Source organism: Anopheles nili, chromosome 3, assembly GCF_943737925.1.
Source record: "Anopheles nili chromosome 3, idAnoNiliSN_F5_01, whole genome shotgun sequence".
NCBI lineage: Eukaryota > Metazoa > Arthropoda > Insecta > Diptera > Culicidae > Anopheles > Anopheles nili.
Genome location: NC_071292.1, coordinates 71,261,615 through 71,542,801, shown reverse-complemented (window position 1 = coordinate 71,542,801; position 281,187 = coordinate 71,261,615). Strand labels below are relative to the sequence as shown.

General features: G+C 46.8%; 30 protein-coding genes across 32 annotated transcripts; 9 read left to right on the top strand and 21 right to left on the bottom strand.

Moving 5' to 3' along the window:
* Positions 1–25,248: 25,248 nt before the first annotated feature.
* On the bottom strand, positions 25,249–28,054 carry LOC128723090 (gastrula zinc finger protein XlCGF8.2DB-like). Of its 3 annotated transcripts, none has more exons than XM_053816799.1 (6): positions 27,878–28,054; positions 27,163–27,650; positions 26,911–27,090; positions 26,051–26,134; positions 25,697–25,876; positions 25,249–25,563 (listed from the first exon to the last, which is right to left on the bottom strand). In XM_053816799.1, the coding sequence occupies exons 2-6, from the start codon at positions 27,374–27,376 to the stop codon at positions 25,472–25,474; spliced, it is 750 nt and encodes a 249-aa protein (XP_053672774.1). In that variant the 5' UTR covers positions 27,377–27,650; positions 27,878–28,054; the 3' UTR covers positions 25,249–25,471. The 3 variants fall into 3 exon arrangements, with proteins under 3 accessions (XP_053672774.1, XP_053672775.1, XP_053672776.1); XM_053816800.1 differs by having other exon boundaries at positions 27,946–28,052; XM_053816801.1 differs by lacking the exon at positions 26,051–26,134.
* Positions 28,055–50,805: 22,751 nt separating this feature from the next.
* On the bottom strand, positions 50,806–54,760 carry LOC128726455 (protein Smaug). The gene is made up of 4 exons (XM_053820269.1): positions 53,994–54,760; positions 52,068–53,926; positions 51,757–51,994; positions 50,806–51,637 (listed from the first exon to the last, which is right to left on the bottom strand). The coding sequence occupies exons 1-4, from the start codon at positions 54,758–54,760 to the stop codon at positions 50,806–50,808; spliced, it is 3,696 nt and encodes a 1,231-aa protein (XP_053676244.1).
* A 3,628-nt stretch (positions 54,761–58,388) lies between these two features.
* LOC128725003 (MAPK/MAK/MRK overlapping kinase-like) lies at positions 58,389–59,976 on the bottom strand. Its single transcript, XM_053818721.1, has 6 exons — positions 59,955–59,976; positions 59,693–59,897; positions 59,406–59,625; positions 58,875–59,329; positions 58,667–58,787; positions 58,389–58,559 (listed from the first exon to the last, which is right to left on the bottom strand). The coding sequence occupies exons 1-6, from the start codon at positions 59,974–59,976 to the stop codon at positions 58,389–58,391; spliced, it is 1,194 nt and encodes a 397-aa protein (XP_053674696.1).
* A 391-nt stretch (positions 59,977–60,367) lies between these two features.
* Positions 60,368–62,403, bottom strand: LOC128725002 (sodium channel protein Nach-like). The gene is made up of 5 exons (XM_053818720.1): positions 62,048–62,403; positions 61,184–61,968; positions 61,010–61,110; positions 60,879–60,937; positions 60,368–60,806 (listed from the first exon to the last, which is right to left on the bottom strand). The coding sequence occupies exons 1-5, from the start codon at positions 62,401–62,403 to the stop codon at positions 60,368–60,370; spliced, it is 1,740 nt and encodes a 579-aa protein (XP_053674695.1).
* Positions 62,404–62,979: 576 nt separating this feature from the next.
* Positions 62,980–65,089, top strand: LOC128725001 (sodium channel protein Nach-like). Its single transcript, XM_053818719.1, has 6 exons — positions 62,980–63,332; positions 63,416–64,134; positions 64,192–64,260; positions 64,328–64,428; positions 64,511–64,572; positions 64,636–65,089. Exons 1-6 carry the CDS (start codon positions 62,980–62,982, stop codon positions 65,087–65,089), a joined length of 1,758 nt encoding a protein of 585 aa, XP_053674694.1.
* A 581-nt stretch (positions 65,090–65,670) lies between these two features.
* Positions 65,671–71,728, bottom strand: LOC128725000 (uncharacterized). The gene is made up of 11 exons (XM_053818717.1): positions 71,567–71,728; positions 70,773–71,003; positions 70,612–70,701; positions 67,481–67,655; positions 67,333–67,416; positions 66,945–67,078; positions 66,725–66,861; positions 66,418–66,651; positions 66,169–66,331; positions 65,927–66,095; positions 65,671–65,855 (listed from the first exon to the last, which is right to left on the bottom strand). Exons 1-11 carry the CDS (start codon positions 71,726–71,728, stop codon positions 65,671–65,673), a joined length of 1,764 nt encoding a protein of 587 aa, XP_053674692.1.
* A 7,681-nt stretch (positions 71,729–79,409) lies between these two features.
* On the bottom strand, positions 79,410–79,823 carry LOC128724999 (uncharacterized). The gene is made up of 2 exons (XM_053818716.1): positions 79,561–79,823; positions 79,410–79,479 (listed from the first exon to the last, which is right to left on the bottom strand). Exons 1-2 carry the CDS (start codon positions 79,821–79,823, stop codon positions 79,410–79,412), a joined length of 333 nt encoding a protein of 110 aa, XP_053674691.1.
* Positions 79,824–80,151: 328 nt separating this feature from the next.
* LOC128724998 (ninjurin-A-like) lies at positions 80,152–80,728 on the bottom strand. Its single transcript, XM_053818715.1, has 3 exons — positions 80,714–80,728; positions 80,414–80,628; positions 80,152–80,353 (listed from the first exon to the last, which is right to left on the bottom strand). The coding sequence occupies exons 1-3, from the start codon at positions 80,726–80,728 to the stop codon at positions 80,152–80,154; spliced, it is 432 nt and encodes a 143-aa protein (XP_053674690.1).
* A 969-nt stretch (positions 80,729–81,697) lies between these two features.
* LOC128727090 (chymotrypsin-2-like) lies at positions 81,698–82,691 on the bottom strand. Its single transcript, XM_053820958.1, has 3 exons — positions 82,450–82,691; positions 81,982–82,375; positions 81,698–81,920 (listed from the first exon to the last, which is right to left on the bottom strand). Exons 1-3 carry the CDS (start codon positions 82,680–82,682, stop codon positions 81,771–81,773), a joined length of 777 nt encoding a protein of 258 aa, XP_053676933.1. The 5' UTR covers positions 82,683–82,691; the 3' UTR covers positions 81,698–81,770.
* A 1,739-nt stretch (positions 82,692–84,430) lies between these two features.
* Positions 84,431–87,081, bottom strand: LOC128724996 (BTB/POZ domain-containing protein 9-like). Its single transcript, XM_053818714.1, has 3 exons — positions 86,322–87,081; positions 86,034–86,246; positions 84,431–84,603 (listed from the first exon to the last, which is right to left on the bottom strand). The coding sequence occupies exons 1-3, from the start codon at positions 87,079–87,081 to the stop codon at positions 84,431–84,433; spliced, it is 1,146 nt and encodes a 381-aa protein (XP_053674689.1).
* Positions 87,082–88,448: 1,367 nt separating this feature from the next.
* Positions 88,449–89,207, top strand: LOC128724995 (uncharacterized). The gene has a single exon (XM_053818713.1). It carries the CDS (start codon positions 88,449–88,451, stop codon positions 89,205–89,207), a length of 759 nt encoding a protein of 252 aa, XP_053674688.1.
* A 172-nt stretch (positions 89,208–89,379) lies between these two features.
* Positions 89,380–90,139, bottom strand: LOC128725563 (uncharacterized). Its single transcript, XM_053819317.1, has 2 exons — positions 90,095–90,139; positions 89,380–90,018 (listed from the first exon to the last, which is right to left on the bottom strand). The coding sequence occupies exons 1-2, from the start codon at positions 90,137–90,139 to the stop codon at positions 89,680–89,682; spliced, it is 384 nt and encodes a 127-aa protein (XP_053675292.1). The 3' UTR covers positions 89,380–89,679.
* A 500-nt stretch (positions 90,140–90,639) lies between these two features.
* LOC128724994 (BTB/POZ domain-containing protein 9) lies at positions 90,640–92,523 on the bottom strand. The gene is made up of 2 exons (XM_053818712.1): positions 91,683–92,523; positions 90,640–91,619 (listed from the first exon to the last, which is right to left on the bottom strand). Exons 1-2 carry the CDS (start codon positions 92,521–92,523, stop codon positions 90,640–90,642), a joined length of 1,821 nt encoding a protein of 606 aa, XP_053674687.1.
* Positions 92,524–93,979: 1,456 nt separating this feature from the next.
* LOC128726531 (serine/threonine-protein kinase OSR1) lies at positions 93,980–97,382 on the top strand. The gene has a single exon (XM_053820346.1). The coding sequence runs from the start codon at positions 94,129–94,131 to the stop codon at positions 95,779–95,781; it is 1,653 nt and encodes a 550-aa protein (XP_053676321.1). The 5' UTR covers positions 93,980–94,128; the 3' UTR covers positions 95,782–97,382.
* Positions 97,383–98,497: 1,115 nt separating this feature from the next.
* Positions 98,498–99,848, top strand: LOC128724991 (putative gustatory receptor 28b). Its single transcript, XM_053818711.1, has 3 exons — positions 98,498–99,547; positions 99,610–99,699; positions 99,774–99,848. Exons 1-3 carry the CDS (start codon positions 98,498–98,500, stop codon positions 99,846–99,848), a joined length of 1,215 nt encoding a protein of 404 aa, XP_053674686.1.
* Positions 99,849–100,363: 515 nt separating this feature from the next.
* LOC128724990 (putative gustatory receptor 28b) lies at positions 100,364–101,980 on the top strand. The gene is made up of 3 exons (XM_053818710.1): positions 100,364–101,449; positions 101,543–101,632; positions 101,858–101,980. The coding sequence occupies exons 1-3, from the start codon at positions 100,364–100,366 to the stop codon at positions 101,978–101,980; spliced, it is 1,299 nt and encodes a 432-aa protein (XP_053674685.1).
* A 360-nt stretch (positions 101,981–102,340) lies between these two features.
* Positions 102,341–104,544, bottom strand: LOC128726533 (excitatory amino acid transporter 3-like). Its single transcript, XM_053820348.1, has 4 exons — positions 103,829–104,544; positions 103,343–103,734; positions 103,102–103,273; positions 102,341–103,020 (listed from the first exon to the last, which is right to left on the bottom strand). The coding sequence occupies exons 1-4, from the start codon at positions 104,542–104,544 to the stop codon at positions 102,801–102,803; spliced, it is 1,500 nt and encodes a 499-aa protein (XP_053676323.1). The 3' UTR covers positions 102,341–102,800.
* A 3,449-nt stretch (positions 104,545–107,993) lies between these two features.
* On the bottom strand, positions 107,994–109,102 carry LOC128726588 (transmembrane protein 177). Its single transcript, XM_053820402.1, has 2 exons — positions 108,945–109,102; positions 107,994–108,870 (listed from the first exon to the last, which is right to left on the bottom strand). The coding sequence occupies exons 1-2, from the start codon at positions 109,100–109,102 to the stop codon at positions 108,087–108,089; spliced, it is 942 nt and encodes a 313-aa protein (XP_053676377.1). The 3' UTR covers positions 107,994–108,086.
* A 607-nt stretch (positions 109,103–109,709) lies between these two features.
* Positions 109,710–114,064, bottom strand: LOC128724989 (uncharacterized). The gene is made up of 11 exons (XM_053818709.1): positions 113,937–114,064; positions 113,634–113,834; positions 112,044–112,224; positions 111,820–111,968; positions 110,891–110,996; positions 110,689–110,792; positions 110,529–110,607; positions 110,364–110,454; positions 110,151–110,286; positions 109,952–110,064; positions 109,710–109,882 (listed from the first exon to the last, which is right to left on the bottom strand). The coding sequence occupies exons 1-11, from the start codon at positions 114,062–114,064 to the stop codon at positions 109,710–109,712; spliced, it is 1,461 nt and encodes a 486-aa protein (XP_053674684.1).
* Positions 114,065–128,590: 14,526 nt separating this feature from the next.
* LOC128724988 (uncharacterized) lies at positions 128,591–174,967 on the bottom strand. The gene is made up of 7 exons (XM_053818708.1): positions 174,865–174,967; positions 173,872–174,013; positions 155,574–155,719; positions 155,329–155,495; positions 155,051–155,245; positions 130,876–131,073; positions 128,591–129,007 (listed from the first exon to the last, which is right to left on the bottom strand). Exons 1-7 carry the CDS (start codon positions 174,965–174,967, stop codon positions 128,591–128,593), a joined length of 1,368 nt encoding a protein of 455 aa, XP_053674683.1.
* Positions 174,968–213,492: 38,525 nt separating this feature from the next.
* LOC128724987 (uncharacterized) lies at positions 213,493–224,574 on the bottom strand. Its single transcript, XM_053818706.1, has 14 exons — positions 224,445–224,574; positions 223,391–224,380; positions 223,033–223,327; positions 222,249–222,315; positions 219,927–220,547; positions 219,394–219,862; positions 218,990–219,314; positions 218,059–218,136; positions 217,099–217,924; positions 216,547–217,015; positions 216,074–216,481; positions 215,344–215,491; positions 214,768–215,271; positions 213,493–214,707 (listed from the first exon to the last, which is right to left on the bottom strand). The coding sequence occupies exons 1-14, from the start codon at positions 224,495–224,497 to the stop codon at positions 213,493–213,495; spliced, it is 6,468 nt and encodes a 2,155-aa protein (XP_053674681.1). The 5' UTR covers positions 224,498–224,574.
* Positions 221,407–222,967, top strand: LOC128727612 (esterase B1-like). The gene is made up of 3 exons (XM_053821541.1): positions 221,407–222,335; positions 222,391–222,513; positions 222,575–222,967. The coding sequence occupies exons 1-3, from the start codon at positions 221,422–221,424 to the stop codon at positions 222,876–222,878; spliced, it is 1,341 nt and encodes a 446-aa protein (XP_053677516.1). The 5' UTR covers positions 221,407–221,421; the 3' UTR covers positions 222,879–222,967.
* A 2,267-nt stretch (positions 224,575–226,841) lies between the features above and the next one.
* LOC128724986 (acetylcholinesterase-like) lies at positions 226,842–228,325 on the top strand. Its single transcript, XM_053818705.1, has 3 exons — positions 226,842–226,894; positions 226,960–227,943; positions 228,013–228,325. The coding sequence occupies exons 1-3, from the start codon at positions 226,842–226,844 to the stop codon at positions 228,323–228,325; spliced, it is 1,350 nt and encodes a 449-aa protein (XP_053674680.1).
* A 34-nt stretch (positions 228,326–228,359) lies between these two features.
* LOC128727762 (ester hydrolase C11orf54 homolog) lies at positions 228,360–229,967 on the bottom strand. The gene is made up of 3 exons (XM_053821703.1): positions 229,824–229,967; positions 229,660–229,758; positions 228,360–229,590 (listed from the first exon to the last, which is right to left on the bottom strand). The coding sequence occupies exons 1-3, from the start codon at positions 229,903–229,905 to the stop codon at positions 228,800–228,802; spliced, it is 972 nt and encodes a 323-aa protein (XP_053677678.1). The 5' UTR covers positions 229,906–229,967; the 3' UTR covers positions 228,360–228,799.
* Positions 229,968–232,071: 2,104 nt separating this feature from the next.
* Positions 232,072–234,690, bottom strand: LOC128726116 (serine-rich adhesin for platelets). The gene is made up of 5 exons (XM_053819905.1): positions 234,453–234,690; positions 234,140–234,373; positions 232,522–234,061; positions 232,319–232,458; positions 232,072–232,247 (listed from the first exon to the last, which is right to left on the bottom strand). The coding sequence occupies exons 1-5, from the start codon at positions 234,688–234,690 to the stop codon at positions 232,072–232,074; spliced, it is 2,328 nt and encodes a 775-aa protein (XP_053675880.1).
* Positions 234,691–235,336: 646 nt separating this feature from the next.
* LOC128727478 (THO complex subunit 4) lies at positions 235,337–239,947 on the top strand. Its single transcript, XM_053821395.1, has 4 exons — positions 235,337–235,790; positions 238,145–238,379; positions 238,470–238,667; positions 238,738–239,947. Exons 1-4 carry the CDS (start codon positions 235,551–235,553, stop codon positions 238,857–238,859), a joined length of 795 nt encoding a protein of 264 aa, XP_053677370.1. The 5' UTR covers positions 235,337–235,550; the 3' UTR covers positions 238,860–239,947.
* A 224-nt stretch (positions 239,948–240,171) lies between these two features.
* Positions 240,172–241,110, bottom strand: LOC128724985 (uncharacterized). The gene has a single exon (XM_053818704.1). It carries the CDS (start codon positions 241,108–241,110, stop codon positions 240,172–240,174), a length of 939 nt encoding a protein of 312 aa, XP_053674679.1.
* A 3,331-nt stretch (positions 241,111–244,441) lies between these two features.
* Positions 244,442–250,990, bottom strand: LOC128724983 (cilia- and flagella-associated protein 44). Its single transcript, XM_053818703.1, has 10 exons — positions 250,863–250,990; positions 250,625–250,787; positions 250,251–250,560; positions 248,695–250,186; positions 247,991–248,629; positions 247,822–247,929; positions 247,712–247,747; positions 247,308–247,491; positions 245,539–247,251; positions 244,442–245,464 (listed from the first exon to the last, which is right to left on the bottom strand). Exons 1-10 carry the CDS (start codon positions 250,988–250,990, stop codon positions 244,442–244,444), a joined length of 5,796 nt encoding a protein of 1,931 aa, XP_053674678.1.
* A 4,362-nt stretch (positions 250,991–255,352) lies between these two features.
* On the top strand, positions 255,353–258,883 carry LOC128726230 (zinc finger protein GLIS2). The gene is made up of 3 exons (XM_053820027.1): positions 255,353–256,056; positions 257,906–258,179; positions 258,257–258,883. Exons 1-3 carry the CDS (start codon positions 255,353–255,355, stop codon positions 258,881–258,883), a joined length of 1,605 nt encoding a protein of 534 aa, XP_053676002.1.
* Positions 258,884–259,798: 915 nt separating this feature from the next.
* On the bottom strand, positions 259,799–260,245 carry LOC128724981 (uncharacterized). The gene has a single exon (XM_053818701.1). It carries the CDS (start codon positions 260,243–260,245, stop codon positions 259,799–259,801), a length of 447 nt encoding a protein of 148 aa, XP_053674676.1.
* Between the last annotated feature and the right edge of the window lie 20,942 nt (positions 260,246–281,187).

Genomic DNA, 281,187 nt, shown 5'->3' with positions numbered 1-281,187 from the left:
GACGATCCCAAACCAGGCGCTCGTAAGGAAACGTATTATTGGTTTTGTTATCATATTTCTTGCGCTAGTTTTTTGACAGAATCGTGAGGTGGGCTTTAATGGATTTTCGATTATGTTGTATGGTCTGGCAAGTGAGACGGGCAGCGAGATGACCAGGCAGTTACAGGAAGTCTGTGCAGGTGCATATTCTCCGGTGTGGTGGAGTCGATCAGATGGGCTAAAAAATTTGCCGAAAAAACCTTATGTCTGAGCCAGCAAGCCATACTATCAAAGGCCCATGTACGGTGAAAATGCGGAGCCCGGATTGCAATAACTTTACTTGCCGTGCTTGTACTAAAAGTAATTAAAATATATTCGAGTGCTCCCTCAACGACGAGACTCCTTTTCAGCTCTACCCAATTACAATTAACCGCTTAATCCGCTTCGTCGGGAAGCGCACGCGGCAAAATCGTCGGCAGAACGGCAAAGTTAACCAAACGGCCTCTTTAAAGGGCGGTTTGATGATACGTCGAGAAATTAATTTTATTATTTGATTCTGATTCCCTCGGCATCCTGTTTTCCAGCCCCGCTCATATAGCGAGGGAAAATTAATCAACGGAAACAATCTGGCGATTGGTTACAAATTGCGCCACAAGGCTGCAACTTGTATCAATCTCAATTTCTCGTCCATCCTGTTTTCTTTTTTTCTGAATGCACAATAATAGGATGCTTTCAAATAATAATAACTCATCTTATGGTTTGCGAGAATCGTGAGGCTGAAATAATAAACATTTATTTGATCGTTTTTGGCCGAAAACGATGATGGCTCTCGTTGCATTTACGAGTGAAGTCAAATCCCAACGCTGTGCCACGCTTGAAATTGTGATTTCGGTCAGAGCAGAGAAATCGATCGAGGGTGTAATTGCCGCCGTATGAAATATGTTCAGTTGAAAGCAATCGAATTAAAATTCTGAAACTTACCTGAAACTTGATACGCCTGACGAATTCATGAATTTCACCCACGGAAACCATTAGAAATCAGTTATCCTGCTATCTGGAACGAGCTTTTATGGACCCATCAATAGCAGAAGCCACCGGCCAAAGAGTGAAGGAATCGTAAACAGCCCTCTCCCACCTACCTTCATGCTGCTTCTCATCCCATCTACCGAAAAAGAGCGCTTCTCTTTTAATGGTCAACCGGAAAAGTTTACGAGCAGACGCTATCGGACAACTTCATAACCTTTGCGCCGCGCGTCCATCAACGTGTCATTAATCATGCATCGGAAGGGGTTGTGTGGAGCATCGAAATACAGCCATCATAGAGGGTGGCCCGTGCGGTAGCATTCGCCAGCTGGGGAGAAACCCCACCGGGACCAGAACGGCCATCCTGCGCGCGTAAAGGATACGCACACACTCGGACCGCATCGGGTTGAATTATTTCTTTTATGAACGTTAATAAAATTAAACGACTCCAAAATCGGCTCTCAATCGTAGCCGTAGCCGTGGCGCATTTAGCTCCCTGCCGGGCGATTCGCATTGTTTGTATGTGTTTTTAGACTCGTGATCGGCGCACTCCCAGAGAGTTGATTCCGTGGCTTCTTCGGTGGTCTTTCGCGCACGGATACCGCTGACGGGCAGTCAGGCACCGGTTTCGGTCCGGATGATTGATATCGAGCCACCCGAAAGACGGTGGATCAATGGTAGGGTCTGTTTTTTTCGGTTGTCTTCCTGACTTTTCACCCACTCCCACGTGGAACGTTGTGGCGATCAGCTTTCGACCACTCGAGATCCTTCATCCGTCGACGACACACGCGCCGACATTGCGCCATCTTTTATAGTGAGTTTTTTTTTATTATCTTTTCCTTGCTCTTGAACAATGAATCGCAATCACCTACCACATCGAAGATTAATGGTGGTCACCGTGACGGAACATACTGCGGCTGTACGACTGCAAAATTGTCTTCCTGTGCGGCAAAGTGTGCCTACTAGATCGATCCTTCAGCGTACCTCAATATGGTTATCTTGGTGATTTGCATTATTGATTGAGAAAACCCAATCTTATCATGTTCGCAATTTCTGATGCGGATAAGTAGTTCCACAACAAAACGTTGCCTGCCTCAGTCTAGTCAATGTGATAAAAAATGGGTTCCAACGTCATAAGTGACCACACACATTCTTTTACCACACCGATTGCAGTACGAGAAAAAAGAATAATACTGTCCATTGAACGCATAACAAATGAATAATGTTTACTTCCTTATGAAGCATATATTCAAACTGAATCAACTAAACATCCGCCTTATATAAATGTCCGCATTGAAGCTTGGGTGACGCAAACTAAATTTCCCTTGCTAATTCTCACATAAGAGCATGCTTTTAACCGAAAACAAAATATTACCATACGACCGCCAACAGACTTTGAACATTTCACATTCTGCCTCGCAAGGAACTTGAACAAGCTGGTTACATAAACTAAGTCCTGACTTTTAGCCATGCTTCGACGATTCTTATCAGACAGGAATGCTTTCAATTGTCAAAAAGTAATCTATGGCGCTAGTTTCTAATGGTCTTTCGCGCTGCGCCATAAGCACCTTATACAGCTGGTGTAAATACACCAGCTGCTTTTCTATCAAAAACAGAAACTTCTGGAAAAAAAACCAACCGGGAGACAAAATATTCCCGTTATTCCACTCGGATTCGGTCACCGGAAAACCGCAATTTGAAAACGTGCAAAAAACCAGAAAAACAACCACTTTTCGACAAAACAATACTCCGCTGAATGGTTTGATTTCTTCAAGCGATAAACTTACAAGAGAATTGAAAGAAAACGGAAAGGACCTCACGCCAGGTTGATCCCTCAAAACTCCACTGGATTGTTCTTTTACAGCGGCGGTGATTGTTTCGCCTGCCACTCGCGAGGTAATTTAATCGTTTATCAGTGAGCAAACGTGCAAGGTGTACGGATGTTGCGTGCTGTGCGTGCGTCCTTTGAAGGATTCGGCCGAGAATAAAAAGAACAAATCAAAAAAGGACATCTAACGGTACACCCTCGGCACAAAAGTACCGCTAGGAGGGTAGAGTTTCGGCTCGTCAGATTGGTTTGTTTCTCGCCACTCCGAGTAGTTTTTATTTGCTTTTCATCGCAAGCCACTATCACGCCACTATCGAGATACGCCACTACCGGTGATGGGCCGGATTTGCTTCCCTAATGTGGGTCTGGCGCTATTCGCATGCTGCATGTTGATGCTAACTCATGCATTATGGACCGATCGCGTCGGGCCACAGGGTTGGAGACGCAAAACAAACATCTCTGCTGGAATGGCTAATCGGTTTGCGCACCGTTGCTAAATGCGTCGACGCCTCGTGCGCTTAAAGGACGAGTCCACAGTAGCCACAGACCCGTCGCAGGTCAACGAGTCGACCGACGGGAAGGCCTCTTGCTTTCACAGTCAAATTTGCACGCTGCCAGGTGACGTAATGATGTCGTGATGGCGGCAACATGCGGAACGCCTCGATGGCGCGAATATTCATCATGGAGCTGCATCATGCCCACGATCGAGCGCATTCGGTCGCATACATCCAACTAACGCCGTCTGATGTCGCGACGATGTCTGATCTGCCCTCAGTCCATCTCCCTGTGAGAGGGTCTTCAAGACCGCGAGACCACACGCGATCTGCAGGACCCAATCAATAACGCATTTATCATCGTACCTTAATGTTACGATTATTGTAAAATTATGCCTTCGCCGACGCGGTTTCATCGCGCCCATCATTTGTCATCCATCACGACGTTGCAAACGCGCCATTGCCCAGCTGTGCCACTCATGGGGACATATTTTATCGGATTTTTTCTCCCAATTTAAACTAGACGACGATGCCGACGACGAAGGCGCTTTCTTATGCTAAAGCGAGCACCGTCCCGAAGCCGAGTAAGCCCGTGATCTCATCTCCCTGCTGCCGATGAGCAATGTCATAATTTATGGACCATTTTCGGGCCATCGGCCCAAACGGATTGGGAATGATCATCGCGCACGGCTGTGCCCACAAAATCCGATTGGGCAGTCCTTCCTCGGGATTGGAAACAGGAGGGCTCGCAAACGAGATGACTGCAAACGAGCGCATAAAAGGCGAACCCACACACATACACGACACACCAGTACTTGACGACGATCGCGACAATGTCGCCGGGCTGTTGGGAGGATTTTCAAAATTATTGAATCCCAACATTGATATAATCGTTAAAACGATACGCCATTAAAAGGCCACGCTGCCAGCCATCGAGTGGGTCCTTCCCAAGCGTGGTCAGCCCATTTTTGGGCGGTTGATTGGCCGCCAAAATGAAGTCATAATTCTGGAGGGGTTCCATCGTAAAAATGGGGCTTTTGCCGCTCCGGTGCGAATATCGCGTTTCGGAAGTGTCTCCATATACCGCGTGGAAAACATTTCAAGCTTTGCGGGGATGGTTGGGAGTTTTACTGTTCACCATCCTGGCCCGGAGAGCTGTGTTTGTGGTTTCTACGTATAACGACGGATCAGATATGGGCGGGTATTTTAATTGAGAGATTAAGCGAGTCGCGCACGTGTGTCGGTGGTGTGACCGGGATACGGCCCCGAAACGAAGGTGGTCAACGATGTTTATTGGCAATATTTATAGCTCGCTAAGGATGTTTATAATGCAGAAGTTCAATAAATAGTGAACGAGCGATTGCCATTGACGATAGTGAATGCCTTTTTTTTAACCCGTGAGTTTATGTGGATTGTTTTAGTGTTGGTTATATCAATCTATTGTAATTGAAAAACACATAACTCGATAAGAAAAATGGATAAAAAACAAACATTCATTAAGAAAAGCTGCTTATCATTATTGACAAATAAACGATCACTAAAATCACTGTGTTTCAACGAACTAGGATAATCGTTTACACCGTAAGCAGATCACATAAATCATGCCGCGAACTATGCATAACGCTTACGCACATTTCTTAGACGCACTGCATTGAAATGGGCGTGCAATGTATTTAAATATGACAGCAGAAGTGATCTAACAATTGACGCACATGCACTGCTGTGTTCAATTGCAATTATGCAATTTGATCTCATCCCAGCCCGTCTGGGAAACGTAATTATGCACCGGGAAATCACCATCCGAGACACGGAATTTAATTCCCTTATTTGCTCCCTCAACCGATCGTGCCTGAATAAACATGGCCACTGCGAGTTATGAAGATTTTATTCACCATGCGCTCATCCACCGTGCATCATGCCACCGTTTGGTCGACCAGCGAGGTCGGCCATCGGCCACGGATCATGCGCCAGCCCGGACAGATTACGACCGTTGGCCGGGTGACCGTCGCCGTGGTGAGACGGACCATTATGCACAAAAACAGTTACGCAAACCAGTGTGTTTTATTCAGTAAAAAACGGTACCAAAACACCTTCGATCGATCGACTGATCTGATTGACTATGCATTGCGTTGCGATTTATTTATTATCGCTAAAGGTTGCTGATTCGGTGCGGTCGATGGCGATTCGTCCCGGCTAGTTTCGATGCGATCGTCAAAGGCTAGTTTCGAGTTAATCAAATGTCTATCCACACCCTCGAGGTGGAATTGATTAGGCATGGAAATTTTCCATCTACAAACTCGAAGCTCGAGAGTACCATGAAATGAGCGCGAAAAATTACACCCAACGAGCTAGTAAAAATGCGTGGAAAATCACACGTCCCGAAATCGATTTTCTCGGCTCCTTTGAGGACATCTTCTTTTGATTGTCTCGTCGGTACGCTTTGGCAAACAAAGCTCACACGGGAAAACTGCCGGTAGTGAGGATTATGAGCACCCACAAGCGACGTTAGTAGGTTTTATTGGAGTTCTTTTCTTCTCCATTCCCTCTTTCAAAGCATCACAAACGAACATAACTCGTGCTGCCGTCTTGAAAGGATAATGAACCGTGACTTCACCCGCATCAACCGAGGAAGGATAACAGTTTAATACGCAGCCGCCTCTGCTAACAAGCGTGAAGCCATGTGCAAATTTGGTGACAAAATTTTCTATTCACTCGAGTTGGCACGGTTTGGAAAAAGGCAATCGATCGAACGGCGAATGAAAGGACGGTTCCGAGCTGCGATTCGCTACAGATATGCATAGGTGTCCCTTTTTGTGTCCCAATTGCAGTCGTTCCCTTTTGTCGGTCGCTCGATGCCGGCAAGAAGCAGGAAAATGTTCAGGACGAGTCCCTTCCCGGGTTCCAGACGTCCCCAGGGCCGTGTGCTGGCCTTTTCTACGGCGCTGATATCCTTCGATCGTCCGGAGTCCCGGTCGCTTTTGGTCCGATTATCCACGGTCTGGTGATAATGCGAAGGAAAACGCAAGAAATTTGAGAAAGGCACGCTTGCGCCTTTGCGTTGGGACACGCAATGTGGTGCTCTGCCTGGTCCCGAGGCCACGAGCGGCGAGCGTGCGAAGGAATCTCGGACGTTGGCCGTCTGGTGGCCAAAGGTACGATATTTTTGTCCTTCCGTCCTTCTTGGCATTATGTTCTTTTCTTAAGCTCCAGCTCAGCACTTTTTCGTTCTCATTTTCAGCGTAACCAGGCGCAGGGCACACCCGTTCCGACTGGAACTAATTCGGCGTGAAAATCGGATGTCAATCATGGGCACAAGGTGCACGCAGCGTTTGTTGCACACAGAATCAAGGCATCGTGTTCACGTGGATCTTTGCTAGGACCTCCGTTTGCCTGGTTTGAATGAGTATGAGAATCACACGGCAGATGAAAGATTCAGCCAATCTGCTGGCCACTAGTATTTGATCAGATGGGCGTCCTTTTTTGTCAGACGGTGGCTTTTATGAGCAGTTTTCATAAATAATGGTTTCGCTTTAAATTGCAGGACATTCAATTGGGCACGCTTTGTGTTGCAATCCAGCCGTTCTCGTCGGCATCCGTAATCAATCGAATAGGGAAGTTGAAATGCGAGACAAACTGGTAAGGACTTCGACGAGAGTACTGCACCGTATGTCTAAGGTTGCCATGCTTTGAATATGAAATATAAATATATTCTTTATATACTTCTCGATTGGATCATCTAAAATGTGTTTCCTTTACCACACCGCAAACAAACGCATCCCAAATGATACGTAATGTCCAAAAATGCCCACAGCCATGACTCAACACCCTCCTAAGCTCACCGTCATCGCGCCGACCTAACAGAGGGAAGAATAATGGCAACAAATAAACGTCTCCACTCCATGAGCAGCCCGGCTGAACGATCTTCGCGATCAACGATCACATTTCCGTCGACCAACGCGCTCAGCATCCATCAAGACGCGCACGACGAAATATCAATCCATCAGTAATTCCCGCTAACGAGTCCTCTGAACGGCCGATGCATAATTCCGCACCTAAAGAAGCCGCGCATCCCAAAATCGTAACCCATTACGATCGCAAACCGATCTGGCAGCGCGTGTTGGATCGATCGTACTCGTCGGCCCGGCCGTCAGCAACCATCGCCTCCAGGTGGAATATATCAGCCGGGTTCCATCAGCGCCGGCGAAATTAATATTAAAACGGCCATCCTTCACGTGGGTTTCCCCTTCCGGGCTAGCGGCGGCTAACGCGTGTTGCGTATTAGAACGCCGTCCGCGCTGGCTGGTCGCGCTTCGAACCTAAGCGAAAACTAATTTACGCCGATGGGGCCCGCAGAGTGGATGAAAAATAGGAACGGACGTGAGCTAACGAGCGCCTGTCCCGCGGGGCTGATTACTGTTTTCGCACCTTCCACGCTCAACCAAGTGGAGCCCATCATCGTCGCACGATCTAGCCGACTTTTTCAGAGGCTCCCTTGAGGCCATCGAGGGTCGCTTATTTTCGGTAATACAACGCACCACCTCATCGGCCATCACCTGCCCGCGTAGAGGAATAAGAGAACCCACAGCCACAAGTATGTTGCATTCATCACGCGCCCCTTCAACGGAGTCTGGCCCGTCGAAAAGGGATATGATTTAGAGGGAGCCCAGTGCATGGAGAGAGAAAAAATACACGCAAAACGGCGCACATCAATCGACGATCGGTGCAAAAATCCATCAGCATGGAGCTCATTCCGTTTAAAAGATCGAGCTATTGAGGTTTCATCCGGGCGTGCCTCGAAAGTGAAATCGAAAGCGAAACGACTCGTGCCCGGCGGCCACGGGCGCATCGGTCGTGTGATCTTCTAATTACCGCTAGGACCCCCCAATTATCCGTTCACACTTGCATTTTCGTAACGATCGGTGATCATGGTTGCGATCGTTCGGTGCGCCGGAAAACAGTATTATAATTTGAGTGCATGATTTGACGGATAAAGTATTCTCCCTTGGTTCTTGTGGCTATTGGCTTGGGGATGGATAAGCTCTTACGTCGATCAGACACGGTAGAAATCCCTTCTAACACAGCCATTTTATGCGTCTGCGCCACGATGCTCCAAAGTAAGTTGTACGCTTAACGCGATAAAAAGGGAGATAAGAGATCGTTTGCGGTTTAGCGAATGCGTTCGGTATTGCAGAATGAGCCGTTTTAAAATCGCTCACAATTCGACTTTACGATTCACTTTTGGGAACGTTTTCAATTCGCAAGCTCCCGACACATGCTTGACCTTACGAACTGTGCGAAATGTTACTTTTAAGATCACGAATGTACACCCTCTTTGCTGCATCTATTGTGCATGTGCTTTCTTTTTCATACCCATTTCTTTTCTTCATCGCAATTGAAAGCGTGAATAAAGAAACGCACATTCAAAACTATCACGATTCTGTTTCCAAACGGCAAGCGCCAATTACCCGATATTGTATGCTCGGGTGCATCGAACAAACAAACAAATGGATCGCACCATTGAAATACACTCACGTCAAGATTGCATTTGTTCGCAGCTGCAGCCGACGCATTGGTGCACGTTCCAAGGCTCCAGGTTGCCGACCGAAGAAAAATTTTCGCTCCAATCAGCTCCACATTTTTCGTACGCCATTCTGATTCAACTCATTGGCTTTGAATGTTATGCAGCAATTATTCGTCACCGCCATGTTTGGCCGGTCGCTTCAAATCGAATGTCATCTGGATCCTGGAGCTGATGCTGCTGCTGCTGCTGTTCAATCACATCTGGAGATGCATCGTTCTGGCCTCACATCCGTCGGTGCAAATGAGCGAACGTAAAATGCCCTCCGATGGAAACGTTCGACATTCAATCGTCAATTACCCAAAATACCATTTACAAAATTCAGACACCCGTAATGAGGAAAGTGCTTGACATGTGTGCTTTTCATGGGTTTTGTGTTGCCTGCTGTTTCTTACTTTTTGCTGTCTTTCTCCCTCTTTATCCTATGTGCACGAGCAGGTCATCTTCCACTTCCGCAACAGCGAACAAGCTGTCGCAGCGTGATTTTTGTGAGATCTTTCACTATCAAACACCGAAAAATTCCTTCTGCAACATGTTCCCGTAAATCGCTGACCATCCCGTTGTGGTTTGGTCGAGCGAACAGATTTATGATAGAAAGTTTTTGGCAAATCCTTGCCCTTTCTCAAGGCAGGCAAAAATGTTCCATCATGGCGTGTGGTTTCGCTTTCCCGGATTGCTCTCTCACACGTCGAGTGCGATCGTTGAACTCGAACGCGCTTGTGAAAAGCGGCATCGCAGCTGTGATGCAACTCGTAATACCTTATTACCAGCGTAATTGGAAGGATTATTTTCCTTCCATGCGTTCCGGATGCCACTCGTGTGTGGTTTGTGTTTTGCGATATTCTCCGAGATGCCCTTCCTGATTCGATGATGCTCAATTCATCTGGCGACATGTCATGGTAGTGTGAAGGTTAAGGCGATAGCTTTGACATGGTGGCAATTTGTAAAAGACAAGATCAGGTATCTGTTGAAGAGGACCATGTAGCAGGAAAACTCATTCTTGATGGAATATGTGATTATTCTTATTAGAACGAGTGAGTACGATCCTAATATTGGAATTATGTGAATGTTTGCTTGGAATGAAATTTACGGTAGCTAAGATGGTTATGGACAAAACAAAATCTATAACGTTATGTATTTCATGATATTAAACATTCAAACAACAACATAAATGATACTACAAAATCTTCAAAAACATTTAATCTGTATTTTGTTCATTTATCGCACATTTGTTTTATTTTTGTGACATTTTTTAAACCGCTTTGTCCTTGGCATTGCACGGCTTCTAAATGCCACGCCATATCACCTGCCGATTGTTGATCAACCGTTTATTGCAGTGCGATCGTCTGCATCCCCTCGTTGAAAAACTGCCAACTACCCCCTGAACTTAAAGAACCCCGCCTTCAATCAGACACGCAATGGTCCAGTTGGCTGCTGCGGCTGCTGCCGCTCGTGGTAATAGCAATAAAAATGATAATAACCATAACAATAATCCTTCCCCTCGGTCGGGCATCCCTGGGATACCGCCGATTGATCACAGATTAATCCCGAGTCCCTTACCGTATTTCAATCGATCTTCCTCCCTTCTGCACCTTTACAGGCCCAGATGCAGGGCTGTTCCGAGGTCCCAAGCCACACACACACACACACACTCTACGGGGGGCGCACGTTGGCGTGTCCAGGCTGGGACAGCCAGAAATGCCAACCTGCGTGATCGCGTTGGCACGCTGTGCGCCCGTGTGCCGTCTGCTGCATCGGAGGCTTACCAAAGGATTTATGTCGTGCGAGGCGGCTTTCCCACTCCCGTTCGCTGTAGTGATGTGTGGGGAGGAATGTGAGGGGATTCTGAAGAAGAGAAGAAGGACCAACTCACCCACCGATCGACCTGCGGATCGGGTGAGGATTTGTAAACATACACCACGGCTGGCCACGCACGGAACAGCGATGAAGAGGACGAAATTCAACAGAAAAACGTTGAAAACAGAGCCTCGATCGATCGACGCAGACGGTGGAGACCTCCCGCTGGTCGAGGAAATTGGTAACGTGGATGTAATCGAAATAAAACAGGTCTTTAATGTGTCGCGGTGACCGTGCGCGGGTTCCTCGCCCCAAAGCAGTCTCTCTTGAGGAGGTGTCTCTTTTATGATGCCTCGGGCAGGCACCGCACCTTGGTGAGACGGTCGGACGGATGTGACCACTTTGCTGGACGACTTTATTCCACACGCGTGAAAACAGGCTCAGCTCGGATGCGTCGCGGGAATCATGCGCCTGTGACGGACAGCGACGACCACCTGCGCGCGTGATACGTTATCAGGAGTCTTCGACGGAACGGCCAAGGTTCAAGCAACATTGAACATAATCAGAAGTAATTGGAACCAATTGTTTAATGATGTGAGCTTAATTTAAGAAGGCCTTAAAAGTTTTCCATTACTTTTCAATATATTGATTTTTATGATGAGGGACACAGAAGAGTAGTTATGGTTTTTTTAATAAAAATAATGTACACAATATGTGTACCCTCAAAAAGGATCTAAAACCAACAAAAGTGATTTGAATACTCTATCTCAACTCTAACTTTATTCTTTTTTTCTAAGAACTCTCTAAACCACACAGCTTACGTGGAAACTATACTATCGCAACGACTCAAACGTTTGACGAAATTGAATCCCGACCATAAAACGAACAGGTCGCTCTATTCCCGGGATTAACCCATCTCAATGACTCCTAAAATCAACAACGCTTCGCGTCGAGAGTCCATTTTATTCCTCCAAGCTCGATGAGTCAGGCCCACCCGGCGGCAAGATAAGCTCCATAAAGATCTCTCCTGGTCTACGGACGCACCAAAGGCACGGGTCAAGCGAGAATAAATCATACGATTTAACCGCCAGCTAGCATGGAGCTCGGTCAGCACACGCCAGACTAGATCGCTCGAGTGGTCGCCTTGGTCAAGGGTTACTACGAACAAAACGAAGATCGATGGGAACGAGTTTTTGGGCTCCACCGGACGATCGCGAAGCAAAAAACGTGAGAAAGTGATCGAAGCAACTGGTGGAATAATACCCACCCGATAAGCAACCGGTCCGAAGGAGCCTTGTTGGCGTGCGCCATTACCGTTGGTGCTGGAAAACACCGATCTGAAATGGTACTGACAATGGCTCAATTTACGGGGCCTCCTGGGTTTCGCCGCGTTAAGCGCGTCCCGTTTCAAGAGCGTGCTACTCGGCACGTGTAGCAGCATTGCGAGCCGGTAGTTTCCCTGACAACGAGCGACCCCCGTCTGATTCAAACACAGAGCACGAACTGGCGAAACGCTTGCCTGGTCGGCTCGGTCAGCTAAGGGCCAAATTTATGAGAGTCAGTAATTAAAAATTTACATATTAAAGCAAAACATGACGGACGGTGACAGTGATGGACGCCCGGCCGGAGGTCGCTTTGGGACGCATTAACCGACATTCCCCAATCGAAGAGGTTTCGAGGCGCACCTTCTCACGAGGCTCGTAAAATCGACGACTCCCCGGACACGGTTTGGCCACAGGACCGAAGGGTTGGCCCGCTCGGAATCCATAAAAGGCACGTCGGATAGAGCAGATAGGTGCTGACGCCGTCCCATAAAAACGCGGTCCCGCGTCGGCACTGGTCCGTCCGATCAAGATTGGCTCCGAATGAAGTTGTCCGACCCGGCGTCGTATGGCGCATTTTTATGGGTGTGAAACCGAGGACGCATCCACATTCTCTTATCGCAACACCGTCATCAGTTGGCGTAACGCCACGACGCTCCCGGCGTGTACCGTATCGGATGGCGAGCTGCCGTATTGTTCCGCCGATTGCACCACGATGTCTCTTGCTTCGGGCGAGAGGCTTACGTGTTGGCGCTTTCCCGATTGGCTAGTAAAAGCGTTCTAAAATCAGGAGAAACTTGCAAAAGCAACCACAGGGGTGGTGGGTTAAAATGTTGCTCCCATTATATGCCTCCGCCCAGCGAGGATCGCTCATTAAGATAGGGAGGTGGATTACATTTCGAGCCGGTGTGGCGAGCGGAGAGCAGGGAAATATATTGCGATATCATTGTATCGTATGAAGATTGTAGTAATTTCGCCGTCCCTCCTCTGGGTGTTATACGGCACATTTGCTAAAGTAATGTAATTATGCGTAAATAACACTCTTTATCCCATGAAGAAGTTATTTTATACGTTATCCAATAAATGGTCGAAGGCTTTTTTATCAGATACATTTTGATAGGTTTTTTGAGGTTAATGGTCTTTTTTTATAATTTTTTCAGTTATTACAAAAAGCACATTGATTTTCTTTATTTTTCCCAATATTATTTCTTATAAAAAATCAAATAATTCAAAATAAAATAAAAAAAAACGAACTAAGCTCTTTACATTCAACACAAAAGACTTCAACGCCCGAAATGCACCGAACAAAAAGTAAGCGACGAACCTTATGAAAGTATGTGAAACAAACAACTTCGCACGAACAAGTACAGTTATAAACCTTACGTTCACATAATTTATTTAACAAATTATTGAGATGTTTTGTAGTAAGTTTAACAGAAATAAAAACATTGACACAGAATTATAACCATTTAATAGCATCTTCATGGATGTGGCTCATATGTGTTAAGGGGATTTACCTAATCCCACTGCTTTCGAGCATGTTCTCTTCCACCAGGCATTATCCGGAACCGGAGCCCCAGATTTAAATCACCCATATCCGATAGCATCTTGCGTGACTGTAGAAATACAGGTATATTTTTTTACATTTTATCTGGGTACGTGCGCATCTCAGCGCGATGATCATCACCACTATGGCTCAATTAACTTGTCTTTTCGCTTGGCTCAAAAGACATACCCAGATTGGCGCCTCTCTGCGCACATCAAATATTTACCACCTCGGCGCTCCGATGATCAAACGCCGTATCCAATGCGGCGTGACGCTGTTTATCTAGTATTTGATCAGCGCAATGAAGCACAACGGCTGGAGCGTTCTTGGAGAAGGCCTTTTGACAAAGCACCTCAATACAGCTGCAGCTCAGCGATCAAGGCCCATCTCGAGCTTCCTGTTCTTCTCCGGGCAGTTCACATGAAAAAGGCCGCATATAAGCCAATTGGCAAATCAATCCACCAATATTGCGTATCCGAGCGGACCGTTCAGTTGAGTCCATACCAATGCGTCAGATGCTCCGGTCGAATGGGACGCAATCGCAGCCCTGGCGGTATCAGCTTACCAAGCCCCGGCTTCGATTTTCTTGCGGTACGCCTTTTAAGTCGTCAATAGTGCGCCCAGTTGCCCAGGCATATGCCCATTACACCAGCTCGCAAAGCCCTGACGAGGAACTTTGTTTTGTTTTATTTGTGTACGGGTTTTCCCTCTTTTTTGTCAGCAGTGCCAAAGCGGCTCGAGTTGGTAGCGAATGGGCGGAAAGATAAATTATTTCTTACTTCAATCAAAACCATAACGGTGACCGTACTGGGATTTGGAGCGACAGCGGCATTCATCCAAGTGCTGGCAGCAAAGAAAGAGATGCGAAAAAAAAAACGTTCCGAATCGCATCAATCCGAGAGCGGGTCGCTTTTCGGCATCCTTTTTTTTGTCTCCTTTATTACACAGATCGAATGCGAACGCTGGCCACACGACGTTCGTCCCCGTGCCCGAATCAGGCCCGGATTGTTTCAATGTTGCCCAACGAGCTTCGCAACCGGGACGCGTTTCATATTTCAAACCATTCCTTCACCGGGCCGCATTGCGCACATCGCGTTTGTATGCTTTTTCTCTACACCTTCACCGCACTGCCTTACACAATTAGTCCCTAAGGCCGGCCTCACGAAGGGCAGGACGTTTAATCTCGCTGTCCCGCGTGCCATCCCTACCTGGCTGCTGTGTTGCTGCAGCAGTTGCTGCAAAAAAACAGTACACCATTGTTCCCATGCTGTTCCTTCCTACTGCTTTCTGCCGTCGCAACACCTAACACCACCACACACGGTACGGTTGGTATTTTGGCCTTGCTTTTATCTGGTTTTATTAACAATTTCATCTCTCAATTAAAGCAGATCGAAAACAACATCGAAATATTTACACAATAACCGTAACCGGGTTGAATAGCCATTGCCTTTCGGGAGACTGCGAGTATAAAGCGAAGGGCATGGGCAGAAATAGAGTATCCTTATTGCTTCCTTGGGTTCCACCTTTTGCACCTTGTGGGCCTTTGCGCGTCAGTTTCCTCGAGGAAAACGGTGCAGCCTGCTAGACCGCACCCTGCCTGTTCAACCCAAGAGTCCTGTGAAAGGAAAACAAAAGCCAGTGCAACTGCGGCAAGAGTGCCGCCTAGGGTCGGGCACACGGCCATGGGATCAAGATCCAGTTGGATAAGACAAGGGCCTCGAGCAAACGATCATCCTTGGGCACGCTGATGGAATGGGAGCGAGCCAGAGTGGCCTCCTCCAAACATACGACCAGAGTGAGGCTTTCTTTGGGAAACGGTGTGGAAAATGGTGGAAAAAAATCAAGGTGAAGAACCCACACACGAACCCGAACTGAGCCATTGTTCCGTGGGAGTGTGGAAAGAGAATACACTTTTGAGGAAAAAGAGAGAAAGAAAATAAAACCTAACTCGACCACCGATAAACCTAGCCAGCTTCCCCGATGACTGATGGATGTTCCGAGGGGACTGCCGCTTGGTCGGTGTCCTCGTCCTACCATTTTCTCCTGAAAGAACAATGGCAAACCGCCAGCACACTAGCCGCAATGCCTGCGGCAATCGGCGGTTGGCTTAGGTCGGTCACGAAACACGTAGCGTTTGGACGAAAGCGCACGCCGGAATCGGAATCTTTTGCGGCCATGGGGAAGCCGCCGCCGAGTGCGGGATTGCGCATTGGAATGGATCGTTTTTCTTCCTTCGCTGTTGTTTGTTTGACGGAGGCTGGCAATCTTTGCGATCGTTATCGCACGCACGGCGCAAGGAGGTGCCATTTTTTTATACAGGAAACGAAGACATATCCGTATTTTTTTTTACATTTTTGAGACATCAATTTCGTTGGTTAAGGTTTTCAGAATTGTAAAAATTGATACCACAAAGAGAGTAACGAGCAGAAAGTAACTGATAGTACATGAAATGTGTGTAAATTCCTAAGATTCTACCAACGGTCCATTAAAACCTTTCAACAAAATGAGTAAAAAAGATATCTTGAACTTTAAAAAATGATTCAGAAACATCTTTAAATTTAATTCACAAATTTTTCTCTTAACACTACTCTTACTTATAATTCTTAACACAAATTATTACTTTACACCTACTCCATCGCTTCAAAGGTACACATCCATTTCTTCCTAGCTATACCTACGATTAAGAAATATCCTTATAGCAAGCCCTAAAAATACCACGAGGCACCTGCTTAGGGTGCTCAAAATATTTTATAAACATGCTCTTGCTCTAAATGGGACCTCGACGTGCATTCCTACAAGTTCACGCTTTTTAAAAGCAGATCACTCAAGCCGTAACGATAGCACCGGATTGGGAACCAGTTGGCCGAACCTGCCATCGATTAGGTTCACCTTTTATCGACCGATAGAAACGGGATCGATTACAGCGTGAAATTGAAACCCCTTCTGCGATGCCGAGGCGCGTGATCCTCGTGCGAACTCAAGGATATCTCCATTCCATGATCGCCGCATTGATGTTTCCAATGGTAATGAGAAAGAGGTAACTCGCTTTTTTCGGCACTTATCGAACGCACTCCCATGGATCCTTTTACTGCGGCGCTTTCTTTTACTGTTCACATTTCTAATGGCAGTTAGCAAGATCGTTGAGATATCGCCGGAGCGAGGACGCAACAGGAACGATCGGCAGCCTTCGCCAGCAAGTCCTTGCTCCCTGCTTGCGAAGGGATCGCTCATCTTGTAAATCAACCGACATAATTGGAAATTTATAGGGGTAAATCGAACCCTAAGCGGTCGTAAATATGATTGTGTCGATCTCATTTACGAACGCAACGCGTTAAAGGAAAACGCACCCCCGAATGGAGGGCGGATATCACTCGTGTTATCCTTTCCCGGGGTGTGTTCTAACCACGCGGGGATTTGATATTTATTCTTTCCTATAATCTTCCGGTTGACCATTTATTTTAACCCCCAAAAAAAGCTACTCACCTGCCTTTGAGGCACGACCAAAAATATGGTTATGGGTCTAGATGGGTTTGGTCAAAGCCAAACCGACGTGCCACAGGTTGCGCAAACATTCGACAACGACAAATAAACTATATTCTCCAGCTTCGGGTGTCACTCCCGTAGAGCCACTTCTTACGATTTATGCACTCCCCTGGCACAACGCGGTCGACCCGTTCTGGGTGGAAATGAATAAATAAAATGACTCCCGCTTTGGTCCACTCGAAAATCTTGGACTCCATACCAGCGGCAGCGCGGATTTTGAATTATGAACCATCCTCCACAGGAAGACTGAGACCGCTTGCAGCAGGTGAAAAACTGTCCCGAAACTGCGCCGTCCGAGACTGAAAAGAGTTATTGAATTATTGAATTAATAAAATGCACCGACGGAGGCATGCCGTCTGTTGGAGATGTTTTTTCCTCCAAACACATGGAAAACCACCTCCATAAATAACGGGTTCCAGAGTTTATGAAAGCAAACTCCATTAGAAGGCTGGCGACGCAAGATAAAAAGCTGCACCTGATTAGAATAAATTAAGTTGATTTCGTTCGATTGATTTTTTGTTCGACGGACTCTCACCGACAAGGCGTAGGATTGCCAAATGCTACATTGATCAATAGCGAAGAGTAAGAGTCTGTTTTTTAAAACACATTTTTAACGTATCAGCCAAACATATACACTTTCATCTTTATGCTGCCGTCACTGGTCTGAAGCAGTCACACAAGTAGCACTAAAAGAAGCTCAAATCTGGTTGGGAAAACAACGAAGGAAAATAAAGCCACGTACGTCCATCACATACTCAAGAAAAGAAGATCCCACCGGTCAGCTTCTAAATAGAATAAATAAATAATATTCGACGCGACAGTCACGGACTCAGTTGTCGTGAAAAGGCGGCCCAATCGGCCCTCGTCAAAGAAACACACCCAAATATGCCGCCCCGACTCGCTGCTCGAAATACCAGCGGAATGTTTGAGAACTACCGCCACAGCGGCCGTTTGCTGTTGAGAATTGTTAGTTTAAGGCCCCCGGAATGCCACTAGTAAGGTATTGTTTTCTTTCCCTCGCAACTCGATCCGTCTTGAACTGCTGACCGACGGCAACGGGTGCGTTTGCGGACGAGGCTCTAAAAGGATTTTCCACCGTAACGGAACTGGTGTCCTTGCCGTTGATGTTTGCGCTGCAGCCCTTTGAACCCCGGCTGCGGCAAAACATATCAAAGGCATGCTTCCGAAGTTGGGATGAGATGGGAGTATATGTGTATTTATATATTTCTATTCTCAATTCGAACGTTTTAAAAGCTTACCATTAACACAACCTCGCACCGAATCACGACAGCTGGGCGCAAGTGTTGTCAGCTTACCTTGGCCGGTAAAACAAAGCATCCTCTTGTCCGGAGATAAACAAGCGTTTTTCGGGTTCATCAATTTGTAAGTGCCTGGAGCTTCTTCAGTAGGCAACTGTTCGGCTAATCGGTGCCAGAATCTACCAAGAATGGCAAACAAATAGACCCAACCTGCACAGTGCGAATTTTACGGTGGAATATGTTGTGGAGACACCGAACAAAACGGCCTACTAAACGTATATGAGGTATATGAGAGCCACAGCAAAAGGGTTGTATCGGGTTACCTGCTGCTCAATCGAAAGAAACAGCCTTCCATGGAGTGCAGACGTTGCCGTTTCTCTTCGAGAATGAAATCCTTTTGCTTTCGGGGTGGTCAATGGAAATTGTGAGTAAAATTAAAAATCCAAATCATCTGCAATAATAATCATTTAATCAAAACATTGAACAACTACTGCGTACAGTGCTTTTGTTAGTTGAATGACAACAAATGTAGTTTTACCATCAAAAGGAAACCACCTTTATTTGATTAAACTCGTTTATTTGCACTCCGCTTCAATAAGCACTTTCACTCAAAAACCACACAGCTAAAGTAAAGTGAGGTTTCTAGATCGAATTGCTTACAGCTGAAATCTTTATTACAGAAAAGAAAATGCCAGCTCAGCTCTTCAATCGTCCCATCGACGATCTATTTACACGATCCCGGCTCTGCTAATCCCTTTGGTTCGCCCAACCGGAAACCAAGGACCTCCCCAGAGATATCGGCCTTACCCTAAACAAACATTAGCCCCTTCCGATGCTTCTCATCCATAGATATCAACCTTCCGTCTACCAGACGACTCCATTCAGCTGGAAAATCAATGGACTGTTCATGCCCAAAATACGAAAACAGGAAATTGAACGAAATTAGCCAACCCGCGCAGCGTTTCGGTTTCCTTGCAACACATTCGTCTTTCGGAACCGGAAGCGCATTGACGACATGCAGCTCCAGAGCACAATGGAACGCAAGGCAAGGAAGTTGGTACATCCTTGACCGCTGACAAGTCACGTCCCGGACTGGGGAAAAAGGTTGCTGTGTGTTTATTTTCGCACCGAATTGAAACATAACAATTTCAAACCTCCAGGCTTTAACAGGAACGACGAGGGATGTGTTCGTTTCGTTGACAAAAAAACAAGCGTCCTGTTCGGGCACACAATGCCGAGGGATTCGAAACGCTTCGTTGACTTTCTTTACACGACATAAATCACAATTTACGCACATTTTGCACATGGTGCGGTGGATGAATAGCGAATTTAAAGCAGTATAAATTGTTTGCTAAGGTGAGATGATTAATAATTTGTCAAATTATTGTGAAAAGTTGTATCTACTTATGCATACCAGCAAATAAGTTTTAAGCGCATTTTAAATTTTGCCAACATAGAAAATTCATACAACTTAAATTATTACTCTCAAGCTAAGCTTTAAAAAATTTATTCTTTTCTCCTTTACCCAACTCAAACTTTCTAGCAGATTTTAGTTTTAAATTACGTTAAGATAAAATCTCAAACACAAACTTCTTTTTAAAGTCTTCATGAAGGCAAAGATCTCAATCTCTCTTAATTTCACTATAAAAAAGTGAGATAACAACCATCTGCCAGCTAAATGGTCAACCACGACAGAAAACCCTCATTTGCAGCTATACAATTTCGAGTTAACGAATTCCCATCTAACGGCGCTTTTTTACGCCTTACGAAAATTAAATATAAAAAACCCAACACACTCACGTTTTATGTTCGCGATTACATCATGCTGCAACGCACGAGTTAATACACGTCGCTTTACTGCCTGTATATCCTCGATCAATCGATCGAGCAATATCAATTCGGCGTGATCTTAATACAATTCCCAACCCCTGCGGTTGGCGGCCTGTTAAGCCAATTATCGTGTTCAGGAACCGCGAGTGCGATCTTTCGCAACCCAGACCACCGCGAGCCAGATGGTACACGAGAGCCATCCTCCTTCCAAGGGCCAGCGAGAGTAAGGATCATGCGTTCAAGCCCGCTTTAATGATCGCGTTCAGATCGCAGCAAGCACGATCAGGACTCTCGCTGAGGACACGGTGTTTGCTTTCATGATTAACGTAATCATGTCCATGGCGATCGTAACGAAGCAATGAACCCGCGAGTCCTGTCGGCCGCACGCAAAAGGCAGAGTGCATTATGCTTCAGGGCCAGATGGGATGGAGGTCTCGGGACCTGCGCAAATCACGTGGACTTCTTCATGAGGCTTCTCTCCGGTTACTAACGGGACCGTACGGAAAGGATGACCGTGTCCGTATTACGCAACCCGCCCATTAAGGGGATAGCCAGGAGTGCTCCGTATGCCGTCACGAGGTCAAAAGCCGGACAGGCGATTGAGCTGGGATCCGTTTTCCTTCCGGGCAGGCACACTTAATCCGTCGTGCGTCCTGGCCTCGTGGAGCTTTCGATCGCTCCGAAGGGCCAATTTCAGTTCTCGTGCATCTGCGCGCGCGACCCTCAACACCGCTCATTAAACTCGGATGGACCACGAATTTCGGGTGCGTTCAATCCGTTGATCCTTGATTTCGTTGCCCAACGCCGGCGTGGGTCTTCCGCTGATTGGCCAATTTTTAAAGGCTTATTTTCGAGATGGTTTTTTTTGGTCACCCCCTCGAGCGGCGCATCCCTTTCGCGATAGTAAAAAAGGAGAAACCCATCAGAATGGACGACGGGGCATAACGGGCCGGATGGCGTTCAGAACGAAACCGAGCACCATCGGGCGAGTGCTGCATTCTCGATTAGTTCTGGGTCGTAATTTGAGCTCAAAACCCCTCGCGCAAGGAGTCGTGCTACGCCAATCGGCTGCACTTTTCGCGTAAGCGATATAGGCCGATGTTGCACAAATTTGACCTAATTTAAATGGGCGCCCTTGCGGTTGCGTAGGACACGGGATGAGCCTTAGCGTCCGTTGTTTACGAAATATCCCGTTTCAAGTGGTGAAAGTACCCATGCGCATTCATGCTGCAGTAAATGGGTGCATTTTCGTTCCCAAAATGGCTGCAGTTGGTCATTTTGCTGCTAACACGAAAAGAAGAGGTACGAAATCACAAAACCGTAATGTATCCGACCTCGTAGTCCTGTTAATCCTTTCTCAGCCGCACACGATCCCATTGACCCCGGCTTGATGGTGCATTTAATCATTCAATCATGGTATAAGTCGGGTTTCATTACCAAAACAAAAAGCAAAAAGAAAGTTTCTGTGAAAACGACGCACAGTGCAGGTGTTCCGTAATGTTTTCCAAAAAAAACACAGGGGTGTATGTGAATCTCCAAACGAGCATTAATAAATGGCATTCAGGAATTGAGGTCAGCAATTTGCTGTAGGTGAGCTCTACCGTATGTTTATAAATCATTTTTACAAAGAAAGACGAATGATTTTTTTCAAAACACCACGCTTATTCTGCCTTAATAATGCTATATGCTCGGTCGATGATTAAGCTTGGCAGAATTATTTTGAAAATTACGTCAGAATTGATTCAAATGTGTATTCCCACCCGTATCATAGCACGACTTCATCTTAGCCTTGTCAAATTCAACAATTCGCGTAAGCTAACATACCAATAGGACAAGAAGCCAGACTGGGCGCTGGGAATGCATTGTCACCGTCTAACAGGGCATAACATCGCACCCAAGCGCATTACACACCCCAGGCGTGCCACCACGGGCGTGCGAATGGTGAATTCAATTATATTCCCTCCTGAAACCCCTGTGCGGGTGCGGCGCTTTCCCGGTGGCAGCACGCACGAAACACAAAAACTACAACAATCACCCACGGGTGTTGGACGGGTGCAATCGTAAGACACTGGGCCAGTGAGACGTTCAACAAAGCCAGACAGGCAGCCTTCATGAAGGAAAGAAAAAAAAGTCCAATCCTTGCGTTGAGTTAACCATAGCGCTCTCCCATGGGCCCAAATACAACGCCGAGAGGATGCGATCTCAATGCCGGTCCGCTTAGGATCAGCGATGCCACCGGGGAGTGTGCAAGCCAATTCTGGTTCGTTTCCCGCATGACATCCTGCGCAGGGCGTTCGGGGAATCCCGGCAGGGATCGGTCGCATTGTCTGGTCGATTTGTGTCGTACCACAAAACCAGCGCCCACGTCGCACGCCGGGGAGGCTCCGAGGACTCGTCCTTGTGTTTCTCACACGTACGATGTGTGCAGGATTATCCCTGGCGAAGGTGATCGCATGGTCAGGAGTGTCCTTACTCAACTCGCAGACGGTTTGGCGAACATCCTGCCACGGTCTAACGAATGCAACCGGTGCTAGCAAAGAAAGGACAAATCTAATCAATACAATTACACATGTTTGCTAGCACGGTCGAGATGCTCACGTTGCATCCTCTATCGACAATGATCGGTCGGCCATTACCATTGAGAATGAGGTGTAAAGGAAGTCATCAAACGTGCTTGTTCAACTCGCCACCGAATCCCGAGAAAACGTGACTCGTTCTCTTCTGGCCTGACGTCCATGGCAGCAGAAGATGTCCCACAGGCGGACAAAGGCACAATGGCCGAAGACGTCACAAGGAGTTAGGTGTGCCCAGGGTCGAAGGTAGGCCTGGCAGGATCAAGCCTGTCACCTGGTGTCCCGACCCAGTTGGAAGTACCATTGTAATGAAGATATTTATTAAATATTTGGATATGTTTCCATGTGCTTCTATTTCCACGCAGAACCGATCAGGAGCCGCATCTTGTAAGGTAGCATCGCATGATCTTCTGCCCTTTGGCAAGGATCCGTCCTCCGGTCCATGGGTTCCCATTGCTCCGAATTTCAATGGAACGCGTTCCTTATCAGCGGCATCAAATCGCCGCAAACAAACAATCCCTCGAAAATCCACCCACCCATCCATCCATCGAACAAAACAGCAAACATAGCCACGAGTTCGTATCATGCTTTTTGGCAGGACAACGCGCACGATGACGTAGCCAAGGCTTGTTCGATGAAGGATTAAGATAAGCGACGAACCCATGGCCATGGCATTGTTTGGACAGCAGGATCTCGACCTGTTCAGGTGTTTTGTTTCGTCCGATGTTTATTTTTGTCTCCAGCGACTGCCTGCAGTGTTTGTGCGTAAGGACAACCTGGCTTTTGTTTTACGAATCAACGTCATGCGGCTAAGGTATCGCTGATGGGTTTCTATTGTCTTTGGCACATACGGACCTACCGATAACAGCTGCCGCAGTCATGCCTGTGGGCGGCTCACGTTCCCGGAGCACGGACACTAAAAAACACAACAATAGACACTGGGCCGCTAAAGTAGGATTCTCGCTCATCTTACAGGCTCTAGTGCTCGTGATCCTTAAGGAAAACTGATCGCCGTACGAGAGACGCCGTGTGTTTCGGAAAGGAACGATACGAGCTGTATTAGCATAATTACCATTTCGGACATCTTGATTGAAGCTCCCAGGAGCTTCGATATGTGTCAGAAACACTTTTCCTCTACACTGGATTCCTTTCATAGGTGAATCATATCACAGCGTGGAAATCGGTACCGGGAGCGAAAAGAGCATATGTCGTTGTAATAGGTTTGATTTGAAAGTCTAAGATTGCCGCTTAAGATTACCTCATGTGCATTATTCGTGTGAGGAAACGATCAACAAATGCCAGTACATTAGCTTCATGAGTTTGTTGGATTTAACACTTTGATATGCATCTTAGAAAAGAGCCGTTTAGACAGGTAAAAGACGATCATAAAGCAATTTGTTTTCACCATTCAAAGTGGGACATAATTGCTTACACGATCGACGATTAAATTTCGAAATTCAACACTCACGCTGCAACGTTTAGACCTTCTTTTTTCTCATTCTTCTCTTCCAGATCTCATCACTCAATGGAAATAAAATAACAACATTTTATTCTGTTTTAAACAGGTTTACGTCTTCTGTTACATTTTTATTACATAATGATTCGTTCCATCACATCTGTTGCTTTACACAATCTCAATCAAAGCTTACTCGCGACAACTTTTTAACTTCCTGCTTTTATTTTATTTTATGCTGCATTTAGGATCACACGCCCACTAGAACCCTGTATTGATATTCACCTCCAGTTGCTGAAATTAACCTTTTACATATTGTTGATTTTCCAATATTCTTTTCCTAATTCATCGTCTCTCTTTCTCTTTCTTTTGAAAATGTTTTTTGTCAAAGTAATGGATACAATGAAATTGATACATAATTTTTTTTATTCTGCATTGGTTTTCATGGTCGAATTATGCTATTGTTCGCATGCAGCGTTCCGAGGATAGCTCTGTCGCAAATTAAGAGCGTTCGCGCATTTATAAAAAGACATGAAGTAAAAGAACTCACAGGCGACTCCAGCAACAATCAAAAACGTTTACTATGAGTAAATGTTTGACCAACTATTACAATCTCGCTTATCTTGATTTTGCTTTCGGCATTGGAGCGCATTTTAGGTGTTCCCCTCCATTTATTTATAGTGCCACGGATCGACGTGCACTTCTCGCGTGTGTGTAAGCTCGGCATGCTGCTGCTGCTACTGCTGTTGGCTCCGATCGCTCCGAAGCGCCAATCAGAAATAAATTACATTAATAAAACGAGAACAAAACGGGCTTCACAAGGAGTCGACGACGATCACTATCGATGCGGCCATTAGCGGTAATAAATTATGAAATTGCTTTTCTACCATTAAAACAAATAAACGAAACGAACGCCCCGAAATTGGAGCAGAAGACGCCAGCCACGAACGGTCGAAGTTGCATATCCCTTCGGTTTCCCAATCGCCTTTGGTTCCGTGCGATTCGGCAAGAACCGATAAAGTTATTATAACTTAAATTGCAACAATTTATTAACGATAAGTTTCACGAGACCGCTAAGAACGCTGTCCACAAGCCGACGACAATGGGTGCCGATTGTAAACGTAATTTAAGCGAACAACCGGACGAATCCGCGGTGCGGGTAATCTGCCGCGTTGCAGTGATCGAATCCTTGGCGCCGGTACGCTGAGAAAATGAAATGTACGCTACACCTTTTCGCACGTTTTATCTACATCATGGCAAAGAACGGTTTGACGTCCTCTTCTTTTATGTTGAGTCCATCGCTGACCGAGGCTATTATGGGCTCCGTTGTAGGTTTACCTAAAGCAATTATTCGAAAGATTGTCCAGCCGGGAGAAAATCGAATTCAAAAATCGGTTTTACAAAGAATGTTCATTTGCGTTTATCATTTCACGCATTTCCACACCGACTAGGCCATGCAAACTAAACTTACAATACTTATCATCAACATGGATGCGAATGTGGCTGTTCAAGGTACTGGACTGGCGGAACTGTTTGCGACACACCGAGCACTCGAACGGTTTTTCGCCGGTATGAATCTTTAGATGGTTCGAGAGTGTTCCCGTCTGGCGGAAGGTTTTGTTGCAATATGTACAGGTGTACGGCTTTTCACCTGCGAATCCAAAACAGAGCAACCCAAAGCATAGTTACGCGAGTGAATAGTGTAAATTGTATCTATCCACTAAGTTGGGTGTCAAATCGTTTCACTCAAGGTGTAAGGGCCAAATTGGTAGGCCCAAAACAAATTACAAAAGCTATCGCGGGGAAGGGGTACAGGACAGCTTACCTGTGTGGATTTTTATGTGATTCGCTAGCGTCGTCGTCTGGCGGAATTCCTTCGGACAGATGCTGCATTTGAAGGGTTTTATGCCTTAAAGACAGAGGTTAGGAACCTATCAGGTCAATATTGTCTAGACGGGAAGGAGGGTAGAGAGAAGCTGTGGTCACAAGATAGGGGAACGTTATTTGCTGATTGCGTTATGTGTACACCAACAGAAGCGTAAATATTTTATTAATTTATCATTTAACTATTTATTCACGTTCTAAAAAGAATAATCCATTTAAACCAAGAATGTTTCATTTAAATATTATGGTAAAGTAATATATACTTTACATGCAACTACATCTGAAAAAATCATAACCGGAGTCTTAAAATAATAAAAAACATAGCTTTATGTAGGATTAAAAAGAATGAAGTTATCTAATCGATAATTTAAACAAAAACACAGTGTGAGATCAGTTTCAACAACCGAGAGGATAAACAAACGAAACTTTAGTCTCCAGATTTTCGATCATATGTAAAATAGACTTAGAACTAAATTGTGTAACTTTCAATCACACAACGAGGCCTTCAAATGTTTTCTGTGGTAAGATAAGATTTTATAACAATCTTTCAGTTCAACGATCAAGCTGCTCGTTTGAAATTTCAATTTTTCGTGATATAAAGTTTGTTAGTCGCCACATTCCAGGCGTGCAAAAAATTGTAGAAAAACGTGTAAATGAAACAAAGACCAAACCATGTGTATTCGCTAGCGCTTGAGTAAAGGTAAGTCTAAAACCCAGCCCCCTACAAGTGGCTACAGCATGCATTACAAATTCTAGAAAACCATTTTTGGTATCATATACCACACACGCTCTGTTACTTACAGAATTTATCATCCGAATGAATTCTGATATGGCTGTTGAGCGTACTGGACTGCCTAAACTGTTTACCGCAGACCGAACATTCAAATGGCTTTTCACCTGTATGAATCTTCTTGTGGTTTGAGAGCGTGCTGAGCTGCCGAAACTGTTTGTCGCAGAAGTTACAGCTGAACGGCTTTTCACCTGTGGGTGGTAAACATCGAAAGAATTATGAGCAGAGCATCGATAGCATGATTCGTAGCAAACATGTGTTACCTGTGTGTATCTTCAGATGGTTGGAAAGTGTCGTAGTTTGGCGGAATTCCTTCGAGCAAATCGTACACTTGTACGGTTTTTCACCTGTGTGTATTTTCATGTGGTTGGTCAAGGTGCTCAGCTGGCGGAAAAGCTTGTTACATTCAGGACACGCGAACGGTTTCGAGCAGTTGGGAATTTTCATGCCAACACTTTCCACCGCCTGCTGTGACATCGGGACTGCCGGTTGCAGTTACGGTCGACGAGTAGAACGACAATACGATCACAGATCGTATAATAATCAGTCCAAGTTCCAGCCTAGCAGATTATGGCACAGTGACCCACCAATCGTACCACAAGAAACTTGTGGCACCGGGAGCAAGATATCCTGATATTGTTTTCGATGTCCTTGTTTTGTGGGGGTGTTTTAATGGGCGTATGTGTGGTCTATCGTACATTCCCAAAAATGTAAATACGTAGTGGTTCAGCTCATCGAATAATCATACTGACTACGAAAAGGGAATGAAAGAAGCGAACAGAAATTTTATTAAACTATCTTTTCAGCAAGTACGAAAATGCATCAGTACGTAAAAATCTATTGACATTACAGAACACACACTCCCCGCTCAACACTTACTTTACAAAAACAAACCCTGCCCTATCCTAACCCTAATTTCCCAGCAGAACCCTTTTGAACTCGTTGCGCCTAAGATAACGATAACCCACAAGCTTATACCTGCGGGAGTTAGATGCAGGAAAGTTCATTCGTTTTAAAAGGCCTTGCGCTAATAAAAAATAACACACCGGAATCACACCAGCAGGAAAACTCCCTGATGTGTACGGTTGGCCGGGGGTCAGGTCAACAACATTCGCAGAACCACATGCATAGCAGACACGAGAACGCACAGGCCGCTTTTCGAGGACAATTCGTTCTAACACATCGTCACTGGCGGGCCGGGGAGCATTTATTCCATCACGGCCCACATCCGGCAAAACACCTTCCTTTTGCGAACCCGGAACACGCGAAAAAACAACACACTGCTCCCGTTTTTCCAAGATCCTATTTTTTTCTTACTTGCTCCGTCTGATTTTGACAGCTGAACAGCTCGTAGCGGCTACATTCCCTAGTTCACTACTGCAGCTCGAGCGCACAGTGGGCAATGCAAATGATGGAAAATAATGTCCGTTTTGTGTAACGAGTTACTTTATATGCAATTTTTGCAGCTTATGTGCCTTTATGAATTCTTTTAAAATAATTTTTTTTATAACTTGACTTACTTAACTACGATTGTAGATAATGACATTGTACCTCATCCATCACTGCAAACATTATCAATTGAATATCGATATAAGAGCATGGCACTGAAATAAATTCAAATTTTCAATGAATGCTCAGCATCTTTCGGATCTATACCTAGGAATATCACTGCAATAAAGTCGTAATTAACATATCTACAAAAAAGGAATCCTCAAATGCCAGATTGGTAGCGAAAATTATACATTGTATCGAGAAAATCATCGGTGTGTGGTAATGGCGGAATGAAATTGGAGACACAACACAGTACTCATTAAGGTCACGCCTCGTAAGCACCACAATTCGCATGCCCCTTGAACCTGAACTCATCCGCAAAAAGTCACCTCATTTTTGTTTTTTTACTTTGTAAATTCCTCTCCAACGCTACCTTCAAATTCGACTTTCATTTTTCAAACATCGTCTCGTACCAACTAGCCCAGTCCTTTCTACCCCCTATCCCGAACTGATCTCGTGGGCTTACCTCTGCCGGATGATCGAAATCAGCCTGAACCGTGCAGGACATCCGCCCGACTCGGAGACCGGGCGATTTAATGATCGGTCATTACGCGTGTAATTTCTAACCGTGGAGGTTATGATTTCGCAACCTTTCCGGACCTTTGAAATCCACCTGTTTCCTGCAGAGTTCGTACGATGGTCACACACACGGTTAGAACACGTCAGGTCGCTCCGGAAGGGCTATGAATAAAAGCCCTACGTTCTCGATCTCCCCTACTGCAAACTTTAACCGATTAAGCAACCGTTTGAAGCTGCCTGGCATCACGAAGTCGCCGCCAGCGTACATGAAATCCGTGGGAAAAGCTCTCCACCCCGCGGTTGAGAATGCCACAAGAGGCTCCAGAATCAAGATTTCGTACTCAATGAAAGTCAATTTAACGATGAAAGGGCATGCACGGCTAATAATAACATCGGAAAGGGGTGGAGAACGATAAAAAAGACGAAACATCAACTGGTTCTGACGCTTGGCTGTGCAAATGCTGGGCGTTTGGTTGCATCTTCCCTTTGCGCGTGGCCCTTCGTAATGCGCACTCGAACCTGAGACCTGCCAAATGCGGCACACCTGCAAAACGGTGCCGGAATTCGCCCGAGTCTACGCGCTTTGGCAGCGAAATTGAAAAGTTTGGCGTTCAACCAAAACCAGAAGAGAAAAAAAACCACGAACCCGTCGAGGGAAATGCATCGAGCCGAGCATCACGATCACATCGGGTGCACTCCCTTCCGGCGCTATGCACACTTATCGGGGGTTCGTTGCCCAGATGCTACCCTCGGAAACGATGTCCCTTCGCTCACATCTGATCTCCACTCACTTGGGGCACGATCGACAGGAAGAAAGAACAATACTTTAGGCACTTTCACCTGATCCTCATCACCGGACGCAAGCCACATAGATTGACGCCCGATCGCACGATTCCGGCTCGCTGTGCACGTGTGTGCGTGCGCGCGTGAGAGAGAGAGAGGAACAACTTATGTAATTATGATTCGCAACCGCTCCCGGCCGCGGTTTATGTTGTTTTCGTGGGGTCCCCTCGGGGACGCGACACGGGAACGGACGAACTCGACAGAGTAATTGTTTAATCGCCCGAAAATAAAAGCACAAACAACCACCACACAATGGCTCTGCGAGCAGTTGCACTGCAAGTGCATCTATGCGCCACGGTTCGGCATGCAGGAACCCTTCGGCGGGAGCGATCGTGCCGGTGCAATGAAGCTTCCCTTTTTTGGGAGGCAATTTCGGTCGTTAATCGAGCGCAATCAGGAACGGGAATGACGAGGATGCGCATAAAAATCGAAAGGTTATTCACTTTTTACAGTTAGCCTGGAGGAACGCATACTCGAGAGAGGTGGAATTTGACTGCATTTTCCGCACGTTGCACGTGCGTGCACCGGCACTAGATCGCGGTCCGGTGACCTTGCTTGTCGGACCGGGTGCAACCAGGCGTCATTATTTGACAATTTGTGAAACGTGCTCCGTTTGATGAACTGCCAACAAGAGATGGGATGATAAGATTTAAACACTCGTCTCGCGCACGTGTTCGATGAAGGCGAGGCTAGCATCATCCGTTGTGTTGATAGGAAAAGTATTTTTTTAATGAATTGAATCATAACATTCGTTTTATGTGTGCGAAACAAGCAGGAAAAAATGATAAATCTTTTCAATTAATACTGGTTGGGGAGCATGCAGACTAGTTGTGTTTAGGGTTATTGGACTATTGCAATGATTTTTGAGACTAAAATTAATTAAACTATTTTGGAATTTGAAGCTATTAACAGAGGATGTAAGAAATGAACGAAAAGTCCAGTTACGCATCGGAGTTTTGAGACTTGGGTCTGTTGAACATTATCTAAAAGTCTAAAACAATCCTGTGAAATATATTATATGATTTTCGTTTTATAGACTGTCATTCGATAATTATTTGTTGAGAAGAAAATAATTAGCCCTCTATCAAAAATCACTTTTTGGAGATAATGCTTACATTGATTGCGTAAAGTTAAACAAATATCGATCAATATATAACACATGCTGGGCACAAGATGTACAAATATGTTGAAAACCCTCGCTACATAGTGAGCACCTATATGAATTTTGAAATAGATTCCCGAACACAGATTGCGTTCTTACGAAAAATCTTCCACAGCACTCCAAACCTGCGCCACAACGGGTGCGATCAATGAGACAGCATTAAAAAGGCACGCTTTCATAGCCTTCTCGCCGAGCCTTCGAACGTGTGCAGCTGATGGCGCATGCTCGGGGTGCACCAGGATTTCTCGTTAACTAGAAATCCACCGTGAAATACGGCAAAAAACAGGCCTACCATCAGGTGTTGGTGGATTAACAAGTTGATGAATTATGATCACGCCAAAGACAAACGGGCCAGCAGCACGGATCATAGCTCGAAGCAACAACAGGAGGAAGCCAGAGCTGTTCGAAAATGCCCAGAAAACCGAAACTCATTCGATTGATTATAAATCTCTTTCCAGCCGACAAGAATTCCCATTCTAATGGCAGGTTGCAACGAACCTCCGACCCGGCAGGATGCTCGATTCCGGGATTCGATCGTCCTTTTTTTTTGTTTCGCCCGAGTCGCACCTACCGTGGCCATCGAGCGATCCATTCCGACACCTTTGTAGCATCCTTGGGTGCCCGAGCCACGCTCGTAACCATTATCGGGAAGGACATCAACACCATCGCGGAAACGATCGAGTCGGTGATCGCACCAACGATCGCACCAAGAGGTGACATTGCGTCCGTTTGCATAATGATAGCCCTTAACGCACACGCGCGCGAACACCCCCTTTGGGCGACTCTTGCCGGAAGATATTTGGGCCCTGTGCCGGTCGAGATGGGCATCGAGTGTTCGTGCTCTGTAATAAACATCGTAACATTTTAGCAAATACCCAATTAATCCCAGTTAAAACGTGCGCGAAATGCGCATTTGGAGAATGATCAAAAATGCACCACCAGCCGCGAAAGGAGACCCACTGGATGGTCATATACTGGCCGCAAACCAGGGGATGTTTTGCATTGCGACACAAGCGGCTATGTGCAGCCAACAACGGAAGCCTTTTGGACTGGCCAACCGACGATTAGGCCTCCATTGCTCGCTGGCCTGCCAATGGGGACCAATGAAGGTCCGAAAAAGGGCACCGAGAAAACGATGCCATCGTATTATTATGCAAATGGCTGCACCCGTCTATCAGCGAAGTCTGTCTTGGACCGCGGGCTAGTGTTGCTACCGTGAGCGCATGCCGAAACAGGGGGACGTCCCAAAAATTTCCCGTTTGCCGGTCAGTCGCGCGGGCAAGGACCGGGATTGAGTTAGTTGAGTAAATAAATTTTATATCCCCATCGCTTGTGTGCCTTTTTGGAGGATGCAACCTGCCACAAACCTGCGCAGCGTTGTTTGCCTGCTGGTGGTGTTTTATATTTTAATTCATTTAATTTTGCATTTTTTTTCTTCAAGGAAAAGTATAAAATCACTAAACGGCACAGATATTTCCGATCCACCTGGAGTATGGAGACGATAAAATGGATTGTACGTTTCAAGAAAAAACGATCATTTTTAAAAAACGACCAAGAATCAAATTTTATAAGTTTTACTGACGCGAATTCAAGCAATATTAATTACGAAAAATGATTCCAATAACTGCGTTTCCCTGATAACAATTGAATACAAATTCACTGTTAAAATTGAGATGAATTTTCCTTTTAATTTTAGATGAGAAATGTTAAGTATGTTTTGCTTGTGAACATAAAAACGGTCATCATTTTCATACAATATTCAAATCAACTATATTAAAAGCCTCTAAAAGAGGTGTCTCTAATAAACGTTCACCTTTTGCTCTCGCATCTAAGTCTCCTGTATCAATCACCTTCAAATGTGCTACAAGGACAGCTGCATCAGCGGTAATTTTAATCAATCACTCGTCCGCAGGAAATGATTTATTGCACGCGAGATGCATTCAGCTAGCTGCACCGTGTGGCGGTGCAATTTCCACATTCCCTGCCCAAATAATGGGAATCTAATCGTGCGCCAACATCAACCCGCTAAGATGCGATTTGGCTTGATTTGGCTGCAAATTGCAACGCTCTTTCATGTGAGCGCAGACGAAATGCGGCCAAAATGGGCATCGTCACCATCCGAGGGAGTGACAGCAGGAGAGAAACATGAGACGGGGCTCTGGTATTAATCAAATATTTGCGCGCCTCAAGCCCACCTCGGCCTGAACGCTAGAGAGGCACCCTTACACGGGCGTGATGAGATGCACTTCCAGTTCTCGCCCAGGGAAGGAGTCAAAAACAACCAAAAAACATACACAGAACCCCAACGTTGACCAGCGACCGTGAGATTTCGCCAGCGACACGGGCGCACATAAAAATTAACGGAGCAGCATAGAGAGAACCGTGAAGCCGCAGCCGCGCAAACAGCAGCATAAAAAAAGAAACCTCCCCAAAGCAATCACTGAAGCGCGCCGAAGGATCAAATCCTTGCTGATATTATTTTGTCCTTCTTTTATTTATTTTTTCTCTCTTCAAACCTGCGTCCACCCTTCGAAAAAAAGAGCCACCGCTCGTCGGGTAGACGGACGTCCAATTATGCATCTACATAACTTTTCATTATTCTTTGCATTTTATCTTGCCTTATTTGAACGCCTTTTGAAAGTTTCCGTTCGTCTCGGGGTGTTGTTTTTTTTTTGGATGTTTTTTGTTGCCCTTGCGCGCGTCTTTCTGTTTGAAATTCCGCACAATGATGATGTGGCGGCGTCCGGCGTGTCGTTTGGCGTTCCCGTTCGGTGAAGGAATTCGCACGAAATCGAATTTGCAACAGCCGGGACCGGGACCGGGACCAGGCGCAGGAAACGCCATTAGCATCCGCCGCCGAGGCGCGAGCTCGATCGCGCCGCACCAAATGGCGTGTCCAAGGCGACATCGGCAGGCGCGCAAAAGCGACACGTTTTGTATCACTTGCCGTCGCGGTTCGATCTGATTGCAGATCGCGCCCGTTAAGAGACCGTGCGAGTGAGCAAAGGAGCCAAGGACGACAAATGTTGGATCACCCGTTGCCTTGGAGACGCTCGGTTTCCCTAATTTTGGTTGATTCTCCGATCCTTTGTGCATCACGTCAGTTCGTCCGTGGAAGCACGCTGAGATCGGAACCGGGCTTCTTTGCATGCTTTATACTTTGCTACTCGCACCACGGTGCTCGGTTATCGCCGGCGGCTACAATTTCTTTGCTTTTTCTTCCGTCCATATATTTGCACAACAGATTTTGTCATCACGGCGATCATTGTCGGCGGATGGCGCGATATTTCATACCCGATGCGTTGACTCCCGACGGCCGCATGCGTTTCCCGGGAAGCGACGGCAAACGATCAGCCATATCAGTGAAGGCGAACACACTTAAAAAAACAGCGGGAAAAGAAAAACTTCTCCTGGGGCGATTTGGCGCATAAAAAACGCGACGCATGTGCATCCATCGCCACGATGTTGGCCTCAGGACGAAGCGGATGATTTGTCTACCCACCAGCGGGGTGCGCAGGGATTGTTTGTTTGTTTTTTGCGCTTCTTGTGTGTGTGCTCCAAACAGCATGTTTTTGAATATTTTTTTTTTCACCCTCTCCATGTGTTCGTTCGTTTTATGTCCTTGGCAGCCTGCGGGCAGCATCTTCGACGCTAAGCGCAGCAAATTGTCGTTTGGCATGAGACGTTCGTGCGATCGAAAGGGCCCCCTGTGCTGATGCATTTGCCATTTGCAACGAACCGAACGAAAGGGATTCGCCGTATTTGTTTAAGGCCTCGGAATGATAATTTTTAGCACGGGCCGTTGATGGTTAGCTGATAGGCGTCATAGGCGGTTTGTGCAGTGGTTCGAAACCGCCCAGTGACGGATTTATGGCAAGTGAGCTGTTGCGCGAATGTTGGTTTAGCGGTGGCAAGTGGCGTCATTTGAATAAACATGACACCCGGAATGATGCGCCTCCGGGCTCGTACGCCGGTTTCATGGAACGCAAGAGGCAAAAACTAGCTGCAAATGAGCGGGTTTTTTTACGACCATCGGTTGGTCTGGTGCAGCTGGCAGGTGCACAGATGAGCTTAAAATGCAATCAGATCGCCATTAACGAGCCATTGGTTTGAAGATGGATGGTTTGAACGTTTCAAGGATCCAGGGGAGTTTTAAATGATTGGGTAGACGATCGAATGCAATGATTGTGTAAAAAAATGTCTATAATAAGATATGCAAAAAAACTTATAGAAAAGGTAAAAGAAAGAGTAAAAGAATATACTCACATAATTCAATTGATTCACACTATTTGTGGGATTCTTTTGAGTCAACATAATAATGCCGTTTTATTTTTGTTAGAGCTGATTTCCATACAATGCCTATAGCTCCGGATTAAGATGAAACGTAGCCCACAAAAAGCCATTCCAAAATCCACCAAATCCATCTCAAACTTTCAACATCAGACCATCGATGCAGCGACGAGTGCCTCTTTAAACGGAGGCGTTAAGTTCCTCATCAACCCGCCAAGCATTGATGCTATCGGCAGGTCCGTTAACGGCCTAAACCGGCTCCCCTAAAGTGCAGGCAACTGGTCCGAAAAACATGATTCGACACTAACGCCACCAACCACATCACAAATGCCACCGACTTCACCAGGCACGTGAGCCCGTTTTGCAACATTGTATCGCAGAAAGAGCCCACATTGAGTACGATTTATGAGCGCAAGTGGATGGAAAAGGGCCATATAACGCCGGAGCCGGCACAGCATCAAAGCCAGGCCGATGCAAAGAACCACTCGGAGACCGACCACTTGCGGATGCCGGTTTCGCATCCCATTTGCGAGTGGGCTGGCTCATTTGGGGGCGCACGGTTGGAACAAATATCATCGCAAGTCGGCAGATCAGATCAAGTCCGAGTTCTGAAACACCAGTATCATTAGCCGTAAGCAGGTGTCAAAATCTTAAGCAGGATCTCGTCGCGAACGTCGCTTTCGACCATCGAGAGGCCGAACTTGACCTCGGTCCCTTGAGGTCGAGTGGGATGGGTTTTTTTTTTCCCGTTTGGTTTCTGCCTTTTTGCCCCTACACAAACCTATAATTTAACACATCGTCGTGTTTGATCTTCCGGCCGGCTAGAGGATCGGCACAGACGCCGCATTCAAAGGTCACACCGGGATGCCAAGACGCCCGCCGAGGTTCGAGCGCAAGTGGTGCTAATTAGTTACTTAAACATGGGCAGTCTTATCGATCGCATCGATCGTGCTCCGGAACGATCTAGGATGCATGAAGGATGATGATGAGGATACTGCCGCTGCTGCCAAGGAGGCGTGCACTCACATTGGTTTCCTTTCGTAGGGTCATTTGCAGGACGGCAATGCGGACGGTTACGCGCATTAATCAACGCAACACGACGGTACCCTTAATGACGGTGCTTGGTGAAAATAATTTCTACAAACAAAACATTAATATCATGAAAAATGAAGCGTGGGTACATCACAAACGACAAGCAGGCTGGTCACGAGCTGAGCGAGAATTTCAGGTGATTTGTGGAAAGCATAAATACTCTGTTCAGAAGTCATATGCAGCTCTGAATTGATAAACAATTAGCTTCAATAAATAAGGACACAATCCGACAGCTCATTGAAGGTAGGATATATATTGGGATTTTTCCGAAGATTCACTTCATTCTATGGTGCTTTTAAAAATTTGTGAATAGTTTTACCCCCTAATATTTCGTTTTGAAACCCTTCGCGAAAATTTTTACATTAATTTGTTTCACTTAAATGTGCTCTTGTTTTCCTTCCGAATTAAAATCAGTTCCAAACTAAAACAAACGCAACGTTTTTTGGCACAAGAAGCCACAAACCAGCCAACCGGTGCATTGTGTCTAACGATTCAAATCAGCTCCACGATGCAACCGGGCAATAATTACATGCTCACGCTCCCGCTGATGGAATGTAATTATTGCGCAAAAATAAATAACCACCAAAAGCCTCAAACGAACGCTGCCCCTAAATATGCGACCATTTCGGTGTCCGCTTTCCCGGGTGTCTGCAACCGACACCATGGTCAGGCTATAATTTTGCGACCCACTTATCAGAAGCCATCGGCCTCGGCGACACTCCCGTCCGTTTGGCAAAAGCGCCTGAACAACCTGTCACCGCAGGACATCGCTTGTGTGCGCACCAGGCGACGCATCAAACAGCACGTGATTTTTTTTCTCTCCACTGTTTGGTTTGTTAAAAAGCGTGTAGGAAAAGAAGAGAAACACTCTACCACGTAACCAAAGACAACACCGCGAGCACCGCGGGTTCGTCCGAAAATCTGCGTGCCAACCTGAAACACATTAAATCACTTCACCAAGCGCGAATTTTGTCAGGTTTCGTGTGCCCGGAAACGGCTCCTCATGGGGCGAAGAGAGAAAGGAAAGGACCCGAGAAGGGTGGTGCTATAATTTCGATGCAAAATTGCACCGACAAAAACAAACAAAGTCACCAGAGAGTCGGTGGAAAAAAGGCCACTGGAAATGCACCGAAAAACGAGGCCAAGCGCATCCGCGGGCACCCCCAGAGAGTGGCCCATTTATCTTAGGCTTTTTCCTGTGTGAGTGCGAGTGTGTGTGTGCGGAGATTTTCACTCTACTGAGCTGCATACGCAAGCCGGAGGCATGCAATTTTAATATTTGAATTTATAAGCACCATCTAAATGGTTCCGCTGGAGCGCTGGACTTGACCGGACTGGCGAGACAAGTGGACCGCTCGAGTGCCCTTTGTAATTGGCGGAATGCCGTGCGCCGGTATTGGTTTTGCTAAAACAGCCCCCAGCATGATGGCACTGCATCAACGCATCGGCCCAAAATGCATCACAAATTGGCACTCGTGGCCGTGTTAATTTGCGTTCGAGTTTTAGGCTCGATTCTTTGGCTTTTTTTTTTGGCCTTCTTCCATCAGAGCCGTTGTTACTCCTTTTCGTCCTTTTTGTTAGTATGGCCTCTAACGAACCAGGGCCACTGGAGAGGGGGTTTCAATTCGAGCCCAATTTAAATCGATGCAGGAAAATAAATAACAAAAGCTGGCCCGACCAACCGATCGCAGGCGGGCCGATGGCCACGGAAATTAATGCCCGCGTCTGCTACCGTAATTGCAACGTCGAGCGCTGCGCGGCGAACAGGCGTTTCCCGAGTTGGTGGTTTGTGCCACCGGGAAAGAAGCAGGATCCTCGAAATCCCGAGTAACGCGGAAGCACCAAGCCAGCTTGCTGCCGTTTCGACCGTCGATCCAAAGGCAAGGATCGCGGATGATCCTCCACAGCGATTGAATCGCGCAAGCACGACGGCGTCACTCACGCATTCGCACCGAATTTGGCTACCGAAGGGAAAATTGCATCCATCGGCGCTAATTATCAAGGGCGGGAAAGAACCTCTCTCTCGCGCGCGCGTGTATACAAAATAAAGGCATACCCAAACTGTGGGTCCTATTGACCACATGTGCACCACGTCGCTGGAGCAGTTCGCGAGGCGCAATTTTCCCATCACTCGAATCGTAAAAATGGGTGCAAAAAAACACGGTCAATGGGCTTTTCATTTGAAGGCAAACAAACGAATTATCTGAACCAAGCAAATTAGCTTACTCCCGGGTTGAGCCTCGACGTAATCATACGTCTTTCGGGGTTTGGTTTCGAGACCTCAACCAACGGCGTGTGGATTACGAGATCGCGCACTTGTCGTGGCTAGCAATTAGGCAGCGATCGGTCGATGTAAGTGCTGCCTTTTCGGCTGCTCATCCTTCTTGCGATGGGCATTCGCACACCGAGGATAAGACAACAAAATCATATCTTCGATTGTAGGGCAGCGAAAGTGCTCAGTCACGACGGTTTGCCTCCTGAGCGGTGAATCCTTGCGTGTCAGTGGAGCTTTTTTGTGGCGCGAAATGGAAAAACTCAAACCGTTCGATTATCGCTATCGCACAAGCGAAGCTGGCGCGCGTGTACACACCTCGTCCTTGGGAAGGTGTAAAGTTGCGTTTGCAAATGAATTAGGTGTGAAGTTTGGTTTTTTGTTTGGAGGTATCAATTTTTCACCCCACGGCGTGTATTTTGGTGCAAAGTAAGGGCCGATTTTTCACGGTAAGGGCTGATTAACCTTGTTGAAAAGAGGTGGTTTGGTTAGGATGAGAGAATAAGTTTAAACCAAGTTTATTGAAACTTAATTTCCACATCGCTCATATTTTACAACCTCAAAGACCTGTAGGTCCCTTCAGCTGTTCTTTATCCCGGCAAACGCATTACAGGGCTATGAAATGAAACACAATAAATAAATCATTTGCCTTCTCGTGCTAATTTATCATTTACTTCAAGCTGCCTTTATTTTAATTTCAAATCTGGCGCACGTTTGTCAGCACGCTTGGCAAAATCAGCAGATCGTCTGCCCAAAATCTAACGCCGACACCCTGTTTGCCTGTTCGCTGATTACGGTTTCGGCGCTATTTCTAAATCAAACACACCGTTGCCAAGCAACCAGGCGCCTGGCTCGGGGATGTTTGCTTTGTTTCTTTTCTCATTTTATTTTTCATCCTCCAGTCGCGTTTCGTCCTTGCTTCCTTTCCATCGCACGCTCCATGCATCACGCGTGTTTGCGCAGGAGAGTGCCAAGGACCATAAATTAGGTCGGTAAATAAAATGCTGTTAAAGCTGCATCCTGACCGATGGAACAACAGCAACAAAAAACGCTGACCGACCCAGCAAACTCCCTCACATCCTTCCTCACTTCCTGATTTCTCGCCGGATAGGCTCGGATTGACCATTTCGCAGCTAATCGCACCTCCTGCGCTTCCTGTCGACCTGCCGTGTCCGGCAGGAAGTGTGCAGCGGTCGATGAGGCGAAAGGTTCGTTTAAAAAAAAACGATCAAAGCCTCTCTGATCAGTCGGGCGGCGACTGCGAAGCCTGTGATTTAGGAGGTACGAAGTTTGTTTATTTTCTCAGCTATTGATTAATGACTCTCGGGGATTTTTTGTTCCTCTTCCTGTGCAAACATGCCGCAAAATACCGCCACACTTGAGGCTGCCGCCGTCGAGACCGCCACTCGAGACAGTGTTTCCGATGGCAGGATTCAGATCAGCCGGCGCCGGGATGCCCGAGATCATGCATCATACAAAAATGCATCTCTTCAGGGGCAGATTACTTAGAGAAGTTACGAATTTGTGGAGCCTTTTCAAGCTGCCACAAATACCTGCCATGATAGGAGAACATTCTGTGATAATTGAATAATTTATTTTTCCGGCAATCTTTAGAAAACATTTACTATTGAACGATAACAGCGATACGATTGTAATTAAACAAATTTGTCACTTGATTTCTTCCCTGTTGGAAGAGTTGAGTAGTTTTTTGTCGTATTAATATATACAATCATAATCTATGCTTAAACGTTATCTTATGATTGAGATTATATATTATTGTAAAATTATTTTAAACAATCTTACCTAGTCTGTAAACCCTGTCCATCCAGTTCTTTTGCGAAGCTGCGTTTGAATCGCAGACAGACAACTCATTAACTGTTATCCCTTCAAGGCAGTCGTTCCATATTCTTTCTTACATCTGGATCTTTCATCAATCAGGATTTAGAGCAATCAAAACCATTCGCGCGTGGATTCCCCTCACAGGATGATGTTGTTTCTAATGCTGACGATGCATGTCAGCGTGGTCCTGTTTTGCAACACCACCATCACGCTATCGTTCAATCGATTTCGTGCATTCAATGCACCCAAAAACAGAGCTGTTTTTTTGCCCATCACGCGGATCAGCCCCTTGGCAAGCTGCCACAACGATTATTTAAATAAAAGCAGGCACCGGCCACTCACACGCGAAAGGTTAAAAGTCTCACTTAGAGGAGGTGTTTGATGGGAAACACTTATTTCGCGGAGTCCCGGCCTTAATCTTCGCCACGCCAGCCCGGAATGCACCGCATCAGGGTCCCGAAAGTGGCTAATTAAAATTCACCATTTCGGCTCCGGTTTCGAGCAACGAAAGAGTGCACACACAAAAAAACCACCACACTCACATAATCTAACAAATTAACCATCCAAGCTCCAGCGGCATCGTCGGCAAGTGAGAAAAATCGATAACAATTACATCGAATTGGTGCGGAATGCAGATGGTCGCCTGGCTTGGGCGTGATTTACACGCGCTCGTAACATTTTATTGCCCACCAAACGCCTTTCCGATGCTGCGGCATTCATCCGGTGCTAGGATTTGTGGCGAGCTTTTGCACCTGCCCCCAAATCCGGCCGACCTAACGCTGACGGGTGTGGCGGTTTGGCAGGCGAAATGGCACGTTTGGAGGTGCATTAAAATTTATCAGTCACTGCCAACCGGAATGTTCGAAAAGGACCCGTAAGGGGCTCACAAAAAGACCCCCAAAAAAGACCGAAACCGGCAAAAAATAACCACAAACCATCGGTGAAGCCTGTCGATAGCGAACGACCGTCTCCATCTTAAATGATGCGCTCGTATCGTCTAACAGATATGACCAGTTATTTATGCCTGCGATTCGGGCGATTCGGGACGTTCTCGCGGGCGGCTTTAATGAGAATTTTGCCACCACACGCTTTATGATTAGGAAAATGACAAGCCCTTGGGGAAAACGATCCGAAAACGCGGCCCGATCGGACACCGTCTGGACCAAGGTTCGATCGACACTAAGCTCGTCCCTTCCATTACCATCGAAGGTCCAAAGGTGTGTAATCACACGCGACGAGATTCTGCGCTCCGTTCGTTGGCTGACGTGCGAAGATTCGCACTTTTGCTTTTTAATCAAATTACGGTGTTGGCTTGCGGGTTGTGGTTTTGTTGCGGCTCTCGGGAGACGAAATCCCGGAAAGGTCTTCCCATTTCTAGTGCTTGCTCCCAACCCTTAAGGGCTGCTTGGCACGTCATATCGTTAGCGAATGGCCGCCTTGCATGTGTCAGAAGCCTCAGGAAAGCTCGTTCCTTTTTTTATAGTTTCAAATAAACACGTAATAAGCAACAATTTTTACACATCAGCTGCAGCCATTGGAACGAATGGATTTGGGGAGACTGAGAAGGCTCCACCTCGTGGAGGTTGTTTCTAATTTTAAAATCTTACTCACGGATTGCTTGATATTTCGGAGGATCGAAAAGCTCCCACAGCAGTAGCGGAGATGGTATTTTTTGTGCAAAGGTCAGATAACAACATGAATTTAAACAAAGCCCGCCAAAGCGATCCTTCGGTTGATTAAACAAGCTTTTGTATGAACGCCTTTTTAACACAAGGGCACACCTTTTGCCGCCCATGGCACGTTTCGATTTACCCTCGATCAAAAGGAAGCGCACCGGTTGAGTGTTAAAAATGCTACCCAACAACACACGGCTCCCGACTCGGCAGGACGTGGCGTGCGAAAGCAAACACCTCATCAAGAGCCTAGTCGCACCTTGCGTTCCTACCCAAAAACCCAATAATTTTGATAATGATTTGAATAAACAATCATACCGATCGGAGCCAGGCTGGCGATGTTCACGTTCAGATCCTCGATCGAGAAGGCTGAAAAAGGGCCTTCAGCTCAGCATTTCTAGCGAGATCCTGAACGGCGACTGGACACGCCAGCCTATTCCGTGGTTTGGGATGTGAGAAAATATTTGATTTTGTATGTTCCTTCTCCAAAGAGGCAAAAAGAACCTCGAAACAAATATCCCGAGACGGTGGTAATGACGGGGTGTTGTAGAAGGATTTTCTTTGGAGCACCGAAACAGCATTTGCTCACAGGACGTAGGATCATTCGGAGCAGCGCCGTGGCGTGAAGTGCTAATCGGCAGGCTCAACAGCGATCCTCACGCACGATCCTGCTGTGGCCCGTGGCATGGTGAAGCTCATTAAACAAGATTTGAATGTTATGGCAGCTCGGAAAATGATGAATCGCACTGGACCGGGTGTTTAACAAGCGGTTGAAGCATGGACGACTTAGGAACTAACTAGACGACTCAAAGCCACGATATTGCCTCGTGTGCATCACCATTAGAGACTGGCTACGAGTACGAGAGCCCTGACTTCTTGTGAAAGATCATCCGACATATAAAAGCCTTCATTATGCTCGCTCGTTGCAGGGGAATGAAGGTGTGCTTTTAAGGATAACGAAAGCAAACAGTAATAAGTACCAGTGGGTTGGGAATCGAGTGTTTGAACACGCTTGATTGAGCAAGTAAGATCAAACTGAAGCGAATCTCATCGAAGGCAAACAAATTAGCAACGTTCATTTTATGCTTACTTCTTATTATGGTGAAAAATAAAACTCGATTTTATTTTGTTTTGAAACGTGCATTACAAACGTACATTGTACGTGGTACAAAACTTGATATAAAACAAAGGAAAAAAACTTGAGAATTAAGAGAAAAATGAAAAACAGTATTTTTTTAATTATTTTAGCTCATAAACCTGCGCTTTAATAAAACAACCGTATTGAGAAACATGTTATAAATTGTGTGTAATTTATGTTTCCATAAGAATGGCAATACTTTCACTACACGATCGAACATTATTCACTCCATAAAAGTCATATACGCCTAAGGGCTATTCGCACATTTCCAAAGCACCAAAACGTAGCTTGGATCGCAGGTTTGTTTGTTTTAAAAATACCCATCACTGAATCGCGCATACTCATTCGCGCCATTAATGGTTCAGACCATAACGCAAATAAGCAAGAAACATGATAAAAAAAACACACAAACCCCCATCAACCGATCAGACCCCGAATATGTTTATTTAAACCATCACTCAAACGAGGGTGCGTTTTTTCGCTAACGATCGTCGAGCTAAATGGGCGTTTGGTCGTAACGATTAAAACCGTGCTGCCTCAAACAAGACATCACTCCCGGTGGAAAAGATCGCAAATGCCGCTGTTTCTTCTGCCAATTTTTTTTTGCACTCTTATTGTGTTGAATTTTCACCCCAAAACGTGGCCACTTGTTGATTGCATTTATTTAGCCCGCAATGTTTGATATTCTAAAAAACCTCCGGTACTTGGCTGCAGTGCTAATTTTAAGCACACGATCATTAATCACCATCGAGTTGATTGGGTTGCTGGTTTCTCTCTGAGGCATCTCAACTCGTAAGCGTAAGGTGTGCTTCTAACGAGCCATCCATGGCATGCCCGAATTTGGTTATCAAACTTGCGTGCTGTGGTGTCCTTTTTTCTTATCCCTCCCGAACGTTCGCAGCTTGAGTCGTGTTTTTTTTTTTCAACAGAAAAACCTCACCACCGGTCGTTCGACGAGCATTATTTATCTCATTATTACGCAAAATGTAGAGCGGCCAGTTGATGGCATCGTGCGATCCCTCAAAGGAAACTGCGACAACCAGAAACGACCAGGTTTGGGGCAGGAAAACCACTCCCGGACAACTTTCTAACAGGCCTGTACAAATATTTATTTGTAGCGAACGGCGCCCGCCACACTAATGATGGTGTGCATCCTTCGCATCGATGCACCGACCGGTGCAACTGCAATTCACACATCATTATGCTGCACACCGTTGATGGCGTTCATACGCCCGACTGGTGCATCTTCGCGCCCTCGGGGAAATTGAGCCACCGATCGGAAGAAAACCGAACGCGAGTGGCTCGAGGTGTTAACGTGATTTGTATATTTTGCGCACGGAATGGCGTATAATTTTTACGACGTGCTTTTGCGAGCGTTGGAAAACCCCACAAGAAAGAGAGAGCTGACGAGCTGACAGGCGTGGATCTTGATGCGATCGTTTGTCGATGGACTTTGGGTGCGTGCTTGGACGTGGTTCAGTTGGGATGCTCGACGACAAATTGGGCTCGTTTGGACAACGATCGTTCGTTGCTCAGATGTAATAACGAACGGGTGGTGATCGAAAACGCACCGACGACGTGGAAAGCTAACGTGTAGCAACTGCGACGAGATGAAGCTAACGGGCAATTGTGGAATTAACGCACTTTCAACACGAACTTGCCGACAACACGAGCCCGGTTTGAGACTCGTACAATGAGTAAAAAGCCTAATCGACTCCATGCAGAAAAGGAAGCTGTTTGAAAAACACTCAAACTGACGCAGTATTTGCTTCTTCAGAATTTAAAGCTTCTTAAGCATAAGGTTTTTTGAACATTGAAACCTAAAGAACATTTAATGGTTGAGATGCAAATTGATTTATTTCTCGTTGCACCTGTTCTTGAGGATTCTCCTCACTCTTCTCCGAGAAAAGAAGTGTTCCTTTTGACGATCATCTTCCGCTTCAATTTGCACGACATTGTCGATTTGCGTGCTTTTGCGACAAATTTACTCTCCTTTTCATCTTCAAACGTGCAAGAAAGCTCATACAATCGAGCTTAACCACACGTTAACCCGCAATGGGTGTTTCATTCTTCGGCAAGCCCATAAAGGCTCGATTGTAAAAACATCCTCAAGACGCAAAATCTCTCAACCAACGGCGCAGACAATGACGAGACATCCTCGAGCGCAAGGATGAACCAAAGTCAACCGTTTCGTCCTTCTCAGACACGATCCGTCACTCACGCACCACGCGAGTCCTTAAATTTCATTATCAAGGATTAGCATCCTTCTCCGGATCCGTCCCCATTCGGGGCAGCTCAAGGATGAAAGCGTCCTTTCGCATCCCGCGCACATTGTGCCATTCTCTGGAGTGTCACGAAAATCGAGGGTGGACTTAGTCCTTAGACCTGAACCGGACCCGGAAACCGTAATTAATGGACAGGATAAGCTGCGGGATCGGATGGACGGGCTTTAACACAATCAAACTACCGCCACGCTTCAAGGCGGATGTAAGGAATTCACCGGCAACTGTAAATTGTGTCCTTATCGCTTTGCTTTACACTTTGCCAGAGTTCAATTACGATTGACCCAGGGACGTATGTCCTTTTTTCCGCATGCCGGTGCGAACAGGAAACGATCATAAAGCGATTATGGACAGCGATAATGCTGTGTGAATGTGTGCGTTGAACCGTACGTGTCGTATCGATCTCGGGAATGTTGGCGAAAGGACACGATTGCCTCGGTTAGGTTTGACCGGTCCAGCAACAGGACACAGGAAGCATCGGTTATGTTTCCTTTTCGTGTGTGTTTGAGAGCGTGCGTCCGTCCTGCAGCACAATGAAGCGGATGGAACAAGGATATTTGCAGGAAATAGCGACCGCTGTCGTTGGTGAAGTGTGACCAATTGCCGTTTGCAGTGTGCTGGTGAAAAACACGCAATGTGAAAATTGATAGGTGAGGACAAAGATTAGGTGTCAATAGTCCTCGGGAGGTTATCTAAGAAAGGACTGTAAGGATTTGAATCCACAACAGTTTGGTCGCTTAGTGAAGCCGGTAAAAGTGTTGGAAATAAACGGTAGTTTGCTATTTAGTTGCCGTCGATATCAAAATGTATACCAAAGACATGCTTTTCTTATTCAAAACTAAGAAAATCCAACCAAAAGGCTGGAAATTTAGCGACAAAGCGAGACCGAGCGACAAAACTAATGGTTCTTCTTCAATTTATCCTTGTTTGGCGTTTTTAGAAAAGATGTTTGAATTGGTGCCAAACGCTACTCCGTGCTCGCGCAAACGCGAATGAACAAAAGCGCGCAAAAGAAAAAAACGATCCAAAAATGTTCGCATCTGAACGGGCAAAACAGAGAAAATTTTTCGCAAAAGTAACAGGAGAACATACTAGCTAGGAGGTGACAATTCGAATTTTGTTGGCGCCAAAAACTGCATTAAAACTGTAATACAAAACTGTTCTACTGCTGGGCTCGAGATTTCAATTTTCACTAATAGATGGCGCTAGCTTGAAGTGCTCGAAGCGTTTTGTTTGCGCCATCTATGAACGAATAGTCAAACTGCTATATTTTCTCTTTAGCACAATTAGCGCCATCTATTAGTCAAAAAGCCAACTAAGCGTTTGAAATGTTTCAAGCGTTTTTCACTGTTGAAATGTTTCATCGAATTTTTGCGCTTGAAACATTTCGAAAAATATTGATGCTCCTAGCTGGTATGCGCTCCTGTTACTTTTGGGAAAAATTTTCTGATTTGACCTTACCCGTTCTGCATTATTTGGGGAAATTGCAGTAAATGATCATGTTTTCGGATATACGTTTTTAGTTTAAACCCGGACCCATTCCTACCGTGATTAATTCCCCACGTACAACAACACACGCGTTCTTTCATGCAGCGTTTCGGACATTTCAAATACAAAAGACAACAGAAGTGTTTGCTTTCAGCTGGAAAAATAAATATTCTCAAATGTTTTTATCGTGTATTTTTCTTCATTAATGGTTTTAAAAACGTCACTACATAAAATCGGATCATTTATACCCTCGGTTCGATTCGCTTATCCATTTTCATCTTTCTTCGCCTTCTCAATCGTCGTTGCGAATTTTTGTTTTGCCACACATGTTGGACAAATTCTACGAGTTTGTTATTATCATTCGTTCGTTTACTGTTTCATACACGTTTCCCCCTGTACTTTAGGTAAAGTGTTGTGTAATTTTGTGTGTTTTGAGCCTGTTTAACTCTACAGATTACCGCCGCCGCCCGCCTGGGCAGCAATCGAGGATTGCCGATACTTTTTGGGTTTTTAGCGCAGAGGGAATTTGGAGGAGGTAATGGAGGAACACCAAAATCCTAGTACCGGTTCTAAGGATACCCTACGATACGATACGGTTTCAAACAATTTCCACCTCGAAATGCTGTGAAACTACACAACTAGCTGCGCTTTTTAAAACACGGAACTGGAGCTTGGATCTATCAATATGCAGGATTTGTGGTTTCTCTTATTTCCCTTGTCTGAGTTACGAAGAAAAACGAATAGCTTTAACAAAAATTAACACCTACAATGAACGAGAAGAGAGTTTTCTCGTCCTTTCCAACAGAAACAGAAACAATCAGAAACAACTCGATAGTGGCCGTATGGACAACGCTTCCGAATGACTATATTTGAACTAGGTTTCCCTCAACAATTCGGCTCCAATCGATGGAGTACTTCAGCAACAGACCATTTAGTTTATGGTGTTTTTTTTGTGGGTTATTCAGAATCCTGTTTTCTTGCAGCAGAAGCCAATTTAGAGGGACTTGCTCATGCCACTTTACGATCATTTTCAGAGAATTTATCGTTCATCGAAGGAGTTTTCCCACGGAAACAGTTATCGTGGATTTTGAGACAAAACTAGCTTTCTTTTGCAAAGGTCCTCTTTGCATGGTTTACCTATTCTGGCAGTGAGTTTGTCGCATGAAGTATCCTACCTTTCATTGTCACGAATTAGACTTATCCTTTTGTTAATTTGTCTGCTTCTGAGCCTCGAGAGCTTCTCTAAATTGAGCTTGTACCAAGTTGTGGCTTATACAGCAGTGCATGGAAATAACCTAAGATGGAATAGCTTTAATAGCAATCCCACATCCTACATTGCAACTTCGACAAACAAAACCATGCATAAGCGAAAGAGAGCGACAAAGAGTAATAAGACTATAAAACGATAACATTCGAACGATATTAATTCACTGGAGACTGTGTTCGGTTTCGGTACGCTTCACAACCATTTTTTTACCAATCGCTCATCTGGTTTTTTTCTTCTACTCGCTATCACTGCTGCAGAAACCTTGACTATCCGTTCTTCAACGCTATGAACTGGATTCCATTTCACACCAAAAAACAGCCGCAAGGGTTACAAATTTATGGTTGGGAAACGATTACGCGACATGCTGTCCCATTACGGGACAGCACACTATTTGGGATGGGATTTTATCGTGCTACCGTTTGCACTAAGAAAAGCGGTCAGCGCGCTATTTCGCTAGTTAATACACTACTGAGAGAAATGGTATTAGAGACGAGGAGAACAACGCACTATTTTAGCTAGTGCGCTAGTGACTATAATTCATTTGCCTTTCAAAGCAACGTTCACTTGCTGGCTTATGAGAGTACTTTGGGATTTTCGTACTATTTTAGATCGCTTGCTCGAGGCAATGATGACATACAACAATTCCGTTTAATTAACACTTCTTTGAGCATCGGAGCGCTGCAAAGCACACGCACTACGTTATACAGTTGAGAAGGTCAAACCGATGATGTCTTCTTGCAATGCCATTTTGGTAGAAGAATCATGAAAATAGTCGATAATAATCCTCACTGGTGAGCAAGCAATAGTCAAAACGAAAAGCAACCGAATATAGATGGTGCTGCTCCTAACGAAACGGTTTTCTAACAGCGATGGGATACATCTTGGATGATACTCCCGATACTAACTAACGATGAACTTACTATAATACTTCACACCGATCGATCTATCTGTTGGAATAAATAGCTAATCAAATGAACTGATTGCAGAGACGAAAATTGCAAGTAAGCTATGCTTCACTCGCGTAGAAACAATTCAGTTTAACATTTTAAATATTCGCCCTAATATTACACTCAACCAGAGGAACGGAAACGATGCTCTAAAATCAGGTGCAGCTTCACCGAATTTACCAACAATTACCTTTGACTACTTGGTGAAAACGGGAAAGCCGATCATCTATCGCATCCGATGATTTACGTATTCATATTTATAACCCTGGTACTTTCTCTAACGGGGTTTGTTTTTCTTCGTTTATGTGTGTGTGTTTTTTTTTTTAAGTTTGAAATATGATCAGCACAAAGTCTATACACAATTGGTACCTTTTTCTTCTGAAATACCTATTTGTTATACACATCTAAAATGCATGTAATAAGTAACGAACACCCAGCACGTTGCTTTGTTTCAGTATAATGTAATAGTAACAAAACAAAACTAATTCACATCATGGTAAATAAACACTGGATCACATTGCGCTCGCTTTCCTAATGCACGCTTTCTCGACACGAAAAGCGTTTGTCATCGTCGAACGCTACACTTCTCTCCTCTACGCGCTTGATATAGCTAGGGTTCTATGCTTAAGCAGCCCACCACGGGTGGAAATTTACTGCTGCGAATCCTCTCTCTTTCCGTATGTATTACATTGTATTACACAGTCGAAAAAAACAACGCCTTTCCGCTTCAAACTAGACACGTGTAAAATATTCGCAATAATGGTAAGATTAAAAATAAAACGTAACAAGATAAATACTTTTACAGAATACCCGCGTGACTTCTCGGTAGATTTCTAACTCCTGGCGTCTTTTAGGTAGAAAGGGGCGCGAACTCGCGCGTGATCTACTCCTACTGCCTACGAAGGTGTAGCCTTCTTTTTCGCTGCTACTGGTATTCGTTTCACGTGTTTGTGAATATACGTTCCGTTACGAGCTACGAGCGCTTCTTCGTTTGTGCTAACACAAAAGCTTAACACAAAAAACGTTTAACATCAAAACTCGTACTACCTAATAGCAAATTACTGCATCATCTCTGCAATGTACGTTCCATTTAACCAAACTTAATAAGAGTGTCGATAGTTGGTATGCATGCGTATGTTGTGTTGTGTTGTGGCTGTTTGTTTTCATCAAATAGATAGAGCTAATGATGCTGCTTAGCGTAAAATTGCTCTACGTATCCTTGTCTTGTCCTATATCCTATGACTTACGAAAAATTTTGAACAATTACACGATAACACAACAATCGTTCACGTGCTTCTTGAAGAAGCGCGACACACCTAAAACGTAAAAAACACAAATCGTCGAGTAACGTGCGCCAATCCTCTGCCGCTCGCATTGTCCTAATCCCATTCGGTGCTATTCTAGCACGTCGTTCGATTTCTTGGCGTAGCTATACACGCTACAAGTACCCTAAACCAGCCTAGCAGCTCTTCTTCTACTCATATCACTCATATGATTCATATTCCCATTATCTCTGGTTCGTGTGGGGGGGGCCTACGGCACACTAATTGATCGCTTGCTCCGTCATTTGCCGACAGAGAAACTCGAGCCTTGAATTGATGTCGACAATGCTGCTGTTCTGGTTGCTGTTACTGCCGCTGATGTTGCTCTGACCACTGGTACGCACCTCCTTCGAGGTACAGTCATTTTTGAGCAAGTGCGGCTGTTCGCCGGATCCTACCAGTCCTCCCAGCCCGGTAAGTTGCTTCACTGTGACGGCAGCAGTCTTGCCAGGGCCGCTATCGACCGCTTTCGGTCCGGTTGCTCGATTTTCGCCCGTCACCGAACCAGAGATATTGGTCAGAAAAATGGCCGGTGGTGGACCAAGCGGAGTGGCATTGTGATGGTGGTGCGTAATGTTGCTCAACGAGTGTCGATGAAACATGAAATTCGGGTGCTGCATGGCCGGTGGCTGCAGTGTAGGGGCGGTTTGAGAGTTTTGGTTATGTGACGGCTGCTGCTGTTGCTGCTGCTGCGGTTGCTGTTGGTGGTGACTGGATTGCTGCACGGACGGGTTGTTACTGCCCATCGGCTTTATGGTGCCAGTACTTCCGCCACCATGCAGGCTGGATGCGAAACTCGGGTATGACGAGCTTTTGTTGTAACTGGCTGTACTGTTGTGGGAATTGCTGCTACCTGCTGCTCCACTGTGGTGGAAATATTGGTGCGTTGTCATGATCTGTGCCGATCCACCCTGTAAGTGGGAGTGGGATTGCGATGGACATAATGCCTGTTGCTGGCCTGGTGGCACAAAATACGGTATCGAGCTCTTGCGATGTGGCTTCACAGGTGGTTCGTTCATGTTCACCGTTTTGTGTTTGTTATTTGCAGACCATCTAGAGAGTAGAACAAAGCTAGCATCCGTTAACACTTCTTGAGTTAAGTCATAAATCATAGTTTGCAGGATTGCAAAAAAAAAACACTTGAGTAGAGCAGCATCACCTAGTGCACTTACCTGGGTTTATTCATATTTATACCGGGTCCAGTCACGTTCACGCTTTTAGTAAAATGTCCGCTCTTCGGTGCAACATGCATCTTAATCTTCGATACCTTGTACTTGTGCTCCTTCAACTGTGCAGAATGCGCAATGAAAGCGTCGTTGTGCAGGGCGCGCTCCACGATCCACAGGAATATGTTCAGGTACTCTTCATCCTGCTGGCTGCAAATCGGCCGCATAACGATGATGGAACCGACTGAAAGAAAAAGTAGAAGTGCAATTAATACAAGTTCATCATATTTAAATCCTTAAACATCCGCTTCACCTACCTAGATCCAACACTTTTACAAACTGGCCGGCAACGTCTTCCGGTTGGTCCATGCCAATCGGTTTCATAGGCGTGAGCACAATGTTCGTCAGTTCCTCCAGCACTGCACCGAGCTGAGCCTTCTGTCCCGCGATCAGATCCTTTTCGAGCTGAAGCAGCACACCGAAGCGCTCATTCAGCTTCTGAATGCAGATGGCTAGCTTGTGGCGCGCGCCCTTCGTTACACCAAGGCTCTGCAGGTACTCCTCCGTAATGCCGAGCATCTTCTCGTACGTCAAGTTAGAGAACAACCAAACGTACTTGTGCAATCGAAGGCTCTTTAGCCAGTGCGCGATGCTGGACATCCCGATGTTCGGTTGTCCACCGTATAGCTTCATCAGGCCCGCACCCTGCTTGTAGTCGTCCAGCTGCGTATCGGACCCGCTTGAGGCCAAAGACGATCGAGGACTTTCCATCGTCAGCGAAAAGCTGCGTGGTTTGTTCTGCAATAGCTGCAAGTTAGTTAGGTTCTCCGCCGACAGGCATTCGTTGCTCTGCTTTTGCTGGGCGTGCAGTTCGCCCACACTGAGCGCGGACAAAGTAGTCGGCGTGGTCAGGCTATTAGAGCGACGCGTTTTCAGCAGCGCACCTTCCAGATCATGGTCGAACATGCCGCTACTAGCTGCGCTGCCACCGTGTCCCAGAAGATGAGACTGCGCGCTGAAATTACCGAGAAGCGGCACGCGCAGAAAGTCACCCACGTTACTATCGAACGAAACCAGCTTTTTACTTCCCGACGTCGAAGGTCCCCCGGCTCCCGATGCTCCGGAACCAGCCGGAATGGTCACACGGGGGGACATGGATGCCTCGGCTGCCCGAATGGCAGCCGCGCTGCGTGCCATAAAATTAAACTCGTCCTCGTTGTCGAAATCACAATCGTTGTCATATATCTCGGTACCGTTCTTGCTGAACGAAATGTGATCTTCTTCGGTGGAATCGTATAGCAGGGATTCCGTAACGGCCATGAGATCATGATGGTTATCGCTGGTAGCACTATCCGTGACCGCCATACCCGTCATCGTAGGCCGTTGTTGATGAAGTTGGCTGTGCAGCTGAAGATTCACGCTAATTCCGCCACCAGCACCGGCAGGACTGACTCCGCTGCCCGTATGACCACCATTGTTACCAGTGCTTCCCACCAGCAGAGGTTGACTAGATGTCAGCAAGCTTTGTCCGATCGTTTTACTGAACTCGTTTATTGGTTTTGCATCCTCGGCACGATCCGTTGCCCACTCGGCAGGTTGCTGCTGCTGCTGTCCCAGTCTAGGAGAGCCGGCCGATTTAAGCAGCTGCGAAGCGGTACTATCGAGACACGAACTAGAGCTGGTGGTCGAGCTGGAAGAGCTCGAGCTCGAGCTACTGCTGCTATTGATATGACAATTGCTGCTGTTACTGTTGACCGTACCGCTTGTGCCGGTGGATGCAGTTTGGTTCAGGCATTGCTGGGATTTCGATAGAATCGACTGCGCCGCCATCGGAGGCTGATGATGGTGTGCCAAGGAAGAAGGCATTATTCCTGGGCCTGGCGTCGCTGGTAATCCAGTGGAGCCTCCGTTTGACCAGGAATTCACGCCCAAGCCTCCATTGGAGGAGCTGGTCGAGGTGGAGAGATACTGTACGTGCGGGATGGTACTCGATACCGCCGCAGTGCCAGTACTAGCGTTGTTGATGCTGCTTCCGGTGCTACTGCCATTGGAATGGACAGTTTGCTGCTGCAGGTTGAAGTAATTTCGATTTTTCAAGACCGTGGCCGACGCTGGTGGCGGAAGGTAGGACGTTGAAATGAAATCTTCCAAAAACCGGAGCCAGTGGCTGAGCACCCTAAAAGACCATACAAGTCTGTTTTTGAACTGTACCACACTAAACAAACTGTGCAAAGCATACTCACCGTCGATCGTCGTTTGTGATGGCGGGATGTATCAGTAGGTAGGAGAGCGTCTGTTGGACGATCTCGGTAGGGACAAGCTGCCTACAGGCATCGTCCACTGCCACCGGTATCAGGGACATGTACATGCTTTTGGCTTCATCGTTGCCAGGTGCTAGAAGTGGCAGGTACATGAGGATATCCTTCAAAATATCTTCCTTTGTCTCCGGCTCCCGTTGCTGCTGCTCATGGCCCTTCGCGAGAAGATGTTGCGTTGCTGCTGCTGGTGCGACGACCCCTGTCGACGAGGGAACCGTTGCAGCCGGAGTCACGGTAATGGGAGATTCTTTCGCGACCACTGTTGCTCCCTCGGCAGTGGTGGATTTCTTCAACAGCTCATACAACGAGGACGAGTCCGTGATCGCTTTGAGATTATTATTCACGCTGTTCGTGTTATTATTGTTCAAATTGGTACCACCTCCAATCAGTAACGTAGCGGTTTCGGTGCTGTGTCCGCTTAGCTGATAGTACCGCTGCACCAGCTTGGTCAGTAGCGCCGTGCTGTTAGCCTTCGTTTCCAGTTGTTGCAACTTTGCCTGGGTGCTGTAGTTCTGTGCGAGGTTATAATCGATCGAAACTTGCAGGAACTTAAGGTTCGCGAAGGGTACACGTTTAAGTAGCGCGTACAGCACGACCGTACGCTCGCAGTCGTTCCACTGCTCGAAGAGCGACGTTACTGTGCTGACCTGTTCGCAGAACATTGTGGAAGGATTGCCGCCTGGATATTTCATAGTTGTTAGCACGGGTATTCGGCTTTGGCGTTTGCTGATTTGTATCCGCTCGTTTCGTATCGAAACCGAAACTAGATTCGATGAGATCGAGTTTATTTTGTTCTCTTCTGTTTAACCGTCTTCCAAGAGACAGTTACGTCCTTATTTAAGAATCATCTATTAGCAGCATCTATATTCTGACATTAAAAAACAAACAAAAAATTAGATTAAATTGCTAATGCACCGTACAAACAATTGACAACGCTTTCGCTCAGTTCATCCTTATCAAGACAAACACGATCGGTGTTTTGTCGTCCTAGAACGATCTCCTGATTCACAACACCCTCCTGCTACTTCTCTGGGGGCAAACGTATTTTCAGGAGGAAATGATTCCAAAAAGAAAATATATACGTAGAACAACAATCAAGCAGGGTTTCCTATTTCCATTTTGCCTAAGGGTCGCGCCGTCACCACAAGATGATGAGCGTTGTTTTGTATGGGTGCGTTGTTTTGCGTAAAATTCCGAAATTAGACATAAACCGGGTCACAGGCAAAACGTGCACGTCAGAGACCGCCGCAACACTCTACTCAGACCCTGCGCCTAGAGTTTCGTAACAATCCCTACAGCGAATCGCAGCATCTCCGAAGAAGAGGACACTTCAAATGCAAAGGAAACGACAAACACCGCTGCTGCTACCCCCTTCTCACGATCGTTGGTGATAGATCATCAGAAAACAAAGGCGATCCTTCGGCTGGCTGCCGGCTCGTTCTCTCTCTCTCTCTCTCTCTCTCTCATCTCTCACTCTGTCCTTCTCCCGAAAACGCAAGGGCTGCCCTCGTGCGTCCTCTAAAAAAATGCCTGATCAACACATTATCGCGGCGGACGACGCGAAGCGATGCTGCCGATGCGCTTCAACGCAGTGCAGCGAAATCTCGCTTTTGACGGTCAACATAGCATCGGTTCGAGACGCGACCCTCCAAATCACCTGCGAAAGGGTGCGATCATTCAACGACTCGCAGGCAGCAAACACTACCCCAGGCAGTGCTAAAAAGGCTCAGGACGGAGTAAGGTTTTTGCGCTCACCTAGGCGCGCCCTTATCGCCACGGGATCTTCTCTTATCGTTATCGGTGTTTTGTTTTCGTGTCTTATTTTGCCCGAGCAACCGCACGATGCCGCACTCTTCGCTTGTGGTTTCCTTTGGCAAACAACCCTTCCTCGTCAACCCTTCGGAGCGTTAGCTCCCAGTTAGTCGAGGAAGCGGCATGTGTAAAACGGTGGTCCGATGTGGCTGGATGGTAAAAGGTCACAACGAAAGCTTGTACATGGCCTCTCTCTCTTTCCTGCCTTTTTCAACACATACCTTCCCTCCCTTCTTCGTTATTTTTTTACCATTCATGTCCGTTTCCCTTAGGTCTAACAATCGGCTCCAACCCAAGGGATGAGCGATAGTGAAAGATTTTTTCACGCCATACGGAACCGGTTGTTCCGGAAACGACCTTACCAGTGCAAAAAAGCGTCACCTACAATAACAATCAACAATCGAAAAAAAAAGCTGTTAGTAGAACTTTCACACGGTTTAGAAAGCGGAGATGATCGGTTACGTGTTGTCGGATGCGGCCACCACGCTCGGGAAAGAGATTGGGAATTAATGTGAAATTTCGCAGTATCGATTAGCGATCGGCCATTTGTGAGACGATAACACAATTGACACCACGATCCGCCATTGTAATATCACGGATGCCATTGGATCGAGAATCGATCGAAGGAAAAATGAACATCGCATAAAGTTTCGCCAATAAATTAAATTCGAAGCGAATTTCCCAGTTCAGCTATAGACAATTTTCTATTTCCTTTTCTCCAGTAATTTTCTACTGCCTTTTCTTCGCTGACTCGCCCACATTTTTGAGATGCTTCGTAGCGCCATTTTTTCCCTAAACCGTTACAATCCAAAATGATATCCTTATGATCGACTTCATGTTCATATCCGCTTTCCACTCCATCGACATTGGTGGCGAAGCAAGAAACGCACCATTAACCTAAGGCGTCTAGTATGCCGGGTATTTTTTTCGTCCTCCGGTGTCTGCCGCTTTTGCTTGATGAAAGTTTCGTGCGAGATTCCGCTGACATGGCTTGGCGGGTAACTGCGATGGCGGTTCCATAAAAACACACACTTTTCGTCAATTGCTGCCGCAGGAAGCACATGCGTGGAAGACCGACCTTCCGTGTTTTCTGACAACACAGCGAAGTGTGGTTAGCTTCTTCCTGCGAATCCCGCCCCAATGGGGAGTGCTCAGCCAATGGAGAAGGGTAACAAAACTTCGCGAAAACCTTCGCGGCTCCACATGGCTTGGTGGGCGCGATGGCGTCGGTGGCATGCGATTGCAACACCCGGGATAGGCTTCTGAAGCCATTCAGCCTTTTTCTTTTCCGGTAAAGTTGTAGAAAACACTCATTTTCTAATGGGGCGTGAGCATGTGCGAGACAATTTTTTTTGATCGCACCATTCAGCAGCAACTACTTACTTCACGTAATTATGCTGCAAATTTATCACTCGATAAAACTCCGTTCTGCCTCTCTTTGGGCAGAGCCGGAAGGATTGCTTGATTCGACACAGGAAATAGAAAATTGCACACTTTTCGATGACTTCCACACCAGCTCCCGCTTGTGGCTTCCACGAGTAATCCTATTTTTCACATCACACACGTTCGACAGTCAATGGCTTGGGATTTTACACTACACCAACAGGACACCACACACGACCACCACGGCTGGCGTCTTCTCGATCGCTAGGAGCCGCGAGATTGGAAAACGCGCACCTATTTTTCCATACGCCAAGCTCGATCAGCAAAGATGCACGGCGAAGAAGAAACGATGCCGTGCGTATATCGCCACCATCTTTACCCTTCAAGCGTAATCCTCTTCCTCTTCTTTTTGAATTTGCGAAATGCGGATTTACCCCTTATGCTACTAAAACACGTGGTTTACTTAGAACCATATTCAACATCATACACACTTCTACCGAGGTTATCACCGAAATCACAATGAGGGAAAGGATTTAAATTACGTTTTATACAAAAAATAGCTAAAATTTTCGCTAGCAACATTACCGACCAAAACAATTCAACACACACACGCACCCTCGTCGCTTGACATCACGAACGTCATTCAACTATCTCATGTCACTCGTCTTTTAAATTTTGGAGCTTTCAAATTCAAACTCGTTAATTTATATAGGTTCATCGTTAAATTACTTTTGTTAATTCAAATTCATACTTTCCAAAACCAACGAGGCAGAGTTATGATTGGTGTTGTCTCTAGATTTCACTCGACCAATAAGGTCTTGTTTGCTAAACAATAATGAAGCAGATTTCAGCGTTTAAGTTAAACTAAATTAACCGAATAACGTATAAATGAATTAGCATGTAATATGAAATATTGGAATAGGAAAATAAAAGAACAAGCCATTACGACTAAAAAAATCAAAAATATTTTATTGGGGGACACTTTGTGTAAATTTTTTCAAGTTGATGAAAGGATAAACGCCAATGCTTCTTTTACCTGTTTCGATGGCATAACCCCTCGGTTCCGTAACCTCTTGATTAGTACTTTGCCTTCACTATTACAGTGAGGAAAATCAACGATTTCTGTTATGAGGATGGACGCGTGCAATGGGCTGGCTTGCATTTTTCTGTACACTTGGGATTCATGTTCCAAAAACGTTCTAATTTTCGATTCTTTCTATATTGCTCTTCGTTGGAGAGGAAGTGAAACGTGTTGTTCGTAATGTTGCTGCTTGCCACACTAGATGCCTGTGAAACCTGAATTACGCAAAAATATTATACAAAAAGAAAGAAGATTTAACTTTTTTCATGCCTGCAAACTCGTGAAATAACTGGTTCCTTATATTTTCTAAACAATTCCTCACCTTATAAAGTTTCCTTGCACTCCACGATAACGACGATATTTCCGCAGTTGAGCTCGTCTCATTCGTTATCATGTTCAGGTTTTGATGACTAAGCGAAAATTTGGATACTTTTTTATGTTTTCTACAAATACAAAAAAGAAAATGTTTTAGAAATGGAATTCTACTTTCTCGAAACATTGTACCCATGATGAAACACTTTGATTCATACATAAGATCTTCAAAATATACGTGGCTTAACAGTTTCTTTGCGCAGATTCGCTGGTCTGGATAGTAGGCTAGTGTTTTCTTTATCAAATCGATCCCGTATGCGTTCATCAGAGGAAGATGCACTCGAAAATCCACAGGACTTCGTTTTTGATATCCCAAATTCTTGGGATTTAAGTTCTTAAACCGATAGAGCTTGTCTTTTGACGGAGATCCCAGTATTTTGTGGATTTCGTCCAACATTTGCACTTCATTCTCGCCTTTGAAGAGAGGTTTGTGAGTGACCATTTCGTAGAAACAGCATCCTACGGCCCATATGTCCATTTTAGGGCCGTAGTATCCCATCGTGAGCATACATTCTGGAGCTCGATACCATCGAGTTGCTATATACATAGTACGTGGTGGGTCATCCATGATCCTAGCAACACTTCCAAAATCCGCCAGTTGTAAAATTTCCCTCTAGTCGAATAAGAAGAACAGTATAAGGACCTCTTTGGGATCTTTTATGTTTCACAGCAAAAAAGCACTTGCGCACCTTGTCCGTTGTTCCACCTCCAATGATTTTCACCAAAATATTTTCCGGTTTAATGTCACGATGGAATATTCCGTTTTGGTGAAGATACTCCAATCCTTGGACGATCTGAAACAACATTTTGCGCACGCGTTTCTCTGAAAACGGACGCGCTCTGGTCTGCATGTATTGGAACAAGCTCATATCCATCAGGCTCAAAATAAGGGTCAAACGATTATTTTCACTGAAAATAGAAAAATCATGTCTGTAAAAAAAGAGTTCAATATTTTTTACAGCTAGCAACATCTTACTGCACGTAGTCAACTATGTTGTTCAAATGTGGATGACTGGGAACAGATTTCATGAGTTGAATTTCCGAAAAGGCCACATCGTCTTCCAAATTAGAGCACTCATCGATGAGATGTTTAGCCGCGTAGCATTTCCCCGTTCTACGACATCGTACGAAAAAAACTTCTGAGAACGCACCGGTACCTATTTTTTCGATAATGTTATAACCTAAAATATATGCACGATTTACGGTACGGAGTCCTCGATGGAAATCTAGGTAGTTACCTTTGACGGTCAGTTTACTCATCTTCAGAATCCAGACAAAAGCTATACTTCTCAAACAAGCCTATGCTGCAAATACAAAATTGTATAAGTCATTGCTCTTGAATCGCTGGTCAAGCGTGCTTTGATTTTATTTGAACAGAAAACTTCTGCTTCTTTTTAAATGGCTCAACATCCTATGTACAGTTAAGGCCAGCTTTGTTATAGTATTCTATAACTTTCACGTAACCGGATCCTGCGTATGGGGAAGGCTCAGTTATTATTATTATTATTTATTTAGGGACGGTCAAAAAGGATCAGTTGAAAGGCACAGAAAACTACATATTTTAATAAAACTAAAAATATGTAGCAACAAAAATCACTACATAAAAATAAATTGAGTAAACTTTGCAATGCTTAGTTTAAAATTTACAACATTATGGCAGTATTTTCAGCTCATTAACGTAATGTTGCTTCCAGCGACGATTGTCCACGTTTGCATTATTTCCAGAGACCCATGCCGCTTCGTCGTTGCCGGTGGCTCGTGCCATAATTTCCCTTCGCCTAAAATAACCCATTGGTGGCTGTGCTGGATAATCCATGTAGGCAATGACATTGGTTTTTTGTGCGGGATGTGTGCGGCCCTTGAGAAGCTTATTTCTGAGCACACTGTACTCTACAAACGGAGTAATGCCGAAATGATACAGCATTTCCACCAAGCTCAGTATGGAGCCGCCCATGCAAAGTCCGAATATGCCCCCGAACGTTGCCACCAGCGTTTGCCAGGTGACAAACGGTTCACGTTTGTATTTGAGGCAGCTAGTAGACCGGAAATGCACGTGCAGGACACCGTAAGCGGTGAAGTTAAACTCAGGTCTAAACGCAACAAGGACAAAACAAACCGAATAAAAAGAAATGTTTAGCGAAGTTTCTCCCGGCTGTACCTACTTGTATTTGTTATGCTGCGGTTTAGAAACTGTATTTTGTATGGCAAGGACTTCATTCTTCTGTAAGATTTAATTTGGTTTCATCGGCGTTCAAATAATATGCGGATATAGGGAGGTTAATCGATATCTTACCTCGATGGTGCAGCTCGGATAGCAATTGCATACAACGTTTATGAACCTGGAATCAGAAGCAATCATTTCGCCAACATTTTCTGAGGTGAAGGTAACGTGTTCTGCAAGTAACAATTTAACATATTTCATCAATACTCATCAAATGCCCGAAGGTCCTCGTCCTTGTAAACTTACGTTTTATATTCAGCAGACAGGTTAAATCGCGAAACCCACAGATCGGTACCTGCAGCACCTCTTGCAGCTCAACAGTTTGCTTGAACAGAGGAATGCAACTGCACATACCGGCAATATACCGCGTTTCACACTCGTTCATGCAGTTACTGTAGGTGTACGGTACGCTCGTGGTCGAGTTGCCTTCATCACCGAACGCACAGCCACGAACTGCGAGAGGCACGGTCCTCAACGAAGGGCTCGCTGCAACAATACTCGGCAAGATGGACAAGTCCGTCTCCATGCCACGCTGGACGATGGTCGTGTAGTCCGAGAAGTCCGGAAAATCGAACGAACGATGCACAAACACCTCGATACCGTTGGAAAACCTTTCCGATGCGGTGTAGAACCGTTCCCCGATGTCCACCAACACAGAAAGACCTTCGCCCTTGCCGATACCAGAAACGTAGATGTTCTCCGTTCGATTCGGGTTCTTTGGTCGTGTGAAAACAGGCTCCAGAAACCCGTCCACATTGAAGGAACAACAGTAACCGGCGAATATTTTGGTGCGCCGGAACAATTTACTGCATGGGATGTCTTGCATCAACCAGAAGCAGTGCACCATCATCGTCTCGCAGGGTGGCGCCACCTCAAAGGCCATTCGCTCCGCATCATAGCCCTTGGCCTGAAGGAACTCCTCTAGATCCAGAATTCGGCGCTCTATCGGTTGGTCTATTGGGTAGTCAATCAACCGAGGTATCGTGTAAAGGACGTCAATGGCATCGCTTTCGTTCATCCCAAACTCCATACTTTATACGGGGAACAAAACACAGACAAACGGATAGCCCTGGTGAAACGAATTCCTCCACCACGAGCACACTTACTTACAGCTTTTTGCCCAATTCTTCCGCCTTGGTGGCGTGTATTTTGTTGATATTACACAGCGTCACCGATGGAAAGGGAATCAACGACACCGGATAAGACGTCGTCTCGATGGTGGTCAGAGTAGGGTTACTACGGAACTGGTCCCAGGCTGAATTTCCCAGCATCATTGTGAAACCCAAACTCACCAACGCTATTACACTCCACAGGAATCGCAGTAGAGTGTTGGACGGAGCCGTTCTGTTCCGACCGATGTATCGCAACCCGTGAAGTGAGGAGTTTTCGCAAAAGATCCAAAATGTCTGCACGACAGCGGTCCACGCCAGTTTCAAGGTACTGGGAACAGATGTAGAGTGAGCCATTTCTCGCCGCTAGACACACAGTCCGGAACATCGTTAGGGTCGTTATATAGCACGCACCTGTGGCGATAAAATATTTACCGCCTTTGTACTACCAGCATTGTGGCGGTGACCATTCTCGATGATCGAATATTTTTCATATCAACTTATGCATGCTAACCGAACGGGGCTTTTGTGGTCGGTTCTCTCGTTAATGGATTAATTGAATAATTGTGACGCTCGAGGCGTCGATTCAACGATATCAGCCTTATATGCTTCTGACTCGAAATAGGTGGGAAGTAAAGAATCTAGATTCACCCCAACATGCCCAATATCCTTCCATATGCGAGACATTTCCTCATCATTTATTACACCACTCCACACAACTTCGAATTGGCATTCCGGAAATGCACTCGCCCCACGTCATCATTAATGGGCATGCTAGATTGCATTAGTTATGCACATTTCATCAACAAATAATACTCGATTCGTACACGGAAGTGCAAGCGAGCTCAAATTTACCTATATAAGTGATGCACTCATCCCATGCATGCACTTCCGGAACGAGTCCTCTATCAAAGTGTGGTGCTACGGTACGAAATGAAGCCGAAACAACTGCTAACGTTCGTGGTTCAAACGTTCCGCTATGTTGTGCGTAATTTTTGCGAGAATACCACCCTGCACGGACTGCGATACGTTTACGGCGCAGACCGGAGTCATCCGCAACAAAATGGCGCGATGCTGCGGTTGCTCTGGCTGCTGGTGTGCCTCGTAAGCATTGGATTCACTATGATAATGGGCATGATCGCGTGGATGCGATTCCGAACCACACCAACGATCACCACGATCGAAACTATGACGTACCCGATCTGGAACATCCCCTTTCCGGCGATTACCGTGTGTAACATCAACAAAATTGACAACCGGAAAGCCACCGTCATCATCGATCGGCTGTGAGGATCGTTCATTCTCTTCTTGCACGCAATTGGTACCGGAAAATGTGTATTCCTTTTATCCCTTTTATCCCTTTTCCCAGCGTGAACGAGTTCGGGCTAAGCAGACACAATGCCACAGGCCTGCTAGTGGCTCAAGCAAGTCTAGTAAACTTTGAGGCAGTCAACACGACCTATCTCGAGCTGGAATCAGTACTCGGACGCATGGGATGGAACCCGGACAAGTTACTCCTTGAGTTGACCCAACCGTGTGAAGAACTGATCAAGGTTTGCTTCTGGCTCGGATCGGAAGTTCCTTGCCCGCATGTGATACGTCGAACGCGGACGGACAACGGATTCTGCTGCTCGTACAACGTGGACGAAACGATGCAGCCGATCATCGGAAAACAGAACCAGACTGGCCATCGTTTGCCATATCGAGCAAAACGACTCTCGGGAGCGGGCCGACATGTTGGATTTTCCGTTTTAATCGACGTACAGCCGGACACGTACATGGCACCAACGAAATCGTACTATGGAGCTGAAGTGTACGTGCACGATTCGAGCGATTTCCCTTCCGATGCGGACTTTGAGCACGTGGCGCAACCGGGCTGGGACGTGGTGATGTCCGTCATTCCGCTACCGATCGAAAGCAGCAGTACGATGAGTCAGGTGCCGGAGGAAATGCGGAAATGCTTCCTGCCCGAGGAGAGCGACTCACAGACGAAGGAGAGCTTCAATCTGAACGTTTGCATGGCCCAGTGCCGGCTTCGCACGATAGTGAAGCTATGCAACTGCATCCCGTTCTATTACACCGATCTAAGTGAGTGGACAGTGAGCCGATCGGTTGGGATTGCTTTAAATGCTCACCTTCTTTCAGAAATCACCGAAGCGAAAAACGTAGAGATGTGCGCTCTGAAACACGTCGCATGTTTGCACTACTTCAGAAGTAAGTAATTACACAACCGTTTGGTTTCGAGAGGACAGATCAAAGTGTGGTTCTAATTTTTTCGCAGGATATTTTTACAGCTTACGCACCGACAAGCTTTCGGAGTCCGATACGAAGGATGTGGAGTTTGGCATGGATTGCGATTGTAAACCTCCATGTTCGGTGCTGGTAAGAACATACATTCACATCCTGTGACAAGAGGAAGAAAATGAACTCATATCGCGCGTTGTTTTTTTTTGTTTGCCCTCAGAACTACAACGTGCAGACGATTGCGAGCCAACGACAATCAAAAAGCTTCAAGTCGGCGAACTAGTGAGTAACTGATAGAGGTGTTATCGTTCAACGGCGTCCACTCAAATAGCTCCTGTTTTCCAGCGGAGGACGAAACGTCTCAATGTACGCGACGTTGAACGTACACTTCAAGGACATCTACTGCGTGAAGTACAAACGGGATGCGTACATGACCTGGGACTCGCTTGTGGCCACTTTCGGGGGTATTTTCGGTCTGTGCATGGGTGGCTCGGTCCTCAGCATCGTCGAGCTGGTGTACTACTTCACCGTGAAACCGTTCACCTCATACCAGACGGCAGGACTGCTAGCACAATCGCAGAAAACTCGAAAGACTAGTGCCCAACGGCGAAAAACCGTGGTAGTACGACCTTACATCTCTCCGTACGACAGCGTACCACGATATGGCTACTTTTCGAGGCGCAACGTGCTCGCTCGAGATAAAAGCTTCGTGAAAAAGTCAACCGAGATCGCCGTGACACGGAAAAAGGACACCGTCCATCACGCACCCGAACCGAGCGTTCTTTCCTTCGTGTACTGAGCAAGCGAGGCGCGTCGACGAATGCATATGCTCTCTTTATTTACAAAGTAATCTTATTGCTACGAGTAAACGGTCGTAATAGCAGTTCAGTGGCGACTTATCAGCTAGTCGGCGATGTCTTACACGAGTGTTAATGGGAGATACTAACGATAACGTTGTACGATTACTAGCTGTGACATGATCCTATTGGCGAAAGGCAGAAGGCACGAACTCCTCGCGGATCCAGAACGATGTGTGACAAAATGGGTGGTGATGAATTGCTATCAAAATGCGCTTATATACACTCGATGAAACATGAGGCCAATGACAGAACAGCAAAGAGAATAAGAGTGGTAAATATATCATGCCAGTTAAGACGATAATGTACGGCATTAGGGCCCTTCTGCCTATCGGAGAGCTCTCGCTTTCATGTCACACCTTATCGAGACCTAATCTAAATGGGGAACGCCTTCATCAACACAGCTCTTCTTATCAATGTTAGATTACGGGCTAATTGCTACGATTATGGTTATGAATGTTTTGAACGATAAATCACGTAAAGGAGAAGCTCTATATTCGATTCCGGCACGCTAACCGACAGCTTAATCCAGCTGCGCCTTATGTCCGACATAGTTGTCGAAAAAGGCGGCGTCTTTCTTGCGGTATCGGAGTTTCGCGCAAGCCGCTAATAGAGAGCCACCGAGCACGCAAAGCAGTACACAGCACGTGGCAAGCAAGGCGGACAAAACGGACGTCTTCATACACGTCTCTGACATGTCTTGTGGCTCTGAAAGTGGGAGAAAAAATCGGAAACGTTCAATTTTGAGGTACTTGCAGAGTGTTGTACGATGAACGTACTGGCAGAGGTGACCGATTCCTTCTTGGCTCGCGCTTCTTCGTCCTCTTCCTGCAACACGCGCAGCGCTTGGAAGAGGCTTATATTATCCGAAAGCGTGGTGTTGACCTGGGGTTGAACGGCCTCACGTTTCGTGACGCCCTTCAGATTTCTCCAGTGGCATGGTTGACTCTGCGAAGCATGAGACAGAATGTGGCATGTAGTAAAGTGCCGCATGATGTTAGAAATTACGAGGTCAACCTACCGGACACCTGCCGTGGCACATGCGTACATCACACTCGATGTACAGCGCGGGCGATCCTGTGAAGCGGAACGTCTTCATGTACGCGTACACCTGCGTCTCGAACACGCCCGTATCGGACCAACTGCCACGGAACCGCGAAATCAGCTTATCATCGACCGGACAACTACGGAAAAGGTCAAATTGTTAGATACACGATTAGAGAAGGCTTTCGGGAGCGGATTCCTGGAAATAGAACAACTCCACACATACCCGTACTCGTCGATCAGCTGGATCCTCTTGTTGGCACCGTTGTGCGCGAAACAGTCATTTACCACGATGTCGAACCCGTCGTACTTGCTGCGCATGTAAATGATCAGTGTCAGAGGATCGCCGACACGGACTGGACCCGTTACACGGGCGCCATTCGTTCCGTAACCGTTCCGGATCTCCATGTAGCACTCCGGAGGGCTGAGCGTGAACACTACCGGGTTGCCTGTTGCGACTCTGCACGTCCACAATAGAACGCGTTAGCATCGATATGGAAAGCGACATCTCGTGTGTGGGAAAGCGTACTTACTCGACGTCGAGAAAGGGAAATGTCACCGTTTTCCAGAAATCGTACCCATACTCGCAAGTCACCTTGAAGTGCTCGTCGAACTCCTCTTCGATTAGCGGGTTGTACTGCACCGTGACCGTGTTCCACATGAAGTTTTTCTGCCCATGAGAGGAGGAAAACGTGCGAAAATCAAACAAGGGCTGGCCCTTCAGGCAATTGGGGTTTGCGACCGAACACGTACCGTTGGATTCTTGCGGCTATCCTCACCGATCGCGTTCTTTCCCAGCGTTCCGCACCGGTTCAGCTGGATGAAGAACTCGTAATAGTCGCGACCGGAACCGTTGATGTACATGCAGTCTGGATCGTACGCGTAGCCTGCATTGGGATTGGATTTAATGCAAAGTGTATTAGAAAACTACATAAAGCTTACACCGCTTGTCCTAATTTTAGCTTAGTAGTATGTGTCTGTGGGAAAATAAATAGAAACCCTTTCCAATGTTTGTACTGCACCCCTAATTAAGAGCTAATTGTTTAGGGATCAATTTTTATCGGGCTTTTCTCCTATTTCTGACTAATCGTCATTTTCCTAGCCCCCAAAGGTATGCAACCCGCGGTACAATCTCACTTACCAGACGAGTAAAGAAGCCCGTTGAAGGAGCCGTTGAATCCGATGCGAATCTTCATGTAATCGTCCTGACATTCAGCCTCGATATCTGTGACACGGACGAGAAACTCTCAATCATACGGTCTTTGACGACTAGCAGCATAAATACTCACGCTGTACCCGGGTGTTGTTGAAGCGATAGCGCCGATTGTAGTCCCTGTCCCAAGGATCGGGTCGCCAGGCGGCATCCAGATCTCCGCCATATACCGGTGGTGATGGCAACCGTGGATGAGACGACTGGAGCGCCGTCAGCGGTATGTAACCGGATGTGTCCGATACGTAGACGACCTGCCGAGGTGAACGACGGTAACGATGAGCGATGAGGAACAAATGCTGTCACTTTGCGGCACCCCAACGACAGAGGGTGGCATCAGAAGGGCATCAAAATGGCGCCCATTGCTATAGCCATTAGCTAAACGACAGTCGCGTGGCAATCGAGATCGTTATCGAACCTGCGTTCAGTTAATTGCCCCGTCGCCGAGGGAGCATCCGTGACTAGCTTTCGATGCACAGCCACGGTCACGCCATTTTGACGGGGTCGCGCTCACTCGGAAATGGGCTTGGAAATCGGTTCGGTTCGGTTCGGAATGCTCAAGACAAACACACACACACACACAGCCTGACACCGAAAGGCCCTGTCGAAAGCCAATTCGTTCATCGCTCGCGGAAGGATGTTGCGTCAGGTTGGTGCTTTTGGAAGCGCATTTTCCAATCCACCCAGCGATGGCCGATGTGTTTGAAGCGGAAAGGCTCCAACGTGGCTTGGGGAGAGCCGCATTTTAAATGGCACCGGACCTTGAGCTGACGCTGGATGCGTGTGGTACGCAATGGTTCGCTCGGTAGGGCGTGAAATTGGTGGCACATTCGAAGAGAAGAAAAAAAAAACACTCGTACCTATCGGAAGGACTCCTCGGTAGGTGTCGTTGGTGGCGAGCTTCAGACATCAAAAGAAAATTCGCAGATGGAACCGATTTTGGAGTGCGAAATTGGGGCGGAAAATTTCGGAAATGTCGCGATCCACCCTCGTGGTGGTGGCTTTCTTGTAGGCTTCTCTTGTAACGCGCCGGCACGCATGAGAGGACCCGAAACCGAAAGTAAAAACCACCGCGAGAGTGCGCGTGCCCGTTTTTCTCGGTTTCAACCCTCACACTTTTTCGCGCACCACAGCCCGCCGTTGGCCAATTTTCTTGGCCACAAATTTATCTTTCCAATCAGAATAGCACCGAAACCTTCATTTTGGATGCGAGCGGTACGAGGTCACCGCGCGTCTTAGGTGTGCGTCCGTCGGCCCCTGCGGTTAATTAAGACCCGTGGCATGGGTACACTGAAGGGTGGCCCGTGGGGTCTGAAGGGTGGTCCGCAAAGTCTTTTGTTTGTTTTCCCAACCACCCGCAGGGGTCGTGGCGTTCGTCGCATCATTCTTGGGTGGGGTTTATTGGATACAGGCTTTGGTTTTCCCCACCCAAAAGATCACGATCGTTGAGGGCCTCGGTTTAACGCCTCCGATTCTGAATGGGCCATCGTTGGCAAGGGCAGCAAGCAGAAGCGAAACGTTCTGGCTCCGTGAAGGGGTTAACTCGGACGTGGCTCGGACTCGGCTTAACGCGCATTCTTGCCACTCGCCGGAAAGAGCACAGTTTCCGGGACGGACGGAAATGCGGATCGTTTCCTCGCCAGTCCGTTTATTCGGCGTTTCGTTCGCTAATTAGACATCCCTTCAAGGTGGCGTTCTTTGGCGTGAGGGTCGGTACGGTCGATAAAAATTATAATTTCCTTGTTGGTGGCATGCAAAATCGCAAATACAGCAACCTTTTTAACTTCCTCCGAATCTGCATCGGGGCGACATTTCCAACACAAAGCGCCTCCCTAGGGTAAGGTGACAGAAAAAAACGAAGAAAAAGCTTTTCCACGCATTCAACTCCAGCGCGACAGAACAGAATGGCGCCCTTTGGGATAACGGTTGCATGGTTCCCGTTAGCATTATACCGCATGGCAGAACGCCAAATCGGGGTTATCGGAATCGGTAAGTGCTGCACTTCGCGTCAGATGAACATCACGCTGAGCCATCCAACCGGTGTTTTGTGGCTTTCGGCGTGTCCGAATCGAGATGTGCAACGTAATGGAGGCTTCTGCAGCGTGTTTTTCCTCACGTTCCGTGCTAACTGACAATTTACAATTGCAGTGTTTTCCTGCAACACGTGTTAGATGGGTTTGAATTGTAGGAAAATTGTTTGTTCAGACAACGTTTTCTATATCAGGAGTTGGAAGTAAATCAAACCATCAAAAAATCATTTAGGTCATTTATACTAATTCAAAATCGGATAGCCATCAATATTATCTTTCAAATATTCATTTCAAATTGAACACAAACGCAGTAATAGAGCTGTTCTTGCATTCCCTACGCCATTGCCATCTCTTACCATGCAGATTGGCCGATCGAACTAAGCTCACCTCAGGACAGAAAAGTGTGCCAGCAATATGTACACCAACGAAAAAAAAAATTAACCCATTTGTTACGGTAACCACCGGGCGAAGGAATTTCGGTTGTAAAACACAAAAAAGGGGCGCATTCTCTGTGCCGGTCGTTTTGTGCGTGGCTGCCCATCGCTCGTACCACTTACATCGAAGCCCAAAACCCCACTCGGTTTAAAATCAAACAAAAAAGGGTCAAAACAGAACATAAAACACTACTCCATGGCTTCAGCAGCCGCATTTTAGCACCGTCCGCCCACTCGTGGGGCTAACAAAAAACGCGAAGACGCGCGTCTGCGTTTAGCGAACACAAACGGGCCAGTCCACCGGACCGGAACTAAAATATGCACCGGTGGGGTGGATTTTTCTTCTTCTTTTCCCCCTTCGCCAGCCATAAGCCCGCGAATGATGCACGACATGCGTTACGTCAGCGCGTTTGGGAGTTGCTGGAGAAATGCCCCAGGAAGGCGCCCGATTTGAGCTTAGCTAACCGAAATGGCCTGGATAATGGGTTGGGATAGATCCACCAGCCGTAACCACGGACTCTCGCTTTCGAGAATCGTAATTCCGACCTCACAGGTGCCTTGGTTAAGGGCCATTTTCCCGACCCACTATGGAGAGTCCGCTGATCCGCTAATCGCCACCAGCTGACACCTTGGCCGTGACGCAGTGACACAGATTGTCCTCTTATTTGCACTTGGTCACGGTGGTAGATGGGCGAAGGGACACAAAAGTACCGGTTGCATTCCGTGTGGCGGTGACGATGACTTACCGGTTCGCTGCCCTCGTGGGAGAGTGCTTCGCGTGAGTTATTCGCGTTGTCCAACGTAGGTTGCGCTGGTTGCTGCACGACGACGTTCTTCTGTGAAAAGGGCGAGTCGAATTCGGAAAGTGCCAATGAAGTGGATGATCCTGGCGACAGGAAGGACTTACCTTTCCGCCGCTAATGCTGCCACGTTTGCGTTGCACCTTTGGGGCCGTAGTTGAAGAAGGATGGAGCGTTGAGGAGTGATCTCGACCATGGGAAGGACCTGTAGTGAGCCCTCCGGTAGATGCGGTGGATGAAAGGGCTCCATGTGTGGCATTGCCATTGGCTTGAAAGCTCACCGGGCTGATTGTCGTGATGCCGGTCGTTCCTTGTGCAAGTTGAAGGACAAAGATCACCTGCGTGAATAGGAGAAAGAGTGAAAATGACTTCAGTTACTACTCTTCTGGTTCTGGCAGGTTGCTAGGAAATGCCCGAGGAAAATAGACTCTATAGCAGGAGACAGCTTAAAAAAAGTTTTCCTTCATTGGTTATTACATTTCAAGCAGTGACTTCTCGAACAAAAGAGACTCTGAGGGAGTTCTTTGGGCCTTAGAAATGATCTCCATTGCCTTCTTTACCCTTTGATCTTTTATCTACTTCATCGATCGATGCAGTTGGGAAGCCGTCGTTTGCTTTTCCAATGAAAGAACGATCAAATCTTCTCCCGAAAGCATCACTTCCCCGTTCACATCCAACCCGGAGGTAGATCGATGTGCGACAGGAAAAAGAAACAAACCCCCAACTGCTTTCGTTTTCAAACTCCCATCCCAAGCTCAATATCTCCCAAGCTGGCTCTTCTTCAGCACATCAGCAGGCAGATGAGGCCGCAAAAATCATCTCTTCCCACAACCTGGCCTCGCCACGGCTGGATGCTTCGACCGGCCAGAGCAGACCGGTTCGACATGAACTAATAACTCACCTGTGCCGCGGCGATGATGAAAGCACCCCAGCCTAGGTGATGTAACCTGAAACAATGAGAAATATTTGGCATATTAGATCGGTTTGAACTTCTTTTCTTTATCGCTCGTCTTTCTTTTCCTCGATCGTTTGCTTTTCTTTCAACTGCTCGCCACCGCCACATATGTGTTCCGCCATTTGATCTGACCGAAGCAAATGCAAGCCCTTGCGCACGTACGGTGGGGATGCGTTTTTTTGTTTGCTTGTTTGTTTGTTTGCCCCTTTTTGCCTTGCCACCAGCTGGGCGCCTTACCCACGACCACTAAGCTCGCGATCATACCGCGATAAGCCGTACGCACGGTTTTGTGTGAACAAGATCAGGTAACCGAGCGCATCGGTCAATCGCATCCCGGACCGACGAAAAGGTGCATTCATCCAACCGAACGCACTGGGTTTTCCTCGTGCGCCACTTTTCACCACTGGAAAGGGGATTATGTGGTGGCCTCGCCGGTTGCTTTATTGGGCGGATATTATCCAAGATTTTTACGAGCCACCCTCACGTCCAGGGTCCGAGGGTGCCGTGCATTTTCCTGCGCCGACAGCGAATGCGAAATTGCCATCCCTCGGCAGCGTTGCTGGAGGTAATTGTTCATTATTCAGCCCCCGGTTCGGTTGCGTCCCGATCGACGAAAACAGGCTTCCTGGCTGGAAGGGCGGTGCAATCAATCAGCTTTAAGATCCCCGAAGCACGTCCCGTCGCCGAAACACGATCGCGGAGTGGAAAAAGTCGCGTTCGATCCCACCTCAAATTGATGGTTTCCTCCCGGTTTTTGCTTTGGGGTTTTGCCTTTTGTTGCGCACCGGGCGTTACCTACTTTCCGCGACAATTTTCCACCCTCTCGAGCACCCCACAGCGATCGGAGGGTGGTAGCGGTTTGACCCGATTCTCCCGGGAAAACCATAATTCACGCCCGCGAATGCCAACGCGCCAGTTCGTCACACCACCGCATCCGTAATCGTAAAACAGGACAAATTACGATGCCGCCGAGAACCCGTTGAACAAGAACATTTTTACTTGCGCGGGCCAGGTGACACGAGGCGGCCAGACCGATGGTGGATTTATCTTTGCCGCAAGCAATTTTATCTTCCCCCATCGTGGCTCTTTCCACTGGGTGCTCTAATGCGCCGATAAGCCGAAGGTTTAGCCTTTTAAAGGAACCAAACACACTAACCAAAGCTGGCTCGAAGTAGGCCATTTTTGTTAACGGACGGCCCCGTTTGGGTGTCGAAATAAATCGACGCCTCTGGGGCGCATCAAGCTGATAGTTACGGTCGAGCTTTTATCGGGCGCAAATTGATCCATCAAAAATAAAATCTCGCTCGGGGCAGATAAAATGCGAGCTGGGTTGCGTTTCGCAGGCCGCGAAGGTGTCGATGAAAGGTATGCTGACGGAATCGCCTACGAAGGGCTGTGAGATTGACGGTAATTTTCTCGCGAAAACGATACTCATCTCGGTTTCGCACGAGATCGCGTCCGGCCGTGGCTATCTGAACAGGATGTATCTAGCTTATTTATTCTCGCTCATCATCATTCAGCTAAACTAGCGCAAATCAGCTCGATCGTACGAAGGGAAGACACACAAAAACGTACATGAAATTAAACTTTGTGACGTCTGTCCAGCCATTTACAATGGAAAGATTCCTTCTTGAAGCTGCTCCACTGAAAAGGGTCCGCCCTTAATCACTCGTTATTGCGCGACACAAGAGCAAAGCCTTCCCGCTGGTTGCAACAGAAGTGCGGAAGCGACAGGATTATTGTGCCATTTATTGCTTCCGCCGGACCTGGAGCGAGCACGGAGGACCTCCTGCCACGAACGCAATTAGTCACCGGCATTCGGGCTTGATAGGTATTTAATCTAATTTTCCCAGCTCCTTCCGTGGGTCCGTCAAGGCAAAACCATCCCGGCATGGGTCGGCAGAAGCGCCAATTCTTGATGGGTGTGTTTGATTTTTACTTTTTCAATTACCGCCCGTTTCAATTCATTTCCGTTGCAAGCCTGCGGTCGATGGATTGGTTCAGCTGCGTTGGCGCATCCGTTTGATGATGGAACCACATCTGCTAAGGGCGCTAAATTGGATGCCAGTGGTTGGGTGAGTAAGGGATTAGCGAAAGCAAGGCATCAGCCATCGAGCAAAAGTTCAACAAGCTTTGCTGGTTGAAAAACAACCATTAGAACTTCTTTTTGTGGTTCTTTGTCCGACGGTTTACCCGATAAAAAAAATCACTTGTTATGTATTAATGGCCAGAGGGATCTCTTAGAACAAAGTGTTTGAGATAGTAAATCCCATTTTGTTCAAGTAACTGTAGAAAAAATAATTCTGAGGTGGAAAAACAATTTAATGCAATTTAATTCGCCATCTTCATGTTTCAATTATGGAATTGTATTACATTTTGAAATAAAAACACCATAATTTCTATTACTTTTAATACTTTTAAAGCATTTCTAATGTTGCTAAACGGTATACTTCATCGGTATGATTTCGCACTGCCTTTCTGTTGCAAAATTTTCCCAAGAATGATTTTCATCGATCGGAACAACGTGAACCATTCTAACGCTGGTTCCCGTTTAGTAGATGCTACTACGAGCTTTGCTCTCATCGATCACCGATCATAAAACGGTAGCGGAATTCGATACACCCTTTTCCAGTCGGTGCGCCTAACGTGGCCAATTAATTGGTATTAACGAAAATCAACCAAGCCGTTTGCAAAGAAACGAACAAAAAAAAGCAGAAGCAAAAGCCTAAACATCTGTTCTGACGGCTTGAACTGACATGAACGAGCAGATCGGCGGCCTAAAGTACTGTTAGCATAGCGCAGCATACTGTTTAGGTTATGTTCTAAAGCGAGCCTAACCCGAGACAACGCATTGGGTAATGATCGTACCACGGACGAAACGGTGGCGACAGAGTGCGGCTTATTACGTCTGTGTTTAGGCCGAAGCGAGCAATTAAAACTGTATTCCACGCATTATGCTACCGTGTAGTGGTAGACGGTTGGAAAACGTGTTGGAAAAATAAATGCATAAATTTGTATTTTTTTTCTATTTTTTTTATGGGCAAAAACATTGCTAAATTTTTTTCGAATTTTCGCAAGAAATCGTAAGAATATTTTTCACATTCCATCGAAAGTTGGGTCAATAGGTGTAAAACAAAACTGCCTGAGAAGTTGATTTGTGTATGGGCTATAGTTAGGACTAGTGTACCAATGGCAACTTTTCTTTCATACATTTCCTTTCCATTTCCCCTTCACAGAGCCGTTAACACGCTCTGTCACCCCCTTAATGATGTAATTTTCCAAACCTCGAATTACATTATCGAAGAAGCGAGCGAATGTCTCCGCTTGATGCTGCTTACCTGCAGGATTGAGCCATTTCGTTGGTTTTGGTTTTCCCGACTATCCTAATCGACGTCCTCAGCTGGACGGAACACTTTCGCCTCGTTCGCTCGCGTACTCGTTAGAAACGGGTCCCAACGGTGTCCGCCCTACGCGGGATACGGTTGTTTGTTTTCCGGGGGCGTGCGAATCATCCGCCGGACGTCACGGGCGCGAAAAACACCGTTCAACAAATTGTTCGCCCTCTCCGTCGTCTTCGTCGTCGCTTTCGTCGCGGTTGAGACCGGGTGGAAATTATTGTCTTTTAAATCGTCATCAGCGGCCGGAGTGATCGCAGGCAAGCCGTCATCAACAGACAGGCTGCTCTCGAGCGCGTGACGAATGTTCTAAAGCGTTGGGTTCTGATTACCCCTCGCGAGTTCTGCGCCACCACACCACCGCACCCGTTAGCACATTTTCCACCGGTTCTGCCACGCGTGCTGAAGGTGTAACCGTGATTTAGTCCACGGTTCCCGTTCGCAGCGCGTTTGTGTGTCTCTTTGTTTGGTTAAACGGATTCCGGTGCCGAAGATTCCTTGCTCAAACCACACACAGCCACGCGTGCACACATACACACCCGCACTTGCCGTTTGCACCGCCAACCGGGAACAGTTAACGTAATCGCTGGCACCGAGCGTTCCTTCGAATTTTTCCCGCTTTTCCGCACGCGATCGTTGCAATCGCGGTTCGTGCGATCGCCTTCCCTTCTAGCCGGGCTCAAGGGGTGAAGGAGGCCCAATAAATCAACCGCAAACAAATACACCCGTCCACCAACCGTCCGCAAGGAATTGGTTTTCACTTTTCTTAGACGTCCTTCGCCGCACCGATGCACCGGCACGAGGGCGGAAAATGAACTCACTCGCGCTTAATTTATTCACACCCGTTCGCGTTTTATTTCAGTGCACACCCGTGCACTGGCCGGCTTTCGTCCGTTTGTTCGCGTTTCGCTGACCAGCCACACGATTACGCAACGCCACACGAGCGCTTCTCGCCGAAACTGGGCCGCGCCAGCACCGTCACCGTCCTTTTGGGCCACCCGCACGTCTTGAGGTTCGTCGCTGTTGTCAGCGTTGAAGTCTTTCGTACGCTGCGGTTCTCTCTGCGGTGCGCGGTGGAACTGCGGGATGTTCGTGCTTGATCTTAACTCGATCGTCGCTAGAGTGCAACTGAACCGCCGGGTGGTGCCGGTGAGCGAAGAAAACCTCGCGAGGCACGCGAGTGCTAATCGGACCTCGCGGATGGGGGTGGGATTTGATCGTTTTTCTCATTTCGACGCGGGTGAAACCACGTCGGGAAGAAAACCGTTTCGCTCGAAACGATGAATGGATTGTCGGTCGGGCGGTCGTTTTGAACGAGCGGCTGGAATGCCTATGTTCAACAAATGTTCGAACATGCCATTTTGATGTTGAACATGTTTCGGCATTTTCGGAAACGGAGACCCATGTTGTTACATTGCTATTATTGGTTTTTCTTCTTTATTTGATGGGTTTATTATTTCTGCAGAATTTTTGGTATGCATTTTTAATTCTTCCAGCTTAATTGGCAGTGTGCGATGATAAAATGCAACAGATCCTAGATGAACAACGTATTGCTTGTTGATTCAAATCTAACAGCTACAACCTATTAAGTAAAAGATGAGCATGAAAGTTTGAAGAACAATACCTCTTCGATAGGATTCTTAAAGCTGCCATCACCTTTTGGAACTGCATCGACAAAGAAGAGAGAGAAATTTTTTATTATTTTCAACGGAGACCTCAGAATCCGCTTTATTGCACGTAAACGTTTTCAGTGTAATAATTATTACAGCCAGCTACATGCTTTTCGACCTTGGCGTTGCCATCGTACGGATCATCCAAAACTGCCAAAATCCTTTCAAATGTGCGCAAGGACAGAGATGGCGTGACGCGGTAGAGACTGAGATGAATGATTAGACGACGATGGCACGTGATCGTAAACCATATCGGGCCGTGTTTCACGCACGCGTGTTCAAGCAAAATATCCCCATTCATTCCATTTAGCGATTTTTGCGATACAAAATAAAGCCCAATTTATACAAACCCATCTATGAAAAAGTTAGTAAAATAATACAAAGATCCTACGTTGTGTGGGTTGTGAAAATCAACACCATCTGGTTGGTGAAAATAATTAAACGAAAATAAAACGATGCAATATAATGCAGCACAGATGCAACCGGCACTGATAGCACGGTTAGCTAACGCCATCTGCCCGTTGGTATGTTGAAACGCCGTCGCTAAATTATGATAATACTTGGCCCGGCTCGGTGTCTGCTAGTGACTGGGGCACAGTGGAAAAGGAACGACACGAAAACTTGATCCACATTTTCACGCTCTCGTGACAGCGCACTGACCTACGGAGGGCACCCTCACAGGCCGACACTTCATTGCCACCTTCACACTCACTTTTTTTCGTGTTTATCAATCAGCCCTCTCTTCACCCTTCAGCCTGAGACGCGCCGTTCGCGGATGTGCGACCGATCGCGTGCAGGGTCTCGAGCGATCTTCATCCTTTTTTGCGCAATTTTCCACCCTGCTTTTCATCGCACCGATCGATCCGGTCTTCTCGCGATCGCATCCCACACCGAGAGGTTGAAGGTGGAGCAGGACACACGTCGCTTGGTGGCATCGAAAGCGGGTGGGGGTATAAATTTTCCACCCACCGGACACGTTACAACACGTCTTCACGTTTCGTGCGGTTCGGTTCTCTTCTTGTTCAGTTTTGCACTACCACGGATCGAGCCGCAACTGCCGGCAACATCCTGACATTGACTCGGTGACCTACGCCTACGTCGACGTTGACAAATATTGATACCTTCTCATCCATCATCGAGTGCGGGTGGGCGCATAATTGGGTGGTGATGGCGCAAACGTGACGTCGCATCCTCGCATCCTTCGGTCGGCACCAGGAAAGAAAAGGAATTGGGAAATCGTGCGTTGTGCGCGTGAAAACCCCGACCGACGGTGAGAAGTTTATCAGCTCGTTCGATGAATCAATTAGCGATCGTAATTCGGTTTCGAGTCTGACGAGCTGGGGTAAAGGACCGCCAGGCGTTGGACCGCCATTCTTGAAGGCCATTCTTAGCCATTCCACCCGCGTGAGACACGATGATTAGCACGATCATGTGCTCTTAGTAGGGTGAAGGGACGAAGCCACTTGGATGTTCAGAACCATAACGCGACGTGGCTCATCCCGCCTTGAGGCGCCATCTATGAAAAGAGAGGCTCGTTCGGAAACAAGAAATCATTCTGTCGGCTCGGTCGAATGCAATTTAACGCGAAATCATCCGCGGCCCTACTGAACCATGGGTGGGAAAATTTCTAATCGGAAGCGCACCATCTTCCCATCAGTAGATGAAACGGCAGGAGATTTGTGCTTACCGACGGACCTGGTACGGAGAACTTTGGCACCTTGGCGATAGATAAAGTGTAATTCAATTTTTGCTTCCGTGGCGTAATTGTTGTGCCGTGGCCATGTGAAATGCGATAAATGACGCTCGGAAGGTGTCATGTAAAGGGGACAAAAAAAACGAACCGCAACATCGTTGCACGTTGGATACGAACTGTTTAATCCACCTACCTGGTTTTGATGAAATACGATAATTTTTTGCTTGACGATGCTTGACACGATTAGATAACCAGTTAATCCTTTACATAATGGGCGTAGATATGAAGTTATTTCTATAGTACGTTCACTTAATAAAATTCCTTGTGACAGGAGACTCGATAAAAGCAAGGCAGTAAACTCAGGCCGATAAGGAACGGGGAACCGATAACATGTCATGTCAAAGTATTTAGGACCGTAGATTTAGAGTTAAATCCTCGAAAAGCCCATAAATCATCACCGCCGTTCCGAGAAAGAGCACGGATTTCGCCTATTCCGGAAGGTTCTAGTCAAGAACGGACTACCTCTTGAAGCTGAGCCATCTTCACGGGTGGAGGATGCCGCCTTGACATTGGCTGACCGGAAAATATTAATTATCGCGCCCCTTCACCACCGGTGTCCTCCAGGCGGTTCTTAAACAAGTTCATTTAATTTTTTTTTCCATTACCAATAGGCGCGGTGGCAGAGTTCTGAGATTTATTATCGTTTTTTGCTTCCACCCACCACCGACGGGGGTTTAATTGAACGTTTGCGGTGGGCGCCCTCCGATTTGTCATGGGAACGAATCCACGAGTGCCAGATCGCGTCCGAGGTGAGTCATATTGCTTGGCAGATCGCGCCTTCCATCTTGCCCGTAAAGCTGATCACGCACGCCTGCACGCGATCCCGGCCTATTGTGCGCCATCCGGAAGCTACTAAGACGCGCGAGTGTGCGCCATTTCGGTGGCATATAAATAGGGCCCATTTAGGCCACAAAACGCCTCCAAGCAGGTGTTCCTGTGAGGGTCAACGATGGGGAGGGCCAATTTCGGGTTCACCTTGACCCGCTCCGTATCGAGCAGATTACCGAAAGGGTGAAGAACAGAAACAACGCCAGTGCGGAACTGTTACAATGAAACAGAAGACGCATAGGTCGGGAAGAGATTCATTTTTTAAGACTATCTGGCGGAGATTACAACACTTACCGGTTTGTATCGAGAAGCTGTAGCCAGAGACGGAGGCACACACGCGTGACAGCCACCCAGACGAGCATCAGCGTTTCGAGAAAACATCCGGAAAGCTTCAACATCTGCATCACTAGTGGTTTCCAGCGCTGCCAAAGATTCAAATTTTCTGATGTCGACGTTTGGCGGCTCGCACAAGGGATCTGCTCCCGGCAGCTGTTCTCCAGGAGCGTTCTCAGGTACTGCAGGTGTGGGCAGCGCTCGGCTGCGCAGGAACAGTTCATGGTTTTTGTTTTCTATTTGTATGTCAGAAAAAATTCACGTCAAATTTTGGGAGAAGTTTGTTTTATTCCTAAAGAGAGTTAGCTACAAAACTAAATATAAAACTAAATACAATGTATAACGTCAGCCTGCTTAGTCGGATGAACGCTTTGCTTCGAGGGTTAGCCTCAGCCTACTATGAGTCAAAAGCGCTCGATGAAGGTCGCTAGAATGGCCCCGGAGCAACACTTCCTTATAACCTCGCTTAGCATACAATCGGATCTCCTTGAAGATACCGCGCTGGTACGCAAATGAAGATGAGCTCTTTTTGGTTTTGTCTTTGGTTTTATGTCAATTAACAGGCTCGCTTGTGGGTGGTATCACGGGTGGTGCTATCGTAATGCAATTTTCCGGATATCGGTCAAAATTGGTTCCTGACCCGTTGAACGTGGAAATGAACACATTGACCAGCGTCACTAGGAATACACCAGCCACCGATATGTTGTTCATGTGGGACGCTTTCGACATTTCGGTCTTATTTTTCATGTTGTACCTATCCGGAAGACACAGCAAGTAAGTGACCAAACGCACGGCTCCGTGGAGGAGAACGAACCTGTTCAGGTACAGCATGGTCAGCCCAACGATGACCTGCATCACCAGGCTGGCGGATATCAGCACCAAACTTGTCAGATAGTAGGGATGCTTATCACCCAGGTCTACCACGTACCGCAGCTGGTTCGTGTTCGCCGATAGCAGCGCAATATCCATCATGTTTTGGGCGAAGGATTTCTTCTGAACGAAGCTATCCAACTCAGTATTCATGGACTGCTGGAAAACGAACGGACGATTTCAGAGGCTAACATTCGAGTTCGTTCGCGTACAGAAAGCCTTCGTGGGAGAAGTTTATTCATACCTGCTTACTGGGCATTTCAAAAGATGGAGATGACGATGCTACAAAGACAAATTATCAGGATAGGATTGATCAGGAATCCAAAGGGCTTCCACATGTAATACCTACCACTTTCTTGTCTAATAAAAGCAGTGGTTTCGTTTCGTAAATTTCGTTGCTGATGAACACTTGCCGGTGGTTGCTGGAAGTAGACGTAGCATACCGTTTATTTCACATCAATAAGTAGAGGTTCGCCATGGGTACCTGGTTTCTATAAATCATGACACTGGTACAAGAAGCATTAGCCTCTTTTATTTTATCGTTGTTGTCCTCACAATCAGAGTGTATCACACTGTTAAAATCCTCGTCGTCCTCATCGTTAGAAATGGGCACTTTCACGAATGATGGCCTGGTCACCGCTTCTTCACTTTCCAGGAACCTGACGCGTTCATTCATTGCCTAACGTGGCAGCACTACCCACTATGCTACGCTGCGGAAGTAAAGACAAGACTAAGTTAAGCCACGGTTTCTTTCTAGTGATCGACGTCGAAAACGCAAATGGACGGTAACTATTTGATATGAAATGGTATCGTTATCAACCTGAAACGAAATCCCTTGCGAAGAATAGGGTGGGGTACTGAGATGAGCAGGTGATTGTTACCTTCTGCGATTAAGCTGCAAGGTTTCGGATACGTCACCGTGCATCATAGATAACCAACATAAAAATGACTATGCTTGTTGTATTTATTTTATTTGCTTAAACCAACGGTTCGTTTCGAATTTTAAATATGTTTAGATTAAAAAGTGGCTTTGGTATGTGCAATAAAATTTAAAACGCCTGTTTTTATGCAATATAAAATACATGTTTTAATCCAACACAAAATTACAGGGTTGGATTCTCGATGTGGTTAACAGAACTTCATGGATTTTCATAAGCATAAGCTTATGCCAACAATGTTTAAATGCACATTCATCATTGCATTACAAATAAAAACAAATTATGGACTATTTGATGCAAATTTATTTTCCAATATCAGCCTTTACACAATTCATCGTAAATTGAGATATTCAGAGGGACAAACTAAGAATTGTTTCCCATGGTTGTGCGTACCCAGTCATGATAATAAGACACCCTTGCAAATCCATCCGGGTATCCTAATCCACAAGGTACTCCAAAATTGACAACACCTACCAACTTTCCCTCGTAGACCAGTGGACCACCGGAATCACCCTGCAAACAGAAAAAAACGTATTACAATCCTATCATATGCGGAAAATCACCAAGCACCTACATTGCAAGCGCCCTCGCCAGCCTTGGTCAGTGTGCAGACATGACCCACATCGACATTTTCTGGATTTCCGCTCTTCGCCTTGCACTCCTCATTGCTCAGTGTAACGACGTTCAAACTCTGCAACATGGTCGGCACGGAACCGCCAGCACTGGTACGTCCCCAACCGGTCAAGCGAACTGTAGCATTCACGGGAACAGCCTTTTCGGAATACTCGATGCTTTGCACCAGATTGGAAAACTCTACTGGTTTCTCTAGGCGTACCAAGCCAATGTCGTTATGGAACTGGGGACTGTTGTAGCGGCTATGGTAGAACAGCTTATCCACCTTGTAAAACTGACCACCTTCCTTCAGACTGTTGGTGCCTACCAGCACCACCAGACCGCTGGGTTCATTTCTGCAAGTCAAACGACATAGTTCGAGTATAAGATTCAACGATAAATGCATAACAGCCAGCAAAAAATCACTTACCCAACTAGACAGTGGGCCGCCGTTAGAACCCAGCGTTTGTTCAGGAGTGAGCCTCCACAGTTGTGACCCCAGGCAGGTATCTGCAGGGACACTTGGTACGGAGCCGATCCATTTGCTGCTACTTCACCACCGACAACTCTGGTGACATAGGAGTCGTCCAGGACTAACCGCGGCACCTTAGCAGCTCCAGCCACCAAAAACACCGACAGAAGTAGAACGATACTTTTCATCATGATCGAGATGGTCACCAGTTCCGTTCACGTTGGAGGCACTTCGAAGCGGATGTGATGTTTTTCAGGCATGTTGTTTAGGCTTATATATTGCTAAAAAGGCATGATCGCTATCAAGGTGTAATACAACGGCGGCCAGACTAACGAACGGATTATCCGGGACGTAAATTCCCCGCAATGTGCACTCAAACGGGACGCCGTCAGAGCTATAAGGAGTTAGACTGTTTATGGCCAATCTTGAAGTAGTACCATATAGTAGGTAAATCTTATCTGAAGGGCCTTGTTCTCCTATGAGATTGTAATCAGGAAAAACGATTGTTTTTTTTTAAGAAATAATCAAATTTACGGTTTTTTCTTAACTTTGCAGAATTATAACATTAGGCAAAAGCATTACCTAATTATTTTTAACATTCATGCTTTCTTTTAAAAGCCTATAAGTAGCGATCATTACATTTGTCATATTTCTTAATGCGATGTGATAGTGTAAGGTGCCTAGCCGATTTTACGAGTGCATAAAGATCGTTTCAAGTACAATCCACTTGAAATAATCCCATTCAATAGTGGTTTAGTTGGTATTATCTATTATCGCTCGTAGCCGTGACGCTAGACATTGAAATTAAATCACAAAGAACATAGCTTTGGGCTTTATGGTAGCCGACGAATAAGCAAAAACCTTAAGAACGTCAATGAACGACCTATATCTATAAAATAAATAGCAATTTTGATTACCACTATGCTTGAATGCTGTAGACGCTCAGTCTGTCGCAAACTTAATTAATATCACCAGATTTGTACTCACCGCACTTATCAGCTGTAACGAAAGAAAAATAGCTCAAGGAAACCACATTTAATATGTTTGTTTTATGTTTTAGTAATACAAACTGTGGCTACGAGCGATAGATTCAATTGAACAATTCCACAAGCCTTATACTGTCCTTTTTGGTTTAAAATTTGTTTTGCAAAATATGTTAGCTGAAAGAAATAACACCAAAAATTTTGACATCCTTCATTGCATGTGCAGCTAAAATAAAAAAAAACTTACGATACTCGATTCCTTTTTTGGGCTCTTTCCTTGCAGCTCGAAAAGGATGAGACCCGTCCGACGGCGCTGTATGAAGGATTTGATATACTTAAAATGAGATCTTGATAGTGGCGAAAAATGCAAACAACCTTACCTCGTACTCCATCCAATGACAGGGATACAGAATCATCAGGAGCAGCGTGATATGCACAATAAGCCATATTACCGCGTACAATATGTGCGCATAATCGGATACTGATACCGTCCCACGGCGAAAGTATTGATAAAGCTCTAAACATTCCACATTAAGCACAACTACGATTACGGTGAGTGTGCTTAACAGCAACTTGCCAAATCCGTTGTTCACACAAACTACCAGCTCATGCAGATCTTTATGCTGCTTCCGGAGGCTTTCGATTAGTTCTACTCTATCTTCATCAACCTCTTGATTGTCTGCCAAACACGTGGCAAGGAGGCTATTGATACAGCGACAATGTTGTAACGCGAACGTTACTGCATACCAGTACTGTACTACAGCCAGCATCGTGATGAGTGTCGGAATGTGCACTGCAAATATCGAAGCCAACGACATGATCGGATTTTGCCAGGATAAAAAGTCCACCACAACCGTCACAAGCATCGTGCTGACGGATGCAATGGTTAAACACTGGAACCATCCTGCTAGTCGACGATGCTCAACTGACGAACAACTCTGTAGCAGGGTCACGAGTCAACTCAGGATCTGCTCATACATATTCATTTGCAGGTGGTATCCGCAGATCATCAGGAACGTGTTGCACATTTCGAGCAGAAGTTCCAGATTGTAAAGCAAATTGTTGAAAAATGGTAGCCGAGGATCCGCTAGAAAGCGGTATATCAGTTTGTACACGTAACCGCACAAGTCTAGAACAAAAATGAGCAAAAAACACGCCAATTGCACTATCTGGAGAAATGAACGATGAGTCCCCGAAGTGTGAATTTCGTTGTGAACCGTATGCAAAGGAGCTATTCCAAACAGTCGATGAACTTTCAAGGAAGGCTGTAAAGGCTTCTGTACTAATTCCTGGATAGCAAAACGCACCATTTCGTTAGGTGACAGTATCGCTTCTTATGCACACGATGCTACTGGTGCAACGGTGCACCAACGGACATATATGAAGCATATATTTGATGAATAGCTATTTACTGTGCCACATGATTTACTGACCCTTCGTGTAGCTGTACGTAGCTCGAAATGGTACACGCTAATCCCTAGAGATAATGACATTGGGTGGATTTTTCGCTGTTGGTACAAGCTGTTTCTCTTTTGTTTTGTAATTCGCTAGACCTCATTTGTTCAATTTAACGTACATGTAAATTTATTCTCTTATAGCAGCGAATTTGTTTTCGATAATACGTCAACTCCTGCAAGTAAAGCTAACATTGAAGATGCATTGGCGCATGATTGGCAATCTTGCTCTGCTGCAGCCATCGAGCACGTGGCCGACGATCAATCGCTGCAGTATCTTGCGTAAATGACATCTTTTCTCATTGTATTTAACAGAGTTACACCTCTAGAGTTATGTGAAAAAATAAAACTCGAAAATGTTTAAATTAAACGATCGACGCTGTGCCATACATTATTATATCTTCATTTTTATTTCACTTATAGTTTCAATTCACGACTAAGACGAATAGTCCCCAGCAACGAGTCACTACCGGATACGGAATGCTGAACCATCATACTCTTCGACCTCTCGGCTGAGTCGCTATTGCAATGTATATGAGTATGAGAATGATATCTGAGTATACGGATCCAGCATCCTCCCTATGAGAGCGTTTGTTTGCGTCAACTCCTCGACGGAAGCCTGTCTCCATTTTTCAAGTAGTTTATTTCCGTCTCTTGGGTTGATCTGGTCAACCAACTTTTTTTCATAAATCCGTCTACCGCAGTTGAAAGAGCACGCATCGTTTAATGGTTTTGATAGTAATTTTCTTCTGTTCTTAGTTAACGTTCATTAAGTTATATAGGTAGATTGTTGTAGTTGTGGAAAAATAGCGAAAAAAATTATTTGTTGTATAGTAATCCTCGAATCAATGGTGCAATCAAATTTAAGATATACTAATCTCTATGTATGGCTTCTGAACAACTTTCAAATGTGTTGTAGCAAGTAATTTTCTCTCTGTGATTCAACTTATTCTACATCAACATTATTGTAAATTGTTGTACATAGCCTCCAGCGTAAATTTTGAGTCATCGGCCTCTACATTGAGAAATCGTAAGCGAATGTACTTTAATATACGATCGGAAATCAATACACGAACTTGTGCAAAATAGTTATCGCTAGTTATACGCGTGATGGTTTTAGAGTTTTCAAAATCATTTTTCCAATGTGTTTTATCGACCGATACTTCGATGATAAATGTCGCATCTAAATCACAACTATTTGGTACTGTAAGAATAATGCAGTTTACATAATGTGGATCGCCCAGATCATAAACCTTGGCCTTGCTGTTCGATTCCACCATCAATGTCGGACTATACGAAGCCAAATTGTTTCCGAGGCCTGTGAAAGACAAAAAGATAAATATATAATGAACATATGCTGGAATTTCGAGTTTTATTTCATAAATGAACTTGCTCAATTTTCCACGAAACGGAAGTTCAACGCCTGATACTCGATTTTTCATTATATCCAGTATTTGATTGGAATCCAGCATGCCCGAGTCCAACACCACCGATAACAGGTCCGCTTGAGACATCAACGAGAAGCGTATATTGGATAGAAGATCGCTCACGTTTTTCACACTTTTCATGTTCTCTTGATACCAGTTGTGAACTGCCTTGAAGATATCAATCTCACGAGCGAAAAATGAATCCCGCGATAGTAAACTATTTATCGCGTCGAGCGAGAGGTTGCGAAAGGTTTCATGCTGCAATATATCGGCAGCCTTTCGATCCATGACCGAAAGACATAATGTAGTCACCATGACGTCTTTACTTGCATTCATTCGAACATCATTCAGCACTTCGCACACGTTTATAACAGGAAGAAGTTCGATCAAGTACTTCAAAATATCCGACATCAAATCAACCAAATCAAATGTTCGAGCGAGGTGTAGCGTACTGACGACAAGATCTAGTTCCATCTCTGAAAGCGGCAGATGCCCTGTATAAATGTACTTGAGTACCCGCAGGAAGACTGTCAGGTCAACAGACAGAATAATGTCGGTATGATTGTACATCTTCCCGTCGAACAGTAACTCTCGAAAATAATCACTTCTAGCAGCCAAGATGATCCGATGAGCTGGAATACGATAGCCATCCACAATGAGCGTAACATCGGAGTAATCGCTCTCAGCGAACTGCTCTAACTGTTCAATAAAAAGTTTAGGTTCCATTTTCTACCATTTATTTAGATATCACAAGAGTGCACCGCGCAATAACTAACCATTTAATGGCGTCGTAGTATGACAAACTAGCCCATTTTAGAAAGATGACAGAATCGACAGCACACCTCACTCTCCAATACCTTGTGATGTTCAGCGTGACGACAGCACTTGCAAAAGAGCGAATGGAAAATTTAAAAAACAGCGGCAAGAGATAATAAATAAACCGAAATTTGGGGTTAAAATGCGGTATTATTTGGGGTTAAGATGCGCATCTTGAATCATTGGGGGTTCAAGTTATTGATATAAAAAGTAAAATAATATAATCCATATTAACCATATAATCCATAAAATGATCTATCAAATGATCCAATGATCTTCTTTACTGATCTTCCTTGATAATTGATCCGAATTCACAATTCTTTGGTGCTATTGCTAAAAATAATAACGTTAAGCATAAAAGCACATACAATCGTTGCTTCTCGAAGTGGACGGTGGTATCCGGTGTATTTCACTGTAAGGCATATGACTCTAGATAGTCGAGCCTATGAAGAAGTGGTCAACTTTTGAATATATTAGAAGTGACTCTTTGGAGAATTCAAATATAAAAGGCTACATCCCATTTCGCAAAGAAGAAGAAGAAGAAGTATAAAAGCATGTTGAAGTTAAGCAAGCATTGGGCAGTCGAACTTCAATACTAATTAATCAATATATTATTCTAATGGCAACAGTCTATTTACCACAGTTTCATAGTAATCACGAATCTTGTTAAAAAGAAGAAGTAGCATTATGCTGCTTGTTTAATTAATAGTTTGACGACTTTGCACATATGATTTCTAAATTTAAAATTTTCAAATTTGGGAAAGAATGAAGTTCATTACAAAGGCAAATAGTTTTAGAGATACAAGGGGAGGAGCGAGTATAGAGAAGGTTTTTAGAGGCTCACTTCGTTGACGATAGAACCACATGCGACTTGAGTGCAACAGGTTGCATAAGTAATGATTATTCGTTGTACATTCATGTACGAGCAAAAGCTCAGAATAGCATTCGTGACGAAGGATAATTAAATTTCATGCATATTCACACACTACTAAGCAATAGCCGTGCAGGATTATATTATGTATAGATAAAGTGCTTAAGGATTATTGTAGAGAGTCCTGTTTCTCACACGAACAGTAGTAGCCGCATGGTTAGTCGACATGGTTTCGTCCAGCTTTCGGTACCGAAACGAGAGGTCACAACTGCATCAGTCTATAAAATGGTACCTTTACTGCTGCCAACTGTTGCACAACACGCCGTATCCTATCGAAAGTTTGCAAACCGAGGCAAATGATACTATTCAAAGTTCGTTCTTCTCTTTGCTTCGATTCCTAACGGCCATGGGTGTCCTGGCTGGCGTATTGTTCTGTGGCTTGTTTGCCATCATCAAGTTGGTCAATGTTCCGATGCCATTTTTCACCAGTGTCCTGTATGTGAACGAAATAGTGCTGTGTGTATTCCTCACAATAGTGACCGTTGTCAGAGGATGCAGTGAAAGACTCCGGTACAACAAATTTTTCGAAACCGTTCTAGCACTATCTATGGCCACACCAGTAAGCGATTGGGCCAACATATTGAGGAGTCTACAAATAAGAATGCAATGGATTTTTGCAGCCTTTGCATCTCTGGCTGCTTTGGTTGTGTTGTGTGATTATTTGCATTTTGGTAGCTTCTACGCCACGCTTCTAACTCTGGGAACTTACGTAATACCCAACGCCCTAGTGACCATGTCTCTAGGCCAATACTGTTACGGCGTTTTTCTGGTACACAAGCTACAGGAGCACATCAATCGTCGGCTGCACGGGCCGTGTCTGCATGAAAACAGCTTGGAGGAAGCCAAACACTACTATCTGCATCTTTCCCGATGCTTTGAACTCATTATACGATCCTACGAGGTGATCATCGTGGGTAACACGCTTGCCGGTATCAACGTGACTAGCTTGCAGCTTCTTGAAATCTACCAGTATTTACAAGCAAATGAGTTGAGCTGGGTTTATTTTTCCTACAACGGGCTCTGGATTATGTTCCAATGCTGCATGCTTCTTATGATACTGTATCCAAGCCACCTAGTCAAACGCGAGGTAACTAAGGTACATTAGCGTGGGTGACATTATGCTTGTACAGAAGTAGTTCCTATGGCTTTTCCAGCAAACTCGCTTTGGTCTTATGGTGTTCGAACGTTCTCAATCCTCGACGATGGTGAGCAGCAAGAAACAGGTAAACCATACAATGTAGCCATCGCATCAATCAATTAAAACACATTTATTCCTTTATCGTAGATTGAACGTTTCAGTTTATTGACATTAGACAGGAAAGACGTTATTCCAACGGCTTGTGGTATAATGAAACTGAATTTGACCTCATTATCATCGGTAAGTGAATCACTCGAAGTTGCAACCGTCAGGCTATGGGAAACCAATTTTACCTATTTGTAGGTTTTCGTAGCACTTGTCTCATTCATGATTATTCTGATCCAATTTGATTCCGCGAAGCTGAACAAACATAACGGAGCCGTTACAGCGATAGATGGTCTATACAACTCGTAGATATGAATCATACACTCCGTAGCGTTTAACTCGAGTGAGAATCGATTATATCAACCATTTTGCGTCTTTTTTCAATCAGGCACTGTAAAAACTGGTCGATCGAATCCTTAATACTTCGGCAGGTGTACAAATCAGCCTCCAAGTACAACTGGTTACGAAAGTCCATATCCGTGTGAATGAATTCCTCGTCGTTAGCAGCTTCATAGCTTAGTAGCTTTTGGTGGAACTCTTTGAAACTGGCAGCCTCTTCTAACATCAGGGCTTTGATGGTGTCATTCAATCCTTGGCATTCCTCCGGCAGTTTGCTGAGTATGGCTGAATCATTCAAATCAAGATCGCACTCGACGAATTCTCCTCGAGATAGCTATTGTTCAGACAGGTGTAAAAAGACTAAGATTAGTTCGCGTTATGCTAAATGCGTCTGAAAAGACAAAACTTACAACGCACGATGCAGCAACAACGACTAAGCATACGAGGAACTTCATTTTGATTAGTGATGCATATGAAAGATTGTCGAGCAAAAGACCGCACTTGTGCATGCGATAGATAAGATAAAGACGCTGTGTTTGCTTCAGTCACTAGCCTGTTAAACTGTATAAAAGGCATTTAAATGACTCACCTCATGCCAAGAATATTGACAGTGTTTAAATACTCTGATGATATGTGTTACCGTACAACTATCACGAATGTAAATCGTATATATTTTACAATTTCTTTCCTAAGCGAAGCAATTTTTATAATGTGTATTTTGTCGTACGAAAAGATAGCAAAATGAATAATTTGAGTAAAACTTTCATTCGGGAGTATTGAGCTTTAATTTAGATCCACGATCTACATGTTAAACTGTGAAAGTGTTCTCCCCTTAAAATAATATCAGTACTGAGTTTCGGTTTACTTACAACGCTGAGTTCTTTCGTTTTGTTCGAAATAGATTCGATAATTCTAGGTACCAATAGCTTTGTGTATGCGTTTTCTTCGGCCATCTTCAGTCGATCGATACGTCTTGTATAACCGGACAAACCGGTAGCTGTAGTTTCGATCCTTCGTTAACATGCAGTTCGATTGAACTATCTCGTCCGCTCCGCAAATAGTCGGGATCCTGCGAAGGACACTCAAAGTGTACGCAGTGAAACATTTCATTCGCTGTATTATGCGTGCCGACAATCCGTATGTAAACGACCACCTTCGGAAGGAAGGTAAAGTGCTGCCACGATTTCAAGCGCTCTGACTGCTTATCCACCACCACTTCCCAGTCCTTCATGTTAGGCGACACCTCGATGTAGAAGCTGTACGATCGACTATCGCAATCCCATAGTAGCAATCGCAACGACCTGATCCAGTACGGTTGGCCGAGCTGAATAAGAATTACGCCGCTTCCGATTTGGTGGCAAGTGTAGCCCGAGTCCCAGTCATAGTTTTTCACATCTCCGTTCAGCAGAACGTTTCGTGTGCGACTTACACCTTCCATCACCGTCGCGCTCTTCTCAACGGTGGCCACGTTATACGCGGGATCTAAAATACCTTCCACAACCGGGGTCGTGGAACAGGTGAACATTGCGTCAAGGGCGACGACGTGGAATGCCTTGTTTACCGTGTTGTGCGTACCGACGAGACGGATGTACCGTACGGCTTGTGCCGGAAAATAAAGGAACTGCCAAGACCGGCAATAATACTTCGTGTGGTCGACGATTCGCTCCCAGTTTCGTTGGTTTACCGACACTTCGACGTAGTAGCTGTACGATCGAGTGTCACGATCCCACAACAATACCTTGATATGATTAATGATGAACAGCTTTCCCAGTTCTACGATGATTCCATTCGAATCGCCATTTTCGCTTATCGTATGTCGAGTGTATCCTTTTTCCATATCGTAGGAAATAGTATCCCCGTCTAGTAGCGCCGATCGCAAATCTCCATGGATGGTCCGCGAGTTAAATTTTGGTGTGGCAACGTTTTCCTCCGGCCCTGTGGAGTATGTTAATCAAGCAATGAATACTGCAACCATAGCGCTGCGTATACTGAACCTACACAGTGCCCCGCGATAGGGTAGCTGTTTTGATGAAACCTTTTCTGCAATTGCATCCAACAAGCGGTCTGGATCGAGTATACCCGATGGCCGCACTATGGACAGTAGTTCCTCCAGTGACATCAGGGAGAACCGCACCTTTCTCACGACGTCGTCAACGTTGTGCACATTGTCAGCATTACATCGGCACCAATCGTAGACGGCTTGGAAGATCTCGACCTCGCGAGCGAAAAAAGTATCCCGCGACAAGAGACTGTTTAGCGAATCGAGCGAAAGATTGCGGAAGGTTTCATGTTGCAATATGTCGGTTGCATTCCGGTCCATGAAAGAGTGGCATACGCTAGTCAAACCATTGAGTGCAAACAGGCGGGCGGCATCCAGTATGGCGCACACGTTATTGAGGGAGAGCACCTCGCGCAGATATTCCGAAATGGCCATCTCCAAATCAGCAAAGCCATATTGATTGGCAAGCCCTAGCGTATCGAGGATGTGTTCTTCTTTCATCTGCGATAGAGACATGCTGCCTGAATAGATGTACTTCAGTAGGCATTTGAACGCTTCGAGCTGAATGTACAGCGTGATTTCATCCTGCTTGGTCTCCGACAGCCCACCGTACAGTAGCGCTCGAAAGTACCCACTCCGAGCCGCCAATATTACCCGATGAGCCGGAATGCGTTGATTTTCCACGAGGAATGTAACATCGGAGAAGTCTGAACACATGCACAACTGCGCCATTTGTTCCGAAAACCGAGCCGTAAGTTCTATTTCCTGAGTACGCGGCTTACCGGGACTGTTGGCACTGGAGTGTTGGGCACCAGCCATGCCGTTGCTTTGGCTGCTCATGTTAATTCTCAATCGTCGACCCTACTAATACCAAGCTTCATCAAGCATAACGAACGTTTCGATGAAAACTCACAAAACTCTTTTCACAGCCCACTCGAGAAGAGGTTTTTCATGAGCACAATATTGTTGTTTTTGTTGCCTAACGAAACAAAACAAACCGCAGTACGGAACAGCTTGGTTCGGCGGCTGGCTATAATATCTACTCCACGTGTTCATAGTGGAAAATGCATCCCTTCTCTTTCGCACGTGTAGCTCGGTGAGGATAAGCATTAAACAAAATTTATTGGCAAACGAAGCTTGTGCAATAAAAATGTTGTGTTTTTCTATACAAAGAGTACGGCACTGCACTCAAACACGTGTCGATTTCGTTTCGTTCTACCTGTGCGCTGGGGGTTGATACAGTTGATCAGCTGTTAGGTTATCCGCTAGCATCGAGTAGCGACTATAAACCAACGCTGCTGTCATCATCTGACCGAAACAACCGATAGAAGTCACGAGCGATTGCTGCGATCTGTGGTGGGCGGAAAAAATACAAAAATCCGTACAACTAGCGCACCAAAACGGGCACGTCCACGTCGGGAGCGTGTCCTCGTTCTGTTTCTCCAGGAAAACGTGACTATCCTTCCGTTCGACGGGCGTCACTGGCCTGCAGCCATCGTTTGAAATATCCCTCAACCCGTGACGACCATCCATTTGCGCGTGTGCATTTGTGTGTATGTGCGATTCTGTTGACGTTGGTTCGTTCGCGCACGGTTCCAATAGACCGCGGCGGTGCCGTACTGTGGCGTGGCGAAACTTTCTGTGTGGGCACTGCGTGCGTGCGGCCGTACGAAATAGCCGAAAAATAAAATGATTCATCAAGGCTGCCTCCGCTGATTGCGAGTGCAACCATCGTTTTCGTTCCGCGGTCGCTGGTTGTGCGCGAGTGTTCGCGAGGGTCCGCGTATCGCACGGCGCAAGATTTGCTGCGCTCGGTCGCTTATCATATCGCAAACTCCCCTGGCATCTATCGCACCAAACACGGTGGGAAGGCCGTTCGGTTCGGGTTTTTTTCTTTGCTGCCTTGTGCGAACAAACATTAAAACCACAGACACACCAACGTGCACGCACGCACGCATACAGGAGCGCGCGCACCGCAACCGAGCTGCGGCATTTGGCTGGAAAATTTACACATCACACGTAACAGCGAAGATATTCTCCCTCCGGCGGCAGCTGCCAGCGGGTAGACCAGCTACCAACACCACGACGCGCGCACCCTGTGATATTTGGCCGCGGTCATAAAGCCATAAACCCGCCAGACGGCAGCCAGACGTCGGTCAGGCCGAGCGGAAGAAGCGACAGGCGCGTATCTAAATAAATCCCGTGTGTGTGTTGTTTGCACAGCAGTGGCTGGCGCAGCAGACGCAGGCATTGCATTTTTCGGTCGCGTAGCGCGAGCGAGTGTGTGCGAGGATATTCCGCGGCGCGCTTGGCAAAAGCGCCTTGGTCTCCAAAGCCAGGCCCCGTTCCGTTCGGTGACATTTCCCATTAATATCGTGCAGGCGTGCAGGTCGTGCAGGTGTGCCGTCCATCCGTCCGCGCGTGTGTGTATATCGGCAGTGAGCGATGGCATCGACCGGTGGAGTGACGGGAGCGGGAGGCAGCAGCGGGGCCCTGGCGGCAGCAACGGTTGCAGCCGCGAACGTGGCAGCTGCGGCGTCCCCAACGACATCCGCATCCTCCGCGAACCTGGCGCCACCACCGCAACCGGTCACGCCGTGGCCCAACAGTCGTGACGACTACGAGCTGAACGACGTGATCGGTGTTGGTGCAACGGCCGTCGTGCACAACGCCTACTGCCTGCCGCGTAAGGAGAAGTGCGCGATCAAGCGCATCAACCTGGAGAAGTGGAACACCTCGATGGACGAGCTGCTGAAGGAGATCCAGGCGATGAGCAGCTGCAACCACGAGAACGTCGTCACGTACCACACGAGCTTCGTGGTGAAGGAGGAGCTGTGGTTGATCCTGCGGCTGCTCGAGGGTGGCAGCTTGTTGGACATCATCAAGCACCGGATGCGCACGGTCAACTGCCGGCACGGCGTGTTTGACGAGTCGACGATCGCGACCGTGCTGAAGGAGGTGCTGAAGGGGCTGGAGTACTTCCACAGCAACGGGCAGATCCATCGGGACATCAAGGCGGGTAACATCCTGCTCGGGGACGATGGCACGGTGCAGATCGCAGATTTTGGCGTGAGCGCTTGGCTGGCGACCGGAGGCGATCTGTCGCGTCAGAAGGTACGCCACACGTTCGTTGGTACACCGTGCTGGATGGCACCGGAAGTGATGGAGCAGGATCATGGGTACGATTTCAAGGCGGACATCTGGTCGTTCGGTATCACGGCGATCGAGATGGCGACCGGGACGGCACCGTACCACAAGTATCCACCGATGAAGGTGTTGATGTTGACGCTGCAGAACGACCCGCCGACGATCGACACCGGTGCGGACGAGAAGGACCAGTACAAAGCGTACGGCAAGACGTTCCGCAAGCTGATTGGCGAGTGTCTGCAGAAGGAACCGTCAAAGCGGCCCACCGCCAGCGAACTGCTGAAGCACCCGTTCTTCAAGAAGGCGAAGGACCGAAAGTACCTGACGCAGACGCTCCTCGCGACCGGGCCTTCGATGGAGACGCGCGTGCACAAGGCTGCCAAACGGCAGGCCGGTGCGTCCGGTCGGCTGCACCGCTCGATGACAGGCGAGTGGGTATGGTCGTCCGAGGAGGAGGACAACGCGAAAAACTCGTCCGATTCGGAGACGGAGGAACGCCCAATGAACCGGCTCGAGCGGATGGATTCGTCCTCCTCCGAGACGGAGGATACATCCGAACGGTCGGGCGTCACCGTGACCGGATCGACGCAATCGTCCGATCAGAAAACGATCGAGGCATCTGCCGCACTTGGCGCCATGACGATCGGCACCGACACGATGGTGCCGGTCAATCTGGTGCTGCGTATGCGCAATGCCAACCGCGAACTGAACGACATCCAGTTCGAGTTCGTCGTGGGCAAGGACTCGGCTGAGGATATCGCGGCCGAGTTGGTTGGGGCCGGGCTGCTGGACGAGCTGGACGTCGCGATCATGTCGGCGAACCTACAGAAGCTGATCGACAACCGGGGTTCGTTGAAAACGGTCACCTTCCAGTTGCGGTCCGGATGTGCCCCGGGCGAGCAACTCGATGAGAAGTCACTAGTCGGTTACGCGCAGATTTCGATCAAATGAAGTGCCGGCGACGCTTTCGCCCACTAATCCGCGCTCGTTTTCACTTCCGCGCGATCCCATTTTTACTGCGCCGTTTGTATTGCAATTCGTAGATTTCCCTCGTAGGAGCGATAGTTTGCGTTGGACTTAAAAAAAATGATGAAGCGTGTCGATAGAAGAGAACTCTTCTCCCGGTTTTAGGCTAGAAATAAGTTGTGCAGCGCACGGCGTGTATCGGGGAGCTCCCTCGCGGATCCGTCCGGAGGCGATGGCGAAGAAGGAGGAGAGTGATAGACAGAAGCACATGGAAAACCGAACAGTACGAGCGAACGAAAAGTAGTAGCAGCAGAAGAAGAAAACGACCATTAGCAGCAGCCTGCAGCATTAGTTTTAGTAAATCAGCACGGCAGCGGAAGTGATAGGGAAGCGATAATTTAGGGCTTACAACCCTCCACCCACCTCAATACCCAAATAGTCTGTAGGAAGGCCACACCACTCGCCCTTCTTTCTTCTCTTTAGGAATGGAACACTACCAACGAACCAACAGGCTAGCGTCAGCAACCTGTGTAACGGGGCGAGGCACACACGCACGCACTATTTTATCAAAACCCGTCTAGAATCGCTCGCGGTGGAGTTCGAGCCAGGGGAATGATGAAAGGGAAGAGTTGTTACGGCCATTACCGCGAGCCCCCTACCTGCCCGGACACCGGAACGGGCAGGCGAGGGAATGGAAAATGAAACAACACACATGAGAACACGGACTACAGAATGCAAAGTACCGAAAGTCCTAACTAAGGTATAACTATTATGCTTTGTAGCGCGCCTGTGTACATATTTGAGGGTTGGATGTCTCTTAATTTGTTAGTCGTTTTGTTTAACGCGGTCAAATATTTAACTCACGATCACATGTAAAACGGTACCGGTGGGAATGTACCGAAGGGCGAAGAGGTAGGCTGTCGGGACGAAGAGTTACTCGAAAATGGTTACATAACCGGGTAGTTGGTAGCTTGGAACAAGAAATGCCGAAAAAAATACACACAAACACATTTCAGAGAATAAAACAACGCTTTAAACGAAATTGAGCTGAGGAATGGGTGGTGTCACAGTGCCAGGGAAATGTACTGCAATTAGGCTCAACGAAAACGCACCTATTTCGTCTCGCGATAAAAGAAAAGCTAAGTTAACTTCCCGGCCATATCCGAAGACCATCGTACAAGGAAACACTCGAAGCAAAAACCTATACACGCAGGAGCATAGTGCTATGTTAAATTCGCGATGTACGCGAACCTTATATTTCCTTTCGTTTTCTAGTGGAATTGAGCTTTAAAAGCATTAAACCATTAGAGCATCCAAGGACTGGGCTAGTAACAGGAACGGAAACAGTACAGGCGCGGACAGGGCACTCGGGTGGGAAGGACGACGACGACGATGGTAAGAAAAGCCACAGTATGTTTGTATTGCGTTTTTGATTGATTGCGTGAAACACGTGTTTAGTTTTGACTGACAAATAGTAATTTGAGTAGTAGCGTTTACGGATTGCAGTTACTGAAAGCAGCAAACAGAGTAAAACAAACAAAAAAAAAACAAGCAAAATAAAGTATATAGATGCGCAAGCGTATGTACCCTCCAAATGTGAGTTGGCGAGTCTAACTCGTTCCGTCTCGGAACGAACCTTGATGACAGTCCTGGCTATGGACACCATATATTTATTCATGTTCTACTAATTGCCAGTTTTTGTAATCGTAACAATCCGGAAGCTTTTCGATACCTGGGTCATCGATTTGACCAAGAACATGCTACGATGTTTCAGAACGTATTGGGCTTCGATTCACACGTCTGTCCCAAGCCTCACGGACCGTGCACAAAAAGCGTAAATTCTACCATACCCAGCTCCACTGTTTGCCCACAGAGACAGATGTTTTCGAAATGCGAATGCAAAGTGGATATGCTAATGTGAAGACTGGCAAAACACCGTGCGTCAGCCATTAAGCTCGAACATATCACATTGCGATCTTGGGCGGTTTAACAAAAAATAAAATATAAAGACAGCAACAGAATATTCTTTTCGTTTTGAATGTTCGAACGTTCTCTATCGGTAAGCATGTTGTGGGGTTGGAGCGTAAGCTACGACGCGTCATTAACCGATTGTCGTTTGGCATTTTATGGGAAATTAATGATTTTCCCGCCACCGAGGGATGGACCACTTATTACTGCCTAGGTTAATCTGCCATTCAGTTCGTTTATGATTTCGCTCGATGAATGCGAAATACGAGCCACGTGTATGGGTATGCTGTACAGAGCGTAATTTACGGGCGCTTCGAAACAGTCTGGGAAGTCGTAAACGCAGCGGTAGGTTCCAGTGCAAGGGTGATATTTGGCTTCTTGAAGCAGCCCTTCGTCTTACGTAAAAGTGTCCAAACATTGTAAATCTCTTAAACCTCGATGGCTTTACGTGTCGCAAGCGTTATGACTTCCACGTGTAGCGTGGCTCAAACATTTAACAATCTACGACCGCAGGAAGCAACGGACTAGCGTTTTTATTCCCTTCAGTCGCGAACCGTTTCCAATGTACGTAAATAAATACGTAGGTAGTTAAAAAAGGGCTTTTATTAAACGGGAAGAAAGGATGCGTCCGTCACGCAACGGTGGATCCCTCAGCAAACAATGCACATGCACATCCGTTGGCCAGTACCGCTCGTGATGGTGTTGCAGTTGGTTCGAAGTTCCATCCGTTAGAATGCTTGAGACATCGCCATCGACAGAGTCCTTGCTTCGGGAGGACCTCAAACGATCGACCCACAGGCTGTTCCGCGTGGGTCAACTGTTCGCAGTGGTTCCATGGAACGTAACTCCATTTGAGCCCATTCCGAAGCCTCCAAGCTGGGGTGCTAAACTGGTGCGTGGCGTATATCTTGCCTATTCGATCGCCATTATCCTTGCGGTGTGCAGTGCCACCGTGTTTCACCATTCGATGGACACAGTGGAAGAGTTTTTCGCCGTTCAAACGCTGTGTCTTGGAGAGGACGCAACACTTAACGTGATCGTGCTGTTGGCTGTGATCGGATCTCGTTTTGTGCGTCCATTTTACGCGAAATTTGTCAGCACGCTGCTTCTTCTCGCGCAAAACTTATCCACCTGTGGAGTCGCGTTTGATTTCAAGCGCGTAGAGACGATCATCAGCAGGTTGTTAGTCGCTGCAGCTGTTTATTTCGCCACTATCGGGTTGTTGGAGTTTCTCATCAACTATGGTGCACCTCATCGCTTCATCTGCCAAACCGTGCTGTACACGCTGCCTAACGTAATCCACGTGCTCGCCCTGTACAAGTTCGTCGTGCTGCATTGGTTCATCTATAAGTACCATACGTCGATTAACCGCGTGTTGCGATCCCTTGGAAGCGTTCAACGACGGGCGGGATGGGCAGCACGCTCAAAATTTCCCGAATGTGCCGGTTTGGTGGAAATTCTTCGCAAAACGCACCTTCAGTTGTGTCAACTCACAACGCAGGTAAATGACTGCTTTGGAGCACTCACCGTATGCACCATGCTGTCATCTTTCGTGGTGATCAGTCTGCAGCTGTTCAACGTGTACAAGTTAACCACGGAGCGTAGTTGGAGCTGTGGGCACAGCTTGCGCTTAGCCTACACCGTGCTATGGATCGCGTTACAGAGCGCGAAGGTCCTGTTGATCCTGTACCCTCTGCATTTCGTGCGGCTCGAGCGTGATCGAACTGGATCGGTGCTGTACAGCTTCAACCATAGTGACGCTACTGAACTCACCAACAACGCAGTAAGCTCGGGTAATAAAGAGTTAGCTCAGCCATTTCTAGCTTCCCTTTTATTCGATTTCAGTTGATGAGATTCTCGTCGCAAGTTCTGCATGGCAAGGAATACCATACGGCGTGTGGTTTGATTACGCTCGACCTGACGTTAATTACCACGGTATGGCATTCAGAATAATAGCTATTTCTCACTGTGCATACTAATCAACATTCATGTTCGTTCGCTTTCTGCAGATGATTGGCGCACTGACTACGTATCTGGTGATATTGATTCAGTTTGATTCCGCTTTTTCCAGCCGTTTGGCTTGAGAAATCTTCCTGCTCGTGTACACGTTCCTGGAAACGCACGAATGCCACCATCCTCGAGGAAAAAGGCACCAATAAAACTGTGTTTGACACAGAGCCTCCATGACTCCAACGTGAGATTTAATCGGAACGTGCAAATAAAACCTTTATTTAACAAACTTTTTTGAGAAAGCCCTCAAAAACTCAAAGCAGCGGAACAACCTTCGGGTTCTCTTATCCGTGGATCTCGTCCGTTCGCCACCGCTTGGTGGAGGTGTCTACTTCGCTTATTATTAAGCACCACAATTATTGATGGGCACCATCGGCGTGCAGAAGTACCGGGTGATTGCTGAAAGTTTAGCAAAAACCACTCAGGAATTACATGATATAAAAAGCGTGTACCTTCCCAACGTGGCCGGTCACGCGATCCACGCCACGCCAGTTGTCATTAGAATCATATCCAAGCGCTCGTAGGTAGTTGCATCGGTGCATCAGCCTTACAAGGAAGTGTTTTCCGGGCGAAGGTCGCCATAATCCCGATGGTGCTGGAGCTGTTCTCCAACAAGCAGCTGTTCCGCAATGACTTCCTTCAGTCGACGCACATGCTCGTGCGCATCTGTCAGGCTTTCGGAACTATCCCGTGGGATCTCACATTTTTCGAGACTGACAAGTCACCGAAGAACTGCTGGAAGACGCGGTTACTCCAGGCGGTTAACAGTCTCTACTCGATCGGTATTCTGGCCGCAGTGATGGTCGCCACCATTTTGCAGCACGTCGAGTTCGACTGGCACATGCCATTCATGACGCGCATGCTCTACATCAGCGAGTACATCACGGCTAATGGTGTAGTGATTATGATGCTGATCGGGTGTCACTACCAACGCCGCTGTTACGGACGGTTCGCCGAACAACTCCTCACCGTCGCAATTAACGTAGCCTCGTGTGGTGGAGCGGTTGATTTCCAACGCATCGGAAAGATCCTGAATCGGTTGCTGACCTGCTTGATGTTGTTTTTCGCCGCTGTGCTGCTGGTGGATCTGCTGTACAACGATTGGATGCTCTTGGATTTCCTGCGCAGCTCCACCATCTACACGCTCTCGAACGTGATCAACGTGCTCGGGTTGGTGCAGTACTTCTATCTGCTGTATTTCGTGTTTCTCTTCTACCACGACATGAACCGATTGTTGAAGTCTTACACACGCTACTCGATCGTTCGTGGTAAGCAATATGATCGTCGATTGACAACCGAGTTCGTCCTGCCAGCCGGGGTGTTGTACGACTACGCGCAGCTAGTGGATATCCTGCGTCGGACGCACCTGTTGCTCAGCAAACTGACTGAGCAGGTGAACGGATGCTTTGGGGTGTTGATCGTTTCAACAACGACCGCATCGTTCATCGTGCTGAGTTTGCAGTTCTTCGCCATCTACCAGGCAACGACGGTGCGCAAGTGGACGATAGCAGACACGTATCTGCTCGTATACACCGTGCTGTGGATTGTCCTGCACGCCGCCAAGGTGTTGATGATCCTCTACCCGTGCCATCTGGTGCAGCAAGAACGTGATCGTACCGGGCCGATTTTGTATCGTTTCGATTCCAACGATAAGGACCTCACGATGCACCACGCGGTGAGTTTGAGCCGATAGGGTATACACTCGCGCGAAGAAGCGAAACATATTTTTAACCACAGTTTTCCTATCTTTCCCCGATCGATGACGTAGCTAACGAAATTCTCGAGCCAACTGCTGCACGAGCAAGGACCATCGACGGCGTGCGGTGTTATCAATTTGGAAATGACGCTCATTAGTACGGTAGGTGGTGTGGAACCGTTGGGATATCGTTCTGATCTCGTGTCCAAACGAAGCAACGATTACTGAACTGAAGCACGCCATCGATTAAGGCATGGTTTTTTGCTGCCAATTTGGTCATTTGGTTAGGTATTCCTAAACCATGCCAAAAGCATTCGATTCAACAGCTATAAATGGTATATTTTCTTTTCAAAAATACCTTTAAAAAGCAGTTCTCTTCTTCCACAGATGGTCGGTGCCCTCACGACGTACCTCGTTATTCTTATACAATTCGACACAGCTGTAACTCAAGGTCAAACGGGTGGCAACTCCTCCCACGGGAATGGAACTCGCCCCAATGCGACCCCATAGCAGCGACGATTTATCCCCATGCAGTGATCTCATAAGATTTTCATAAGCATACTCATCGCGTGATGCACGCCTTGCAGTAGAATAGAGGCAAGGACACGTTGCAACAGTGCCAATGGAGGTGATGGTGTCGTTCACTCGTGTGTTTGATTTTAAAATAATCCCCAGTCGGTAGGGAAATGAGTGTCACAAGAGTGCTATCGCTCGATGGAACTGTGGGCACTTAGTTGGAACATCGCAAAAGAAAAACAAGGTGATCTATCGTAGGAGAGGTGTAGTAATTGGGTTGTAAGAGCAAACACCACCAGCAGGTGCGTAACGCGCTCGGATACGGTTATCTTATCGAACATCGAATGGAATCTTTATTGCGTACGGTACGATTAATCGTTAATCTCTGCGCATCGATTACCACTAATAGAAATTGGTCCGTTTTCCACCGCAGGGAAAGCGCTTGTACAATATCATTCGTGTAAACTAACGATACCTCGCGCACGGGGCACGATAAACGGCTCTATTACCTTATTTGTCTATCTTATCAGCTACACAGGTTTGTATATATATATAAAAAAAATTGAGTTAGAAACAAATAAACAAGTATGACGCCTCAGTCAGCAGGTAATAAATTCGTATGGATACAATCAGATAAGAGGAGCAGGTCTCGATTTCCGACATCGGTGCCTCTTTCTCACATAAAATCGTCGAATGATGGGAACATCCGCAGAATAATAAAAGGGGTGAAGAAGTTTGCAGAGCAAACACATCGATGGAGAAGCACCTAACGTTCCACGTAATAAGCGAAATTCCCCGCCGTCCGGTTGTTCGTTTACAACCGGCTGTTCTTATCGAGGTTTCGCTCGTCACAGCCATTAGCCATCATCGAGTCAGCATGGAAGGCTAACTCGGGATCTGAACCTGAGAACTGCGTATTGCCTGTTCCAATTGCATCGTCCTTGCCACGCTGCAGTTCCGCCTTGCTGTAATGATAGACGATGGCCGCTCCGAAGCTGTCTCCGAGCACGTTCACAAGCGTCCGGAAGCGATCCCTGCGAGAGAGAAAGCGAGAGAGATGGTGGATCAAATTAGTGTCCTGAGGGTGAAGGATTGAACTGTCCCATTACACTTACAGCAGCCAATCGACGGCAATGATAAGGGAGACATCCTCCGCTGGTAATCCGACGGTGTCTAGGACCATGACAAGCGTCACGAGTCCTGCCTGTGGAATGCCTGCCGCACCAATGCTGGCCGCTGTCGCCGTTATGCTGATGGCCAGTACGTTCCCGAACGAAAGTGAAAGTCCTAAGTGAGGTTAGGGATACACGTTAGGAACGATCAGAAGTCACTCATTTCAAAAGCTTCATTTCCTACCTCGCAGCTGAGCGATAAAGATGGCGGCTACGGCCTCGTACAACGCTGTTCCATCCATGTTTATAGTGGCCCCGATTGGTAGCACAAAACGGGATACTCGCGGATCGATGTGGTTCTTCTCCTCCAAACACTGCATCGTGACTGGCAGTGAGGCCGAACTGGAAGACGTCCCAAAAGCGGTCGCTAGTGCTTGGCCCATGTTGGCGATGAATCGCAGTGGGTTGTTGCGCGTGAACAAAAAGTAAAGCAGCGATAGCACGACGAATCCGTGGAACAGGATGCCACCAGCGACGACCGCAAAGTACAGTCCAAGCTTACCAAACACATCACCAAGGTCCTCGATCTCGAGTATTTTGGCCGCAATCAAGAAGGTCACACCAACGGGTGACAGCCTGGTGAGCAGTTTTGGGGGTAAAAAAAGGCAAAAGAAGCAGAAAGTAGTCGTTAGCTGACCATCGTTAGTCAGTGCGAGGTAGTGAACCGTACCAAATCACCCAACCGGTGACCTTCATCACGATGTGGGACAGTTGCTGGAAAAACTGCAACACGAGTGCGTTCTCACGTTTAGTCGCACCGAGAGCGACACCAAACACGATGGAAGCCACGACGAGTCCCAGGATATTCATGCCGTCAGCGTACGCACCCGAGATGGTCCATTTGTAGATGTCGTCCTCAGATGGGTTAGCAGCCGGTGGTTTCAACACGGTCTGGTATTGCTGCGTGCATGCCTGCACCAGATTTGGTGGGAACATGTTGCGTACGAGATCGAGCAGTGTGTCGACGGTGGTGACGTTCCGTTGTTGAGACACATCCGATTCGACATCTCCTCCATCGCGATCTTCACCTGGTCGGATAGTGACGACCAACACGATACCCAAGATCACAGCCAGCACGGTCGTTGCGAGGTAGTACAACACAGCTCGACCTCCGATCTTCTTCGAGAGCGAAAGATCGAGTGAACCAACGGCTGCGATCAACGACGACACGATCAGTGGTAGGATGAGTGCTTTCAGGGTGCGCAAGAAGAGATCACCGACGTAGTTGATGTACGTGACATCTCGCTGGGACCAGCTGTCACCTTCAGCCGGAATTTCCCGCAGACCTAACCCTAGCCCAATGCCTACGAGTACGCCCAGGATCGTGAGTGTCGTCAGTAGGTTGCGGCGTATGAAGCCCCACACTGTTCTCCATTCCATCTTCATCGTCGCGGTACGTCGTGCAACTGAAATCGAATCGGGAAGGACACGATCACGCGAATTATATACCTTTCTAGTGGTACCACGGTAGGCTAATGTCGGTGCAGCAAAAGCTCAGTAAACCCGCGCCCGAACCCGACTCGACTTATTGGGGACAAGGCTGGTCAGTGTACTAGTCTCCCTCTTCGCTGTGATGCAGAAGTAAGCCTTGCGAGAGCTACACCATGTTGTTCGCTCACGAATTGGCTCATTTAGATAAACGGAAACAGCACCCCACGAGTCGTGAAGAGATAAGCCCCTAAAGCTCGACCGGAAAGAACGCGGACATGGGCGCCACATTCTTGTGCCCTTTTTTGTGAGACACCACCCCATTCCCCCCCCCCCCCACACATCTCGCATCGCCTCTCTCTCTTTCTCACTCTCTTTCTCGCGCGCGTTGTCCTTGAAAGATGTCGGTACAGTTCCTACCGCCCATTCGTCAATGCATCAATCTTCGTTGGCGATCAAAAAACGAAAAAAGAAAAATTCGCCCTTCCATCCCTTCCGAGATCGAGCTTTCGGAAACAGGTTTTAAATCTCCCCACCCCGTTTTGCGGTCAGGTTCGTTACAATGGGGCTACCGAAATATCGTTATTTCTCCTTCGCCTCCATCGAATCGGTTCTCCCCCACTCCGTCATCACACATTCCAGCTCTCGTGTGGTGCGCCTAAAGAAGTCAAAACCAAACTTCCCGCCAGAAAAAAAAACAACCCTCTACCAAGCCACCCTAATGATCGTTGGCGATCGGATGAGGGTAAAAGTGGTCTCATCCGTGGTTTTGTTTTGTGTCCGTTTCTCGCACCGAGATAGGGTTTCCCCGTGTTTTTCGTTAGCCTCTCTCCGTTCACCTCTTTTCGTCTTCCCATTAATGACTCCCCAACCATTATTATGGGACTGTGCATCTCCCATGCATGATGGGATTCGGGTGAACCCTTCAGGTGAGACCTCCCCTGGCTGTTTCGATGGAGTTTCAAAGATTTTCTGAGCAGAGCCTCTAGCGCGTGTTTGCTTTACTTTTTTTTATTGCTCCAAAACTTCCACCTCGATTCTATGCCCCTTCCTTCGGGCCATTGTGTTACATCTTGCGTGGGTTTAGGAGGGAAACGTGCGTGAGTATTCTTTGGGAGGCGGCAGAAGTCCGAAACATAGCCAGTCTGCTCAAGGTTGTGAAATTCCTCTAAAAACGCGAGAAAAATGGCGCAGTTATTATGCATGAGAACCCCTTCCATGTGAAATAGTGTTCAGCTAGGTTGTTGGTTTTATTGACTCATTTTTCGAACGACATCTCAAGATGTTCACCTTCCGAGCTTTTTGTCCGGAGCCGATACCAACCAATGCAATGTCACGGTCGGGCGTTCGCTTTGCAGAAGCCTCGACCATCGACTAGCCGATTAAGGCTACCTGGGCGTTCATCCCAAGGCGGAACCAAGATACGGACAGGATTTATGGCATCTTTGATGTTTGTCGTTATCAGAACCGAGCGTAACATGGCCCACGGTAGGTCTCCGATCCGACCGCCGATTAGGATGAATCAATCTATCATCCCCCGACTCCGTCGACTATCTGCGTTTCACCCTAATGACACTAATTAAGTGTTGTACGTTTCATGCTTTGATAAGGTACACGATACACGATCCAGTTAGCGGTGGTGTCACAGGATACGTTGAACAAGCGTACAGAGCCACTCACGCATCCTTCCGATCGATCATCAGGTGAAATATGTCGGTAGAAACGCTATTATGACTCAATCAATTCGCGTTCGTCGAAATTGATCGCGTCATCGTTGTAAAATTACCAGCATCAGAGCAGGCTTAGTAAGCGATAGATCGCACGTCGTTGTCATAGTGCTTAGAATGCAGAATTACTATTCAACCGGGAGGCATCAATTGATCAACCAGAGCAACTAGTCGTGACTAATTATTTATGCCGAATCGCTTGCACTGACTGTGGTAGTATCGAGAGGGGCGTGAACTAACGTGCATTTCAGGCACAGGTATCAAGGTGATCTTGGACAAACACAGATAACCGTTGCCGGTTCCCGACGAGTTGCCGGACTGAGTGGGTGGTCGGCGCCCTATACTGGTGAGGCATTGTTGCAGGAGATCCCGTAACACACGCTGGGCCAACGATCAAACGATCGATGCACATGATCAGATAGCGTGAAGCCGTTTAGCTCATCAATGGCTGGAGCACGCGGAGCTAGCAATTAGTATCCCGCGTTAGTAGCACAAGGGGTGGGAGGTCATCAGAAACCACCCCCTTCCCCCTTCTCTCACACACACACACACATGCATGCTCCGGCATTCAACAAATAAAAGCCAAACCTGACAATGCTGTTGATCGTGCTCTTATTGTTTTTTGTTTAAATAATTTGCCGTTTTCCGACACAGCCCGTTCGGGTCCGAGTTTGGGGTGAATTTATTTGTTTGCAGCTGTGCACGGGTTTGGATGCAGTTTATGGCATGCCATAGTTGAGCCCCACGTCCCATTCACCCGTCGATTCTCAACAAAACCGAACTGCACTGAACCGTGAAAGATTGTTGAGTGCGTTTCACAGATTCGTCACTTCCCGGGTCGTTGTTCGCGCACGCGGACGTGAAGAGAACGCGCCTGATGCTCGTTTGTTCATTTAACGCCAATCGAAAACGTGTTAACTTGACGCTTTACTACTCACTAGATCACTGAATGCACTTGGATGGTGGTGGAGTTTTTTCGCGTTTTCGTTAATCCGTTCTGGGAGGTAGGTAGATGGACAGGTGATCGGTTTGGTACTTCCTTTTGCTACCCAGCGATCCGCCTGGTGCGATGGCTCATACTATACTGAGGTCCGCGAAGGCAACCTGGCGCGTTCAAACCCGCGCACCATGCTGCAAGATAATGTGTCTGGCTATTTGTCGAGCCCTCGTTCGGATTGCGCCTGGCGGGGGGATTTTTTTCCCTCTGTTCGCCTCTTTTTCTTCTAAGCAGTTCGGGAGAGCAGAAGCAACATGACGCAGCGCATACGGGCCACATTCCTACGGCGAGCGACCACGTGTCTGCTGTTGCATTCGCTCGAACTTGCCTTTCTCAAATTGACGGAAATCGGTGCACTTTGGGGCCGGCACAACAGAATGTTTTTGAATAAACATCCGCTGGCGATACTCGTGATCAGTGATTCATAGCATTGTCGGAAAACCGGGTCTAGTTTATGCAAATAATCTACACGTGTTCGGGGAACTCGCATCTTCAGCATCTTTAACGTTTTGCTCGTGTCGTGAATATGATGCCACTCACCGGAACGTGCTTGCTATTTCATTTCGCTTGATATGGCAATCGATCATTGATTCTGTTTTTATTTATTTACAAGTTTTGTTCGGAATGCTTTTGACACCAATTGTTTAATTCAAGACTCCATTTCTGAGGGATTTTATTGCTGCAACACGTGTTCATTGCAAAATGGAAGTCACAACAAATACGTTTCAACTAGTTATTTTATTTCAAACTAAAGTACTACTAGCCGAAGAAGACATTCAGCTTGTTTCCTTCGTACCGATGAAATCTTTATAGCCCGATTGGAAAAACTCCTTCCGCAATGTCAATGGTGCCGCTTTTTGACGAATCAGGTAATTCACGTTACCTTTCGCCGTGTAGTAGTTCTCCCCGGTAAGCTTACGAATGGCGACATTTTTCTTAAGTATTTTATCGTAGAACCTTGCGCCGGAATTAATCACATCCGGACCCAGTTCAGCCATCTGCTTATCGACGTTAGTTTCGTAGTAGATTTCGGTCATATCGGTCGAGAACGAGTAAATGCCGAACCCAAGTAAGCCGCAAATTGTGTAAAGTACGAGTCGCAACGATCGTGGCCGGGTGTAGAAGTTGCAGCGCTCATTCAGCTGCGAAGCCAGGCTGTAGGTGAACATCCACGAGACGGCCGGAATCACCGATTGTATGAGAGATTTGTGTGTCCTCATCGTGAGTAGTTCACGTGCGATTCCAAACACCTGCTCGTCTTCACGTAGCACCAGTGCGTCTTCAAGTAGATGACCGGCTTCCGAGCTCCAATCGATCGGCTGATTACGGATTTTAATATCAGTCCGATCAATCGCTGAAGCACTGTCGTACTCGAAGTTCGAAGGTATTCCAACATATGCTCCGTATCGCGTTTTAAACGAGCCTGCGTTAAACACGTCAAATCCGTACACCATGAATGGTTTTGCAAACTTCGCTTCAAACTCGGACAGATCCAGTAGAGTTAGTGCTTTTTTATATCGCTGTTCAAGTTTTTCTGATAGTTTTCTCTCTTCGCCATTTCTGTAAATTAAGCAAAAAACAGTGGTATTAGTAAAGATTCAAAGCAAAAGCTGTAGTTTTGGTAAGAGCCTTACTTATATGATTGCACGAATTCCTTGTAGTAGGATATGCAAATCGAATGAGGAAAGTAGTGTCCTGCAAACAGTCCCACTGTGAGTGTTGTAGCGCCATAGAAAACGATTTCACGACCCCGTTCCGTGACAAAAAACGACATTTTTCCGGCTCTCCCCATAGCGCTGAATAACTTTGTAATGCAGGTGTGTATCAGGAAAAGGTGTAGGTACCGCAGAAAGCCGGCCAAATCGTTACTTTAAATTGTACTACAGAATTGATCTTGCAAGTCGATTCCAAATGATTTAAGCGACGAGATATGGATGTAATAATTACGAGGGTATTAAACTGTTTTCTTTTCCATTGGTTTCACGTTTTAATTGCCGAAATTAAAGAATATTTTTTCAAACGATTGTGCAAGCGTATGTTTTGATAAACAGATGATTTTGACAGATGTTTGGATTGTTTACATCGCTCGGCCACATTACTTCAAACTCTCCGACAGATTTGAATGTCCGACAAAATGTTCAACGATGTGTCCGACAACTTTTTGAAAATATACATCATTTGTAGATGATAATCCTCTAGTTTATGGATGAAATTTGTTAAATATGATTATATCTCAAGACTAATTTCTAAATATATCATACTAAATTGCAAGAATTGTACATGAAGAGCGTCAAAGCGTGTGTCAACATTTTCACATTACCACAGTTGAGCTGGGACACGTGGTTGCATATTTGATTTGTATAGAAATGCATTTTATGTCCTACTGCATTGCATTTAATCTACGTAGGTTTTGCTGGTTTAACCACATTGATGCGTGATCTTTTCTGTAAACGGCGAGTAAAAATGTTTCGTCTAAACCATCCACACAGTTCCACGACAAAAAACTCTACAATCTTTGATAGATAGAATCCGTTCTTTCCCAGAAAAAGCGCCACTGCTCCCCCAAAAGACACTGCAAGTAGACGAAACGCGTATTGTATATTCATGTTGTTATCTAGTGATTATTGGTCACAATGCTTACCAAGTAAATCTTCGTAGCTAAAGATAAGCACTCGCCGTAATCTCGTCTTTGGTTGGAGGATCTCCCAGCGCAGGGACGCTTTGTGCGTGAACGGAATGCCACCGTCGGCCGTCCTGCGAATCCGTTAGGAAGAAGAAAACGACACCCAGTGAGGGGATATAATTTAAAAACCCAGCGCAACACCCGAAGAGCTACTCGCCATTGCGTTTTACTGAGCGATGACACGTAGTAACCCACGTCGGTGCAGGATTTGAGGCATTTGCAGCCGATGTCGCTGTACCAGTCGGGATGTTGCTGTAGGCAGTACAGTCCTCGCACCGTGCATGGCGGTCCCTCTGTGAAACGGTGAACTGGTTCGTTATAGTGCGTTTCTAGGAAATCCTGGACCACTCCCAACCGCGTGCATACCAACCAGTGAACGGATAAAAGTGTGGTCGACAACGACAAGCCGCTAGGGCACGTCTCGCCCGACAGCTCATGATGCACAGGTTGCGACTGTAAAACTGGGAACAATCCAAGCAAAAAGGATACGGAATTGGTTCACCATATTCACTGACGCGGCTGGTTTCTTTCCTACCGGCAGCTGTTCGTAGACTTCGTCGTAAAAGATACAATTACGTTGCCGCACCGTCAGATCCTTCAACCGCTCGTTGGCGCTGTGTTGGGGGCAACAATAGATGGGTTTTAAATCTGATTAGATGAAAAGTTATGGCGAAGAGCGTACGGCAGTGGCTTACACCGTCTCGAGCACGCTGTACACAGCGACCTGTTCGTCCGACTCCTCCACGTGGGTGAACAGCTGATCGTTGGTTGCTACCTCATATGGCGAGTGTATGGTGTACTGGAGGGGCGAGAAACGAGTGGTAAACATGCAACCAGAGATCAGAGACAAAGGGTGAAGGACCCGTGAAAAGGGATCCAGGGACAGACGGAACCTACCGACACTGTTGACCGATACATGTCGAGCTTCATGTAACAGTGATGTTTGCTGAATTCGCACGATATGACTTTCAAGCCAGGCGCGTCCTTCTCGGAAACCATCCGCCTAAGAAAAAAAAAATGGACAAACACACACCCACCCACGAAACATAATAGGATAGTCTCACTTCACCACCCAGAAAGCGGTGGACATTGGCTGACACGCGGATGTAGCCCTCAGAGAGCTAAAACAAAGACCCAGGGCTCGTCCTGAAAAACCACGTTTGCTTAGCACGTATCCTTGTGAGCAGTAGTGACGTTTGAGCGGACGACCATTTCTACCACGTCTCACAAAGTAGGCGTACGTGTTGGGCGTCGGGAAAAGTTCTTCCTTTATGCTCGTGCTCGAATAAGGGCGCACGAAGTTGCAACTTTTCGCAACCGATCAAACTTCGGGGAAGAGTTTAACTTGAAATGAAGATTCCATTGGAGAGTTTTACGGAGAATTGAGACGTAAATTAATTTCCAAAACAACTATCGGTAGATAGCAATCAATTTGAGAAATTCGGGTCAAGAGGATATGCTCACTTTAACTCGTGGATTGTGGCAAATTAAACATTTGTTTACTTAAAGCCGAAGCCAGACACAGCCTCCTCGTATGAAGAAGTATTTAAAGCGACATCCGTCAATAAAATCCGCACCGAATCCGTCTCCTCCAGCTGCAGTTGCTATAATTGAAAACGGAACTGTTGAGCGCGGAAGATAATGATGCAGCCGCATAATTGAAACGGCCTCATTCAACACGGCCCGCCGAGCAGGCGCTAGCCGTAAAAATCTGCCGCTCGAGCGCACGAGATAGCGATTATCTTTATGAGGTGGCCGTTAAGCTCTCGTGCTGGCTTTTCGACTGTCAGCCCTTGCCAAGCCCTAAAACCCCCGGAGGAACTCACGCGGTTGCGTTGACGCGCTGCAGGAAGGAGAGTGGCGCATTCAGCGCATAGCAAATGCCTCGTTCGGTGACGATCTGATACACCTGCAGTAGGCCGGCCTTTTGCTCCGGTTGGAAGCTGTGGATAGTGATGTCGTGGCTCGGATGCACCTGTAGAAAATAGAGAGCCCTAGTGCAGCCAGTCTGTCTTTCTGTCGAGACGTCGACTATCGCTTTTAAACCTACCGCACTGATCAGCTCCAGGACGTCGATTCCAGTCGCCAGACGAGAGTCGTTGAGGAAACGCGACAGATTGCCCAAGTCCATGGCGGTCGCACTGACGAGCGTTTGTACAAAATCGGTGAGATAGGTCTGCCGTCTGGTGGACCCATTATTGGATCCTGAACTCACCCCGCTGAGGTGAATTCTGCAACAGAACGGAGGAAGAACCAATTTTCTCGTGATTTCGAGCTTTAATGAACGGGAAAATGGCAGAAGAAGAACAGGACACCCTCCACGACACCCCGAAAGAGCGCCACAATGGCAGTGCCAGTGGCAAGTCAGTAATTAGAGAAGTGCCGGGGATGAAACCGTCTGTGTTTGATGTTCGGGCAACATTGTTAATGGAGTTTGGTGTCGAGATTTCGGCACAGCGTAGGCACAAATGTCCTCTCGGTTCGGGAGTTAGAAAGCTGCAGGGAGCCAGAAAGGATGTGTGTTTTCGGCAGTCAGCAGTGGTAGCTTTAAACGGAGGTGATTTATGGCACCGTTTTCGCGATTCTGTGCCCCATTGGGCGGTGTTTGAGCATCGTTTGGGTTTGATTACATTACAATCGATGCTAGTAACACATATATGTTGTGTGGGTGGCATGCGTGTTGCTTTATGGATTAATTAGGCCCGTTTGTGACAGAGCAGGAGCTTTATCAAAAAGGCACCATTTAAATAGTGCGCGTGGTGTATGCCAAATTATCGCTGATTTGAGGGAGATAATAAAGGAATGTTATTTAAAGTAACCATAGTTGAAAGCATGTTTTTTGCTGCGTTTATTCAAAGATGAGGGATTATTAAAGTGCTGTACCATTTACCTATTTAAACATTCGATCAAATCATAAACATTTTGATGTCGCCAAAACTATGGAAGAAAGAAACGTTTGAGTTGAAATAAACGAATTCTCACAAAGGTACATAAAACGCAAACTAATGAGCAAACCTGGAACAGCTCTAATATTTTTCGTTCTAGCTCTATTCCGCCTAGAACCGGAGTTTATGCGCCAAAAGTTCCAAAACATGAAACCCGCACCGTCCACGTTTCGCAATATATGAATATTCATTCCACCTTGCGCATAATTGCACGAAACCGAGGGAGAAAAAGCACTCAACTTATGAAAACTTATCATCGTCGCGGGAGCCTCTCCTAATCGGCCGCGTACCTTGAGAACAGGAACGAGAAATTTCCATGCCGCTTTGATTAGAAAATGATTAACGAAGCAATTTCGTTACCGGCCGAAAGGACCTGCCGCAAAACGGTGATCACAATGGCGGGGCTTAGCTTGCAGTAATTGCACATTTTCCCGACGGCTTCCCCGGCGAGTCCCGTCGTTATTCTTTTCCGCCCTCAAAAAAGCTCAGGGTCGTGTGCGCAGAAAAAAAAGGGCACCACCCAAGCAGGAACCCGAACAAAATCCATCCCCGGCAGCGATGTGGTCCGTGCATAATTTGTTCGCTCTTTTCGCCTGTCGGGAGTGGCCCTGGACCTTTCACCCTTTCACCACCCTTACCACTGTGACCTTTGGCCCACGCGTTTGGATGGGTGGTAATCTTAATTATTTTCTTACCGCTCCAGGTAGGCCTGAGCCCGCTGCCAGTCGACTCGGTCGTGAAAGCAGAACGTTAGACCGGGCATGATGCCGATCCAGTCGCGGTAGTTTTTATCCATCTGGATTGCGGTCGGGTTGGCGCCGTACCGGGCGTATTGGAACTGGCCGAGGAACAGCACGCCCCGGATCGCCGCTAGGATAATGAACACCCAGAATATCCTGCCAAAAAAAAGGACGAAAGCACGACGGATAATCCCGCTCATTCGTCAACCGTCGCCGCGAGTTAGGATGAACCGAGCTCAGACCACCTGGCCATCGTACCTTTCGAGTGGGTGCTTCCGATGATCAAACACAACCTGCAAACCGGGCAGGTGCAGGACGGCTTGGAACTTTTGATTAAAGCTCGCACCCGCGGGCCGATTGGGTTTAGGTTTTCCAACCACCGCCATTGTGATTGGTTCACCTTTGCTTCCTTCCTTGAAAGGGCACGTTCTTTTTGGTTGAATAACCGGCTGAACTGATTGGCGAGCAGCTTGAGATGGAATTATGTTCTCGTCCTGGCACGGAAAACCTTCCGATGGTTTCGCTTGTCTCGGAACCACTGATTGGAGGTTCTGCGTACTGGAATTTTGGTTCCTTCCTGCCTACCATCAAACCAGTAATGCGTCAATATTGATCACACCGACACGATAAAAGGCGGGAAGTATCGGATCGCGATCAGAACGCCGGATAAATTAGGATTGATACATCGACCGGCGCCTGGCGATGGCGAAACAACCCGTGAAAAGGGACACGTCCGAAATGGAATTTTATGGCCACCTCGGCCGACACCATGTGGGGATTATTAGAAATTAATTAGGGACCCGAACCACCCGCTGGGAATTGGGGTGTAGTAAGGACGCGCCATCTTGATATCGTGCGTTTCGTTTATTGTCTGCAAACTAGCTGGTCTCTAGCCGGGCGGGCTGATTCTTTCAGCCCGATGGCTTTTACGACGACGACGACGACGACAACGACGGGAAACACGGGCCATCTTGGGCGCGTGTTTTTTTACGAGTATCTCTCCCCGAACCCGGGAGTGATGGCCGATCGATGAATATTTTTACCCTCACGGCGAGTAATTAATCCGTCCGCCATGTTGCGAGTTTCCTTCGATTTTTTTTCCTCTTCCAACACATCGTTTAAGCTATTGCTGGGTACCCGAGAGAGAAGGAGATGTAATTCCAAATAAGCGCAATAAGAGCAGATAGGTTCCTTTTTACTTGTTCGCTCTCGTTACACTGACCGGTGGATATGAAAAAAAAAAAAAACAGAATGTAATGGTACCTTCTTTTAAAAGAACACCCATTTTTTTTTTCTTTTCTCGTGTCGCTGGAAGGAGCATTTCTCTACGTCTCGAAAGTTCGAAGCTGTCGATTACGTTACGCGGCTCGTAAAGCGCACACGTGCCACAGACGTGACACTTTTCGGTTGGGCGCCGGGAAAGTTTTACCGGGTGAGAATGGTAGAAGAAAAAAAGCACTCTTTGAGAATTTTGGAAGAACTGTTTAAAGCGAAACTGAGGCGCATCCTTGCAGTGTATATTGTCACGTTTAAGGTCGAAATAAAATGATATTAACGCTTCAACGCTGTTTCGGTGAAAACTTGGTTTACTAAAAAAATATAGCAAAATCAATCAAATATCAATCACATTTCATGGGGTTTGTGTTCGGCTCTAGCGGCCATTGTCTGTTTCTCATTGCCCTTTTTGATCTCTTATCACCCATAGGAGCCATCAGCCATTGATTGATTCAACTTTATTTTCATTGGTTGGTTAAGTCGAATTATCCGCCATCGCGTGGTTTGCCAGATGCGCAAACAATAAAGAAATTGATCATAAAAGCACAACGAATGTCCGAATGAGTGCGTGATAACTGGTTTGGTCGATTGATTCGATTAATGAGCGCTGGTGTTTGTTTTATTATATCGCAAACAAAATTGTTGTGTGTACAGCTTTATTTGGCAGAAATTGTGAATCTGCCAACCCTAGGTGCGGTGTAAGCTGAAACAAGAGCTAGGGAAAAGGTAATCCACGACAAATTATGCTCTATTTTATGTAAACTGCTGGCATACTTTGTTCGAAATATACTTACCTTACAAAGAACTTTATGCGTCCGTATTTTCTTTCATTTTTAACATCGAGTAGTAAACCTCCCCAAACGAGCTGTTGTTAAAATGCTATCTGAAATTTTATTTACTTCAAGATTTGGGATCCGGTTTTCGTATCGCTACCAAAGAAACGGACAGTGCTGGGTAATTCTGAGTAGTTCGTTACATAAAAGTGTGCCGTGTGTTGTCTTTGTTGTTGGATTTCGTTTCACAAACCCTGTCTTTATAAATGTAACCGAGAGAGCTCTAGATGCCCACAGCTAGTTTGTTACAATCACTGGCTCCTTCTAACAAATGCCATTTTTTAGTTTTATTCATTTTTTTTTGTTGAGAAAGAAGTTATACCGATTACCGAACGAATTGCCTACGAATCCCGCTTCTCGAGAGCTTTGCTTAAAAGTTCTGTTCATTAAATGCTACTATTAAACGTTAATCGACTCTCTGTACGGCTTACCGCCCCTTATCACACCTCCGAGACCGACCGAGTCCATCGTGTGTACGATAAAATGTGAATCACAATGAAGTAGAGCGTCGTCGGTAAGAGTCGGTGCTTCCGCAGCGGTACGATTTTTTGTATGTTTTCACAGTAATGGTCCTCGATGTTTGTTGGTAGTACTCCTTTTTTGTTTATCCCTCTCGTGTTTTTTTTTCACAGTGAGTTTTTGCACTCAATCAATAACATCGCGTTGCTTAGAGGGTGCGCGTTTGGGTACGTTGAAGTGCATTAAGCCGACAGAGGAGATACGTTGGAAAATTGCAACAATAAACCCACAACGATGGGCTAGCGCGCTTTGAAGAAGGAGAGGACGCGCGGGAATAAAGACACACAGCAAGTCGAATCGGTCGATCGACCACCGATCGAGTGAGAGAGATAAAGAGATAGTGAGAGAAATGGAGTGTATAGTATCTAGAGTAGTAGTAACGTGCACAGCATTAGCATTAGACAACGATAGATGTTTAGTTTCAACAGGAGCTTACGAAGATTACATTCAACTGGGATATGTTTATTAGGTGAAAGGTTGCGTTAATAAGACGTCCATTTTGTTTTTATCATTTGGCTGCAAACCGTGCTGACAGAAACCCAGCGGGAGTGAAGTGAAGGACTTAAAATGCTAGGCGAGATTGAGCTTGTCGCCCTTCTAACTGGTGTTTTAGGTGTGTTCTTACATATGTCATTTAGTGTTTCCGCTTCCTATACTCCGATACTAACAAGGATACTCGCAGGAGAGTAGTGTTAAGGCTTAGTTTGCTTAGTTCATGCTTAGAATATCGTCCAGATTTGTGTTTCTTATGCTGTTCACCATTCACCTTCGTCAGCCCTCGCATTCGCTCGATACCATCCCCCAAGTATTGTATTTGTCTTAGGTCATGATGCCAACATGTGTGATAAACTTATTCCCCATTCCCACGTAACGCTAGGTGTATCTGTATGGACATTCAGTTGAACGATTTGCGTTATTCCTATGTACAGTAGGGTAATATATCTTGTAGTAGTTGGTATTATAAAATTCATTCAAAATGTTCTCCTAACGGGCTCGCCTTCACACTCACTATAGGCTACTCTTATTCCATCTTCATGTTGGGAGAAGGTTCGTCTATCGAGCCGCTAGACAGACATCGATTCGGGTTACATGACACATCGGTACTACATGCTAACTGCAAATTCGATCCTTTTTCTCGGCACTATTTCCAGCTGGAATAGCTCAGAGAAACGCATAGGACAATCGAACAGGTTGTAAATAAAACCACGCGTCAATCTTGCCGCACCTCGGCCATTTCGTTTTTGGGTGTCAGGAATGCTGGCGTCGCCACCGGCCAATGGAGGGAGTTCACCGAAACAAGACACAAAGTGGTCCCGTGTCACGATATAAGTTTATCAACGTTTGGTTTGGCTTTTGTGAGTGTGTTGTTTTAATTGTTTTCTTTTTTAAAATACACTATTAATAGACGTATTTTTAGCATAAAACTCTACCATTATTACATACTTTTAGGGTGTGTGCAAACCACGAGTTAGTCGGTCATCCACATCCTACCGGTCGACGGGAAGGAAGGAACTTTCAATGGAGTTATTTAATGATCGTCGTAAATTGACAATCCAATTGCCAATGTGATAACAGCAGTTATCGCTTTAGGCAATCAGCTTTAGCATGGAATATATTTCCTCGAGATTTATCTACAGCACTACCCACCACGATAACTCCGATGACGGATGCATGCACATCTGAACAGGGATATCTCTCAGAGATTTGTTTTGCGCGATAGAAGGGTTTATTGTCTCTAATTATTTTGCTTTTCAACCTAAACAAAATACCTTACCAAAGCGAGCTTTGGTCACGCTCTCATAAAATGCTCTAATACCGCGTTGCTATGGTAATTCGATGCGGTTGGAACATTCGATCGTTCTTCAAGTTCATCGTCAACGAAATAGTCTCCCATTTACCGGTCTGTTCGGCTCGGCCATCATTGAATAGGGATGGTTTCGTTACCCGAATTTCCACTGCAATCAGTTAAACAATTACGCCACTAATTGGCGAGCGCTGTTTTAACGAACGAATTTTAAATAGGACTACCCGTTCCCTACAGTCAAACCTCCTTTTGCACCTATCTGGTGGCGATGGAGAGGACAGATTAGCATAGATAAAACCGATCCCTTTTCACTACTCATCCATCAAAACGTAGACGTCAGCGAGGAGGCGTTACCGCTCCGCAACCGTTTAGTAATTATCCTTAGCCTTTGTTTCCTTGCCGCTATGAAATGTTATTTCAACACCCCGAGAACGGGCTCGGGCCGGTTTTCCGTCTGCGACTAGCTAAATATTTACACTACGAATTAAGCCATCGTTTGGCTCGTGTCCGGGTGTCTGAATAAAAGGATCGGGGTGGAAAAAATGACCACACCAAAAAGGATCAACCGGTTATCCGCTAACTGTTCATTTCTCGTTCCGCTTTTCTTTAGGCTTTCCTTCATTCCCATGGGAAGGATGTGAAGTTGCGCTACATTGGCGTCCGAATTTCGGTCCCAACCATCTTGTCTCGTGTTGGCCTGTTGGTTTTTATTTCTTTAATCGATTGAATGAAATAATATTCGCTGCTTCTCGCTTTGGCATCGGCATAACCCTGTATCCGCTCAATAGCGCTCCTTCTCCACCAGCTCGCAGTCGGCATTTGTGTCGGTGTCATTCTCACCGGCCAGTTTCTTCTCCGGGCGTTTGCTAACGATGGAAATTTTCGACAAACCAACGCGAAAGTCGCACGAAATGTCGCCCAGGATGGGAGGGAGAAATGGGAAATTAATTTAATTACACTAGCATGTTCCGAATCAGGCGTCATCGGGGCACGCGAAGCGATGGTGGGCTTGGATGTAAAGCGCGGTGTGTGAAGCGTTCGGGCATTTTGAAATGAGGTTTGACGAATAATACAAAAATAAACGCTAGCTTTTCCATTTCGGTGGAGCTTGTTTTTTTATGTTTGATAAGCAAAGCGCAACTACGGGGGCTTTTTCTCTTGGTCCTGCTCGAAATTGGCACGAACAGAGAGCAACGGAAATGGAAATGACAGGTGTGAACTACGGCCGGTCAGCCTTAGTGTAAGGGAACTGTCAGCACTAGCGTTTGTTGGTCTGTCGTCGAGGGTATTCTCAATGATTGACGCAGGGCACGATGACATGCTGAATGTATGACACTTGCTCGAGCTTTTCATGCCTGAATAGGATGATGATAGACGTTTACCGTGGAAGTAAAGAATGCACTCGAAACCGACAAGCAAAGGGAAAGGAGAGCAGTATACTATGCCTCGTAGCGAATGACAGCTACAAGTGATGCAAGTTTAACGCCTAAAAGTATGCAAAGGATTCAGAGTCTACGAACAAGCTAACTATTTCTATGACAATTTGAATTTAATTGCAACAATATTAAGTAGAAGCCGAGGAGTGAATAAGGCAATTTGTAACTAAAGCGCTAAGGCAATATTTTATGTTGCAACATAGTCATGTTCGGATTTCTCATGATAGAAGGTATTCTATGGGGTTTTGAAAAGTTTAGTTTAATATAGAAAATAAAGCTTAATTTTCGAATTATGTGTTATGATCGTTATAAATGTTTCCAAATAAACGATGGTCCAATTCTTTAACAACGTTTTACAAACGTTCAAACACCGCAAAATCGTAATGTTTGGATGAGGCCCTTTAAGTGGGCAAAAAAGTTGTTCGAAAATATACTAACTTCAATCGTTATCGCTTTATCGACGATGTTTGTGGTGCCCGTTTTCCTAAGGGGGCTGTAACTTTTGGCCTGCATTCCAACATCATCCCAGCGCTTGTTTACTCCACGCTCGAATGCCATCAATCGCCACCGGCTCTCGTGGTGTATGCAAATCACGGTCGAATACCCTGATGGGATGCTGGTGGCAAACTTTTCTTATCGTTGCAGGATGTTTTTTTTTCTCGCTAACGTGTTAGATTTTCCCCAGCGTAGGTCATGAACGATGTAGAAAAAAAAACGCACACTTCTTCCTCTTCTGGCAAATGATTTACTGCGGAACCGTGCTCACCACGGAAGACTGGCAAGCAACTTTGGCCACGAATGGGGTAGAAGATAATCCGTTCCGTATCGCTCGTGCCGGTTGGACCAGTCGAGTGCGTTGCGAAGGCAAATGAGACAACCATTACATCGCCGTGGGAAGCATTTCGTCCGCCGGGTGATTGCGAGAAAGTTCATGAAGCATGTAAATGGCTGTAAAATTTGGTGCGCTTCATTTTTGTCTTCCATTTTGTGAAGCTTCAGCGTTGCTAGATTGTTGCAAGGAGCGACTGAGCGTGATGGCCACCGCCGGTCTCGGTTTATTATCCCATCCTCACGCTGTCGCAGGATGTCGTGGTGCTTTGATTTGAATAAACGTCGCTACATGACTTTGATGGTGAAAATGAGATCCCATTCGAGCAAAGAGAAGTAATTGCAAAGAAGACAAAAAAATTCCCGCACTGAGCAACGGTAAAAAAAGGTAAAATTTTCTGCGTACTTCCCTCGCCAACGCTCCCGGCTGTCGGATGCCGGGACAATTTACCGTCTAATGGTACTTTCCGGGGCAATATATTGTACATTAGAATCGATGATCAGCGGGCTTGGCGGGCGGCCAGAAGGAGAACAATTCGCATGATTTATCATTATGATCGTCGAGCAGCCATTCCAGCCGTCGAGTGGATGTATATTTTTATGTGATTTTATACGCTCCCACATCCGAACGGGCGCGAAGATCCTTTGGCACACAATTTATCATGCCGAAACGCTCCCACACATTCGCACTCGCGAATCGAGTGGTACGATTCCCTTCACGAACGTGTGGACCGGTTCCTGAGATCACTAATGATGTATGGGGCTTTTCATTCGTGATACGATCAGCCAAAAAAACAGAAATCAACCAAAAAGTCCTGACGCGTAATGAAGGAGTGAATAATAAAATAAAATCAACTGATTTTTTCTCTTTCTCGTGTCTGTGTTCCCAATTTGCAGTTTTAATTTAACATCGGGCAGCTTTATGATTTCGAATTCATTTATTTTATTCCAGTTATTTTTTCGCACTCTCCAAACCGACACAATCGGGCACATATATAGCGTAGGAAAATATGGGTCCATATTTTAGGTATTTATTTGTTCCACTCGAGGATGCCTTAAATAGTAACTTGGTTCATCATCTACCGACTGCCTCTGTGTTTGCTTGGCGCGGGAGCACTCGAGCAAGCTAGTCGAAAGTCTTCGTCGTAGTTGGGGAGGTTTTGCTTACTGATTGCAAAAATTCCTACCACTCAATCCTACCTTAAATTCATTCGCACATACATACACACACACACGCACACTTACTATCATATCGAGATGCTTTGGTCTGTTTGGTCACACATTCGACCCTAACCGATCGCTTGGTTGTGGGAGAACTGTGTGGATGGTTTTATCTAAGCGATCCTTATACGCAGGCTCGACGCTTGCCACGTACGCGAGTAAAACAACTGATGAGATAATCGATCCAAGCTTTTTCGTGGACCGTGCCGTACGCAGGGGCATAAATGTGCGGACACTGACTACCGATGGGCACTTGAGTTGAGCCGCTAAAACCTAAGCTAATGTTTACGCTACAGTAAAAGCAATTTGAGTGAGGTTCTGAGGGAGCGGGAACGCCGAGGACGCCTAGAGATATTAGATGTACCGGTTGTACTTGTGTCGTGGCCTCGCAATCTCGCGTTAGTGATATTTCAGTAACAGCTGCACTAGATTTTTCGGCCGTACGTGACGATCACATTTCAAGCTCTTCCAGTGGTTCGATGCGGCCAAAGAAAGAGGTTCCTGTACCATCACTGTTTCCACTTTAGTAGCCACGGTCACTCCCGTGGACTTCAATTCCACATGAGTAAACGGTACTACCTCGGCATAAACGTTCTGCCTGCTCCTATGACTTGATTCCACACGTTACAGCTAGTTAGACTATGCTACAGATATAACATTTGTTTCCTTGTTTTCCATTCAGTATTGGTCGTAAGTTCTCCTTCTTCCAGCTGTTGTAGTTTACACTCGTATAACCGTTTTAAAAAGAGAATAAAAATAAACTATCAAATCGTCCCTACATCCTAATCGCGGACTAAAAAACTCGTTCTCGTTACATAGCCTATGGGTTTGTTTTTAATCTAGCCTCGCTTTCGTCGATCTATCGTCATGCTATCACACCTTATTCTTGCCTCCCTGTGGAACAATCGACTCCTGTTCGCTCCTTAACTGGCATCCCTTCCGTAAGCTGGTACCGGGATTATAATCTGAACAATGTGTGAACCCGAATTTCGTGCCGCAATGGATGGTGCCCGGTAAAAACAGTTTATGGTGGTGTTAGTGGTGTGCAAAAAGGGATGCAGTATGACGGTACGGGAAAAAAACGAGAAAGAGAGAAAGAGAGAAAGAGAAAAAGAGAGAAAAATGGAAAGAAAAGAGAAAAAGTAAGAAGAGAAAAAAGTTATGATTAGTTTTCGACCCGGAAGGTACTGATGGTGTGCGTGTTTTTATTTTCAATCCTCGCAGGTAAGTGGATTCATGAAGGAAAGGATAACAAAAATCATAACTAATTCACATCAAAAGGGAGATGGAAAAAGTATTCAACGTAAAATGGAAAGCATGAGGCACGGAAACTAAAAATGGTGCTACTGAGAATGTGGAAAGGAAAATTGTCCGTTGCGGTGTGTATGAATAAAAGCTCCAATCAGCAGATCCTACATGGCTAGCATTACTGGTTTGCCTTACTATTGTATCTGCTAGTTATCGACATGTTTCTACATACTATACGACTTTATGTTTTTTTTTCACTGGTGCTCATCGACACGTTATGCTACGTTACAACATATAGGATTTTCCCGAAGCGATTCATTAGATCATCGGCGCCTGCCGCTATGCAATGGAATGTAAGCCATTATCCATTGCTGTCAGGACATCACTATCCCTCCAGGCATTGTTGGCCGTGAACGGGAGGATGCATGCTGCTCTGTCTCCGTAAGCGGATTACGCGTATAATTGGCTTTCGGGAAGTTTCGGTTCGATGCTTTTCATGACCCATCGGTAGACGGATCAACCCGTTGAACCTTCAAGGATCGTTCCATGGATCGATCCCGAATGCAGTGACAACACTCGGGAACGGTAGTTTAACGCGCAAATTGCGATGCAAGTTTGAAGAGGAATGCCATCGCCATGACCGTGCTGTAGCTCGTACGCTAATTAGGCGTCACGACCGCTCAACTGTGATGGACGGTTCGATAAAATCGTTCCAAGCGAGGCGGTTAATAGGGGTATCTTTAAGCACACAAGCTACCGTTAGCCACTCGACTGTGGCTTCATGCTATTGGGAGAATGTTACAGACCGTTTGTGCGTTGTTTGCATTTGATACCGTCCCGGAAAGGATTATCCATCGCTTTTATGAGAACGGATGCAGGTTGGATTGGTCGAGAAAGGATCGAACTCATAAGATAAAATTCAGGGCATTATTGTAGGCATTACTTTATTCATGATTTAGTGTTCTGAATCATGCGACGAGTTCCAAAAGTTCTCAAGAGTAAAAGAATATTATTGAACTATCAAAAAGGTCTAAAGAGCAAAATAATATTATTAATCTACTTTTTTTTACAATTGGCAATGATTCGTTAAATTATTTTAATCACAAAACAAACGAGGAATTGAAAACAAATTTAATGCTGTTAAAAAACCGCATGAAAAAACACAAAATCCTATGGAAAAAAACCTTGCTCGTTTACACACATTATAATTGCTCGATTAGTTTCCTATTCAGGGTTCGTTTGAATGTTTTTTCAGAGGTAAAATATTAATCTATGTCTTTAGAAAAGCATACGAATTCCCTCTTTTTCGTTGTTCACCCAACACCCTGCAAAGTTCATTTACCGGTAATTTTCACCCTCATCAAACCGTTCCACCAGCTATCCACTATGCGTAGAAACTTCCCCCTCGAGGGAAAAATGGAAAGCGTAGGAAAGCAAACACTCAGTGGGTGGCGAATGGGTACAGTAAAAAGCACCACCAACAATGATCGCCAATCACGGCACGAAAGCGCGTGCCAAAGCGCAAACGGAGGAAAGCACCAGCACGGAACGAGTGATATCCGATTCCCATTGCTTAAACGTCCTCACCGCGAGTACCCGGAGTTTCCGTTTTCCGGCCTAAAGACGGCGGTGTAAATGGTAAAAGGAGAGCGAGAAAAAGCACACCACCAAACAAAAGCGTACCCCAAAGCTTATCGCAAATCGCGAGCGCACTAATGGTTCCAATGTGCGCCAACCGAGCCAAATGATGGCGCGTTCGAGCGAAGCCCATTTTCTACTGGTGCGCTACCGGGGACGCGTAAGTGGTTTGTTTTTAGCAAAAGCACCCTAATAGCACCTCGATTTGCGGGTGAATATACATCCCTCTAGCCAGCTGCCTCGGCCCATTCGAACAAACTATCCAACAAACGATCAACGTCGACGCATTAGCACAATGTTGTCTTGGATCTTGGGAAGGTTTCTTTCGATAGTTTGGAGCAAAAAAGGGCGCTAAATTCTTGTTACCTTCCTTCCGATAGAACCATCGCACCTCGGTGTTTTCGGGCAAAGATGGCAGCGAGACACGCACACGAGTGCATCTTGGAAAGGGTTTTGATTTTCCCACCCACCAACGACGAGCACAGCGGATGTTAATGCAGTAATCGAAATCCGGTCAAGTGCTCTGGCCATGGGGGAAAATGCCATTTTGCCAAGTGCCACTTGACGCTCGGTTACGTGCGATCGTATTCTTCTTTCGAGCCGAGCTCCCGGACGAGTGTCAGTTGCTGTACATAAGTAGCTCCAATCGGTAAGTGCATCCGGACCGGCGGATGTAGTAATTTCCGTAGCGTGACATACTGCGGTTCGATTTGCTTTTATTCTGCAATTTGCTGTTATTCTTAGCGAACGGATGTGCACCGTTCTTCGGTAAGTGTATCGGGACCATCCCGACATCCGGTGAGCCACAGACGCAACATAAACCTAGCAGCTATTCTGGTGAATATTGTAATTCGTTGGATTTCGATGCATCGATCGCGTCTATGCTCGGCATTCCAATTTATCGACCACCGCGTCGATTTAAAACCTACACAACCTACACCGAGTGTGGATTTGCCGGGCGAATAATTAAATTTAGCAGTTCAGCTTGCATGCATTTTGTGCATTTGTGGTTGGTATTAGAATGGACGCGGTGCTAACAAACTTAGCCGGCAGCATAATTTAATCATTGCGTTTCCATATGCCATTTGTCGGATGAAAGTTGCTTCGACGATGGATTTCGTAAATTGATGAATTAATTATTGATCAGTTGGAACCGGATGGTAACATTCGTTGGTGATGATTTGCACATTTATATCGCGAATGCTGTCATTGGATAGCCCTTTTGGTTTATTGATATGCGTAAATAAAGAATAAATAGCGAATTCAATTCAGGGATTTCATTTTAAAAGGATGCTTTGCAGCTTTAATGTTTACTCGTATCTTTCGCCACGGTTTATGCTGTCCCTCAATTGGCATCAGAAACTATCCCACTGCTAAACCATGACCACACTCGTTCGTAATGGAACGAGGTTTCCTTCCATTCGCTGTACGCTGTGGCACTCTGGTAGCAAGGAACTTATAATGGGTCCTTTGGCTTAAAAGTTTCAAGCGCCTGCTCTCGCTCCATAAGTATGGTGGCTAAAGCAACACAGCAAAAAAAAAATAAATAAAAGAAAACCCCAAAAAAGGCACGCTAGCTGCCCATACGAGCCCTTTGCCCTTTCAGGCTCGACATGCTAATCCACAATCGTGCCACTTCATCGAGCAAAGCACCATGTAATCCCACCGAATGCGGGACCAAATCCCTTGCCAAAAAGGGCAAGATGAAGAAAAAGCAAACGAACCCGAGGTCGCATCCTTCCTGGGTGCGGGCGTCTTGTCTTCGGACCGCTGCTGCCACTCGACAACCCGGGAATATAGTTTACATATTTTCGTTGCGTGATTTGCATAATTGAATTTCCGAAAAACCATGAGCCAAAGATCAAGGAACTGAGCGTGTGATGGACGTGGAGAGAGGGTGGAGAGTGTGGACGTAACAGACTGGTGGGTGGAGGGTTTGGTTTGACAATTTGATGATTTGGATGCATATCGGAAAATAACGACGATAAGGCTCGGAAGCCCGACGAGATGGAAACCGTCTGTCCGGATCGATAACGGTGCGTTCGTCAACTGTTACTTTTTACGGCTCGTTGGTTGGCCACAAAAGGAGCGCGCCTATTCAGCGCTTTTGATTATCCCTCGACGAGCCGCTCGAGTCAAGTGGACAGTTCGCTCAGGGATGTCCCGGAGGGAAAACCAGCATCCGGGTCATCGCAGCTGGGCACATTAATCGAAGTCGCAAAGTGTGACCACAACAGTGGTGGAACCCGCCTGTAAGGCTTCTGACATTGATGGGCGAAAAATGACAAGCAAGTATGTGTGCGTGCACACGAACCCAAGATGGCCTCCGTGTTTGGCCGTGCGATGTGAGGTTTCAAGGCTCTTGAAATAGCAAGCAGAAAAAAAAGGAAAATAAATAAACCATTCCAAACGATGTCGTCCTCCAAATCCGAAGGACGTCCCATGTCACGGATAAAAACACACCAGCCAGCGGGCGGGAAGCCAGAAAGGAAATGAACATACACACACGTAGCTTTCCATCCGCCATGCCAAAAGCAGTGCTTTCTCATCAATCGCAGAGAAATCGCCGGTGGGTTGCGGTTTAGTGGTTCGATGAGGGTTATTTCATTCGTTGTTGTATTTCCATTTCACTTCCACGTCTGTGCTTTCGAAATGCTGGCGGCAATTTCAGCGGCAATCCGGAAACCCGGCGCTCAATCGAATCAACTACACTGTGTTAATAACATTTATCGGTACTGCTCACCTCAACATCCATGAGGTGGTCGCAATGGGACGTCGGAATTGCAAAGCTTTAGTCGCAGATCGCTGTGCTGCTTGAAAGGGCTCCCTCGGGTGCCGTGATCATTTCGAAAATGGCGCCAATCTCGTCCAGCATTCACGTTTTGTGAGGGTCAAAGGCGATAAAGGGCATATACGCATCAGGCAAAGGATAAAAACGAATACGGCCGTCAGGTGTGCCTGTCTCAGATGTTGCTATCGTGGTGGGTACTTGAGTTGCTCTCATTTTACTACATGGATTCTTCTTTTCATCACGGCGAGAAAAAGTGCTGAAAACGAGCCAATAGCTTCGTGATCGGACAATCGTATCGAAACGCAATCATGATAGCTTTCTTTATACACCTTGATTCTTGCTTATAAACTACAATTTTCCAACCCATCAAATGTTCCTTCCCATGCAAACGCATCACCATCGATGATAGAGTAAGTCTAGCAGCTAGCAGAATAATGTTACATATGTTTTTTGTTGTTGTATATGAATATAAAAAAGCATAGCATCCTTCCGAACCATCTATCGGACGCTATTCATCACCTATCAATCATTCGTTCTTTCTTGCCAGCGTCCGACCCAGATCAACAGTGTTAGAAAATACAAGAACAGACCGCTCAACTCGTCCAACAATATGCTACCATACACAGGAGATTCGATGTCACAGTTTTAATGTTAGTTTTGTGTTATTTTTTCTTCGCTTTTTTTTTGTTTCAACTACCTTGCTACACCCTACACGCGCGTAGAAGCGATGCGGAGCCTACTCTAGGTTTGGGCTTAAACGCCTACTAGGATCTGCGCTATGTTACCAAGCAATGAAGGATCTACGCTACTTATGCACTGCAATGTGGGGATTTTTGTTTTTGTTTTATAGCAGATGAAACGCGTATTTTACAGCTACAGCCGTGTGGGGGTGACACGGTACGTACACTACTACTATTTACAGACGGACGGGTCCTTCTAGTGACTCTCCGTTTAGCGAGATGGTGGTGATAGTGTTGGAGGCCGGGAAATACAAGTCATCCTAAGCCATCCCCGGGGTCACTTCAGCCGCCACCCCCGTGTGAAAGCTGCGTTACCGTTACTAAATGCGACTACCGAATGTACAGCGTTATGCGGGGTCAAAGGTGTCTACGTTCGTGGAGTGTGTGTGTGTGTGTGTGTGTATGTGTGTGAGGGTGGGTGTCAATGACACCCCATCCCAGCAAGCGGTGATCATTGTCTCCAAAAAACAGTGGAGCGGGTGGAAAATGAAGGCAAAATGGCGGCGCTACATGATGGCGGAATAGCGAGAGAGAGAGAGAGAGAGGGATATATAGCCAAAAACAAAAATCGTGGATACATTACAGGAACTCCTCCTCGTGCGGTGGCGATGGTCCGGACACTGAAAGCGTCGGCAGGTTGGACAACTTCGGTGTTGGCTTGATGACTCCGGCTGCACTGGCAGCGGCTGCGGCGACAACGGCAGAGGCACCGGTGGTGGTGGCGGTGGCCATCGGTTTGCTGCCTATCGCAACCGGCATTCCGACCGTGACGAGAGTCGCCGTTGTTCCGGCTACTACCGGGACGGCACCAGGGGTGACGGATGGGACGGTGGGTGGCCCCGCGATCACTGGTTCTTTGTGGCACTCTACTAGCTCGATCGAATCCTGCCGGAGGGATTTTTTCCGCCGTGAGTTACCCCCGTGACCAGTCCCCGCCGTCCCGTTGCCCGTTGTGCTGTCTTCCGTTTCCCACTCCGGGTATTCGGAGAAGCGGCGCTGTGGAGACGCAAACGGAAGTGCGATTAGTTGGATTTTGTAATGGTGGGGGGGAGTTGGGAGCACCCCCTGCAAGGGTGAATGAAGGGAAAAACTGGAAAACCGGAACAGTGGTGGGAGTCGTTTTGAGGGTGTATTTATTACAAACAAAACCGAATCGAATCCGTACGCTACGAAGCTAGGGAGCGGATGTTTTATACCACATTTACACACTCCGATAAAGCCGATTCGTGGTGGGAAGGATGTTACACGTGAACGAGAAAAACACATACACACACACGTGGAAAACCACACACACACAGAAAAACAACGAGCAACGTCAACTACGGGAGAAACATCGAGCGATGGTTCGAGCGTTTTAACCCGTTGGTCGGTGGGTTGGTTAGCGGTGGTGCTGGTGGTGTTGGTGGGGAGAGAAGCTTCCAACTACACAACCGAATCAGCTTCCCTGGTGCGTGGTGAAGGGATGTAGGGGGCTTTCATCTACACGGACACTTCTAAACGATGCAGCTGATTCCATTCGGGAGAGCTTTACGGTGAGCTTTTCCTCCGATCGAGTCCAGTTTCGGGAGGTGCATTGCTATCGAAATGTGCTGTTCTGCAGCAACAGTCAACAATGAACGAACGAAGAAGGAAGAAAAACCAACCAAAACACGAAAGATAAACACATAAAAAACGCTAGCAGCTATAGATCGAATCAACGATTTACAGATAGATTGGTTGCTATGAAGCGAACAGTGAAGAACATTGATATGATTTAGTGATGATCGGATGGTGTGAAGAAAATGACCAGCATGACGAAAGTAGAAGAATTTTATCAGATGCGAACATGTCCGCAAATGCGTATACAATTATTTTCAGCTAACCGACACAGTGGGAGCTAGTGAATCAACTCCCGGGTCTGGAAATGAAGCATGAGTTGCATCAGTAAAACTACTTGTAAATTATTCTTGAACGTAAGTAAGGTTCCAGAGAACAATTTCATTTGATCTGAATGAAAACGTAAATGTAATAAACAAAAAACGATTGTGAACACATGCCAAAGACTTGGCTTGCAGTGTTTTAATAGTAAATGTGAAACATCTATTACACAAAAACACAATTTCAAATTTTCTACACACTCAAAACCATCCGCAAGGATAACGATAATTCTGCGATCACCATTTACCGGTTAGCTTGAGACCGTTCATTTTAAATACATTTATGTTTGTTGCACTTTAAATTTTTGGTTTTTAAACATCAATCGACAAAAAAGGGTACACAGAAAACATGGATTTACAACAACGAAGTGGATGGATGGGAAGCGTGATGTAGATCGTTGCCCGGTGCCGGAATTTTAAAATGGTGCCAATTGACTGATTCGTGCGAGTGACACTTTCGGCAGCTTCGATCGTGACGGAGAGAAGGACATCATCGTTTTCATGGGTTGAAGGAGGTCCGAATTTCTTCGAGTGAGAGTGTGTTAGTGTGCCAGTGCAAGTGCGTGATGTGTGCGAATGCAATGGATCACAGTGCGCGATCGCTGCGCCATCGTTGTTCGATAGCACAGCACAAAACAAATAGCACAATCTTCCCTTTCCGATCAGTGGCCGCGAAAGCTCACTGGCTTTGCACGGAATGGCACAAATAAAACAAAAACCACACGCACACAAAAGCTTACACACTTCAAAAATCAACACACATGTAAAAGAAAACATCGAGCAGCGTGAAAAAACCCGGAAATTTGCGTAGAGCACTTCCGGTTCCGAACACCAAGTAGAGGGAAATTAAAAACGAAAAGCACACACACACATACACACGCGCGATCTTTTGAGACCGGAAGAGGGTTTGGAACACGGAACGGTAACAACAAACACTTAGCAACTCACCTGTCGCTCGGAGGCCGACACGTTCTCGGCACTCTTCGCCTTTCGACAGAGGACGCTCTGGGAGCCGTACCGCCGGATGAACTCGATCGAGTCGAACCCTTTGCCCTCGGACGACACAAAGATGGCCGAGTTGATACGGGCCCGTGTGCAACGCTCCGAGATCACCGAGGAGGGCTCCTCCGGCCACGGGTGGTAAGGCTGCCGAGCGCGTGCCGGTGAGAAGGAGATGTGGGTGGGTTTTGGGCGGGAAAACGTCACAGTGGGGTCGAGAGAGAGAAAGAGAGAGAGAGAGGAGTGGGCCGGGTGTGAATTTCCACCGATCATTGCACGGGGGTGGGTCGGGATGACAAGGCGGAGCGGAAAAGAAACCAAGTCAGAATGGCATTAGTTGAATCGGATTAGCGATTGATTGCGATTGTGCGTTTGATTTTTCTCTCTCAATCCGTACGTACGGGTGCGCGTGTACGAGGTTCGGTTGACAGACAAACAAATAGACAAACAGAGAGAAAGAGAGAGAGAGAGAGAGAGAAATAGTGAGTGAAAATGAGAAAGAGAAAAAGAGAAAGGTTGGAAAAACATACTCAGAAAGGCTATCGCGATGTGTGTATTTCTTTTTTTTGCGAATGTGTGTTGAGAATGGTGTGGTGTGATTTTTTGTTGTGTTGAAAGAAAAAAAAATACAAGGACAAACACACACCGAAAGACAGACAGAGTGAGACAGAGCAAGAAAGAGCGAAAGAGAGACAGACAGAGAGGCAGAGACAGCGAGCGAGAAAAGGGTGAATCACAGCGAAGCGATTAAGGGTGGCGTATCGTAAGAGGGAAAGCTAAATTTCGTTAGGAAAAGTAAATTGGTCACTCGTGGAAGCCAATCCTAGTGATTATACGGCTTGCCGGAAGCGGATAGTGACTGCAAGCGGCGTGTCGAGGCAGCAGCCCGGGAAGCAAACGTGATTGGATTGCATTTCGATTTGCCATAGCGGCAGAAATGAAGGAGGTGTTTATAGTGAGTGGTTGCGTACTTTAGAATTGGGGGTTTGGAAAATGGATCTACCGTGCGGGGCTACACTAGAGCGCTAGTTTATGCCGGTGGGAAGCTGAAGGCAGAAGTGATGGCACACAAATAGGGCTCGAGATGGCCAAAACGAGAAGCAGGGATGGTTGAGAGCGTGCTGGGATGATGTAAGTCAAGTTTACGTCAACTTTCACCAAACCGGGCGGATAGCAGACGTTCCTATAAAACATTCCGGGTGAATTGTACGGAAGCCAGAATCGAAAGCACTTGAGTCGCACCGGCTAAAGCTCGTGCTACTGGAGGATGGATGCCAAAGAAGGTCGATTGTTTGAGGCACTCTGACTGAGACCAGGATGCAAGCCACTTGCCATACAATGGAACCCAATCGAGAGCGCTAAAGTTTTCCATCCCATACCGAATGGGGTTAATTAGTGCCTCAGAACCTGCCGCTTTCGAGCTTTTATCGTCGTGCAACAGCACACATGCGGGCTGGATTGAGTTTTCATGTGAGCGAATTGTGCAGCAAATTTACCATTGTTTCGAAGCGCGTGGTTTTAAAAAATCGATACCGACCGCGCGGTCGGATTGCAGATTGAAAAGCCGACATTCGATCGCTGGGCAATGGGTTGGAAATGCTCTCGATTTTCCGAATCGGACCGTCGTAAAGTGTCCGCCAAAAATGGGCCAATCGTACGGAGCTGGCAGATCTGCCGAAGGTCGATGGGTGGAAAAGCGGCTGAAGTAAAAGCAAAGTTAGGGCCTCGGCTGGCAGGTTACTTTTGCAATTCAATTAAGCTTTGTACAGCGCAACCTCCAGTGGCAGGCGTCGTTGGAACGGTTGATACATACATGGTAAAGGTAGAGCAGATCGGATGCTGGAAGAAAGCTTGTGGGAAGGAGAAGTTACACGAGCATGTACGTAAAAGAACGCTACAAAGCTGCTGAGGTTCTTACACTGCTAGAGTACAAATCATGGCTGGTATCCGGGGACTTAATCGAGGAGTTTGGGATCGAAAGCGCTACATCTACGAACCATACGTTCTAGTGATATTTTCAATTTCGATTACTACAAAATAAGTTCGTTACATTTGTGTCAACGTCACCTTTTGCAAACAAAAAAACACTATGTACATTCATAAAAAGTCGTCACCGTAATCGGCACCAGTAAAACTTAATGAGATAGAGCTAGAAAGTGTGTTCATCAGGCATTACGCCGTTCCCAATCACCATTAGTCGCACCAGTGAGGTGGTAAAGTTTACCAGCACAGCAGTGTGTCTAACGCTCGACATCTATTCGCAAGCGCAGCATTCATCAACACCGAGCCGGATAGCGTTGATGGCAGCTCGTTGAAATTTACGACGTGGATCATCAACTACAAGCGACGGCGCATCTCCGCTGGTGCTCGAATGTACTTCGATTTATTTCCACCATCAATGTGGGTACTGCTGACAGTGTTTCGAGCATATCCTTTGGCTTGGTGTGCGGTCAAACATGCAATCGACACGATTCTTCATGCGACGGGTTACCAAGTTCTCGATTGGTACCGTCATCAAACTGACCACCAGGACCTAACGATCCCGGTTGGGTGAATTGAAAAAAAAAGGAAGCGACACAAAATTGCATCTTTTCGTCGATTGCTTACGACCCAGAATGCATTTGTTTCGTGCAGGAGAGTGGATTTATGCTCCTTGCTCGGTTGTCAGTGAAACAAACATCGTGGTCATCAGCTGATGGATAGTCAGGTTGCCGACATTTCACCAATCAATAAACGATTAGTTGTACTTCATAACGATTGGGAAGAAGCGCTCGATTCGAAGGTTGAACTTCATTTCTATTTGTTTCAAAAAATAAAAAGACAGCCCACCTGGGCTGGGGTTTATGTGTCCATTCTATTTTATGCCCTTCCACCCAGCAGGAGTTGAAAGAAAGGTAAACATTTTCGAAGAGTATTTGCTTCGTTTTATTTCGTCATCTAAGCCATTAAACCTAACCATCCGCCAGCGGCGTGCGCTTGGAGCTGCTATTTAATTTCGTTTCTCATTTCACCCTTTTCTTCCATTTCATCCCTGGATTCACGTGCCGAAAGGTGCAGCTTGCAGAGTTACACGGTTTCGTGCGGCTTAATATGGGTGGTTCGTTTTGTTTTGCGTGCAGCAAACTTTCCCGACTATCTACCGGTCGGCATACGATGGAAGCGAAACATTTTCAATGAGTAAGTGTGTGTGTGTGTGTTGCTTTTTTGCTATTTACAGTGTAATATTTTCCATCTTCATCTGCCCGATGGAACTTAATTCGATCCGTTGCAAAGTTAGATAGCAATGGCAGTCACGCAAGAGCGTGAGTTGAAAAAAGAAGCAACCAATTCGACTTGGTGTTGCATGTGCGGCAGTAGCTGCGCGTGTTGGAAAGGTTTTTAAAGAAGGGTTTTTAAAGCTCCTGGGAATAAAAAGTATGATACACTAAACCATCATCACCACCAGGGCATAGACAGATGGTTTTGCAGGGGCAGAAGGAGTGTTCGCTTTTAAGCTGCTTATACGTGGTTTGACGACTACATCGGGCTAAAGTTTCGAATGAACTTGAACGAAGGCAACAATAAAGGAACGAAAAAAAAAAATGCACACACTCTCACACGCAACACTACCGTGTTCTAGTTTCGATAAGGAAAAACTTGTTCATGTTCGCTTACTTGCACACGGGCCTGGGTGTGGTTGGTTTTGGGAAAAGCACCCCATTCTGGCTAGAGCAAACCCAGCCCACCGGCGTCCTGGGTGTTCGGGAAGCAGGCTCAAGCCGCGTTTCGCCAGCGACATCACATTCAGGCGGTGTTTGCGTGAGCACACGGAACATACGCGGGACGAACAAAATGATACAATTACTAAAACTAAATCACACGGCGTCCGGAACCGACCGGATGCCGGGAAGAAAACGATCCGACCGGGGGTGGTGCACTCTTTTAACGACGGACAAATGAATTTCGTGCAGAGTGTCGTTGGAAGCCGATGGTGCAGTTGTCATCGAAGTGCTTCATTGCAGGAGGAACGTAGGATTGGGGATGGAACAGAAATAAACTAAAAGCACACATTGTTCCCAATTACCCGCCGGTTCATTACAAACACACGTTGGAAACACAGTACACAGGAAAATATGTTACATTCGACGATAGTTATTGAAGTGCACGGAATTGCCATGTCCGAAATAATCCTATTAAATATACTGCATTGGAAGTTTTTTTTTGTTCCTTTAATAATTTCAAAAACGAAAGCCTCATCTACCGGTTCCATTGTTACCGTGTGCGCTGTGTGAATGTTTTAACAATATTGCGATGAAATATTTCCAACAGCACAAACGCTTACTCGTTTCGGTGGAAATTTACGAGTCAATCCCAACCCCCTTCATTGAACACCCGCTGCAAAAGAACACGTTTTTTACTGCGTTTCGGCGGGCGAATTTTGGGGGTGAATAATTTAAATTTTGCGCTTCCACGCCTCGCAGTGGCCGATTTACAAAGCCTTTACGAGAATGCGGCCCGTTGCATTTCGCTATCGGTAGTAAATTCATTTGTTGTTGATTTACAAAAGTTTCATTTCTGCCATGCTAGCTATCCACCAAGTGGTAAACGGAATCGAAAAAAAGGAGCATTCAAACACAATGAACAAACCGTGGCCGGTTTGCAAAGAGTTGCACTGGAGCTACCCGCTTAGTATGAATTATTTTACGGCATCGGTATACAAAGGAAAGAGAGAGACAGAGAAGATGATAGAAGCAAAGATATGCATAGAAAAAGGCCACTTTTGCAAGGGAAAGAAAACCACTCGGAATGTAAAAGTAATAGGAGAACGTTTGGAGTTTTCTACGCTCGAACGGACCGATTTTCCAACAGTAAAACCGTACCAAGGCCATTAATAATTTTGGACCGAGCTATTCCTAAACACTTCATTATTTATTTTTACAGCGCTCAGCTGGCGCAACTGCAGCGAAAGGTCATGGTACTGCCACGGAACAGAGGTGAATCTATTCCGCCGTCAGCTGATGATTCATGATGTTAGGTAATGGTATCTTACCCCAGCCCAGCTAACCAAAGACGTAGTGTAGTCCCTTGATGGCAAACAAAACAGGACCAGAGGGCTTTTGGTGCACCTGAGCGCGCCCAATATCGGTACTGGTGTATACTTGATATCGGCACCGGATGAATGGAACCCTAAAGAAACCGTGCCCAAGGTGAAGTTGAATCTATTCCGATAGTTCGTCAATTTTATATCAAGCCTACCACAAGTGGCACAGAATAAAAGAATACTCTACGGGCTTGGGCTCACCGCATGGCAATCTGACGAAGCACCATATACTTTTGGTTTAGCGAACAATCGTTCTAGCGTGAAATTCGTCGCTCGTTCATGGTGGGATTTGTGAATAGTTTAAATTTATGAATAGTTGGATTTATGAATAGTTTAAATCATGCGTTTACGTGGAACCGACTATTAGGTTAGCCGTCGACGGGGCCTGGGTTGGAAAATTATTTTGAATTTTAATACGCCACAATGCGGCACGTGGAAGTACAAAGCACCAGGCGACTCCATTAGACAACGCGTCGTGGTGCCATGTGTTGAAACACCTTGCATCTCCATCACCCCATGTGTCTCGGCACCATGCGTTTATGTTATGTGTGTCTCCATCGAACCATGTGTCGGAGTACCATGAGTTGAAGTACCAGGCGTCGCCATCACACTATATGTCGCGGTACCATGAGTTGAAGTACCAGGCGTCTCCATTGAACCGATACCATGCGTTGAGGTACCAGGCGTCTCCATTGCAAACTATTCCACGCGCATGCGGTACCAGGGAATTTCATGTGTGGTGCATTCGTGGTGTTCGAGGATGGCTCAATCAGTAATTCAATCGTTACTATGATTTATGAGGTAAACAAATTAATCATCATGAAATTAGAGCGGGGTAAAGAGTACGCTCAGTACACTTCGCAACAAACCGCAAAGCCATACATGACGCGTAAAAATGAATGCCTTAAATGTATTACAAGTAATCTAAACTCACTTTTCACGCTCACTTGCCCGTGTGCAACGCAATACTCATGCGGACTATTTCGGTCATCGCGCCCCTTTCGTAGTAGTGACGTGGTTCTATGAATAGAAATTCGGTCACAAAAGCCAGGGGAAAAGCAACCACCGGCAAACCGATAGCCTTCAACACGATGATACCGTCGCAATCGTTTGAAGCTGTCACGCAGCCTTGCCTTGCTTGCTTTCGTCGAAAGTTATCGAAACCCGGGCGGAGCACAAACAATGAACCACCCTTAGTTCAAACGACGCACACCAACTGACCGCTCAGAGGGATTTTGGTAGGGAGACGTGCTAGGGAAAGCATGCAAGTAAAAGTCACCAGTCACCGAACATCGTCGGGAGTAGGACAGGATAGAGTTAATGCTACTGGAACGGGATCAATATTTCCACCCGGTAGCTTATAAACAATGTTTTGCCACCCATGTCCGTGTGGAGTTTCCTTCGACTGTTTTTTCAAACCCACCCGCGCTGAACAATGGAGGGAAGTTATGGAAAATCGATCAGTTTTATTTCCAGCACATCCATCCGACGCCATTCACTCCTCGCCAGGCACGGGAACGGCGGCAACTGTCTGCGTGGGTTGACGTGTAATGACAAATTCTGATGTCATGCTGATCGAAGGATATCCGATTGGTTTCCCAGTAATTTCCAGCCAAGGACTCCGATTCTGAGTGTGGGAGAATGAGAGTCAAAAATCGATTCAACCATCCATTCGGAAGCCAGAACGAAGCAACAGAGCATCGGTGCTTTCATTGTGCTGTGCTCCTGCAGGAACCCGAACGCGTCTTTCGATGCAAACCAACTGGCCAATCGATTGGCTCCATCGTCCAGACACTGACAAAGCGTCACACGTACGAAGCTGGTTGAACTCAAGAGCCAGCCATAATCCAACGGAAGGTCACGTCTTTCAGATAGTTTCTTTTTCAGCTCCCCCAACGCATGATTGGGTTTTCTTCGAACCACGGCCACGACAGTAGCAGCAGTAACAGTAGTTCGTTATTGAACGATAATTAGGTTTAAATAGTGCTACCCGGTGGGGTGGAAAACGGACAGGCTAATGATAATTACGGGTGTTACAAAAATACTCCCGCAACACTCTAGCAGCGCATTCGGAAGGCGTGTGCTGCAACGGTCATGGTGCAGTGGCCTGTGGTGCAACGCCACAATGCAGATGCACCACCGCAATCTGATGGTGTTGCAGCGATGTGTGATGATAAGAGTTGCATTTCAGTGACTACAATAAGCTCGATTTTCTGCACCAATAACGATACAAGGAACACACATATGCACACACAAAAATGCGGTATTCATTCTGCCCATGTAACGACCGTAATCACCTTGTTTAGAATGGATTTGCGGGTAATTGGAATGGTTGCTCGTTTTGCAACGAATACGAGCTTTGTTGTAGTGTGAGTTGAGAAGAGTGGGAAAATTAGACGTCCAGCAGAGGGAGATGCATTCAAAGTTCGAATTGTGTTATAAAAAGGTGTAAATACCCCTAACTAACCATTTGAGTATACGAGCTATTTTCAAGAGATTTTAAACTAATGAATATACTGATTCCTTTAGGATTTTGTGAAAATTATCAATGTCGTGTCAAGAAAGATAGTTTTTCCTCTGAATATCCACTGTGATTGAGTTTACAATAGCTACTATTATTCGTGCAAACTGTTTTTTACCCCGCTATAATCAATTCCTCAATAGCACATTGTTTGTTCGGCAATCTCGTTTAAAAACAATGATATTTAATCCACCATTTACGAATGAACCGAGCAAACGTGCCCTAAATGGTCAAAATTCCTGTAGCATAAGATACATTTTGTACCAACCACCAAATGTATTTTAAAAATCGTTAATAATTACACTCAGTCATGTGATCAAGCTACTAACCACCTATGCGCCCACAAACACCTTTCGTGAGCCGCAGCTGTTCATTTTCGATCCTGCATCGTTCCCCAGAAGGTCAGCGCATCGCTCGTTCGTATAACCTATGAAACATACAACCATCATTTTCTCGCACCATTTTCCTCCACGAGGCATCCACGTTATTTCCACGACCACTAATTATTGACCGTTCCGTGGCCATCCGGTAGAAACTTTTCCCATTAACCCGTGTTCCACCGTTACGAGGTGCCAAAGTTCGCGACGAACGGCGTGCAAACGGAGCGTGCACATAATTAGCTCACCTCGCGGGCTCATCTAGTTTCGGACCCTCGTACCTATCCAAGGATGAGCCCACCCATCTGATGGGTCTGTCTGATAGTATTTATGTCGTGTCGATTTGGAAGCAACACTCGTTCACGCGCGTTCCTGGGTGGCCGGTTGCCAATTGACGCTTTGCCAAACTCGTGCTCGCGCGTGGTTGATTATGATGTCGTTCCGGCCGACGGCTGGACGGTTCGCAAACCACAGCGTTGATGAGCCACGCGGACCGCAGCCGGTGTTGCCCGCAAATGGCCGACATTTCGCGATACAAACCCTCTCTTCATGGGTAGCGAACGTACGATGGAGGCGCCTGGTGCCTGGTGTAGGAGGAATAAAAAAACACCACACACGTTGCCTACACGAGGTATAGCGACCTGGAAGATTGTTTACGGTTGCCGAACCGCAACGGAACGGTCAAATAAAGGTTGATTGTAAATAATTTCTTCACCCGCAAGAAGCTAGTCTCAAGAAACGGGATTAGTACGTGAGCGCAACGAGAACGGGGTGTTTGTTTTGCTTAGATCTTGGTGGCCAGAAGCCAGTAGATGGTCTGCTGGATGGGTTTTGTGAAATTCAGGTCAGATGTGCTTGTAAATTATAGAAATTGTTTGCATTAGACGAGAAGTTGGTTTAACTAGGCGTATGGTCCTCATTACTGGCCAATTTTTTCCAACGAACAGGTAAAGATGAGCATTGAGACATCCTAAAACAAATAGATCTTATAGAGTTGGTTATTTTACAAATTCCACTGAGTTTTATTCGACAATGTTCAATGATAGGGAACAATTTCGAGCTACTATAGAATGATAAACTTTAATAGCAAACTTCAAATACCTTTTACTGGAAAATGCTAGCAAATAAATTACAACAATACAGGTTTTTGACGATGCTACGTTGCAACCATACGCATTTAGAAACGCATAATTCATGCTAAACTACCTTCCATTAGTACCTCGTTAGCGAACTTAACGACCCACAAATGGGTTGTCACATGGTTGATTTTGCAATGGCGTTTTCCTCATCCGACGTAAGAGTCCATCAGCAACGTATTTATCATACCCTTTCTCCGCTACTGGAGTCAATTTATCAGCCATTTGAAAACAATGACAAAAAAACACCCCCCAATAGCGTGCGGAATTGTGAAATGCTTCGTTGCGTGTGAACACCCTCGCAGCGTTTGGCGAAAATTCGATCGAAATCACTCCACGCAACCGACCGAAAGGGATCCTTGGCCTGAGGTTACAAACCTCCGATTAGTGCACGGTTCCAAAGTCCGATTGTCCCCATCGGTACCGGGAGAGAGGAAAATTCGACGAAATTCATTCGGTCCGTCGGATATCGAGCGGTGGATGGTTTGTTTCGCTCTTCACCGTTGAAACCTTGAGGTTACGTTTAAAGGTTAAGGTTAAATGAGCCATCCCTCCATTAAGTCCAGTGTAATGGAGTGCGTTTTCGACGTACAAAAAAAAGAAACGCCATTATACAACCCCCTTGAAAAAGGCCACTAGGTCGGTACCCGCTGTCATTACGACAGAACGACGGCCAAGATGGCCACGGTAGCAGGGGTTTCTTCGTCAAAAGCCACCGAGGTACGGATAGATACCAGCGACTGACTTTTCCATCGCATGTAATCATAGGCGTTTTTAATCATCCACTTAAGAAATTCTTCGAAGGTCACTGCCGTTCGACAAGACGAGCAAACTTGAATACCTTTTTAATGAATTCTTTATTTCCCTCAAACGCTGGGTGACTATTGTGCGTACGTTTAGTTGATGTAGAAGTATATTCAATTCCAGTTCAACCTACAATCTCAAACCAACCTCGAACAGGAAAGGCCAAGCTTGAGCGAATAATTCGAGTCCGTCTTCCTTGTTTATGAATGTCAAAGTTTATTTGTAAACAATACGCAGAGTTTCCCCATCGAGAGGGAGCAATTAGATTGATTGAGTTGCGTGGCGGGTGGCTGCTTTATGCTCCCGCTGGTCGTCGGAGTGCGGTGTAGAACAAACGAAAACGATCAAAGGGACACGAAGGAGAATTCTACTCTACGGAAACGGAATTAGCACCTATTAGTGAGCGAGACGCGGACGGCACGTTGAACGGTGACAGTTACTGTAGAGAAGAGGTTTGGATGTGGAAAGAAAGGAAAGAGACGTTTATCAGCGGTTTTTTAAGAATGGATTTAAATCACAACAAAGCCTACACGCTGATTGCAGTGAACCTGTGGTGCCGCTTTAAACCTTATCCACCTTATCTGATGAACAACGTCGTTGAAAGGTGCGAGATACTGAGTCTCAGATGAGGAATAACCGAGTATTTAGTAAAATAAAATAAGGCTGAAAATCGTCTTAAATCAGGTGCTTTGAATAAAGATCGTCTATTTTTTTTTTGCTACAACGCTCCACTCCTTAGCTTCCATTAGGTGGACAATCGGAAGATCGGCATTATTTATGCTACACTATATAATGATCAGTTTATTTAGATAGTACTGTACACCACACAGGGGTAATTATACTAGAAAACTATACACAAAGCTATCGTGAAACATCGGACAGTCATATTTACATGATATAGGTAGACAATACGCAACACAACACAAGAGAGGGTAATGACAACGGAAATGACAGGATAAATAAGAGCATTATATAGAGAGGTGAGCGAGAGCGTATTGTACGTAATGCGAACGGATCATACTAAAAGCGGCTGCACTAGTGTTTCTTTGCCATTGCAACGAACAGTAAACAGAAACCACACATAGGCCTAACCACACGCGGTGGCAATCGACTTTGCGATCTAGCGGGACGCCATATTGACAGCGAGGAAGGAATAGCAGCTCCTGAGTCGCGCTATCGGCAAGGCACGAGCTACGAGCTGAAAGGACACAGTGTCCCGATACAACGGACAGGAAGAAGGGGATTAAGGTTCTTCGGCACACATCACAGGTTCACTACACACGGGCACGCTACTTGGATCTAGTCGGTGGATCTACTTTGTGTGGTTATGTACGTGTGGCTGAGTGTTTTTGGCGGGAACGATTGTTTGTGTCCCTGATCCAATGTGAGGGAAGCGGTTTCAACGCACGCACACACGCGCGCTTACACACTGGGTAGCTGAGATTGAGGTTCTTCTCGAAAACCCCACTGACAGCGCACTTGTCATGGTAGTGCGTTTGACAGATGGCTCAGTCGCCTTCTGTTAGGATCCGCTAGAGGGCGGTTATGGCGACCATGGCGACTTAGTGCATTCTGACAACTTCGCGAGTCCTACGTCACGTGGAGTGTGCTTACGCGCGTGTGTGTGTGTGTGCGCGTAAATGTCACTGATGACATTCGCAGTGAGCCAGGAAAGGGATGGGATGGAACACTTACGCAGGCTTCGACATCGTCGTCGGCGTGCTCCCGAGAGGAACGGCGGCTGCGCGTGCCACTGTCCCCGGCATAGTTCGTACTGTTGCTGCCCCCGCTGCACACCGAGGTGTACTGTTTGCTGCGCGAGAACAGCTTCTGGCGATGCTTTTGGCTTAGCCGCGGATGCGAATGGTGATGGTGTGGTGCGTGATGGTGCGTCGCGCTCACCGGCGGTTGTTGCACGGAGTGCGCGTGCGCCAGCAGAGGGCGCTGCAGCAGAGGCCGTGTTAGATGACGCTGACACCCGACCCCACCCGCAGCCCCGGTGTTCCCCGGCCGATGGTGGGCATGCCGCAGCAGGGGTCGATCCTCGGAGCGATGGCGCTGCAGCAGCGGATGCACGTGCCGGTGATTGGCCAGGGCGGCTGGCCCCGGGCCGAGCAGCGGCTGGCGACTTCCGGAGTGGCCGTACTGCTGAGCACCGTGCGCCATCGAATGGCGGCGACGTTCAGGCCCCAGCGGCGATGGCGACGCCTCAACTACGTGACGTGCCATTGCTAGGTGTGGATGCGAATGGCGTGGCAAGACGCAGGGGACCTCGGACGTGGTCACATCCGCCGATGACTCTGTCGCCACTGCCGTCATCGGCGACGCCGCCATTACCGGAGTCGAGGCCGTCACCGCCGACGCCGCCGACGTCGCCGCCGTCGCCGCCGCATCCGCACCCGGATGCTAGCTGTCCGTGTCCGCCCGGTGCAGCAGCGCGAACTGGCAGCCACACTCGCGGGACTCCGAGTGGCGCGAAAGAGGACACTGGAAGCAGCGGTCCAGCAGACTGCAGCTGTCGCAGCGTGGTATGCACTGTAACAACAACGCATGGTAACACAAAAACAGGCCATTTGTATTTTTTTTTCAATCGCATTCTACTGTTCGTTCGTTCGTTCGTTCTTCTTCTATTCTTTTATTATCACACACGCATTCATTCGTCCTCGCCTATCAGTCTCTCTTTCATGCTCTACCGAAGTCAGCCCAAAGTATCGATAAGTATTGTGCATCGCATCCTGCGGCGTGTTCCCGTGTGTCGTAACGTGACGGTATGCGTATCGGTGGACTGGGTGAGGGTGTAGGTTTGCGAGCCTGATAGTGAAAGGTGACGTAACTCGAGAGACTGTACACCTGCTGCCTGCACAGGGAGTGGTACGCAGCGGAAACCAGAATGTATTAAGGATCCTCTGGTGGCATCTAAAGGCATCGTTCGCTTTATCTTTTTCGTGCGTGATTGGAGCTCGTGTTTTGTTACTGATTGACTGGGTTTCTATCGACTTGGAGCTATTGAGGCATCGCTAGAGATATGCAGCCTTCAAAGACTGAGGTTGTGAGGAATCCTGTCACAAGGACTCGATTGAATTCAGAATAGAAGGAGACTTTTCGTAATAATGCGGGTTCAATCAACTATACAATCCCTGGTATTCGACACAATGTATCAACATGAATATTACAGAGTAAACCATCGTCTGATAACACCTTCACAGCCGCTTTATCGTGCCAGAGGTAACCTGTAACGGCCTCCGAAAAGGAAAGAATCCCCAATTAACTTCATCATTTCCCGAACGATGAACCTTCCGATTCGCCAAACAAAGGGCTGTTGTAAAAATTCCAGCAAACCGCTTTACATGAACGACACGACCGGTGAATAAAACCATGAACATTGCCACCCAATGTAAGCCTGCCAATTTGGTTCCGATCCTCTTCCAAGAATAATGCACCAGTGATAAGTAGAAGGGTGCTTGAAGGTGAGAAAGGCATGTGTTGCCATGGAGAGCAGGTTCCAAGCCTTACTGCTTACTGGGATCGATTTTTCTGTTCCGTCAAGGACCATATGGTATGGTTGAGACGAGCGGAGGAGTTGTTCCAGCTAACTAGAGGCACTTCAGGCCTGTAGTAGCACAGATTGCCGGTACCCCTTGTCCTTTGTGGGTTCGTTCCAAAAAGGAAAGGAATATCAAATGCGGTTTAGTACAGTTTCATTTCACCGTTATCACAAAAGGGTCTGCAATTTGGTGTGGTGCTAATTTTTACATTGCAATATGGTACATTATGAAACGAATTAATGAGCCGAGCACGTTGTTCGTGGTTTGTAAAGCACAAATATTATACACTATCCTTTCGGTGAGCATTTGTACGGAACCTTCCACTCGTGCTTTACTCAACGAACAGCAGGTGAAAGGGAATTTTCTGCAAAGATTCCTGAGGTGTGAAACTACCCAATTAACTTCAACCCACTAGTAAGCATTAACATGGGTTCTTCCACTGAAAACCTTTCAACTCAAAGAAATGGAAAAACCAAAAATCGTTCACCCGTATGGGTATCGTTTGTAGTACTCCAACGAATCTGGAAGGGAACGTCGGAGCAAATATCTCCATAACGCACTCGGAGTGTTTCAGAGAAGTTGAAAAGGCTGTTTATCTAACTACCGGAGCGTGTGAGCATGCGAGCTTGATCGGAGTCCTTCTGCGAAGTGAAAACATGACTGACAAGGTGGCAAACGGGACGCCAGCTGGCACTTGCCCTAGGTCTACATGTTTTTGAAGCGAAGTTAGCAAGCGCCTAGACGTACTCATGGTTTGAGATATTCTTATTCTTGCTCCCTTTCGCGTGTTATCATTGTAAAACGTAAAGAGATCGCAACGACGGAAATTGATTTTACAAAATTGAAATAAAATCAATATACACTTGACCGGTCCGAGACGAATTTGTCACCGTTACTAGGACCTTGCTACCATAAATCTGGGAGAACTTTTTACGACACCAACCGACTGCCTGTTGGGGTGAGTTTGTAAGACCTAGGAAGGGCTCGAACGTGGTCTTGATTTGCAACATTTTATCGATCGATATCTGCGAACAAGATGCCTCGCAAACGGACGATGTTTATGCCAACAACCGAACACGTCTGGTCGCCGAACGGGCGTGGTATGTTGGTGTATTGTCTTGCCTTTCTATTGGAATAAAATAAAACAATAAATAGGATCATAAAATTGCAAAATTTTTACGGCGCGTAATAAAACGAACCAGCGCAGCTTCCGCGTTTGGATCGAGCGCTCACCGCCAGCTTGTTGGAAAGTGTCGAAAGCTTTCGAATGTTTATAGACTATATCGTCGGAGGTGGAGATGTTGGTAAATGTCGATCAAAACAAGACTTGCCCGCTTCGTCGGACATTCAATTATTCCCTGTTAACAATGGCCAATTTATCTGACCGCCCGTTTTGAAGTTACGATCCACTCAAGCTCGAAACAACACCATAAGAAAGGTTGCGAGAAGAGCCAAAATGCGGAAACTTTGCTACAGATCTGTGGAGGATTCTAATCAATTTGGAATTGTGAACATCGTGGGTAAAATGTCTTGGCAGATCATGGAGCAGATGTTCGTTTCGTGTTATGGAAGTTGTGAAGCGCAAATTATTCGTGCTTCGTGGGGTTTACAGTCAGATTTATTTCAATCACAATAAGGTAAGGCGACGGGTAAGCAGCTTAACGAGGATTGTGGTAAAAAGCGGCGTGTTCCCTTAAAATTTCTTTCACTGCATAAAGCCAACCAAAATCAGCCAATAAATTTCAGGAATTGAGAAAGGCCGTTCAAAGTCTACTGTTGAAGTCTTTCCAATCGCCTCCATAGGAGCAAAAGCATCGCCATATGCATGAAACCAGCAGTTAAATTGATTACTGTAGGTTTTGATGGCATGATTACATTGGTGTTATTTATTGCTTTAGACAAATGAGTTATTTACCCGTAATTTGTGTGTGCCACATTTTAACACATGTTTTGACATTAGTATGAGGCCCACTAAAGATCCTTTTCATATCGCGCCTATGTTTGCGTAATTAGTTATCAAATCACAGCTGATGAAAACTGTGAATTATTGCGCTCAAAACAATGCAAATACGTTCATATGAATCCTACTCCAGATTGCAGCTCATCGTTCGACAAAGCCGCATGTAGCTCGAAAAGCAATTTTAGCTCATTTTTCACAAACACAGTCCGCTTGTTTATTTCCCGATGGAACCGTAAACAAACGATTACGCTGCGCGGGTGCATTTCATGTCGCATTAGCAATTGGCACGGACCGAACGACCGGCCCAGCGGGTGTTAACAAAACGGAGATAAACCCACAACTCATAAACACCGGTGGTTGGCCATTTACAGCTCGCCGTGTGCAATTGTCGTGCGTTTGTTCATCGCTAAAAATACAACGACTGTGTCCTTCTCGGGTGTTGGATTTTTTTTTACTCCCGCAGGAGAAAACAAAAGCGTGCCATTTTGTACAAAGAGTGCTGGAGAAATTTCAACCCCCAAGACCTCGAAAAGGGCAACCAGGCAAAAAGATGTGCCACAAAAAACGCTCCATTTGGCAAGCGTGTCACTGAGTGCTGTTTGCTATGGAGGATTTTTTTGTGCAGGCCATGTTTTACCTTCCTCTCTACCACGTCGACCAAGAAAGCCACGAAAACACGTGCACATATGCCTCGGGTGGGGTGTTTGAGGCGTAAAAATATGGTTGCGCATCCGCCAGTTGCCTCCGGACCCGGTTATTGCAATGCGGACGGCCATCGGGTCGTTCTTATAAGCTGCCATTTTGCCACGGCCTTCTGACCGGTTTTTCTGTGTGCTTCCTGAATCCGAACAGTTATTTAAATGAGTGTGAAAATTGTACACCGGTAAATTTACGGGCTACCGGTAATTTGGTGATGCTTATCGCACGGCTGCAGTTTATGCGCTTTCTCACCGCCTTTTTCAGCTGAAGCTTGCCAGCTGGTTCAGCTCGACTCGAGAAATAAAACCACTCCGGGGGCTGATAATTTTGCACCACATACCGACAAGCTGCGTGCATGCATTGAAGACGATGGGGAGTTGGGTTAAAAATTGCTCATAATCTGCAACCCGTGACACAATACCGGGCCAGCGCTATGTGACCTTCCAGCCCTAGATCGAGTGTACCGAGGACACGGGCACGAATTCTTTCCACCCTTGCAACCGAGAGGAGCGTTTGCTTTTCTAACAAGCAATTTCGCTAGAAAACCGGCTCCAGGAATGCACCGCAATATGAACCCACGGTGGTGCACGGTTTCTTAGACCGGAGCGAAGGTCTAAGTCAAGGACCAGGTTACCTACGCTCTATGCTGGAATCCTCGAGCAAGCGGGAACTCGCAAACCACCGCAGGTTATTGGCTAACCTTGGCCAGAACCAAAGTGAGCGAATGCTCGTAGCGTGTTGGAAAAATGCTAATTTTATCGTGCCTTCGTTAGATGCCCGCATCGAGCATTCGGGTGGGTGAAATCCAACCCACCACCCCCAACAGGAGTCTTTGTTCTTGCAGCACATTGTAAAGCACTACCCGGGGGCGTCAAATGCATCACTTTACGCCCAGTAGCACGGTCTGCATCAAATCAAACGAAATTCCCCACCGTTCGGGTCATTTTCCGAAGACGATTGCCACCAAGCGTGTCCTTTTCCGGGTTTTATGAGAAAGATTGACAATCTCGGCGTTCGAGCGTGCCGGAGTAGAAGCAATGAAACTGATTACTATTAATCCAATCCCAACACCATCGGGCGGACAAGTGGACGCTCGTAACGACTGCTGCAGATACAATGCGCGTTTTAGCATTCATTACTTCATCCATCGGGCGCAGATGGTCGTTCAGGGTCCGGTTGAGGGGTGATTTTATTTATTTTTAATTTATTCCCATTTACTACTCCGGAGTACTGCCACGCAAGCAACCTAAAGAGCTATCTCTCGAGGAACGAGCGGTTCCGTTTGAAGTTTCACCCGGGAAAGATTTACGAACTTAACGTCTCCGCTGGGTGGCGAGTGCTTAAGCCCCAGGAAAAGCTTCTCCTTTTGTCCAGCTCGGGAGACGTGTCCAAGGAAATAAACGACATCATCATCCAAGTCGTTTTTCTCGAAGCGCTCTCGTCACCGTTAGCTCAAACCGAAAGCAAAACGATATCAAATCCTCTTCTTCACCCAGGAATTGGAACAGACAAATCCAGCACATTCCAGCGGGCGCGCATGGGTGTGTGTTGGTAAGAAGTGTTTCCATTTCCGTTTCGCTTTCATCTCCTTATTGAGGCCATAAATTTGTGCTCCGGGATTTTCCGACACCACCCAGCCGGTCGGTTTGCGGTGTTCCAATCGGTAAGGGCGTAAGTAGCGAGTTTGTCTACTTTTTTGTCCTACATCTCGTTCCATCGCGAATGTAGTAGCGTCTTCGCCATTGCATCGGAACCGTTTAGCTTCCATGCGCGTCTTGGCGTACCCTTTGTTCGAGTGGATAGTGGTGGGAAGTTTTCCCAAACCCAACACCAGTGTGCCGTCATCCTTCCCGGAATGTGACGGGAAGTTTAAAAGCACTTTGTCACCGTTTACTTTGTTGCATTTTAGCCCCACTCAAATTTGCATTTGTTTGCTTTTCTTTTTTTTCTTCACAGGGCACACGAATAAACGCCCGAACGGATGCGGATCGAAATTCTTTTCGAACGATATCCTATCGCTCGTTCCACGCTCCTGGAGCGTGAAAAACGAGGAAACAAAGGAACATCCTTTTACATTATCACTGTTACGCTTTTGGATTGAAACGGTACAGTATTTATGTGCTATTCCGCAACAACGAACAAACCACACACACATACAATCGAATACGGGGAGGCTTCCAAACCGAGCCGGAAAATAAAACCTTCCACCAACTCGTCCTTGGATCGGTTTTCAAACCAAGCAAACCAAATCGAAGTAAACATTGCGCATCGAAGCAAACACGCACACATGCTAAAACTCGGTGGTTGCTTTGATTCCTCCTCTAGAGGAACGTCGTTTTAAATGGCAACTGTCGGCAGGTTTGTCACCGCCCATTATCATTACCGAGGCATCATCACCGATACGATTGATCTAAGCGATGAGATTACGCTGAGCTAAAGGTTGCAACCCTTCAGCAAACGATGCGAAGCTCAACACTACTCGGTTGGTCTTGGGCACGAATTCAAGGAACGCAGCCGTGAGCGAAATCGATTCAGATATGGTCGTTTGCACTTCATTTCCGCTCAAGAAGCGGTATGGGTGAGCAGCATACGGATCAGCGCCAAGGACATCAGGTACCTGTGAAGGATCAAGTTGAGGTAAGCTCCACCCAGAAGCACAGAAGGACCGGATCGAAGTCCAATGCACGACTGAATAATTCAGCTTTCCACCGGACATTGGCCACATGGCGAACGGGTTGCTTCGATGGTGTAAGAAACGATTTTTCGTACGTAGTTGTTTCTTTTTTGCTGTATTTCAACTCTGTGGCTACTTTATATTGACGGGTGTGTGTGCTAAGAGAACATTGATTTTTCGACTGTTCGCTGATGTGGCCACGTTCCACCTGCGACAAACGGCCCGCGACGAAGTCGCCTTGGCTCAGCAAGCAATTTAAATAATTTCGCCAGCATTTGAATTCGATTATGCGTTATCGTTAGCATTCATTAGACGCAGGTTTCCGGTACGGGTTCCACTGCATTCAGCCCTCAGTAAGAGCGAGAGAAAGTGAATGAAAGAGAATGGAAAAGATTGGGGTCGAATGGTGCGATTTTGTGACGAACCAACCGCCATCAATCTGCGCCCGGTCTAGGCCGGACTTTAGGGTCTCGCGTTTCCGTTTTCGCAGCACGAAGAGTGAATTGCTCATTTAATGTGAATGTAATCTGCCAACAAGATGGAGCACTTTTTATGAGGGAAAATAATTTTCCGACATTTCCGTTGCATTTTCGAGAGAGTGGGTCGGGAATGAAATATAACGTTTCTCGAAATAAAATGAGCTGATGTTTGGGGATATATTTTTTTTCATTACGGTATAGCTTGATATGGTTTTATTTATTTTTAACAATAAGTTACTATGAATTTTCTTTTTGAGTTTTAAATTTCACTTCAGTAAAGTAATATTGTTACACTACTTTATCTCTTGAATAGCTGTTTTTATTCGAATTATTTTTTCTTTTATTCGACTCTGAGTGACTTTAACACGAAAACTTCAACATCAGGAAAGGTCAGTAAAATCATCTAACCTCGAACTCACCATGCATTAATCATGCGCATTTGGTGCTGGAGAACCATCTCTGCCCCGAAATGCCAGCTCCAATCGCTCCAATACCGGCCAAAGACAAATCACCTCAATTATGACCGATAAACAGCCGACTTCCTTTGCGATCAATAAAACTTCCGTCTCGTCGCCTCACACTGAAAGGCTTTTATGGGGGGTTGCTCTTGGCGCAAGGACACAAGAAGATCAAATACGTGCTCGATAAATATATTTCAAATGTGACCAGAAAACCTACAGAAGGTAAAAAAAACCTGAACGAGTGCGAAAAAAGTGACATTTCTAACGAGATAGAGAAAACGAAAGTCAGGGAGTGTCGAGAGATAAAAAGTGGGATCATTTATTTTCCCAAGCCGCGATTAGAGCTCGATCAATACCGCATATTCATACCGATCATTCCGGCTGCTAGTGCAATGATAAAGCATTCAAGGATCGCTTAATCACGCGATAAATCGTTACAGGCAAAAGTCCTGTTTGGTCGGAGATGCGAGGGATTTGAGCGCTTACTATTTCTTGCTGCTTTTGCTACTTCCTTAGCATGCTCAAGCCAGCCGGATTTTCTCGCCTTTTTCCCGGGCACTGCCACAGCGAATATGAGAAATCGATTCATGCTTTTCCGACGAGCTTGGCTAACTGGCCCACCGCTTGCCTGGGGCACCTCCAAAACGGATCCACTCGTTCGCGGATCGAATCCTCCTACGGCGAATCGTCCCTGAAGACTAGCTGCCATTGAACCGACCGGAGCGACTGCTTATGCAAAGTTATGATACCGCGTGGGATAAAAGTTGGCGTTTTCCTTTCGCGCGTTCTATGCCAGAAAGCCACCGTGCACTGAAGGCTTGGTTGAAGAGAAGGAGACAAAAAATGCCCCAATCCAACCGTGAACGACTCGTACGCGGATGTGAATACATGCGTTCCGGTGAGTTGGGTTGTGGTGAGCCGATGTTTCACTCGGTCACATCCAGACTCTCGATCGTCGTCAGTGCGGAACCGCAAAGACCTCAGATAGAAGTTTACTCATTTTTACTCCCATTCCGTAAAATCGAACTTTCACGAAACAGAGCCAAATAAGTGACTCCAGTTCGATGCGGCGAAAGATGTGTTTCCAGTTATGCGCCATCTCCGGTGGTTCTGTTTCACCACGGAACGGAACTCGCGGTTCACGCTTCAGATCGCGAACTTCGAAAGAGTTTTGTGGCTTTATTCTTCTAACTTGGTGCTACTGCTGTTGCCGGTGTTGCCTGGTGGTGCTAGGAAAACAAGCATTCGTCGATAAGCAGATTATGCGAAGATGGAAGGCTTTCGTGAGGTGTTTTTTTGTTGCTTTTTGAAGCAAGATCCGTTCAATGTTTGCATCGCCGACATCCTTCCTGACTGGAAGGGAAGTACTCAACCAAGAAAACCCAACCGGTTGGCTTTTTATTATGTTTGTGTAGTGAGAAGAATATTCTTTTCCATGATCTCTCGTCAACACGGCGGTGTTTGCAAACGGTGAAAAATTTCAAGAGAACAGTTCTGATTTTACATTTACATATATATACACAACGATTGTAACTTCAATTTCACGCTCATCTTTACATTCCCTCCATTCCCAGTATACAGGCTAGCTACTACATATTTAGATAAGTGGTATGATATATTAGAAGAGAAAGAAGAATGAGAGAAAAAAGAATTACATACACTCGTGTGTTCTTTAAGCTTTCCAACACACCCAATGTACAGCCAACGCCGCAGAGTCTATAAAGTAGAGCATATAGACACGGTTATTGGTTTCTGTATCGCTAGCACAAGTGAAAAAGGGGTTAGATAGAAAACGGTTACGAGTTAGTGAAAAAGAACAACGAAAAAGTCACCCAAAAGCAGCTTGCTGGTGTAAGCGGGACGTGCGCGTACGGAGGCCAGTTAGGTTGGGAGGAACCAAAAAATGTATGCAAAACCAAACCAGCGCAACCCCCAACTGGCAGACCGACCAGGCGTCTCCATCGGCGTCATCCGTGCGTCATCCCCCTTCTCATTATGATGGGATTAATTTTCCAATTTATGAATTTCGTCTCGAATTAGTTTCGATTTAATGTTCCATTAGAATTGTCGCTTCGTGATCCGCCTTTTTTTTTGCAAATCGATGGCAGCACATGGAGTCTCGGGGGCCTTCCAAGGTTACGGGATTTGCACAGAAATTAAATCGATTTATGCTACAGCTGTCGGTGGGTAATGAACATTCGGAGGGTGAGTTCAAAAGAAAGAACACCGTGAGAAAGAAACTTTGTGAAGATAGAAACGAACGGTGGATTTGGCAAAAGCAATAAAAAATAGAATGATGGGCCAAATCGCTTGACGGCCGTGAACCAAAGAGATAGCTGCCTACACTGCTACCGATCGATGGGGAAAAGGAAAACAGAACGGAAAAGTATCTGCCCTTCGTCAGGCTTGGAGTGAAGTGAACATAGCAGCGAAAACAGAACGAAATCAAGGAGCAGGCCCAGTAGCAGTGGTAGACACAACAAAAAGGCTCTTAGCGAAGTGAAGACCAAATGGAAGAAATCATAACCGTACGCTTGCGGGAGGGATTTAAAGACGATCGTGGATCCAACAGGATCTCGATCCTGCCAGTGAAGGCAGAAACCAATGAACATAATAAAGCGCAAACGAGGGCAAAGTGTTGCGGCGTTAGGCAGATTGGTGGTAGGTTAGCAGCAAAAAGGAATCGCATTACTTGAAGGTGCAACGTGGTGAAACGTTCCAGTCCAGGTTCGGAATCCTGCGATTTTGTTTCGTTTCATGCACGTTTCGTAGTCGATTCGCGTTTCGCGTTTCGCGTTCAGGACGGCGGTAGTTGCAAGGTGGTTGATTGTTGAAAGAAAGAAGAGAGAAAAAGGAAGAAAGGGTAAATCTGGCACGAGGACGTATTGGTTCGATCACATTCGCTGGGTACATTTATATGCCACGGAAGAATCCGAATAGAACCATCGATCAAGTGATCTTAAGATCGGTAAACTTGAAGTCATAACTCTCATGGAAGGACTCAAAACAAAGCATTAATAAGAGGAAAACAATCTCAATCGAAAGGAAATGCTCATAACGCTACTAACATTTTCCACAACTCAAACAAAACGGAAAAAATCAACGATAAACTTTTTCACGATAGTGCTGAGGTAATAAAGAAGAAAAAGAACCTCGACAATCTTGATGGAAAGAATTGAGCCATTTTATGCGTCTTCTTTTTAGTGCTTTCATATCTTGGGACTGCAAATTGCTTGCATTTAATTAACACTCTAAACTTTCTTATGAATGTTTTAGAGAGAGAAAAAACTTTTCGAATTAAACCCATTGTAAGGGACGAACTGAAAGCACAAGATGAATCAGGACTCATTTCAAGCGAACAAACCAGAGCAAACATTGTGTTTAAACCAAAACAAACGAACAAATGAAACGCCCTTGACAAAAAACGGGACGGAAGAAGAACAACTAAAGAAATTCTTGAAAAACACCACAACAAATCCCGAAATCAACAGCGACGCTTTGGTCTGGTTATGTTAGCAAGAATAGCAACAAAACATAAACCGCATGGCCGCTCAAGCCGAAAGAAAACAAACAAAGCTCACTCAGAACTTGTTATGGAGGTGAGGAGCGAGAAAAAGGTTTAAAAATTTTAACGCTCAAACAACGCGAAAGATTAGGGGAAAACGAAAAACTTTAAAGTAATAAAAAAAATACCATGTGCAAAATAGAGCCAAAAATCACACGTGGAATGGGTAAAAAGAAAATCAAAGAGATAGAGAGAGAGAGAGAGAGAGAGAGCGAGATTGCGTATGCGAGTGAGTGAGAAACAGAGAGGAGACACAGTCGAGCAATTGAGAGCGAAAGATTAAGTGAAAGACAGCGAGAAGGAGACGAAGAATTGTTTTTCACATCAATAAAGTTTGCAGAGGAAAAGGTAGAATGGTAGAGCACTATCAAACCGAATTGTGTATGCTGCAGTGTGGCAGGCGAGCCGTAGATGTTGTTGTTTTGTTCAGAATCAGATGGTATAGAGAAAAGGCTTCTAGTGGGAAGTAGAAACAGATCACAGGATACTAAGGATCGATAGAGGTACTAGAGAGCTAATCGAAAGGTTGATCGTGATAGACACACACTCAACAGAAGAATCGATACACCGAGTGTGTAGACAGAGAAAGAGACAGACAGAGGAAATGAGAGACTACGAGTGGAAGGGTGAAGAGAAAAACAAGGACGAGGGCCACAGAAAGGACCCCGACGACGAGTGGGACCAATGTGAAGAAGAGTGGTCTGCGAGTTAGAGTAGAGGATCGTCGTCAACAGCGACATCCCGTCGACAAACCCGTCGGTGATGCGAGAAAGGTGAGCGAAATGTACAACACGCGAAATAGAAGAGAGCTGGATGGGCCTACCTGATGGGAATGTTGTCCGTTGCAGGTACCATTGGCACAGACACCCGTACCAGGAACTTTCAGCTGTTCCTGCTTGTAGTCCGGTTGATATGGAAGCAACATTCGTATCTTACCCCATCGATTAAAAAATAAAGCTATAGCACCAGCCCAGACTATTAACACTAACACTACAATACCGATTTCTACACCACGGATCTACACGAAAAAAGAGAACGGAAGAAAAAATGTGTTAGCGCCCATCAGGACTCGCCCACAGGATTTGCCGACCATTAGCTTACCGTTGGAAGTTCGCGAGACGTTGAGTTAACTGATATATTGCCGAACTCTTCGTTGAAGATCCCAATGCCGCTCAGCGAGGGTGCTGTGTCAGCGTGGGGTGAGCTCGGCGGGCCACTGCCGCTCACCAGCGAACCGGAGTCCTGCTGGTACGATGTCCTTGGGAGCTCTAAGAGGCGGCCAGAAGTAAAAACCAAATGTATGACTGAATAAGACCCGTCCGGGACACGACAGTTGCACTACTCACCCAGCGTTCTGAATACGATCGGTCGGCTGCGATACTTCTTCCCGTTCCAGACGGCGGCTACCGTTAGCTGGTACTGCGTGTCCGGTGTCAGTCCTCCGAGCGTTACCGCGTCCCGGTTACCGGCCACCACTACGACAACCCTGTAACTTAAAAGGCATCAATTATCTTGTTTTGTCAACCAGGCCACGCGGAAAGGTCGTTGGCCTCTATGGGCGCTGCATGGACATGCTGACGGCGCAGGATGCTGCCGCAGGCGCAAGCATTTTGCAGGAAGTGGAACGAAATTAACAAAATGCGGAGGAAAAAGAAAATGAAACGAACGCATCTCAACAGCGACAACGGCACGGAATGACTTGCAAAACTAGCGCGCATGGATGGGAGCAAAACGTTGGCATGCATGTTATAGGTTGCTTGGGGTAGTTGCCACCAGGTCGTCTTCTCTGACCACCACGTGCTGGTGAATGATGTCCCCAAACGGGCTCTCGGTAGCTTTTAAATGATATAAGATAATTATGCTAACATGAACGAATACCAGCTGAGGATATATCTTACGCTGATGGTGCAAACGTAAGCAATGTATTGAAAGTGAAAAATTCTACTACTAAAAACCGAAATGACACTTCTTTGACGGACGACATTGAGATGAGCTTTCTTTCGGATTGTTTCCATAGCAACATAATATTACGATTCACTTGAGGAAAATAAATCACTATGGGAAATTACTTATTCAAATAGTGATAAATAGAATGGAAATCGATTAAGTTTCCTCCATTCGAGCTTGTTCTAATCCATAGCATTGCAAACGTGGATCAAATTCACTCGCGTGCCTCTTCTCGCGAAATTTCAATTGCATTTGCAGTAATGCAATCCTGATTGACGGCACTTGTGGCAATTGGCTGTGCAATTTGCATGCAACGCAACTGTGGGCTGAAAACAAAATAAGCACTCTTATGGAAATGAGTATGGAGCCACATACATCGACCCTGAGCCATGGAGATAGAAAGCAGTAATTTATGCCTACATCAGGCGGATGCATTCACCACGAAGTGCTTTTTGGATGAGGTTTCCACTGACATTGATCCCGTTATTAGCGTGTCAATGTTTTCCGTGAAACGTCATACAGCTGCTACGCCTGTGGCGGATAAATCGTTTTGAACTCCATTTCAAAATACCAAGTAAGACATTCGGGCATTCGTGGGGGTATGCGAAGAGCAACAACGTCATTGTAGTGCACTGATGCAGCGAGAATTGCAAATTTCAGTGCACAGAATGGACGGATCAGTGAGTGATATCATTGAAATGACAGCCAGTCAGGTTAAATACTGCCTTTCAAACCCGACACGTGTCGATATGATTACCAACGGGATATATATTCAATTAATGCCTTTGAAATAGCAAATGTCAAAGGGGATTCTTTAATCACACGCAGCAAAATATCTCATTAAATTCCACAGGTCATGCCGGTCATTGAAAGGGATTACACAGTATGACTAATGTTACACCTTTATATTGGAGTAAAATGTTGCACGAGTTTTTATAACACACTCCTGAGAGATTTCACGTGGAATCGTAATGAAAATAAAACTGCTACAAATATAAATGAGTCTCCTCTGGTAATTTATCATCTCGAAAGCGCTCGTATTCAAGTGGGAACGTTTTAATTTAAATTTTTACAAACACTCACACTCCGTACCTTTTATGTTTCTTTTCGTTTTTTCATCTCTCGAGTATACAGCAAGTGAGGCATATATTAATTTCATTCCCTTTTTCTCGCTTCCCATATCAAGGTCGCCGTTTTTTTTCGCGCAAAATGCTCGAAACACTAACTATGCTTCGCAAACACTCGCTGTACTACGCTGGGACTGAAGTATGCACGAACAACGAGCGATTGCCTCGGGAATTCCCTTCTTTATGAGCCCGTTGAACCAGAACAACGCACGAACAAAGCTGATGTCCTGTTTCGAGCCAAGCGGAAGGCTGGCAGAGCATAAAAGTTTTAATGAAACGCGTGGTTTTCATTTGTTTCATGATTTTGCGTAATGTTTTACTGATTTTCAGCACTGCAGATCGTTTAAGTGAAGCTCACGGTGGGTATAAGTTATCACAGCATTATTCAATTTATTCTTTGAACCTCCCAAACGGATGTGGATGAACCAAAAAGGCGTTTTCTTGTGCAATTTCGAGGAACGCAGCGAAGTACCTCTGAAATGCTCAGTGAAACTTTTCCTCTCCCCCATAGAGCAGGTGCATAATTTACCCTCATCGTACCCATTCCAGTTCAGTTGCCGAAGACCTTCCACTATGCAAGAATGCAAGTGCGCTAGAGCGATTCCGGGCGTTATCAAAGCAGTGCCGCAAGGCTCAACCTTGAAAGGTACGCTAGGTAATGCGACGGTGAGGAAAATATGGTACCCTACCGATTATATCTTCCACCGAAACGGGGACGAGTGTGATGAATATTAAACTACACTCACCCACCGCAAGGCACTTGTTAACCGGAGCGTAATTGAAAACCAACCCTCAGGTGGGATGTGGCCGGATTTATGTGCAAATTATGCAAATGCGAATGCTAATTTCCTGCAAAAGTCATCCACACTGGCAAGGAAGAAGGCTGTGCGGCCAAAAACCGGCCGGAATAGTAACGATAAATCTTTGCTCAAGCAATTCCGCAGCTTGCGTGAGATAATCCGGATTTTATCCGCCCGTAATCGGGCGACAAGAGCCATGACAGCGTGAAGAGTGCCGTCGTTTCCTTTTCGTTTGGCCAGCGAAAAGACACTTCAATGGTTTGGGCTTCTCGGGAAGTGATTTATGGTCCATTTAATCAAAAGTTAGTCAATCAACCGCGGCTATTGATGCGAGACACGTGCTACACATCATGCACCGAAAAGACCAAAAGTTCGGAAAAGCGAATAAGTTTGTCGGACTTGAAGTGACTTCGGTTTGTATATGATAAATGCGACAAGAATCTGGAATATACCGTGATGCGGTTGAGGAAACATATCTAGAGTAGTGACATTGATTTTTTTTTCAAGTTTTCCGATCAAATTGCTGCCGAAATAAGCGTGTGCTTTAATAAACTCGTTAACGCACAAGGTATACCAAGCACTGAAACGTGTCGCATTCACCCAATTGGTGCGCTCTCACTCACACGAGCTCAGGTCAAAGTTCACACAGAATTTCCGTCCATGTTGCCCTTCACTGACAGCTACATGGTTGGTTTTCACATCGCCCGTGGCTTGCCATGGTGACATGAAAAAGAAAACCGAAGCACACACAAACATTGACACACACGTGAGCTCCTTGATTCGTTGTAATATGAAACAAAAAAAAACATTCATTACACCGGAAAGGAAAACACGTCAGAAAATGAAGTAGCAAACAAAAAAATAAATAGATAACAAGGGCAAAACGGGATTGTAAATGGAGTGGGAGCACAAAAGCGAAAACACCACAATAAAACTGCATGCTACAATGCAAGGGCCACACGCCCACAAAATGGAGAGACAAAGTGTGGCCGACGGTAGGTCAAGATTTAATGAATGCCCTGCAAAACGTGTGCCTCGGAGTGGTGGAGAAAAACAAAATGAAGTAAAAACAACACCGCAACTGATCCAGGCAGGAAAAGCAGTAGAGAATCACTTGGCCACGGGGCGTTTTGCGTTTGAATAATTAAACCGCGCATTCGTGCGCTCGTAGCCGAAAGCGTTCGCTGTTTCGTGACTTTTTCCATCTCACTCAACGCTTCAGAAAAGCTACCGCTGGGGAAGGATTCGCTCGAATAAACTGCGCGTTTTCCACCTCGCTCGTTTTCCGGCTTGCTGAAGGAATCCATTGCGTATCTGTCGCTTGGGAAAACGTTTGACGCCTTAAACCCGTCCGTGGCAGCTTTAACGGGCGTTTTTTTTTGGTTTGTTTGACGGAAGCTCGTTAGTTAGGGCACACAAATTGTGTGCAGCAAAAAAAAAGGCTAAAAACGCATGACCTTTACTAATGTGATCGAACCAAAACAACCCCTGCGCGCGCGGCCACTTTTTCGATGGAAAATGCACGCGACTCTCATAAACCAGTCCCACTAAATTGCTCGCCAGCACGAATGATTTGTCGGTTATGTAACGCTCGTGTCCCCGAGAGGTCTCCCAGGGTCATGTTTTACGGTTTAATGAGACGCTCGTGATGGACGAAAGAACAAAAAAGCGAACGCACGGGAACTTAAAATGCAAACACACCACTTCCGGTCAACACAGCGGCAGTAAAGGAAAACGAACACGAACAAAACACCCACCGGCACCCGGTTCCGGTTTGTTTTAACGACACACGCGTGCGTCTCACGGCTGCACGCTTCGTCCTAGGACACTTCCAAATGGGTTGACACGATCACAAAACCGACCACTCAAAATCACTTCATCTCTCCCTCACGGTCTCCAGCACAAGGTGACACGTTCCGTTGACAATTAATTCGATTTGAACCGACGGTGGCATCGGTGGCAGCTGCTGGAGCATGAGCGTGCGCCCGAAACCGTGAGCGACAGGACGAGAACTGATTTCCGTCGGACCCGGTGAGGCGTCCGCGAGCCCGGACACTCGCGGCAGGCTTACATAAATTCCACGCCACTCGCCACTGCGGGTGTGTTTGTGCTTCCGTGTGAATGCTATCTGCGCTTGCTGGAGAGGTAACTGGAGGTGTTTGAAGCTGACGGAGAGCTCCGTCCACTTTACGAGGAAAAAGGCCGAAGGACCTTCCGGAAGTGGTCGGAATGTGTGAAGCGCACTCGCAGCCGGAAAGCAAACGAGCCCACTCTGGCCTAGGCGCATTTGTGCCGGAATTGCAACCCTCCGGACTTCGGACTTCGGACTTTGTGGTTTCAGGAGGGCGTGTGGCCTTGCGAACGAGCGGGACGTCGCCGGTTTGAGGGACAAAAATAGCCCATCGGGCAATGGCGGGTTGGGTCCGCGGCTTCTGACCACTCGAGTCTGCGCCTCGTTTGTGCTTCTCTTTCCTACGGTGCGTTCTTTCCCGCCAGAAACACCGCTGGAAGGACAATTCCGACAGTGCGGGAGGTTACGAGAGTTTGGTCCTTGTTCTTTTTTTTTGTTTCGCGCTTGTAACCGACCCGAGCTTAAACGGATCGTGCCGATGGCGAAGCGCACCAATGTGTGGGTGTGGGTGACCGTTACATGAGCCGTGCCGCGGACAAACGGCTGGCTAGCGCGTGGGTCTCGGATTATAAGTTACGTCCAATTTATCACGTACACGGCTAGACCGGGGACAGTGCTGGATGGAAGATTACGATCGACGAATGCCATTCGATCGATTGATGTGCCGTCACATTAAAACCGATCGATTGCCATTGCATTGGCTCTCGATTCTACTCGTATACGCGGAGCATTCAAACTGGACGTACAGCTGCTGCCATAACATTGAGACAAATTGAGCAAACTTTGTGGAATGATAAACTTGGTCTTCAAGAATAATGATACGCATAGAAAGGATTTCCTTCGATGGAAAAACGAAATCGTTGCGATAATGATTTTTGCCAGTCATTATTGTTCTTCCATACCGGTTCTTGTACACTTGAGTGTAGAATTCGAAAAAAAAAACATCAAAAAACCTTTGATCAATGGTCGATTGCATATTCGTGAAACGAGGAAGCTTGCTTCCTAGAAGAGTAATCAATGATTCTAACACCCGGTGTAATTTACAGGAGTGTATTGTTTCCCAACCATTGCCATCTATCATAGCCGAGGTTTTAGGTAGAGTAAATAAAAAAAGACCCGTCCATCATAAGTTCACGCAATCCATGCGTGTAGTAATTCTATACAACCGCCAACGCAAATGGAGCAATTTGTCAAAATCGCCCACCTCTGTTCGCCGTGGTAAATTGATACTCGCAAGTTTGAAAATACCTTTCCACGGTGCCAAAGGCATTGCAGCTCCGCCCCAACATATTCACAGGGAAATTCGATCGAAAAACAATCAATAACAAATAGACATCGCCTCGCTGATGTGGCACTTCCCTCGTCAAGGCACGACGATGCGTGATCAATTCTGGCTGTCGGATGCTCCTGGCTCAAAGCAAGGCCAGCACGAGTAAACCGATCCGTTGCGTATATAATTACACCACCAACTGTAATGGCGGCTGTGTGGTGGTCCCTTCCGTCGACGACGATGACGACGGTTGGTTTAATGCGATATAAACCGCCCTACAAGCGAGCCGTGATGGCAGAGATTGCGGGATTTTTGCGTATCAAAATGTGTGTCCTGCATAAAACGGTGCTACTAAAACGCCATTTTTCCCCACCATTTTTTATTGTTTTTTTTTTGTCTGCCAACGAGCAAAGTTAAGAAATTCATCGTGCAATTTTAGGCGCACATGTCCAGCAACTTTGTGAAGGTGCTTAGCATACCGATAAGCTACTTTGTCTACGTTCAAACAGAACACGGTACTTCCGCTGAGACTCGGCCGACGGAAGAAGCAATGGTGGTGGAAATCCGTTGGGAAATCCGCACCAAACGGCGGTGGCACTTTCCGTCCCGAAACCAACACTAGACAAACCAACAATGCCACTGACAGGGCTAGGTTTTTCCTACGTTCCTACGGAAAATGGACGCCAACGCTTTCTCTTTCGTTCGCCATCGTAACAAACTGCGTGTTGCTTCACCGTTTTACCGTCAGGTATATGGAAGTGACATGGCGCGGAAAAGAAAATTGGAGGGACACGAAGAACGATGGCAACAGTTTTTATGTAAGCATATTAAGTTCACTCTCACCCCAGAAATGGTGTCCTTTCGGTGGGGGACTCTTGCTACCAACGAAAGTGCACCCGACGGCTCCTCTGGGTCTCGTCCACTCAGCTTTCCCTCAGTCTCTCTCTTGCATTTCGATCCAACCAGGGTCACGAAAAAGTGGGCCAAGGGAACTACTGCTGATCGCAATAAAGCACCGGTCAGGGCAAGTCGTACGCCCGGAAGAGAATTGCCACCCGAAAAACGACCGCGCGCGCGCGCTTGGAAGGACAATGCCACTGGGCAAAAGAAAAAGAAGACAAGATATACTGCACGGACGAAGTCGCTTCCCGGTCTCAGCTGAGCCATCACCCTAGCACTACGACTCCCACTACGAGCTCTCCGGAATGAAGACAGAAAGGATTTTTGATCTTGTTAGCAGTGCCGTTCCAACTCGTCGCCTACTATGGCAGGAAGAATAGTGTCCCATAGCTCGTGATGTTCGAAGCGAAGCGAAGAGTTTATCGTTTACCCTTTCCGACGGTGCCTCTTCGATGGCGGTAATCTGTTAGCACTTTCCGTGCGACAAGCAATGTCGTGGAAAACATTCCGTCTATTTTATGTTGAATCTGTTATCTTTTGTACTATGGGTTTTTTTATATTGTTAATGTCCAAACAATAAGGTTAAGGGTGACAACAGAGATTTATGTGTTGCGCACCATGTGCTTTCATTCGAAAATTGATTATTTTAATGAAATTTGATGCATGGGATATAAATATTTTTTTAAAGTAGCAATATTTTCTTACTCACATTCAACAATTTTAATGATTCACAGCCAGATGGAAATGTGGCTAAATTTCTATTCGAATTTTCTATTCCAGAAATTTTTTCTTATCTTTTTCCTAGAGCGATTCATTTCGAAAATGTGTTTCGTCAAACTCCATGAATCCATTTCCAGCTAGTAGTCAGGATAATTTTGAAATCACTCCCCTAATGCCAGAACAAAGCCATCCACTAGAAGCTACTCGTCAAAGAGACTTTTTGCCCCGCAAAATGGCACTGTTTTAAATAGCAATTAATGTCTACTCTCTTCTTCGGTTGACAACTAAATAAAGCCCCGAATGTCGCGTAAAATCTCCTTTCGTCGCTTTAAAAATCGATGGTTAGGTCATTTCCCAGTGTCGGCATAGCTCTCCTTCCACGAAGCCTCTTCGAAAACTACATTATACACTTGAACGGCTTGTGCCTTTTCGATGCGCTTTCGATTTCTTCTCGTGCTTTTCGTTCACCGTCTCCTTTGCGTCCTTTTTGGTTGCGGCAAAACTTAATCCAATCAAAACTTTCACTTGAACGAAGACATGGCGACCCGTTTCGTCGAGCAGGATGGGTAGGCCTCAGGCCCTTTTGCTGCCCTTCGGTGAAGGTAACTGAAGACCGACGGCGATTTCACCTTCTTCTTGTTCATGACCCGTCGTCTTAGCGAATGAAATCGATAGTCTGCTGCATGGAGGAACCACATTTTTGGGCGTTTTTACAGACCCCGAAAATTACCCAAGTATGTCACTCTTGGGAAGGGTTGAAATCCGCTGTCGGTGTCAATTTTCAAGCTAATTGAATTTTCTAACCGAAAAAATCGCCTCGCCCGGGGTGTCTTTTGATTGGATAACGCGGAAAATTCGGACCCTTTGTGGGTAGTTTTCCGTGTCCGTACGCACGAGCGTTGTGGGTCTTATGCTGGGGGCATCACAAGCTGTGGGGCTATTTGGGGTAAGATACTTTAACAAATGACAAAAAAATAGACAACTTTGAGGCTTATCCTAAAAAAATATGCTTATCCAAGCCTTTCGTGTGTTTTGTGTGGTGTGTTTTTGGTAAAACGTTGATTAGAAGCGCTTCCAAGAAGTCCACGGAGGACCGACGAGACAGCGAAATCAATTGTTCGGCTTTCAGATGCCTTTTAGGTTGCATCTTTTGCGCATTAGTTTTTATTTTTCCCTTCACATTCCTTGAGCCCTCGAGTACCGTTGCTACGGCGTCATCAGAAGACACACAAATCTCGGCCCTTGCTTCATTGCTAGGGCTCATTTTCCACCAAACGAACGTTCTACGCCGTATGCCACCCATGGGGAACGGATCTCGATATCGCACGGTGGGCGACGACTGGAATGGCGCATGATGAACGGCTCATTGTGTCACCAACATGTCCATCATATTTTGCTCCTATACAATCATCCCTCGCGGTCTTCGATAGAGATAGATTAAGGCAAACGGTGTAATAAAAAAGGCGCCCAAAAACCTTAAGGGCCCACGGGCTTACGGGCGTGGGCCGAGAAAAATGCCAGTCTTCTAAGCCAACGGAGATGAGCAGCCGTGGAAGCTTTCAATCGCCAACGGAATGGAAGAGGATAGCGAGACAAAAAAGGCGAAGATACATAAAAAAAGCATGCATATCCTGGCCCAATATCACCGACCAGTAAATCTCGCCCACATTATTCGGGCGATGATGTAGGTTTTTCTATTTATTGCCCGTGGGTCGGATGTGGCAATAAATTTATCGCTCGTGTTATCGATGCTTATGAAAGTTGACAAGGAGGATTAGGATCTTTGCAGAATAAGGCCTTGATTATCATCCATCGTTTTGTGCGTGACCGATGCTCGAGGATGAGCTCGATTGCGTCGGATGCATTAGCCCATGAGGAACCTATTACGACGCGGTGTTTGATAGGCATTAGCCTAACTAACCATATTCATTGTCGTAGCTGGGGAGTAAATTTACAATTTTCTCACCCACGCAGAACTGCTCCCGCCATGGGCATTCAATTCTAGCGGCATTTGCTTCACAGGAACTCAATTTCCACGAGCAAAATAGGTGACCTTGACTCGGTTTATGTCATTCCTCCAACAAAAAGCAGACGGTGACTCTCTACTTGAGGCTCGTCAAACGGTATTACGACTCTGCATATATCGCAACACGAGCCATTACGCAACATTCTCCATTTTGCGCCCCAACGACAACACCAGGGCGCGGTACGTCGCGCGTGCACGTCATTTGCAGTTGCGTTCGCGTTCGGTTGCGAGTTCATTGCTCAAAAACACCCCCTGCTGGCTTGAACGGCAATAGGATACCACTAGCACCGGGGGTGAATTTTCACCAGCCGTTAGGGACGACCTAATTGAGATTAATGGAAACTCGCTCCGGTGCGTGTGCGGGTGAATTAGCCTAAATTATCCTTCCGAGACGACTTTCTGCAAACGGCCGAAACCGGCTAGACGGTGCCCACAATGATGCGAGTGTTTATGTCTGGGAGTAAATTACCACGCCGCCGGATGTGACCTTGACAGCGAGCAGCATTGGGCGTGTACGATCGCCATTTTGGGGTTGCAAGACGATCGTGGCGCGCGGTCATGAGGAATATGGCTTCCGGATGCAAAGGACACGCGAAAACGAAGCTACTTAATCAGCCACAGCAGTGTGCTTGGCTCGCCATCGGGTGGCTGTCTTTGTTCCGTGTTTCTCTCAATAAAACACATTCCAGCGTACCGTGCCACTTTCCGGGAAGGTCCGGTGTCCTTGGAAATCCGTTGCGGTCTACCAGAAAGGAGTCAAAGGACGTCAAGTGCCCTAACAAATGACTGGACACGAGCCTGTCGGACCCGTGAACGGGCTTCTGTTAGTGGGTTCATTAGCATAACGAAGGGGTAGCTTCGTCTATCGGTACTTTTAGGAAGTGCCTGACCGCGGATTGGCACTACAATCGGCCCAAAAGGCATCGATGGTGCTTTGGATTGAATCGCAGGGAAAAAGCGGATCTTGAGACAAATGGTCTCTGATGGAAAAGCCATCAATAATGAGACGAATGAATGGCTTTATCGAGAAGGAAAGAAGCGAAACAAAAATAATGAATGAAGCAGAATCCTTTATAAAGCTCTTTTCTTTCCTTTTGACCTGTGGTCGTCTTGAAGCGAGAAGGGGAGTTTATTCGCTTCTACAGCGAACGCTTCATTGAAGTTTATTTTAGCAAATGATCGATAATTTGCTTCCTGTTTAACTTTTTGAAAACTCAACAAACATTTTAAAGAACCCAAAACAAGAGCCGAAATGAACCATATATGCTTCGCATTAAACGATCGCGCCAGGACAGTTTTCGCTTCATAAAGCAACGCGTGGCCGATGAAATACGCCCTCGCTTGCGATATGTTTGCGCCTCTTTCGCGTGTAATAAGAGAAAAATAAACTGTTCATTTGCCTAGCCGAGCCGGTGGGCTGAAAATGAAGCTCCGTCGGCTTCAATTACCCGATCCAGCAGTCACCATCAAATCAGCGCCTGGCAAACATTCGATCGCTCCCTTCTCCACGAGTTCCACCGTTGAAATCATCCGTTCCATTTGTAGCGGCACCGTGCGCAAATAATCGTAATTTAATTTCATCCCCATCGGATCACCGGAGCGCAATCCTTTTGCCCGGGCTCAGGCGAACATTCCACGGTTGGGCCACCTGAAAATTGCCACCCACCTACACCTGGCGCGGGTCCATGACGGTGGATGAGGTGGTTACGTGGAATTTTCATTAGCATGTTACTGGAAATTCTTCCAGCTGCGACCGGAACGCTCGATTTCTTCGCACGAAAATGGCCATCTTGGTGTAGGCCGATCCAAACGACGCCCTTTGATGGAGATGGCTTTAATGCCGTGCCCTTGCCACGCAGAGGTGAGTAAAATTCTCTCAGCCTTCATAGCGTTAGGTGGGTGGAAATTTTTCGCTATCATATCTACAGAGCGCATTCTCGGCGTTCATTTCGAATCCACGCGCGGGAACAATCTTTCCAAGCAACGTTTGTACAGTTTGGAGATGATTTGGAATGTAAGATTGATACTGAACAGAACAGTGGGGGGAAAAAAAGGAAACACAGATCTCGCCCCAAGCGCAGGTGTTCGAATGCGACTTCCACCGAACTCGGGTCGTGTTTGAAATGTTTTACGCTTTCGAATAGCTCGGATCGAAACACCACGTGGCGCTGGACGGGAGCTTACAAGAGTGAGATACTTTCAAACGGTCAAATAATACCGGTAAGCTGATCCTAGATCGAGTTTTAAGCCGTCTCGTGTCGAAAATTGTTCTGAGAAGCGATGGAAAATGCTTAATGTATTTTTAGATGGAGCAAAATTTAATGAAATATTTATCTTTTCCCTTCCATGCTGAAGAAAACATGCACTCATTGTGTGTTTGAGAAAGGGAATCTTGAAGACGTAGTAATGCTGCTCGATTGATGTCTTCCCGCTGATATGATACAGCTTATTTGGAACGTTTTCCTCAACTTTTTCCCAGATAGCCAACATTTTCATTTTCTCAAATGCTCCTATCATGTTTGCGCCATCCAACGTTCGAATCAATTCGCACTGTTGATTTTTTTTGGTATCGAAAAGTAACACGAAAAGCTTCAGCTGCTTTCGTACCTTTACAAGTGACGGGAAATGCTCTTGCGATTTCCCGGACGAACGCATCCCGTCCCGAATGCGCACTGGAATTGTATCACATTCGTTCGGTTTTTCCGCCGTGACAAAAATGCAATCCATTTCGCTGGCACTTGCGTATCGCCGATGCACACCACGGTTTTTCCCGGTGGAATCACGAAATTCAATTACCACCGGTGCGATGTCCTGCAACTCGCATTCACTCCTGGTGGCATAGTCGAGTGAGAGAGATTGTCAAGAGAAATGTTCAAAACGAACACTACAAACACGTACAAATTTTCCCGACCTCGGGCTGGATGAAGACATCACGCGGGACGTGCTATATCTCCCGGTGTGCCGCACGATAACGCCGGCGGGGTCCCATTGGGGAGGAAAACGCAACCCTCGTGGACCCTTTTGAAAGGTAGTAGTTTTACCTTGCCATTTTTTTCTTCTTCTTCTTGCATCAATTTATGATTATTAGATTTGAAGCTGTGCGAATGTGAGTCGATCCGGCGACCGCAAGCGGTTGATGGTGGGTATTTTTTTCCTTCCACTGGTACACGTTCGTCTGATTGAATCATGTTCGTGGCGCTTGTTTGTGGAAAATGTTTTCAATTTTCCTATAGCTCGGCTACGTGCTGTTGGCGTTGATCCATTTAGTATATTTCTTTTTTTTTAAGGAGGTTTATAATTTCGTGTCACAATGTTCGAGCCATTCAACTCGCCTTCATTTGAAGAGGGACGATCGTTGGGTGCACAATTTTTAATTTTTATTTAATTATTCACTCAACACTGCGTGCTTTAAAAAGCTGTCCATATACTCCAGACGAAAAGACTATTCTTTACGGATTTAATAAACCAGTTAACTCATTACTTGGTTTGCACAAACTTATTTTTCAACATCATGTGCCAGTTATTAGCTGTATAATATGTTTTTTAAAAGACTAGAAACACATTCATTTTCCGTTTCCCAGACCCACCTTGCCGATTAGAGAGAAAGAGATACAAATGTGATGTATTCACATCGACCAAAGTCCCTGCACGTTGGGCCATGTCCAGTCGCCTTTTGAATTATTCAAATGTCCAACGAACGTTGGTCAATATTTGTCCTCATGCATGTCTCCACCGACAGATGTCACCGTACGGTCGTAACACGAAAGTCCATACCCTTCGCAAATGTCTCTCATAAAGTTTGTCCACGTCTTGAGCACCACCTCATCCCAGCACCAGTGCCAAATGTGAAAACTTAATCAGGATGTTAATTGATTTTTAATGACACAATTTGCAGGAACTCCGCCCAACCCACGGCAACGCACTGGACATCATTGCGCCATCTGTTCGCACGTTTCGAACCGTTCAAAAAGGAGTCGCAGTTGGGGGTGGCATACGTTGTCATTAGAGACGAGTTGCCCCCCGAGGACAAATTGTGTCCCAGCCCACCTGTAATGCTAGGTTCGATCCACGTTATTATTGTTCGGTGTTCATTTGCATACACGCGCCTCGTATGAGACTATTGCCCGAATTAAGTGCATGAAGAGTGGCAACTACATGCATTCGCTGTTTTCTCCGTCGAACCAGATCGATCGATAACGTTGGCTAGCGGCCATGATAGGAACCGTAACAACTACGCCCGTATCACGTCCGGCTGTCTGTTCGAGCGCGCTTTCGTAGGCAAATATCCAAATGTAAATTAACGCTGCTAGACAAATCATTTCCACGTTAATGGCCGCTGAAGCTTCGTAATGGTGCCAGCACTTGTAATGGTTTACTACGAACGGAGGATTAAGAATGAAGTTGGCAATGTTTCAGTTTGGGGAATGGAAATGGAACCCAAAACGACGACCGTTGCTTCATTATTCCACGCGTGCGTCGTAAGGCGTATGCAGACGGCAGTAAACCGCGGAATAGAAAGCCAGCGGATAGTAACATTAATTTTTTTTTCTGCAAATGCCAATTCAAATTCTATCGATTGTCAAATTAGAAATGTCAATCGATAAATGGCGAATGTATGACAAAACAGTAACCATCGATTGCTATGGTAACTGCTTCGAATTGAAAGAAAACACTTCCTTGCGGACTGTGAGGAAGATAGGCTTTAGTCACGTAAGGTGGTATCCACTTTAATGAAGCTTTATAATGCAAAAATCATGATTTTTGCACATATCAGTTGCTGTTTGCTACACGGTACCATGCTGCTACCGTCTAGCGGACCCTTTACGATCAAATCTCCCAAAGCGCTGCAAACCGGAACCCTATTTACACTTTAAACGACCCGAAACTGCGAGCCTCGGCGCGGAAAGCGTCTCGCCGAATGTTTACTGCCGATCGGGGAGCATTTCCGCGTCCGGGACCAACAGAGCTGCGTGCCGAGGCCCTCGTAAAAGCCGTCGCCGGCGGAAGGCATTCCCATTCCGGATGGATGTATTTGCAGCCCGGTTTATGAGCATCTAAGCTCGCGAAAGGGCTACCACTGTCACGGTACGCACGAGTTACTTGGCGATGTAAAATTCATCCGTACAGCGAAATTGATTCACCGCTCGCTCGTTCGCTGCGGGACGCACCACGAGAGAGCATAAAAATATGTAAATTCCACTCGATGATGGCACGGCCCTTTTTATATGGTCGCTACTTAGGCGAGGAGAAAAAATGCCACTCCTTCGCGCGGATGAGATGATGTTGTCCTTGAAGTTTTTCCAACGACGCACACACACACATACATACCCGATGAGAACGCTGAGATTACCGTCTGATGCGCTTACGTCTAACGTCAGCTAAAATGTAGCGCTAACGCTTGTGGATGGGGAAGGTTTAAACAAGAAAAGCTTTCTTCATTTTGAAGCGCAGAGCGTAAAGCGAGCGAGAGTGAGAGCAAGAAGCAAAAAAGCGCACAAATCGACGAGATAAAGCCACCGACGATCGGGAGGAAGAGCGAAAAGTATTCACTTCGCGTCGCAAATAGGTCACTGAATGCAGAATGCGAAAAGCATGGAAATGAGATTTCATAATTAAGGACACTTTTCGCACCGGATGAGACCGGTCAGCGACGGGAAGCCAAGCAAAGGGAAACAAAGCTCGACGGCACTAGCGATTTGAATAAAAAAGTCCTTATCCTCTGGCCGATGGTCGTCTATTATCGTTACATTGGCTTGCTGCGGGTGCCGCCTTTCGCTTTGGCTTGTTTTTTCAAAGATGTGCCTTTTTTTAGCTTTACCGAGTAATGATAATTAGCATTTATGAGGCTGAGGCTGCAAATTATTCACTCGGAGATGGCTTTTTTCCTCTTGAGTGATTATAAAATTACCAAACGATGGGTGGCTTTCCGTCGAGGAGCTTTCCATTGACGTCTCTGCGTCGTCACATGCGACTGCGAGGATACGTTCATTTGGTGCTGAAAACGGACACAACGTCCTAACAAGTACGAACATCGAGTGCGTGCAAACACTCGCTTTTAATATTGAGCCAAAGTTTACCGAACACCGGTCGGCGTGTATGCGGTATCCTTCCGTTGCAGCCATGCGCCACCGGAATATACGAAAACCGCTGGCAAACCACGCGCCCGTATGCTGAAGGAAATCGCGAAAAGTGTAAACATTCCGTTGTTGGATGATCTTTTTTTTTCAGGTCGGAAAACACCGTGCAACATGAGATTGGGATTTTGGGAAGCGTGATTCCAATCCAAGCAATCGTGCCAATTTTGCTCGGCAAACCAAACGCTACCGGCGTTCTCGCGATGAGGAAACAAGCGGGTTTGATTGCAATTTTGGTGCGAGCTTTTGGACCACAGGCATGTGATGCTACAGGTTGATGAAGTCACGGCAGAGGACATGAACATTTCTGCTCCTTTTGTAAGATTTTCTGTGAACTCTTTATCAAAGGGATAGATCTCAATCAAAAGAGATAGATCATACTATTTGAAATGAAAGTATTGGAATGAAACATACTTATAACTAAAGCTTTAGATAAACTTAAATCTCTAAATCATAGCAATGATGTTAAATCAATCAAAAACAATCAGATTCCTTCCAGCTCAACTGCAACGCGCAGATTGGAATTATTGATATCATGCGAAAGAGATTGAAAGCCTACGGTTCCAAGTTGAATTCTTTCGCGTGATAAGAACGCCGCTATCACATTCCCGATCCCGGGTGTCATAAATCGATTAAACCATACAACGGTGACTCAGGGTGCTTATCGCGTCTCGATGGGTTTGTGTTCCTCCCTGCCGAGACACTGCACTGAGCGAAGGAGCATTCGCCGGAACTGTCTCGCCATCGTCAAGGTGAACGAGAATCCGGATCCGCTATCGGTTAGGTCTCCGGTCAGTGTTAGCGGAATCCCAGCTGAACATCCGGGTCAGAAGAAAGCGAATAAATGGCAATGAATTCAAAAAAAACCCCACAGCCTTTTGGCTTCTCGACTGTTTGCATAAAAACAACCCGGTTCCCCTAGCAAAGGTATCAGTTCCATCAGCGAGCTTAGTAATTGGACACAGCAGTGATTCTATCAGCAGAAAAGTGACAGGTGTGCGCTAAAGCGAACGTTCGAGTAAAATCAACTAAAACAAAATCCATCGAAAATGAATCTATCCAAGCTGTTCATCGTGGTGATGCTGGCCACGCTGCTGCTGTTCGGCGGCCAGGTCGAAGCCGGCGGATTGAAGAAATTTGGCAAAAAAGTGGTAAGCATCGACGGCCGAAAACTGCTCATTCTCGTCCCCGGAGAGCTTCTGCCTTTCGGTTATTTGTTTCTCGGGTCTTGCAAGCTGTCTAATATTGACGGGAATCTCGTTCTCTCGCGCTCGTGTAGGAAAAGGCCGGCCAGAGAGTGTTCCATGCGGTGGAAAAGGTAGTGCCGATTTTACTCGGCATCAAACAACTGGAAGGGAAGCAATGATGGAACCGGTGAGACCGTCTGCAACCGTTTCGAGGGAAAAAGGACAAACATGCCACTCTTCGACTGGACAGCAGAGGCTGTTTTTGAACCGGATGGTCCAAACTGAACATCAAAGACACTTCACCATGTCGTGATACAGATGAAGATTGTGAGAAAGCAACACTTTGCAGTCTGATCGAGGGTTTGTTTTTCGTACATCCAAAATATACACCAAATAAAGACAACCGGGTGGGGGAATGGTTGAAAAATGAACACCAAAAATATTTCCGTGGAAATGAGAGCAAAATGATCAAGAGAGATGAAAGAAAAATCATTTCCTTGTTGGGATACTCAGTATTGCCAGTGCTTTTTATCAAAATAAATCACAACTAGTTACTATATCTTTTATAATATATTGAACAAAAATTTATTTCGACAACTGTGAAAATTTACCGAAATAGATTTTATTAAGTTGTGTTAAATTTTAGCTAATGTGTCTCGTGTATGTTTGGAGCTATTGTGCAAATTACTTTTGAAAACTTACTTAGTTGTTAATAGCGGACGCCTGATAAAAGAAGATAAATTCAATGAAGCAACATATTAACCATCAGAACTTGTTGAAATCAACGTCTTTCCAACATAGAGGAAATTCAATTAAACTTAAAAAAAATGTAACCATTTTACACTCGTAACCGGTGAATTTATATATACAACACTGATGAATGGGTTTAAGCGGTGATATCGATCTACCAAAACAAACACTTATATGCTTTTCGCATAATATACGCGTCTATTTCAACCAATGTAACAAAATTCAAAGGCAATAAATTACGAAAGCGATCATAAATCACAAAACATAAACTCAAACGCGAACGGAAATCACGGAAACTGCAACTACAACTCCACTCTTCCGTACGCGTGACAACAACCGAAACAAGGATGCAAAAGCACGCGCAAGCTCTCGGGAAACTCCTGCAGGGAGGCGTTGCATGTCGGTGGCATTGCATTTCTTCACGACCAACCGAACATGCTAAAATGGCGCCCATGCGCGTCGATGCATGTTTCCGGAGAGCTCGAGTTCGGTGTTCTTTCGAAACGTACGGCCACGAAACGCGCGGAAAACGGAAGCTAACAAAAAGAAACGGACACGCACACACTACCGAACGAACGCTCAACAAAAATATTAAAATTAAACACGAAGCAAACAAAACGCAACAGCACGCAACAACTCATCTGCTGATTACCTGGCGTCCGTCGGTTTGTACGTGACATCGTATTTGTCAACTGGCATAGTGTGCGGATCCATCGACGTTTGCCATGAGACCCGTACCGACGTTGGCGTGAGGAAGGTGACGGTAATGTTTTCCGGTGCGGTAGGTATCGAACCTGCGGGAGAAAAACGAACGGAAAAAATGCGAATGTAAACGGGGAAAAATCATTAAACGACGAACCGGTGGTTTGTGGCGACGTGTGCGTTAATGAAAGTGCAGTGTCGTTAATGACGTACGGGCTAAAAAAAGCATCCCACTAGTGACACTCGGAAGCCGCAGGAAGTGCGTGCGTGTTTGTGCGTGTGTATCGTTACCCTGCCGACGTGTATGTCATCAATAACGTTGCGCATAAAATATTCACCCGCCTGATCAATGGGCCACGGATAGGTTCGATCCATATTTGTAATATTTTTCCACTCTCTTCAATAAATAAGCGCACCATTTCTCAGAAACGGGAACGGGCGGCATGATTTATTATGCATCGGTCCAATCAACTGGAATCGTGGCCTGCTGCGGTTGATGCTAAATTCTTAATCATTGATCTTAGCTAGGACACGTAGCCACGTCCCACGTCAGCGGGGATTGACCTCAAAACGATTAATAATAATATCGCAATATCACAGGAAAAACACAAGGCACCAGCTTTAAGCTCTAGATGTGATTGAATTACATTGCGTTCATCACTGATACCAAAATGAGAGGCTCATACTTTAGAACAGCGCAGTTGTCGTAAACGAAAGCGATGTCAGATAATATAAAAGAAAGCAAAATATCTAAAGATACTTTAATCCCGAATTAATGCCTCTAAATCTCCTCACAAAAAAAAGCAATGTTTTAAATCCAATCTTACCAACATCTAAAAGACATAAATTTCACAATAACATCAAGGAAGTAGCTTCCAAGGAAAGTCCACAAACGAACACTGCGTCATCAACCGAATAGCTTCATCAGATTAATGTGACCTACTTCCGTAGCTGCTCAGGGTATCAATCCCTCCGTAAGCTCCAACGCACGTGATGCAGGCATTGGCCAACGTCTTCGGCGACTGTAACGATCGTTTCGCGGCCATTTCGTTCTCTGCGGTCACCATAATCTCTCCGGAAGGGGCGCAACTTCGAACCACCAGCCCACAGTACAAAAATCTCACCAGCCGGAACGTAAACGTTAAAACTAATGACCTAATGACATGATATCAGAGCGAAAAAGGATCTCTAAACCAAAATCGCTCCCAAAAGCACCCTTGTGCCCTTTAATTAAAGCTCCTTCCACCGATTAAAGCACCCGTAAATCCTCCAACGCAGACAGGACCAATTTTGACCCGGTCCCTAATCGAAATGCATAAATCTGGCGCTTTAAAATTAGGGGAAAAATACGCGCCATTGGCACTGGGTGTACGACAAGCAAGAAAATTCGAAAACAAAAATACAGCTTCCTTTCCACCAGAACGTCTTGTGCATGACCGTTTGTCTTCGAGACGTATGCCGGCGTTGTTGTTATGCTAATCTGGCGTATCTAAACCGTACCTTACGCCATCGTGGAAAGCTTTGCAGAAAGCGGAGGTGAAATGGGCCACGTCGTACGGAACGACGTCGTTTCAAACGGGTATAAAACTCGTTCACCTTATCAGACACGGGCACGAAGCAACGCCCGGTCGAAAAAGCAACATTTACGACGTAAAAATAACCAGCACAGTTGAGCTCGCACCGGCAAACGGAACGCATTTCACTCTCGAAAGAAAACACGTCACGTCACTTAAAGGGCAAGCTTAAACTCCTCACTTTCTCTCGTGTCTTACAGGGTTTGTGGTTGGAAAATTTAAATTCCATCTCCGCCCACGGCACAAATTTCAAATCCAACCGATCATCAATAAAATCACTTCACATTATTGCGCATAATGGTTTGCAATTGATGGTGATGATGATGGACGTGCGATTGGTGTTGCCGTGTGGCGGCTGGAGCGATGAGGAAATTCCAAAAACCCACACCGACTCCGAGCCGGAAAAACCGACTGCGTTACATCAATCATTTCCGTTTGAACGTCGGCGGTTTTGTTTGCGTGGCGTCCACGGACTTCCTAAGGCGATCGGTGGCCATTTCGCTAGCGCTCTAGCTCTAACACGTGGCTTGTCGGCTTTGAATTTTGACTGAGTGAACTGATTGATTTGTTTGCAAGATTTTTGGTTTTTTAATCCGCCTTTTTTTCTAGTCCGATTCTATCCACTTTCCTCGAACGCTCTGAAATTACTTCATGTTTAAAGTAACACGATCCATCTTCCCGTTGGACATCTAGTGGAAAAGTTGCCCATTAGCAATCAACAAGTGATGAAGCGAAAATGCAGTGAGTGAAATTAACGTGAAAATTCACCCACCGTCCATCGAAACAGCTCTGATCCACCGAAACACCAACCGAATCGAACGTTTCACGGATGGCTTTCGGTGTTTGGTTAGGAATTTAATCACCCACCAAAGCGGCAGCCATTCAACGAGGAAGTAAAAGCGTTCACAGAGGCAAACACCGCTCTGCTGACGCACTCGAGTGGAATCTTGTTCAAGTTTCTGCGAACGAAGCAAATCCCGCTCATCGTCAGTTCCGCGGGCCACGCTGCGTTTGTGATGAGCCGCGAAGCAAAACTTTGCGTACATGGCCTCGCGGAAAACACCGGTCTCGTGATGCCCGGCGTGTATAATCCATGCATGCATGTTAGTCACGGAAATGATTAGAAACCGGAGGAAATCGTGTTATTCGAACATGAGTGGCATGGGATCCACAGAGGGCAGGATGCCGCGTGGAGTTGGAGCTGACAGCGTCAGTTGGGAAATAACCCCCGTGTACGGAGGATTTGCATAATGAGAATATGTAAAATTGTTTCGGTACTTACGCATCAATTATACATGGATACATTTCTTGAAATGGGTTTCCGTAGTACCGGAACAATAAATTATAAACTCAGCGAACGAGAGACTCGTTTCCAGAACTCATTTCGGTTCGAATGAATAGCAGCTGAACGTTCTACTTCGGTTGCTTGGATCAAGTATTTCAGATGGGAAATTATTACCATACTTAATATCACACATTTTACATGCAGAACTCGTCGGTAACGTTAAAACGAATGTATGTTTCAAAAGCTACCGCAAGAGCATGTCCTATCTTTGCATCTAAAGGGTTTAAACGAGACTGTGACGCACTGGTTTTTGGATGCCCGAAACGTCAACACAGCTCATCGCACACGAAATTATGTTATTCAAGCTCCGTTCAGCAAATAATCTACACTGTTGCTTATCATTCAACAACACAGCGGCTTCCGTCCTGGTGTATTGACCGGCAGTCAACTCGCTGAATGAAGAGCTTTCACCACATCTAATCACCCAAAGCCACCCGTGAGCCAAGTACCGAGACCCAAACCGTATCAGGACACCCCACCAAGGCACGTGCTCAGAACGCACAACTACTGAACATCCCGACGTCCGTTTCCGGTTCCGGTCAAGGGCGTTTCCGTTTTGACGTGGACAGAGGGAAAAAACGACAAAAAATCTATCGTGATGGGCTCCCCAAGCAAAGAGCACGAAAGAACAGTAAAGAAACATCAAAATCTCATCAATTATCTTAATTATACCATAATCGATGGGCAGATGCTCGTTGGGAAACGCCGAGCGTGATATGTTTATTTGAGAGATAAAATAAAATCATTTATCGCATCGTTCTTCTAAGAACCGTGGAAACGTCTTGATCCCGTAATGAGCCACGTTCCAGCGTCTCAGTGGGCACGTTTTCGTGGGAAGTTATATTTACCCGACCACCGGACGGAAGCTTTTTTTCCTGACGATAATACTTTCCCGAAACGAGCCCCAGGAATCGCTGGAGCGTTGTTGATCGGATTGACGAAATCGTCGTTTGCAACTCTTCTTCATTGGTGTTTTATTTTTGACTTCCTGTTTTCGTACCCGTCCATCGCCACCCATCAGCGTCGGTGTACAAGTTGTCGGATTAATTTCTTAAAGCAACACTCATTCTTTCGCCATTTGCCCAGAAGGAGCGTTGTTTGTGTACTGCTTTTTTCCTCCCAGACTGATCTGTTTGCTCATCACTCGCCGTTTTTCTGCTTGGGACCGATTCCGCCCACTTTCGGTTCATCCGATTTAGCCCCGTAAAAGGGTACGGGCTTTGCAGATGCATAAACGAACGCGACACCGCCATCACGAGTTCGCCATTGTCACTTGAACTGTCATTAACTTGTTTTTCACCCGGCGGATCACCACCGGAACCGGAGTAGAAGGTTTCTGGTTTACTCAACCATTCGCGTCGGAAAAGCTTTTCCCCGAATCGTAGATGGTACGGGGTGTGATGACGAGCCTTGTTTGAGGAACGCTCGACATGATAAACATTTTACAATTTCACAAACTGCAAACAAGACGAGTAATGAGACTTGGCGGAGGCGCAGTCGAGTGGTGTGCCGGGCGAGTGATACGTCCTGAGAAAATCCCAACGAATACTAGTGTATCGTGATTTAATTTTGCATGAGTTTCAACAAATGCAAATTAAATTAACGGTAACATTACATGTTTTAACAAGCACAAGCTAAGGTGAAAAACTGAAAATAAATTCTCATTATCAGGGGCTCTACATAATCAAACCTTCTTGTGTAAAGAAAAACCTTCGAAACAAAGACACACTTCGAGGTTTCATCTCAACCCAGATAACAAGTGTCGATCGTAAAGCTCCCGTAAGTACCCCTAAAAGGGATTCGCTTGAATGCAATAATCACCTCCAATCGAAAGATCAGACATATGCCAACCCCGAGTACGGTTGCGGCACGATTTGCCGCTGTCCGTGCGCTGACAAATGGGTCAATAGAATTAATGGAACGCCGAACCAGCGGCCTAATCGGTGCTTTATTGTCCACGAACAAAGGCAACGGTACTGTCTTGCCCCAGAAAAAAAAGCACATCACGCGTTTACTTCCATCGCAACATCCGTTCAGGTTCCGTGGGGGGGATAAATCAATGGTTGCTAATTAAATTTTCATGAACGACACACTTTCCCGCATCGTCTCGGGAATTTCCCCATGCGGGATGGGAAATCTCAATGCGACCTCCTATGGAACGGCATTCTTGGAGCGATCCGTAAAGGCGATTGCGATGTAGCTAACGTGTTTATGTTCGTTGATTGAGCCGGATCGAGCTTCGATGCTCGGCCGATGGAGTAGTTTTAAGCGAACATAGCGAATCATCATGTATCTTTCCCAATTACGGCGACCATTTTGGCACGAGAAAAAAACACTCAGAGAAGCATCCTAAAGTAGTTGCTGTTGTAATTGACTCGTGTTGTGATTGCCAGAGAAAACAGGTTATGATCCGTTCCTCGTAAAATAAGCTACTTTTTTCACTTATCTAATTTGTTTGATTAATATGTGGTTGAAACTACATTTTAACCAAGTTATTAAAAGTCTTTAGTCACTAAACCTGCTAAAAAGAGTGATATTATTTAGGTGAGTTCAATCGCTCAAATTATCTATGAGATATGTGTTTTTGGTATATAGTTGGCACGCATCCTGATCCGTGTGAGCATCTGCTCAGGTGTGTACCCTCTCACTCATCATTCGCTCATCTTATGCATCTAAATTATGACCCTTTTTAGAGAGCTATCATAACTTTCACAAGTCATTTTTTTATTCAACATGACTATGACACACCGTGCTTGGGTTTGGGTTTGGGCAGAGTACTTTGCACTTTCTTTCATTATTTCTGCTCACCATCTAGCTAACACGACTAGGAGTAACATTTTTACAAGCAAAAAAGCGAGTCACACCATCTCCTAGAGGATGGCGCATATCATCGCTCGTAAGAACTTGGCTGCTAAGTGCTCGCTCCGGAGCACTAATTTTTTTTTCTCAGCAAACTTCTGTCGTTTTGTGTAACTTGGTGAAACAACATGTTTCGTTCTTCAATTTTGTGCTTTTTGTTCTTCATATTCAACTCCATTTTGTGCAACGTATTCGCACGCTTTTTCTCACTAGATGCGTAAAGTTTATCCTCCCTCGAGGCGCCGTTGAACTTCTGGTGCGTGACGAAAATGGATGCAACCCAAACAGTGCCACGGGAAGTGGGAACGTGCACGTTACCCAGGAGGTCTCACATCGTTCATCTCCGTAGGTGAAGGACCTTCGGATACACACCGGTGAGCAAGGTGAATGTGAGAACCAAGCGCTGCAACTCGACTTTCTGGTTCAATATACCGTATCCCGACGTATCATTCTTCTGTTTCGTTTACTTTTCTAGGCCAGCTTCACAATATTATATTCTTTTAAAGCGTTAGTCGGTACATACGAACCATCGATCGTAGAGCAGAACTCTAAAAAAATTCCCTCAAATGATGGTGCTTTTGATAGTGTAAAAACAGAACGTGAAGCCCGCAGGCAAGCCACACCCATGCGCCTGAGAGGAGATTTTCACAGCAGCCAGCGCGAATTTTCCAGCAATTATGCTGGCATAATTGATACTGAAAATAGCTTCCAACCGTTGGTGTCGATTGGGGCGCTTCTCAGGGACCGACGTTTGTGTGGACCAGCGCCTCGACAGAGATTGAATTGAATTTTCCTCCTGGTTGACCGGACGTGACAGCACCCGAATCTAATATGCACTAGCCGCGGGCCTGGCCGGGGACCGGTGATGATTAGTCCGTAATTGAGCTGGGAATTGAACTGTCCATTGCGTTTGGCCAGACGGTAAAGAGGTCAACTGAAGCCACCACTTTGGCGAATGCGGAAGAAAATCATACGACACAGGACGTAAACGTAAAGAAGCACATTTTCCCTTTGTTACCATTTGTGTGGTGAAAAATGTCAAACGAAAATAATGCTCCTTTTAATACAAGATATTATAAAGGTCATAAATCCACCACTTTGGCCTTTCATCGAGCCAGAACTGCATGCAGTTGGAAGCGTCTGTATCAAAAAGAAGCACCGTGTTTTCGCTCTCCGTCTTGCTCACTTCATGCTTTGCTTTTACAAACTTTGCATGTGCTCGCGTGCCTTCACAAGGAATTGGAATAACGAAGAGAATAACTGTCGGGAAACTATTTTAATCAAATTCGTTTTAACTAGCACCACCATCATCATAACCTTACACCATAACTTGCAGTAGTTTGGTTCGAGTGGAGAGTAAAGTTCATCAACTAGGCATTTCTACGGTGCTCGAGCTACCTTACGTACAAAGTTTATCATGGACCAACAATGACTGTTGAGGACATGAGATTTAATGTAGTTAAAACCTACATCACAAAACATTGTAATTCCTTTGCCAACAAAATATTACCGATCAGTAATGATAAGTCAATATAAATTGCTTTCTATACACAAAGCTGTTACGTTAGCATATGGCACAAATTGGCCCGTATCAGTTGCTGCTAATTAGGTTACAAATCTAAAGCAGCTTTTTGAAAAAAAACCCCTTCATGTTCAAATGAATTTCTACCATCTAGCAATACCTAAAACTTGTTCGTTTTCGTGAACGATCACGCTCGCGCATGCGGCGCCATTAATTTGTCTCCCAATGCATCAAATGCAGCCTTATTTGCATCTGCAAAACTCTTCGCATAGCGATGCAGTAAAAGCCCAAGGTATCTCCGCAATCCATTACAACTGTACCACGACTCATGCGATGGCACACGAGACCATGGCAAAGATGGAACAGAACGTACCTCAGCAACACGACGAAATGCAGCAAAGCAACGATGCAGCGACATGTTACCAACTCACCGTCACCGTTCATCATCGTCGTCCTTGTTACCGTTTCTCCTGTGCCGGTACGAGCGCAGATGATGTGTGCATAAATTTTGCAAATAAATATTACCCCACTAACGCCACCGCGACCACATCGTAATTCATAAGTGCAAGTGCAACGGTGCAACGGTGTATCGGCGCGCTCGGTGCTGCACCAGAGCCAGTGGTAATTAATTGAATATGGGCGATGTCGTCCCGTTCCTTCGAGCTCGCGTTGCTTGTACATCGCATGTCACATTTCTGAGCCGTCCGAGGACGACCTTCGACCACGAACCAGCAAATAAAGTACGCTCGAATCATCCACTCGACGATTAACGAACGACACAGCGCACACGAGGAAAACGTGATCCTTCGTACACCCTCAAGCTTTCACCAACGGGTAGGCATTCGACACCAGGAAAGGAAGAGAGAGAAAAGATTGAAAGGTCCCGTAACGGTATGGAGAAATGTACAATAGGAACAACCGGGGAAGGAACTTTTGTCTTCGCGTTATAGCGTACTCAAAGATGGCGCCGATTTTCCACCGCTCTTGACGGTGAAAGACTCGCTTTCGGCATCACTCGTGTATGCATTTGCAGCTTTGCAGTTTAAGCGCACCATCCTTTGTTCGCAGTATCTATACCGAGCTACGACCTTCACAAGGGATGGTTTATTTCGCGTGCAGCCAAAGTACGGCTCTCTACGGGAACCATGGGTGCAAATTATGCCCAAGATCCACGGAACATGTCTGTTCCATGCAGATCATGTGCATTTTTTTTTTCGCTTCTATGAATTCAACACTCTCACCCGAGGGCAGACAAGGTTGCTTTGGGCTCGTGCTCCATCGAGGCAGATGGGATAAAATTTTACGAACCCTCAGCCAGAGCACAGCCCGTTCGCTGATGGCTGCCGAAGGAATGCATAATTAATTTACACGTCATCACGCAGGGCCGCGGGCTAAGCACGTTGTCGAGCTCCGGTCCTCTGGGTGCATCGATAAAGCACGGAATCGGGAAGACGAGGTGGTTTGCTGGGACATGGGTGGATAGTGAAAAGACAAAAAAACAGCCACCACTCAGTGCAATACTTAAAGACCTTGATCAAAATGCTGCTAGACTGCACGGAGCGGCCTGGGTTGATGCATTTATGGGCGATGAATCATTTTAATGATTCTTGACGTGATCGAAGCAACCGCGGTGATGATTTAATTTCATTAAATGGGGTTAAATGTATAACAGAGTGGATTAGTGTGTTAAAAATGAAGTAGTTAACAACGATCTGTTTATGATTATTATGAACAGCATTCAATACACATTGCTGCTTAATGAGACTCTTATGAAGAAGCCAAAAACAAGATTTCCATACAAACACGCTTAAAAAAAACACACTTTTTACCAGAAAAAGTACGCCCTATTGAGCACATACATTATTCACCCCATGTTGATTAATTTACGCATTTCGCGCACCTAACGGAAGCGAACTGCGGAACTCGTGACGTAGGGCTTAATTACTTGCGTAAAAGTTTTCCATTTCCTCATCGAAATCCATCAATCTTGTACGACATAATAAAGCTATTATCAACAGTCGTACGTATGCTATTATATTATTAATTTGTTGAACACTTCAGCAGCTCTTCGGCTAATGCTTATCTGCAAAATTAATAAACCTCCCTTTTCTCCATTAACAAAACCGATCACATTGATAAACAATATCTTTTACCAGCTCAATATGCAGTACAATAAGCACACGATACGGCCAGCGTGCGGTAGGTAGATTAGATTTGCAGGAAAATGCTCCTCCAGCTCAGATTGGTCAATTGCGCCCTCACTCACACACTGACCCAAATTGACCACCCCCCATGTAGAGCAAATCATATTATCCCGCCGTTGGGGACAATGATTTGAAGGAACAAAAGCCTGCCGCGCGTGGTCGTGTTCCACTTTCGGCAAGCACTTAGCCGTATTACCGAAATACACAATTTATACACCCATGACATTGACAAACCCGTCATTATTGTGACATTTGAAGTCAACCATGAACCCAGCGGTGCTCCTGTTTTATGTGACCCTTGGTTTTTCCGTTTGCGTTTCCTATATGCGTGGTTGTGTGTTGTGGTTCTTCTGCTTCCACGATGAAACAGCTGCCATTGATAAGGGTCGATGTTCGATGCTATGAAGCCATCGAACTGTCCTTTTTTTGTTCTCTCCGTACTCTATCCTCCGCTCGGCTGCTCCAAGTGGTGGGTTTAATTTTGGAACCGGAAACGCCAGCAAACGTTCTCCATTTGCCGACTTCAACGGCCCACCCGACTGTGTCCCTTTTGCATGGACGCTTTCAATCACAATTCCCTCAACCGGTGTACCCTCATCATATCACCCGACCGCCTTTCGACGAGTTTGGTTGGCCATTCTTTCCCACCATACTGTCACCCTTCGAGTCTAATTAATGGCTGCCGAAGATTGATGGGAAACCCACGTGGTGCACATGCCGATTCCCGAACCTGGGTGGGGGTGGAAGCTGTCCCAACCCCAAGCAAGGACGCCAGGGACAAGCAAAAGCTTTTACACGATGTGCTGTTTTGTTTCCTCGGAACGTGTGGACATTGGTTTTCCCTCAGATTTACACACGCTAAAGCCACTCTGGGCTACTGGGCCTTTTTGTTTTTGCTTCCTTTCTGCCTCCGAAAGCTTCTACCCCAACCTCACTTGAACACAGCTCGCAACATTACACATGTCCATACGCCGCCATCTATCAGCCTGATTGCACGCCCGTAGAACAACGAGCTCCGACAAGCGACGTCTTTTACGACAAGCGCCTTTATGACGACGACAATGGTGAAGTGCGACACGCCATCTCTCCCCCGGGGTTGGCCCAGTACCAACGGTCAAAGGTCAACCAGAGCAAACATATGCCCCCACCATGAAGCTCGGCCACCCGTCGTCGATAACTCACCAGCGAATCCTGCGTGTACGGCTAGCAAAGCGGCAAGCGCGAGCATCTTAGTGTCCGACGACGCCCTATCAGGTTTCTCCTCTGAACGATGGCGTCCGTTGCTGGCGCAGCATTGGTGATGTCCTGGCGCGGTAGAAGCGAGCGAAGGGGGAAGGGAGGGAAATGGATCGAGACCGCGGCGCCTGCGGCAGCCACGATACAAGATCTCGCACGAGAAAAGGAACACCACCAATGGGTTCGGGGCCAAGGTCTCTTGCTTGCTAGAAACGAACGGGTTACGCACCGTTAACCCCGCAAACACGGGTCTAGTGGTGGGAGGATGGACACGGGGAGGAGCTTTTCCAACCCCCTCGTGCACACAATAAATCCACCTCTTTCGCTACAGTGATTTTTCACGCCCGCGAACCTTCGTTAGGGCGACCGACATGTCGTACCTTGACGTGGCCGTGCACTCTCATATCCTTTTCATCAACCGAACATCCACTCGTGACACTCACTACGTTGATTTGGGTTTCACTGTGACGTTTTCTTTTTTATCTCTTTTTACTGTGCTGTCACTTTTCACTCACGACACATGGCAACGCGGTTCACTCACTCCGAAAAGCGTTCAGTTACTTTAAGCACACAAACGTAGAAGCAAAAAAATATGAAATGTAAAGTGAGAGAAAATATGAATAATCAAACTAAAGCCTCTTGACCACCCAGTGGTGCCAAGTTCGTCCTTCTCTAGCTGCTATTCACCATCGCTATTCGCAGTCACCCATGCTCATGCTGGAAAAAAGATTTACATTCCGTCCGCATCGCCAACCCATGTATAGATTGAGCTGGTACGTGAAGAATCTGTTCCCGCTTTCTTGAACTCGTTTCCCATCACTCTCCCATTTCTCTTATTTTCTTTGACTTTCCATCGTTTGAGAAAAAATGCACCGTATTGTTTCACCGACTAGCGTCCTTTTGATCGGTTAGCCGACAAAGTTGAATGAAGGGCTCTGCTGCTGCAAGTTTGTTCACTTTCCGATGGCGCATTCAAATGGGTGCTAGGAATTTCACCTCTCGTGTTACACCACGACCCACGGACAAGTAATACTTTCACACCGTGCTTTCCCGGCTCGGGTTGCCCTTTCAAACCATCCCTGCCAGGACACGATGGAGCCGTTACTCAACGATTTCATAACGTTCAGCCTGTGCTGCTGCAACCCGCCAAGCACTGCAGCCTCATAATGCTATTTAATTTTTCCTTCGCTTGCTTTTCCACCACGATTGACACTTGACACAGGCAGAGCTTTTCCGGCGCTTGTCAGTCCGTCAACAGCAATTACCGCGCTAGTGTGGCCTGTTTGCTGACCGTCAGTAACCGTTTCGTAAAAAGGCTGCAATGAAAAAGAACAATAAAAACGCTATCAGTTGCTTCATCTAGCGCGACGCTTTGATTGTAACAAGTCATTCATTTTTGTGCTCAATAGAAAGTGGTGCTTTGAATTATGACCTCTAACGGAAAGGAAAACTTATCAAACGGTTCGTATTTCAAAGCTCGCGACAGCTATGGAGCGCTCCATTCAGCGATCAGAATATAAAGATTGCGTCTATAAATACTCAAAATTTACGTCCCATTGAGTACACAAATTAGCACCATGACTCACGTGCTTAAAAGGAAACATTCCATAACACCCACTCCATTCGCAGTAGCAGTGAGTTTGATGCATGTTTAATCACATTTCTCCAAAGCCCGACGTTGCTCCAACATGACAGGTTGTTGTTAGGGGTAATTATACAATCTTCCACCCACATCGGAACCGTGAGCATGCATCTTTTCCCGTACCGTGCCAACCTTGACCGGTGGGTTGTTTTGGTTTTTCAACCGGCTCCCGTACGGCTCGGGATGGCGGAGGGCACATTTTCCACCGCGTGGAAAAGCAATAACACCCATCACAAACAATCCATCATGTGTCGGAACGGCAGGACGATGTTCCCGCGACCAACGGCACCGAAACCACCGGTTCTGCTGACTGGTAGCTCTAAAACGGGCCTGCTTGACACAGACGACCTGACGGTGGATAAACATGCTGTAAAAACTCGAGATAAACAAACGGATAATGCGTCGTATGGGGGTTTTTGTTTTCCTCATCCGCCATCGTTATGACGCTACGGTCGTCAGGACGTCGTTTTGTTTTTGCTTATTTTTTTTATCACTTTTTGTTCCAACGAGTTATGTTTGATGTTGGTATTTTTTCGTTACCAGAATCCCGTGTGTAACGCGGTACGCAACATTGTAGCCGTCTGAGCACACGATTCCTGAGACTTGCGGTAGATTATCGTTGATCGTTGTGCTGTATTATGTCTACGATGTGTGCCTCATTTTTCTGCGAATCGTGTCGACTTGAATATCAACTTCCTGAGGCTTCTTCAGTGCAAACATCACCACAACCACCGTACTGTGCCTAATGTTGATTGAGCTTCGTGTTCTGCACCTCCGAAACAGCACAACCTACAACCGAACCGATAAACATGCATCTATCATTTCAAGACCCCATTCTCTATCCCTCACCTCTAATCCGGCAGCAACAGCGTCCGAGCATGTCGGTGGAAAACAATCCTCAATATGCAAATCGGAAAACCCCACCCCGGCGTCGTACGGTTTGTGGCCAAACGAACAAAACCTCCGTCCGTTTGGAGGGTTCAAAAGCCCTCTCGATCCTGCACGGATGCGGATTCGGGTTTCAACTGTTTATACGGCGTTCACCCCGAAAAATCACGCCACCCAAGCGACTCCCACAACTGCCCAGGCACGCTGTGGGCCTTCACCACGTGCATTCCTTTTGGTATACCGTGGCAACCGACCCGACCGCACAAGAATGCATAGCCAGGCCATGAAGATTAAATTTCACTTGTTTGTTATGCTGTATGCCCACACCCGGAGCGAGCGGTGTTGTTCTAAAATGGCAATTCTATCGCCTACTGGGGACGAAACAGGAGCGAGCAGAAAAAAAACCATGCACACACGTTCCGGAGCAAAATTAGCATGTTCGAAATGTGTTCTGTGGTGGTTCGCGGTTGGTTGCTGGTGGTTTGGGAAAGGACATAAATGGAACACGCTGTTCGGTTGCACGAACGACGGCCGTTCGGTTGATGCTACTGACGGGATTTAATTCGCGGATAAATACCGTCAAAGATGTCTCCTGTGTCCTGGTGGTGCTCGGAAAAAAACGAACGGGCGAAATTATAAATGCAAACCGCGCACGACGAATGGAAAGAATAAAAATGGCATCGTAAACAAGCTGTCCTGGACGGGCAAGAAGGTGCGAAAGAAAAATGAATGCAATGGAAACATTTACATTACCACTCCTGCTGGGCGAGGGCGTCAAATAAACAAAAGGAAAATTCCCTAGCCGGGGCAGTGAAGAAAAACAACCCACTGTTAGCAATTTTTTCTCATCGTTCCATCCCTTCGTTTGTCGGGCGTAATCGTTTGCGCCTTCCGTTAAAAATGCCGCTGCTAATTTCTGCTGCACCGATTGTTCTTCCGCCGGTCCACGGATCGGACGACAGATGATGATAAATGGCAGTTTAATTTGGATCGCTCGTTCGGTGGCATGAAAAATGGGGCCAATTTGGCTGCAATTTTTTCGTCATGCTCTTGCTGCTTGCCTGCTCTACGATTCGGTATACCGTTGTGTTTTCTTGGCCAGCAAAACTGGAAAATACAGAGACTGTTCGTCCCTAAAATTATCACCGAAGGAAATGAGAAAACACAACCAACTTACACACGGAAACACATTTCCGAAATTGGCTGATTGTAGTGATGGAATTTAGCGAAGGAATTTATAGATCCACCTAGGGGCATCTGTTGCCCTCGGAGAGGATTGGCTACACGGCGAATAATGTGAACGGGCGAGAAATTAATTGCCCTCTATCAATATTGCGCGCAAATGTGGGGATTTTTTCCTCGCAAAAGGTCAAGGTCAGACCGTTATTTATTGGGAGCGAATGAAAAATCCCAAGCAACGCTACCATGCCCTGAGTGGAACGCTCAATCATACGACCGCATCGACCCTTTCGAACTGGGGATAGATGGTTGTAAGCAATTTATTAAAAACCCAACATACATTTTTTATCATCACCGACAATGGTTCAATTATGGCGGGTTCAGCTTTACAATGCGTTTGCTTCTGTGTATGTTGAAGTGTTTTTACCAATGGAGGACACGCTATATATCTTAGGAAAAGCGTCTCCTCACTTACATGAGAAACCCAAGCTTCGTTTCTATGACAACGTTGCTAACCTGATTTCGCACCTGTCAAGTAAAATGTTCCGCACGGCAGCTTGTGCGATGTAGCATGGCTTGGTTTGTTAATTTTTATCAGCAGAAAAGCACTCCCTTTTTAAGATCCGTCGAGATCCGTCCCGTTTCGTAAAGGTGAGAGTTCCCGTTCACCAACCGTAAAAGCACATCGTCTTTGTTGGCGCACTAATGGGATTTTTGCTTGCTTGAGCGATGGTGAACATGTTGCACAAAAGATGCACCATACGATGTCATACTCGTGTCCTTTCCTTAGCTGTTATGGCACACGAGATGGAAATGGCGACGCAAAACGTCTTCTGCTGAAACCCACCCACTGGATGGTTGGAAGGACGAAAGCGAATGAATGAACTTCATATCAGCGAGCTAGCTAGCAGTATTTCATCTGCAATTCTACGGGCTGCGGATCAACGGCATGTAACCGAACGGTTTCTAGCTTCAGAAGTCCTTGCACAAGATACGTGACAAGAATCGCATAAAACAGCTTGCCCAGCATGAACTAATGAAAGCTAAAAAATATAGACAAGCTAGCTAAAGTTGCTTGCTCAAAGTAAAAGCTTCCGACGCATTGCATCCGAATGTTTCAAAACCTGTGCCGCAGTCCAGCAAGCGATCTTTGAAATGTCGATCGAAATTCAGCAATCTCTCTCTCTCTTACTCGCATTGCGCCGGAAACGGATGCAGGCTAACTTTGGGCGGCACTGCTACGTGGGCTGGCCCTTTTACATCCGGCCGGAGGGAGTACGAAACTTTCCCAAACTTTCCGTCGCCTTCCGCAAGTCGCAAACAACTGTCGGAACAAACGAGCAAATACCTCCAAAGCGACAGAACTGTCCTGAGTGCTTGACTGGAGGCAGGTTCAAATCTACAAAGTCGATGAGTACACCCGTGAAGCCCAGAGGCTGCTCGAACAAGACTCTCCGATCGGGGACGTAAACATGGCCAATGCAATAAATGAACGACATGTTCATCAACAAATTTCGTGACATTCGTCATTCCATTAGGCAAAGTAGTTCACCAAATCCAGGAGTAAAAAATCTCAAGCGTAGCGCAACTTTACATGGAAAAGTTAACTCACTAAATTGCAACTAGTGCTTTCCAACGGCACGGAGAGCTTACTATAAGTTGAAGTAAGTTTTTTTTAGATACCATCACGACGAAACTTATGAAAAGTTTAGCAAGTGGGAGTCAACATTCAAGGCCACACAAGAGAACCGAAATCGTTCGACAGCTTGCCAGAAACAGCTTGTGTGTTTTATGTTTTGAGTAACAGAGATAAAAAAAGTACTGGATGTACTCATTCTGCTATAAAACCCAAACTAAAAGCACCAATATTATTATTTTGTGTACTAAAAACATGTCAATGTATCGATTTTCTCTAACGAGCCAGATGTTTCGCGATTCCTGGCAAACATTGCTTACCCGCTTGGGCATTTTTGCATTATTACTATCGTTATGAGTATATTTTTTCCCACTTTGAGTTGTTTGTTTGTTTGCTTAGGCCTCTATCGATATCAATTTCGAAGGATTCATTATAATTTCATTTCCATCCGCCAATCACGGAGCTTTACTTATCCAAACGAGCACATGAATAATTCACGACCGCGTCCCGGCAATAAAACAATGTCCGGGTGGAATGGGCATTTCCACGGCCACACCAAAACGGATCTCCGCTTTTAATTGCCCCACCAGCACCAACACTAACCAGGACGAGCGCGATGCGTAAACACTTTGTTCTGTTGTGGCTTAATTGTTGACACTCGTACCATGGGAAAAGCGCGCGGAAAAGTGACGAAGTGAAAGAAAATAAAATATTTCATCCATAATCCTACCCACAACGTGGGCGGAGGACGTTTCGCTAACTGGAATTTCCCTCATCAGCGCTCTCAAGGGGTGGTTGCCCGGAAAATGCACAATTCTCGGCCCATCGTAAAGGGTCGTAAATCGTCACCATTTTGGCACTTTTATTGGGCCAAACAACTTGAACGCGCATTCGTGGCTATCGACGACCCAGGCCAAACGGTCCGTCCCGTTCGCAATGCCATTTTCGATGAAGGTCCTGTCGGAACGTTGCCATTGACCTGCCCCATACCTTAAGCGTCCTTTTTTTTGACATCCACCATGAGCATGAGTACACACGTATTCCGTTTCTTTCGCACAACTGTGTAACACCTCTAGATTAAGGTCCCAACGCCTTTTCCTGCCCAGCGAAAGGAAACGAACAAACGCGACATAAAATAACAACTGCAGTGATGTTATCTGCAACTCGAAAGCCCAGCAAAATACGCCCGGCGACAAATATCTTTCGCTTTTTCCATGACCCAAACCCTTCCACCGGGCCCGCCACGGTGCCGTGGACACATAAACTAGCACCACCTCGGGGGTCTTACATCGCTCCCTGGCGACCGCTGGGGAAGTAAAGCGGGTAAATTTATGCAAGGATTCGCCAGGAATGGCCAACTCCACCCATCTCCGTGGGGAGGAAACGGAAGCAATGCTGTACATCCGGTGGTCCTCTGGGCCCCTGTGGATTTGGTTGTGGATTTTCAGGAAAAAATGCGGCAAAAAATTCACTCCCAACCTCCATTTGAGGAGTCACTTTAGCGGGGTTTTCCGAGGAGCAAAAAAAGCATGCTCCACAACCACGATGGACCGCTCCGAAAACAATCCGTTCGCTCCATCGGTGGAATAAATTTGGATGGCCAATTAGCCCACCGTGCGGCCAACCGTACAATTGCGGCCCCCGAGGGCTCGTGGTCGGAAAAGTTTCATCCTTGAGTACATGTATGTGTGTATGCGTGTGTGAGAATCCCCTCGTGGGGTTGCTGGGTTGGCCGCAGGTGACTCCAACCCTCGAAAGGATCGCCAGTCCGATGCGATTTCAATTAACATAACTTGCGATTCTTCGCCCCTTGACCGAGCCGGATGAGTACCGGATCCGTTTACCATACACTCTCGAAATCTCGACCAGCCTTGGGTCCTGTTTACGTAGGAAATGAGTTTTCTGTGCGGTTTTAATGAGACTTTTCGCCCCGCAGTCAATGTGTGTCCGAGAGTACCATCGCACTGTTTGCTTGTGATTGTTTTCCCGATTAAACTTGCTTCATTATCTGCCCTTTCGATTCACCGGCTTGCCAGGGCACGTGAGTCGCGCATTTCATCGTGGATAATTGATGTGTGCGCAGATACGCTTATGCTTTTTAACAACCTAGTAATTGAATACGCGTACGAGTATGAGCGACATAATTCATACCGCTTGAAAACACTTGTCCACTAAGCTGACGGAAGCGCTAAAACGAAGATAATCCCTCTGAACATGCAGCCCAACCATCCTAATCCGCTTCACGGAAACCTCTCGAAGTAAAACAGCGATCTAAAGGAAACGCAAAAAAATGTGTATATTCCAAAACCCGCACCATAATTGCTCGCCGGCACAGGCTTATGGTTGCGGTTCCGTAGTTTTTCCCCACGACCAATTACTATTTGATCCTGTTCGTTGAAACCGTTCTAGGCTTGGTTGGTTCGTAAGGGGTTTCCAAGGATTTTTGTGTTGTTTCATTCTCCTTTTACACCTTCTTTAATCGTTTGTGGCAATTAGTACCTGAGACAACCGGCTTAGTAGGCTGAAATTTGCGACCATCGGGCTCATGATAATCGCCACACATTAGGCGCATCGTCTTAGCAACTACAGACTTGGACACGCCAGCAATTTTCCTTACCGCAAACGAAATCGACAATGTTATAGAAGATGTATGCAAGGCTGTACAGAGTTACGATTGTTTTAAGCTTCGATATGGCATTAAAACTAATCCCATTAGCCGATCAATATTTGCGATGCGATAAGCAACCCCGAGGTGATCAGCGGCAAGTGTTTACTTGTAAAACTAACGATTGAAGCCAACAAGCGTGCCACTGCAATGCCGGTGGATTGCTATAATATTCAATCATCATTAGATGTAACAACATAATGCCTAGCTACATATGAGCTCATTTTGTATTGATTTTCGCTTCAGAAACGGCGCCACTTTTTTACATTTTCTTGCCTCATTCGTTTGTGGGTAGATAAGCCAATGATTTTATTCAAAACTGTGTTAGAGGTTTATGTAGATAAATAATTCAACAACCTTTTCTTAATTTGCTTTACAAACTAATAGTATGAATGAGACGGTTATCATAGATAGAAAAAACAACCCTTGTTGGATGTGTATGAGTATGTATTTCCTTGACATTTTTTCGTTTTATAAAAATATACTCCCATAACCCAGACCAAAGGCTGGTATTTTTTTTTTTGAAGAGAAGCCTTAATCTATACATGGCGCAGTATTGATTGAATTCCTCAATTTACACACTTCATGTATTCGCTCGTCGTAGATCCTCGCAACGCTGTGGGCGTTTCAGTACACGTTACGAGCTTCGGAGATCTTTCAAAAATAAATATATTTCTCCCGGATTCAAAAGTAAAAAATAAACTTTTCTCAAGAAAAAAAAACACAACTTCTTTACGGCACACCCTATTTCATTTTCAATCCACCGTCCAAGTCTCGTTGGCACCCAACCATTTCGCACGAAATCTGGGCACACATTTCCGTCGTTTCATTCCCAAACCCAAACCGTCAATCCGTCCCACGGCTGCGGGCAAAGTTTATGCACCGCGCGGAAAAACGAATCAATTTTCGTTTGCGCCACGCGAAGCAATCAAAAAGTATCCTGCGACAAACAAATCAAACGCCACATCGCGCCAACCCACCCACACGAGCGAGCGCACGCCCACACGCGAGAGCTAAAAAAGTTCAACTTTCGACTCTCAACTTTCGATTTACCTTACGGTTCGTGTTGGTCACATTTGATACGCTCAGTTTTCCACTTGTTTTTTTTACCCTTCAAAGCACCAACAAAACGCGCCCAGAGTTTGTTTTCCGCGGTGGAAAGTTTACCACCGAAATCGAATAAACAAAGCGCACGGCCACAACGAAATATGAGTGTTCTTTCTTTGTTTGACATAGCGCATGGGAAGAAGAAAAACCTCACACACAAAAACAGTACGCCTAGCATCGGAAATTCGAGTGACAATTTGTTACACTTGGCCTTATCGGGGTGCTGGGAAACTTTTCTTCGGGAAACCATCCTTCCGGGCGGACTGGTTCAAGGTTAAGGTTACTAGCACGCGGTAAAAAGTGTCAAAGAGCCGTAACTCCTCGCCATACATGACACACCGTGGAAGCAATTCCACGCGCCCCACGAACGCTTGCCAGCTGCAGATGGGGGTGGAAAAGTTCCCACGTATTTTTCATCCCCATTTCTCCACCCACGCACATTCCCGCATTAAGTTCGGAATTTATTGCCTGTTCTGGGGTGTGTATTTTTCCCACCACTCAAACACACAACTCATTGATAGAGGTGTGCGTCCATGTGGGCGACCTCCTCGAATTGACCCTGGTAAAACGGTCCGGCCAAGCGGGACAATTAACGCACACACCCCAAACCAAGCGGATGGCCGGGGATGTTTCATCCTTTCTCCTGCCACAAATTGGGCAGTCAAAATGTTTGCGAAAAAATGAGCCACAAGCCTGACAGCGTTAATTACGACGTTTCACTGCGGTGACCAGGTCAACCTGCGGCAAACCACGACCCACAATGGAACCGAGGCGAGAGTGAGAGAGAGAGAGCGAACGCAAGCGAAAGGGGTGAGAAACACAAAAGAACCAAGCCGAACAAACAATGCCAGGGAAAACAAGCCACTCGAGACGTTCGAATGATGGATGAAGGCATTTACTTAAGCCATCATATGCGGCAGATTACGACAAAACGTTGGGCACAAAACGAGCTCCGAAATCCAACGGGGTGTATTTTTTTTTTGGGTTAGTTGCTGTCGAAAATACATCCCCCAGCTAGCTCCAGGAAATGGGCCATTTGTCAGGGCAAAAAACATTAATCAATCGGAGCGAGCGAGACGACGAAACATCCGGTGATCGATAGGGGAAGATAAATGGAAATGGGACAATCAAATCATTACCGGTGGCTTACACGCCGACGACGGGCACCTATTACTAATAGTTTAAATGAAAAATCCGAACACAATCGCGCTGCGTACTGGCCACTCGGGCAGCGGGTAAATCATTTCCATATTTAATAACACCCGTGGGAGGGCATTTTCCGCCTCACCGAACCCAACCGTAGGAGTTCATTTCCCTTTTTTAATTGATTTTCCGAGCTCCTTTGGCTGCGGTTTTCTCGAGAAAGGAGACCGGGGTCGTTACTGCCGCAGAGCGGAAACTCTTTCTACGAAACCCCCGGCACCTGCGCGAGGATTCAAGCGGTTCCGGGAAAAAGTAATTTGCCTCGAATGCCAAACGAGAATGGATACAACAACAAAAAATAGGAGCGGCCTCCGGGGTTCCGCTAGCGTGGCGTATGTAGATAAACAAAACCGTCGCATGCCGCATGCAGAGCTTTGGCTTGGGTTTCGACTTGGAATTGGGCGATTTCAGTTGGCGAGCTAATCCAGAAACAAGAATACGAGAGGGTTGGTCCTCGGACGGTGTGCGGTGTGGGTGAATAAATCCCTTGTTATCCGAGCCACTTCCAAAACCGGAGTGGAGATATGGATCCGGCCAGCCGGAAGCCGGTGTGCAGAAAAGTTCGACCCCATTCGGGGCCGCTTTTCACCGAACAACAAGCACAAGAAGCACATTCGAGAGCACTTGTTCCTTCTTCTACCAGTAGTCGGTGACACGTTAGTCGACCGGGCCGTGGAAGAGACGTGCAGTTTACGAAGAAGTTCTGCAGTTACACTAGCTTCGAAACGAATGCGATTGACAGGCGTGATGGTGTCCCGAAAATGCCCTTCCTGAGTTGAGTGAGAAGGACGACGAAAACCCGTGAGCAAGATGGATGTAAAGTTTGGTCTGAATTTAATTTAAAACAAACCCCATCGTCCCCTATAGGTGGCTCGAACGAAGAAACGAACGCTACATGCACATGTGCCCGTGTATTGTCGATATAAATTACGTCAAATGCTCCTTGTTTCTTGTGCTGCTGCCGTAAAGAGCCCTTCGTCCAAAATCCTTCCCAACGTCGCGTTTCGAAGCGATTGAGTTATTTCTTTAATCATTCAACGACAACGCGACAGCGTCGTGGTCGGTTTTTCCTGCCCAGCTATCTTAGCACTCGAGGGAATGACCCAATTCTGAGGATACAGCACACGAACGAAGATTTACATTTGGAAGCTAGTGGCTCATCGTGAAGTCGTCTTTTTCTTTTTTGGTTTGTATTGTTTTTTTTTTCTCGGTTCACCCCGGTAGGTCTAAATAATTGGTAATTCATTTTTCATGCTCCGGCGCTTTATTATGTATGGAATAATTTGATTTTCATCGTTGTCCACCGTCGCCGTGTCCTTCCCTAACGTTTCTTATTCACCAAAGCGTCAGCTTGTGGGCTTTTTCGTGATTGTACTCCACTCCCCATTGCACACTCCATCGGCCGTCAATCAATCGCAGCCATGTGTGTGTGTGATGAAACTTCCTCAGTGCGCGGTTTGTCCATATAAAATCCCTGTTCCCTCTCGTGAGGGTGGAAAGAAAAATGCCAAATGCACCCCGGCTGGCGACCACACCAAGTACACCGAGGGGTGGGAAAAATCCCATCAATTTCAAACGACCCACCCGGGCTAGGACCCATGCATCCGGCGCATTCCTATCGAAGACCCCACAAGGCACTTACCCACAGTGGCACGGAAAAGATGCTGCTATTTTTATTACTCCCTACCAGGCGGACCCACCCGAGAAAGGGAAGCGAGCACCTTCGACGACACATCAGAACGACACAACAAAACGCACGTTGGGTTATTTATACAACCGGCGATCGATTCCGTGGACGGTTGGTGAGGGATTCGGCGTCTGGGTATGGTAAAAATAGCTCCCACCACCACCCGGCCTGAGGCGTGTGCAGTTTCGACCAGATTTTACGTCGTTTTTATCTCATTTTTTGAACGGAATGCGCAATAACAATGGCACTATCTCACCGATCGGTATTCCGAGTGAGTTCGAACCGACGAAAGAAGGCGGGCGTGTGACGAAAACGTGCCACATTCGTTATGCTGCCTGATTGACACACTCAAATTGGGAAACTTCATTTCACGTATTTATGCACACAATGTGTACGGTATTCACCAAATTTATCGAATGCTATATGGAAGGTAGATTATTTATCTGGTGACACAAATCACACCAAAATACGACAATGAAATTTCCAAGAATGTAGTTGAATACATGAGCGAATGGCACATCAAATGATATTTTTCTTTCAGCCAGATGAAGTATTTACTATGATAGTTTCACGAGTGATTTATTTGATTAGATTCAGCTGTGGGGTGGTTTGCTTATCTTGTAATTGACTCAGTTATCACTTTTAACCTTATCCATCGCTATCTTAATATCTCGTGGATCAATTCCTCCGGAACCCTTCCGGAAGGTTTGGAAATAGAAATATTTTCCCGTGCACGAGACACTGACCTGGAAGCTTTCTGGACTAACGCTTCCGGTCGAGTGGACACGATGGCATCCACCACAAGTCGCTCATTCTTCATCCTCCATTCCGGTTCCAGCGCCAGTTGATTGATGGTCAACTGAGGCAAGCTGGCGAATCGGCGTCCTCCCAGCTAGCCCGAAGCCCGAATTCTTTTTCCATAAATCATAACTTACGAGCGCTGAGAATCGCTGTCTCTTTCTCGGTGCCCGATGTCCTGCGGCACGAATCAAATTTTCATGCTTCAATCCGTTACCGTGCAAGAAACTAGTTCCGTTGTAAGCGGATCCGCTCGGGGATGGGGCATGATAAAACTTTAACCTCAGTTTCTCTTTCACCGGGAGCTACCCTGGCACATGATGACCGCAGCTTTACGTTCCCTTGCGAGACAAACAACCGCCAACGAAATACCACCGCTCTAAATGGACAGGTTCACCGGGAAACGCTGGGAAAAACTAGAGTTTTCCTCGGTTTCCTGGGAGTGGTGTAGCGATGCGCCACTTCGAGACTGTGCGACTGAGTGATGGAGATGGGATGAGAGCGAGTGGATAGTAGCATAAATCAGCATGAGGATCGACAAAAAAACATCGCAAACCCCTCGAAAGAAAGGGCGTCTGCTTACGATGATAGAGTGTTCGCTCCGAAATGCATGCCGGACGGTTATGCCGCATGTATCGTTTATCTTAATCCAGTTCCTGAGCATACAGCTGTGGTGATCAAGCAGGAAAACGATTGTGTCACCATTACTACCCAGCACTTGGGCATGCGACACCGTCCTGTTTCCGTCGAATATCATTACATATACAAATGCAAAAGGCAAGAAATGATATACAAATTTGACAAATTGTGGTAAATAAATAATATATAATTATCATAGCATTTTATGTTGCGGACAAACAGCAAAAATGAGTTTTAAAAGAGGTATTCAAGAAACAAATTAATATGATCCATGACAAAGGCATCATGTAATTTAGCGAATAATCTTTTACGATCTTTGCGATATGCCATATCATCCCTTAACGTCGTCTCGTGTACCTGCAGACGTAACAATAAATCAAATGAGTCAAATCAGAGCAAAAATAAAACGAGACAACATCAGCAAAGGCCACTGGCTGCTTCACCCCGAGAAATAAACGAAACAACCATGCCCGAGGTGATCGTCCGTACAATGAGGATCGCTCTACTACTAATGTTCGATTTTTATCACTGTCGAAAATGCAATTTTATCTCCCACGGTACAATCTCGGGCCGGGGCATCAAAACCCAATCAATGTAACGATTTACAATCCCATCAATCGAGACCGCCGCTGGGCCGAGTCTGCAAAAAGAAACGGTCACTTTCCACGGTAACGGCAACGCCAGACACATTCGATTACATTTTAGCCGCCTGGTTCCGCCAGTCACATCCACTGTTCCCCGGTGGGTTTAGTTTGGTTTTATCGCCCTCGGAGCCACAACCCACCGGTGGTGGAACTGTGCTCTAAAACAATATCGATTGGTTTCGGTGGTCACTCGAATTTCGACCACATTCAACCATCAACTGAAACCGGGGCGACTGTGCGTGACTAATTGATAAAAGAAAACCAACGCGGACTTTTTCGCCCAGCCCAATACAGACAGAAAAAGACAGAGAGAGAGAGCGAAAACAATATGAATAGTTGAACGATTTGTATTCTAAATTCCCTACGGCGATCCGATGGGGTAGAAACGTTAACAATACCTTTACCAGCGTACCTTTACGAAACCACGAAACCAGGGCCCATCTGGCTGTTGAAGGTAAATTAGAAAATACCAACCACGGCCGACCGATGCGGTAGGTTTGGTGTGGCTTTAGTTGAAGGGTCTATCCGACGCCGGGACCATCATTAAAAGGTATGTCCTTCCATTACGAAATTAAATGATGATATTCGCTTTAATCACCATTTAGGGGATACACGTCCTTCGTTGGAACTATTTGTCGTTCAGTTTGTAAATACCTTAAACAGATTTTTTGGGTTAACACAAACTGCGACCACAATAAAAGCTATTATATACCACGCCATGTATAAATTGCATCCCTACATCTCTTCGTTTTGTAGCGGTTGTAGGTAAATCGAAGAATTATTCGTTCAATTCAATATTCAATAAGATACCTATTTCGTAGTATATGTCGGATCAAAAGACGAACTCACGTGTGATGAAAGTATCGAAATGTAACACACCACAGTGTTAATGACACTATAAAAATTATCTACACGTACCGCCGAACATCCCCTGGGGAGGGATTAACTCTCCAGGGCGAGACTGTTATACCACCACTGAACCATCGTTTGATGAAACTTTCTGCTCGATTTCCACACATTCAGAGCCATGGAATCGAGGAAGCAAATAGAAGAAAATTGATCCATAAAGCTCCCAGCTACATACTCTTTCTCTTCTGCATCGTTTGCTAGGTAGAAAGGATTAAAACGAGGCAGCCTCAAAGATATTTTATCTAAAGGCACCTGTACATGACAGCTATGCGTTCATTTAAAAAATGGTCGACTTATTTGAACAGAGGCCATTACAATTTACTTCATATAACGCACCTGATATTACTAATTAACTTAAACCATACATACAATATATAACTTATTTAAAAGAATAACAAAATTTTACATACATTGAAGGAACATAGCACGACTACAAAAATCTTTTATGACGATATTGAATAAAATGCCATGTAATACATCAAAAAGTTTGTTGTTCACGCTTAATTTTTTTTGCAATTTTATTTTAAAACTAACACCCATGTTTACGTATTGCCACCGTGTACGAGTAACTGAACGAACATGCACATCGACGACTACCTTACGATGCTTTGGCATCGCTAGAATGAAAAATCAATATTCAAACCGCGCCATTCCATCGTCGACGTCCTCCGACACACGTCCCAGGCCCCGCGTGTGCCCTTTCAAATTAATAATGGATATATTTCCTGTCCACAAGTGGTTTCATGGCGTCTATACCGAACGCAGTGTCATTTAAATTGAACTCTTCGTCTAGCTGGGACGCACTACAAAACGCCGGACACGAGGGAGCCTCGATTGAGAAACCAGGTACTGGTGTTGCTATATGGGAAGCCGGTTGGATCGGGGCCAGTTTTAGGCGGAAATTGATTTGTCCATCGTTGGATTCCTGGCTTCTGTTTGCTGATGCCACCACATCATAAAATACTGCCAGGTAGGGCGGAAATCACCGAAGAACACCGTCGGAATTTCGACAAATTGAGCGGAACCAAGTTCGAAATCAGTCCTTTTGTATCATGCGTTTTGTGGGAAAAAACTCCCGTAGCTCTACTGCGTCCCTCCGTGTCGATTCTCGTCGTAAGCGATTTAGCGATCGGAGCAATGCGTTGATGGAAATAAAAAATTCCAACCAACCAGCGATAGCTCGAATGCGCACAATCATGAAGTCATGAATACATTTGCAACCAATTTCCAGAAATCATACGCAACACATTCGTTTTGATTTATTTCAATCAGCCCAATACATATTTTACGTACATCAGCTGGTAAGCAAGCACTTTCTGGTAAGGTCACGAACACAACACACAACCGGTGACAATCCGAACAAATTGGGAACCTCAGTCATGGCCGCGACCTCGTCCTTCCAAACACCTCGCAACGCACAACGCAACCGCCACGCTACGGCACATAAAAATCATAATTTCTACCCAACAAATCTCAAGCACCCGTAACGTATTCCATTCCGAAACATCCGGCCACCGAGGTGGGTTCTCGCGAAGCGCACCACACGAGCGAAGGAAATTTGCTGTCAACGAAAACGGAAGCAGCGATGGATGACTGTGTAAGCAATAATGTGGAGGAGGAAGAGAACGACAAAAAAATCAAGCCGGTTGCCGTGAAGCAAATCTCAATTTACTACAATCACAACCCATTGTGCGGAACCGATGCTTATGAGCTTTTGCTCCTTCCAGGGTGACTGGTGGAAATAGGAACAGACGTCAAAAAAGAAAGTAAGAATTTTCCGAGAAATGAAACCACCACGCATGCCGGAGACAATCAAGGGTTCGCCTTTCATCGGGACGGCTTTTATGCTCGCCTGGAAACGCCAGCACGTTGGTTGGGGGTGTGTTGCGTTGTTTTAATATATGCTATGAATTTTTGATGTATCATCATTTCTCGGTGTCCTTAAGAGTCTTTTCGACGCCAGACACGGTCTACGGTGAACCAATACCTCATCGTGGAGAGTCTAGAAGGATCGAACCGGTCGCAATCGATTTCAATTTCTCTTTGTCACTGAACGAGCGATGTTTCCGGTGGCATGTTGATGAGGGAGTCTTCGATCAAACCGCAAGCAAAAATTACGACACTTCAGTGAACTGTCAACCAAAAGAATCAAAAATATAGCTGCAAAATGCAAAATGTTAGCTCCCGTAGCGCGTCACTGTGTGTCTTCGTCCAACGGTCGAAGTAACTCATGAGGAAATCGCTCAAATCATCACTGAATATCTAAGCGAGCCATGGCTGGAACGTGCTAGGGTTAAATCTCTATTCGGTTGCTACGATTCACACGCTACGTGCCAATTGGTTCGGTAACATCTGCCAAATATCTCCCACTCCTTCTCATAGTGGTTGCAAAGCATGTCATGAGAAAAGTGCTTATGAGGATGAGAGCTAGCAGCAGCTACGGTTTGATGTTTGAGTCCGGGACACACTATCGTTTCCATTCGATTACGCTACGTCACCCACGTCACGTCGGCAAGACGCTGATTCACTCCCATCCATCCAAAAACTGCGTCTTTTCGTGGCTGCAAAGTGCCTCCCGCTGCGGATATGATTGATGCCAAACATTGACGCTCCGGTGTGGAACAATGGGCCCGGTACGAACAGAAGGGCAACTATCGAAGCACCGTCCTTGCTACTGTCAAACGATGCCACTTTATGTGAACCACTTTGGCTTTAAGCTAAATCGAGTCTGGATCTTCTCCGCCGGTCGTACTCCGGTGGGCGGTAAAACTTTGGAACGATGTCGTTAAGTTGAACGATTTATGGTGTGGTGCAAGTGATTTTTGGGAAAACCGCATCCAACTTACCCACAGCATCACCATCCGCTTCAGTTTAAAACAAGTGGGAACGATAAATTTGTCTCCAATTCAAACAAACCAAACTAGCTCCCTGAAGCAAACAGCTTCAACATGTGGAAACACTTGATACCGAGCCTCGCGTCACCATTAAAGAAGTTGCTATCTGCTACTCTCCATCAGAAATTACAGCAATCGAGGTACGGTTTAATTTTCTGAGAAAAATACAGCACGATTAACAGAACATTAGCCGAGAAAGGTCACGATTCCTGCTGAATATATATTAGCTCGCCTGAGCCACACCCATAAGCCACACACATTTGGTTCTTCAAGCAATATGGTGCTTCAGCTGAAAGCTCTCGGTTACCTGCCGTAAAAGACAATGCGTTATTGTGGCCACCTTGAGGCTGCTGGTAAGATAACGCAAACAAATACGATCCCACTCGATGGAGTGCTCTTTGCATCCGACCCTCTTCATACAATTTTACGGCCAGATGGAGGCAACACTTTCATTACGAGTAGCACTCACAAGCACACGCGCACCGGTCACATGCCTCGGGAAAGCGCTCGCGGGCCTGGGCTTATGGTCGCAACGGTCGCACTAGCAGCAGTGCCAGATCCTATCGTTGGTCTTCATAAATTTTCAGCTGACAGTTCTACTGCCCTGACGTGCTGCGTTTGTTCGCACGCAACCTAGCATCCTGTTTGTCTTAAGGCAAATCAACGGTGAGCCCGAGAGTAGAGCCACGTGCGCATTCCTTTGCTGAAAAATGGTCCTGACATTGCAATTCGGTGCTATTGTTATGCAATGATTCATGCTCTCCACGCTGCTTTACGCGTTGAGTTTAATTTGATTCATTTATCAGGAAATTTAATTGAAATTAATTTACAAAAACCCCTAACGTGTCACCCGTGTGGAACAAAGTACTGGGCGCCTCCATTTGACTCGAAATGGAGGCGCCCAGTAGCTGGTATCGATCGACTGCCTCCCTTGACCTTGCAGTGTCTGTAATCCGATGGGGGAATGTATCATCCACCCAGCGATACGATCGTTTTGCTCCACGCGGCAACACTGCGTCACAGGAAAAGGAAATAACATGGTGAAGAAAACAAACACGAAATGCATTATGCAGTATCAAATTCATAACCCATTAGTCCCTCTCCCATCCTGGCGCATACTAGAGTCCGTTTAGCCACACACACTCACACGCCCGTTTAGCTTCAAGCCACATCACAATGGAGTGCGCACTTATTGCGCTGGCCCTGCACTTAGCACTGGCACCACTCTTCTCCGGCACCATCGCTATTCTAACAGTTTCTTCCGTTGGCAGCTGTTTGCACATTGGCCAGTCACACCCGGATGAAGCACGAGACACAAAGCAACTGGCCTCTGGCCGGCACAAACGCAAAACTTTCCACTCAATTAGAGCGGCCAATAAAACTTATCATCATCTCTATGATACGCTCATTTTCTTCCAGTTTCGTTTTTTTTATTCATTTATTCCTGGCACCATTCCACCACTTCCCGGTCCGCATCGGCTTCCCTAATCGTCGATAGGAAAAACTTTTTCCGAAGGAGCAATTTTTAAAAAGCCTCCTTACGTTCCATTCCTCCTCCCTGAGTCCATTCCTGCTCGTCACGGCAGCTTCTAGAAAGCAGTCGGTTCTTCTACACGGTGGCTTTCGTCAGTGGGGTCGCAAATGTATCTTCCTCTCGTAAACGGCCAGTGGAAAATTGCGCACCAACAAACCATCCCCGCCAGCGGCGGCCATCAACGGCACGGTTTAGTGGCACAATTTAGCGCCTGACTAAGTTCTCCCAACTGTTCGCTCCCATGCGCTCGATGAGCCGACGGTGGAAGCGATTGTGTGCCGAATGTGAGCATAAAATGGTTCGATTCGAATCCACCGCTCGCTGGTGGGGATCGAGTGATGGTGAAAAATCATCCACCCATGTGGAGCTGCGTAAGGAAAACCACCGCTGGGAAAAATCTCCACCACCAAATCGTACCACCGTCGATGGGCGGTCTCAGGATACAGGATGCTTCCGACGCGCAGGATGATGATGCGCAATTTTCCCTCCATTCGAAAATCCAAAATGCACCGTCCTCGAGCCAGAAGCACGTCGAGGAAATCCAGCCACCCGTCGGTGCTCTGACGGCGCTTGATGCACAACAAACTAGCGGCTGTGTAAATACACCCTGATGGTTCCAACCCCACCATCATCCGGAGGCCTGGGCAACAGATAGCAAAAGCAGCAAAAGTGGGTTAAATGTAAAATTTATTCTATTGACAGCAGGCCCAACTACTTAATGGCGCTGTTGTGTTGTCGAACTGTCGGAATAGCCTTCGTCCCATACCAGGCATGCTACTTCGCTTATCCTGATGTTGGAGGAGGAAAAAAAACTCGTCACGACCCAGATGCTGAGCGGCATGTGAAGGTAGCTGAAGAAGATTTAATGGGGTCACCTCAACAGTGGCGCCCGGAAAACGCTGTTTGAGAGCCTCTTGGCAAGTTATTTATCAGACCACTTCATACGGACAATAATACACTTATGGCGTGTCATATATGTCATACAGGACATAAGTTATGGCTTACTAAAATCCTTGAAGTGCTTGAAATGACACTTAAAAAAATTGTTTTAAGCTATTCATTCAACATTCACTTTTCACCCATCGATCTGTCCTGCCTATTTCTGTTGCGCATATCGAATGCAGCACTGTAAACTAAACCGTGCCTGTCCATCGTTTACATGAATAACAAATGGATGGATTTATTTCGGGTGCATCCCAAGCAGCCCGTCCTGTGACCCACCACTACCGATCACCACCACCGTGCCGTGATGAAATCGGACAAACGACACGATTCTCTCGATCACGATCGTTATGAAGCATCATTTACCCACCCCATTCAGGGTGCATACTCTGCACAATCTCTCCTCGAAACCCGTCGCCCAGCAAAAGACTCGAAAGGGCGCAGACTGAAACAATCGCTGGCATCGAGCCGTAGCGGTAAATGTGCGAAAATACATTTTTATTACCATAATAAAATTGAACTGACGGTGATCCCGCTTGGCATCGTCAGTTGGCCAGTGAATGTTGCCTCGGGGGCTGTTGAAATCGCCCCCTGGGAAGGGTGCGTGTATGTGGGGTTGCTCCACTGACCGCCGCTAACATCCACACCCACCCCACTCTCCAAGGGATCAAACTGTCTGACGAAGTCCATAGGATACCCTCAAGGCGCGTAATCTCGCGTATGATGCCTGGTGGCGGAATCGAAACAAAATGCAAACAAAAAATTGCAAACAGCTCAACGAACCACTCGGATGCACACGGTCCGATCCGGCTCGCAACGAGTACAGGATTAGCTAGGGGTGGTTTTTTACTTTTTCGCAACCTACGTTCAGCCCACCCATTGCAAACGCGATAAAGATGAAGCTGATGATGGAAGGGATCACCTATACCGAGGCCGAGTGAATATAGCGAAGACAGTGAAGGAACAAAAACAAAAACAGCACGGAACAACCACGGCGCGAAAAAGCTGCGACCTTTCGATGCTTGGCTCTCGGTAACTCTTCTCTTTCAATAGTGGGTTTGACCTTCCTTCAGGCAGCTTTCCAACTGGTGACTGAGAACACCCAACAAACTGACGCTTACGTTGAATGAGCGAATAAATCCAGAGAGATTTAACCACGCAAAAAAAGGGGAACGGACCTACAAAAAAAACAGGTCTGTCCGTTTGTCGGTTTTCGGCTGGGGTCATTGCCAAACGGTCAAGATTACACTTTCTCTTTCACTTGGAAGAACCGTTACAAGGTCTCGTTTTGCTATCGGACGAAGCTCGAAAAAGGACCGCTCATCTAAGGGCTGCTTTCTGTCCCTTTTCCCGACCATCGCCTGGTGAAAAACACTCGCCAAACACAAAGCCATTGGGAGATTACGAGTTTATTGTGTTTGAAATGGAATCCAATTCTGTTTACGAGTTTATGAGCGCACCCGTGCCTGTCCAGCTTTATGAAGAATGCGAGCATCTTACGCCTCCCGTCGGGGTCGGAGAAACCAACCACTCTCGAAAACCCCCGTGCACGGTTTCGGTTTGGTGACGCTTTAAGGAAAAATCTTCACCTCTCTGGTACGCGCCCAACCCGTTCAACGAAAAGGACCCCCGAGTGATTCAACGACCGGACACCGCACATCCAGAGGCGGGACGCTAATGGATAAAGTTTTGCAAAACTGGCGAAACCACCCAACCCCGCCGGGAAATTCCATCCCCGAAAATAGAGGTCAAACGCCACGCGGTGCACGGGTGGACAGATTTGGGGTCACGCGGGATCTGGTGCGGAGCTCATTAAAAATTACTGTTTCAGCGCGGTGAAAAATGAACGGTCAGAGGCTCTTCGGGAAAAGAAGGGGTGGGGGGGTGGGAAAAACACCCTGTTTTACTTTTACGATGCAGATAAAGCTGCAGATTTTGGACTGCTTTGACGGCCAATTGCTTTGAGAAGTGTACGGTTTGGCTAATAACCGGCAATGTCGCCGAATTATTTAGAGCGCAATATTTTTCCACTTATCTTTTTTTGCTTGATTATCGCTTTTTTGTGTTACTTTAACTTCAACGAGTCGCACCATGCTGTATTTTTCTTTTGAAGTGATGTTGAACAAACGAACTTATTTATTTAGCAACAGACAAGATCTTTGTGCTTATGATTTATTTATCGTTCCTGTGTATTTTGCAATACAAAGAACATACGAGTACCATTATTACAATTATTACTTTATGCAAAAAAGGAAACTCACTGTAGGTCTTCTTTGTAGCTATGGTAACGCTCTAACGCATTGGAACGCTTTCGCACTTCGAAACCATGGCACACTTTTCATTTTTTTCGAGTGCAATTAAATACCGGACGTATTTGAAGGTACTGAGAAGCAAGCGTTGTACTTGCTTTTTCTTTATTCACAAATCTCATTTTTCTTCTATCGTTCACACCCCCTCTTCGTCGAATGCGTGCCTTTGCCATCGCTAGCGAATGTTTAAAATACCTTATTTCATTTTAATTTCGCGCCGGCTCACCATCCACACTCGAGTGCTGCAGTAATGGGCGTAATCTTGATTTTATGATTCATTCCAAAGCAAGCATGTCGACACGATGCCTACCAATGCTCCCTACAGGCGCTTTACGGCTCAATGATGGCCGGCTGCATCCAGCCGTACAGTGTGCATGCGTATTTCTATATTAATAGCAAGACAGAGTAAACGTGCATGTCTCATACCCATACGGTGCGTCGGACGAGCAGGTACGATTGAGAAAGTCGCACAACGGCTTTTGCCCTCAACAAACAACCGTGGCAAAGTGGAAGGAAAATCGAACACAAAATATAATAAAAGACGCTCGCGATTGGGATTTTCCCAACGCCGTCGACCCAGCTCGCAATCGAATGCGGAAGAAACTCCATACGATCGCGGGAAATCTGTGCACGGGAAGCCGGGGAAAAGGCAACAAAACGCTCATGTTACGGTCGATGCGGCTGTGCATGGGAACGGAAAATATGGGACGGATTTTAACGAGAACGTCAGCCCTCACCGACGCAGGAAACCTCCGGCAGAAGTAAATATCGCAGCAGATTACCACCGTTTGGTGCGTGCTTCTCTCTGAGCGCTTTATTTACAATACATGTGATCATCAATTTCTGCTCTCGGTGCGCTCGACGAACGCCTTGGGTACGCACGATACAGGTGGAGGTGAACTGTGGGCGTTCGCGGCTTTAACACAAGGCAGTACCGAGCGAAATGGCTTTATTATTTGTGGCGAAAAATAATGATTGAAGCGTCTTGCGTACGTTCGAGAAAACCTGCTCCACGGTTTTCAACCACTTTACGCTCATTGAAGCCATTGTAGGGAGGGAAATAACGTTAACGTTAACGCACATTGCTACACTTGTTCGCATAAATGGAGTGGATTTTATCAGAACCGTAGGAAATTCTTTCTTCTACAGGTTCTATATATTCATCGATTTTTTTTAAGAACAGTATACAAAACCGTTTTTGGTCGGAATAATGAAATACTCTCTGGTTTTACTGATTAAAATCATTATGACCAAAAATGGTGTGGTTTTTTCGCTTCCCGAAGAACCTCAAATCAGCTTTGATATGTCTTTGTGTTTTTCAAGTACAAAACTATATTCTTAGAACTATAAATACTTATAAACTTAACTTCTTAAAATTAAAGCGCATGTGAATAAGCATTTAGTCCATTAAGAAATAAAAAACTCAATCATACATTAAAAATTAAAAATATCTTAAGGTTATGATTCGTTAAAAAAATTAACTCAGATTATTCAGCCCAAAAAACCCCTATTTCAAGCACGCAATCAAAACCACCCAAGGACACTACAAGCCCCCGTTGGGTTTATTAAGGAATGTTCTTCCTTCCGCTTCAGTGCACCGTCCGTCGAGAGAGCTAGTGGACATCTTCCTAGTGGCTTTTATTCCCACGCTGTTGAGTCGGAACGAGACTCTTGGGTACGATTCCGGCATGAGATTTTCCTTTGGAGAGGGTTTAAAAAAGAGGTTTGGAAAAAGAAAAAAAGCACACCGTAAAGCTGGCAAACCACGACAAAAAGTGCACAAACGGCATCCTGGAAGCTTCCGCTACTGCTGCCAACAATTCCCGACGACAATTGGCCGACCTCAGTCGTAATTAATTAACACTACCTACACTTTATTAGCTTCCAGCAGAGCATCCCGGTAGGTATCCAGGAAGGTGCTCATCAACCGAGAAAGTACTCCCGGTAATAAAGAACTCCGCGCCAACGACCGAGGAAGACACAATAAAGCATTTCCTTCACGATTGTTACCGTCTTACAGCGAATCATTTGAGTCATTCCAAACAAAAAGGACAAAGTCTAGAGGACAAAAAAAGTGCTATCTCCTTTCCCAAGCCGCTCGCAAAACATCCCCACCCGGGAAGCGGGTTCCTTTGCGGTCGAGAATTTAATGCCACCTAGTCCGGGTGGTTAAATCCCATCGAATGTTTGACGATCCCGTTTAATTAAAAACTGCTTCACTGTCCATTCATCCACCGAACGTCCAAACGCAGCACCGTTTGGGTTGGTTTTTATTTTTCCATCCCACCTAGCATAAGGCTTCCCTGAGACCTTGTTTTGGAATTTCATCGCATCTACCGGTGGCTCGGTGTCATCCCACGCTCGAAACACCCCAGCACCGAGCTGTTTTGGCGCGGACGCGGACTAATGAAGGCATTTCGGTACGACCTTTCGCCCTTTTTTCGCCTCTACTTTAGCTTCGGCTTTATAGCAATCGATAAGTCTTATCGGCTGGCTATCGCACGGTTGACCCCGGGCTACAGGTACATTGAGAGATCGAACGAGAGAAAGAGAGAGAGAGCGAGAGCACGAAAAAAAGCTAAACAGGGGTGAAATTTTCCAGCCCCCACAGGCGAGAAATGGCCGGTAGCCATCAATAAACAACTCCACCGTGTAGCAAGGCAATGCGAAATGGAGTCACTCACACTAGCCCACCACGATTGGGCGGCAATTATTCTCGGACATCCTCTCGGTGCCTTCTCAGGACGATGAGATGGTTCCTCTTATTTTTTTTAATTAACTCACACCCATCGAAAGCTGCTCCTGCTGCTGCTGCATCGAGGACGAGAATGCACTTGCATAGCTGAAAAGTAATTGATCTTCCTATGTGGGCGTCACGGCTGCAACACCTGCACCACCGGCGCGGAACTGGACAGAAGCGAAAAAGTTTCCCACACGCTAATTTCCACACGGTATGCCACAGTGTACGGCTTCCCGGTACTCGTCGCTGTACAGGCTTTCGTTTTCATGCAACACCCTCAAACACGACCGCACAGTTTCACGAGCACACCACACTAGGCCACACACACATCGGGGCAGGACCCATTTGCATGCGTACGTACAACGCGCGCCACACTTTCTTCTTTTCATTCACTCGCAGCCGCAACGCAAACGCCTGTTGAAGCTCTGAAGTGCGTGCAACAATTTGTAGCACCAACCTGTGAGGCAAGCCCACCGGAGGCGCTCTGGGTTTTATCGAACCTGAACCTGACCTGAACCGTCACACCACACTACAAACGCAAGTTCCCTTTTCGGGTCTCTTATCCTGCCGCCACCACCACGTAGCACTTGCAGTTGCCCTACCAGACGCATTCACCAAAACCACGGCACAACACTCGACACGGTCGGGAATCGTGCTCGCACTTCGCACTTGAACGGGAGCAACCCTCTCACCGACAGGATGCGCGACCAAACCAGAACTGAACCGTTCGATGCTGCGAAAAGTGTGTTTTATTTCACCCCCAACGGTCCGAACGACCGAACAACCGAAGGACCGAACGACCGAACGAACGCACGAACGATCGACCAGACCAACGGAACCGAACCACGGACGGGCCCCCACAGGCACTGGTACTGGGGGTCGCAGGCAGACCGAAGCCGACATAAAAACAACATTAAACTGTAGTGAGCCGCGAGAGCGGCCCTTTCTCACCGGTCGGTGTGAGTAATGCCGAATCGCGGATTGGAGATGATTTTATTTATGCATCAAAGTATTCTGTCCGGCCCCCGGGGGAGGGACTGCATCGGGCGGGTGGTGAGATGCTTCGTGAAGTTAATTACACAAATGACTAAGGAGGAGTAAAAAAAATCCTGCTTGCAAATCTGTTCCAGGTGTACTGGTTTTTGGGTTTTGTCATTTGAACCGATTATTAGGCATTTATTATAAATTTTAAAGAAGTGACATATTCAATTAATTGTTGATAGAACTTTTTCAAAAAATGTTTGATTAACTTCATTTGATAAACTTCAGGGAACATTCAACATTCGAACAAAACGTATGATGGAGGCGCCTGGTCCCCCACATCGATTGCTATCATTTTATCAATTTGCTACCCATGAGAAAAATACATATCATTGCGAAGTCGCTCCTTCGATGAGAAGAAAAAGGAGAACAGATTTGCTAAGGCCAACTCCACTTCCTTCACGTTGAATTCTGTGTGCGAGCTAAATATCCAAACCCCCATGCATCTCTGTTTCACGCCGGGAGTTGCTCAGCTCGACCGATTTTCACGCTCACTCACTTCTCACTACTCATCTGCTCACGCTCTCCATTCCGTCGTGAGAACGGAAAACAGCTGTCACAAAACGGCGGCGATTTTCAAAACAGAACTGTGGTACGATTTGATCAAGTATTTATTACACATCACCCCTTTGTGCGTTTTTGTCATTGCAAATCATTCTCACGGTGGTGAAAGTTTTCTCACTATCTTCTTCCCTCGTTCGGACGTCGTCTATAGTGAAACAGTGAACCGGTTGTGCTCTCACGCACTTTACCGTTTCACAGGCACATATTTGCAACAGTTGAACCCATTATTCATGTTATTACTTTCTCACGTTCTGGTGAGAAAGCTTCCGGCGAAGGTCGACGGCTACTCAGATGAATTATGGATCAACTAATCGACCAGAGCGGCCAAGCATCACGCATCAGTGGCGCCGGACATTGGTTTCCTTTTAATTGCTCAATCATGCATGCTTTGTACGCGCTATTGCGGATGGTTTGAGCTTCGACCTCTGTGAGATGAGCTCAGCAGAAATTATCAAACCGCTTCTCTTCCTTGCAAATGGTCTGTGGAAAGCAAGGAAAATTAAAGAATGCGAATCGCCATCGATTGCTCCCCATTTGCCGGTATCTCATGCGAAAAAGATCTGCTGCTGAGACGAAAGATCCAGTTCGAGCGGATGCGACCGCGAACCGGAATGATTAACTTCGCTCAAACGCCGCTCCAGCAGCCACAACAACTCAATTATGCTCCGAAGAACCGTGCATTATTGAACACCGGATAAGTCGTATCCCAGCCGGCATTTCTTCTGAATGAATCCATAATTAGATCCATAATGGAAGCATCCGGCGAATTCTGACGCACTCAAATTCGGCTGCGCTCGGTGGTGCAGAAACATTTGACCGAAAATGAAATACACCTCCACGAACTCACCGGATGCCGGTTCACTTCGGGTGAAATTAATGCGTGTCCACAGGTTTTCCAGTGATTAGACGCGCATTCCGAAGAGCATTAAATGTAGCTGTACATAATACACCGGAAATGGAAATGAATATGCAAACAAATTCCTTTTACTGGAAGGTCGTCTACAGCATCCACCATTTCGTTTCCCAGCCAGCTGTTGGAAGCTGCACGGTATAAGATTTTTGCAGGTTTTCTAGCCTGGAGCCGGATAGTGGGCTAGAATGGGTGCGATTCTGCGAAAGGCGTACGGCACACCGACCAACACCTGCCGCTGACATCTTAATTATTTACCATCCTATGGGACTACGGACCTGTTTGATCCACCGTATACGTCTTTATAGCTGCACCAGCAGCTACCTTTCGGGGAGTATTTTTTACCACCCCCACTCATTTCTGAGAACCGGGACAACATTAAAAAGGCATCAGCTTGCTGGTGCATTTGGATTGCTATTCACGCTTACACGAGCTCCCGGGAATATCCGAGAAAGGTGCACACCATTTTGAGATAACTTTAACTTCATGAGACCGAGGAGTTTGCGAGGACTACGGTGAACGAAATTAGAGATAAACACCTTTATGGTTCGTATTTAAAGTATATTGTTGCCGTATGTTTTGTACAACCTAAAAATGACGTTAATGTAATTACAAATGCTGAACTGTTTGCATCGTTTCCGACGTATCTAAGCCATCCACTTGGAGGAGAATCAGTCACCAAAGGAAACTTGCAAGTGGCAACCGCAATTACTACAAACTTTAGTGTGATGTGTGGTTTAATAGTTACCCAGCACTGGTTTCCGTACGTCTCCTAGTGGCTCTTGCATATGCTAATGAACCGGGTGCCAGTACACCATGCCCGTTGCATCAAACAATCAATTATAAATTCGTTATCGCTCCATCGGTGGCCGGGGAATAATTTAACCACCCATCGACCGGTCAACTGCTGCTACCGGTTCGAGAGTGAATGCGAGGTATGACGAAATTATCGATCGATCCATTACACCGTACCATGACGTCGAGAAACTTGCCCAACCGTTCGACCTCCGGCAACACGCCCATCTTCAGCTCCTTCCCAATCGACAACACGCTGTAGTTCGTGGGTTGTCCATCGATTCCAGGGATCGCTCGCATCGGTTCCCAGCGACAAGAAAGAACGACCCCATCAGAACCTTCGATGGTCGGTGTCGGGTCCGAGTGTTTGGCGAAATTCGTCCACATACGAACCATACGCTGTCGAACCTCGTACGCAGGATCGGTTGGTGGAATCTCCGTCCGAAGTAGTGCCGAACTGAACAGGTAGTACACCTCGTCGATGTGGCACGCTCCTGGAAGATGCTGGAACTTCAGCAACTCTTTGCCCTTATTCAGCGCACCTTCGAATGCGAACCGATACGAGTAGAACGGTGCCTTCGTTTGGTACGTGCTCCACAATTGACACAACACATAGTACCCAACCACGAACCGATCGGACAGCAACTCCACAAGCCGGTCTAGGTTTGTGCGGTCAATCATTGCCTCACCAAAGTAGTGCCGTTTCAACTCCTCTCCGAGTACACGAGCCGCTGGGCTGAAGTAGTCCACATCGAACGACCCGCAGATGAACTTCTCCGGTCGGCTATTGTAAACGGCCAGGTTCTTGATCATGTCCACCAACTCAAGCATTCCCTCCTTGTCATTGTATCCACACAACACCGGCACCTGCAGATAGTCCTTTTCACGCAAGTACTCCATCGGTGTCTTGCGCAACACCGCATCCGTGGATTGCTCCCGCTCGATGACGGTCGTGAACGGGAAATGGAAGATAGGCTCGTACTCGCGTTCTCGCGCTGATAGGACGAGGAACTGTGCTTCGTACAACCGCCGAGCTGGGACGTCACGCAGCGTGGCCAACACACCTTCATCCGAGGTTCCCTCGTAGCCAAAGATCTGCGCCAACGAACGAGCTCGTTCCTGTGGGTTCGACTGATAGATCAAGTCCGCGAACACGGTGCCACTTTGAGCGATGGCCTTGTTGAAGTAGCGCCGCGAAAGATCCGAAAAACAGTGCATCAGAACGTTGCTGCCACCGGAACTCGCTCCAAAAATGGTCACGTTCTGTGGATCTCCACCAAACGTCGAGGCGTTCTGATTGATCCACTGCAATGCGAGACGCTAGAAAAGAGAAACACGTCTGAGAGATGCTTTGCTCATCTTTCGTCCTCCGTGACCTACTTGATCCTTCAGTCCAGAATTACCCTCGATGCCCGCCTCTGGTAGACAGAGGAACCCGAGTACACCGAGTCGATAGTTCACGGTAGCCACGACGACATCCTCCTGCACGAGGTAGTCTGGCAAGTACATGCTGCTGTCACCGTTCCCACCCGTCATACCACCGCCGTGGAAGAACACCATCACCGGCAAAGGTCGCTCTCGAGCGTAGTTTCGCTCCCTGGCCAACACCGGAGTGTACACGTTCAGGAACAATCCATCTTCGGAACCTGTGATCTCGCGTGTGATCACATCTCTCCCCAAACAGCTGCTCCGTTCTCGGCTACAATCTAGATAAGACACGGTGTATCGTTCGATCGGTACAGGTGGAGCGAAACGCAGCTTTCCCACTGGAGGTTGGGCGTACGGAATGCCCTTGAAGCAGTAGTAGGGCTTCCCATTCGGGAGTCGATCCTTCGTGCCATATATGGAACCTTGTGCCACCTTCACCATAATCCGGGCGGAAGGCTGCAAAATTTGGACCACCGTTAAATGAGTCTCGAGGATCCTCGTGACATGCGCACACTCATGCACACTTACATCGTACACTTGCGTCCCAGTTCGGTCTCCATCTTGGAAAACCGTCGAGCGCTTGAACACGTTTCGCATCACCATCGCTGAACGATCACTCACAATCACAGTAGGCCACTTCAACTCGACTACAGCTGGTTCCCAGACCGGCTGGAATCTATATATAAAAAAAACGCCGAACTCAACCAACGAACCAGCGAAAAGAAGACCCACGACGTTGCAGACCGCATTAGTGGCGATTAGTTTGCTATGCAAGTGCGGCTTACGATTAGCATATGATTATTTCGCGATCGCGTTTTAGACGTGACGGTGATACTCGCAGACCGAAGAAAGTGTATCCATTCAACATCGCAACGCGTGGCAATCGACAGTTGCGTCGATTACGAAGGTGCATTTATTAAACCGTTGATGACTAAATCGGTTTGCTTGTGCCACTGACGCAGGGTATCATTGCCCCGTTAACCGTTTTCCCAAGGTCACCCTAAACGCGTCGACACCCGAGCACTGCAAGGGTTAAAGGGATTCCACCCTCTGTTGGGGTGTTTCTTTCTTATCGCTGCCGATATCTGCAACCTCAGGCCGTTTCGGATATCAGTTGGTGTAAGCTGGTGCACCTGCACACACCGGAATAGCAAAAACGCACGTTGGTAAAGATTTCTATGCATGTTCCTAAGCTCATCGCATACAGATACGAAAATCACCGACTGGCGGAGGGCAGGAATGTGGACTTTCACCCTACGGCAGTACGCTTGGGTTGAAGCGTTCAGCGAGTGATCGCCAGAACTGTATCCGGTCGTGGTTCGGGCTTTCCACAAGCTGCACCTGTTCGTTGAGGTCGAGTGCTCGCAGGACGAACGGTTCCTCAGCGGTCGTTGGTGGAAGTGGCTCCCAGCTGAATCCGACATCATCTTCCGCCGGCGTTGGAACACCGAATTTCGCGTAATTCGTCCACAACCGGCACACCAGTGAACGGGCTCGATCTGCAACAGACCCTGGCTCAACCTGCGCGGTATACTCGCTCCCACTGAACAGATATGGCAGCTCATCGGCATGGCTAGCTCCCGGTGTTCCGGCTGGGACCCCAAACACCTTGGCCAACAGATTGAGCTCGGTCTCGTAGGAGAAACGGTAGAAGTACAACGGAGCTCTAGCGAAAGGTCAAACCAAAATCATTCACGAATCGACCATAAACCAATAACACTCAGTACTTACTCCTGCTGATAGCGCATGTGCAGCTCTACGGCGGCATAAATCGGGAAGTAGAAAGCGGCATCCGCCACAAGATCAATCAACCGCTCGATGCCACCCTGATCGACCGGTTGATCCTGGAAGTAGAACTGACGTATCTCCTCCACCACGGCCTCGAGCGAAGGACTCGAATCGCTCAGGTCCAGTGGCACTGTCTTCGCCAGACTAGCCACCAGCTCGTTCAGCTGTTGTTGGACTCTTCCATACATGACAAGCCCTTCAGCGCTCGTCACGCCGCATATCAGCGGGATGTTAGTAGCCATCGGCTGCTTGAGCAGTTCCTCACCACGCTTCGGAATGATCGCATCCTCCGAACTGGCATCCTCGACTGACGGTATGAACGGTGACACCAGGTAAATCCTTGTCTGGGTTTCGTCGAAAGCTTTCGCTGCATTCGCCACCAGATCCGCGGCCGGAACGTTTAACAACGTTTCTACAAGCAACGGACATAGGGTCAGAAGAGATGTTGTATCAGATGTGCCCCCGAAGTCTCGAGTTCTCTCCTATTAAACTTACCCAAAACACCAGCATCATCGTCTCCTTCATAGCCCAACACGGCAGCCAACTTCCGGGCGTTGTTCTCGGGTTGGTGCTGAAGCACCCAAGGACACAGCACCGAACCCGATTGACAGATCGCCTTGTGGAAGTACTGCCGTGACTTGGGACACAGATAGTGCCAGTTGACCGACGCACTACCGGCGCTCTCACCAAACAACGTCACGTTCGTAGGATCGCCTCCAAACCGAGCAATGTTGTCCTGCACCCACCGCAGCGCCAACTGTTGATCCTTCAGACCCTGGTTGCCATGGATACCGAGCGAGGGTAGCGCCAGGAAACCGAGTGGCCCAAGGCGATAGTTCAGCGTGACCAGAATCACGCCATGCGCCAGCAAGTTCTCTGGTCCAAACCAATCAGAATTGCCACTTCCGGTGTAGAAACCACCGCCATGAATCCACACCATTACGGGCTTTTGCAGCCCGAGTGACTCACTCGGTGAGCTGGTCGTGTACACGTTCAGATACAAGCAGTCCTCGGAGTTGGGCGATTCCTTCGGCAGATACAGAACGGCGGGACAGATTGCCTTCTCCGTATCGCAGAGAAGTGGTTCTTCGGCGAATTTTTCCAACGGAACGGGTGGCTTGAACCGTAGCTCACCCACCGGAGGGTGCGCGTACGGAATGCCCTGGTACGAGAAGTACTCCGCTCCATCCGGGAGGACCTTCCGACGGCCGACGATTTTCCCCGGCGCAAGCTCTAGCTGCAAATCGTCCGCGAAAACGAGCGGTGTTCCGTCCGAGGAACTTTCTGGGTCGATGATGAGCGGAAGATCCTCTGCCGGAGGCTGAAAGATGCGATCGCAACTGATTACGTAACTCAACACGAGCACAGACACCTGCCTGGCATTATCTGACGCTGCCACAATCGCTTTCGCACTCTGTTGCAGTTGTATCTCGCGTCTGTGCGGTCGATAATTACCTGATAAGCAGTGGCCGGTGGCAAATGAGTCGGATCCACTACCGGTGGCAGCTTCACGACCGACGGTGGAACGTACAGCTTGCGGATAACCATCGTGCTTGGAAGTTGGCTTAGAACTGAGCCAACCGTGTATATCCAAAAGCCCACCCGCCGCGGATGATCAAAGTTTTAAAGTCTGCTATCACGGGCATGAGATAAGATTGCTGCTGTTGCTTTGGGGTAGAGTAACAATCAGAAACCCCGCGTCGACGATATCCGCGGCTGAAACTAACCCCTACAGTTCAAGATATCGTGAAATGTAGGGGTTTGCAGAGCATATCACATATGCGGGGAGAGAATGTTAGGACACCTACTATTGGTAAGAAAACAAAATGAATTTTGGACATTCTTTTTAGGTTACAAAAATTAAAAACCGACAACAGCTATCATTTCTTTTGATAATTCCCTCTTTTGTAATCGTGATTGCGATCGTGAGCGATTTTAGCTTGACCTCGGCATTGGAATAAAACAGGAACAAACCAAGGAAACGGTATGAGGGTCATATTCATGGCCACCCAAACGGCATGCAGCAGAGAAGCGTAACGCTAATACACTCGATAACATCAGCACTGTTTCATTCAGCACCTTGACACGTTTATTATCAGATCGGCTTATAAAACCGATAAAATGGCTAAAGATAGCAACATTCCGATAGTTAGCTTTTGGGAGTGGTTTCCAATCCGTTCAAATAACTCTTTTAGATGCAAAGATAATACAGGTCTACAATCTTCCGTGATTTGCTAAAAAAAGAGCATACACGTGTACACTGCTGCGACACTGATCAGCCCTAATCTAACCAAATTTTCCATTAAATGATACTCTAGTTGGATTTGTTGTATTTTTTGTACAGGTCTCTCCAAAATTGAACACGTTCCTTGAGCGGATTCTGTACCATCGTCATCTCGGCACCAATTTCGCACATCGTTAGGTCGAAATCATCTTCGTTCGGGTTTTCCAGTGCCGTCCACTGGACTCCGGCATTATCCAGTCGCGGCGAACCAAATTTAGCAAAGCTGGTCCACAAGCGGCACATCGCCTTACGGAGGTTCCACGCTTCCGAATCCCTCGCCACCGCATCCGTACCGAAAAAACTCGAACCAAACAGATAGCACACGTCGTCCGCATGGTTTGCTCCGCGATGTTCCACTGGTACCTCCCATAGTTGGCGAAATTTGTTCAGCTCCGTTTCGGCAGTGAAGAGGTAGAAAAATACCGCACTAAAAAAAGCGTAACCCACGCCGATTAAACAACATGGTTAATTCGTTTGTTTAGAAAGACAACACAAGCCCTACCTACCTGTGCTGATTAGCCACATGCATTTCGGCAGCCCTCACGGCCGGAAACAGATAGTAGGAATCGGTAAATATTCGGGTCAGTTGAAGCTCCTTCTCCAAACAGATGCCCTCCGACCCGCAGTAGAAATCTATTATGCTTTTAGCCACCTCAGGACGCTTTTCCATCGGGACGTTCAGCATATCCGGAACAAAACGAACCGGTTCATCCTTGTACCGGTGCAGGTGCTGACGGAAGGTTTTGATCTTGTGCAGCGTCTCCTCGTCATTCACTCCGATTATCATCGGAATGTTCGTGCCAGCCGGTCGTCTCAACAGTTGGAAAACGTCCTCAGTAATGATGGGATCGACGGACTCGGAAGCTTCCACCACGGGCCGAAAAGGATACACGTTGTCGAGTGTTTGTTCGCGTGCTGTCAGTGCTTGCTTTTGAACTTTGGCCATCAGCTCGGGAGCCACGCTCAGTAAAGTATCTGCAACATTATAACCCGCATAATGAAGCCAATCGCTGTGGTTCCTCTTAGCCATCCATCTTACCTAGCAGTTGACTATCGGGGGCCTCCTTCGGGCAACCGAAATGCTCCGCTAATCGTCGAGTTTTGCTCTCCGGATGCATCTGAAACGTTATCGGGCTCGTTGCCACACCCGATTGGCAGATAACCTTGTGGAATAACGGCCGGGAACCTTCGGACAGACAGTGTAGATGCGCTGACACGCCACCGGCGCTTTCACCGAAAAGCGTCACATTATTCAAGTCACCCCCGAATCGACCGATATTAGCTCGCACCCAACGCAGCGCCATCCGCTGATCCTTCAAGCCCATATTACCGTAAACTCCCACCGACGGTAAACACAGAAAACCCTCGGGCCCGAGGCGATAGTTCACCGTGACGACAACGGTGTCCTGCGCCACCAACCACTCGGGGTGGTAAATAGACGAACCGCCACTTCCGGTGCAAAACGCACCCCCGTGAAGCCACACCATTACGGGCAACACGCGGTCCACGCTGGTGGTCGGGTTTATTGGAGTGTACACATTCAAGAACAAACAATCGACCGATGCAAGCGTGCCGTCTTCCGGCGGAAGGTAGCTGGCGGCCAAACTAACACCACGCTCGCTGGTGCAGTCTAGAACGGCTTCTTCTGCCGCGTGTCGAACTAAGGGTTGTGGGGGTTGAAAACGCAACGACCCCACGGGAGGCGCGGCGTACGGAATGCCTCGAAAACAGTAGCATGCTCGTTCACTATCTGGTAGTCTCGTTACCAGCCCCTTGATTTGGCCGGATGCTACTTCCACGGTACAATATTCAGCCATTTGATTGTCTCCCGCTGAAACGGAAAGATAAGAACGGAAACGAAATGAAAACATAAACGTTTGCTTAGTGCAAAACGTACGATCGGAAGGCACGTCTTCAAGGGTCCCAAAATTTAGAGGTCAGACACAAGGTTAAGATCGACTGTCGTCAAACAATTGACTCCAATTAGGGCGTTGAAAGTGAGCGGTAGATCCCGAAAACTGCATCAAAATGAGCACCAGCAGCATCGTACCCTGTGACTGAACCGGTTATCATCGTACGCCGGTATGTGTGAGCACCGAGACAATAGCCACGAGATGACTAGTGGGAAGATAAGAAAATTACACCCTCAGACGATTGCTTAGTCGAACCTGAGCCTCTGCATCATCGACATCACACCATTGCTCGCTCTACAAGCCCACCACATCACAAGCATGGCCGAAGACAAGGTAACCGTTTCGCTTCAACCCGGCACCGTCGTTGGACGCAAAGGAACTCTACCGAACGGAGGCGAATGGTTTGTCTTTAAAGGCATTCCGTACGCGCAGGCTCCCGTTGGGCAACTGCGTTTTCGACCACCTGTTGCATTAGCCACTTTTCCGACGAATCCTCTCGAGTGCTTCACCGACGGACCCAACAGTCTTTCCGGCGATGTGCGCATCAAAAATCAATCAGAAGATTGTCTGTACCTTAACGTCTTCAGTCCGGACCTGCACCCGAAAGCGCTACTACCAGTGATGGTGTGGATTCATGGCGGTGGTTTCTGTACCGGAACCGGTTCTTCGGTGCTTTACGAGCCGCCCTACCTCGTGCAACAGGGCGCAGTGATCGTGAGCATCAACTACCGGTTGGGTGCGTTGGGTTTTCTCTCGTTACCAACGGCCGGTATTCCGGGCAACATGGGTCTCAAGGATCAACGGATGAGTTTCCGGTGGGTGCGCGAAAACATCGCCCGGTTCGGTGGCGATCCCAACAATGTAACCATCTTTGGTGAGAGTGCCGGTGGTGCTTCGGTGCAGCTGCACTATTTGAGCGAAGATTCGAGGCCGTACTTCCAGAAAGCGATCGCGCAAAGTGGAACCGCTTTCAACGAATGGGTGTGGCAACGCGAGCCTGTCGAACGAACTCGCAAGCTTGCACAGTTGCTCGGTTGTAAGGGTGATTCGGATGAGGATGTTCTTGCTACGCTTATGAACGCTCCCGCTGAAAAAATGGCCGCCTTGCAGAACCAGGTGTTGAGCGAGCGAGAACAAACGCTACTGCTACGTTTTCCGTTTACACCCGTCATTGAGAAGGCCGGTAGCGAGGATGCTATCATCACGGAACATCCTTCCCAAGCCACCGAAAAAAAGTTCCGAGAGGAAATTCCGATCGTACTAGGAAGCACCAATGAAGAGGGTTTGTTACTGTGGCCGATGATCCCCGAAAAGCTACCGTTTTATTCGAGCGACCCATCGCGGTTCATTCCTGGCACGCTGACCATTCAAGGTGACGAGAACGCACGGTATGCTAGCGACGAAATTGCGCGATTTTTCTTCCAAAATCAGCCCGTTTCGTTAGATACCATAGGCAGCATCGCTACAGTGTTGGGCGATAATCTCAACATGCTCGCAGGATACGTTGCCGCGGAACTGCACGCCCGATACCAAAGGTAAAAGGGTAGAACAGTCGGTCATGGACAACAACTTACGCTTAATCGTTTGTAGCGCTCCGATGTATATGTACGTGTTTTCCTTTGTCGGCGAGTTGAACAAGTATCGCCAGGAAATGCAAGTCCCGCCAGAACATCCCGGAGCGGCCCATGGTGACGATTTGTATTATCTGTTCAGGTTGGTATACATCCGCTACCAAAGTTGCCGGAGTTAACGTAATGTTTTGCTTATGCCACAGCTCAACCGCCTACAAAACGGAAGTAGCTGACGATGAATCTACTGCGGGCAAGTTTCGGGCGTATTTGTGCAACCTATGGGTTAACTTTGCACGCACCGGAAATCCAAACCCCCAGGGTACTGCCGATTGGACACCGATAGAGCGTTCAACTCAAGACGCCGATCAGTACTTCCCATCGGTCATGAATCTGGAGCACGTGGACAGCAACAAAATGACGACGGAGTTGTTCTATGAACGTTTTCAGTTTTGGAAAAATCTCTACCACAAATTCAACGGATCGCATCTGCTGCCACAGATAGAATAAGTGGACGACTCGGATTGGATTTCGGCATAATGGAAACACAGGGACATTTTTCATATTAAAATATATATAAAAGATATATTCCCGCCCCCATTGCATATGCGCCTAATATCTGTGTTACATGAGTCCAGCGCATGTATGTCGCTTAAAGTTTTACTTTAAGAAAATCGTCGTTCCACTTTCGGTAGACACCGCGCCAAAAGTCGATGCGGTCCTTATCCGGATTCATAATCATTTCCGGTTTGGCAGTGATATTCAAACACCTCAACTGGAACGGCTCAGTTGACGCCGGTGCTATTTTATCGACCTGGTCCCACCGGTACGATAAGCTCCGATCATCATCCGGTGTCGGATGTCCATGTTTTGCGAAGTTAGTCCACATGCGACACATAAGCTTTCGCACATTGGCCTCTTCCGTTTCAGGACTCACGTCATAGTTTGCCAGCCGCATCCTGGAACCGAAAAGAATGCGAACGATTTAACCAACAGCCTAACCTGAAGAGTTTGCAACTTACAGAAACATATACGAGAGCTCGTCTGCGTGGCACGCGCCGGGAATCGACAGCCGGAGTAACTTTTTGTACATGTTCAGCTCACCATCGTAGCTGAACTGATAGTAAAACATGGGTGAGTCCGGTTGATACCTTGCGTGCATCTCCGCGCACGTGTTCGCCAAAATTCCGAAATGATAATCCGTCATTAGATCAGCCATCTGGTTGACGGTTTTCTTTGAAACGCCCTCCGATCCAAAGTAGAACTGCTTCACTTCGCTGGCCAGTTGCTCACAGGAGGGACCCTTCGGCGAAACGTTTACCGTCCGTGGGATCATTCGCGCCATGTCGTTATCGTACAGATCCAGCTTCTTTATCGCATCCATCATCATGATGGTGCCCTCGCGATCATTGTTCCCGAAGATCATGGGTATAGCCGGGATTCGACCAGGCTGTTGCAAGGCCACGAACGGATGCACCGGCACAACGGTGTCCGGCCCATGAACACCCTCCTCAACGACCGGCTTGAACGGCATCGGAAGCCCACGCCGCTTATCATCGGCAGTCAAAGTATTGACCATGAGGCCCATAAGCGCGGCTACGTCTGCTTTCAGCAGTGTTTCATAGACATCCGAGTCCGTTTTTGCGCCAGGATTGATCAGCCTTGCTAGGGTTCTCGTGCGTTCGATCGAATCGCGTTGCATCACCCATTCCATGATGGAATTTCCGCTCTGACAGATCGCTTTGTGGAAGTATTTTTGCGATACAGGTGAGAGTAAATGCAGATGAACGGAGGCTGCGCCCGCACTCTCACCGAACAACGTTACATTGTTCGGGTCCCCGTGGAACTGTGAAATGTTCTTCTGCACCCATCTCAGCACCATTAGCTGATCTTTGAGGCCTGCGTTTCCTTCGATGCCTTGGCTGGGTAGATGCAAAAATCCCAACGTTCCTAGTCGATAGTTCAACGTGACCACAACTACATCCTCCTGCAGTAGATATTCAGGGGAATAGCTAAAAGTACATCAATGCTTGTGAAATACAGACGCCTTTTTGATTACAACTCACATACTCCTACCAGTCACCGTTTCCGCTGCCAATCATAAATGCACCACCGTGGATAAAAACCATCACCGGCAGGGGTTTCTTTAGGCCCTCCAAATCCGGCGTGTACACGTTCAAATGCAAACAATTTTCAGACCCTTCCACCTCTTGCGTGAACATGTTTCTACTGAAGCACACATCGCGTTCGACACTGCAATCCAACACGGGATATGGGAATTTTTCAAGTGGTTGTGGCGCCCGAAAGCGCAACTCCCCAACCGGTGGTTTTGCGTACGGTATACCTCGAAATGCACAAAACGTGCCCCCATTGGGAAGGATCTCCTTCACGCCACTAACCGTACCCTGTTGCACCTTTATGTTCACACGATCTACGTTCCTCATCTGTAAAAGGTAATTGAATGAGAGTTAATCCAAGCTAGTAGACTACCCAGATCTATATAAGCAACGAAAACGAAACTGCCGTAAACCAACCACGGCACACGTATTCGTTTTATTATAGGCAGTGCAACAAACAATATCAGTTACGCATGATATCACAACACCACAAGCTGCAGATAAGCTACAGATGATCGAAAATGCTAACTCATGCATCACACTTAACAATTTATAATCAACAACGCAACCCTCTACCGATGTACCCTTTAAGCGTGTTGAATAGAGAAGGAAATAAAGGTGCAAAGGTCACCAAAGAACACCGCCACGGGTAGCGTAACGTGTTGGATGGGGAAGCCAGACAAAACCACACAATACTTGCCCATCGGACGCTGGATGTAAGAGGAACTTGTGCAGAGCACATGAATTTAGATCCCAGTAGACGTGCATGCTTTAGCATAGCTATTGCAAGGAATTTGTCTGTTTTATAGCTCACTCTAATAATACAGCGATATCGACGATATACTTTACGTATCCTTTTCTCCTTCCTCCTATCAATAGCGCTCCAATGTTGAGTTCAACGAAAATCGTATCTTATTTACGCTACGCAATCATCGGTTTGATGCACTTCCCAATAGATCTTGGTTAATCTTTAAATTCCAATAGACCGATGGACTCGCGTTTTTAAGAATCGCGATACGGTTCACAATTTGGTTTTAAAATGCTAAAAATAGATACACCAAATCAATGTAACTTTACTCACCTCGAGTAACAATGTACCATATACTTACATTGTTTGTTTACTATAAATTTTTAATATTATTCCGCCTTTCTTTAAAAAATGTAGTGCTCCCAAAAGCGGGACTTTTCACGGAAATCAATACAGCATTCTACGCTAGAAAACCATTAGTTGGAATTTGAATCATATTCAAGGATACGAACTTCTTTGTAGGCTTTCAACTAACTTTAGTCGTGGGCCGTACTATGCACACTAAATGCACTAAAATAGTAAATGATAACAAACCTTCGACCAAAACATTGTCGCGCTCACGCACACGTATTCCCGTTTTAAACGTCAGCAGCGATACGTCAAATGGAGTTTGAATTGCATCCCTGTGTCATACTTTGGCTCGTTAATTTTTGAATTATATTACACATCGGATTTATTACCCTAATTAATGTAAAGCGTCCAAATTTGGCCTATAAATTATCTTCTGAAGCTATCTTTGAAAAGGACCATCATTCTAAACCGATCACTGTTTCTTTTGCTTGATATTATCGATGGAGTATCTGCTTAAATTGAAATTCATATTAAAGATAATAAAAAGGTTGAAAACGATTCAAACCAAAAATTTACTGCACCGTCTGTAAATAAGGAAATTGATGGTTATCTTATAGCCTGTGAATGAACTTAAAAGCGATCACGAACAGTCTCAAGTTCATTAGTTCTGCGTGCGAACTGATCATTAGTATCGGCTTACAAATAGCGGCACAAACCCATAAAAACCAAACGTTAGTAGGCGCTTTACAATTGTTTAAGCCAACTAATCGTATCAATCGGTCCCACTCGTTGTTATGTGGTCGAGTTTGAAGCTATCTTATCGGAGGTCTTCTTGTCTACCGATCTTTGATCTATTCCTCCCCAACTTTGTCCGAAACGTAAGCATCACGATCTATTGCAGTTGTTGTCTGTGGGCCATTGAATTCTCCTTCTAATTACCAGATCAGCAACCTAAATCGAATAAATGTCGACGTGCCATGTGGAACTATTCGAGGAGTTGTTGAAAAACTTCGAGATGGCAATGATTTCTATGCCTTTCGTGGAATTCCTTACGCAAACGCACCGATTGGTCGGGCACGTTTTCAACCTCCGACACCACTAAGTAAGTTTTCATCCCCGGAATTGGACTGCAGTGTTGAACGAGATACCAGCGTTGCAAAAAACCCATTCAACAACCGCTGGCAAGGCTCAGAAAATTGTTTACATCTGAATGTGTACACACCACAGGTAAGTCGCAGCGCAGAACCACTTCCGGTCATGGTGTTTATCCATGGCGGTGCTTTCAAATATGGCAGCGGCAACAGCGATTGGTAAGGAAGTGTGGTGTGGACATTTTGTATTGTTTCGTTGCTAATGAAAGCCACATTTCTTTCAGTTACTCCCCAGAGCCCCTTCTAGAACAGAATGTCGTTGTTGTTACGCTCAACTATCGGCTGGGTCCGCTAGGATTCCTTCACCTCCCATCACAGGGAGTCGAGGGTAATGCGGCACAAAAGGACCAACTTCTGGCCCTCCGTTGGGTGGCTGAAAACATCGCGCACTTCCATGGCGATCCCAACAATGTGACGCTCATCGGCGAAAGTGCGGGTGCCGTATCTGTCCATTTGCATCTTCTGTCGCCGCTGTCCACTCAATACTTCCACAAAGCGATCTGCCAGAGTTGTGTTTCGTTGATGGATTTCGGCATTCCAAACGATACGCTCGGCAACACGCGACGTCTTGCCCGGCTGATCGATCCTTCCGTTCGTACTGACCAGAAAGTACTACGAACGCTGAATGCGGCATCTCCACAACAAATGGTCGAGCTTTGTGATCGTACACCTACTGAAGAGGAAAGACGTCGTGGTATTTTAATGCCTTTTCGACCGGTAGTGGATGTAGCTAGCAAGGACCCTATCATCCCAGCACATCCGATAACGGCTATGAAAACGACTGATCACATTCGAAGTATACCGCTGATGTTAGGTTACAATAGTCGTGAAGGTGGTTCTTTCCTGGCACATCTGATAAGGTTCCCCGAGCTGTATCGGAACGACATGGAACGTGTTTTACCGCGTACAATCAACGTCATCCATGGCACACCGGAAGCGAAGGAGCTCGCTAGAGCCATGGAGATGTTCTACTTCGGCTCGAGTGGTTTCACGATGAAAAAGGTCCCGGAAGCTGCCGACATGATGACCGATTTCAGCTACTCCGTCATCATGCGGATCACGGCCGAGTTGCACGCTCGCTACCAGCATCGTTCGCCATTGTACTTCTATCGTTTCGAGTATGACGGTGCGTTAAATCAGTACAAGAAGTTTCTTCCTTCACCGATTCCTGGTGCCTACCATGCCGACGAACTAGGGTATCTGTTTCGGTGAGAATTGATTACGTTTCGGAAGCTGTTGCACACAACACTAATGCGTATGCTTTCCTTTCTTAACAGCATGCGAATGTTGCCGAAAGAGGTTCTACCGCAATCGATCGAAGCACGTGTCCGACGGTACATGTGCCGTCTGTGGACTAACTTTGCCCGGTACGGAAATCCGACGCCGGCACACGACGAATCGCTGCCCTTTCAATGGACTTCCGTACCACCGATGGAACCGGAAACCCCAGCAGGATTCGATCTACCGTACTTGCGCATCAACGCGCAGCCACAGATGGCGATCAATCCAGACGAGGAAAGGATCGATTTTTGGCGAAAAATTTACGACCAGTATAATGGAGGGTTTCGTAATCCTTACTATAACATCTAGAGCATGCGTCAGTTGAAATTAATTTATTTTCAATTTTCCTATTTTTCCCGTTACGAACGAACTCTTGATGGACGCTTATCAGCAATTTGTCACCGCACGTTTGCCCGTTAAATAATTATCTACTTTAAAAACGCGAACCAATTTCGGCTGTCAAACAAACGCAACCGATCCGGAACGGACACCGTGAACCAGAGAGACCGCCAAAGGCTGTTCGCGGTCAAGTGCGCTCTTCACGCTTCATCAGCCCTGTCAGGGTGGCTTATCAGTGTGCCGGGTCGACTTCGCGTTGGCCTACATTTGCACAAGCAAGCAAACACAATCCACAATCCGATTGGCGTGTGCCCTTCGTCAAGGTTTATTTATGCATCTACCGTTGATGGGTCTACAGTTCGTTTTTTTTTGTTGCTCTTACCATTTATAGTGGATGCATTTCCGGTTGCGTTTTCTCCGGTTCGCTTCCACTGGACGCTTCACTTAATCTCGGCCAAACTTGTGCGTGTTAACTGGCTTGTCTACGCGCACGATCCGCTCACCGACGACGAAATATCCCTCGTACTCGACCTCCTCCGGTGTCGTGTCAATATGGTAATGGCCACCATGGCCGTGCGTGGAGAAGCTGTGGAAATGCTGCAATCGCAGGTCCAGGTCGCACTCCGTCGTGACGAGTGTACCGACGTTAATCAGCGGAGCAGGCATATCGAAGAAGTTGAGCCACTTGTTCAGCTGTTCCTCGGTGTGGATGGGTGTGCTCGAGAACGGGGACATGACGTGTTGTTTCGCTTTTCCGGTCTGCAACAGGAACACTCCACCAAGTCCAACCGTTTGCTCTCCGTACCGATCCTCAAGGCACGTGCGAATGCTAGCGATGAAGTCCTTGTTTCCGGTGCGTCGTTTACAGCTCACCTTCAGCACCGGACCAGCCTTACCCTCGGCGATGAGCAAATTCGCGAGCAGGGCACAGCGGGTTTCCGTGTTTGGGATTTTGCGTATGACAACGTTCTTGTGGTCGGCTGTTACCATCGCCAGGTGGCTCTCGCTCACGACCGTTCCCGGAGGGTTGTAGCGAATGTTGAACATACCCTCGCAGTTGGAGTTAACCAGCGGGAACGGCCCAGCACCGGCTCCGATGACTATGAATGGTTTCTGGTCATCCTGGAGCGCTCGTTGAGCGACACCGACGACGTCGTAAAGCTTCGTGTTGTCCACCGTGGGAAGCAGATAGGGTGGTCCACCGATTTCAACCAGCACGGGTGAACCGTTCAAACCTGCCGTAGAAATAAAAGATATTAAAAAACGGGTTCGCAAGTCGCTTAACTACGTAATAGCTACCATACCTGTTCCAGCGAGATGGAAAGGTGCTTTACTTAAATCCGGACAATCGACAACCTCAACGTCCACCGTACTGAAGCACGATTTCAGCCCATCCGCAAGCACTGCAACGAAAGGTGATCGATGTTAAGAGGTGTTTTGTTCCTCTACATCCGCCCCCCACACGTACCTTGGCGCACCTCTGCCAGCGAGGGCGTATGCAGAGGTTTCTCCTCGAACAGCAAACTTCCTGTATCAAGACTCTGGGCCATTGTGTGCCGCAACGATACCGGATGAATCTGCACCAACAAACGACGACTTTGCTGTACGACCGATCGTCGCTAAATGACCCTCATTGGTTCGGTTGGAACGCAGGCAACCCGTGTACGATCGCGAGTCGTTGATGGATTTTATTTTTTGTTATATTGTTCCTTCACTTCGCCTTCCCTTGTTTGTTAACCGCTGACCTGACGACATAACAGGCCTCTCCACTAGACGCCTTCCCGATGCGCGTTGTTGTATCTGTACCGGGGGTTGCTGTTTCTCCTCCCGTGTGTCAACACCGCATGCCAGCCACAGAAACAACCCTTCGTGCGTTTATCATTGCACAAAACCCCACTCGAAACAGAGGTCGCCCTTATCGCGGACCGCAAATATTGGACCGGGAATCGCTCGATAAACGGCAAGTAATCAACGTCCACCACCCCCGAGATAACCCACAGGACGCTGCTGTTTGCTGCAATCGGTGTTGTCTCTTCCCAACTGCGTGCAAGAAATGCGGTCCCGATTCGATCAGATGCTTTTTGCTTGCATCTTTGGTGCGTAACGCATTACGCGCAGGTGCGAATGGTGGCGCGCGTGAACCGATGCATGTCACCAATACCAGCGCCGGGACGGTTACCCGTGCCGAATGCCAAGGGAAAGGCGAAGGGAGACACACGAGAAAAAATGAACCCGGCAAAAAGTAGCCCATTCGAGCAGTGATCTCGAACGGCGACCGGTTTGGACAATGATAAAGCAAATCCCAAAGCTGTGCGCGTCTTTCATTGCGATGTACTATCTAAATTATTGCATAAAACGTGCGTTCGTGTTTTGAACCTGAAACAGAAATACATCTAACACAGACAATTCTTTTAAAAAACTTTCCGAAGGTTACTTCCAGGCGATCCTTTTTCCCTGTGTTAATGCTCTGCAAATATGGGGATAATTTCAACGGATCACATTCCGCAGGACCTTGTTCGGATCAACGATAACGCTACGGATTCTTCCGATAGTACAGCTTTTTTTATTGTAATTACAGTAATTACTTGCTAGTTGCAATTGGAATTCATTAACCTTGTTTTTGCTTGTACATATTCTCAACAATGGAAAGTCTAATGGAAAGAATTAGATCGAACGAGTTATAGATTGGTGCGCTTTGCCTTGTCACCGAACGTACGAGGTTCCGGCGCGCTACACGCATGTTATTGGTAATAGTTGTCGAACAAATGGCGGTCCCGGCTAGTAGCAGGACTGCGTAAGGATGTGTGTATCGGTGTTGGAAGGATCAATTTCCTCTGCAGAGTTAAGTATAACTTGCGAGAACGTAAAGCATCGACGGGTACACACGGGTACACAGAAAAATTTACATTTAGAGCACCGTTCCCACGCAAATCCTACACCTCCGAGCACGTGTGTCTTTCAAATGCGCCACGTGGTGTCCGTATGCAGTTTCGCGGTTACAGGACACCAAACGCCACATTCGCCGCTTCGTTTCATATTTGTTTTGTACCGAGCATCTCGGTAGCCTTATCGTTTCTACTCATGCGTCCTGTTTCGCGTCTCGTTGAAACGCATTTCAACGCAAGAGGCGCGTTTATCTACACCCTCAATAACGCTGACTATTTAGGGCCTCCTTTAAGCCGTTCAGTTCTTTTTGCATGTCTTCGCTTTGCTTGCATTTTACCCTAGATTAACTAGATCACATTTTTTACTTCGTTTGTTTCGTTTAGAGCATGTATGTATGTTTTGTGTGCGTGTATGTGAGTGTAAATTTAATGTCGGTCCTTAGAGATAGATATTATTTGTCTATTGCGAGCGCTCGCTTTTCCGAAAATGCGGTCTTTGGAATAGAAGATCGACCGAACTTCGAACCGAAAACGTCAACCGGATGGTGTCCACATAAACCCCATACGGAACGATGGCACCAGGGTACGTTTAGGAACCCGATAGAAAAGAATAGTTACGTTACGTAAAAGTAAACCCGCCTAATGGTGAGACGGGATTTGTTTTTTTTTTCAAAATTTAAATAGTTACCAATTAATTATATTTAAACAAAAAACAAACAAAACTGGCGCGAACGGACAGCGGGTACGTGCCCAAAGGGTTCGTACACTTTCCTCGCGCTTTTACCCCACCGCTTATCATACCCTGAGACGATTGAAAACTGGGAGGGACTATTAGGCTCGGAAGAATCGCACCACCCGTACTATGTACTGGCGGCAAATGGGACACTCGCTTAGTACTTTACCGCACGCGGTACAGGTGGTCATGTGTCCACACTCCAGTATCACGCATTCGATGGGGGCATCCATGCAGATCTTGCACAAATCGTCAGACGGCAGCTTTTCGATAGCTGAAATGAGTGCAAACCTCAGAAAGTGAGGAAAACGGAAAAACAAAATGAAGAGATCGCGGGAAACTTACACGGGATGGATTTGAAATCGCGCCACAGCCGTAGTACGCGTTCACGTAGTTCAGCCTTCTCGCAACAGCCCTTGAAATCGACTCGATTCACCATCAGAATAGCTTTCAGCTGTTTCACCGACAGCACGTCCAAATCCGCACTGAAACGACAAGTAAATTATGCTAAATTATCGGCCTCTGGCGTTGCGCAGCCTTGTTCCTACCTTTCTCTAATGTCGCTCAATTTGATCTGCTTCATGTTGATCAACTCCTGGTTGCCGGAGGAATAAATGTTCGTGCAGATGGTCGTCTCGTCCGACGGTTGCGGATAAGACTGGTTGCGCAACCCACCCACATCGCCCGTGGGACCATTGTGAGAGTCCAAAGCGGACGCCAGACCTCCGCTAGCTTCATCCGTCCAGCTTACGCTCGCCTCCTCAGTGATCGATTCGGAGTCGGTTAGTTCGAACGATCCTTTACTGCGCCGCTCGAGATAACTCAGGAACGTCTCCAGCTGGCGTTGTTTGTCTGCTTCTGATCCACTGGCAGTTTCCAGCTGCTTGCGGAACTTCTTCAACTGTCGCCGGATTCCGCTGCGTCGCTTTCCGCATCGGAAGCACATCCCATGGCTGCCAGCGTGGCTTGAGGAAGCATTCGTGTCCCCGCTCGGGCCACCAATCTGTGCCATTCGATCTGCTAGCAGGCCCGTAGGACCAACCGGTCGCAACGTGTTGGTATAATCCGCCAACAGATAACTATCCGATCGTCGGCGGCCTATGACAGTCGCTCCAGCTTCAATCCGGTCACCAATGCAGGGCACCGGAAGCACGAGAGGCGGTTTTGGTTTTATTTCCACGGAATTGCTTATGCTGTCGCTACTCGGTCCAGCCTCGTTAATCGTGAGTGTCATCGTTTCGTTCGTCGTGTCTGTTATCGGCAGATCGCTAACTCCAATGGCCGCCTCGAGTGTGCCACTATCGTTCGCGTCTGAAGTATTGATCACCTGCCACTGTTCTGTGTCGTTGAGTGATGCGATCGTCGTGTTAACGGCATCGGTTTCGGTCATCGTGCCTAAAGGAGCGATCGCTTGGTCGGCGTTGCTGCTGCTAGTTCCTTCCGCATCGGCCAACAGATCGTCAAACGATGACGATGGAGTTTGGCTTCGTGAGGCCACCCTCGGTGTTGCCGCCGACACGTCCACGCTAGGGCCGGCCTGCTCGGGCGGAAATAAATTCGAATGAGAAAGGCTTCGGCGAGATAGCTTCGAACGTTGTGGCACGTCGTCGTCACTCGTTTCCTCAGGGGGCGGACCATTCGCTTCCGGCGACCGCATGTTTCTGTCTTCATCCTCATCGTCGGAACAACACTCACAGCCTGTTCCACTTGCTTCTAATGCTAGAATGTTTTCGATACGATCGTCTAACGACGCTTGAGCTTGGAGTTGTGCGCCCGTCGGACCTTGTGACGCCTCGTGTGGCGAGGGCGCTTCCCTGCTGGGGGAAGAAAAGGAAGACGAAGCCGCACTCGAGTCAGCCCCACTCGTCGTTCCACTGCTGGCGCTGCTATCGTGCGCTGGCTGCGAGTTCTGCCCTGATGGCACCCTTTGGCTTCCGTCGCCATCGGCAGTATTCTCATGGAAGATGTTGGTTCCGTTGGGGTTGACCGAATGGTACACATTATTGCTGCCAAATCGGGGCTGGGTAAAGATGTGATGGTGCATGTCTGCCTCCGGTGGAGCGGTCGGACGGACGTCTTCGGAACCATCTTGCAAACGGAGAACGGAGAACATGAGTGTCAACGCAAGCAATGTGGAAAATATTGTCATTTAAGCGTTTCACTTACCTGCATTAAACTTATCCGAAATGTTGGAAAACAAGTTCTGGCAGGTGCTCTTGATTTGATCGAACGTATTCGTGTAGTTTTTGGTTCCGTTCCGGTAAAAACTTCCATAGCGTGACGAGCCTCCGGAAGCCGACTCCGCGTTAGACGAAGCGGCACTAAAACTTCCCGGCGTGCGAGGTGAGCTGCCACCGGAGTTTACGTGGGCAATGACCAGATTTATCAAATCGTCTTTTTCTGTAATGAAACGAGTAAGGACATCCATCATATTTGCGCTAGTTGGCGCTCTGTTTATCCGGTACACGTTTATACGCACCAACGCAACCGGAAGTAGAAATGTGTTTAGACTGCAGGTAAAAGATGAGGTCTTTCACTTTCAGCTGGGACAGATCGATGCGCGACAGAGGACGTCTGGTGAAGATTGTGCAATTGGGACATAGGAACCGTTCCTGTCGCTTGGACAGGCAGTTCCGGCAGAACAGACGATGACATTCATAGCAGGACTTTTTGCGAGTTATGATACCGAACTTCACATTGCACTTTTCGCAGGGCATCCTGTTAGCGGGACCACGGTGCGTGCTGCACTGCCGACAAAGCCAAGAAACGGCAGCTAGGGTGACAGCGAGACCAAACCGCAGCAAACGTAAACATTGACGAACGAAGGGCTGGGAATTATGGGGATTTTTTATAACTTTGGCACGGTTCTCACGGTCTTAGCTCTAGCGACACTGTCTTTTCTAGAGATAGAACTATTTAGGTGCGTATTTTTGCAGCACGATATGCAGTTGAGGTAGGAAAATTTTATCGCATATACAACCAAGTCATACGTAGAACCTGAAGTATCTCGATTGATATCTTTTTTTGTTATCTTTGTTTTGCTTTTGACGTTGACAGCTGACATGACCCATGCTTTGATTCGACCCTGTGCGAGCTACACCAAAGTGCATGCAATTTGAGGAACAATTCGTCAGCTACTTAAGCAGTTTTAAGTAAAGCCAATTGAAATAGTTTTAACTAAAACATGGATAATGAAGACGGGTATTTTCGTGGACTGATTTTGAGGTTAACCGCGGCTTTTCAAGTCTGCTGTTTGAAATGATGTCAGAACCATGGAACCCCCAGTGCTGTCAAGTTGAAATCAAATATGGCCGACTAACGTACGCTTGAACTCACCTTCTCCTGTCAACGAGTAAGGATTTCTCCAAGCGTGCGGACGTGTTTGCATCGTAGCGCTCTGCTAAAGCATAATAGTCTTACGGAAATTACCATTTTCACTGTATCCTAGAATTGCACTCAGTAAAAGTGCGAAATCACGTGCAGAAGCGACGAGTTGTGTAGGAAATCCCACTAGAAAAGTGCAGTTCCCATCCTAGAAGTAATTTCTCGCGTTTCGACGACTCCAGCAAAAAACAAAATGGTCGACAAAATTGAGATGAGCCTTGATGATATCATCAAGTCGCAAAAATCTAACCGTCCCCGCGGCGGAGGCCGTGGAGCCGGCCGTACGAATCGCCGTGGAGGCGGAAATGCCGCCGGTGCCGGAAGCAGCCGCAACGGTTTCCGCGCGGGCCAGCGCAACGGTGGAGCTAGCGGAGGCGGCGGAGTCCTGAAGGGACGCGGTCGAGGCGGAATTTCCCGAGCACGCTACGGGCGGGTAAGAGCTGGATGAGCAAAAGCTTAGCAACTTCTTGGTGCGATCTCAACCTCTGGGCATAGCGCAGCATGCCGAATGGCCTTCCGAGCCTTCGATTTCCCTCCCAAAACGCCTGCGACGGTAGGTGCAGCGAATGGCATTTTCTCTCGCCGTCCTCCGTTGGCGCGTTCGGTCCTGTGAACATGTTTGTTCCTGTTTCCCGTAGCCATCTCAACGGCTCAGCGTTTCGATGAGTCATATATAACGGTTGCGGGATTGGAGTGTTGCCCGTGTCCTAGTGGACACCCCGTGAACCAGGGAACTATTCCGTCTGTCGAGTTCGATGATTCCCTCGAGGGTTACATGGCAACAGGCGGACATTTACGATCGGATCGTGATCAGCCCATTCTGCGGGTGGCAAGAGCATTTCGAAGTAAAAATTCGTTTCCTCGCGAGATATGCCAATGTTCGAAGTATAGTTCTGAACAATAGCCTACTACGCCGTAGTAATATTGTGCTGATGGTGGAAAGGTGACGCCACTGAAATTTCAAGATGGCGACCTATCGTGGATGAAAAATGTCTGCTTCGCTCGTTCGGCGCGCAGCAGCAACCGCGTAGTGTGTGTGCGTTCGTACGTTCGTTCCGTCTCGTGTGTAGTGGTGATCTAATCGTCGCCTTCTGCGAATAGCGCGGTGTGTTGCGGCGAAAAATGAGTGTAAAAATAATGCGCCACAGTGTGTGATACATGTTTTGCCGAAAGTTGAATGGGTGGAAGAATGCGTTACGAAAAGAGCGATTTGTTTCAATATTTTCGTGCGGCGTTGGTGTGTTACGAAGTGCGAATCTTGAAATTGCATTTGTTTTTGGGTTCTGTCCGTTCATAAATCGTCCCATTGCTGCCGTTCCTATAGTAGTTGCAGTATGTTGTGACTGATTGTCCAAAGGGGCGAGAAAAGGATCCGTTTCGTTGTACTGTTCAACGATAGAAGGATGTTCTACTGATTGTCCTGTGCTAAGCGAAAGTTTCTGTATGTTGTGAGCGCGAGTGTGTGTGCTGTGAAAAAGCAAGGAAAGGAAAAATTAGTCATGTTTGCTCATTGGGAGATTTTTTTTGCGCTAAAACTAAATTAGTTGAAATTAGTAGTAGGAGGCAGGTCATATTGTTCTACTCTTGCGGCAAATGAGTGTTTCCCGTACGGTGTGCATCTTCTTATTAGCATCATCCTTTCGAGAAAGAGCCGCTTGTGAAACACGAAGAAAAGCTTGCTTCGATGGACACCATTCGTTTCTATCATGAATGCGTATGTGTCGTGCGATTCTGAATTGATTGTGCGTCCCATCATCGTACTAGCGAGATGTTCCTTCCTCTCAAATTCACCCATCATCGTTCGCTACGATTTGGCAGCGCTACAACAATCCCTACCCCTAAAAAACATCGACATGAAATTCCCCTTAAAACAAGATTTAGCTTTGCAGCACAGCATCACAACACACCCCGTCGCATTCGTTGAGCCGTATCATCCGCGGTTCCCACGATCTTCGTCTTCTTTCTTCCGGAAGTAGTAAACCGCACACAAATACACACACTTTCGTCACGTAAAATGTTTAGTTCTCTGCGGAGGATGTCATCTCCTTTTCAGTGGAGCTGGAACCGAATCGCACTCTTCTAGGGTACAGTCGAAGCAACCGAGTGTTTGCTGCCTTCCTTGAGCATAAATTGGATTAGCAGGAAGAGTGCATTTAGCACATGCTAACTTATTATATCCGTTTACATGGAAGCGAAACGAAATGTGGAGGCACGCTGGCTTCGATCTTCTACATCTGCTGGATTCTTGAATGACAAAGAGAGAGAGAGTGAGAAGATGACTGTTGCTCTATTCTGGAGACATTGGGCGCGTGTGGAATTGTTTCTTGCAGATGCTCTCAAATAGCAATAGGCCAACATTCCTCCACTATGCGTGCCATATTCCCTTCGCCATGCGATTAAATTGCTCGTGTTAGCATCGCTACGACCCATGAAGACCGCTCTATTCTAATCGTATTTCAAACGCTCCCTGACTGTACCTGATGGTATATCGAACGTGATATCGCGTAGATGGAAACAAGCAAAACAAGAACGAAAACCTAACCGAAGGCGAAAGAGATTGAATTCATTGCACTCCCGTGGGTGGGAGGAGAAAAGCATATATTAACCATTCCTGGCGTGTGTAGGGGTTTCGGAGCTGGCTTTTGGATTGCTGCGGGCTTGCAGAGGAAGAATTACGAGGCACGCACATATAGAACAAGAGGCAGAGAGAGAGAGAGACGTTAGACACAGAGAGAATCATAGAGTGATGACAATCCAAAACAAAACCCTCGTCACATCATTCCACAGGGCGACGTGAACAGCGCATGGAAACATGATATGTACGAGGGACCTCGCAAGAACCGTCTGTTGACGGCCGGCGGTTTGGGCGGAGCCGTTGGAGGAGTGCCCGGCGGAACCTCGAAGCTGATGGTGTCGAATCTGGATTTTGGAGTTTCGGAGACGGACATCAACGAGCTGTTTGCAGAGTTTGGACCGCTTAAGAGCGCCTCAGTACACTACGATCGTTCAGGACGATCATTGGGTAAGTACGAAAGTGGCCATCAAGGACTTTCGTAAATGCAATTGTTGCCGATGCTAATGCTGATGTATTTCTGTTTGTAATTTTATGCAGGAACGGCGGATGTTATCTTCGAAAGACGTTCGGATGCAATCAAAGCCATGAAGCAATACAACGGAGTACCTCTGGACGGGCGGCCGATGAGCATTCAGATGGCGACCTCGGAAATTCCTGCTCCTCGTATACCACGTCCTGCGGCGCTGTCAATGGCCGCCCGTTCCCCACGAAAACCGACCGTTGGTCGAGGCGGTGGTACGTTGCGAAATATTCCTCGTGAGGGAAGTGATGTATCATATCTGATACATATGTATTATGATTTTAGGTAAGCCAACAACCCGCGGTGGTCGCGGTGGCAACTCGAGCCGAGGCCGTCAACCACGCGAGACTAAAACCGCCGAGGAGCTGGATGCCGAACTGGATGCGTACACCAAAGACATGAAGTAAAACGTAGCCACGAAGCTTCATTTTTCGTGTTCCCGCTGTGGCGAGCATCCTGTTGTCACTTAGCTATCATCGAGTGATTTGCTGGTAAACGACGCAGTAGCGGCATTCATCTTGCCTCTTTCCGGAATTTGTGAAAGGGCAAATCTATTACTCACGGACGAACGGTGGAGCTCCGTTTTATTTGACATAAATTTAGTTTCATTCTAACAACTAAACACACCTTGTAAATAGCGTATAGTAGTGAGAGCGCTCAATGAGTCAACGCCAGACACAACTACACGGCTCAAACAGTGCATAGCAGCACTTTCGATTCGGCACTCGGTAGAAGATAGACAGATCAGGCGATAGTTCATTTCGTAGACAAACGCGATAAGCACTAAAGCAACGTTCTTGCAGTTAAGTCAAATGCGACTTACGGTGTGCGGAACAAACAAATGCGTGTTGCTTTGAGTTTGTGTACAAAAGATCCCCACGAAACACGGTATCATTACGGTGGGTGAGAGTAATTAAGCAACTCAAATGCCCCCGAGTACGGGCATAACGGACATTCAACATCGTCAAAGGATCATCCTGGTTTCTATGGACTAGTTAGTTAAGTTTGATTCAAGTTATTTTTCCTTCAAAATACCGACAACTTACCATCAATTGATAATCTTTAGTTTTGCTAAGCTAGTTAAATTGTATTGAAAACAAAAGACAACATTGATCGGTGCAAGTATAAAAATCGAATGAGCGAACGGAAACTTCGCCACAGGACACATCTGTGCGGATTTTTCTCGGCGATCTCCGTAGATTATCTTTTGTTGCGTCACATTTTAGCTACCGTCGCATTAGAGTGTTGTCTGCGTTGCTGATAACAGCGAAGGTTGTATTTTATCAACCAAGATATAGATTGACCCGAATCGAAACACATTTGACGGTAATATAACAAATGGAATCTTACCTCTCTTTCGGAAGTAACAGTTTTAGTTGTATAAGAAAGGTTCTAATGTTCGAAAAATGCATGCGGTCGATTTGAGAATAAGATCCCGTACGAGAGTAAGACGGAATGAGAAAACGATAAAATAAAACAAAAAACACTTGGAAGTAAACGACAATAATGGGTTTTATTTCAGTCAATCACTAATCTTGGCCTTTTGGCCACACCACACCGATCTTTCGAATGCTTCTGCTATGTTAAAAAAATGCGTATAGCAATGTTATGAGTATACCATCTGCAATTGCTAGATTACCAGTACTTTTCAGTTAACTTTAATTGGTTTCGAAGACTAAAACAGGTACAATTTGTTGAATTGTTCACCGACACTGGTCTTTACTGGTCAATCCAGTTGAACCCGTACTTATCGATTAGGTAAAAACGTACATACTGTTGCTTATCCATCCGCGTGATGAACGCATGGAACCGTTGCTCGTCGACGGTACTTTGTCCTGAAGCACCAGGGCTTGGATTGTTTATTTCAGAAAGCTCAATTCGGTGATCAATAGGGACGGTACTAGCCGTGCTCGTTTTCGAAGACAGGCTACCAAACATTTGGTTGCCTGAGAAGGACGCCTGTGTCGATCCATCCAGAAGCCCCGATGGTGATGCGGTCAGTTCAAATTCCCGCCAAGATCCGCTGTTGCTGGGAAAATGTGCTGGTTTCGTGAAAAGGAAAATTTTCTTACAGGTTTTGGCCAGCTTGTTCAGTGTTGCGCAGTGCCCTCGTAGGTATGAATCCTGCCGCACGAGTTTTGTCGGCGTGCATTTGTTCCAATAGAACGTTGCGATCGAATCGATCAGCACGAACGCGATATCCTTGTGGTTATGGAACAATTGCGGCAGCGAGAGCAGAGTTAAATCAAACTGTTCCAGCGAGTAACAGGTAATAAGATGCAACCGTGTTAAGGACTCCTGTTGCAGGGTTTTCTTTTGTCGCAGATCGGCCAGTGTACCGACTAGGGCCGGCTCGGCATTATTGAGCATATGCTTTTCCATGATGTTGAGCAGCACCGATCGGTTGAAGCTGTTCTCGCAGTCGATCAACAATGCACCGCGTTCTAAACCTCCACAGTTGATCGGCAAAATGGCGCGAGCGATCAGCTCGAGCAGTAACAACGATTTGCCGCTATTCGAATCGCCACTAATTTCAACGAGTTCACCACTCCGGAGGCCATCGTCAGGAAAGAGTGTCGCGTGCAGATCATATTTAACGCTGGACTCAGCAAACTTGATATCGAAGACATCGTATGCCGATTTTACGACAACGGACATCTTGAATGGTTTTAACGAGCGCGACACGTGTTTTTCGCCTCAGCCCGTCAATGTTTTCTCATCACACTAAGAGCCGTTGATTTGGCAGCTTTTTAATTCATGAAAGATGCTTAACTCGTATAATAATTTTATAACTTCCGTAAACAAATTCGTTCAAAATGATTGCGCGCGTGAATTTTTGCTTTGGCAAAACAACCGTCAAATGTGACATATAAAATTATTTTCAAATAACACTACCGTCAAATCAGCAGGCGTTACGTATTTGAACGTACTTTTTCTTGCATATTACATTACGTATCAGATTATTTATGAATACGCTTCGTTCACCTAAACCAATAGATCTATTGCAGGATTTAAATTGAACCGTCTCTTACCTTTACTCTGTTGTTATGATTTAGACCACAAGCATGGCACGAGGCATCTAAAAATAGATCACTGATTCTTTCCCTAAAACGTGCTTTCGACCACATGGTGCGCATGGTCTCTTATCTTAGCTAATTTTCCCAAACATAGCACATATTGTTTGTGACCGCGAGAAAACAAATTGCTTTAGCATTATTTCAACATATTCCATCATTTTATTATTAAAGTTGCTATCTTATTATTGACATTTCGATGCTTAGCTCCTCCAGCGGTGTAACTCTAAACCCCACGTAAACACAGCTGCTGGCCAATCCCAGTCGATAATAATAAATCGACTGATCTCCCGCAAGGAACACCGCAGGTAAACCGTTCTCCGCGCCCGATGACGAATGTGAAAAAATGAAATCCCTGCAATCGAATCGGTTCCCGCAGCACAATGAAAATCTTTGCGCTTGCCTCACTTGCCTCCTGTCCCGCCACAGGTCTTCTATTTTTGAACCATATCGACCGCACGGTGCCACGGCCGAGCCAGCGGTTACTTGCGAGCAGTTTTCAAAGGCGAGTCTCAGCCCATCCGGGGGGGCGATTTTCCTATTCGGTTTTCCCACTTGGCCTGGCACCGCTGGCGGTCGTGGCGAGCGATCTCCGGATTCTACCGGCGAATGGTTTACCGTCGGTGCGACACTCCATTATCGCAGGTTCACGCACAGACGTCACCTCGTGGCGCTTGGTGCGCACGTGTCTCATTCATCAGCGGTGCAGAAGTGCAAGTGCATCCAACGACGTTCGTGCATTTTTGGGCATTCAAACCAGTATTGTGCTCATTTACCGATCCGGTGTGCAAGTTTTGTTTATGAACTCTACACGTTGCTTGAAAGAATGTGATATTGTGAAAGTGATATTTTATCTGCAGAATACTATGGAATATGGTAAGTCTTGAGTAACTTAAGAAGGTATTAATGCACGTGATTTCTAAACTCGGTTCAAACAAACAATTGGGTTTTACATAGAAACAAAAAGAACTGTATTAACACTTCCCTCTAATGTTGTGCTAATGTGATTGGCAGTACCTTCAATCACTCAGCGAAAGTTAAGATAATCGAACAAGGCGTATCGAATAGTCTACATAAGCCCACTGAAAAAAAAAAGCAAATCATTCGCCATAGTGACAGTTACACAAAAATTGCCTACTACATATCAAAGAGCAAGCTGCGATTCCAGTCGCCCAGGGTCGAAAATAGCAGTGCCCCAAACGTCGCACACATTAATTATAACAACCAGACGCTGAGCCGGCCATTATCAGCGCACGTTGCGTCCGTGTGCGCCCCATGGAGACGGTTCCAGAGCGCACGGTTTATTGGTCGGGCGCACACCATTGATCGATGGCCAGACATTTGTACTCAGCCACCCAGAATTTGGCCACAAATTAAACCCGCCAGCTGATAAAGCTGACTGCTTGGCTCAGACCGGGGCCCATCTTAGGAGGGGGAGCCTTTTTCGCCTTTTGAACGCTGGTGTTTTTTGTTTTTCGTTCCCGGAGACAAGACCTTTGCGGCTATTTTTACCTCTTTTGGACAACACCGACCCTGGCCACTATCACTGGCAAAGCGGCGCAGGCAAGGATCGGACGATCGGTCACGCTCACAATTCTTCGAACGGACGCAAACATGGGAAAATCACCCCGACTGTCGATAAGAATTGGAGGGTGCAAAATCAAATCCCTGGCGGTGGAATGGTGGAAAAGAGGGAGGAGAGACGGGCTGACAAACACTTTTTTTCTTCTACACACCCAAGTAGAAGAAAACAATTGATAATTGCGCACACAGCGCACACTGTCTGGCGTCCGTGCGCACGGTCATCATGTGTCCGCTGCGTGTGCTGTCTTTATCTGTGCGCAAAAAAAACTGCACCGTCAGGGACATATGTTTTATTGTTACTATTCTTTTTCCGCGCTTCCAGAGAGATTCCATTTGAATAATGATAAATAACGACGCAAATACTGGTGTAACAGGGACCAAACTGTCTCATGAGCCGCAAACGTCCAGCACGTGCCTTCCGAATATCGTCAGACGGCAACACACACGTGAAATGGGTAGATGGAAAATCAATTATAATTTTCATTTTGGTTCTCTAGTCCAAGAACGCATGTTTAGGCTCACTCAGAGGAACTTGCTGAACTGAGGGTTTAATTTGACGGAGACTTCATCAGGAATTTTCAGCAGTGGAAACGGGAAAAATAAGTCTCCCAAAACCGAATGACGATTTGGAGCATTGGCCAGGCTTGGTTCAGTCCAATCTTATCTACTATCAAAGTTCACGGGCTCTACGGCATGGAAAACCCTTCGAAACCTCCGATGACTAACATCGTGCTGGAGAGTATGTACCCTGCTGTGTATGTCAATCATGCACGCCAACGATCGTATGTGCCAAAAAACCCATTGGGGATGGACTTTTTGGATGGATATCCCTTAATCGATAAGAACTGGAAAATTGAGCTGTTGCAATCTTTGTATAGTTGCATCACCTGTAACTGGTCAATAACATGTTTAAAACCATGGCCTTTCCCGCGCCAGTAATCGGCAAAATAAGAGTGCAATTTGGATTTGGCAGGAAGAAAAAAGTTGTTTACTTCTACCACCACGATAACGGCGCGCGCATCGCCTTCCCGGCCCCTATTGTCGTCGGTGGGAACGGTAGATAACAGTCGTCAACATCGCCGTAAAGCGCACGCCACGGACGCATGACAATCGGCACCGAGCCCCCAGTCGGAGTTGTCGCTAAGGGCCTCGGTTGTGGTCTCGTTTTAACCTTCCTGCCAATGCGCCACGCACGATATAGGCTGGGTGGGAAGGGCTTCGATTAGTACCCTTCATTCAGCTACCCTTACCGACCTGCGCGATGACTAGGGGGACCCCTACCGACCTACGGGTATTGCTGTTTCTTCTGCTCTGTGCTTATCGTTAACGTCTTACTGCTCCCGAACGCACTGCAGAATGCCCTCAATGACACCCCGAACAAGATCTAGGCTGATCTCGTCGACCGTGTTCTCTTGGGCGTAGAGCAGAATTTCCTCGCTCAAGAGCTCCACGTTGACACCATCCGGGTCAATGCCGGGTTTGTGGCGGATACCGTTCGCGATGAATGAGATCGTGTCCGGATGGTTCACGTCCCCGATGTGGAGTGTGGCCAAGACCTGCTTCATGATGTCGACTAGGATGTTGTGCGAGTAGTTCTGAGATGCCGGGAAGATCATCTCAAGGCTGTTGCTGACAATTTCGCCCAAAATTTCCTTGGTGTCGATATCGTAGCCCTCCTTGAACGTACGGAAGATGCTCTCGATTAGCTCTGCGATTGCCTGTGGTGGTATCGTGATGAGCAGCTCCTCCGGAATGAATGACTTGAAGTTCTCGATTATGTGCGGCAGTAGATCACTCGCATGTTCCGGCGCAAAATTGTGTATGATGTTGGACAGATAATGTGCCAGGTGGTTGACGACGCGTTTGATATCGGATTGCAGCACACGTGAGCCCAGTTGCTCCACGAGGAAGTCATCGATGAGGCTGGAGATCTCGTTGTACAAGAAGTTGTCCGGGGAGCTGGCTCTAGTGCTGGGAGGGGCTGAGTCCATCACTGCATTGTACACCGACTCGTCAGCTACTGGAGGTGGCTTGCCACATACCGGTGGAGGTATTGTAATCTCCACATCCGGACTTTCCGCCGACAGTGGCTTACACTTCATACTGAGAGTGCGAATCTCACGCTGTAGTGTGTTGATCTGTTCCTTCTGTATCTTGGCAATTTCGCGTAGCTTGCTAAGATCCTCCGAGTAGGTGGGTGGAGGCTGTTTACGCCTCTCCAACAGGATCTTCTGGTGAGCTAGCGACTTTTCTAGGTTGTTATATTCCTCCTGCAACACTGTCAGGATGTGCAGCTTCTCGGTGCCTTCTTGAATGACTTTCTTCAGCTCCTCTTGTTTTTTAGCGTAAAGTTTCTGCAAAATAAAAAAAAAACACTAAGATTAGAGACAAACGAAAAACAAACCAACTTTGACGTTCGAAGCACAACCTTTAGCTCTCGAGATCGCTCTTCGTAGCTTTTCTTAACATCGTTCAGATTGGCTCGCATCTCGAACGTGTATTGGCGCAGTATGGTCTCCTCTAGCTCATCCAGATCGATCACACGTCCAAACTTTTTCATCATCATTTTGGTGATCTCCTCTTTCAGCGAAATTAGCTGCTGCCGCATGAACTTGATATCTGTTTTCATACGCGCCAGGTGTACCACGTTCACGCGATGTTTGCGCTTCGTTTCGAGTGTTTCAGCTGCTAACTGATCAACGCGAGAGTACAGCTTTAGCAGAGCCTGCCGGTTGAACAGCAGACTGTTTTCCACGTCGTGGAACTCCGTTTCCGTACGAAAGTACTGCATCTGATCCATCTTTACAATCACTAGCGTGTCGATCTCGTTCAAGCGACGTTGCTTCTCACGCCGTAGCTCGAGCAGTTCAGCTTTCCTTTCCTTAAGCCGTATCTCGGCATCGGCAAGTTTAGGCTTGAGATTCTCTAAATCACGGTGCATTTCCCTCAGGGTTCGTTCCTCCGCGTAGTGCCGTCGCTGTAGCTCGAGCTTCTCGTTTCGTAATTGAATGGCCAAATTGTAAATCTCCGGATCACAACCGTCTGGACAGTGGTTGAGATCTAGAAACACTTTGCTGACCTCCCTGTCGTTAGTGTTCTCCAGTGCCTCTATGTCCTCTGAGGAATACTCGGAAGACGAGTCCGATTCGTTATCGTTGATTTTGCATGGCTTGAATTTTTTCTTGTAGATGCGCTTCATCACCTTGGAAAATTCGTTGTCCAAGCAGGTGGAGTTGAACCGATGCAAATTCGATCGTTGATCGCGTTGAATTTGCTCTATCTCTAGCTCTACCTGTTCGATAGTTGTTCTTGTGTCGTGCACCTGCTGGAGCAGCTCATTTCGTTCAACAGTGACTTGTTCCACCCCATCCAATGTATCTGTTTCGATTTTGCTGAAATCCTTCAATATCCATAACTCTTGGTAGAGTGTGAGTTGGAAATTTTCCAGAAGTTTTGCATCTGTTTCCACTGGCATGCGTGCATTAGCTAGTTGTTCCAGCTCGTGATCAAACTGCTCGATGCGCTTCATTGCTTTATTGATGATTTTATCCTGCTTGAAAAGCTTTCTAACCAGATGTAGTTCTCGAAGTTCCCGTTCGTGTTTGTTTGCTGATGGTTTAGGCTGCTGAGCTCCAGATGTGGTTATTCCAAGCACTTCCTTGAGTATTAGTTCATGATAATTATTGGGTCCCTTTTTAACGGCATTTTTTGAAGCGCTTTGCAGATCATCAAAGCAGTGACGATCTTCTTCAAATTTATACTGATCATCTGCATATTCTACAGTCACGTCGATGGTTACCTCCAATGGAAGAGGTTTTCGTTTATCCACTGGAAGCTCGTCGTGTATCATACCTAGCTTAGCTTTCTGTTTTGCTACGTACTGCATTAGTTCGACCTTTTTCTCGCGTAATGCAAACACTCTACTGTTGTATTGTTGGCGCAGCGTGAATATTTCATTGCGAACGCGAAGAAGCTCGTTATACTTGCCAGTAGTGGTATCGACCTGCTCCTCCGAAGGCTCGTAATCCGGATCGCTCTTAAGGTTATAATCACCAATCGAACTGGCCGCCTCCTTGATAGCTAAATCATCGGCTGGATCGTTTACATTCGGATCTGGTTTGGAAGCTTTATGCTCTTCCCACTAGAAAAAACATCATTTGTAGAATTCGTTCCAAAATTGAAGAGACGCGTGCATACCTCTTGCTGGCGTATCGTTTCTTGATTCTTGCGATCACGATACTTCGACAGCAGACGTCTCATTTTGCTTTCAAGCTTAAAGTCAATTGTGGACTGTGATAGGCCTTCGAGGAACGATTCCTTACGTTGCATTTGCGAGTCTTTTCGGCGATCTTTACGTTTTTCGCCAGCAGTTTCAGACAATCTGAAATATTCATCGTCGGGTTTATAATTATTTTTTGTTAAAATTCGAAAAATTCCAAAAACAAAAAATATGTGAAAAGTGTCGTTTTTATAACACAGGTGCTGTTTATAACACATTAAAATAAAAGAATTGTAACAAAGCGAAAAAGCCCGGAAAAACGCAATAGTGCGTGGTATAAAGCTTGGTGCATTGAACAGCTTGTATGAATATCAGAACAAACCTGTTTTCTGGAGTTTGACACAGATCAATGAAACGGCTTTATGTTAGCGATAAAAGATAATGTTATTACACTTGCTTGTACCATTTTTTAAACCATGTCATCAAACTTACCGTCTGCGATTAGCTTCTTCTTCGACTAGTTTTTCAACCTGCTTCAAGGTCTCAAAGTAATCGTCGTCAAGCTTCTCGATGCGAAAGCTTTTCACCGATTGTTTGCTCCTGTTGAACGGAAAACGTCATGAGTTCGTTTATTATATCATTGCTATGTACCTTACCTTACCTTACTGCCAACACTTCTATGGGAAAGCTCTCGAGTGGGTTGAGGAAGAATTTCTGCAGTTTACTGGCCGCAATTCGAACTTTCTCCACATCGAATGCCATCTTACGATGCACGAGGCCCATTTCAGCTTCCAGCTGCTCGCGAAGATCGCTCATAATTCGTTCATCCAGCACGAAATCCGTCACAGGAATGCGGAACGCCTCCGGTAGAGCTCGGTTGCGTTCGAGCAAAGCTTCAAAACGCTTTCGATAGCTGGACACCGTACGCAGCACGCCCTCTTTCCGATCCGACACTATCTTCGCCAGCCTGTCGCTTTCTTGTCTCGCTTTCTGCTCCTCCAGCGATGGGTAGCTGGCCTCATCGATGTCGAACACCCGTTTTACGGACTTCTCGAGTGCCTGAGGTGTCATGATCTGGAAATGATCTCCTTCTCCGTACCAGCGGTAGGCAAAAAGATTTCCATCAGCACCAACGCTAAATATGTACGAGTAGTCGTGGCTGAACGTAAGTCCCATGATTCGCCCAGTTCGGTTGTCATGCATGGGTAGCGTCCAGTAATCACTGAGGTCTCGAAAGTCTCGCTTTGTTCGAGTCACTCGTACAGCTCCATCGCCGGTACCGAAAATCGTGTAATGGGTACTAGAAAAAAAACGAGAAGAGAAATCCAAAATAATGTCATGCCATCTTTGAACAGCTCCACTTACTCTTGCAAATAACACGTCAGCTCGGTGTTCTCGAGATCCTGGATAAGCGTGCATGACAGCGGATCCTCGTCGTCAAACCCATACTCGTACACGTAACCGGCATCATACCCACCCATCGAAAGCCACAAGGTGTCCTCCAGCGTGTAGCGTGCCCACAGGATCGGACTAGGAATTTTTGGGATGTAAAGTGGTTCCAGTTCTTCCTCTTCGTCAGAGTCAGCTAAAAATGCTTCCTCGTTGATTTCCGCCTTAGGATTCTCGCAACGAAGTCGCTCCAGCGTTTGCATCTTCCGCGCGCGCTTTTCTTGCTTGCGCTTTTCTATTTCTGCGACACGCAGGTTGCGCTTGATTTCCGACTTGACCGATTGGAACGTCAGCTGCCGTATCTCGACGTTCCCGAGATGGTACGATATGGTTGTGTAGTTGACCGGATTTTCCGGAAGATCCATCTCGAGCAAATGCCCGTGACGGCAGCCAACGAGCGCGGTAGCAATAGATCCTGGTTTCCAAGCCAGTGACGTCACCGCCGAAGGTGTGTAGACTAACCCGATTGGTTCGAGTGTTACGTGAGGACTCGCTCGCACACAGCGATGTACGAAGATCGTCCGATCCTCCGAACCGGATACGAGGATTGTTTCGCGTGAATTCAACGCAAGCGAGGTGACGGTTTGTGTGTGGGGTTTCAACAGCTGAATGAGATTGACACGATTTTCCGGATACGACAGATGACCCTCATGCAGGTTGAGTGCGACAGCTCGAATGAACCCGTCGGCAAATCCTAGTACAAGGATCGCCCCCGTTTGGTCAAGTGTTGGTGGTAACCAGAGCATCGTCTGACCGGCACACTGGAAATGGTGGCTCAGCAGCAGTTCGCGCTTCACATAGTCATAGACGTACAGCATACCATCGACGCCGAGTGTCGCGACGTGATTCGAAACTGGACTGGTTTGCACGGCTACGATGGCACCGGCATGACATTTGAACAGCTGCTGAGGAGGTTCCGACTGATGCGCGGGTGTTAAGTCACACAACCAAATGCCCCCATTGCCATCTTGAGCGTACCACTGGAAATCACCCTGTCTGCGTACCAGACACATCAGCTCCGCTCCGATGCGGAACTCCATGATGGGTTCAATCTCGACGAACCGATCATCGTCGGGTGGATCGGCTAACTCAACCGTCTCCCAGAACCAGATCCTGATTTTCCCATCCAGGCCGGCCGTCATGATTTCGCCTTCTCGCATGAGAATTTGCGTGATTGGACCCTCGTGACAGGGTTTACGGGCTTTTCGGCACACCTCGAGTTTGATTAGACCCGCTTCCCACACCAACACGTTGCCCCACTGACACCCGGAAAGTACTTTTTCGTCTGGTAACGGCAAAATACCAACGATGTCCGATATCTCGGTTTTTCCGAAACGACCCAATTCACCTTGTAGTTTTAGGCCCGTGAATGTCTTAGACATCTTCCAAAATTTGATATGTCCCAGACCTGCACGACAAATGAACTGGCAGATTAGAGAAGTCCCTGTAACGGAAAAGTTGCACGCACTTACCACATGTCGTTATATGACCGGGCACACTCGGGGAGAACATGACATTGAGCACGTCGTTCGAGAAGGACTTGCAACGCAGCACGATTTCAGCCGCACTCCAGTTCCACACCGTCAGCATGTAGTCCGGTTCGATGCCTTGGGATATGAGCAGCTTTCCGTCGGTGGTGTAGTCGATGCGCGAGTACCCACCAGTCGTTCCACCCGTTAATAAGTTCACGACCGTCATCTCTGGATATTGGTAAATGATGATGGGTGGATCTGGTCCATTCTCACCGACAGTGAGATGTGAAAACTCCTCGGATGGATTGGTCTATTCCGTTTGAGAAGATGTTTAGAAATAACTAGCTTTTTTACCCTCAATTAAGCATACCTACCGTAATGCAACCGATACCACCACCAGTAGAGCTTCGGCGTGTTGTCACCGTGCGCGTGGTAACGTCGAAGAAGTGAATAAGGTTGCCGGATGCGAAGACCAGCACGTTTTCGGCGATCTTGCACAGGTTGAAGTAGCGCTTGCAGTCGTACCCGTAGGAATAGCTGCCGTTGCGAGATGAAGACCACAATCATGATACAAATTAGAAAATGTTTGGCCGTTCTGCTGATTTAACTTACTCAAATTCTAGCAGCTCGATCGGAATCGTACAGGACGAATTGCGAATCGGTTTTGATATGAGCGATTTGCCATGGTATCGTAGCGGATTTCCTTCAGGTTTGGGTGTTGCCTCGTCGGTTTGTTCCATTGCTTACCGATGCCTTCTTACAACTGAACTTCAGGTAACGATGCCGCGAAAAACAACTCATCCAAGCCGGCTGTTTGGTTGAAGCGTCGTTTTACTCTGGTTACTATAGAAACCGTTTGTAACCGTAGTGATACAAGTGTCAGTCGTTTACCAGGTCGTCAGGAGTTGCTAGGGATGTATACAAACTGAGGGGAAATAACAGTGACTACGTTAGGCATACTAAAGTATCAATATTGCGACGAAAGGTGAAATGTTCCTAGTAAACTATATTAGAAACACATTTCGAAGACTCAAGGTAATAAATTTTGATTCCATTATGAACGCTTTGCAGCTATTGCATTCTCTTATCAGTTGGCATGTTCTCGAATTGCATCTTCACTCCACCGAATGCAACTGATGCACTTCAGTTTCATTCATCCGGGAAGTTCGCAATCCCAAACCACGGTTCATTGACCGTGTGATCGATAAAATCCCACTCCAGGTCCGATCAAGCTGATGAAACATCGCGCGCCGATTTCACCAGGTACCCCAGGAGGGTGATAAGCCAACGTTACAGCTGTTTCCGCGCAGCTGTTGGCCGAGTCCAAGGGTGCCACCTTTGGAAGGGGTTCTTGGAGCTCGATTGGATTCATAAATTATCCCTCGGGTATCAGTCGCCCTTCATCCAGTCAACCGACACGAACCGGATCCGTGCTCGATGTGTGATTGCGAGTGAGGGTGCTTAGGCGTTACTTTCGGGGCGACTCATTAATCATCGCCGCTAACCCATGGCACCCCATGGCACCCCATGAGGGAATGGAAGTTCCAAATAATCTCCACACGTCGATGGTGACCACTCGCGAAGGGCAAAGTGCGACTGTTCATCGATGCAATTCCACCAAAGTGGGCCAAAGCGTGGCTGGCCCTTGGACAGCGATAAGACTCTCGCGGCGTCTCCCTTGGTGCCCTCGGATCCGATCGATCCGGTTTGGGCCGGTTCCCGATAACCCCGGGGGTTAATTTACCACACACCGCACTGACGATGCGGTCGTGTTCGTTTCAATGAGTGACACTACTGCGTCCTATTGATCGCTTAGGATCCTGCATGGATAGGGAGTTTTTCCGTGAAAAGGGCTTCAGAAAACGCTTTCAAAATGCCATTTCATGTGAGTCCTTTCCAGTTCCTGAAGGAAGAGTTCTTCGCCGGCTTTGTCGTCTGAAAACCTGAGTGATGTAACGTTTCCAGTGTGTTGCTGTAGCAGTTGATCGAAGTCCGTGCCAAAGTCCACAGCCTTGACGTGCCGGTGCAGAGCACTTCGGGAAGACTTTAGAACGCGTGATCAAGGCGTTTACCCTCACCTTAATGCGAATACCGACCACCAGGGAAGTCCCGACAACCATTGAGCCATTGAGACGGGTGTTTCTCGCGCCGAAGTTCGTGCTTCCTGCGACAGAATATTGAGCGCGGGCGCGATAAGCACGCGTACAGGATCGTCCCAGAAGGGAGCGAACATGCTAATCGCCACGTGGAACCGCCTCGAACCGGTTCCACTCTGTGAGCCTGAACACCGACAATCCGGTGCGGTCTCGGGTCTTTATCAGTACTCGTCTCACTCGCCGGTTTCGCGATAAGCAGACAGCTCGCTGGAAGGGGGTGAGTTGGCACACACGTAGATGCCGATGCCACAGGGTTTCAATGGTGGGACACTCAGGGGGCCGAGGCCCTTCGAACGTCAGGCGAGGGTTGAGATCAGAGCGTTAAATTTAGGCACAATAGAGTTCGTTAGCTGAGTGCGCGAGGAATGCTTTTTTGGGCACTCCCGATAAGAAAGAAGGAGAACCTTTTCTGGAAAAGTGTACCAAGCTGGTTGAGAGAAAAAAGGACCCCTTTCGGGATGCGAGCTTGCACGCCAAATGACGTCGTCTTAGAAGACCTGCAAACGACCTGCAAACGTCACGATTGACCGACCTGCACCCTAAACCAAGCTCACGCGTCACACGGTGGCATCCTTCCACCCGGTTCTTCCACACCGGAAACAAACCCAGCGAGCGCATTGTTCCGATCTTATCAGGCGCGCACCGCTGGTGGCTCGTCTGGCAAACGGCGCGTTATCACCCGACCCGATGCCCGATGAATGTCAATATTTGTGGTACTAAGAATTTATGGCGGACTAAGCAAAATGAAAAGTGTGCGCTTTGGCTGGCGCAACCAAACCAGCTTCCAATCGGTCCCGGGGTGGTGATCGCTGCGCAATGCCTGCATTTTGTCGATTCATGCCACTCTGCGCAGGCAGGCTGCCCTGGGATTTGGCAGAAATCGCACGCGCATGTGATCTACCGATGATTGCTTTCGTAGAATTAATGCTAACGCTTTTTCGAACCGGTTCGAACGGGATTGCTGGGAGATTTCTTTGGCGTATAATTCCAGCGAAGGTGGATCGTTCAAACCACTGCACTTTGAACTCGATGGAGGAAACTCACGCGCAACGTCATGTGCGATAAAACAGGCCCACAATGGTGTGGGGATTTTTTGTTTTCATTTTGGCTCCAACATTTGAGCTATTTTAAGGCAACAACAGGAACGTACGTACATACAAGTGTCGCAACTTTGGCCGTCTAGACGATGCGGTAGTGATACGCAACCCCGTGATATCGATCGTGACTCGGTGTGATCTTATGCTCCGATTTGAAGGTGCTTTTTGTGGGTTTCTCTTTTTGGTTCGATAACTTATCACATTGCACGTCTTCTTGTGGGGTCGGTGAGGTATTTGAAAAAAAAAAACACTACAGGAGTATTTCCGTCGAAGGGAGTTTTTTTTACGTCTGGTGAGGGTGGCTGGTTAATGAGGTTGCTTTTTAAATGTGGTTCTGTTTGGCTGATAAATAAAAGGCTATCAATGAGGTCATCGATGAGCTGGACACGGTCTATTTGTCTATCTTGTTGAAAGCGCGGAATTAATTACTCTTTTTATTAGGTAACGCTCCGGTAGCGTCCATTCTTTTGACGTCCATTTGTTTGAGGATCGTAATGGTTTTAAAACAAAAGAATCCTGATACAAACGTGCCAGTGAAGCATAATTGATGGTTTTCATAACAGTTCCAAGCACAGTATTTGTCATCACACAAGGTTCAAGGTGTTCCTCTGAAACACCAGGCGCCTCCATCACGCACGCCCCGATAGGTTTTTCGCGCAAATTCTCCCCCAAACTCTCTGTCACTACATGCGGGGTGGCCGTACCCCCCATTTCCCCACTCCTCACCTTTCTTCTGCAACAGACGGGGGGGGGGGGGGGATGATTACCCCACCGCACGTGCCCCATCCTTGTCTGGCCCGAGCTTATCGCACTCACTGCTTCCGCCATTGAAGAAGATGTCATCGTGCGCTTTATCGGCGCGGCCGGATTTGTCCGGAGCGCAGTGGCATCGAAAGGTGCGAACCACCTGCCTGCTTTCCCTCAGACTCACCTCCCCCACCCCTATGATTCTTCAAGCACCCTTCGCAGGGGTGGCTATTATCACCCCCCCGAAGCTCTCCAGTAGGGGCGTTTTGCGCTCGTTCCAGACCTACTTCAACGTGCGGAAGCTTCAAACAAGCTGCAACCGGGAACGGCCTTCGGATCGTAGAAACGGCACCAATACACACGCAAATCCACCCGATGAAGCAATCCTAAAACCCCAGGCGGTCACAATCGCCGGTCGGGTTGTGGCTGATAAGGAGCAGCTCTTTACCAACCGTAAGGTGTCGGTGACCGAGCCTCGGGAACCCATCGTGTGTGTGTGTGTGTGTATGTGTGTTGGCACACCAAACACGTAAATGTGGCCAACACCGGTGGGCGGCGCTTTAGTCAGCATCTCGTACTCGCACCGTACGGAACGCACGGCCGCGCAGGTTCGCAACAAAGGTCGCGCGTGGTGTGGTACAATTGATAACAGGACCTCGGTTCGATCATTCTGACGTGCACGGTTTTTTTTTTCGCGCGCACTCCATCCGTCCATTTGCATCGAGTTCGCGTGTATGTGAAAGGAGAGAGAGAATAGATTTCAACAAGGATGCCGCTGCATGAAGCGTGTATCGTGATCGTTTGAGGAGGATTTAAAACGCCTGTGTGTGGGAGTCTGTATGTGTGTGTGTGTGTGCACGTGATTGTGAAAAAATTAAGCTCTCGCCATCCCCTAGAGTTGCAACGTAGCGTGTTTGTGTGTATTTGCAAAGAAATTAACCCACAAAAAGGTGCCCCAAACGGGGGGTAGAAATTAACACACCAAGATAAGCAGCCTGTGTGTGCGTGTGTGTGTGTGTGTGTGTGATAACACTTAACCAAAGAACCAAACGCCAGACCTAGATGACATAAAGCGTGCCGGTGAGCCAAAGTGAGCGCCAGAATGCTAATCAACAAAGAAACCATCCCGTACAGGATGGGCCTGCAGCCCTTCTACTACTACCAGTCGTCGCCACCGGTGCAGAATGAGCGGTTAGGTGGAGGAGGAGCAGGTGGAGTAACCGCGTCGTACCACCCCATCACGCCGCCGTACCACCACTCGTACGATTTCGTCCTGCCGATGCAGTCTCCTGTCGGTTCGGTGGCCGCAGCTGCCGTCGCAGCGGTAGCGGCTGCCGCCGGAGTCCCCGTTCCTGGTGATCCTCGGCTCCGATCTCCGGTGTCCTCGGTTGCCAGTTCCCCTTCCTCACCGCCTTCATCGTCCTCGTCGTCGGTTTCACCGCTGTACTTCTACATGGCTGGTCGGGCGGATGATGGCGCAACGGATGAAGCTGGAGGTCCTGCGCCCGGAGCAACCGGATCTCGGAAGGTGGAGTCGCTTTCCACTGGCCCGTTGTCACCACCTCATACCCCACCGTTGAGGGATCGCACACCCAGCCCACAAGCCGCTAGTCGTAAATACGGATTATCGAGGTTGGCTGAGCAGGCGCTCGCAACTTCCGGGGCCACTTCCGGTCAGCGTAACTCCGTCATTATGAAGGTGCAGAACCAGCAGGTTGTGCCGATGCAGCGCGACACCGATGCTGGTTCACCGTCGGAACCGGAAACGGTCGAGGAATTTATCTGCCGCTGGGAGAACTGCTACTGGTAAGGGTTCGCAAGGACTTTGGGGCTTGGGGTTTTTTTTAGCTCATTCGCATCCACACTGAAAATGGTTCGGTGAACGAGGATTAGCGCACTACTCGCGGAAGGTGTAACTTACGAGTTGTACATCTTTTTCGCCCGTTATCTCTGGCCAACGAAGGGTTGTGTCTGGTAGGGAAATAGCCATAGCAAATGTCGCTACTTTTCGGGTGAGCTTTTGGTGGCGCAAACTGCAGAACGAAGTACATCAGAATTCTAGGGTCCTGAGGGTAAGGTGCACTCTGTGTATTTGTATAGTGACCAGTTCTTTTTTCTTTTTGAAACATCTTGTATTGATTTTTGCTAATAACCGTGACTAGCAGTTTTGATTTTTTACATAATCAAAAGCATAGCTGGTCTCTCATCCAGCCTATTGGGTGTTGAATTTTAAATTTCATCATGACTAGGGTTTTATTTCCTATGCCTCGATCGCGTTGATTGTGTTGAAAAATATTTTTTAAACGACCACCCTGTGTTGCCGACGCTTGGAGAAACTTCTTTTTCAACAACGAAAAGTGCCAACCGAGCGCCTGAGGTAGTTTGTTATCTTTTTCCTCGCCGCGGATCATATGATTGTCGCTAGATATAGTCGTACGGTAGGCTGGAGATGATTTCTCTTCCCTTATCCCTTTCCGGACGGCAAACAAGCGTCAGTTCCCTTGCCGTTGGTGGCCTCACGGTGTTCACTGTTTCGCAGACACACGTTTTCGTGTGTACCGTGTGCACACGTCAGCTAGAGCGAACACCTCGGCCGACGGCCTCTTTGCTGCTGGTGTTGAGATCTGCCTGTTTGTTCCCCATTACCCGCACGAACGAATCCAAGCCTTCGTCACCTAATCTGGCACGTTTCTTTTGCGCAGAGTTGGCGCCTCCTGTTAAGAAAAAGCATTCCATTTGGACACCTTAAGGGGAGAAGCATTTTCTTCAACGAAAAGAATATTTCAAACGTTGCGCGAAATGCGTAGGATAATTGATTTCAGAATCAATCTCTTGTGTCGTACATCGTAGCAACAAATTGGAGGGCTTCAATCACGAATGAATCACCAACAGTCTAATGGCACCACAAGATAATTGAAGCACGCAAAACATGTGTGCAATTGGGTTTTGTTTTTGCAACACGGACATAAATCCCCCACCCCGAACATCTTTTCAAGGCGTGTTCAAAACAGGCAAAAGTAAACACTGCCTAAACCTGGCCGAAAAAAGGCTTATCATGAGCGCGCGCGCCCGTGACGATTGTGGCAGGAGCATTCGCTGAATTTTTGCCACCGATGAGTTTGCTGATAAATGCGAGCAAAAATCCAGCCCCTCATAGGCTTGAGCCCCGGCAAACGCAGCTTTTCTAACTCGTGACGTACCGTGGCTGTGTTGCGATTCGATTTTTTTGTGCCACAGCCACACACGGACCATAGGCAGTTGTTCGGGTGATAAGAACGGTTTCGCAACATTGCGCCAATTATGTTATGGTACGGTAGAGAGGGTGATTACCGTAGCAAAAAGTGTTGTCATAGTTTTAAGAAGGAATAGGATAAAAGTATCAATTCCCTCACAGCAAATCTATTTTTGGGTATGTGTGGTCAAATGGAGGACCGCAACCTCGTGGCGGGATTATCTCGTGCCACTCGATAATGATCACTACTGTAAATGTGGGCCACCTGCTCGAAACAGGCGGCCAGTTCCGGTGGTGGGCTTCACCGGTCGATATCTTATCGGACACTACGTGACGTGTTCCAGCACCACCTCGAAGGAATTCCACCTGCCTGTTACTGACGCACCGTGTTTCCGTTTTGTTCGGTTTCGTTTCATTCTGCAGCGTGTTCTTCAAGCTGGAAGATCTGGCGAGTCACGTCACGCAGAAGCACGCCGTCATTGGACTGGATGGGCTGTACTACTGCCGCTGGGAGCGCTGTCTGCGCCAGGATCGTGGCTTCAACGCACGCTACAAGATGCTGGTGCACGTGCGCACTCACACCAAGGAAAAACCCCACCAGTGTGGCAAGTGCGGAAAGTGTTTTTCGCGCGCGGAAAACCTTAAGATCCACCTGCGCTCGCATTCAGGCGAGAAGCCGTACGTCTGCCCAGTGGAGGTGAGTTTGAGCGTGAATGATCCTTGAAGGTGAGTTTGATCGCTGACGTTTTCGTTTGTATTTGTCAAATTTTCCAGGGGTGCAGCAAGGCCTACTCGAACTCATCGGATCGGTTCAAGCACACGCGGACGCACTCGAATGATAAGCCGTACGTGTGCAAAGTGCCAGGTTGCAACAAACGCTACACGGATCCGTCCTCGCTTCGGAAGCACGTGAAGACGTTCAAACACGCGAACCACCGGTACGCGTCCCGCTTGCCGGATATCTGCTGCATGGAGTATGAGAGTTTTTCGCAAGATAGCACTCGCTCGGACGGTGCGTACGCGGACTACGATTCCGAGGACAACGGTGTGCTGATCGACGTGGTCCGTTGTGATGACGAGGCGAGGCTGTACCCGGAGTATCGGCTGCACGTGCCGGACGCGTGTGAACATCCGGGCTGCCAGGAATCGACCGGTGGCGAAAGCTACTGGTCCGTTGATCGACCGACCGATGGGAGGATCCGAGATGCTGTAGGATTTGTGGATGAACGCGTGGAGCCAACGGATCGACCGGATCCGGCATGGGATGGCGATGGCGTGACGTCGATCGAAGACGATGAGCTGTGTAGGGCCGTAAGGGAGCTGAACGGACACCCGAAGGTGCCCCGGTTGCTCAAGATGGACGTGGACGGTCCGCTCGATCTCAGTATACATCACCGATGAAAGTATGCGGCCTGGACCGCACGTTGATTTTCGATTCGCTACTCGCAACCCCCGAACCAAACCAAACACAAGCAAACACTCCCCAAAACTTCCCCAAGTTTCCCAAGCTCCCGAGCCTTTTATGTCCTTTATGTTTCCCACTTCCCGATTCCCTTGTTAAACCCCTACCCTATTTGAACTGTGTTCTGCAACGCAACTGATGGATTTTGTAGTAAGTAAGGAAATCGTTTTTTTTTTACATTTTACATATCTATAACAAGTTTATCTTTATACGTTTCTATCAAGAAAGCACAAGCTAACATTATTTCTAGCAAAAGTACACGAATCACGAATGTAAAGCATGATGAATGAGGGTTAGATAGGTCAAAGATGGAAAAGAAAAAGAGATAAGAAAGTCAAAGAAGGCAAATATTGGCCAAATGAGAAGGAAATAGAAAAGGAAATAATGACAATGGTATATAGCGTAGAATACACTAATAAGAGAAAAGAAACAAAGGAGTAAATGAAAGAGAATAAAAGAAAAGAGAAGATGTGCAAGAGATGTGAAAAGGAAAGAGTACAATATTTGAATTAAAAACTCTGTGGTGTGAATTGAAACTCAATTTCTTTAAACTAAACACAAACAAAACCCATAACTGTTACAAACCTTGCCAGTAGGCGAAGTGGTTGAATAAATAATTATGCAAAACGATGTTTTTATGAGAATTGCATTTTATTCTGGTAAGAGATCAGAGTTCACTACTAATGCTGTAAAAGATATTTGATACCACACGGTAAGGTTTGAGCTTAGTTAAATTATGTTTTAAAATATCTTGTTATAATATTTATTTGAAAGAAAACCACTTTGCGGTGGTAACATTCATGTGGTGGAATGAACACCTTACATTAATTTCTAACAATCCCGCCTCGCTGGCATTACTGTGGCTTAGAGCCGATGGGAAAGGACGGCAAGCCAGGGGCACCACCACCACCTCCACCTGCTCCACCGAGAGCCCCTATAACCGAGCCGAGCATACCAGGATTGAACGGCGTGATGATGGCTTGAAACGCTCCAATGATCAGCGAGGACTGTACAGGCGATTGTTGCGATCCGGAGCCCAGTTCTGGTAGGCCAGAACCACCCAGTAAGCCAGCTGCACCACCTAGCGGTTGATCCGGTGTGGTCGGTTTTTCGCTGGAACTTACTGGCAACGGAGGCCTCACGTCGAATGGTCCTGCCCTCGCGTCCTGTTGATGTTTTTCCAGCTGGTTAGTGTCCTTTTCGTCCAGTGAGTGCTCAGCCGTTCCATCCGACAAATTGCAGACAAACGCGAGACAACAGAGTGCCCTTAGCAGGGTGGCTTTCGAAAACACTGTGTGCATGTTGAAGTGAACGTAAGTTTGGTGCACCAGGTGGAAGGTAATGCAACTTGTCTGGGGTGAGTTTCCCGGAGGACTGCGCTTAAATTCGAGGTGGCTCTTTTGTTAGCAAACCTCGTGGAGAGCGAGGGCCCGAGAATCGGTGAAATAATTAGAAGTCGGTCGTTGCGATAAGCGAACCGGCGTTGCTGTTATTCAATTAACGTGCATTATGCTGGCTGGGGGGTCTATGGTTCTTCGATATGGCCAAAGAACCGGGAAGTTATGCGCGGTGATACGAGCCCTATCAACCCACAGGCCGGGTTGGTGCCGTGTGTTTCGCAAACGGAAATCGTTAATTCGAACGACGTGAGTTGTCAGTGTCGTTAAGACACTGTTGGAGGCAGTTTGGGCGATTTGTTGCAGCTTTGCGATGCTCTGTAGGCTTATGATTGTTGTGCTTTGTATCGAAAACGTTGTGGTACAGTTGAATTTCTCAGTTCATTCTTTGTAGGGTTTCGTTTTAATGTTTGTTTCGCTCTTTTTCTGGTACTAAATTGTGGTGTAATCGAGAACATTGTGTTGAACACGAGGAGTGGATATGCAAATCACAGGTGTTTGTTACTTTAACCCAAAAAAATGCTGTAAGGCGCAACCGCAATCAACCGCATCAACCGCAATCAATGTAATCAACCGCAATTATAATAACTCTCTTACGCACGAGATGTTTTAGTTATTTAACTCTTTATTACGTTTTGACAATTTGTTGCAAAATGTTGATTACATCTCTTTCTCGTATTTGCATTCCATTCATTTTTTCAATATGCTTATTTAGTGGAAAATTGAATCAGTGATTCCCTGTGGTGGAAGTTTTTTTTTTCAATCCACGTTTTATTATGCCCCCAAACACTCACTCACAAACCGAGCCTACTATGGTCCTGGTCGTGGATGTTACCCAGACGCCCGTCAGAAGCCCTGACTGATCGATTCAGTGTTCGTCCTGCGCCGTGGCACTCTTTAAATATTGCTTTTCGATGAAGTCGTGTTTATGAAATAAAAATTAATCCAATCCCGCTCAAACAGCCGTTCGGTCATCCGCGAACGCCCGCGGCAGGGCACGAGTGCTTGATTAAACTTCAACAGGTTTTTAATTGACACCGTTGGCCGCAGGATACAAACTCGAACCGACCGGACATCAGGACGTCTGGGTGCAGTGCGACTGAAATGAAGTGGAACTAGAACGCAGCAGGAAAAAAATCCCAGCGAACGCATACACACAGAAAGTCGACCGAGAGCAAATATTCGACATTTGCATTCCCAGAAGGGACAGCGCGTTTCCATGGCGATGGAAAAACGCACCAAAAACGCGTTCGGTGCCGATTTTTGCATTGTTTCGTTTGGACGAGGAACTGCAGCAGGTTGATTTAACGTTTTCGTTGCACCAACCCAATATTTGCGTTCAAAGTGCCCTCGGAGCGGCTCGGTGTTGGACTTGCAATCCTGCCGTTCCCGGTCGGTTTATTTAACGTAACGGAGAAAAATCAGCGAAGGACGAACCATTATTGGCATACGAGACGAGCTGGACCGACCAGGGTGGAAAAATGAAACAAAAATTGCAGACAAAACGGTTCCATTCCCACCGATGGCTGGCTCCCGGAGGGCAACATCCAGTGGCCACGGCCGTGTTCAGACAGCCGAACCGAGCAATAATAATGCGCCTTCCGTTCCGAAGCCTAGCCAGTCCACCGTCCGGGCGTGGAAAATCCTGTGCCCGGAAATGGTAGCGCGGTTCTTCGCTCGTCCTGGCACTCACAGACGATCCCGAAGGTCCTGGTGGGCTTGCCCCACAGAGTGTACGGACCACCGCAACGATTAACTCCCGGACTCTCGGAGCCTGGCACGGCTGCAAAACAACCCCCGGGCGCTGGAAGCGAACAGGCGAGTTTTCATTATCGTTGGCTTTCCCGTTGACCCGGCCCCAGACGGTGTCTTGCCGTTTCCGGCAGAGCGCCCGGTCGGAGGGTGGTGAGAAGGTGAAATAAACGAATTTTAAATTCGAGAAAAAGCCGAACCGTTAGGCGGGGACACTTTCGGCCCAACACTTTTCGTCCTGAGTCTCGGTTCAGACGAACCAGGCGGTATGACGAGGAAGGCGCGATGAAATTGCAAACTTCAATGGAATGCGGGGGTTGGAAAAATCGTCGGGTTGGAAGGAAAATTTGTTTGCACGCCCGTTGCGACTGGTCGGACAGACACAATGTTGCCCGGGATTCGGCCGGAACATCCTTGTGGGAAGGCAGGGTTGCGGTGCGGCGTGTAGGACGTCTCATTTATCATGTGAGCTGGTTTATAAGCCACCCCGAAGCTTCGGGGATTTCGGTTCCTGTCTTTCTCTCTTTCTCTCGCTATCTCTTGCTTTTTTAGATCTTTTTGCTTTTGCGGTCCGACTGGGGTTGAGGTTAGGATTTTAGCAATGATGGAGTCGTAGTAGGCGATGCAACGGAAACGGCTCCCATTGCGAGCCTGCTTTGGCGACCGCAGGTGGTGAGAGTGAGCAGGAGCGCTGATTAGTGAGCGAATTTGCTCATTTGAACTATAGGCGTGGTGAGTTAAAATGGTAACAAATATAAGGGACACTTTTTTTTAATTTTTTCTTAAGATAATAGTTAAAAAACTTGCTCAAAATTCTTATCAGGTTTTAATATTAAAATGAAATATACATATGATAAGCAGAATATGATAAGCATTACTCAATAGCTGGTTAAAATAACATTTGCAGCCTTCGATCAAGATTAGATAAAAACGAATTCGTTTAATTTTTTCGTTCCTTTTTCGTCTTATTGCGTTGTAGAGTGATTAGTTTTTTAACCTTACAAAATGTGATCATCGATCCCTAGTACAGACCACTGTGCCTGTTTACGTGCACCGAGGGATGAGGTCGTATGGGTCGCATTTCTAAAGGACAGCTGAACCGCCCGGCCCAGACACGAACCAGACAATCGAAAAAGGATAAAACTTTACCACCATGCGCCATCGGTTGCTGCTCTCATCTTTCATCTCTCATATCCTCGCACGCACACAGTGCAGTGGGGTTTTCCCGGGAGCAAGCATTTTCATGGTCGCTCTCATTCTCTCTCTCTCTGTCTCTCTCTCTATCTCGTCTCTGCTCACCCAAAGAATAGTCCCCAATGGAGAGGATTTGCTGTTTACGGCCGTGGAAAAGCATCATCGAGGGTCGGCTACAAAAAAAAGGACATGCGAACGCCGAGCAAGAGCATCCGAGTAGACTGCCTTTTCCGATACCTGCCCGCCCGGCTTCCCAGACTAATGCCGATTTCCCTGCGATGGTGTTGTGGAAACAGGAAATGAAAAAGGGCAACTGACTGTGGGTGGGCAACCGAAGGGAAAAACCAAAACTTTCCCAGACTGTCTGCAGTCCGGCTAGTGGCAGTGATGTTGAAGCAGGGTGTGCGAAATTGATGACGTCTGCTGTTGCTGCTGCTGCTGCTGCTGCTACTGCTGCTGCCGGTGGTGGCCCTTTTTGGAGTGTGGTGTTTGGTGAGCATTAGTTGGAGCCTGCGACCCAGGACTCGATCCGAACGCGCAAAACGATGACCATCGTGTGCAGTGCTGGCTAATGGAGGTTTTGGTGAGCCGGCCTTCGTTGTCATTCCGAATCGTTGTCCCTGAGCTGCGTACAGTGAATTGGGTGTTTGAACATTGGTTGGATGTTTGACCAAATGTGGAGCAAAAAAAAACGCTATTTGAGTTACTTAAATTAAAGAAATTTGTTTTAACAGGTAAATCAACATAAGCCAATCGAGCGAATATTATTCAAATATTAAATCAAGCGTTGATAAAAAAAACTAATAAATTGCGTTAAGTTTACCATAGATGCTCATTTCAATAAACTCAGTCTCTCGCCGCACTACAAACAATTTCATAATTTTTAATTCACCATGCAGCGAAATTTTTTCATGTAATACAAGTCAATTTTCCACCCGCAGCTGTAATGCACGTTTGTGGTGAGCAACACCCAAAAAAAAGGACCTTCCCAACGGGTAAAAGTTCGACCATGGCAGCACTTCCGAAATGCGAGGTGGATTACGGTGTCTGCTTCCAGCTCGCTCCGGTGGATGGCGTCCCATCGGCGAACGATAAAGTTGGCGGTTAGTTCGCTCGAAGGGAAATGGGCACCCTCAGTAAGTGCAACCCGCCGGTGATATGGTGCCGGGAAAGTTTCACAAAACCCGTCCCATCTGGCCCGGATGCACCCGATGTCAGGCGCATTTTAGGTGCGTTAACTTCTCATCCGTACTTCTGCGAGGGCACTAGATTGGGACTGCAAGGACTGGGCTGGTTGGAAGAAGCTCAAAAACCATCGGTTGATGACTGATTGGGGCGGGAAAAGTTTAAATGAAAGTTGCCACTCACGGCTTAAATGGCTGTCAAATGAGGGCCAGTGAGCTGGCGAACTTCTTCCTTCGGGGCGGCCCGAGGGTTGAGTGATGCATTTGAACCGGGCGTTCGCTTTGGTACGACAAATTGGGGTGATGAAATATTGGCCAAACCCCCTCCGGTGGCTTTGGACTCGCTGCCAAATGTATTGCACCATCCAAGGAAATGTTGCTGGACAGACCATCCATCTCGGGTACTGAATCGCTACATGTTCATGGATGGATGGACGCTGGTCCTTAGCCTGAACCACACGCAGCTATTACACGAACTGAGCATGAGGAAAACTTTCACTTGAGCATCAGGGAGGATGAAAATGCTCTGCTGCTGGAGAGAAACGAGACAGTCGATGAAAAAACCTTCAACACCGTTGTGTAACGTGATGAATTTCATCGCAAAACTTGCAAGACTAAATGCTCAGTCATCAAGGAATGAAGTTGAGATAACAACGATATATTTTAGCTTAAATGAATCGATGTGATATGGTTCAATATTACAAAACGTGCTTAAACATGTCTCAATGGAAAGCAATTTGAACAATCATTTTCTGTAATTTCATCAACAACGCGCACACTAGAAGAACAACAAACGTTTATTGTAGTATTCTAATTACAACCCACTTCCGAATCCTCATTCACACGATCGATTAATTAACCGACAGCCTTGATCAATATCCGCCCTTATTTATTCTTCTGTCCCTGCTGCTCCTTTTCGTTCATTATGCAAGTGCTCTTCTGGGGATTGGAACGGTTCATCCTCGCCTCCAAAGGTGACGTCATGGTTCCCCTAAGTGACGTGTCAAACGCAACGGTCCCGCTCGAGGGTTTTGTCCCACCATGACCGTACGAGAGCTCTGGGACGTCGAATGCCGGCTCACGTTCCGTCAAGGTTATTCATTAGCCAGCATCCATCAGTCAAGCAAAGCGTGCCTTTGCTACGAAGCTTCAAGCCAACACCGACGTTACCGTCAAGGACCATGCTGACGAGGATCATAATAAAATGCAAATGAGGGGGAATGGAAATTTTGATTGCTCTTGTTTTGTGCTCGCTGTATGAGGTGCCAGTGTCATGGTTTCAGCAGCTCGTAGGGGAAAGTGATGATGTGTTTTTTTTTGCTCGTCTTTTTTGTTCTTTCCGTTATCGTAAGAAGCGTGGCAAGGCTAGGAAGATGCGCCGTCACACGTCTCGACACGAGCGAGGCGTGCAGATTGGCCCTTGGTTCGTGGAAAATCGTCCTACGACAGGTGAGACCAAGTGGGTGGGACGCGCATAATGGCGACGGAATTCGCAGGAATGTGCGATCGCATCGGAATGTGAAGGGAGCGTGCGCTCGACGTAAATTATGCGTTAAAGCTTATTAAGGGCGGCGAAATTAGTATCATCACCCGTGGTACCGTTGAGGGTGAGGCTTCTCTTGGCGTCAGATGCACGATTCATTACTACCTAGAAGTGAAGCGAGATTCAATACGAGTAATGGAATTGATTTTACCCATTGATTCATACCGTAGAAATGCAATATAACTTGCTTCAAGGTAGGATCTTTTGGTTGGGCTTGTATTTTTTTTTCTAGCACTGTCAGCTGTCATTTTCCTCCAAGCAACCCTATCGAAGTAGGCCACCACAAAAGGATCCACGTTGCATTCAATCCGATCGACAATGGAATTGCAAATGTCAATAGTCTTCACCTGAAGCGCCCATTCCGAGACTTTGCGGCGCATTATTCCCGGAAACTATTTTCTTCCAGTGGGCAAGCGACGTGTTGGGTGGGAAAAAAGCTTCTAACCAGCAATTTATGTCTCGGTCCAAATCTGGTCGTGAAACGGTTGCGTGTAAGCTGTGGCTGACAAATGGCTCTGCACGGTTGGGATCGACTGATAAAATGCGAATGAAATTTATCTCCCGATTTTGCAACATTTTATCGTGATTTACCGGAAACCGGCAACCGGTTCGAGGATTTATCGACGGTTCTCATCGATTGACGCCGGGCAGGAGTATGGGTTTTCCTACGACACCAAAAGACGAAGCTTCGAAACCCCATCGGCCAGTTGCATCGGTCGGAAAAGCGTGCACCTCCTTCGAAGGTTCGAAAACCGGGAGCAAAAGCGAGTGTCCTCACAAAAAGGGACACCGCAGGGGAAACGTAATCCAACACACTCGATCCAACGCCATGATGGCCTGGTTCGGATGCGAAGTGCAACGGCACGATGATGGTGTGGGTGAACGAACGAGCTGAGGGACGTCCGAAGGACACCATCAGTGCACTCGAACGCTCGGGTCCTTTTGCACCCTTTCTCACACCGGTTCGGCGGAAATTGGAATGTAAAGTACTATTTACCGCCTGGTTCCCGGCGCCCGACGATGACGACAACGATGGCTGGATGACTGAGTTTAATCTGATTTCAGCCGACAGCTGCATTTGGCGTCGATGGCGGTGCTATCTCGTGTCCCGGGGCGCTACCAGGCGGACAGTGCGATATCGATTTTTCCCACCACCACATTGTAGCGTCCACCGCCCGGAGGTCCTGCTGCGCTGGCTTGGAGTTGGCCAGCAGTTGTGTGTTGTAAATGCAATTCTAATCCCCACTTGCCCGTCCTTTCGAGCTGCACGTTTCTGTTCGGTGCAGCCATGTGCGGGTGTTGCAACAAGGCTACAGGGATGGTCAATTTTTGTCATCTTTTTTGGGTTGGTTGGGTTGAAAAAGATGAACAAAATAAAACCAGCTTATTGTCCTTAAATCATATTAAAATTTAAGCGGATAATCTTGAAAAAATCATGTACAAATGCTGAACCCCGTCTTCATATTCCTTCCAAAAGTTTATTCTGCACAAACGTAGACGAATTTCGAGACGCACTGTGGGCATTGAAATGCACCAGCTCGAGTCTCACCCGCCGGGAGCGGTGTTATCGAACACGGCCAATAATTCTGGGGTTGCATCGAACCACACAAAACGCTCCAACGCCCGGTGCAACTGCACAGAGTCGACATCAGCATCAGCCCTGTCCGGATCCGGTGGCGAACGCTGCGATGCAAAAGAACAAATACATAAATAAAACGTCGACAGCCAGCACCTTCACCAATGGCTCCCACAGCAGCCCGGTGGGACGTCCGATGCTAAGATCGATGCAAATTTAATGAAAAACTATTTCATTAGCCCATCACTTATTAACGGGCGTCGTAATTAAATCAGTCCAGTCAATCGAAAAGCGGATAAACCGAACGATGAACGCACGGGCGATGGAGCTGCGTGGTTCCGTTTTCCACCTTTGGGGCCAACTACGATAGATCCATTTTCTATCTCTCTCGCTCGCTCTCACTCACTCTCTGACTCTTTCTCTCTCACTCTTCCCGCTCGGTAAAGGTGTGACATTTTCGCAAAGACATTTGCCCGCGGGATGCGTCCGGGACAAACTTTGTTGCGGCCAGCCGGTGTACAGGGATACTGAGGGAGCGAAACAATCGCCAGCCGCGCCATGTCCGCGTCCTGTTTCCCGTGATAGCGAGGGCGCAAGGATAAAGTTTTCGATTGATTGGCTCCCAGACATCAGACGAAATACAATTAACTGTTTGATGAGCTTCGGCAATGAGTCGAATGGTTTGGATCGTCGTTGGGATCCTCGGGAATGGAGAAACGGACTGTTGCCTGGTCCTTTTTTTGTATGCCTTTATTTTCCATTTTACTGATGGTGGTGAAAAATGTAGTTCTGAAAAGTTTCATGACACTACTGAAATTGAAGCCTTAGAAATTTAATGTGACACATTGGGTGAAAGTAAACGAATAAAATTGCACCGAAATTGCCGAATTTGTGAAAAAAAAACAACCAAGTTCTCTCAGAACTCAGTTAAGATTTTGAATTTGAATAATTTTTCTTCTCAAACATATGCTGCAAAGTCAGCACCTTTCTTGCCGACAAAAGGACACAAATGGATAGTTGCCTTCTCGCAGAGGCATTAAAATATTTTAATAAAACGCCTCAAAACGGATTCGATAATTAAACTCGCAATTTCGTCCAGCCACAGACGTCCATCAAACGAAGGGCTGAGCGTGCTGCTGCTTACGAGCGAGCAGTAAACATTAACTTTACGGCCGTCTCCTGCCAGCTGTGCCGGTGTGTTTTATTGACGCAGTCGGTAGATTAAAATATTTTCACACCACCAGCGGATAGTCGGCATTCGAGGCTCGCATTAGCAGCAGCATTAATTTCACCACCCAGTTACAAAAAAGGAGCAGGCGCAGGACAATGTGGAGGACGCATTTTATGTTTGTTCTCTTGACTGGTCCACTACATTCTTGTGCTATCGCTGCGTTTCTGGTGAGGTGGTAGTGGTTAGCATTTTATTACCAAAATACCGGTGAAAGCTATAAAATCAATCGGCTTTCCTTTCGAGCGGATCATAGGATATTTTCTTACCAAATCGTGTGGATCTAACCAAAAAGGCACCTTCGATTTATCAGACTTCTGTTTGAGTTGCGCATTTTTGGTAGCTAATATCACATGTTTTGCATTTTATGAAATTTATGAGATTTAATTTTAACAATTTAGATCAATAGTTGTTTTTGTTTTATAAGCTTTATATCCTTGTTTAAAGCGCCTAAATGTATGCAATCTTGTGTTGTTGCTGTACAAGAATGTTCATCCTTATAATATCATTTCCAACTATCACACACAGCTTCAAGAGGTCAAAGCCATAACTGAAAAAGAACCATTTTACAACATTCAGCCACATTCGAGACGAGCAAAAACCAATAAATACCGCAAAGCCGTGTCGTTCCTAAGCACCCGACCACTCCATCAATGGTTGGCGGAATAAACCGTCATCAACTTCGTTAATATTGATGCAAAACAGCCTTCCCATTAGAGAGCGAGAAAGGTGCCGGTTCCATCCCCACTGTTGTAGCCAGTCCGCTTCCTTTAGCGTTTCGAAGTAAATTTCCATTTTCTTACGCTCACGTCCGACTGTGCCTGTCATTTCCGTCTCAGGCCGGATTTGAGGAAAAGCGTCGGAGAAAAAAAATATTCACCGCCTTTCTTGCCACCCACCCACGAGCCGAGACGGTCCCTGGAGAGAAAGGAAAATGTTTTCGCCCGCTACCTGAGATTTTAACATTTCTACTTCACTTTCAAGGTCGTCCGGGCCATTTTTCATAACGGCTATCCCACGCCCTGGCTGCCCGGATGTTACGCTCCCATCGTGCTCCCGAATGGGGGAGTTATAATCCCCCTCCACACTCCACACCATCGGCCGGATTTCCCAACGGACGGAGTGTCTGCGTTTGAGCAGATCGAGACGCTTGAGACTCGAGGACGGTTTTTCGAGGCGAAGCTGTCACGTCCGTCTACCGTTGGCGGAAGTTTTCCACGTTCGGCGAAGGCCCATCCGTGCCACGAGCCATTCGCAAGCCGAAATCGCCGGGTGAGAAGGGTCGCGCAAGAGTAGGGCTCCAATTGTCGCGCCTTTTCACCCAAGAGAGCGAAAGTGGAACGAAACGAGTTGAGGTTGTGCTTGTTAAAACGGGCGGCTTTGGTGGAACATTTGTTTTTTTTTCTTCTCCTGTTTTTTGTTGCACTCGCCGGTGTTAGCTGGAAGCTATTTGATTCCAAAATAGAAGGTAAGGGTCCTTAAAGGAAGAGGTGCTGTTTTTTTAAGGCTCGTATTTTGTTGCTCTTCTCTCTCGCTCTCGCTCATCAACTCCCTCACCAAAGCGAAGGGAAAATAAATAATACGCCATCAAATGGGAAACTAATCGCCCCACCGAACCGCGCCGTGCAGCGAAACGAAGGAAAACATTCGATTGGGAACTCATTCGCCCGGTGGTGGGTCGAACTTGAAATACACGCTCTCAGGGTCACGAAAGGGTGTACTTTGGGAGGTGGTGGCTGAACGCCGCAAATAAAGGACTAACGAGCACGCCAAGAGCGGGAGGCAGTCTCGGTTTGGGGCGCATTTTAAGGATCCCTCTTTCCCGTTCGAGTAGAAGTTCGCCGGCAGGCCAACCGGCACTTATGTACCGGTGGCCATCCTCGAGGCCCAACCTCGTGACCTTGAGACATTTCACTGAGCACACTGTCGGGGAAAACCGGCAAAAGCCGCGACGTACATAAAGCACAACGCGGCACATCCAGCCGAAGCTATCGTTTGCGTCATCGTCGGTTTTGGGTGGTGAGACACGCCAGGATAATGACGCTGGTTGTGGTCGAACCATCGCTCTCCTCCATTGTGTGTGTGTGTGTTATGTGATCCGATTGCCGTGCATATGGACGTTCCCGTGAAGGTTACGTCGCGGGAAACAGATAATGACCTTCGGTGGGTGTTCTGGACCGAGTCCTAACACGGAATGACGATAGTGCATTCGCTTAATGGACGGAGGGAAGTACCGTTTAAAATACATCAATCGATCGAGTGAAGCATCGACGAGAAGTTCATGATTAAAACAGATCTGATTCCCATCTCCAGAGAGTTTCATCCATCTGATTGTGGAATTGAGGACGATAAAGCGTTTCATGCATTTATTTGAGATTCAAGAATTTTATATGGAATTGCATGGAACGAGGATATGCAGAGGCACAAATACATCAAAGTGTCGACCAGAAACACTCATAATGAGCAGCATAAGGAGCGGGTAAATTACACACGACGTCCTGTTATGCATCCGGATCCGCTTCGTCCGTTAACGAGGCTTCCCCGGCCACCTTGCATGACGAATCTATCCTAATGAAGACGGATTCCAGCACCTAATTGGCGTTGGCATCCTTCTCCCCCGGCTAATGTCCCGGACGTCGGTCGTAATCAGCTCGGGACGGTTTCAACCCGCGCCAACGCCCGAAAGTATGCAATCCATCATGTACGGTAGCGCTCGCTGCAGCCCACGGCGAGACACACGCGTTGACCCAAGGTCACCTCGGTGGCACCTCAGCAACACCTCGCAAAGGGCAGACCCATTCGCCACGCGCGTCCATCAACCTGACGCGGTTGAGACATTAGGCAAATGACCGTGAAATGACGGATGGGTGGGCGAGTGAAATCGTGCGAAAAGGGGACGCAAAAAGAAACGCTCCCGATTACATGCGCTCACAGGTGGGAGACTTTTCCTGCGCTGGAATGCTCGCGTTCGCGTTTTGGAGCGGAATGTATCGGAGCGATAACATCTTTCCACCCACGGGTTTCGATGGACTCATGCTTTGGGTGCCAAAGGTGACCATTTCTTCTTCGCCTTTGATCAAGAGTGTGAAAAAACGGAATGAAAGCGTTGAAAAAATGGACCAAAAGAAAAAAAATTGAACGAGCGGCTAGACGTTAATTGGGCTTGCTTTCTTGTGCGAAAATTAATATCCCACTCGTCCACCAACCGGTTCGCCATCGGGACTTTGAATCCGGTGTCCTTCCGCCCAAATGGCAATGAATATCCTGCAAGAGTCTACACCGTGCAATTCCTTTTCGCAACATCACATCTGAACATCAACCGGAGCAACACAAAAAAAAATCAAGAAAAGAAAGAAACAAAGATCGTTTCGCTAGCCTGACCAGGCGGAAGGTTAAATTTGCATAATTTATGACCGTTGTCGGGGCAGCGATGCAGCGTGAACAAGGACGCCGGGGTCTCGGGTCTCGACGAAATAACTCCTCATTTGCAACACGCGTTTCTGGCGTTCTGGGTTCGTTGCAGTTGAAGGGACCGAAGGTCCTGGCTCATCTGTAGAGAGAGGCGTTGGCGTTTCGGACTAAGGTTCGTTCGCCCTGTTAAGACAGACACACCTGAGCGCCCATTTCTCGACCGGGAAAAGCGCCAAAGGTGGCCATTCTACCTGGCCCACTGGGTTTCACTTAAGCGTGGGAATGCTTCTTTTTCTCGACCCTGCGAAATCTCGCAGACCGTCGGAAGTGAACGGCAAAAAAGCGGACACGTTTGCATATGGACGTCGCATTTGTGCGAAGAACGGTGCTGGATGTGCAGTTGAAAAAATCGCAAAAAAGCGGTTGCTTTGCTGAACAATCTCCCGAGAAACGAGATGAATTTCGTTTCAAGATGCATACGATGCTGGGGAAAAAAATTGCACGCATTTGTGAGCAGCCAGACTTGCTTCCATTTACTTTCCCTTTGTTCACGTAGGAATGAGATTTGTTTTTCATTCTTGTTTATTTGTTTCCTGTAAATTCAGCTGCTGTTTTTGTCTTTCAAACGACGACTCAAGACATTGTTCGCAAAATGCTATAACAATGAGGATTTTTTTGCTAGGCGTGAGTAAAATGGATGCATCATAGGTGAGTTGATATCTTCTCACGAATGAGAGCATGCAACCAGCTCATTTCTCACTGTGAGATTATTTTAATGTAAACTTTATTTATGTTTTATTCTATTTTTAGCGTAAAACTCTTTTCCAGATATATTTGCACACAGCTCTAGATGCTTTTGGGGGTTTTCAATAGGCTTAGAGCATTCCTTCCGGCTTAGGCGGAAACAAAGACACCAAAATAGGTTTATTTTTAAATCATAAATTGTCATCCCTGCCCCAGGAGCTATTAATGCTAGCATCGAACGAAGCGTAATGGAAAAAAAAAACAACATCTAATCTGCACCGTCCCGACGCGCGGTAAATAATTGTTAAACTCCATTTTTTTTCTTGTCCCAGCCACATTATCAATCTAATTCCGCACCGAAACAAACAACACCGGACCAACCGAAAAGGCCAACCTTTTGCGGAAGTAGAAAAAGGACCAACCGTAAATCCGGCGGTGAAAGAAAAGCACCGGTGACGACGCAGACCGGTCTTTGAGGGCGAACAAGAGCGCAAGGAAGAGATCTTCATCTAAAATGCTATTTCCATGGCTTTTAAGCACAGAACGAAGCATTGAACCGGAAGATTCAGCGCCCAGCCCGAAGCGTTCGCTCGCCGAAGGAAGCCGGCCGAAGTCAAAATAACAATTCTTACCTCCCACACAACCTCCTCGGCCGCCATCTTGCGACTACCAGACGGTTCTATGTTGCGATGTTATTTTTTTTTGGGAATGCCAACAAAATCCCTTATGCGTTTGCGAGTCGAAGGGAGATGGCGCCACGAGGTGAAGGCGAACGAGGTGAAACAAAACGAAATGGCAAAAAAAGGAAGGACTTTCCCTTTCACTTGCCCTTTCACGTGGGGGTTGTGATGGTCCTGTTGGTCGCCCACGCGATACCGACGAAACCGGTGGAGTGTTTCTCCTTCCAGCTCGCGATGGAGGCGCCTGGTCGCTGGTACGGTAAGGAGCCACGTGGGTCGTATGTTTCGTGCTTGCTCGTGTGCCCTTGCCCTTGAGCGGACGAGCATGTTCGATTAAACCGAACATGGCCGCACCCATGGTCCGTCAGCACAGGGACCAGTGGTAGAGTGGCGGACCTGAGAATCTCGACGATACAACAAACATTCGCTTGTTTGCTCGTGTGTTCGCTGGTGCGACGGTGTTGCACGGAAGTTGCGCCGGAAAGTGGCGAGCTAGTGGCGTGTAATGTGTTTTTAATGACGGATGCAGCGCGCACTGTGCATTAGATTCCGGATTCTTGGAAGGATTTCTAAAGAAAAATTTGAAACCATCATCCAACATCGAATTCTGGAGCAACTTTTGGGCGCTGACGCGATGCGAGCGTTTGAAATATGATCAATGGTGCTTTAGGACCATAGAGACTGGATTTCAAAGTGCAATCGTTCATTGCGAGTGAGCTTTGCAAATAGAGCGATTCGCACGCGTACGGTACTGTGAAAAGTCATTAGAAAGAGCTTAGCCGAACGATAAGGCGATGGAGTGATTTGCTTTCTTTGCAAATGGAAAATCGTCATCGTTTTGTAGAGCTACCCTACTGAGAATTTCTATTGCATGGTTACTCACAAAGTAAATTTTCTTCAGGGTTTTGTGTTTTTTAAAACACATTCAGACCCATCTGGTAGTAATTCCGATGGATTCGGCAAATGTTCGCATCCACACTGTCCCATTCGAAGCTGGACCCATTCTGGACATAAATTTTCATCATTGGCGGACATTTTTCCGTTGCCGTACGTTGCCCGGTTCAGGTGCGGTTCCGTTTTGGTGCTGCCATTGTATTCTCTGAGGGCATGTACCCTCAAGGAGCGCCTTTCGACGGTCGCCGTGGTTCACCATTCACCGTGTTTGTTTACGTACGTATGCAAGCACACCAAACTGTTTGCCGTCCGTGTCTGGACGATGATAGCCTTCGGGGATTTTACGAAAGGACACACGTCCTTTAGCTAGAATAACGTCTTAGAAAATACAACCTCTTCGTGGCTCCTAATCTGTCCCCATTCGCATTCGTTCCCTGTCTTAACGGTTTTCGCTTTCTTTCGTTCTCGCTCGGGTGGCTCGTGGCTGAGTAATTCCCTGGCGTAAAGCTTGAAGAGAATGGACGACGATTCACACGTGTCCGCTGAGAGGGTGTGGGACTGGCGAAACTGGCGAGCAGGTGGACCAGGCGTCCAGGGTCAGACAGGTGATCATTTTCGCCCGGTCATCCTGTCAGGATTCGGACCGTTTCACTGCACGCGACTGATGTTGTTTTTACCGACCGACGGTCGGTGGAGTTTCTTTTTGTGTTTTACTTGCGTCGCATGTTTTTTTTCGTGAAGTCGTTAGAGGGATTTGTTGACTCGGGGTTTTATTTTTCGCCACCCTTGACGGCAGCCCGGGGTACTCGTTGTTTACAATTTTCGGACGAGTTCAAGCCGGACATGATATCGTTTAGCGCAATTGAAAAAGTTTTGATTAACTTGCCGAGTGCCCGGTGGAAAAGTGGCCAAACTTGCCGTCTCTCTTTCTCGCGGTCCTTCGCTCGCGCTTCCATTCCCGGGCAGACGATTTTTCCTTTCTTTTTCTTCTTTCTCTCTTCCATCGCCTTTTTTTTAACGCCCCTCGGTCGTTTCCACATTCTGTTTGTGTTTTAACTTTCGCCGAACGAACGAAACGCCCGGTTCGCGCGGGCGAGGGAAATGAAAATAAAACCCGGGAAAACTAAACGAAACGACGAACCATTACGCGCGGCCGGTCCGCCGGCTGCTGTGGATGATGGCCATTCACGGGAGATAATGAAATGATGCCCGGTTGGGAAAATTGTGCTGCGAAAACGCCAACGAAAGAGGCGAACGTCGAGACGCTCTGCTCGGTGATGGATTTGAAGACAATTCGATTATGCCGAAGGTAATTCGACGGAAGTGCACTTATGCGATTGCGACGGTCGCCGTTTTTGGCTGAAGGGCGCCGAAGGCTGCGTTTGCGAGGCTTGTTGATGTAATTATTGGGCATGTTTTAATGCAAACTGGCAAACAGTGGACCTGTGAGGGAAGTGATAATTGTATCGATTGAATCCCCGAAAAAGGTAAACATTTCTTATCGCTTTAACGCTGCTTGAGGTTTTGTTCTATTTTCAACAAGCGCTTCCACGAAAGCGAGCTAAAACGCGGCTTTGCGACAGAAGACAGGATTTAATTGACGTTCCTCTTAAATCTGCCAACCGCTGCTGGCTCCGCATTCGTATTTTAAGCTTCAACAGCAGGCTCCTAATTTGGAAATCCGATTACCTCTATCCCGTTTCCGAGCGAATGCACACCGAAGGATGCCCTTGAACCCGGCTCGAGCCCTGGTTCGTGGCCCTTTTTGGGCCCTTGCCAATGCCAAAGTGTCGTTAATTTGCACTTTCATCTGCGAAGCATAAAATTCCACTAACGGCCCCGGGTGGGTGCCTCGGAATGGCGGCAATCTGGCCCGGTCAGATAGCAGATAGCCCCGGCATTATCTTTATGGGTGTCGCTTCTTTTTCGGTCGCTCCCGGGGAACGGCTGGAAGCGCCATTAATAGCCCTGCCTATCCCGTACCGTACGATGCTGACCGCGATCGCAATACGCGACAGTTTTCGTGGCGCAAAATATATCTATATTGCACAAAAGTAGCCAGTAATACGGCAGCATCATTAAGAGTTGAGCAGCAGCAGCAATGGCAACCGTTCGCGCGCTTCAACCCTGTAGTGTAAACGCTCTGCGACACCGCACACACTTTGTGAATGTTGGGGGGAAAAGTTTTCCTCCCACCGGGAACGACCAGCTAAATGTCCAAAAGCGCCATCGCCGAAACCGTGTGTTGGTGTGTAAATTTGAAGACATCATTTAAGCAGCACTATCAACCGACTCTTGCGTTAAAGCCGTTAAAGATGTGCTGGCTTTTTTTTGCTGCCTTTTTCCGAACAAACCGTACGGGACATCGACCACGCCGCCATTTCGCTTATCCGCATTAGCAGAGATTCGCGATAGCATTAAAACATTTCCCCTGGTTCGACGAGCACATGTCGCGCTTTGTCTGACGTCCGAGTTGGCCGTTGTTTGAACACAGTCATGAGCCAGAAGTCGTTAAAAGATAAAAATTATAAGTCTCGCAAAAGACACCCCGTCTGCTCGGCTCGGCCACGTCTCTACCGAAGGACTCGGGGAAGGTAAATCCTTGCTTGTTGCCGTCCAAAGCAGCAGCCGTTTTGCTTCATTGTGGCGCAGGAGCTCGATGCCAGGGTTGTCAGTAAAATTGCACAAAATTTCCACGCAACAAAAAAAAACAAGAAACAACGTCACAATGGCTACGACTGGCGGTTCCTTTTGTTCGCATCCGACGCAGCCAGCGGCAGCATCCCGGACCGGATCAATGTCGAACATTTCAGCCCCCCCCCCTGTTAGGGGGTGGAGAGTTTTTCACGAAGAGGAGCTTTCTAAAATCCTTCACAGTCGCCGGTTGGGAGGTAAAATAAAGAAGACTGAGAAGAAAAAAAGGACCATAATTGACATTCCCACGCGAGACCGCTAATGGTCTCAAATCTGTGCCCATCACGGTGCACTACCACGCGTTTACGGTAAGTAATTATAAGCTTAACCCACACCATCCCGGTCAGGTGGAGCGTTCCGTCTTACTGTCTACGATGACGCCGTTATCGAAACGAGCACCCATTAGAGATGTCGAGTTTGCTTGGGCAGCAGTTTCACTACGCCTGTTCTTTTTTCTTTCTTTCACTTCTGTCAAAAAAAAAACCTCTCTCCTGAGATTTTCCCGCTTCTTCAAGAATCGTTCTTTCGAGGACGCGATAGCAAGACAATGGCGCGGAAATGTGCGCGGAATGAAAATCTCGTTTTTCCCGTTTGCCAAGTGGGAATGAAAATAACGAAATTTTATCACCACCAAAGGGTGCCCTGGAACGGCACATTCCAGGTCCGTTTCGATGCGCCCGTCGGCCGGCAGCTGTCCCGGCTGTCCCTGGTTCGGGAGTGAATTTATGAAATTAAATTCCACATTCGTTCCACCCTCAGGAACCGCGTCTTCCTGTCGCTTTTGGCTGCTGACAGCGCATCGAAGTAGTTCGACATCCGTGATGGGAGAAAGAGAGAGAGAGAGAGAGAAGATGAGAGAAAGAGATAGAAATAGGAGTGCAGTTTTTGTAGCTTTTTGTTTCTTACGAGCCCTACGTCTGGCTGGGAAGAGCGAATTTTCCGGAGGATCGCCTGATCGGAACCGATGGAACGAAAAGAACGCTCGCCGTTCGAGGAGAAAGTTTTCCGGAACAAACGGTAAGAATGGTTGGGGTGGGAACGAGAATAATAACAGCATTGTTGTTCTTGCGAATCCTGACGTTCGGGAGTTCGGGGCGGAAATGGATAGCGTTACAGTACCGAGTAACGGAGCTGCAGGAAGCAAAGTGAATTGAAATGGGGTGTATGCAAACGTGCCAGATGGGGGTTTGTTGCATTAAGTCGAAAAAACCGAGCAATTGTTAACAGTCGAAGAACCTCGTCGAAGAGCCGTATTTGCCGTCGAAATATTAAATTGAATACTAAAATGTTTCAAGTTATGTTTCGTGAAGGAACAGCTCTCGCTTCATAGCAATCGTTGCTCACCATAAATTGATAAAACGAATATTTTGCTCAACTTTTACACTCCACGCCATCGAAATGAAAGCACAGCTTCACCTCACCTCGGTTCATCCTGTGCCACTCGAGCCGGGATACTGGAAACGGTTGATCGAGTGGCCACTCGAGATTATCTAATACCATCGATCGCTGCCAGCTTTTTTCCAATTTCCTGCAGCGCTCCTGCAGCGGTATTTGGTCCTCTGGTCTGGTTCTCGTTGCCACGTACTCAAGCAGCGAATCAACTCGAGTAAGCTGAAGAAGTATCGATGACGTTCGCTGTCGAAACGGATCGTGCGCTAGACTCTGCCAGACGTCCTATCATTGGGTGCGCCGTTCTTCCGAACTTTCGCTTCACCGTTCATAAATCCCCTCGTGGGCAGTTTTGCCGGCGAGTCGGATGTAATTTTTCCTCGCAGCAGTTAATTAAATTAGTCGTGAATAGTCTGATGCTGCTGTAAGGATCCATACCCTTGCTTGCGTCTTGTGGGTAGTTTTTATCGTTGATTATCGGCAACAGAACGTTTCGATGGTACGTCGGTATTGATGGACGAAACATCAAGTTAGGCTTTTTACCAAAGCTGAAAGCATGTTCGGTCAGAACTCGAAGCTAAGTAATCCGACGTTTGCATAATAGATACGAAAAGGTCGAGTAATAGACAACAGATAACACAATTCCTCGAAAAACCTGTTGCAATGCAGCGCACGGCTGGCGTTCGCCGAATGGAGTCAACCGTTACGGTGGCTGAGGATTAAATACCACATGCACGTACGTAGGGTCGTTCACATCGGCACGAACAGGACGTAATCCTATGCACCCCCAGGCGGTATGTGAAACTTGACCAGAGTAAGGACGCGCGGTAATGATAGCGTTGTCCTGCACTGGGGAATTGTAATGTGATTCATCAACGACGAGGATGCTCTTAGCACGCGCTCCATAGGCTTGGTTTGCCCCTAAAGCTATGCAACGTGCTCGACAACCGGTTCGAGGAAACGTGCTCTCTGACGTCAGTGGTAGCGAACCCTTTTAGTGTGCAATGTATTTTCCTAATTTCAATCAGCATAACTAATAATTGCTTGCCCTGTTTTGGTGATGCTTTGCATCATATTACGTTTCCAATAGCATAAGCAAACCAACCCGTTTCATTTAAAGTAAACCAACGTACCTTCCTGGAGCTGTTTTTCCTCCTCTGTGTCTGCGGCCGGTCAACGGTTGATCAGGATGTAGGCATTATTCGCTTTCCGTCCCCAAGTGACACCATGGTGACAATAATGATGCGTTTGCGCTTCCGGCTGACAAGTTCCGTCCGACGTATCATGCACCGAACAGCCAGGTGAAGCCTACGAGCCCTCCGGTCTAAACCGTCACCCCTGATGCACCGGTACCGGCGAAAGGACGATGCGGTGTCCGTTTTACGGAGTGCTACCGATAGTGTGAAGTGTCCACGTTTCCGCCTTTGGGCTAGATGCTGCGGTCATCGGTGAGCTGAAGCCCTCGGGGCGTCGAAGGGCCAGCCCGGATGAGACCTCAATGCAATTACCAATTCAATTTAAATTCTAAATCAAAATCCGAAACTCAACATGTGCAGGAAAATGCAATTATTATGATGATAGTATTTCAGTGATTTTCAAATTGAATTATCAACCGAACCGGGGTTTCCGCCCCGGAGTGGGGGTGCCGAGCAGGAGACCCGATCGGATCCGGTGTCTGGGCGTCAGTCTGACCGGAAAGCGGAGGCAGCCGTGGCGGAAGTGTGAAATTCGACTTTCGTCTGTCAATACGAAATTTATGGTAAGCTCCTTTCGGCACGGGTTGGTGACTCGGCCTTAATAGGTGCCCGCATGGTGTCTGGAGTAAAATTAATAGAGCCTGTTGTTGGAATGGCTATTTCCATGCATTTGAAGTTGTATTTTTCATTATTTAACGTATTCATTCGTAACGTATTCATTTAACGTATTAACGTTCATAGTAAGCCTCTAACTGCATACATTTAGGCTGATATGTGAGGAAAAAATGGTGACTCGTCAATGCACATTTCGGTTGCATTTTCAAATGCATTTATATGACAATTATGCAGTCTTTGTGTAATCACGTGATAGTAGCGATATTCAAGCTCCGCCAACCATACCCAGGGACCAAAGATCTGAATTTTGCATACATTGTTGTTGATGAAAAAGGATAAAAAGCGGTACCCCTGGAACGTTTCATTTATTCATCACTTTGTAATCAACGGATAAGCGCACTCGGCAATAACAAGAAAAAAATACAGTTTTTGCTCGTACCACCAACATGATAGGCATGCAATTTTACGTTCACCACCAACACACGTGATGATGTTTGCGTGATTAAACAACGTTTTACCCCCAAAAACGCAACCACCACAAACCGACAATACGTATCAGGGATGGTAGCCAATGAAATGAAAAACCACCCACCCAAACACACACATTGCTCGATTTGTACAAAGTGAAAATTGTATGCAAATTAAATATTAACAAGCAGCACGCCAGCCACGATATTAATTGTAATTGTATCACAGAAAAACGATTGATCAGCGTGTGCGGCCGAGAGAAAAACGAAAAACATCCA

Bases quoted from the DNA above. Each gene is read 5' to 3' on its own strand.
- LOC128723090 (XM_053816799.1), bottom strand. From the start codon at position 27,376: ATGTCACAGCAGGCGGTGGAAAGTGTTGGCATGAAAATTCCCAACTGC. The intron at 27,091-27,162 runs GTAACACATGTT...TACCACCCACAG, and splicing joins CCATCTGAAGATACACACAG to GTGAAAAGCCGTTCAGCTGT. The intron at 26,135-26,910 runs GTAAGTAACAGA...TCTGTCTTTAAG, and splicing joins TCATTCGGATGATAAATTCT to GCATAAAACCCTTCAAATGC.
- LOC128726455 (XM_053820269.1), bottom strand. From the start codon at position 54,760: ATGAAATATCCAGGCGGCAATCCTTCCACAATGTTCTGCGAACAGGTC. The intron at 53,927-53,993 runs GTGAGTATGCTT...ATGGTCTTTTAG, and splicing joins ATCACAAACGACGATCGACG to GGTGCTCAGCCACTGGCTCC. The intron at 51,638-51,756 runs GTAAGTGCACTA...TCTACTCTCTAG, and splicing joins ATAAATATGAATAAACCCAG to ATGGTCTGCAAATAACAAAC.
- LOC128725003 (XM_053818721.1), bottom strand. From the start codon at position 59,976: ATGAGTAAACTGACCGTCAAAG. The intron at 59,626-59,692 runs GTAAGATGTTGC...TTCTATTTTCAG, and splicing joins AACATAGTTGACTACGTGCA to TGAAAATAATCGTTTGACCC. The intron at 58,788-58,874 runs GTATGAATCAAA...TTGTATTTGTAG, and splicing joins GTATATTTTGAAGATCTTAT to AAAACATAAAAAAGTATCCA.
- LOC128725002 (XM_053818720.1), bottom strand. From the start codon at position 62,403: ATGGCTCACTCTACATCTGTTCCCAGTACCTTGAAACTGGCGTGGACC. The intron at 61,969-62,047 runs GTAAGTAAGTGT...CCCCGTATAAAG, and splicing joins GAAGAATTGGGCAAAAAGCT to TATGGAGTTTGGGATGAACG. The intron at 60,807-60,878 runs GTAGGTACAGCC...TGTTGCGTTTAG, and splicing joins CCGCAGCATAACAAATACAA to ACCTGAGTTTAACTTCACCG.
- LOC128725001 (XM_053818719.1), top strand. From the start codon at position 62,980: ATGAAGCCGAAACAACTGCTAACGTTCGTGGTTCAAACGTTCCGCTAT. The intron at 63,333-63,415 runs GTGAGGATCGTT...CCCTTTTCCCAG, and splicing joins ACCGTCATCATCGATCGGCT to CGTGAACGAGTTCGGGCTAA. The intron at 64,429-64,510 runs GTAAGAACATAC...GTTTGCCCTCAG, and splicing joins AACCTCCATGTTCGGTGCTG to AACTACAACGTGCAGACGAT.
- LOC128725000 (XM_053818717.1), bottom strand. From the start codon at position 71,728: ATGTGGCGGTGGCGAGCAGTTGAAAGAAAAGCAAACGATCGAGGAAAA. The intron at 66,652-66,724 runs GTAAGTACGCTT...GTGGACGTGCAG, and splicing joins TTTCCCTTTCTCGACGTCGA to AGTCGCAACAGGCAACCCGG. The intron at 66,096-66,168 runs GTAGGTTGACCT...CATGCTTCGCAG, and splicing joins TGTGCCACGGCAGGTGTCCG to AGTCAACCATGCCACTGGAG.
- LOC128724999 (XM_053818716.1), bottom strand. From the start codon at position 79,823: ATGAACTGTTCCTGCGCAGCCGAGCGCTGCCCACACCTGCAGTACCTG. The intron at 79,480-79,560 runs GTAAGTGTTGTA...TCATTGTAACAG, and splicing joins CAGCTTCTCGATACAAACCG to TTCCGCACTGGCGTTGTTTC.
- LOC128724998 (XM_053818715.1), bottom strand. The intron at 80,354-80,413 runs GTTCGTTCTCCT...TCTTCCGGATAG, and splicing joins ACCATGCTGTACCTGAACAG to GTACAACATGAAAAATAAGA.
- LOC128727090 (XM_053820958.1), bottom strand. From the start codon at position 82,682: ATGATGAAAAGTATCGTTCTACTTCTGTCGGTGTTTTTGGTGGCTGGA. The intron at 82,376-82,449 runs GTAAGTGATTTT...TTTGACTTGCAG, and splicing joins GCGGCCCACTGTCTAGTTGG to AAATGAACCCAGCGGTCTGG. The intron at 81,921-81,981 runs GTAGGTGCTTGG...TTCTGTTTGCAG, and splicing joins CTGGCGAGGGCGCTTGCAAT to GGTGATTCCGGTGGTCCACT.
- LOC128724996 (XM_053818714.1), bottom strand. From the start codon at position 87,081: ATGGAACCTAAACTTTTTATTGAACAGTTAGAGCAGTTCGCTGAGAGC. The intron at 86,247-86,321 runs GCAAGTTCATTT...TGTCTTTCACAG, and splicing joins TCCGTTTCGTGGAAAATTGA to GCCTCGGAAACAATTTGGCT. The intron at 84,604-86,033 runs GTATAACTAGCG...TTTTTGTTCTAG, and splicing joins AAACTCTAAAACCATCACGC to ACTTGTGCGGTTACGTGTAC.
- LOC128724995 (XM_053818713.1), top strand. From the start codon at position 88,449: ATGGGTGTCCTGGCTGGCGTATTGTTCTGTGGCTTGTTTGCCATCATC.
- LOC128725563 (XM_053819317.1), bottom strand. From the start codon at position 90,139: ATGAAGTTCCTCGTATGCTTAGTCGTTGTTGCTGCATCGTGCGTT. The intron at 90,019-90,094 runs GTAAGTTTTGTC...TCTGAACAATAG, and splicing joins TTGTTGCTGCATCGTGCGTT to CTATCTCGAGGAGAATTCGT.
- LOC128724994 (XM_053818712.1), bottom strand. From the start codon at position 92,523: ATGAGCAGCCAAAGCAACGGCATGGCTGGTGCCCAACACTCCAGTGCC. The intron at 91,620-91,682 runs GTAGGTTCAGTA...CATACTCCACAG, and splicing joins ACCCTATCGCGGGGCACTGT to GGCCGGAGGAAAACGTTGCC.
- LOC128726531 (XM_053820346.1), top strand. From the start codon at position 94,129: ATGGCATCGACCGGTGGAGTGACGGGAGCGGGAGGCAGCAGCGGGGCC.
- LOC128724991 (XM_053818711.1), top strand. From the start codon at position 98,498: ATGCTTGAGACATCGCCATCGACAGAGTCCTTGCTTCGGGAGGACCTC. The intron at 99,548-99,609 runs GTAAGCTCGGGT...ATTCGATTTCAG, and splicing joins CTGAACTCACCAACAACGCA to TTGATGAGATTCTCGTCGCA. The intron at 99,700-99,773 runs GTATGGCATTCA...CGCTTTCTGCAG, and splicing joins ACCTGACGTTAATTACCACG to ATGATTGGCGCACTGACTAC.
- LOC128724990 (XM_053818710.1), top strand. From the start codon at position 100,364: ATGGTGCTGGAGCTGTTCTCCAACAAGCAGCTGTTCCGCAATGACTTC. The intron at 101,450-101,542 runs GTGAGTTTGAGC...TCGATGACGTAG, and splicing joins ACCTCACGATGCACCACGCG to CTAACGAAATTCTCGAGCCA. The intron at 101,633-101,857 runs GTAGGTGGTGTG...CTTCTTCCACAG, and splicing joins AAATGACGCTCATTAGTACG to ATGGTCGGTGCCCTCACGAC.
- LOC128726533 (XM_053820348.1), bottom strand. From the start codon at position 104,544: ATGAAGATGGAATGGAGAACAGTGTGGGGCTTCATACGCCGCAACCTA. The intron at 103,735-103,828 runs GTACGGTTCACT...ACTGCTCACCAG, and splicing joins GTCACCGGTTGGGTGATTTG to GCTGTCACCCGTTGGTGTGA. The intron at 103,274-103,342 runs GTAGGAAATGAA...AACCTCACTTAG, and splicing joins CTTTATCGCTCAGCTGCGAG to GACTTTCACTTTCGTTCGGG.
- LOC128726588 (XM_053820402.1), bottom strand. From the start codon at position 109,102: ATGGGGAGAGCCGGAAAAATGTCGTTTTTTGTCACGGAACGGGGTCGT. The intron at 108,871-108,944 runs GTAAGGCTCTTA...CTTAATTTACAG, and splicing joins GAATTCGTGCAATCATATAA to AAATGGCGAAGAGAGAAAAC.
- LOC128724989 (XM_053818709.1), bottom strand. From the start codon at position 114,064: ATGGCGGTGGTTGGAAAACCTAAACCCAATCGGCCCGCGGGTGCGAGC. The intron at 113,835-113,936 runs GTACGATGGCCA...TTTTTTTGGCAG, and splicing joins CGGAAGCACCCACTCGAAAG to GATATTCTGGGTGTTCATTA. The intron at 110,065-110,150 runs GCGAGTAGCTCT...ACGGATTCGCAG, and splicing joins TCGCTCAGTAAAACGCAATG to GACGGCCGACGGTGGCATTC.
- LOC128724988 (XM_053818708.1), bottom strand. From the start codon at position 174,967: ATGGCCGCGAAACGATCGTTACAGTCGCCGAAGACGTTGGCCAATGCC. The intron at 174,014-174,864 runs GTAGGTCACATT...TTTCTCCCGCAG, and splicing joins TACCCTGAGCAGCTACGGAA to GTTCGATACCTACCGCACCG. The intron at 129,008-130,875 runs GTGAGTTGCTAA...GCGTCTCCACAG, and splicing joins TGTCGGCCTCCGAGCGACAG to CGCCGCTTCTCCGAATACCC.
- LOC128727612 (XM_053821541.1), top strand. From the start codon at position 221,422: ATGGTGTGGATTCATGGCGGTGGTTTCTGTACCGGAACCGGTTCTTCG. The intron at 222,336-222,390 runs GTAAAAGGGTAG...AATCGTTTGTAG, and splicing joins CTGCACGCCCGATACCAAAG to CGCTCCGATGTATATGTACG. The intron at 222,514-222,574 runs GTTGGTATACAT...CTTATGCCACAG, and splicing joins GATTTGTATTATCTGTTCAG to CTCAACCGCCTACAAAACGG.
- LOC128724987 (XM_053818706.1), bottom strand. From the start codon at position 224,497: ATGGTTTTTATCCACGGTGGTGCATTTATGATTGGCAGCGGAAACGGT. The intron at 223,328-223,390 runs GTAAGTTGCAAA...TTTCGGTTCCAG, and splicing joins GAGCTCTCGTATATGTTTCT to GATGCGGCTGGCAAACTATG. The intron at 219,863-219,926 runs GTAAGATGGATG...ATAATGTTGCAG, and splicing joins CCCCGATAGTCAACTGCTAG to ATACTTTACTGAGCGTGGCT.
- LOC128724986 (XM_053818705.1), top strand. From the start codon at position 226,842: ATGGTGTTTATCCATGGCGGTGCTTTCAAATATGGCAGCGGCAACAGC. The intron at 226,895-226,959 runs GTAAGGAAGTGT...CATTTCTTTCAG, and splicing joins GGCAGCGGCAACAGCGATTG to TTACTCCCCAGAGCCCCTTC. The intron at 227,944-228,012 runs GTGAGAATTGAT...CTTTCTTAACAG, and splicing joins GAACTAGGGTATCTGTTTCG to CATGCGAATGTTGCCGAAAG.
- LOC128727762 (XM_053821703.1), bottom strand. From the start codon at position 229,905: ATGGCCCAGAGTCTTGATACAGGAAGTTTGCTGTTCGAGGAGAAACCT. The intron at 229,759-229,823 runs GTACGTGTGGGG...CTTTCGTTGCAG, and splicing joins GCTGGCAGAGGTGCGCCAAG to TGCTTGCGGATGGGCTGAAA. The intron at 229,591-229,659 runs GTATGGTAGCTA...TTTCTACGGCAG, and splicing joins TTTCCATCTCGCTGGAACAG to GTTTGAACGGTTCACCCGTG.
- LOC128726116 (XM_053819905.1), bottom strand. From the start codon at position 234,690: ATGCCCTGCGAAAAGTGCAATGTGAAGTTCGGTATCATAACTCGCAAA. The intron at 234,062-234,139 runs GTAAGTGAAACG...TCCGTTTGCAAG, and splicing joins TTCGGATAAGTTTAATGCAG to ATGGTTCCGAAGACGTCCGT. The intron at 232,248-232,318 runs GTAAGTTTCCCG...CACTCATTTCAG, and splicing joins CGATTTCAAATCCATCCCGT to CTATCGAAAAGCTGCCGTCT.
- LOC128727478 (XM_053821395.1), top strand. From the start codon at position 235,551: ATGGTCGACAAAATTGAGATGAGCCTTGATGATATCATCAAGTCGCAA. The intron at 235,791-238,144 runs GTAAGAGCTGGA...ATCATTCCACAG, and splicing joins CCCGAGCACGCTACGGGCGG to GGCGACGTGAACAGCGCATG. The intron at 238,380-238,469 runs GTAAGTACGAAA...AATTTTATGCAG, and splicing joins TCGTTCAGGACGATCATTGG to GAACGGCGGATGTTATCTTC.
- LOC128724985 (XM_053818704.1), bottom strand. From the start codon at position 241,110: ATGTCCGTTGTCGTAAAATCGGCATACGATGTCTTCGATATCAAGTTT.
- LOC128724983 (XM_053818703.1), bottom strand. From the start codon at position 250,990: ATGGAACAAACCGACGAGGCAACACCCAAACCTGAAGGAAATCCGCTA. The intron at 250,788-250,862 runs GTAAGTTAAATC...TCGCAACGGCAG, and splicing joins ATCGAGCTGCTAGAATTTGA to CTATTCCTACGGGTACGACT. The intron at 247,492-247,711 runs GTTTGTTCTGAT...TGAATATTTCAG, and splicing joins TGTCAAACTCCAGAAAACAG to ATTGTCTGAAACTGCTGGCG.
- LOC128726230 (XM_053820027.1), top strand. From the start codon at position 255,353: ATGCTAATCAACAAAGAAACCATCCCGTACAGGATGGGCCTGCAGCCC. The intron at 256,057-257,905 runs GTAAGGGTTCGC...TTCATTCTGCAG, and splicing joins CGCTGGGAGAACTGCTACTG to CGTGTTCTTCAAGCTGGAAG. The intron at 258,180-258,256 runs GTGAGTTTGAGC...CAAATTTTCCAG, and splicing joins CGTACGTCTGCCCAGTGGAG to GGGTGCAGCAAGGCCTACTC.
- LOC128724981 (XM_053818701.1), bottom strand. From the start codon at position 260,245: ATGCACACAGTGTTTTCGAAAGCCACCCTGCTAAGGGCACTCTGTTGT.